At 41.9% G+C, this 279,242-nt stretch overlaps 6 protein-coding genes across 12 annotated transcripts; 2 read left to right on the top strand and 4 right to left on the bottom strand.

Annotated features, from left to right (window-relative positions):
* Window positions 1–2,486: 2,486 nt before the first annotated feature.
* Window positions 2,487–66,384, bottom strand: xpr1a (xenotropic and polytropic retrovirus receptor 1a). The gene is made up of 15 exons (XM_076087927.1): window positions 65,863–66,384; window positions 59,979–60,030; window positions 24,407–24,508; window positions 19,086–19,306; window positions 18,787–18,936; window positions 18,619–18,702; window positions 17,658–17,739; window positions 17,251–17,438; window positions 16,711–16,890; window positions 14,237–14,405; window positions 13,172–13,372; window positions 7,396–7,562; window positions 7,166–7,305; window positions 6,783–7,007; window positions 2,487–6,369 (listed from the first exon to the last, which is right to left on the bottom strand). The coding sequence occupies exons 1-15, from the start codon at window positions 65,929–65,931 to the stop codon at window positions 6,312–6,314; spliced, it is 2,088 nt and encodes a 695-aa protein (XP_075944042.1). The 5' UTR covers window positions 65,932–66,384; the 3' UTR covers window positions 2,487–6,311.
* A 1,385-nt stretch (window positions 66,385–67,769) lies between these two features.
* Window positions 67,770–95,996, top strand: acbd6 (acyl-CoA binding domain containing 6). 5 transcript variants are annotated; one of them, XR_012953084.1, is made up of 9 exons: window positions 67,770–68,259; window positions 68,497–68,561; window positions 68,776–68,872; window positions 71,339–71,412; window positions 75,829–75,934; window positions 79,300–79,389; window positions 91,082–91,288; window positions 92,926–92,956; window positions 95,103–95,210. XR_012953084.1 is itself a non-coding variant. In XM_076087928.1 (8 exons), exons 1-8 carry the CDS (start codon window positions 67,981–67,983, stop codon window positions 95,255–95,257), a joined length of 897 nt encoding a protein of 298 aa, XP_075944043.1. In that variant the 5' UTR covers window positions 67,771–67,980; the 3' UTR covers window positions 95,258–95,996. The 5 variants fall into 5 exon arrangements, 2 of the variants coding, with proteins under 2 accessions (XP_075944044.1, XP_075944043.1); XR_012953085.1 differs by lacking the exon at window positions 91,082–91,288 and adding an exon at window positions 89,669–89,763 and having other exon boundaries at window positions 95,103–95,183; XR_012953086.1 differs by lacking the exons at window positions 92,926–92,956; window positions 95,103–95,210 and adding an exon at window positions 89,669–89,763 and having other exon boundaries at window positions 91,082–91,216.
* An 8,143-nt stretch (window positions 95,997–104,139) lies between these two features.
* Window positions 104,140–113,014, bottom strand: lhx4 (LIM homeobox 4). The gene is made up of 6 exons (XM_076088605.1): window positions 112,638–113,014; window positions 108,838–109,009; window positions 107,232–107,434; window positions 106,474–106,628; window positions 105,549–105,720; window positions 104,140–104,707 (listed from the first exon to the last, which is right to left on the bottom strand). The coding sequence occupies exons 1-6, from the start codon at window positions 112,714–112,716 to the stop codon at window positions 104,319–104,321; spliced, it is 1,170 nt and encodes a 389-aa protein (XP_075944720.1). The 5' UTR covers window positions 112,717–113,014; the 3' UTR covers window positions 104,140–104,318.
* An 8,014-nt stretch (window positions 113,015–121,028) lies between these two features.
* On the bottom strand, window positions 121,029–146,530 carry qsox1 (quiescin Q6 sulfhydryl oxidase 1). Its single transcript, XM_076087926.1, has 13 exons — window positions 146,099–146,530; window positions 144,977–145,077; window positions 143,615–143,663; window positions 143,354–143,456; window positions 142,004–142,094; window positions 141,613–141,758; window positions 138,534–138,668; window positions 138,329–138,458; window positions 131,765–131,881; window positions 129,749–129,887; window positions 128,306–128,482; window positions 123,631–123,792; window positions 121,029–123,032 (listed from the first exon to the last, which is right to left on the bottom strand). Exons 1-13 carry the CDS (start codon window positions 146,388–146,390, stop codon window positions 122,245–122,247), a joined length of 2,430 nt encoding a protein of 809 aa, XP_075944041.1. The 5' UTR covers window positions 146,391–146,530; the 3' UTR covers window positions 121,029–122,244.
* Window positions 146,531–147,508: 978 nt separating this feature from the next.
* cep350 (centrosomal protein 350) lies at window positions 147,509–178,451 on the bottom strand. 3 transcript variants are annotated; one of them, XM_076087923.1, is made up of 38 exons: window positions 178,082–178,451; window positions 175,779–175,867; window positions 175,582–175,625; window positions 175,298–175,406; window positions 175,048–175,213; window positions 173,594–174,255; window positions 173,304–173,417; window positions 172,904–173,032; window positions 171,590–171,709; window positions 169,754–170,481; window positions 169,325–169,443; window positions 167,463–168,475; window positions 167,163–167,304; window positions 166,695–166,864; window positions 166,393–166,579; window positions 164,713–164,903; window positions 164,370–164,533; window positions 163,854–163,964; window positions 163,547–163,687; window positions 163,238–163,371; window positions 163,024–163,131; window positions 162,703–162,920; window positions 162,269–162,483; window positions 161,769–162,047; window positions 161,528–161,677; window positions 161,085–161,245; window positions 159,345–159,467; window positions 157,479–157,723; window positions 157,177–157,376; window positions 156,633–156,783; window positions 155,917–156,077; window positions 155,588–155,721; window positions 155,434–155,489; window positions 153,500–155,337; window positions 152,593–153,075; window positions 151,946–152,089; window positions 151,523–151,645; window positions 147,509–150,884 (listed from the first exon to the last, which is right to left on the bottom strand). In XM_076087923.1, exons 2-38 carry the CDS (start codon window positions 175,861–175,863, stop codon window positions 150,714–150,716), a joined length of 9,489 nt encoding a protein of 3,162 aa, XP_075944038.1. In that variant the 5' UTR covers window positions 175,864–175,867; window positions 178,082–178,451; the 3' UTR covers window positions 147,509–150,713. The 3 variants fall into 3 exon arrangements, with proteins under 3 accessions (XP_075944038.1, XP_075944039.1, XP_075944040.1); XM_076087924.1 differs by having other exon boundaries at window positions 157,488–157,723; XM_076087925.1 differs by lacking the exon at window positions 159,345–159,467.
* Window positions 178,452–187,984: 9,533 nt separating this feature from the next.
* On the top strand, window positions 187,985–260,729 carry cacna1ea (calcium channel, voltage-dependent, R type, alpha 1E subunit a). The gene is made up of 48 exons (XM_076087921.1): window positions 187,985–188,514; window positions 206,110–206,376; window positions 214,185–214,290; window positions 214,500–214,639; window positions 227,137–227,240; window positions 227,655–227,813; window positions 229,449–229,639; window positions 232,103–232,206; window positions 233,179–233,294; window positions 233,555–233,608; window positions 234,738–234,779; window positions 236,038–236,133; window positions 236,345–236,554; window positions 236,709–236,821; window positions 237,013–237,125; window positions 237,338–237,469; window positions 238,247–238,316; window positions 238,511–238,628; window positions 238,857–238,924; window positions 239,145–239,236; window positions 242,025–242,942; window positions 243,152–243,402; window positions 244,477–244,582; window positions 245,106–245,235; window positions 245,676–245,735; window positions 246,401–246,507; window positions 246,723–246,734; window positions 246,935–247,031; window positions 247,236–247,396; window positions 247,572–247,709; window positions 248,323–248,524; window positions 248,840–249,004; window positions 249,748–249,858; window positions 249,951–250,031; window positions 250,220–250,405; window positions 250,622–250,713; window positions 251,559–251,724; window positions 251,922–252,049; window positions 253,657–253,753; window positions 255,029–255,134; window positions 255,231–255,338; window positions 255,471–255,571; window positions 255,869–255,975; window positions 256,146–256,314; window positions 256,619–256,747; window positions 256,964–257,111; window positions 257,635–257,816; window positions 258,002–260,729. The coding sequence occupies exons 1-48, from the start codon at window positions 187,985–187,987 to the stop codon at window positions 258,554–258,556; spliced, it is 7,638 nt and encodes a 2,545-aa protein (XP_075944036.1). The 3' UTR covers window positions 258,557–260,729.
* Window positions 260,730–279,242: the final 18,513 nt, after the last annotated feature.

The raw sequence follows: 279,242 nt of genomic DNA, 5'->3' as shown, positions 1-279,242 counted from the left end.
CCACAGACAAGAAGGCAATCTGAATCTGCAATGGTCCCAGCCATCCTCTCAACCCAGCATTTCAGTTGCTGCCACCGAGCCTCAGCTAGGATGGCCCGGAAGAACAACTCCAAGAAATCCTTCATTTCATCAGCCGTGAACATTCTCACCAAGAGCCTGTTCAAATGGGTCCCCTTGGAATTCATTCACTCCTACACTCACTCTCTCTCTCTCTCACACACACACCCCTTACGTTAACCCTTCCCCTAAGCCCCCTCCCAAGCATCAAGGCTGCTTCTTAGAACATTCTGTTACCAACACTGTCACTTGTTTTAGTGTATATTTATTGTAATACTGCAGAGTATCATCTTGTTGTTCTGTTTTAATGCACTACATACTAGTGGGAGAACAATCCTTTTATAATAATTTCCACTTAGTCAATTGAAGACTTTATGAATAATTGTTGTGCACTGTTGTGTGTGTATGTTGTGTATGGTGTGTGTCGTCTTATGTGCCAGTGCCAAAGACAAATTTAATTTTATGTAAATATAATGGACAATAAAGTCATCTGAACCTGAATAACAATTTATGACAAACTATACTTTGACTTTTTTAATGACGTTTTGTTGACCTTTAATGGCAGACTATACAATGACTATTTTCATGTAAAAATAAACTATTACTTAAAAAACAACACTACACTGACTTTTTAAACATACTAAAATATAACTTTTAATTACTTTTTTCAACATAAGTTGTGCTACCCATGTCAGACGCACCTGGGGTACATCCCAAGTCTCTTAGTTGCATCCCCGTTTCCCTCACTTGCATCTTCTATTCCTTGCGTCTTAGTCCCCCCACCAGGGATGCATGGAGAGACGCAAGGAAACCATGTGAGAGAGGAATCGAGGAAATATGTTTTAAGAGACATGAGACGTCCTTTCCTCTGAAGCGTCAAGTGAAGCCACGTCTGTTTCTGATGAGGCGGCTGCTGATCACAGCTGGATCAGCTGTCATTCGGCTTTAACAGCTGGAGAGACTTATGACAGGGTTGTGTCTGTAATACATGATCACTGTACTCAATAATAGTAACTAATAATACTAATAACTAATAAAGACACAGTCATCACTGTAGAGATGTGTTCTCTCTGTAGCCTGTCACCTCAAACTGTGTCCCGTTTATAAGCGCCGGATCGATTTCTACCGGCGGAATGCGTTTGTCATTTATTCATTATTTGTATGTTTGTAAATTCTGATTGTGACGTCATTATTAATTAACCCAGAATATGATTAAGGCAGCTCATAAATACTGGAATTCATTTATTAGACTCCATGTTTCAGGTTAAACTTATATGATAAAACTCATCAAACCCGACACTCAGGAACGATCAGCCTCACGTGACTGAATGAAATGATAATGTAAAAAGTGTTTCGTCTCTCCAGTTCCCTCTGACTTTAATTGTATCCATAATACAAGTTATTGAGGGAAATATCAGATCATGAAAAGACAAATCTTTCTAATAAATGAAGAAAGTTGTTGGTGTGAACAACAAAAGGACCACAAACAATGAACATCTATTTAAACCAGACGGTGAATCAGAAAATTAATCAAATGTAAAACTTGAGTTTAATCTCTGATCTGTCTTCACTCTGGTATGAAACTCCAGTGATATTTAGAAAAATCTGATCAGTCCGATCAGCTGCAGCGTCCAATCACATAACTGATGAACAAAGAGGGGGCGTGTCGGCCGTTAAAACACTTCCTGGAAGGCTGTTCTCGTGCGTCCTCGCTCATGGCTCCTCAGAGATCCCTCCTCGATCCTCGCTCCTCAGATCAGAAATAAGAGCTTTGGGACGGCCGTCAATATGGCGGAGCAAGGCAAGGCAAGACAAGTTTATTTGTATAGCACATTTCAACAACAAGGTAATTCAAAGTGCTTCACATAAAACCATAATAAGTCATTAAAAAGTCATAGGGTACCATAAAAAAGTAATTAAAAGTCGTAATATAATATTATTAAAGTCATAGTATAGTATATCATCAGAATATGTCTTTAAAATTCAATATCTTACATTTAATACACTTGGCGAAAAAACAGCATAAAACTGCAGACCCTAAGTGTCCGTCAGGTTAGGAATGACAACTTGTAGAAAGGTACTTTAAGCGGCTGAATGAGTAAATCATCTACACTGAAGAATTCTGACAGACATTAAGAACAACAATAAAGCAATTGGAAGAGGAAACAGCAACACCCCAACCGCCACAGCAAACAATTGTGAGCTAAAGGAATAAGCTGTACAAATACGTGTTAATGTACATGTATTTACAAAACTACATTAAAGGCGGAGAAACTCACTCAGCAAAGCTTCTTGTCCACCAAGGAGGCCAGAGACATCCGCGCGACCCAAAACTAGAATCTGTGAGAAACTCCACGATTAGCAGAGACTGGAGCAGCAGAAACTTAGTGGAATAGTAAAAGAGAAAAGAAAGAGTCGAGAGGCAGAGCGAGTTTTAAAAATAATCGTGGTTTATAAAACCCAGATATGACAGGATCACCAAAGTGTATACAGAAATACAAACACCATCAGGAAAACCATCATAGAACGGTGTTATACAATCGACATGTACAAACTACTCTGTAAAAGGGATTCAGGGGTGGATGGGTCAGACATTTTGCTTTCTTTATGTCTCTTAAAATCACATTTAGCCACAATGTATTTATTCTATTCTATTTTTTTTTTTTGTATCTCATCAAACATCCATCTACCAAACTACAGGTACTATCACGTTCAGCTAGATTAGAGAAAGGGTACGAACAACATCAAGAGACGGAGAGGGTGTGGTCGACACATATCAAGCACTTGAACATCATGGGGGTGTCAGCAAGCAGTGGAAACAAAATCACCCATGAGAAGAATTGGATGGAAGGGCTGAGGATCATCTCATCAAACACAAACTGTACAAAATAACCCTGTTTTTGTTTCTGTCTCTGGGTTACACACACTGAACATCTGTGAACGGACACCAGCCACTAAAACATTTATTTTTCTCAAAGAGAAGCATCTTAAAAAAATGCTTAAAATGAAGATCCAGCATCTGTTTGTGAGCTAATTCAAGAGGAACTCATGCGGATCTGGGATCAGTTTAACAGTATCTTGTCATGGTGTGGGTCTGTTCCTCTGCCCTATATTATGTCAAAGTGCTTCCGTCAGCAGGGCAGTTCACAACAACAGATGGAACGTCCACAATATCTTCATGCACATTCACAAATGTACAAACAGTTTTACAGTTTCAGGACACAGTAATCTGCCCCTCACACCTCCCCCTTAAGCATTGAAAGAAGAGGGAATCACCTACAAGATACAACCAATCACATTCTCCAGTTCTATGGATTTTTTTATACAAACACATTGTCAACAGATTTACACATAAAAAGGAGTACAGGATCGTGATCAATCAAAAACAACAGCTCCTAATCACCTAAAAATACTGCTTGTCTTGGAGCAATAATGGCAACGTATGAACTCAATCATTGTCACAGTGGCAACAGTGATTGCAAATATACACATCATGTCAAATAAATTAAGACCTATGTACAATGTAAAACTAAAGCAGCATGCAGGCAAGACAACAGAGCCTTTTTACAAAACTGTCTGCTGTAGAGTTGTGCTCTCCGACACAAGAGAGAGGTGCAATGTGGGCTGTGTGTACGTGTGCGTGTGTGTGTGCGTCATGTTTCATGCCTCTAGACAGTTATGGCATGTATCCAGTGTATTTAAATGGACCGGGAAGCTCCCCATCTTCTACATATTTAACATATTTAAAAAAAAAACTTTCTAACTTTCTAGTTCACATTAAGCTCATTACACATACAGTATAAGCTTTTCGGTCTTTTAGCCGCTACAGGAAAAAACAAACGGGAAGAAACAGGACTTTCTGTAACACATGTGTCTTGTGGCTCTCTGGGCTTCGTCTCATGACTGGCTGGCGGTGAGGCAATGTAGCCCGAGGGAGGAACAGCAGAGCAGAGTGAGGGGGTCAAACAGGAAGAGAAAGTGAAAGACACAAACCAGCATTAACATTAGCATCCTTTCTCTGAAAACCAGGGCGCCTTTACCAGCAGCAGCACCACACTTTACAATGATAACCAACAGTTAGTGTGAGCTGCTGGCTTGAAAATAAGCCGAGGGAGTAAATAGTAGACGTCAGATGTACAGCACATTCTTCCTGGTTATTAATAACTTTCCGTACCTGTGATCAGAAGTTTACATTTGATCTAACAAATCACAACACTTGAAATCATTTTTTAAAAGTGCTAAAATGGCACATAAAACCGTAGAGACAAACAAACAAACAACATGTCGCTGAATGTGGTGAAACCTGACTGATTCAGAGCTGGACAGGAGGTGTGAAACATGCCACAACCTATAGATATCTACTGTTTAAAAGCACTGAAAGAGCTTTTAAACAGTGGTGCCAGATTTGACTGCCACAAAGTAACTCAATGAGATCATCAAGGTGCCCACTTTTTTTGTTTAAAGGTTTTTAGAGGTTTAAACGTCCATGTGCATTATGTTTTATGATAATTGTGTGAAACCAAATCAAAAGAGGCCGAATCATTTGGTTGTAGTCTAAGTTTTTGCTGGTGAAAACCACCCATATGGTACAAAAGGAACCCAAATTATTTAGAGCCACCCACAAACATATTTATACGCATAATTAAATATATAAGTTGCTCAATTGGGTACAAAACCGACCAATACTGAGCTTTCGTCAGAGAGCTCAGGATTTCCGGTGACCATATAAAGAGTGTTGCGATACACCAGTGCTTCTCAAACTGTTTCTGTCATGCGCCATTTTGAAAGGTGTGTCCTGATTTTCTAGACTTGTTGGCATCAGAGCGCTTTTGTTTGGTTATTATTGTAACCTCGTTAGTTAGATTCATTTTAAAAAGCGCTCCTCATTTCCCCCCCCCCCCCTGGTCCCCCTCCCAGTTTGAGAGCCGCTGGCATATACACTTTGACTCACTAACTATTTAACTGAATATTTGAAAGGGTACGTCACATCACTTTTGACACACTACTCATATTACTGGGATTTTTAGGTTGAATGGACACATTCACAAAATAAAGCTTTGGTAGTTAATGCAAAGAATAGCAGTGCACGCACATATATTGTATCTAATAGGGCACTTTAAGATGACATGACACGATGATTCACAAGTCGGTGTAGCATTAATTTTAGGTCTGGGGTAAATTGAGGTCTAAATATGAGCTTATTAAAAACATGGCACAAGTCTAACTAAGAAAAACATTCCAAACCTTATAAAATACATAAACAATCATCAGCTGGATGCTCAACTAGTCGCAATAGTATAAACAACAAGTACTACAACAGAGTAATAATACACATCAAAATATATTAAATATATTACAAAGCAACTTCACAAACTAGAAATGTTTGAATCAAAACATCTCTTTTGGTGTAAAAGTTTTTTTTTTCTTTCATTGTTTTGTGTATTAAATGCACTTTTCCTGCAAATGCCTCGAGGTTGGGATTTGACACTGAAGTTATTACAACTCAACCAAAAATAAAGTCGGAGTATAAAAAGAACTAGAAAATGCATTTCCTGCAGAAAACGCATTGGAAACAAGTTTGAGACCAGTTGAATTGTTTTGATATGCTGTGATGTCTTTTGATTGGCTTGTCTTCTCCCTGTTGATCCTATTGCAGTTAAAAAGGATTGTAAACAGTCATTGATGCAGCTTCTCTGAAATAAATCCAGGAAAAGTAAAGAAAAAAAATCTAAAGAAACACAAATATCTCAAAGTAAAAGTCTTTTTAAAGAAGAGGAGGATAATCCCAGGGCAGTGTGGTCTTTCTACTTATGTGCAGAAGATTTCCCTGGAAGCCTGTCTATCCGTCTGTCTGTCTGCCTGTCTGTCTGCCTGTCTGCCTGTCTGTCTGTCTGCCTGTCTGCCTGTCTGTCTGTCTGCCTGCCTGTCTGTCTGTCACAAGCTCTCTCCTCAACTGTAGCTATTAAACTATGTTTGTGCTTCATCAGCAGGTTTATCTTTATGTGTGTTTCTGCATTAAAGTGTGTATTGATTGTGTTTGTCTATACTTATAAAGACCAAATATACTCACAGGGATGTAAAGATGAGGTCTATTGTCCAAAGTGAGGACCATGTGAGGTCCTCACTGCTTTAAAGGTTTAGACTGAGGGTCACTACTCTTATTGTTATAAGGGAGAAGGGTTGGGGTTGGGTGTTAGTGAGTGAGGTCCTTATAAGTATAGTATGTGTGTGTTTGTGTGTGTGACGTTGTGAACTCAGCTGAAGGCCTCATCATCCGTGTCTTCAATTAGCACCTTGGTGTCCTTTTTTGATCTAGGAGAGGATTGAAAATATGATCTTATTATTATGTTTAATTTCATACTATCATTTCAACAGATATGTTAATGTTGTTTTATGTTTTACACAACTTGGACAACAATGGCAACTGCATCATTTAATCTCAGACAAAGTCTGATGTATTGTATTTTATAAAGTAAATAGTAAATAGTTTAATGTTGTCAGAAAACTAAACCGGTTCAAAACCTTTTTTTAGCGTCTCGTATCTAGTTATTGTAGTGTGACACGGCGACAGCAAAGATGAGAAATGTAAAAATCTCTTCCAGCTATTTTTTGTCGAGAGTAATTTGTACATTTTTACCTCGTCTGTGTTTATAAATCAAACTTAAAATAAATATGTATGAGTGTACTGTATGAGCCTGATATCAAGCGTTCATGTTGTTTCTTACTGTGAGGAGGACAGCAGGGGGCGTCGGAGAGACAGGCTGTAGGACCTCTTACAGGTCTTCTTGCCTGAACGGTTCCGGACGCCTTCGTCCTGGTCCATCATCTGCTCGAGCAGCGTCTGGTCATCAGCGTTGAGTGGCGCCACGGAGATATCCCTCACAGCACGAAACTCACCACAGTTATTCAGGTGCTCGTTCTCCAGACGGAAGAAGTTCCACACAAAACGCCTGCAGAGAGAGTAAGAGGGTGAGTAGGACGAACCTGACGCTAAGGGTGAAACTGTTTTAGAAATCAGTGTGGGGCCTGATTGGGATGAGTGGTTTGAAAGAGACATGTGACATGTGACACCATGTGAAAAAAAAGTTGTCATGTAATTGAGACCCACCTGAAGACCTCGAGGGGAGCCAGCACGGTGGCAACAATGTCGCCCACAGAGTGGATCTTGGTCGTTGTGGTCAGAGAGATCTGGATCGTCCAGGCAAAACGCAGGATCACATCTTCTATGATGGCACAGTAGTAGTAGGCCTGGACGCAGGTGAGACAGGATTAGGGTAACTGTGTGTGTGTGTGTGTGTGTGTGTGTGTGTGTGTGTCATTTACACTATCAGACTCTACCTTGTGTGGGTAAACTATTTCTTCTCTGAGGAAGGTGTTTTCTCCGGCTCCGCGGTCAAAGAGTCCCCAGTCCATGTGCAGATCCCAGATCAGTGTGTACAGGGAGCTGATAGTGGAGAATACGATCAGCAGGTAGAAGAACATGTCGGCGTCCGTGTGTCCTTGCTCTGGAATAAACACACAAACACAAGTGATTGCAGATAACATCATTTAAAGATCTGGTACAAAAGGAACTGTATTTATTTTCTTGAATGAAGGTTTACGACCACCTCACTGAAGCGAGTCAACTTTACAACAATACTTTGACCACTAGAGGGAGCCCTCCTGTCACGAATACGCTAGCAAGTAATGAATAGCCTGAGGACTATTAAGTTCAGTTTCATTTTCACTCATACATCCGAACATCTTTCTCCAAATGGAAGATGACCAAACATCAAATGACACACTGTTAGCTTGCTTATCCCAATACAGTTCGTGTCCTAACTTTAATATGCAGAGATATTTACATCAATCTACAGTTTAATTCAATATCTATTTAATTTATTTACTCTGTGTAAAATGTACTGTATAGTGCACTAGAGGTATGTTTTTCTCTTAGTGTCCCAGTGCTGTAAAAGAGAAGAATAAATGTCAGTTACATCTTTCTGTCCCACACAGCGTGTCCTACTGCTAATATCCAAACCAAGACTCGGCACTTTATTGGCTGAGAAAATGTCTGTACTTCTCAAAAGGGTAAGAACTGAGATCAACTTTCACTGCAGTAACAGTAACTGTTAAGTTATTGATTAATAACTATTGTTGAAGAAAATCATCATATAACTTAAGATTGAACTGAACACATTTGGGTTCACAAGTAAACAGTTTATGTAACTTGTTATGTTGAACACATTCGGTTTCACAAAAGCATTCTCAGGAAGTGATTAGGGCGCGCTAGACAAATTGTAATCTATCGCTCCAATTTGTATCAAATCATTTCCCGTACGCAAATCGTGTGTTCTGCCAAAAGGTTATCTTGACCCAAACAAAGTCATGAGAGCATGACATAATGGAGAGACCAGATGTGTTTTGTTTGTGGTTCAAGCGGCTGGTTTGATTGGTGGAGAGTGACTAAGGGGGGGGGGGGGGGGGGATTTGGACTATAAAGGTAATCTGTGAAAAGTAATACATTGGATTTGTTTGGATTTTGCAGAACTTGTTGTATGTTGGCTTGTTCTTATTAAAACACTTCCCGCTGGGTCGCAACTTCAGTTCGCCGTCTCTTCTCGTCATTTTGCCACAACGCTATATGATAAATTACAAGTCTGCTGGTTCCAAGATAGAGTCATTTCATTTCTGTTCAATCTAGCACCATGTTTGCTACGCTTCATCATAAACAGGTTTAATAATTTGTTGACAAAATACTACAGTGGTAGACTGAACATGTTGACTGTAATGATAATTATTATCACTATTTGTTGACCTGCCCACAGCTGATGAGTATTTAACGAGCTCTAAGCCAGTTTACAGTTGTTCGATGTACTGTATAATGTCAGGGTGGGATTAGCCGAGCTCAGCAGTCTGCGTGTGTTTGCAGGATGTGATTTGCTTGTTCCTCAGTGGGCGTCGATACATAAATCAGCACCCAGTGGCCTAACACAGTGACTCACACAGACAGAGACAGCAGCCACCAGACAGAGACCGGGCTCGTTCCCATTTGTCAAAGTCACCGCTCCTTCCTGCTATCAGCCAAAGAGACGCCAGGGAGCAGAGCGGGGACATTTCTAACGGAGAGTTACTGCTGTGCTGCTCTGTTAACTGCTGCTCCCATTGTGCTGTTTGCTTCTTCAGCTGAGCGATGGGATGGAAGTAGTCCCTACGGCCACACTGAGATTTCCCAGCCGTAGATTATACTTAGTCCAGGACAATAGACTCTTTTCACTGGAGAATATCCACTGATGTGAGTTTCTCAGCTTGTAAAGTGTGCAAGTATTTAACCCTTCAGTTTCTGTTAAGGCTGATGTGGTTTCACCAGGCTGGTGAGCCAGTGGACCATTAAAAGGTCAACCATCGTGAGATGGACATTGATTAGATGCTCAGTAAGGGCTAACTGTGGTCACTAGCTCCTGTCACACATACTCAATTGCAAGTACTCTGTCTCACACACACACACACACACACACACACACACACACACACACACACACACACACACACACACACACACACACACACACACACACACACACACACTTGTTGTCCACAGGCCCTCATGAGGTTAAACGCCATTAAAGGCAGAGCACCTCGGCAGGCTCATTTTATGCAACAGGCTCAGTTCCCACTGGTGCAAAAAAGTTCACAACAGAAACAATCAGTCCCTGCATCAAAGAGTAATTGATCATCTGTTGCCATGGCCACCAGATCCATCAACAAGGTAATTAAGAATCCTGCAACTGGACACCACTCAACAACAGACCTCATCTAACCAAGTATATGAAATTCATACACAGTCTGATTCTGTCCACGGGGTGAAAAACACTTGACTTTAGAACCATAACGCCTTAATCTGAATGAATTTGGAGTTCAAATACGGTACAGACACTAAAATAATTTTGGTGACATTTTTAAAAATAAAACTGACCCACAGAATGAGCAGAACAGGTAGCCTTATATTGTAACTGAAGGGACGTAGATTATGCTAATTGTGAAATCTCATAAACACACACCTCCTCATGAACAGGTGGCATTCACCAGGCTGAGACACGGTATGCACGACAAGTTGGTGCAGTTAAGAGATTCAACTCGTATGAACAAACCTCACAGAGAAAAGAGTTTGAGGACAAGAATATAATGTGCTTGCATACGGCTATTTGGCTTTAGCAGGGGTGAATTAGAGTTCAAGCAGGCAGAGAGAGAAATTTTACTCAGAGCTGTGTCATTTATCTCCATTGGTTAACGTGTGTGTTTGACTGAGGTGTGTGTGTGTGTGTGTGTGTGTGTGTGTGTGTGTGTGTGTGTGTGCTGCAATTCCTCTTCAGATAATGAATGAGGGGTCAGAACATGAAATGAAGTTAGAAAAGCTGTCGGCTCTGGGCTCATCTCTATTCCAGCAGAGTCCAGCAGACATGTGTTCAGCCCTGGGCTGGTAATTACACTCTCCCCTCGCCTCCCCTCCTCTCCTCTCCTCTCCTCTCCTCCATCCATTTCCTATCATTATTCATGTTTTGATATCTATAAATCTGTGAATCATCATCCCTTTCATGTCGATATTTAGCACCTACCTGTTATTCTCTTGTTTTTTTCTGTTACTTCTTTCCTCTCTCCATCTAACCTTTCATTTGTACCTCCCCCTCTACGCTCTATCAGCTCTAAATTGTCTGATCCTTCACCGCAGCTTGACTCAATCTATTTTCCCCCTCACCCTCATGGTCAGACTCTCACAGAGACCAGCAGGACTAATGTTCCTCTCTGCTCCTGGTTATTTTAGCTGGGTTAGGGAGTTTTTGATGTTGATGCCACAGACAGAGGGATGTCTTTAAAACGTGTGTACATTGACAGGACAACCACCTTCACATTTCTTCTCATTGAGGATCTGTGCATACCTTGTCTATCTCTGTCTATCAGAGGCTGTTTGCTATTTTTGCCCACCATGCAGCATCCTGTTCTCCTCCCTTTGCTTGTCCATGAGATAAATCCCACAGGTTTAAATTAGCATTAGGCCTGTAACTCCCCTGCATCTAAAACAGCAATAAGCCTCAAGCCAATGTACATAATGCCGAGTCTGTATTGATCCAAGTTAAGTATCTGCTTTATTATCAGGCCTCACACGGTTTCTTTTAGAGTTTGGAAATTCTGACTTAACCAGGGAATCCTCCATCATCTCTGAGCATCAGCTGAGATGACAGTTTCATGACAGAGTCCAACCACATCTTCACAACACTGAACCGAACGTTTCTCTGAGGGGAGAAATCTGCAACACATAAAAAATGATTTAACGCCTGAACGTTTCTTTCTAAAAACTGAATCACAGTTTGCCACATATACAGGTGAGACTGTACCTTGTAAATGGAAGAACTCGACCCTGAACACCACTCAGTCCTCTGTAGAGTCCAAAGAGAAGCCAATGATTCATATATTGCATTTAAGGTTAAATTATTTCTCCTTCCCGGAGCTGAATGTGTGAAGTTCCAGTAAGGCGTGAGGTGGTGAGGTCATCCGAGCTGTGATCAGGTTAGCAATGAAGGTGACACATCCACAGACAGACAGTGGGAACTCTGCCAGATACTCCAGCCACCTTTTACAGCTGGACCCAGCGGTGTGAACACGACGCCACCCTGATGTCTGTTCTGGCAGATGATGGGCATCATCTGTCCTGCCTACACTAAGGCTACAGTAGAGGGTTTTGTCGTACCTGTACTTTGCACTTTTAATGCTTCAGAGGCTGTTTATTCATCATTTCTATATTTGGATGCAGGATATTCTGACATTGGTGCCTATATTTGTTCATCAAGGGCTTTAAAATTGACCAGAACAATAATTTCTGCAGCGGATACATCAAATATCTCCACAACCGGCAATTTCCTCAACCATCCATTCACTATCCATGAGTATCTGTGTTCCCACCCTGCTCCTTTGCTTAACCAGCGATTGGTCTCAGCCTCCATTATCGTGCTGAATGAAAGACGGCTTCATAGAGAATAACACATGAAGAGAGCCCATTAGTCTACAGGCTTCAGACCAGAGGAGGAAGGAGGATATGGTTTAATGGACAGCTCTCCTACTGAGCAGTATAAAAAAAAAAAAAATAAAATAAAAAGGGTTTGTCCATCTGTATGTCTGTCTGTCTGTGTCTCTTCCTGGTTCATTCAATATCAGATCACTGGCGGTCAGCTTAGGAAGCAAGCGTATTGATTTGAATTCATATCGTAAAAGAATAAAGTCAAGCTGGGAAATAACATTTAGCGGTTTGAAAGGTTGAAGATGAAGTTTCATAGCTGGCATTTTGCTGGCAAATAAATATATAAACTGGCATCTGAGACGAGTTTAAAATATACGACTGGCAAAGAAAAGTGCTTTCAAACGAGCTGTGTGGATAAATATCTGTGATGGAAAACTGAAATACAAAGGGTGCATACTGAAGGGACGCTTTTATTGCCTGGGTGCTGTATCTTTGAACATGAACTCCTTTGTGATACGGCTTCTGAATCTGAATAATTGCAGGCTAATTGTGAAGCTGTCGGAGGGAGAGAGTGATTTGACTTTTAATGTAACCCCTCTCTTTTTGCCTTTCAATCTTGTTTCTGGTAGATATCAAATGGAGTATTTTTCTTTCTTCTTCTCTATTTTTTTTCTTTTGCTATTTCTCCTTTCCTCTGGTCTGTCTCCTCTTTCTCTCTGGTCTCATGCCCACATATTGAATGCCATATTATGAGAGCAGAACCTTGTTTATCCGTGGCTGTGTCGGACAAACCTTTCCCATTTCCATTATAAAGCTCGAGGCACCGACAAGGAACCAAGGCCAACTTCTAGCATTTGCACTCAAGGTCACCCTCTGCTTTCTCAGTGCACACAACTCAATTCAAAACCTCAAAAAGCCTGTGTGTTGCTGACATGCTTCTCTTACAGCAATACACAAATACTCTTGCTCTTCTGAGCTGAAATTTACTGCATTGTAATTGACCGAAGATGCATATTTACATCACCATGTTTACTCAGCTCAGATCAAACCTCCTACCTGGGGTACATGACACAACAACATAGACATTTGAGTGTAGATATGATTGCGCGTCCCGTGTCCTACCTCTATGTGTGGCATAGAGCGCGGCAAAGGTGACGACAAAGAAGGTGGTAGAATATTTCCCAGCATTCACCAGGTGAGGGAAGGCCCTCTTGGTGTCACGGTAACGCCTCAGGCATTGAATGAAGCGGAACCAGGCGGGCAGACACTGGATGATGGCGCGCAGACCGTAGGAGTAGCTGTGGCATATGTGGTCATCAGGGTCTATAATAGAATAAAACAGTGCATGATTTTGTTAAAAACCTCTTTTTCTCTGCCTTTTCTCTAACATAATGTCCCCTCCTCACATTCTTCTTCTCGCAGCGAGGCTCATTATTATGAGAGTCACATGGCGACCTCGGAGAGGCCAAACATTTCCGATCCATTAGCTCCGTGTTAATTGGCTGCGTGGAGGCCGAAGTGTCACCGTTGGTGGAGTGGACGGACAGCAATTAAAACCTTATTCACATCGTATTTCCTGACAGGCCAGATCGGCTGTCTGGCACGCTGTCAACTTAGTCCGAAACATTTAGAACCAAATGGTTTGGGTCTTTATAATGACACGATATAGCAGGTGAGGAATAAACACTTATTGAAAATAAAGTAGTGCATGTATTCAAATATCTATAGCATCAATCTATTGTTTAGTGCATTCAAGGATTTTCTTTGTGTATAAGTTTTGCAGTTGACTTTATACAAGTGTTCCAATTATTCAGAGGCCTAATCTATGTATATCTGCTTCAGTTAGAATATTTTCCTTATAATTTCCCAGAGAGCAACAAACTCCTGAGAACCGGAATGAACTCTACTCCAGTAAATAAGAAACACTTACTCAGGATTATAAATATTGTGTGGTTGAACTATACGTATGGCGACCTATATCTATATAGAAATGAGAAAATTCATACCCAAAAAACTAAGTGTACCCAGCTCTTTCACACCAATGTTGTATTTTTGTGTGTTTTTTCTATAGCTGGGTATAAACCTTCCCCTCCCTGGCTCCTGCTATGTTCCATCTGCTCACAGACAGAGGCACAGAGAACATGCATTTTAAAATGTGGCCATTTTGAACACAGATTCATGTCTCACCTTTAATCTTGGGCAGCAGGCCCTTGCTGTTGCTCCACTGCAGCTCGAAGATGTAGTAGCAGATGAGATACTCCAGGTCCATCAGAACAACCACCAGAGAGTTGAGCTGATCAGCCAGCCAGAAGTCTGCGAACTCCACCCGATGAAACGGTGCTGTGAGCACGCGGAACTGGAAACAGACCACAGAGAAAAGATGGCAGGTGATAAAGTTAAGCTGCTATTTTATAACAATATTCATTCTTGTCTCAATGAGCTCAAAGTGCACTGACACATTCATTATTATAAACCGGAAGAATGTATAAAAGCATCTAAGAAAAACATGCATTTCTCATTTTGTGTATGTGCTTTCAACACTGGGACGGAATTAGTCAATAATTAGTTGGTGTGAAATTGTCGCAGTTCATCAGTAGAGAAGTGCAAAGCAGGGCAAACCTCTATTAATGATCTGCATCACATGAAGGGATCATAACTTATCAGCACACCTAATGAGTCTGTGTGCATGTCTCTGTTTATTTGTGTGTCACTACTAACTAGTACACAAAACAAACGCATGATGTGGCTGGCAGGGATTTGTGGCATGCTTCGGCTTCTATGGGCATGTTATTTGGGATATGTTCTTTTGGCAGGAGCTCGTTTATTGACCGCGCTTTGTAAAATGATCCAATGCTGCTCGACTCTTTCCATTTACCCCCCCCAGGCCACTTCTGACATTCAGGAGTGACTGTATGCCTCTCACTATGTACACTTTCAAACCCCCACAAACACTCTCCCTCCACTGGAAATGTCAAAGAATATTGATCTTTTTTTTTTTTTTTTTTTTACACTTATCAGCTCATTAGATATTTTTCTTAACCTGTCAATCAAAGTCTGTATTGATCGAGTGGCCATCTCACCCATATCCGCTCTGTCTGTGTGGATGTCTCAAGGCTGAGCCCTATGCAGTGATGTGGTTAGGTTTTCATTTCTTGAGCAAACACTAGTAATCCAGGTGCTAGATCTGCAGTTTGACCTTTAATTACATCTTTGTCCTCTGGTGTTTATTGTCAGAGGAAATTAGCACATCTGGCATGGACACATTTTTATAGCACTGCTAGAAAAAACAACAACAGATTGTTTGTTCCAAGAAAACTACAATTTCTCCTGAAACATCCTTAATCACTTATTGTGTATTCTAGGAGGCAACATGTCTGACAACCATGAAAAACAGCTCATATCAGCTCTAATACTGCGTAGGTTGTTGTGATTACTGAGGACCAATCAAGACTGAGGCTGATTATGGAGCCAGTCAGTGGAGGAGGGCTGAGGGAGTGCTGCTGAGGACTGTGGGGAGCTGTGAAAGAAAGGAGACGAATATGAGGAGGGGGTATGCTGCTGCTGGGGAGAAGTAGGGAGGGAGGAGGAGGGACAGAGGAGTTCAGGGCATCAGCATACTGATAGATCTATGCCTGTAATGATTGCACAGTCACAACCCTCCACCTCCCCTGGGACGAGGCTGCATTCTATTATCCCTCAAACCCTCTGCCCTCTGTTTCGCTACATCCCCCTCTAGACACACACACACACACACACACACACACACACACACACACACACACACACACACACACACACACACACACACACACACACACACACACACACACACACACACACACACACACACACACACACACACACACACTCCTGTAGCGTAGCTTAGACAAAGAACAGTGTCACATAGGGTTTGTAAACATGAGGCTTGAGATAGATATCTACATGCATTCATTGTGTGGAATAGAGATACACACACACACACAATGGATAACACAGTCAAAAAAAATGACTCTTCACTTGTACGACAGTATGTAGGAGATTTCGCAAAAATCACAAATACATTTTTTTATTATATGCTGCAAAAATTCATGGCGATATTTTTTGTAACACTATGGGTTGTGTGTAATTATAGAGGTTTTGTTTAAATAACATTTGGTGAAGTTTTCTGTCAATATTTTGGGGGTTTTATAGTTTTTAAATATGATTTTGGTTAATTAAGGTAAGAGTAGAATAGCTGGTTAAGGTAACTTTTGGTGTTGTTGGTTTGTCTAAATGTATACATTTTTTGCAATTTTGTGTACATGCATACAAATAACAACCATTCTCTTTAATACAAATAACTACACATTTCTCATTAAACCTGGCTCCTGCACTCTGTGCTGCAATTCAAGTTTATTCTGTGTCAATACCATATTCAATCCTCAGCCCATATGAGCCGGTGTCTCACATTGTCTCAGCTTGTTGGCTCACAATTGTCAACATTAGTCTTTGTGTATCCATGAACCTTGACCGTTTGGCTCATTCATCCAGCTCAGATTTTCAGACACTCCGAGTGAGTATTATTGGTGGCACCGAAGTTCAACGTCATCATTGTAATTCTTTCAAACTAAAATAGCAGAGGAGTAAAAGAGAAGCTCCGATAAATAAATGTATAGACTGACCAGCAGCTTGAGAAGCCAGAATCGCGATTTGTAGTAGCAGGTCTTGAAGGGGTTGAAGAGGAAGAGCACCATGAAGCCATAGAGGATAAGCGGATTGATCTGCATGGGGATGTAGGTGTACTCCGAGTAGAGACAGGAGAGGATGCTGAGACACCACAACACACCCAGGAAACCAGCAATCTGCAGCACACAGGGGAGAAACAGAAGCAACTGGCATTAAAAGAAAGCACTTTTGACACATAATCTCATTTAACAAAGCAATCTGAATAATTCTGTGCCACTGATGTTGTGTTTTGTTACTCCATTGTATAAATCAAACCCTGTGGAAATTAGATATGTACTGTTTCTGCTGAATGAAAAAAAAAAATGTATTCCTTGAATTTGGATTACCCTGATGACTCAACAGCCCCATTCATTCCTATTGCATGTTGTAGAAATGCATGGTCACTAATTCAATCTGAAAACAAAGTTGTTTCTTCATCACACAGAAAAAGTTTATTTTCTCTAATTCAGTAACATAAATAATTGTTTCCATTTGACCTCAAACAGGTGTTGGTGTGAGAGGTTGTTTCGGGGGTTGATCTCGAAGATGAGGACGTGGTTGACTCCGGCCTGCCTCCATCCGTAAGTGTTGATGCCCAACAGGAAGAGGAACTGGATCAACAGGAAACCGCCCCGATAGATCCGCACCAGTGGCCACACGTTCTCCAAGCGGATAAAAACAGCACCTGATGAAAACACAGTGGATTTTTTGCTTTTTAAAAGATAAAATATAAAACCCTTTACCGTCTGTTTGATAACGCATCTGAGGGAAAACAACAATAAAAATCTGCCGAACATGCTCCTTATTTATCTCAAGCCATCTGCCAAAACTGCCAGTTATCTTACAGTGACACATTGTTGCAGGAAATTAAAAATGTATGAATCTGGATGTTAATATGACTTACCGGTGAGAACGAAGGAGATGGCGAGAATGATAAAGAAGCCGCAGTAGAGTCCCACACGAAAGGTTGTCCAAGCCAAAGCAGGCTGAATCAGGCAGACGGGAATATAGAAAAAAAATGTAATAAATAATGTTAATAGTACTAATATGAGACACCTAACTACCGTGTTATACATATTAACGAGCTCACAGATGCTAAATAGTGATATTTTGTATGTAAATACAACTTTTGAAATGAATGTCTCTCCATAAAAAACTCTGACTACTTTAAATGTGCTTTAATATATTTATTATACACATGCCTGCAGGGGAAATGTAGTGATCAATAGTCATATAGCACAATTCAAGTCAGACATGACAGTAATTAATGCATTAATAACAGTTGATATAACATAGGGGGGTAAAGTGCCACTAGCCTCGATTATTTCTGAAAGATATCCTGTTCAACAATGGAAAGGCACTTATAAAATCAATACTAAAGGCTCTCATGGTTTCTCTCTCTTTGTAACTTCCCAGCTTCCTTCCTCTCAATTTCTTCCATAACAAACCGCTCACCTTTTGTTTTTAACCTTTAGTCACCACCAGCAAAAGATCTTACAGTAAGATGAATGCAAAGATTATTCTCGCTGAGATATTCTCAGGCGCGGACACCACATTTGTATTCAGGTAATTTAATACTAGAGTAAGGGAAGGGGGGGGGGGGGGGGGAGGGACTGAAAATATGACAGACATTTATTTTGTCTTTATGTGCTAGTAATTCCATTTTAGTTTGCAGAATCCCTGCCTTGATAATATATCAAATGACAAAAAAACTGAAGAGAAGAAATGGTTGATATTATTGAACTCTTCTGCATTTGTAGGAGAATATTAATTTGCTTGAGAAGTTATGCGTCCAAACGTTTGTGAGGCACAAATGAGGCTCATATGACTCAGTTATGTCCAGTGTAATCAGCTGCACTTCTAACCTGCGCTGCCCCCAGTGGAGGAACTCTCAACCTCTTCATGGCCTTCTGACGATCTCCTCCCTCCAGCTCAGTGGTGACGATGGTCTATACACAAACAACAAACAATCATTTTATTTTTGTATTATAGCGTGTATGTGTGTGTTTGTCTGTCTGTATGCGAGCAGGCACCTCTGTCTCGGAGATAAGCTGTGTGATCTTCTTGCAGGTGTAGAAAGGTGCCACCTCCACGTGAGCCACACGCCAGTCGGCCCCGCGAGGAGTGTCCAGGACCTTGTCATGTTTCTTCAGGATCTTACGGAAACCAGTGAAGTTCAGGTTCTGTGGACGGCAAGCAGGAAACAATTGTTACATACCAGACCAACAGATTAGAAGGTTTATTTATTACATCCTGCCTTATTTACACTATAGAACCTCTCCGCCTTGACTCAACCTTGAATGCAGGTGTGTTTGAGAGTTTGTAATGATACCTGGTAGTTCTGGAGCAGGATGAGGCTGAGGTAGAACTCGCTGAAGGCTAGCTTCAGGTCCTTGATGTTGTGGTGTTTGCAGCGTTCCTCCTGCGACAGGTGGAACATTGTCTTGCGTCTCCGCAGGCCGGGCGGGGCGTGGCTCTCGCGCTGAGCGTCCAGTGAAGACTGCAGCTCATTCTGCAGAGTGGCAGAGCGTCTCTGTGCTTCAGCAAGCTTTTCTACAGGTTGGAAGACAAGACAATTATGAAAAGAAGAGGTTTATGTTTTTCTTATGGATTATTATTGCACCACATTTATGCATTTTTATAATGCATATATCCACTTTTGAAAGTTGTGCAGAACTACTGAAGCCACTATTTTTACTCGGTAGTTATATTCTATGTAGTCTAACCCAATAACTTTATGTCAAGTCTTCCACTATGTATTGTTGTTTTGGTGAATTAAAGTCAATTTGATTCAATATTACTTCCTAGGGAGGGAATTTTTAAGTACAAAGGACATAACAAAAATGAGTGTTATGAATTAAAAGCAAACAAACAGCATTCATAGGTAGATTTAATTATGTAAGGCAAACTGTTCTTCACTCTGTTAGACATGTTTTGGTGATCTAACCATTATGCCTGAAGGAGAGAAGAAAGAAAACTCTTCAGTTTGGCTTTTGCCTGATAAACTACTGGGAAGAAAAGTCAACCAGCTGCTTCAGCAGTGATCTTGGTAGAGGACAGGTCTCAGTATCAAGAAATGACAGAGAACGAGAAGGTGAAAACTCAAAAACACTTTTACACACCCTGTCTCCTCTGCTCTCCTGCCATCTGTTCCAGGAAGCAGAAGCATGGAGACTATTAGGCTGAGCTGACATGTAAATGCTGCAGAGGGAGGAACCATTATCTGGGTCAGAGATAGGTTAATATACCCAGAAAGAGAGAGATGGGCGGGGGAGTGGGGGCAGTAACCTGCATTTCATTAACTTCTCTTGCATTTATACCTACTTTTCCAACAAAGATTGGTCCTCATTCTACACTGCTTCTTTTTTTTTTTTTAACCAATCAAAAGTCATATCAGGCTCAGCTACTGAACAATGGAGGCCATATCTTTTATTGCCCCTTTGACCATTCTCCTCTTCCTTCTATCCTCACTATTCTTCTAAAAGCAGAAATACAGACTTTTTGGTCCGATGAACTACTGAACTATTGAGTTGCTAATTCCTCAGTTTATGAACTCAGCACCAAAAAGAGAATACAGTCACACAGACTAAGACAAGTAGTTTCTTTCTAATGGCCAGTTTGTGAGCAAAAAGAGTAAAGCTGAGTGCGTTTAGTTGGTGGGCAGGCTGGCAAGACAATTTTATGCACATACTCCTTGATGTATTTTTAGGTTTGTACTAGTTAAGTATCTTAAGTATGAAGCTAGTGTGCTTACTTCTCGTTTTGAGAACTTGCAAGTCATGTTTATTCCTGCTGTGACTTCTGCAACTTCATCCAGCTGGTGCGGAAACCATAAAATAAACAGACCTGGAGTTAACAATAAGAGCACTGATACCTCCTTGCAGTGCTGTTTGTGACAGCAGTCTGATAACACACAAAATCTGATTTGGTTTGAAGCATACTGCCAGCCTGAGGAGCCGAGGCTCTAATAGCTGCTCCTCTGTCCAAACTCTGAAGCCTGCATCTGGAGTTTTTGCCCTAGACGATAGTGATAACTGTCCATTGCCTGCGTCAGAGACACTTAATCCCAATCACAAATGATCACCACAAGAAATTCTAATTATTTTAACCTTCAAGATTTTTTTAATGATTTGCCAATCTCTGAAATTTATCCAATTTTCCCTATTACTGATCTTGCAGTAGCACTGGAAAACTTCACAAAATCTTTTAATGACAGACATACATGCCCATTATAAAAAAAACACATTGAATTAAGAGCTCATACAGTCCTTAGGTTCTCCCCACAAATCTCCAATGTCATCCACAACCGAGACAAAGGCTGGTCCAAGGCTAGATCCAGTGGAACCCCTGTTAACCTTTAGGCAACAAAGCATCATCTGCACCAGCATGATTAGGAAGACTAAATCAATACATTTATAAGACAGTATAGCATCTCTTTAGGAACTCCTCACGGTTTTGATTTGACCATTTCCTCTCCTCTGGTCTCCATTGTCTCCTACCTGGATAAAAATATATATATATATTTTGCTGTCCTCTTCATTGACCTCTCAAAAGCATTTGATAACGTTGATCATAAAATCCTACTCCACAAACTTTATAGGACACAGTCTACAGGTCTGGCTGAGGCCACACTTAATTGGTTCCACTCTTACCTGACAGAGAGAACTCAGACTGCTGTTATCGTTGGTACTCAATCAAGCCAGCTTACCATCAGAGATGGGTTGCCACAGCGGTCTATCATTGGTCCATTGCGGTTTACATTAAACATATATGACATAATTCTTCCTAATACTCCAATGTCCTCTTTTTTGCGGATGATATTGTATATGCCCCAGGCTTCACTCCAGCCCTGTCACGTCTTCAGTCTGCCATTCATGCTTTCCAATTAAACTCCTTAAACACACGTTTAAATGCATAAAAAACTAAGTACATAGTATTTTCCACCTCCACCAGTGACTCTGACTTTCCTGCCATGAACTTTCAAATTTCGGACTGATCCTTATTCTCTGTATCATCGGGTTGGATGGACCTCCTTACAGTTAAGAAGAAATAGCAATCTCATGTTGTTATAAAGCTCAACCACTGACGTTTCCAAACTACCTCTCATTAAAATCCAGTAAATACAGTCTGCGATTCAGAAGCTACTTAACCTTAGATATCCCTCATGTACGCACTAATGTTGGCAGAACTGGTTTCAGGTACTATGCACCTTTTAAATGGAATGAACTGCAAACTGCCCTCAAACTACAGTCTTGCGTTCCCTTTGGTAATTTTGAAGCTTTATTGTCTGATGTTTTTTATGATTCTTGTAACTGTTTTTAAATCCTGTCTTTTGCGTAGTTGTGTCGTTTCTGTTTTGCCGATTGTGTTATTGTGAATGTTTCCTGTTCCCAGGTCTGTCTTGGAAAACAGATCTTAATCTCAAGGAGACTACCTGATTAAATAAAAATAAAATAATAATGATAAAAAAAGGGAAAAACAACAGTGATGGTGTGGAGGGCTCACTGGTGACTTTCAGGCTTTGTTGCTTCAACACACCCACCCACACATTCTCCAGATATCACACTTACAGAAATGCTTCTTCGACATCTGAATTCACAGTAATCCTTCTACTCGACTCGTACAGTCTGTCACAGCAATGCTTGGATGAACACATGACAACAGCAGGAGGCGTGAGAAAGTCAAGACCCTGACTGCCTGGGACAAGTAGCTTTAGATTAAATCTGAGGATTGCAGTGGCCCTTCACAACAGAGGACATGGCTGGACAGTTCAATTGTGTGCTGCTAATGGACCTTAAACAGACAGGTGTTGGTGGTTTAGATTTCAACTGGTATGGCTTTATTGGAGAAGTTTAAAGAGCCTGTTGCTCTTCCTAAGCTTTCAAGATGAAAGGATATTCTATTAAAACAGCAGTCTGCCAAAATCTCTTTTTGGTTTGTGTTTAACCCATCAAGATGAAAGTGTTGTCCAACAGGATGAATTTCAGCGCAATGCAGCAGAATGGCTTTGAGAGGTCAAGGACCCCTTTCAGAGGGTTATTCAGAGGGAAAGAGCTATGTGGAGGCAAGTGTCTTATGTAAAGTCAGCACACGATTTATCTCCATCCATCCGCCGGCTCTCTTTCTCACAACCTATCCAGCCTTTTCAAAACACCACACACTATACACACACTTACACACACAGTAACTGGCATCAGATAAAGCTGTGTGTGGAGGATAAAGAAGACGCCTGAGAGCAGGAAGGAGACGCTGATGTTTTCATATACAACATTTAACCAACCTCACTGCTCAGGTCTGCTGAAGAGAGACGGTGACTCACTGGCTGTAATACTGATGTGTTGGGATTCTGCTGTCAACAGACATACGCATGTCACATGTAGCACTGAGAACATCAGAAATTAATATTGTTTGTTTGGTTCTATTCCTTATTCTGTTTTTATTCATATAGACAGACATTAACATAAACAAATCAGAACCCTCTGAGCACTTTTGCTGCTGTATGAACAGATAATGAATGACAATATAGTAAAACTGCTGAAAAATTCAGTACATTAATAAACCATTAAAAAAATGTCCTTATATACATTTACAACTACATTATAGTGTGTTTTAAGCCCTTCAATGTTTATATACTGCTAAATAGTGTTAAATAGTTACCCACATGATGTTCTGTCACAAGCAAAGGAACTATGTTGTGATTATGAGCAGCAGATAATGAATCAGGATAATAAAAGACAGGTTAACGAGACATGGCCTCTACAGCAGCCAATAATAAGCCTCTGGCATATACAGTATGGCAGTAATGAAGACATGCACTGTTGAGGATCAATGTTTTTTTCATTCAATCAACCTCCTGCTAACAATATCTGTAATGATTTACAGTATATCATATATATTTGATCCTATAGCCATCCATCTGCCAGTTATGTCCCATCATTATGAGCTGGAACAATCTTGCCTGTCAACCTTGGCCATCACCTGACCTGTAGTTTCACAAACAGCCTCTAGAGGAAGCACTCGCTGTCTTCAGACACCTCCCACTTCCCCCTGAACTGAAGTTTGAGACCAGAAGGCAACCTGCTGGTACCAGAATACCAGATAATATTATGGCTTCCATCTCATGTTACACGGTGCACACATACTCCCCTGCTCCCTGAAATACACACAAGCAGGCCTGCTCGCTTGAACACGACAACCACTGGCTACTTCAATCAAATGCCCAGGATTAGACACAATGTCGTATGGCACAGAAACTGGAAGCTTAGCACGGAGTAAAATGTGCACAGCAATTATGAAAAAACTCTAATATATAAGATAATGATAAGTGATGGCAGCTGAAACCTATAACAGTATTTATATCATGGGTTATACAATATATTACACCACAGTTAATTCAAGATGAAATGTATTGAGAATGTATTTGCCGATGGAGCATTATTGCAGAGCAGAATCAATCATAGAATATAAAAAAATAATTGCTTCATATTGGTATGGATTCATTAAGTCAAAGCCAATGAAGTAGTTTCTCTGAATACCAGCCCACTTATCACACTTTAACGGTTTCAGTTATTTGATCTGAAACTGCTTTCCTAAATTGTCTTTGATTTCACAAACTCAGCATCAACCATTCATGTAACTGAAGTAAATAAATACCTGAATAGAATGTGTTGATTTTCAGGAGCTCCTTCTCGCAGTTCTGGAAAAACCTCTCCTCAAACTTGGCGTAGTATCTCTTCACCGTGTCTTCATCCGTGACTGAAAGAACAACAGAAAAATGGTGATAAGTATGTTAATGCACTGTTGCACTTTTATAATCTTGACCCACGGACGGGATTTTGATGACAGTGCTCTTTTTTTTGTGATTCCCATTTATGCTCACGCCTCATAGCTAATAAGCAATGACAAAGCACCGTTTATATTGTGATGGGTAGACGTGAAAAATTAAGCCACAACAAAACTGTCTGTGACTGAGGGGAACAAAATAGAGAAGAACACATACTGGAGTACTAAAGCAAAAGTAATGAGGCTGTAGGAAAGTGCCTGCATGTACCCGATAGATCTCTCCTTGCTTACATTATTAATATAATTATACATCATGTGAAGTGACAATAAGTGAGACAGCATCTCAATGTGGGTAAGGTGGGAAGCAAATATCTATATGAAATACTTTTAACTACAATGCTATGGCTTTTCTTTTCTTTTGTAACAGACCGTGATAAGTGAGAGTTGTCCCGTGTCTGATCTCCTGAGAACAAAAGAAAAATGCATCCGAGTATTTACTGTAGTTTAGTGCAGAATTAAGTCGAATTTTCAATAGTGAGTGAAAGCCTTCGTCTTACTGTTTAATACCTGAAATACCTATGTCCTGTGTCTGAATAAATTAGTAGCTTGTAAGAGTATTACAGCATATAAATCCAAACTCCTGTGTGTAACTCAGTCAATCATCCAAAAACATATCCCTGTAGGTTTGTCTGAGCAGAGCAATCTAGCTGTTCAAATTTGATGAACAACTTCCTTCCGTCTCACTTCAGTCTGACAAAACCCTGCATGTCTTTTTCAGGACCGGCCAATTCAATCAGCATTGATGCTCCGTCTCAAATAATCCTCCCCTCATTCACAGCAGACTACCCGACACCTGACGGAGTTTAAAATGTGGCCTCTGGCCAGTTACCTGCCAAGCCCAGATAGTGTCCGTACGCATGCGCATACACACACACACATATGCACGATGAATCTCTGTGTCACGTTCACACCGATAGTTTCACATCACTTTTATTCATTAAATATCAAACAATAACGAATCTACAGCACCGTGTGTCTCACATACTATTATTAACAGTTGACCTTCTTATCGCTCAGACCTTGTTGTGTCATTGATATCTAAATGTCAAACAAAGACATTCATTTCCAAGCAGAATAAAGAGAGATGTGGGTTTGACATATAGAGTCAGATCCAATAGTGATACCGCATTGAATACATTTGCTAGTATATAAAGCGAGGCTTGGCTGCCACTGGTAGATGTAGAGGCTTTCTATTCAACACAGTAATAAAAAAGAGACGCCCCAGGCAGCAGCCTGTCAATATGCTCTATTCACACACAAGCCTGTGATGAAAAGGTAAAAACATTTTTTCAACAGCTTTACAAGGAAAATAAATGAGAAACTGCCTCCACACCCATTAAGATAATCAATTATAAGTTAATTAAACCGCATTCTGCAGGTGAAAACACTCTCGACAGCCTAAAGTAGAAGGACAAATCCTAAGGAGCATAAGGAAAAGTTCCTACAGCAGATGCATTGAGACCTGATGCATAATACCCTTTACTCATAGTAGGAGTTCATCAAAGTAGTGCTCGTTAAACATCCAAAACAAGATCATTACAGTAATGACAACTGAAAGAAATGGGGCTGCATTATTGTAGTAGTTTGTGAACGAGAACAAACGTCCACTTAGGATCAACAGTGACCTTTTCATAGAGAGATAATAAGGGACAGAGCTCTTGTAGTACACTGATAATGGTACATATTCAGTGAAGAGTAAGAGTTAGTAAAGAAAGAAAGATTTAAATAATACCTCGCTCAATAAAGAGGGCAAAAAAAAGAGGATAAGAATGCAGGATGGAGACAAAAGGAGGGGGGAAAGATGAAGCTTCCACGAGAGGAGGTGAAAGAAATGTAGACCGACAATAAACAGAGAGAGACAGAAAAGGAAGCAGATGGTCTCCAATCTGCCTCGCACCTCTACACAATTGCACAGATCAGCTGCAGTCACAACTCCTCCGGCCCTACAACGATGAAGAGCTCAGCCACCTCAGCAGCTGCCAGACGAGTGGATGGATGACTGTTTGGATAGAGGGATGCATGCTTGAATTGCTGACCGATCGGCTGGCGAGCAGGTTAGCAGGATGACTGAGAGCCTGGCCAGTCAGTGTGCCGTGACAGAATGACTAATGGGCCAACATGCTCCTTTAGTTAGACCTGCAGGCAAGCAGCACACTGGGCTGAACTGTAATTCAAAGTAAAAGGTTACACAGCTAATGAACACTTCGTATGAAAGAGCACTGACGGATGGAGACGCAGAGTAACAAGAGGGGGAAAAAAGATGAGGAGCAGTGAACTGTGGATCATTTAACATCTAGGGTATGTTACCCATACATCAAACATTAGGTTTAAAATACATCTAATATATCCTAAAATTATTGTCAATTATGCAACACAATTAAAAACCTTTATCTTAATAAGAAACAGCTTGTCATCTTGGACTGAGGACTTTTGTAATTCTGACGGGCAGCATCTTAAACTGTGGTGCACCATTTAATCTGATGAAACTATGTGAACCACCTGATTTCACTGAATCAGGGAAAAACACATTTTAACATTTCTTTTTAGAACTGCCCTCCATGTGGAGCTCAGGAAATAACATGAAAATGTCATTACATGTAATTTTATGACAGTAAATGATGTTCTTTCAGGTGATTTTTAAAACGATTTAGTACATTTACAGAGATGTTTCGGTATATATTTTGTGAGTTTACCTTCTTTCTCTCTTAGATGCTGACTAACAGAGTTGGTGGATGAAAGTGTAGATGTAAAGGCACTTTGCAGGTGGAGAAGGGGTTATGAAATGGCCATGCACGCCCGTCTCTTTGTTTCCTGCCGACCTCGTGCACTACTGAACACATCAGTGGAGGTGTGTATGTGCATTTCCACATATCAGTACATGCACACATCTCTTTTTGTTCCTGCAGTTATGTGTGTGAGGCGTGCAAAGTGTGTGAAGTGTAACAACAAAGGCCACAGTCAGTTCATCTTCACAGCTGTGTTTTACTGAGGCTTCACCAACAGACTCTCTCTGCTGAAACGACTGTGTTATTTCAGCCATCTCCTGTCACTTTACATTCAACCAGCATTAGCACAAATGAGCGTCATCAACATCTCATAATTACGTTGTCTCAACTCTTTACCTGCCTCCTAAGATCTAAATGCAATGAAACCCAATTACAAAAACATTCTGAATTCATGCAGCTACTATCGCATTTACTGTTTCTTTAATTTGATCTATGTTGTCAGTGTTCATGTACATCTGACAGCTTCTCTTTCAGCTACACAGTATGTGTTCTCATTATCACAAGTCTGGGTGGACGATAATATAGGTGGCTTTCTAGAGTCCAACAGCGCTCACAAGAGGGATTTGAAGATATATAAAAGTTTGGACTTCATGGGAAATGAGAGCGACAGAATAGAAAATACTCCCTTCATCAGCAAGTCAACTCTGGATCTTAAACAGAGTTGTGTGTGTGTGCGTGTGCGTGTGCGTGTGTGTGTGTGAGGCCACGCCAAAGGGATGATGATGGAGCACCTTGGTAAGGAATAATGGTTCTGTCCCTGTGGGGCTGTGCGGTGATATATGTCTCTGCTTTGTGTGTATGTGTGTGTGTGTGTGTGTGTGTGTGTGTCTTTAAACTGTGTGTTTTGGTCAGTACTTCAGCACTGACACTTAAAGTGTCAACAACAGACACTATTCCCCTTTGTCTTCAGAGAACTAAATAGACCTGTGCTAAATAACGGATCAACCAGCTACAGGGCTGAGAAATACCAGCAGCTGAGAGAGCTGCATTTTGGTCAAGACGACCAAAATATGTGGAAGATGTAATATATCTTAAACTACAGAAAAATCAATGTGTGGTTTGATTAGATTTAGGACTTTTAAACCCTTTAAATCAAAACCATGTACTAAGTAAGAGCCAGCAGTGGTGAGGCTTGTATTTTGTTTTCTCGCACCTAAACTTGTTGATGAATCAATTATTTGAAAGGCCAAACATGAGCTGGGTACAGCTTTAAAAATGAGAATTTACAGATTTTGTCCACTTTGTATCATTATGAATTATCTACTTCAGGTTTATGGACACATAAAACATCATGACACAAACATGAGCTCATTAAATGTGATTTGTCTTTTATAGACTAAATTATACATTAACTAGTAACTGTAGATGAACTAACAATGTAAATCATGTGTCCAATACAAGCTTCCAGAGCCCAAAGTAACATCTTGATATTGCATATTGACAATTCTTTTAAATGATTCATTTTGCGTCAACATATCGATTACGCAGCTCAGACATAAAACCCAATCATTTATTTTCTGTTTCAGAATCATCAGCACAACAACTAAACTGCTGGACTGTCTGAACAAGCAGGAGATGCAGGGGCCTCAACAGCAGTGTATCAAGGGTACCAAGGGGTTTTGTACTCGAGATAATGAGCCAAACTTGAGTACAGCATGCGATGAGGAGAGTAAATCCAGTGCAGTATAGTGCGCTCATTCATTGGCTTCCCCTTTTTTCAGACAAAGAATTGTGCTGGTGGCTAGAAAAACAACTCTTGACCTACAGTATTCCCAGGGCGGCTTGTAGAAGGCAGCCCCCCCCCTCTCTGCTAACCCCTTCTTCTGTAGATTGTATAAATAAATGATGAGACAGCTTCCCCGGAACCCTACTACTCTAACCCCCGAAACCCTTCACACACACAAACACACACCCAACCCCCAACTTCTTATATTCACATACAGGCATTCTGTGACGCGACCCCATAAGACCAGCACATAAATCCTTTAAGGAGACCCTCCAATTTGCTGACAGGGAGAGCGGCAAATCGACACAAACATATACATGTCACCCTGTATCGCATCCTTCACAACTCAGAACTGCCTTTATTTTCTTGGGGGGATGTTTGTTGTTGTAATGCTTTTATTCTATCATTCTTCTGCTCTATCACCTGTTTCATGCTGAAGATCTGTTGGCGGTAAGTCAGGCGGGACAAGATAATTGAAAAGGCACAGAGAAGCAGAGCAATGGTTTCCGCTGTGTTAGGAGCTCAGATATGATCTGTCACTGGAGTCTGAAGAGAAGATAGAGGACACAGCATTGCTGTCTTCACAGTCCTCTAACACAAACAGGCTCACACTCCCGAGACATACTCAAATTATACGTCCCTATTTCCAAGCTCGATTTATCTCATTTAATGACACCTCACTGCGGGATTTAAACTATGTCGGGGGAGCTGAAGAGACCATTACATTATGATTGTTGCTGTGTTGGGCTTTCTTATCTCTTCCCTCCAAGCACACAGGTGTAAATTAGAAATGAACGGAAAGACAAACTGAGCTATAAAAGAGAATAGGATTGGGCTAATATTAATCTAGAGGTACGAACATGTGTGACTGCATGCATAAAATCAACTTCTACATCCTCCAGTGCCAAGCTTCAAGGAAGGAAACACTACAGTAAAACCAGCCAGATACCCCCCCTCCATTCCTCCATCTCGCCTTTTTTTCCCCTCCACTTATTCCCATTCGACCCTCCAGCCACAATTAATTCTACCAATCATCTCTCTCATCGAGGCCAAGGGAGCATTAAGAATGCACACTCACTGGGCTTGACTGCCAGCCAGGGACAACCGGAGGCAGGATGAGGAACTACTGTAGCTCCCAATCCATTGTGTACTATTTATACTGCCAGACTGCAAGCTAAGCAGCTCCAGAAAATATACAACGCCGGCGTTGAGTATATAAAATGATATGATGGAGAGAATCACATATTCAACACATTCTGAGAGGTGTTAAAATATGTGTATATGTATGTGTGTGTGTGTGTGTGTGTGTGTGTGTGTGTGTGTGTGTGAAGGGGGGAGAGAGGGAGAGAGACAGAGAGCGTGAGGCACATGTGATGGTGTGGTGGTGGTTTTTTACGAGCAGCCAAGTCAATACATCATGAGAGGCAGAGAGTAAAAGAAAGAGGCCAGATGAGGTGTGAGATGATCATCCCACAGCACTGGAGAATGGTTATGGGAGATTCATACTGAGTAAGAAAGAGGAAAAAGAGAGGCAGAAAGTGGGAGAAACGGGAGAGAAGAAGACAGAAAAAAGAAAACGTATTCTCTATGTGTCGGTATAAGAGTTAAACATCTTTAAAAAGCTTATAACGGAGAGGAGAATAGAGTTGAAATGTTACTTTGTTAGACTGAACTACTGAAATTTGTACTTTATATTATGTCTGGATGACTGCAATGTACTGTACAACAATTTATGAATGGAAAGAAATGTGCATTAATGGCCAGAGAACAAGACATTCAACTTCCTGGGGAGAAGATGCATAAGATGAATGCTTTTAAGTCACCACTAATTCACAATAAATAGAGAGCAAACACTATACAGCACTGGCTTGGTAAATTGATTGCATGCTATGTAGAAAGTAAGTGAGAATTTGAAATGCTGTGAAGAACAAGTATATTACTGAAACAACTCATTGTTGTTGTGTCCTATTTTGTCATAGTTGTACTAGTTATGTGATTGAAAGAATCCAATGATTCCCAGTAAATGGTAAAACATTCCGGGTTACTTTGAAAATGCAGATATGTAAAGTACTGGTGTGGTGCTTTAAATTCTGGGATGGAGTTCAGTCCAAGGTACTGAAATCAAACACGAACGGGTTGGAATAGGCAATTTTCCAAAGAATTGTGTGGTAACCATAATATGAACTGTAATCCATCACCTCTAATCGAACAGTCAGCATGAGTGTCCTGATACGGGGAATTGTCTTTGATGGTATTCCTGAAAACAACCTTCCAAGCTAGAGCGTCTGATCACTGAAGGTTGAGGTGTTAATTCCAAGAACATGTGGTCATCAGGACCAAAGGATCATGACTTCAGACAGAACGTTTCTACTGCAGTAATAATCTTAGTTTCTAATACAAGTAATGCTTGTGCTTATACTGGTGTATTTAACATAGAGTCAGTACGTCAGTAAACATGGACATTTCCGTGTGTGTCTGAGTAAATGTCTCACAAAATGACGTATAACAATAAATTGGTTTCAGCTCTTTTGTCCAGAAACAGATAATCATTTTTGCCAAAATGAAAGTAACTTTATGACGAAGTAGGTATAAAAGAGAGAAACTTTTCAGTATAGCAATTACTTAAGTGAGTTCTTAAACCAGACATAGAGGTTGATGCAGCGCAATGAAAGAAGACCACTAATAGGCAAAGTTGAGAACCATGAAGTGGGTCATGTTTGTTGTTACATAGGCTTACTGTTGTGTCCTTTGTATTTCCTGTAACAATGTTTGTGCTAAACTGCTTATGAATGTATGAGAGGACTTTCTATTTGTAAAATCTGCCCAGTCAGTTACCCTTGCCTTTTCTCAGCATGTCTGTATTAAAGCCCTGATAGTTCCCGTATCCCTCATAAGCCCACATGTGCTCGCGCCTGTTGACTGCAGAACAGAGACACACACATTTGAGGCCACACACACCACAGGAACAAGAAGCATTGTGGTGACTCCATTTAGAGTTCAGTGGAGGGCTAAATGGTTGAAAGCACAGAGGAGGTTAAATGGGAATAAGGGAGATGAGGGAAGAAGTTAGATGAGGTGAAATTGGACAGAGAGGAGAAGTAGGGCACAGATTCTTCCAATGGGACAAACAGGAAGTATAAAGCAGTAATATTGTTGACCAAGAGGCTGATGGGAAAGTTAATTAATCCTGCTCTTTATTCCTCAGAGGGCAGTTTTTCTCTCTCCCCTCTTCTTATATTTTACTAAGATGATGCTGTGAAATGTTATCTCTGACAGTCAGAGTGAGGAAGTGTTCGGCCCAGACCTCGCTCTCTCTCTCTCTCTCTCTCTTCTCACAGCACCACACAGAGCCTTGAAGAGGATAGTCTCTCTACAGGTAGATAGAGCCCGACGGAAAAGGCCAACTGATAACGGCGTGAATTAAAAGCTGTCCGATTCATCTCATTGGGGGAAATGTTCGCCTGAAATTTTCAGCTTCAGTCACGTCTCCCAAACTTTGTCAGATATCTAAAGCCCTTTGAGATCCAGAATATTCTGAGTCCGTCAGTGGCGTCCGCTATAGTGATCTTATAACCTAAAATTAAGCGTACCATATATACGCTGTGGTCTGAACTGCACTGTCTAGTCTGAACAAAATTTGTTTTGATTAGCATGTGTTATAGATCTCATTTAAAGCCATTTTAATGCTAGCTTTTCAACGTGATATTCATTGCCAATATAGCTGGAGAAATCCAGACTTTATTCCTGTGGCAGCAGCCTAATAGAGGATGTCGACGAGTATCAATGTCTCAGTATGCAAACTCACGCACTGCACTGATCCCGTATTAAACATTAAATGATGCAAATATAATACCGAGTGATCAGGTCTGATTTCATGGAGCCAATGTGGAGCCTGTAAGGTGAGTGTCAGATGACTCCACTGAGAGTCTCCAGTATTGAGTTATACATTTAACTAAAAATGGAAGCTAATTTGTGTATCCTTTAATTCAAAATGCAGTTTAGTGTGTACTATTATTGCCTGTTTTCTTTTTTTTTTTAAAGCCCACATTAAACTCAACAGCAGCCAATTATTTCTGAAGTATAACTTTTTTTCTCTGCCGCCATGTACCAAATATAAAAGGTATAATACAACAAATGATCTGAATGATTTGATACCTTATACAGGACATTCAGTCACAGCAGAATTAATACTGACGCTTTGGTTCCCTGAAGCCTCAGATGCACTACAGATAATTGCATCGATGTGTCTTTGGATTGGAGGATGTCATCACTTTGATAGTCATCTCCTCTGAAACATCTCCTGCCTGCTCTTTAGGATGACTGTCAATAAGGTTCCGAAAAATGACTGAATGGCGAGCAAAGCCGTTATGTAAGCACACATCTGCCCAGCCTGCTGAGGTCAGCGCATTGTAGGTTCTTGGCATAATATTAGAGATCGATATATTCCTAGACACTAGGATGGCACCGCAAGAACTTTATAGTGCACACACGCTTGCATATGTGTGAACTCGACAATATGGCAGCACAGAGCTCGGGGAGGCAACATAGGCTGCTCCTGAAAGATTATTCATTGAGCTGGAAAAAAACAAAAGGTTAAATGAAGCTTGCTGGGGTGGCTGCAAATCTCTCCATACGTAGAAGAATCAATTCTTTAATTCTGTCTTGCTCCACAGCTTTTTCTCTCCACAGCATCTCCTATGGAGAGTGAACCCTAATGTGAACCCTGTGAATAGATTCAGTACAGTCTCCAATCTCTTCTCAAGATCGTGAACTAACCGCTTAACCCCATTAGTCAGGGCTGGTCTTTGGTCACGGCTCATTAAGATAACAACAAGGTTTATGTTCTGCTCTCAGGTTTATGTAAACATAATTGATATTAATCATAATCTACATGTAGTCTGTTGAGAAAAGACAGCATTCAGATATGCTCTACTGTGCTGCTGATGTCTCTTTTTAACCGCACTGCGGGAGAGGAAGGGAGGACTGGACCCTCTAATCTCTTGCGTTAGTGATTCTTTTCTTTTTTGCCACATTTATTGTCATCACTTCATCCTCAACTCCTTTTCCAGGAAGAAGCATGTCTATTTCCTCTCTCACCTTACTCCCTCCGCATCTTTCCTCTTCACTGAGCTTGTTCAGTTGATCCGTATGCAACCAAGTGTAAGGAATAAGGGCGGCATCCTAGACTCACTGCATTCATACGGAAAATGTCAGGGCCACGTCTGTACTTGAAGGCCACAGAGGAAACCAGCAGAGTCCTGTTTGCAGCTGCAATGCACGACATGTAGCAGTAAAGTACTGTACTTCCAATTTCAAAAGGAACAAATCATACTCTGGGTTATGTTTCTTTTTCTTTTCCATTACAATGTTCTGCTGATGACGATGGAGCAATGCTACAGTCATTCTACATGTCAACATTTATTATAATTTGACAATAAATATGGTCTGTCTCACTTCATTCCTCTATTGCTGCACAGTTCCCTTGGTGACAACTGGTATTCAATATTAAAGCCTGTAGGTTTTGCGTGATCTTACATCATCTAGATCAGCTCCATTGTAATCTTGCCTGCTCCATTGGCCTGCTGTTACATGGGAAACACACAGCATGCTGCAAGACAGAGGAGTTCTCTGGTCAATCTGGATGATAAAAAGTTATAATATAAGATAAAAAAATAATATGTGAAGAATTGTACAACAGATTCAATCACTTGCATTCAAAATTGTTGAAAGAACAAAGGAACCGATGTGGAAAACGAACTGATGCTGACACCTGATTTCTTGTGCATCTTGGAAAGCTGATGGATGGAAGAAGGAAATTAACTGTCTCACCACTAAAGCACCCATAATACACGGACCAGGGCACACTTAATAAAAAGGGCAGACTCTCACTAATACGACCAATAAAATATGGTGTCAATATGAATAAAAGCTAAAGACAAAAAGCAGCGATTGGCAAAAAAGATTTGGTCATTTAACAGAAAAAAAGAAATGCAACTGCTGATTGACCTTGAAATTTTAAATGAATATTTAAGGAAATCATATGCTGATTATGGTACCTGCAGTGTGAAATAGGAAAGAACATCCTTTATTCAAACATTCGACCTGGAGCCAAAATGGCCCTCTGGAGCATTTCACCTGCTATAATAACACAGCCACTTGGTTGGAACAAAATTGCTCTTCCATTTCAGCGTCTAGGTGTGTGTGTGTGTGTGTGTGTGTGTGTGTGTGTGTGTGTGTGTGTGTGTGTGTGTGTGTGTATGTGTGTGTTCACTATAAATGCACCTACTTGCATGTGTTTGAGTCAGTGTGTGCGTGTGTGTGTCCTGTCCCATTTTTGAGAGCTGGTTGGCTGGGAGTGACATTGTCATTATCGACATCTTTCTCCGCTCCCCTGGATCCTGTAGCCATTAGCAACCAACTCCGGGAGACAGCCTCTCCTCTGCTGCAGCCAATTGCTTTCACATCGCTGTGTGACTGTGTGCATGCATGCGAATGAGCAGGTGTTTCTCTTGCGTTTGTGCGTGTATGCATTCATGTCTGGATTTGTCTCTATGATAGCGCGATGATTGAACGTGTCTGTGTTGATTATTTGATCAAATGCAGCCTCACTGTTACTTATTTATTCCCAATTTATTTCTGTGTTAAGGCAAATGTTCCATGGCAGTGGGGAACACAGGGGGGGAAACACTCACACACATTTCATGCCAGGCATGCCGAACAGAAAACTGCACAGCAGAAAGAAGCGGTCAGCGGAAAATAATCAATAGGTGCTGATTAGGCCTACTCAGTACCTTTGTATTGCATGGAAAGCAACAGCCATTTTTTTCTGTGTGCTTAGAAATCAATACTCTGATTTCCGATTAGGCTGCACTGCATATCTCACTGAGCAGAGGAAGACTGAGACTGAAAAAATCACCAGTCCATGATCGATGTTCAAATAAAACAACATTGCAGGCCTAGTTTACCAGAACACAAATTAAGCTGATTGCATGTACCTAAAAGGCCGAGGATGAGAGCGTTTTAGTTGCAGATAAGTCTAGAATCCCACTGACACAAAACAGATTTGGCGATATTCTAACCTTCAGGCTGACACTGATCCTTTACATAGCAGAGTCAACACTCCAGGCACTCATTGGCACGGTAACGCCTGATCCCTTTTATATTGAAGGCCCCGCTGGGAGTGTGTGTGTATTAAAAAAAATCCTCTACTTCCCCGTCGGCCTGAATCTCTAGCTGTGTTTGAGGAAATATCACAGATGTGGGAGAAAGAAAAAAAATTTGATTGAATAAGTTTGCATCAGCTGTCTAACATTTCCATAGCTTTATAGAACTACTGTACAATAAACCTAATTAAGATGTTAAAAGGTGGAACAAACTCTTTAACCTTTAAGAAAGCGCCACTGTCTTCTGAAGACACATCACACTATTTGGGTGAGTATGGGTAACTCTATAATAATAAACCAATATAAAGAACATTATTTTCAGTGTAGATATGTATATAGAGACAAATATACAGTACTTATCAAGTATGCTAATAACTCTTTGTCTCTGTTACCATGGGAGCTGGTCATGTGACAAACCACAGGGGTGTGTCAATATGGATCCAAGAATACCTTCGAGAAGCTTGTGTGTACGTGTGTACGTTTGCGTGCTTGGGGAGTAAGAGAGAGAGAGAGAGAGCGAGATCATATATAATAGTTACATTACTGGCTGGCGGGTGAGTTTAATCAGGCCAGTAATAAAAACAGGGTGGGCTGATGGAGGAGTCCTCTGGGAGTCACAGCTCTTTGTGTCTCTCAAAGCCCTCTGGACCCGGACAACCTCTCCCCCACACCTTGATCTCCCCACCCCCTTCTGACATTCCTATTCCCGTATTCCTCTCATCTCTCCTCCCTTCTTTCTGCCTCAGTTGTTGTTCCTAAATTTAGATTTAAGAAGCAGCAAAAAAGGGGTCAAACCTTGTTCCAATCACCGCGGCTCATTAATGCCACTGACCCTGATGGCAGGACCAAAGACCTTTAAACAAACCATCCCCCCCATTGTGGACATGTCATTTGGCTACACGGCCCTCCTTCTGTGCCGAGCGGTCCCCCAGCAGATGATGGATGTGACAGGGAAGGCCCTTGTGGCAGCTGGGAGCACCAGCCTAGCTGATGGCTTATTCATTACAGCAGGCCTCAACTGTCCTTTATGGACCCTAAAATGCCACCGAGCAGAGCTGTGCTCAACACAAACACCTTTATTTTGATGGATGTGGCAGGAGCGGCCCTGCTGGATCCTCAGGTAACCCTGCTGCTGGCTGTGTAGCAGGTTTACAGAATCTGACCTGTCATTGTCATTGTAAATTTAGCCTTCAACTGGTGATCTTACACAAGAGTGGATGCAATTAATTGCACTTAGTTAATTAATTACACAGTTTGAGCACAGCTTGTTAGTGTACTTGTAGTCAGTATTTGCGCCATCGCTCTACCCACCATACTGTAGTTATGGCAGTTTTATGTTACTAGTGACTTTTTACTAAATCACGCAAGAAATAAAAGAAATACACTGAAGTAAACACTGAATACACAAAATATTGTCTGTTTTATTTCATGTTTTAGATTTGATGAGAAAGTGTTTTGAATATTGATGAATCAGGTTCACACATTTGCATTTATAGATTTAACCTTTCTGCTGCTGAATTCTGCTGAGTTCAGACTGACTGGTTCACTGGAGCAGACAGCATGCTCTTGTTTCTCTTGTACACCAATAGGAAGGTTTCATTGTTAGTTTCCTTAAGGGCAAATGTCTGTAAAACGTTTACAGGTCCAGTGGTCACTGCTGGGGCTCTTATTTGTATTTAGCCACTCATCAGGTGTGTGTAGTTGTGCAACATGTGCATATCTGAGCCTCTCTGAAGCATTAAGTGTGTGTGTGTGTGTGTGTGTGTGTGTGTGTGTGTGTGTGTGTGTGTGTGTCTATCAAAATGACACAGAGCCATCACATTTTCATAGACCATCGTTATTCTAAAACTGACAAATGTTCACACACCCAGCTCATGTATCACAGCCAGGAAACTTTAATCCAATTCAACATCTTTGCCTTCAGGTAAACACAGACTTCAGACAGTGAGCACTTGTAACTTTATCTGAGGGCAAGTTCAGTCTGAATTATGTTAGTCTCCCTTCCAGACATTTCCTACATAACACTTCCCCCCCGCTGTCTGTCTAGTCCAAAGGAGCCCTAGCTGTATCAACAGTAGTGACAGTGCAAAGGTCCTCCTGTGTGGGTTGGCAGGCTAAAGAGGAGTGATTACAGCTGAGGGGACTTTGGCCTCGGGGCCAGCAGGAGATAAATAGAGGCCAGCAAACGGAGCGAGTGACAAACAAGGCGTCTGCTGAGGGAGGGACGATACAACTCTGAGAAAGAGAAAACACAGCTGGAGATTCAAGTCGATTTGTCAATCAACTAAAATGGTACATGAAGGAAATTTCTTCCTTAAACGACCTCTGACATTCTTTGATCAAAGAATGAATTATTAGCTATGAAACTAAGCATCTACACAAACTCCTTTCACATGTGTTTACCACCAAAAGCATCTCTCTCTCATGTGCAATCACAACAAAGTGCCACTGCACTTTGTTTTTGAAGTGACATGCTCTTCCTCGTTTCTCTTATCTGATTTTTCCTCTGTTCAGCTCATGAAGGAGGAGGGTTCGGCCCCTCCTTTGCAATTCCAAATGAGGCTCCGTGTGTGTTGCGTGTGTGCTTTTGTGTGTGGCATGTATGTGTGTGTACATTACTAAATGCACTGGCCCTGTAATGGGTGCCTCATTGTATTACCATGGATACAGCTGGATGTCAATGTAGTGAATCCTATTATGTCCTATTTGTCCCTCTGGACAATCCTTAACAAGGAAAACATTGGGCCAATTTCATGTCTAATTACGCACATGCCCTGAAGATAAAAAAAAGAGCGCAATCCTGTCATTTTAGTAATTTATGAATATTCAGTCTTGGACCTGGCTGGTAAGCAAACATTTTAGCACTATTATTATTTCTGCTGATTTTTATTAATAGATTAGTTTATAAACCCCATAGCCCAAGCCAATGTGTCCAACTAACTGTTAAAAAAAACCCTGTAGATATTCAATTTACAATAATATCAATAAGATAAAAGCAATGAATCTTCACCTATAAGAACCTAGTACCAGCCATTGTTTGGCATTTTGTGACTGTTAAATTACTTAAATGATTAATTGATTGTCAAAAGAGTTTCCAATAATTTATCTGTTGCTCAACTAAAACAAAATTCTCAACACAAAAACTGCTTTCTTCACGTTGCAGGAAGCCATGGGATGTGTTTTGTGAGATGCTGCTCCTGCAGTGTGCTGTCTACGGTGACCTTTATCAACTGGGACCTCTGCGGCTGATTTTATGGTTATTAGTATTCTAATGTCATTCTGATGCCAGTTAGAAGGACACCAGGGGCAAAATTGATCTTACTCTGCTACAGAGTATTTCACTATGTGTGTGTGTGTGCACCACCCATTTACAAGCAGCAACAACAGCAGCAGTCATCTCCAGTGTTCAGACTGCTAATGTGAACGTGATGGGCCAGTCCCACAATTAATGGCAAAAACACACAAGGTGAAAGGTCAAATTGGTACTGATGAAATGTTCGGATTTGTGCCGTTGTACACCTGCTGTGGCACACACACACACACACACACACACACACACACACACACACACACACACACACACACACACACACACACACACACACACACACACACACACACACACACACACACACACACACACACACACACACACACACACACACACACACACACACACACACACACCTCATCTGACAGAGGGGAGAATAAAGAGCCTGTAGCTGTGGTTGGAGGATGAGAGATGAGTGGATGCTGGGTGAGTTAGAGTGGGTGCGTGTGGGCGCTAACAGACAGACAACAAAAGACCAGTGCTGTCACAAAGTTCAAAAAAGCGCTTTCAACCCAGCACCTACCAATGTGCATACAAACACAGATGCATGTGGAAACAAACATGGTTCCACTGAAGCTCAAGACTCGCTTTAAAAAAATACAACTGCTGCTGAAGAAGCAGCGCTCCGCAGGTGGCATCAGCTTTGTGGTCTTAGCTGGAGGATCGCTTCCTGTGGAGAACAATCAACTCTCCACTCCATTTCATCTACACAAGCAACATCTGTACACACACACACACACACACACACACACACACCCTCACACACACTCACAGACAGAAACTCTTCCTCTCTCAACTACGTCATAATTGACTGTATAAATGCAATTCTAATATATTCTCTTTCCTATCTTCAACAATAACGCCATATATTTTTAATCCAAGAAAATGTAGTACGGTTTACATTACATACTGTACAGTTAAACTTGGTTTTGATTCAGAAGGTGGTGAAGCTACAGATGCAACAGGGAGAAGAATGACAACACACTAACAGGCCAGGATCCAAGCCTCAGCTCTCCAGGGAGAGACTTTAAGCCTCGCAACAGCAGTGGAGCTCGTGCCAAAGACAAACTCTGCTGCAACAGGGCTGGCATAACTGTGGCAGCCCCCTTAGAGTCTGTCTCTGAGGGACAGGGTTGTTATTGAAAGCTCGAACAAGAGAGTTCTCTCAAAATGCACACATGAACAGACAGCCATAACTAAAGCACCGCTAACAGGATTTTGTAAACCGCACAGTTCGGTTGTAAACAGATAATATGAGAGAGCAGCGGGTGACATGGTGAATAAAGAAACATGCATCAATAAGTTCAAGAAATGTGTTGCTGGAAGAAGGCTGAGGCAATTCGCTGCAACTACACCTGAAGTTTCGTGTGACTTATGACAGTCGACAGAAGAAATGTACATATCCCTTAAAAAGACATATATAAATTGCTTATAGCGTACAGAAGTAGTCCGATTACTTTTACGGGTCTTTGGACAAAGAAAATGAAATTGAACCTTCAACTCATTGTGTTGTCTTTTAACGGTCAAATAGTTTTGCAGTCTTTCTTTTGTGAGCTAAAAGTTTGATGCAAATAGTTAGAAACATAACATAATTAATATCATGAAGTAGCATCTTTAAATCATGACTGTTCTCTTCACAATAGCAACTGTAGGCTAACATAACGGTAATACTGGCTGCTGCCAAAATTACTCTCTATCTGCCATTTTATCAGAGGGCGCCAGTGTGAAGCACACTGTCCTCAAAAGTCCACACAATGGAACAGAAAAAGCAATGTCCATGGCCTTTGATAGATATAAAAATTAAATGCAAGTTTACACCTGTCAGTAATTAAAATGTCTGAATCATAAATTCTTAATTCAATTCTCACTATTATTAACTATTTAGTATCGGGTTAATGAACAAGGTAATGATTTTAGACACGGCTATGGTCTCCTCTTTCTTTCTTAAGCATATTAAAGAGCTGATCTATATCTAATACTGTACATTCATCTATGTGTATACTTCGATTGATAGTTTCCATCTATCTCGCTCTCCAAAAAATGTTGTGTGAACGAGAGAAGGGATAGAATCAGAGGTGTGCAGTGATGCAACAATGCAGGATGGCTTGTTAACTTTAGAGCTGAACGCTTTTCAGATAGCTATGTTTAATCTGCATAAACACTTTGGTTGGACAGGATTTACATAATTGTTGCACTTATCGTTCCATCACTGAGAAAGTGAGAGGTACCCAATGCGAGAACAGTTGTCAAGGCAACTGAGGCAAGGGTTCAACGGGAGCATGTCACTGGCCTTGAGAGATAAATCAGGGAGGGAGGGGCTGAGGTGGCTGAAGTGATGTAAACACTGGGAGCTGACTGGAAGTAATTTAGTCAACGTCTGTAAAGAGTACATCGCGGTGCAGGTGTAGGCGAGGTCAGCTCAAATAATCTCACAGATAAAATAAAGACACAGATCCTGGATGCTTCTTGTCCGATTCACAGGAGGTGATAAAGTAGGTTAGGGGGGGGGGACATCGTAATGGTCCTATTTAACTACAGTCCAGTTGTGGAGGAGGTCCATCTGTAGGTCTGTTTATGCTCCGCTGGCCACTCAACTGACCAATGAGCACATTAAGTTTAATGAGGTAATCTACTTTGTGCGTCCACAGATAAATGTCTGCAGAGCTCTGACATAAATCTCTCACTTTCTGTTTACTGCTGATATTCTCAAAGGTCTACCTCTCTGTATTCTCTCCTTTTATGTCTTCATCTCCCTCTCACAATCTCCTTCCGCCTATGCACTTTTCTCCTAGTAATAGACATGGCTGCAAAGGTTGGAAGGCTATCCTGTGTTTATGAAAGTAACTACAGAGTGTATTTTTGTGCGTGTGTATACGATTAACACCGTGCCTGAAATATGAATCAGCAGCAGAAGACGCTCACGGGATGGTAGCAATCTGTGGTCAAGCACCCAGAGGGACGAAAACCAGCCACCTCATGCTTCTATGCACACACACACACACACACACACACACACACACACACACACACACACACACACACACACACACACACACACACACACACACACACACACACACACACACACACACACACACACACACACACACACACACACACACACACACAGTCCTGGAGTCCTCTGTCTGTCCAACCTGAGAAACAAATTAGCAGGCGGTCTGCTGGGCTCAGTGTCTGGAGTGTGGCCAGAGCATAAAGCACTGAAAAAGGAACAACATAATGCCCAACAAGATACTCTTTCAACCTTACTACTTTTGGTGTTAATGAATAGAAGCGACAAACAAAAGAAAATATATATATATATATATATAAAGAAATGTATTTCACATGAGATAATACAGTTGGTCATTGCTGCAAACCTTGGGGTCATCCTCTGAGAACCATGAATTTTCATGGCACATTTAATGGAAATTCGGGCAGATGTCAAAAACATTATAATCTTTCTCTGAGGACCATGAATATCCGCACCAAAGTGCTGGCGATTTGAAGTTATCTTGCTCTGGATTAAAGAGTCAGACACACACACCATTATCTTAGTTTATAAAAACTAACAGACTCAATAGATATTATAGGAAACTGGTGCTTTAATTACTATCATAAGAAGCCTTTTTTTTGTCCACACTTACTTGTGCATTTGCCAATATTGTCCTGTAAATGTTAGACTTATGTGTCAATACAATGACACATGCATATAGGGATGAAGAGAAAAAAGAATGAGAACAAAAGATAAAGATATACAGTCACAGATTCATCACAAAGACAGATAAAGAGATCCTCAGCAGAATCAACAGATTGACAAATTCCTCTGCAGAGCACTTATACTGCCCGTCACTTTGCCAAGGCCACTAACACAGTGAGGGATGGCTGTATCCAGGCAACCGTGTGGCTAGCATCAGCAGCCTGTATCTAACCAGCATCAACCAATCACAACCATCAACTCCCACCTGAGCCAATCATGACTGATGTCAAGCAGCTGCTGTTCAGCAGGGAGCTTTAATCACAAGCAACCGGCTAAGTGAATGTCCAATTGTCTGGGTACCATCTGTGGATCGAAGAGGTTAACACCCACCCAATAGCCTACAGCACATTAGATCTACTTGAGCTGAATACTGCTGTTATTAATACCAGCTCTGGGCTCATTTCAACAACTAAACTACATGTCACAGAAATTCAATTAGTGAACTATTTTTTCCGTTTTGTTTATTTGGATCTCCATTAATTCCTCTGTAAAGCAGTCACTGTTTCTCCTAAATCCAATCATTTATATGTAGAGAGGTTATTATTGAACTCTCAAACTTTATTTTCTTAGTGTTGCAGTATCCAGCGTACTCCTTGTGCTCTTCTATCTGCCTCAATCTATCCTGCTGCTCTGTGGAAAATATCATTTAAACGAACCCTTCCCTGCGGAAAAACATGGTTCCTAAGCTGTGAAGTGTGAAAGAGCATGACATTGAACATATTCAATTGTTTAAAACGTAACAAGATATTGGAATATTTCCAATTTGGTCTGGTGGGAATCAAAGGCATCGTAAGCTTTCTAGATCTGACAGATGAAAACACAGTTCTGTTAGAGCATATTATTGCAAATTATATTTGCTTGTTGGAGCCAGTGTGTGTGTGTGTGTGTCAGAGATTTGCATGAGGATGCATGTGGTCTAGGTGTAATAATTTGTATCGCACCAATTTCTCTCCTCTCTTCTCTCGCTGTCTCTCTCTCTCAAACACACACACACACACACACACACAAACACACACACACACACACACACTGCACTTTGACAGACATAAGTTTAGGCAAGGCAATCTGTTAGCCTAACTGTGGCTGACGGCTCCTGTGATGTTTGGTTCACTCTTTGTGTTTGATCCTCCAGGTACAGAGGAAGCAACGCCTACAGGGACATCTAATCTGCTCATTCTCATTCTCATTCCCTCTGATCTGCTGCAAAGCCGCATAACTAACTAATACACAGAGCTTTGCATACCCTCTCTGTGAATAAGCTAGTGTCTCTCTCTGCATTAGTTTCTTTCTGGCGTTTGAACCAGGCTTTCAACTCTGAACAAAGTCTCTAGCCGTGGCAGCTCTGTGAGACTGTACATAGGACAGTGTTTTGAGCTAAATGCTAATATCTGTGTGCTAACACTCTCACGATTACAATGCTAAAATGCCAATGGCTACCATGTTTACCATCTTACTTTAGCGTGTTAGCATGCTTACATTTTCTTATTAGCACTGAACACAAATACAGCTGAGACTTAAGGGAATGTCTTTATTTTGTAGGTATTTGGTCATAAACCAAAGTACTGGACAAATTAAATGTTGACTTCATGATGGTGCCAGATGTAATTCTTCCAAAGGGGAACATGACAATCCATCCAAAAGTTATTGAGACTTTTCCCTTAAAATCTCAAATATGAAACTTGTGGTGGTGCTGGAGGACATGTCAGGAGCAGTCATGAGGATTCATCAATTAAAAAACATGAGCAAATTGATATTAACTTCACCGTAACTGTAATAAAAGTACATTTTCTTACATGGACCTATTTGTGTGTGGATCTACTGTATCTCCCAGTTCAGAGATTGTGGTCCAGAATGTGTCGAGCGCAACTCAAATGCTTCAACCAGAGGAAAATAGCTAGTGCAACTCTACTAACTACTAATATGTGAAGTGGAATTAAATGTAATCTAAGCAAAAACAAAAAGGATAATTTTATGTAAACCTTCCAACAGATAGTATGGCTGGTGAACTGTGTAAAAGGCAAACTCAGCCCTTCACATTATCTTAAGCTCAGAGCTATTAGGACTGACCTGGAAACAGTAATTGTGTTACAAAGAGTAAACGCATTTAAAACTGAACTGTACATGTCGGAGCCGCAGCTAGATGAGTGTCTTCTTTGTGCGCTCCCATGTGTGTGGCTGTGCACACGTGAGCCTCCAAGGTTTATAGATAGAAGCCGCTGGACTCATAAAAACAAGATAAGTGTTGTGTCAATAGTCCAAGCTGGGGCCATTAATCTAAGCAGAATAAGAGCCCAGGCTCAACTACTGTAACCACGGCAGACGCAGCGAGGCTGCTCTGTAGAGGTGGAGGAAATTCCGCATCCATTAACCCACAGGATGGCCACGCCATTAACAGCGGGGGTCAGAGAGGTAACGTTACAGCCAGCACTTCGACAGCATGGAGTTTGCCATAACTTGAAATAAATCATCCCCCATGAGACTGAGTATGTCACCTGAGATACATCATCATATATCATTGAAAGACTTGTGTAATAGTGCTATTTTGCATGGCATTTATATGCAGCCCAGTACAGCAAGAACCATTGCTATTACTATTGATTTCATGATTGGTGGTCATTAGATACTAAAATAAAAATGGTACATGCTCACAAAACATGCTTTTAGCGGCGTGCCACCTAATTTGCGTGCAATTAATGAGATGCTCTTTCATTCTCAAGAGAATCCTGCATATCCTTTTGCAGGTAAATATAACAACATGCTTGTATTCATGCTCGTTTAGGAGCGGGTGCCTTAGTCAGCTTGGTGTGAGTAAACCAAGGTGTGCATGCGTGTATGTGCACTTGTGTGAAGGTGTCCTTCCAGGCTGCCGTGGTGTTCTCACAACAGCAGCTGCAGCCTCTCGATAAGAGTCACAAACAGCTTCACTTTGAGGACAAAATGAACTGAAATGTTAGGAGAAAAACACACAAAACCATGCACACACATTTCTGTAACATGGCAGATATTTAGAAGCTAGCAGATTAGCAGACATGAAACAAGGCATTTTCCTCAGAGAGGGAGAAATTAATTCTGCACAGTGTCTGGAAACTCTGCAGTCAGGCAGAGCTGACATTACCAGGAACGTCTTGAATGCATCCCATAAACTGCACAGACCAATATTATGTCAGACGTGATCTCCCTGATCCACTCAGTATCTCTCTCTGTGTGTAATGACTTTCTATAACTTATTTTACAGTACGCGAGTGGATGCAAATGAGGGAGTAGAGATTGGATGAAAAGGAGAGAAGGACAAATGAAGGAGAAGTGAGAGGAATAGAAACAGAGGTTAAAGTTGGTCGCAGAGGGAATAAAAAGATGAGAAGGTAGCACGAGATGGAAAAAGAAAGTGAATGAAAGAGCAAGGAAGCAAAGCCAGTCAGGGTTTCAAAGAGCGTAAAAAGTAGATATCAGAGGTGGAATCAAAGAGAGAGGATGAAACATGGGGTTAAAAAAAACACTGTACAGAAACAAAGTGAGGATTAAAAGACAGATTGCAGATTAACTAAAACGTATTCTTGGAAATGTGTCTTGTCAAAGCAATGCAAACACAGACTCCATATACATTCCTATGAATCAACACATTAGAGCCACACGTGTACTTGATGTGTTAGCTGTTCACTAATGCAAACACTGTCATGGCACAATTGTATTTGGATAGCGCAACATTTTAACACCAAGCTAAGCCTAAGATTTATCCCAACCGTGACCGGTTCGTTTTTCACTATTGGGATGATTATCTGAAAGTAAGCAGACTGGATATTGTTGTAGGTAAGGTTAAATCAGGTGAAAGTTGAAAGCTATTTTGCAGCTCAACTTTCCCATCGGTACTTCCGTTTCCATTCACTCATTTTAATGCTGTAACTCTAACTTATGAATGAGCCATCACACTGCCTATTCTACCTTTGCCATCCAGGCAGAGAGGAAGGAATCCAACACTTGATATTATTAGATTAGGAGCAATTTCCTGACTCAATGAGATTAAGAGCATGCTGACCTTGGAGCTTGAGAGTCATATCATTAAAATGATGTACATGAGCAGGAAGTACCCGTTTTGTTTTGTTCTTTTACAAAGCATTCATAAGCAAATTAGTAAGTACAGTAATACCAATTATTACTCTTAATATTTTTATTCCAGCCTGCTTTCAAAACAGATTTAGATTTATTGTCCCAAAGGGATATTTGTTTCCACACCAGTACATCCGTTGTGAGTGGCATTTGTGTAGTGTGTGTCTGTGTGAGAGTCTGTGTGTCTGTGTGAGAGTCTGTGTGTGTGTCACTCAGCAGCATGGGGTAGATACTAGCTGAGTTTAAAGAGCAGCATGTAGAGGAGAAGCAGCCACTGTCTGTCAACCACCAGCCAGCACTGGAGCTCTGAATTCCCATCCATCCCCTTCATCTGGCCTCAGTACAAATAGACCACCAAATCAGAGTCGGAGATTGTGTGTGTGTACGTGTGTGTGTGTGCGTGCCAGCGAATGAACCATACTGACTGAGCCTCCTTAAGCCCTGCAGCAAACAGTATCTTCCTGGTATTTTTTCAGGCAGAGGAAAAAAGCATGACAACTCAACTGACATTTTAAAGTCTTTACATCTATTCCCAGAGAATGTATTGTAGCATTTTCAGTATTGTCAGTGTACAGCCTTGTTTTTGTCCTGGAGAAAATTTACAGCAGGACAACGTTGCTTTGAAACATGTCAAACACAGAAGTCTGATTTTCTTTTCTTCAATTTAGTTTATTTAACGCAACAAGTGCTGAATGGAATCATGCACAGAGGATGTTGTTTGAGGTAAAAATGTTACGACAACACAGGTGATTCTGCTATATGTGACACTGAATATTGTTTGACAAACATAAGAACATGCGAGTACATGAAGAGGAAAAAACACCCATGAAATGACAGACAAGCAAGAATAATTATTTTTAAATATTGAGATTAAAAAGTTTTAAATAAACTGAAAGATTTCACCCAATTATTGCTGGTGTATTGATGACATGTAGAGAAAATATGTTGTTATTTAGAACAGCAACCACACAACATCACTACTATCAGAAATGTGACTTATCTGCTAGTCAGACATTATAGCAACATGCACTATAAAAGGTATAATAAATAAAAAATGTTGTTCCTTTTCCCTGTTTGTGTTCTCAAGAGGTATCAGCGTGCTTTCACAAGACTGTATTGAAATTCAACCTAGCACCCCAGCCCTTCGTTCTACATGTTCTACAGTTATTGTGTTTGGGACCTGAAAGTCACAGGAACAAAACAAGGCTCAAGTGATTCGGGTCTCTTTCGTCAGTGCCATGGTAACTGTGATGGAGAAAGTTCAGCTCAGCTTTTTGTGTCCACAGAAAAGGTACAGAAAATAAGGTTGCAATCCTACAGTGAAACCAACTTTGAAACACGGTGATACTACCAGATTCCAGTGATTTTAACTAATATAAAGCATCTTGATAAAGGGTTTATCATAACTCTATAGTTATGATAAACTCTATGGCTACGTTAAAAATAAATGCTTCTAAGATTAACAACACTGCAATTTAAGTCATTACAAATACGATTCATTCTCATAAAAACCCTGACAACAAATGTACAATAATCCTCTTACAAATGGCTGCTGCTCCTGCCAGGGGAACAATAAGCTGTTCTCTGCTCAATTGAGCTGCATACTAATAGGGTGATTATGAGGCCTAATTATCAGATGGCACTTGTCAAGAAGAAGCCGTGCAGTTTGCCCTGAGGACAAAATGCAAAACTGAGACAAAATGTTGTTTCTACTGAAAAGCCGCTAAGGGGTGTCTCTCTTTAATAATATAGCTGGTTGGAAGTCAAGAGGACACTTTAGATGGCAAGAGGAGGAGTCAGAGAAGATACCATCATGCACAAACATGCAGTAAAAATGTAGTGTACACACAAGACTCAACCCTAACAGCGAGTCAACTCTGCAAGCACTGAATTGGTTTTTAATCATTAACATACATCACGAATACATTAGTCGCATGTTTAGGAGAACATAAAAGATGCATATTCCCTGAGGCCAGCATATGGCATATGGTGACTTTAACTTTGACTACACTAGAGAGACATTGATAGAGACATTGAATGAAAAGAAGTGGCTGTTGGCATGTGTGAAGTAACACACAGTGGAGTTTTCTTTCGGTGTCTAATCTCGTCACTTGTTTTTAATGTACCATACAACCAGAAAATGCACTTATTCCACTTTAAATTGTGTCATGTGTTTTGTGTGACTTGTTTCCGGAAGATGAAGGGTGGAAGTGCGAGTGAGAGTTGAAGAGAGGAGTGTCGCTGTTATCAGAGATTGTTGTGTTGTGTGTACAGAAAGGGTAGCTTAGTGTTAAAGAGTTTCAATGTCGGGGCTGAATATTTAGCTGATTTCGTCAATATGGAGGCGACGCAAAATTTCAGAAAGACTTATAAATAAACAGACCAGATCAAGTGAATGATAAAGAAAAACATTAAATTTTTCTGTAGGGTGTTTTCCATAATGTCTTCAGACACTTAAGAACAATCTGAGCCTGTCAGAGGCAAAATCGAGCACTTTGAGTGGATGTTAATCGACGGTGCGGAATTGCACGATATGATTACGTTGCAGTCCGTTTAGCGGCTGCCGGCTACAGCGTTCTCGCTCAGTACTGGACCAATTTTAATCATTGTTGTCCCCATTAGTCAGACAAAAACATAGGAAAATATGATCCAGGTAAAAATGCTGAAGTTACCCTCTAATGTACCTTCCACTTAACCAACTCCCTGTTTTTGGCACTCTTGTGGCTGCCACCAAGTGGCAGGACAGTTTTTGAACACTCTTGAGCATCAGGAGGTAGATTCACCATATTTCCAATCTCACACGCTGTTAATAATTCAACATTCAATATAAAGACAGACAGGCTGTCCGGGAGGGAACAATAGATGTGAATTATTGATATATCTCTCTCTCTCTCTCTCCTCCTGTCTCGGGATTAGAAGAAGTTGATATAGTGTAAATAAGAGGAGAAATTATATTTGGACCAATATTTTTCTGACCCCTAAGGAACAACCCCCCGACCGCAAATGTATTAAACTGAAATTACGACGAGTTATTGCTGCCATCTTTGGAAAGCACTTAAAATGATGTGCTTTGAATCCAAATGTATTGAAATGAAAGAGCTTTAGCCAGGCTCTCATGTCTTTCTGCCCCCAGTTAGTTTTCTTTCCACACATCTTTCATGTGTAATAGTAACGTTTGGGGAAGGAGGCTCCCCAAGGCTTTAGCTTCCTTTACTCCAATTACCACCAATGTCACCTCTCCATTTTCTCTCATGCTTCCTCTCTCATTGTATCCGTCATTCTCAGCCCTCAATTCCCTTCTTGTCTGCCTGTCCACTTCTTTGTCTTTCTCCGAGTGTGTCTCTCAGATTTTGACCGTGGGCAAAACAGCAGAGGATGAAATATAGTGAGACCACAGCAAACACAAATACAGTACAAAGGCCAATTCTGTAACCCACCATCCACATCATGCACACTGCAGCCGACCCCCCCAAGGGGACAAGACGAAATTCAAAAAGTATTTGCCGCCCGAGACATTTTTCCATCAAATATCAGCTCTGAAATAGATCCCTTTGCTGCCAGGTGTAGTGCTGAAGCTTGTGATTGTGTTGACATTGAGCTGAGAGTCAATACGGCAATATAGAGATGAGGAGACGGTCTCACATGCGATTGGTACATTTCCACCAGGTTTTCGTGCCTCCGAGCCAATCTGAGCCATGGTTCTGGCCGTTTCTCCAGAGAGGCGATGCAGCACGCTGGCGCAGTGAAGGACACCGTGTCTTCTGCAATGCCCTACCCACGAACACATACAGTACAAACCCACCCACATACAACCACCATGTATCACCAATACATGCAAATATCCATTAATAAATGCTCTCACATCCTTAATAAATATGTAATTTGACTTATATAAATAACACAAAAAACACCTTCGTCCTAGTGCAGAGAATTAATTTAGACATGAGAATTAAAAATCTCACATCAGAAAGTGACACACTGAAAGCTTTTGTAAAGCAATGAAGGGTTTTTATCATTTCCTCGTACCATTTATACAAAAATGAAGGATTGCAGCAATGCGGGCAATGTGTACTGATTTCATTGGTTACACTCTAATTGCAGTGCCAAAAAAAAACCTCAGAAATAAATCAGCATATGGCCTCGCTGTCATCACCTATAGCTCACAATCACACCCACACCCCCTGTAGCACACAGCTCCTTATGTGCCTGCGTGTGTGCCTAGTTTGTGAGCATCTCTCTACATGCATGCATACGTGTGGGTGTCTCCACTACTACTGTCAGTTGTAGTGCAGCAGAGAGCGGCAGTGTGAGAAGACAAAAGCATCTAAACAGACACAGCAGAGACAAGGTCACATGGCTGTATTCTTCGCTCTATCCTTTCATCATCACCTCCCGGCTCTGTATTGTTACTCACACTGCTTCAGTCTTTGACTACAGGACAGATAAGAGCGCACGTGACATCCAAAGCTGCACATTTCAATTTACTGCTCAGGTTACTGATTTTCTTCAATTTCAGCCAAACAACGCAGTCGATACAGAAGACTATTAAAATTGAACCATCAAAGCAGCCTTGTGTGAATCCCTGCTAGATAAACGCCATGCGGTCAGCTATGACTGACTGGTTACACTCGGCTGAGTCTGGCTGATCTGCTGGCAAACAGCAGAAGCTGTTGATTAGGGCTCTCATGGACGATTAAAAACAATAACTTGCCTCATTACAGAGGTTAGATTTAGGTTTGGAAGCCCTGATAAAGCTAAACAAATACGCCAAACCCTTGAGACCTATAGACAGCTGATTTCTAATCAACATGAGCCAGATCGTATTACATCCACATGCCTCACATGCTTGAAATCTCTGCTGGTGCTCTATGTATGTGATCTCCCACTTGTGCACCTGGCAAACAGCCAGCGCATATGATTTATGTTTGTTTAATCTTTACCCGATTGCATTCTCATTGAACTAAAGGTGTGGCGTCTGAGAAGAACTATATAATGTGCATCTTAAGCAGAAGTGCAAAGCTTCTGTCCATCTTTGAAGATGTAGAGATCACAGCCAGTTATGTTAATCCTCATTCAAGTGGCAGCATGTTCAGGCCTGGGGATCAGGAGATCATTGCCATGACCAGAACAGATGTGCACACTCCCGTAAATAGTCACACATGCAGGCACAGAGACGGAGGCACAGTAATGACAAGTTATTGACTAGAGGATCCATAACCCTGAAAAGGCCCTCATCACTAAATTAGAGAGCTGAGGGGGCTCCATGATTACCTCGACTCCTCTGAGCACCTTTTACCTCTCCCTGAACCATCCCCTCCCAAAAACACATCATCGTTTTTCATATATTTGCACCACCGCCCCTACTTCCTCTGCCCTCTTTTCTCTACACCTCGAACCCCTTCACCCCATTTTGCCAACACCCATTTGCACCAGTGGAAATCTGATCCTCCCACACTCAAGACTGTAAAATGCCCCAAATCTAAAAATACCGTCCGTGCTGGAGCCACATCCTCATCTGAACTCCTCACCCTTTTTTACACCACAACAGTTGCAATCCAGACCCATCGTCCTCTAAACCAACCCATACGTTTCCCTCTCTCCCCCTCTCCTCTGCCTCTTTCCTCTCCTTCATTCAGGCGAGATCTAATTCACCGATGAATAATGGATGGATGAACGGATGGATAGACTTTCATCTATCAAGGTTCTCTTTCTCTGTCTGTCTTTCTCTTGCGGGATGGCTGTAGTGCTAATGCAGGGCAACATGCATTGGAGATGAGCCCAGGGACCTCCCACTCAGTCTGTCTGTCTGTCTGCTGCCTGAAGGATCTCTAGCTCTCCGTTTCTATCCGTTTCTGATCCACACTGGTCATCGGCAATCCCATTCAATCTATTTAACATTGTTTTCAAACCTTTTTCTTTTACTTTTTTTCCCACAATCATCATGTCAAACATAAAAGCCAAGAATGCTGGCCATCTTTATTCATCGCCGTCTTCATCCAATTAACTGTCACCTTTTCAATCGTTCATTACTTCAGTTCGATTAGACCCTGACCTTGGGATAGCGATCCCAGGTTTGTATTGACCCTGACCCCCCTGCTTCCCTCCCCTCTAATACCCTTAGAAGCCTCATCAAAGGACCGATCTCACAATCCACCTCCCCTCCTTTACTGCTCTGTAGGATCGAGGCTGCTTAAATCACTCTGGAAGCTAAACCTGCTAAACCCCATTCTGTACGTTTGATTACGGATGTAGGCCTAACTGCTCAAGAAATGTCCTGTTTGAATGGCAATTAGGTGTATAATTTAGAAAAGATCTTGCCATGGCAGTCTATTGTGGACTCATAATCTCCACTGGATGAAGAGTCTCAGACGTCTTCACCTCTCCTGGAAATATTGAAGTAATGGAGCAGAGAAACAGGCTCTAAAAAAACACCCTCATATACTTTTTATAGACAATAGATAAGGTTTTGTCCTCTAACAGATCTCACTCATTTTGGGTCATTAGGTCCTTCCTACTCCTATAGCTGTCGTGTTTCAGTGTTGCTCCACTTTATTTAGTTTGGCTTTGATTTTCTCTGTGTCTACCTTCTAGGTGGATCCACGATTTAGGACCAAAAAAATAAACCAACCCCCACCAAAAACCCACAATTAGCGCTTGGAAGCAAGCAAAAGCAGCAGCTTGTCAAAGAGCCGATCAATAATGCAGGCTGGTGGGAGACCCTGGCTGCCACACTGCTGTCCTGCTGAACCCTCCTGCATGTCTACCTGTCTGTCTGCCTTTCAATCCGTCTCACTTCCGTCCATTGCTTCTCTCACCTTCTGAGTGCCTGCCTGACCTCCTGCCATGCTGCCAGCATCTGCCTGTCTTTTTTTTAACCACACACGCAGAGTTGTATGTGTTTCTCAGCCGGGCTGCCTGTTATGCATGTGTCCCTTAGCTGCTCTGGCTGGGGGGGGGGGGGGGGACTCTACGCATGTATTCATTTTCATTTATCCCTCTACTATATAGATGCATCCAGGGTTTTCCATAATTGATACAGCATTCTAGTATTTATCATTGTTTATCACTTGTATACTTGATGAGCAATAACAAAGAAATCACAAAGGCAATAAACTGATCCAGTGGTTTAGACCAAGGCAAGGTAAACAGCATTGTTTAGAAAATAAAAAAGGGAAATAAACTGATATTTTTCCAAGAATGCTTGAATAAAAAAAAAAGAATTTTAAACATGCCAAATCGAGAAAATGACAGAAATCAGAATGCCAGTCCACACAGGACAAACTGGATCAACCACAGTAATAACAACAGCTGCTGTTCCATCAAATACACCAGCAGAATAATAATCAGCACTGTATTACACAGGCTAGCAGGCTTCAACTAACCTCTTACTACGTCCGTCAACAGCAGACAAAATAGCGGACGAGCAAGCGGCATGGGACAACAATTGAAAATAGCAGAATAAGTGCTGGTTGAAAGGTGTAGTTGAGGTGATTGGTAGCTGTGATTCATGTTGCTGCTTTCATTAAGCAGATTAGGTACGATGGCTCACAAACAGACACAAAAATATTCATTTGGAAGTGGTAAGAGGGGTATTTGCAGAGCTAAAAAAAAAAAAAGGTGCAACAGCGAGCAGGTTTACTGTTCTGGTTATTATCCAGTAATCAAAGCCACGAAGAGCCAAACGAGAGGGAGACGATGTTGTCCAAAAGGAAGCGTGGGAGCAAAAGCCTCGGAAGCTGCGTAGCAGAGACCAGGCAGTGATGGTGCAGGTGTCTGGGATGGACAAAATAACATCTGTCTGTGTAGGTGTCTTGTCTGACTCAATGGGAAACATTAATTTCATCCAACCATACATCCATCTAGCTTTATGGAGAGGTACGATTTATATTCAGTTTTATTTTATTCCACTTTTATCTCATCACATAACTGCAAAGTTGAAGTGGTGGTTTCATGATGCTCTTTGAAGAAATGACTGGCTCGGTTCCCTCTCCCCACTCCCAGCTACCCTGGACCACTTAAACACAAACACGGTCTGGCAAGGCCCCAAGCCAGACACACCACTGTGTGTTTAAGCACACCGACTATCTGTACCAATGTGACGTCTGCATGCCCAATAGCCCCATAGCACAGAAACAAACCTGCACACATGCACATGCATACAGACATGCAAACGTATGCGCACTGATTCCAAAACATCACTATCAGCAGTTTCATGTGCAGCAAAATACAGGCACCATATATGCATTTATGTATTTTCATTTCAGTGTGCAGTATAATGGGATTGTCAGTCTCTGAGCTGAATGTGACATGGCTGGGATAATGGCTAGTGACAGAACACATTCTGAGATCAAGGACGCTGCATCAACTTAAACATGTTTAAACATCATACAAGGTTAAAGGTTTGAGTGTTCGTTAACATTCTTATCTTGTTCTTTAAAAGGGTTAGGTTAGGACTCCTTAAATAAAAGTGGACGTCTTATTTCAACACAATAACTGATAAGGTTAAGAAAAAAAATATTGGAGGCTACGTAAACTTCTTGGTGAATCACATTTCTATCACTACTATCCTACTATCACATTTATTTTTGATGGAAATTGTACAGCAATTCATCGCCACACAAAGCACACGTCCTATTTACAGCTCACTGCTTTTACGCTGTTATTGATTTGACTGCATGAAACATGAAAAGCCTTAAAGGGGAAAGGCAACTGACAGCAAAGCCACAAGTCAGTAGGGACAATAAGGTGGACATTTCCTTAAGGACCTTTACCGTGCAAGATAGAAAAGGAAATTATATGAGATGGATAAGAAATATCCATTCATTATATGTTGTTGTTTTTTTGTCCGATTCATTCATCCCTGACATCTAAGCCTTGTGATTCAGAGAAAAAAATCTATTCTCTGTCCCCTGAGCTGTAAGCCAATAACGTAGCACCCCATTCTCCTCCTCGGACACAGTGTCTGTGTGTGTGTGTGTGTGTGTTTATGGTACTACACAGGAGCCCCACCCTTACTCCCAGTGCCATCACTGCCACCTCCCCACAGCTCCCCCTTACTCCCACCCAGTACAGATACCATCACAGTAGAAGACCGGCCATTTACAGAGTAGCAGAATGAAGGACACAATGAATGAATGACTGAGACCAGCACTGAATGACTTGCAGTGTGAAACCACCTCCCCCTCCCAGCGGGATTAGAAAAATGCTTCAATACAAATATAAGCACGTATGGCATGTGGCGCATGCAAACATCGCTGGAAAGAATGACACAAACACACCGATATTACCGTTAAAGCTGTGTGTGTATTATCTGGGGCCATTGTTCTCAGATTGCTGTAATAATCAGAAGACTAATTGAATTAAATTGTGGCAGAACTCATTCTAATGGTTGGGACACGGGGAACCAGAGATCCAACCAGCTGTTCTCTCTGTTGTCTTCCTGCGGCTCTCCACAATACAGGGACAGGAGTGTTTTAATTCACAATTACATAAGGACCAATGGAGTGGAGGGAATAAGAACAAAGGATCTTAACGAGGGGTGAAGGGTCATATGCAGCAGCAGAGGCACCATAATGTGCATGGGTTTTTGTGTCGGTTTGCAACAAGCTCTCTTAATTACTGTACATTCATCGTGTTGAAGCTGAATGATTCATTAGACTAAAAATGGTGCTGAAAGAAGTGCACTTCATGTGGTATGTTCCCACAGAGGCTCTGTGTGGTGGGTGGTGCTAATGTATGTAATGTCTGTTTAAACAAAAGCCCAGCTAGCACTGCAACACATAACACCACATGAGAGACAATATGCTTTCATAGAAAGATCAAACCATGAACATTGCACATATTTATTAATGTTGTTGGCCATGTGTGGTGACAGTCTCACAATCTGACAACAACACGAATGCAGAGGCCTTGACAGAGGCTTTGAAGTGCTGCCTGTTCAGTGTTGTGTCTATCTACTACACAGCTCTATCGGTTACTGCAGGGTGTTCAGCAAGAGAGCCGAGTGGGTGAGCAAGCAGTTATAACCCAGTAAACGGTCTCCCTGAGGCAAGGGAAACACCTTCTGAATAACAAAAATCCTTCTTTTTGTAATGACTGAGGAAGGAGGGAGAGAGGGAGAGAGGGAGAATCAAACCTGCATATTTAGTCTTCCACTCAGGAAGCAGATTTAATAAAATAATCAAGGTTGAAAATTAGGATTAAGATGTACACAATGGATATCACTATGTGCATTGGTGACATAAAACTTAAAGATTATTTCATTTGATAAAAAAACACAATTTAGGAGAATTTATTAATGACTGTTTTGGTTTCTTGAGCTGCAAAACAATCCGGAGCTGAATTGTGAGGATTTGCTGCTTTCTAGCCATCTTATGTGATGGTAAAATTAATATATTTATGTTTTGGACTGTTAGTTGGACAAAAATGCAACACAAAGCCATCACCTTGGATTTGAGGATATGTGTTTCAAATGAATGAATTGAGAAAATAATTGGCAGATGAAATGAAAAATGACAATAATTGTTAGTTGCTCTACTGGTTTCTAATCTGCATGACAAACAACACAGAAAAGACAAATAAATATTTTATATAATATAAGTAGCTCAGGATATGTGTCCATATGATATATGGTGACATGTCCTTGAGCAATACCATAAACACAAATGTGCTCCTGATGCTCCAGTGTTTAACAGCTGCCATCAATGTACAAGTGTTTGTGTGAATAATAGGCAAACTGTTATGCGCTTTGTCCACTAAAGTCAAGAAAGAAACCGCAATATAAGTGCAATTTCGTTCTGCCCCAGTTTAAATTCAATCAGATTTGACAGATTGGGTCTAGTGGAGTGTGGAAAGAAAGTGCTGCAGTAAGCTTGAAATTTATAACACCTGCTAATCTTATTTCTCTTATGAAAAGTCAACAAAATATCAGCGACAGGAGAGAGTAGACAGGGCTCAATAACACTGTTTGTCTGCTTCGACCGCTGTTTTCATTACAGCCTCTCGCTGTCCCATAAATACACGAAAAGGGAGAGACAACTGTCTGAAACATTCAAAGAAGTCTTCTCTCCTATAAAACATATGACATTGCTGATACACCTTCTTCTGCACTTGCCTGCTTCAGTGTTTTGATTTGTGAAAGAAATACAGAAAAGAACACAAATCAAAATCATTTAGTGGGGACTGTTGAAACCTCACAACGACACCAGATGAATGACACGGAAGGATTTTCTATACTGATTGATTGATCCCGTCACCATTCATAGGAAGACCATATCTATCTTGTGACAAAGCAGAGCAGAGCAGTGACCCATGGGTACAACTCAGACCTGAGACAGGAAACGATTTATCATCCACGCCATCTCTTCTAGCATGGCTAACAGCCTCTGGAGACGGCTCTCAAAGGAGAGACACCCAACAACACATGTTCAACAGTAGTGTTAAATGTTAGGAGCAAGCAATACCTATAGAAACAGTATAATATACGCACAAAGCCAAAGAGTTTAATACCCTTAAAACACATTTCATAGAATTTTTTTCTTCTTTCACACCTACTACTGTTAAAAATAAAGTCGACAAATGTCTGTCTTTCTGCCTAAAGCTGACTCACACACACGCACACACACAGCGCTGTCATCCACACCCTGTGACTGTGTGTTACATTGCTTGTTGATCATGGATGGAGTCATATCATAGTCCCATCCATACCGAGACCGTTCATCTGGAACTGAGCTCTGTGAGTCGCAGGTCTGTGACACCGAACAATCTATCACTACACAGACAAACGCACAAGTTTAGCGCACAATTGCTTATGCCATCACAGTACAGACACGCAAGCACGGTAGAGGTCAGTTTTGTGCAGCCAGATTTCAGAACAAGCCCATTTTTTTTCCCCAGACACACGTGTAAAGTAGGCCGTGTCTTGAGCCTGCAACTAAAGACAGTTGTTTACCTCCACAAACTGGTATCTAAAATAGTTTACATTCTTTCCCTCCACACACATCATGTGCAGTCTAAAGCCAGAGATTAATTATAGCCAATGGCCTTTCTTATCTTTGCTGTGTTGAGTAGCAACACTCAGCACTGCCGGCCATTGAACTCCAACTCTGGTCTGCCACGTTGACTACAGGTACACTGTTGTTTTAACCCACTGAGAGTTACTGAAGACTATTTAAGAAAACAAAACTTTTAACTTTGATTTACGGCATGTTTTTTTTCTTATGCAAGTTCAAAAGCTAAGATAGTAAGCTGGAAGGCAATGATTTGGTAATTGCCGTTGGTCTGGTTGAGTCGTTGCCTACGGAGTGAGTGGCAGCATGTTAGCGATGATTTCCACCTATTTTTAGCAGACGGAGGGCTGTTATTCTGGGGATGCCCAAACAGGCCCCAGGCAGAGTACAGTGCTTACAGAAGTGTGTGACTGTGTGTGTGTGTGTGTGTGTGTGTGTGTGTGTGTGTGTGTGTGTGTGTGTCTGTCTGTGTTTGTTTGTTTATGCAAACAGGGGGTCTCCTTACCTTCTATGGACGGGGCTTGGTCCTGGGCAGCATACAGCATGTCCTTGAAAGCCTGATGAGGAAAGCAGGAAAAAAAATGACGACACAAAAAACAGGTTGTACACATATGTACTTTTGCCAGGATGTTTAAGTATATGACAAGTCATTAGAGTCCATATAATCCATAGATACAGAGGATGTATCTATGGATTCTGTAATCTTGATGTATGGAGTAACTGTGGGGTCATTTAAAAGATTAGAGTCTGTTCCAGATCAAATAAAATGTATTCACAGTACACCAGTACAAGTAAGAAAGGATTACAGTAGACCATGCATTACACAATTATTAGCACCATCTGCTTTTAGAGTAGCATTTAAACCATCTAAAGCCATTTTAGAGCCATTAACTAAACTCTTGTTCTCCATATGGGGAGATTACTGCAACTGCCACACAGCTGTTAACATAACGAACAAGGGACAAACTCTGGAATTTTAATGAACTCATTTAATGCAAGTTACACTAGGTACACATTTATTTCTACACTTGCATTAGCTCAAAGAACTGGGAACGTTTAGGCCCAACTGTACCATATTTTGATTGCTGTAAATAAATAATGATCCACATGCAGTAGAGTATATTAACTAGCTTGGGATGAGTTTAGAATGAGAGTGCTGCTGTGTTATTGCTGTGATTTAGTTGATCTAAAACAGTGAAACGGGAAGGGAGACGGCCTGACTCCACAAGACTTTACAAAATTAACAATGATAACGTAAATTACAGATGAAATAAAATAGTTCTTTGACACGTTCAGAGATCGACACTTTCTAATTAAAAGTGCAGATTGGGAACATAGAGAGAGACAGGCAGACAGACCGACTGACAGAAACAAGGGAGAGAGACAGACATCATATGAGGTTGTTTCTCTGAACTAAGATTGATCGCAAAGATAATGAAAACTGACAGATAATTACACGCTGGCTCATCTGAACATATCAGTGAAGACTCAAACTGAATCGTGCTTCCTGACTAAACTGCCGCTGCCGAAATAGAAAAACAATCCCATTAAACTTTATAAATTACATTTTTACTAAGAACTAGTAGTGTTAAGCATACTGTAAGTAAATAAAATGTGCAAATATGACGAGCAGTTGAAGGAGAAAAATGTTCCTGACAGATTGTATGTTTGATCCACTTATCATATCTAACCACTCTCTGTGTCCAGGTTTCTATACAGCCGTCTGCTTTTGTACCATGCCAGTGAGAGAGCGGTGTGAATAATCCTGTGTGTGGGTGGGAGCCACTTAGAAACTGCTGTGCATTAGACAGCAACCTGGATTGTTGAAACTCAAATTCCTCTGTGAATTACCTGCACAATGAGACCGACACTGGAGTCTAATCCAAGAGGTACACGTGTCATTTGTCCCTAGCATGTTGTCTCTACCTTGTCGGATAAAGATCACAGAAGACCCACACACACACACACACACACACACACACACACACACACACACACACACACACACACACACACACACACACACACACACACACACACACACACACACACACACACACACACACACACACACACACACACACACACACACACACACACACACAATTGGAGCAGGGCCCGGGCCTGGCTAATCTCTGGTGAGCAAAAAAGGCCCTCCTGACTAATAGGTGGGAAATAAGACATTCAGATCCAGACAGGGAGGCATTGCCATGGTGATGGCAGTGATGAGAAAGGAGGGTGGGTGGGGGCTCTTTGGGGAACTGGGATAAACCTGTGGGCTTGGCAGTAATCAGTGGGGAAACCTGTAGACAATAACTAAGTCAAGCCTAATGGGGCCATCCGTTCGAATGGCCATGCATTAACGTGATGATGATCCATAATTACTAAACCAAACACGCGTGTAACACAAGTAGCACACTTATATGTCGGACTGAGGCTGCTGTCCATGGAGTTCAATCCATTCATAGCATTGACAAGTTGAGTGGACACTAAAGCTAAATATTTTGAGATGATCATGTGCTTCTCCAAGGTGCTTGAGATTGGTATCCCTGTGCTTGAGATGGACACACAGCACGCGTCATTAGTTTGAAGAGATCTCTGGCTCAATTAATGTCAATCGTGGATCAATTGAATCCCGGGCTCTGTCTCTGAGTGGATCCCTGCATGGAGAAACAGGAGCAGAGAGGGTAGGAGGAGTGGAGGGAGGGAGGGCAGCAGAGGGGCAGGTCTGGTCGGGGACCAGATGTCCTCCCAGTGGGGGAGGAACGACGAGGTGAGGATGGGAGGAAGGAGTGAGGTATAGAAAGGGGGGGTTCTCAGCAGTTGCCCCGCCATGCCTGTTGTACACATAATGTTGTTAAACATGCTGATAAATCACACAAAATACAGATGAGGAGAGGAATGCTCTATATTTTATGTACTATTTCCATTATTTCTGTCACAAATCAAAGCTTGCTGTGTACGTGCTGGTTAAGACATCTAAACTAAATCACTCCGATGAATTAGGGAAAGACGACGCTTAACCTTTGAACGAACAGCAATCACTCACTGAAATCGTGCAAGCACCTGCTTTTCGTCAACATAATGTCACTATACTGGTTTGAATTGTAAATGTGAGTGTCTGCATGCACCCTCCTCCTCTTCCACAAGTGATTAGACTGCAGAGGTAAATGCATAAGTGGCCTTGTTCTCTCGCCCACACACACACACACACACACACACCTGCATCTCTAATTCTCACTCTTTTTGTATGCCTCTAATGTTCAATACACATTAGTTTCATAATATAAATCTGAATACAGTTGCCACACCTAATTATTGTCTGCACACATCTTACGTCTTGCGTGAAAAAGCCTTGAGCATGTAGAGAAAATGACTGAAAAAGCAGACAGTAAACTCAGCTCATAAAAACTACTTCTTTTTTTTAATGTTTGCACTTAATAACTATTACGTTTAGAGGCAAACCCTCACATATCAACCTACATCCCCTGCCCTTTGTCAGAAGCACGACATGCACTCCTCCATACCAAACAGCTGTTTAGCATATAGGTTTATAACTACAATCCCACAGGATAAAGCGAGACACCTAATTACTCGATCACTCAATCGCCTTGTCAATGCCTCCATGTTGAAATGAAGTGCCTTACTAAACGAAGACTGTTATTGCTGGAACGGCCACTTTGCCGCATCCTTCTCATCTGCATAGAAACTGGCTGACCAATCTAAATAGACAGCGCACAGCTTTCCACACAATAGTGTGCTCTAAAAAAAAAGGAGGCGAGCGAAAACTGGGCAGCAGGTTAATTAACCCAACTAGCACACAAAGGAAAGAATGTCACTTCAAACCAGTCAATTTAGATGTGGGCGCGCCACAGATACAGCCAGCGTGGAAGGGTCTTATTTTACTGCATGGACGACGGGTAAAAGTCACCTGTGTTGCTTGAATAATGTGTCCGTTAGTAGTTTAATGGACAGACAACTGTATTACACTACAGCTGATGTGATGGCTGCAGTGGCCACTGCAACACAGAATGGAGAATAAATATAGGAGGGACGGTTGGCTACCACTGTGTGTAATGACTGGATGTTTTTTATGCATTTCTCCAGCTTTCTGTCATGTCCCCTTCATTGAATTGAGTCCATGGGTTGACGCTGCTTCTGTTGCACCACAGCAGGATATCCAGGCTTTGCATTTTTAGGCTTGACATTACATTTCCCTTTAAGGTCGGTTTTATCTCAGTGACCCACTTCACTAAAGTAAACTGAAGTTTATGTTTGTCCTTCATCTGCAGGTGAAAGCTCTCTCCCCATCCCTCCCACAGCTAGTGTGCTGGGGTTTACAGAGGTCAGACATCCTTCATGCAAACCCTATATGCATAATTCAGATTTGAGGAAGAATACAAATTGTATGGATAGGGGACCAGCCCTGTTGTTATACATAATTCACTACCAATGTGAGAACAATGTTTGTAAGGACTGGGTTTTTGGGATGGTTAAAAAAAGGAAACAAAAACAAAGGCCTCTGCTCCATGAGAGTCTCATAATGGTGGATTACAGATGTCTTCACGCCAGATTTATTGTTTTGCTGTAAATTTAAATCTTACAGAAGTAAGAAGTACTAAATATAGACTGATAAAATCAATTAATCTTTCATGCTTATAAAAAAAAATCAGTTATTCCTGTAATAAAGTGATGAAAATATCCTTTGATATGCATGATTCCAGTTAAAAAACATGCAATCATCTGCAATAAAATTTCAGAATCAAATTGCCTCTGTTGATAGACACTGGCGAAAATGTATGGCTAAAATAGTATAACATTAAAACTTTGTCATTCAAATAATTATATCCGATATATCTGAATACCAACACAAAACGTGGATGACAGAGAAAATCTATCATCATCCATCTCAGGTCAGTGAGTGCCGAGCCGAAGACTGGAGGTGTAAAATGGCTGGTATGGCCATGCATCTGTCCCTGGGCTCACTGTGCGTCTGTCTGTACACACAGCGACTGCACACAGGGTGTGAATGTATGTTTATAATCAATTCAAATTGCATTCCACTGTAGAGTTGCCCCCTCATCAGTTTGTCCACTATCCGACACCCCTTTTTTTCCAACTTTAATTATGATGTCCAAAGATGTTTTTATCACACGATGATGACAGCATATCATTCATGCCTCCAAATGTCTGCTGTAGCAATAATCCAACTTAATAATACTGTTCAGGGCATGTTTCCAAAATAAAACCAGCGCAGTGAGCCTCTGTTGAGCCTGGGATGTAGGCTGCTGAGGTTGATGAGAACAGGGTCTTTGTCTATAATTCATAGAGCTAAATGGAACAGAGCAGCCTGCCCTGTCACTGCATGTCTGCACTAAAGCTCTTAATGTTGAGCCAGCGAGAAGTGGGGTGTGAATATGAAATACTGCTCAAGTACTGTACACCACCCAACAAAGAGCATGTGTGCACACAAAGGTCTCCATAACTCCGCAGACATCAGAGAGAATATCCTGTTGGATGAAGTCTTGCAGGTTGATTCATAGAGACAACCATGCCTGTTTAATTGTGCAAAATATTAATAACAACTACACTGAGATAAACTAAAAATACTATATAACTCTGGTCAAAAACAAGGAATAATTACAGAAGAATATTTGCAATTTTACAGCAATGCATAATTAATGTCTGGGAAATGTCTCTGTTGTTCAGTTAGATGTGCAAATAATTTGGACGAAAATCCAAAGAAAATGTGAATTTATTGAACGGAATTATCAAAGTAATTGACAATGAACACCATTTTCCCTTTTTTAAATATAAACATAGCCCTCAGTTATATGATGGACAGACTAAAATAAAAATAAATCAAGGTTTGGAACAAAATAATATGCAGGCTAAATGAAATCAATGGTATCATTTTTCGTTTTGCAAAGAAAACTAAACCTACAAAAAAATAAATTAATTAAAATGTCTATAATATTGTGAAATATCTATACTCTGTGTATTCTAAAAAATAAATAACATAATTGTTTTGTTAATCGTTTCAAGAAAGGCATTCAATTGTTCACATTGTTCATTTTTAAGTGTCAAAACTGAGCAAAGAGCCATAATAAGCAATGAATGCTGCCTCTGGCTTAACACCCGCAGTCAATTTTCCGTCCATAAACAATAGGACATCCCTTATTTTGGTGTGATTTATTGCTCTCAGAAGCAGGCGAAACTGAAACTGAAATAAAGGTTTAAAAATCTTTCACATGGTGTCTTAGTTAAAAGCCCTATTGGCTCTTTTCTTCCACTTCCTTCTCAAAAAATGATGTATTTTGGGGGAGTTTCGGCCATGGCCATATTTACAAAGAGTTTATTTCTAATACAAGATAACATTTTCACTTTACCTCATACTGAAGATACTGTTTCCTCCACTCTGGAGTGATGTGGGACGAAAGATGCTCCGCGAATTTCATTTTGCCGGAACAACTGTCCTCTCAAACCCTCCGTTAAATCCAAGAGCGGCTGTCCCCTTCCTTCCCCGTCGACGACGCGACTTTTGCTGTTTCAGTCAACTTGCTGGCTCAACATGCGGTGCGTCAGCCCCGGCGCACTCAGCTCCTCCTCACTCCACTTCTGTCTCGTCCCGGTCAGTGCACTCCGAGCAGATCCCGTCCCGCATACTACTTCGCGGGAGGGACGGCAATGGCAGCGGCCTCTCTCCTTTAACAGGTGGTCAGCTTTGAACGAAGCCGGTGAAGAGTGGCTCAGTGACTTTGCTCCGTGCCTCCCTGGTCAGATCTGGGCACGTTGCGGTCCGCCATCGCTTTGAGCCACAGCGACGTGGTTGCGTCAGCAGAGCGCGCACTGGCACCGGGCGTTGTTGGGACCTCCAGTGAAAACTAGTTGGCGGTGCGGCCAGGGAACCCCTCACCTTCTATCTACACGCAGATAAATCAGGCACCGTCCGAGGAGCTTGCTTTTGCTATTGATGTGTCTGCAATGAAAGAGGGGATACAGTTAAACTCCATAATAGAAATACATGATCTGATATTATTTTAAGTTTACATTCAGTCGTTTGTATCCAACAAACCTGTGCAAACTCCATTTAAAGATCACGTGCATCACTTATGCATGGGAACACATCACGTTGTCCCTCTTCTGCTCGCATTTGTGATTAACAATCCTATTCGAGTTACGGTTAAGCAGAGTAGCCTGCTTATTTCTACAATTCATCCTGAAATGGGACAGCGAATTACAGATAGGCTATTTGGATGCTCAGTTTAATAGGCCTACAGAAGATTTTTTTGGAAAAGCAGAGTTTTAAGAGAACAGGATAATAGGCTATTAGGCTACTAATAGGATATGTCAAAAGGATCTCATTATGTTGTCCAAACTCCAAAGCTCCCCACATACAAGGCAAATGCAATGAAAGGTAATGACAGTAAGACTATAAACATCCTAAAAAAAAAGTTAAATAGGCTATTCCGTGTGCTTTTGTTATGCAAATATCCACTGGTTTTGAGTTGATCTCATGAGCGTTTGGGACAACTGCTCAGTGTCTGTGTCAGGTGACAATTCATCATCATGCCAATAGCAGCACCTGCTGGACAAACTGCGCTAATGCATTTTTTGCCACCAATGCGTATACATAGCTATATTTGCCTTTATAAAAAGGTGTCAACGAAACTCAAATTCGCTGCAGTAGAGGACAGAAAATCGACCTGAATATTTAAACTGAAATTGGACAAATTGGACTCGACAGTAATTCAACGAGCTGTAAAGCCCATATTAACTTCTGCATTACTAGGCTGTAGTTCAAGGCTATCATCAAGCAGCCATGTAGCTGACTAGTAACTTTAAACTAACACAGACAGAACTGCCGCACACTGAACATACTGAAAAATGACCACGTTGACAACTGTATAAAATACAATACAAGTAGTTTATATTTGAAGATACTTAAATAACCCAATTTTGACCCGTCCAAAGAACCAATTATCATACTGCAAGCTACTTAAGTTATTAAATAACGTTAGCTTTTGACGCTGACAACAATTAGCGTTAATTGACGTTTACAAGTTAGCTGTTTTTACGTCAACCGAATGGTTAGCATACACACAATAAACAACAAACACGCCAAAAGCTTTTCTTTTCGTGTAGGTTTTGCTATATACTTTTAAAACATAAGCATACTAAATTAAACAGAGAGTGTTACACTTTTTTTCTTAGTTTGTTTCGTTGTTTTTCTTTTTCTTACCAAAGTAGCAGGGCGGAACCTTTCTCGCTAGCAGTTTCTGTGGCCGGTGCTTTTAGTTTACAGTACCAGAGACGGACCAACGATAGAAACAAATCCGGCTGTCACGGATTCTTAACGATAACGGATTAAAAGACGAAATCGGCGCTGAAATACTTAACAACGATATTTAGGAGAGCTACTCTCCGTTCGTCTTTAACGCTTTTCCTTCGGATCTACGTCGCACGTCGTCTCTGACGTTACGCTAACGTTACAAACAATAATAACAATGGCTTCTGGGTCGCCGTCGTCCTCTCCGGACACTGCGACGGGCTCAGGTACAGATCCAGCCCGGCCCGACACAGGGGAGCCTCTCGGTGGCGCAGGCTCGGACTCTGACTCGGACCTGGGTTTGGGTAAATTTGACTGCAGCGCCATGGAAATGGGGGACCGATTGGAGGGAGAAGAGCTGGAGCGGGAGTTTCAGTCTGCCGCCGACCGGGTACGAGATCTGGTTCAGACGGCCAGCAGGGACCAGCTGCTGTACCTGTATGCACGATACAAACAGGTGAGTGTCGGATACATGTTACTGTTGTCGTGTAGGCTAAATGTAACTCCTCTAATACTGGCACCATGTGACTTTAGATAATAACCACATACATTGAATCCCCAACATCCTTGCGTCATCACTCATTTGTAACAGTTGAGATGAGATATGCATAGATACCTCTACGTTATCATCTGATGTAATTAGTTCTGGATAATACTAGACCAAAGGAATAATCCAGACTGGTTTTATTTTCAGGCCAAGGTTGGAAAGTGCAACACACCAAAGCCTGGCTTCTTTGACTTTGAAGGACAGAGAAAATGGTATGTAGCCTAAAATTGGAAGCCAGTGTTCAATAAACAAGTTCTTAAATGTCTTCTTTCCTAAATATGTTTTCACAATGAAAGTTCATGTTAAAGTTTATTCTCCGTTAAAGTCTGTTATTTTGATGTTTTCTCCACAATGAAAAACTTTATTATTAATAATAATAATAATAAAACATTATTCTGATTATGATGTATTATGATCTCATTACAGGCAAGCTTGGAAGCAGCTTGGAGACATGGAAGCAGATCAGGCAATGCAGGAGTACATTTCCTGTGTCAATGTGTTAGACCCTGAAGGCTGCACAAAGGTAATGAGGACTAAATCTCTGAGAAGTCAAAGCTGATTGCCAACACCAATCTTGACTATAAACTACAATGTATGGTTACTGCTGTGTATATTTCAGAGTACCACCATAGTGGATTCAGTAAGGTAGGAACAGCGAGGTTTACTAAAACCTTCTTAAGGAACGATATAAACATCACAGAGGGTAAACTAGAGGCAAACTTGGTGAAATGAAGACATATCTTGTTTGCAGCACTCATTTTGTTCATCCAATCATGAAAAAGCTCCGACTCCTGTCCAGTAAATTATACATTGCCTACCGGATTATAACATTCTGCAAAATAGCAAATTCCAACCACCTTTATGCTCATTAAAACAAGCCTTTAGAGGTGTTTCAAATTGGCATTAGTGTTCGACTAAGCTCTGCTCCAGGTAATCAAAAAAAAAAAAGGATGACAAATATAGAAACATCCAATTTCATTGCTGCCTTTTTCTGATGCAGTGCATATTTGTTGCCAGCAGAGGTCAGAGTCACAATGTGATTTTGTCCCAGGCCTCTCAGTGGCTCTTTATTCTGTTCACAGAGCATGAAAAATACATGAGAAGGTTATGTTGTCTTCTGCAATAGCTGCATTTTGGGATATGAATAATGCAAAGAACTGTCATAGTTAGATGTGCCCGTGTGTATCGTGACATGAGAGAGACTGTTTACATCCCTACAAGACCTTTGTCATATCCCTATTGTCATATCATTCAACTGTGTCAGGAGAGTTATGTTGCCTTGGACAGGCTGTCCTTTGGGGCAGCAGCATTCACTTACAACAACAAGTTTGTACTGTCTGCTTTGTTGGGAAGAGTATTATTATTATTGGGACACTAAGAACAAACGTGTCAGGTGTGATCTTCTCATCAAAATGTGTGCTGACTGCTGATTAAATATGAATTTAAATATGAAACAAAGCACACCGAGTTAGTTTAGCTTTGTCTACACATTGAGGGTTTCACATAAAAAATAATGTTCTAAAATTGAGAGGATTGCTATTAGGCCAACAAAAAGGACATTGTTTTGGCATTGTTTTGGAGAGGGCTAGACCATTCTGCAAATTTGTGGGAATTTTAGGCTACAAGTTACCGTCGCTTGTAATTCACACCTGAGCGTGGCTGCCATGTCCACATGAGGCAAATATCTGGACAAGAGTGTGGATTCCTTCTACAAGTGTAGCATACTCTCGAAACAGGGGGATGTATTCACAGTCACCGAATCCTCTACAAGCACTGACCAGAGAGATGGAAGTAGGTTGTTTTCTCTGGAATTGAAAAGCCAAAGAATACATTTAAGAGACCTGTCACAAGTCCTGTGTGACCTCTTCCTTGCTGCACTTTTTCCTCTTCGTTCTCCACTGCTATGCTGCCTGCTTTTCCTCTATTAATCTTTCCCCCAACCTCATGCATTCTGTAACCCCTTCACGCTTTTGTTAACCCAACCCCTGTTTCAATCCTTTCCTTCCATATTTATGTCTATTTAATAGCGTCGCTGCCAACCACATGTCAAATTCTGACACATTCTTTTCTCTTCGGCGGGGCAATACGCACCGAGTCTGCCCCATAGTTGCACAATGCCAAGAGAGAGAGAGCCCCGGCAGACAGGCCAGCAAACGCACAACCGTCCCCCTGAAAAGAAGCTGATTGTATTAGTGTTAACAAAGCACCATAGCTTGGCAGTTGCTATTCTTTGGGAACCACAGTCAAATGGTGTAAGTAGGAGTGCATAGACAGAGAAGCAGGGCAGAGAATAATAGCAAGAATTTGACCTCTGTTCCTGCCTCAATTGTTGAGCAGACACTGGCTTTATATTACATTATACTGCAGGGCCAGTGCATCAGCGAATATTCGGAGTTTCTGAAGTGAATTAGGTTGTCCCAGAAGTTCACGCACCGTTGTTTTGCTTTCGCTTGTCATGTTCTCCCCACTCCCTCTATTTTCTGAAATCAGATTTGTGTGGGTTTTTTTTGGTTGGTCCGTGAAGAATAGGCCGGCTAATAAAGTCCTGGCTGCACTGAATGTGGAACACAGAAGATTAACAAGAGTCACAATTAAGTTGCTGTACATTTTATATTGGTCTTGTGCATTTTGTTGGACTTTTACTACCTATGAGGTCACGTCTAAAGCCCCAGAGGCTTGTTTCAAAATGCACATTTTGAACTTCAACTGTGTCATGCAGTAGCTTTGCAGAGGTTAAAATCCATAGGTGCATTGAATAGACGGACCAACCCTTTTGTCTAGCATTGAGCACACTAAACAATAAGGTCAGTGCCTCTCTCCATATAGATTAACAACACAAGCTGCAGAACTAAGCCAAACTAGACTTGGTTGGTGTTTCACACCAGCTATCATTGAACAAGAAGTAGGTTTGTTAACAATGACATTTTAGTATTTACTCTGTATAAGGTGGATATTGTTCGTTAATGTGTGCCTGTCTTTTATTTGACAGGAAAGACGAGGAGCAGAAAGACGAACGGGCTTCGGAGCAGCAGTCAGCTCTCTATACCAGGAGGAGATGATCAGGTATTTACATCACACACACACACACACACACACACACACACACACACACAGAAACGGACAACCATACATCAGAAACTGCCTATTACATTGATTACGAGGGACAAATATCTCATAGACACACGTTGTGCATTGTTGTCTCTTTATTCAACTCTGTGTTCTGAGATTGTGTTTTCAGAGACCAAAGCATTCAAATACAATTTCCCTGTTTTTGATTGTGCTGGAACAGACTCAGCGTTTTGCTTCAGTTGTGAATCATTTCTTATTTAAAGCTTAGGTCAACTGGATCTTCGTCTGGCTTTGTTAACCACTGGTCTTGATGCTGTATTTGATTCTATTCAACAGACCGTAACTGCAGTCAGGGCCCGGAGACGTCATACAGTTCTGATTTATGTTAATGTGATATATTCTCCATTTACTTCTGCCTGGCAGACTTACTCAAGCTTAAAAACCTCATCTTCATTTCAATGAAACAGAGCTCTTTTTAGGAGAGGAAAATTACATGTGTGAATCCTGCAGGTTTTCCCCCTAAATGGCTGTATGCGATTAGTATGCACGGTCTTGGAAAGAGGCGGCCAGAGTCTCCCCTTTTTAATTACGTTACGATTCGGGAGTTACTTTGGGGGAGGGTGGTGATGAAGACCTGCCGGATAGAGCAGAGGGAGGCAGGTACAGCAGGTTTCCCAGAACGATGCTCCCCATCGGTGATATCCAGTAGCAACTGTGCCCCGGGGGGGAAACCAGCAAGGAGGAAGTCATTAACATGGCACATACACACACCTATGCACTCGTGTGCACACATAAATATACACTTGCCGCTATACGTCGACGCGATTGCATCCGAACCCATGCATAACCTGCCGGAACTGTCACACTCACTGCTCTGCTGCATTTCAATTTCCTCTCTCTCACACACACACACACACACACACAGACCCACTCCATATTAAACAGCTAAGCACCTGTTAACCAGACAGAGTTAATTGCATTGCTCATCTCGATATCTGTGCGTGTGTGTCCGTGCGTGTGTGTGTTTTTATCGACAAAAGCAGGATTGATTAGCAATATCCCTAGGCTGATCAGTGTGTGATTGAAGAGGCTTTGAATGCTACATTTGTAATCCTCTCACCCACCTTGAAACAGGACTCTGATAAACACTGGAGGCTTTGATGTCTGGACACTGTGCTGGAAGCCACTGCTGAGTTATTTGAGTTCTCATTGTTTCTTGGACTTCTGTGGAGCTCAGCCATGTTGAGTGTCCACCGGGGTCCTATAGGGGAAGTGATGACCGTGTGTGTGTGTGATGGATGGATGGCGTAGTGTTGATCAGTGAAGCTCAGGCCAGGTAGATGAGTGTTCTCCACCACCGTGGCCAGTTTATCCTGATGGATGAAGGACATATCTGCCAGTACACTGGACTGGACCCACACACACACACACACATGAGCATGCAACACGCTCACACACACACATACAGAAACCCACACAAAACCCTTGGTACCCCAGCTGCTGTGATGACAGAGTAGCCTGTGACCTTCCCAGCATGCATTGCAGTGCTGCTGACGTCGTTTAAAGGATCCACATTAATCATTTGTTTGTTTATAGCGTGTGTGTGTGTGTGTGTGCGTGTGTGTGTGTGTGTGTGCGTGTGTGTGTCATTATGTTACTGTCACTGCGCTCTGGACTAAATGCCCATGTTGGTTGTGTGTGATTGTACAGTCACATGTGAGCTTATTTTAGAAATTGTGTATATTATATGACCTCGCGCTACATTAGACGTGTGCTCCTGCTTTATATATATGTGAGGATGTGTCATGCGCCCGTCAGGCCAGCCCTGTCCGACCATCGACGAAAGACTGATGAGCTGGCCTATTGATTACTTGCCGGAGAGACGGATGGCGGCCACACATCAGGGACACTTGGGGTCACCATGGCCATCAGACAAGGAAGTGGGTGTGGCCCAGCGCGGAGGCTCATGAATAAACATAGTGCTGGTAATCAGGAGTATGTAAATTAATGTGCTCATACATAACCCAGCAGTGATAAAAGTGTAATGAGTTATTCATAATTCATCACGGGCTGATGAGGAGATGGCGGGAAGAGGGAGGGGAGGAACGAGAGAGCCGGGGGAGATAAAGCGTGTAGATGAAAAGCTGAAGAAAGGGAAGTACAGGGGTTCATTAAAGAACAAACAGCAGACAAAACTTTGTTTGTGTAACCTCACAGTGAACAATATAATGTGCTTATCATGAGTCAGAATGTTTTATCTTCACTATGGGTAGTTGTAGGTTGTAGTTGATCCAGCAGTGTATGTAGAGAGGGGCGGATGTTGGAGGGCAGTGAGTATCAGTGGGGCCGAGGAGCTGCGATAGGATTCTTAGATTCAGTTGTTGCTCTTTGCATCAAACAAACCGATACACAGCCTATCGAGCACTTACACATGTCAGATGTCTTGCGGGAGACTGCCAGCCGTGTTTATGTTGTGTCGTGTGTGTGTTTGACCTGCAAGTAGGATAGATAAACACATTTATCATATATAATTTATCTCTTCAAGCTGGAAGACGTCAGGAAAAAGACTATTTTACTGGTTTTTGGTTTGAAAACCACCAGAGTCCAACGGTGCCTCTGGTTGGTTTTTGGATGGGTGCAAACAAGGATTTCCCCCCCCCAAAAATTGTTTAGGAGAAGTGGTAAGGAGTTTTTTTATTGATGAATTGAAAAGGGTAAAAAATTCCCATCATCATTTCCCAAAACCCAAGGTGATGTCTTCAGATGTTTTGTTTTGGCTGACCAAAGATATTCCTTTCACAATCGTAGAAGACAAAGGAAACCTTTCGCATGTAAATCTTTTAGTTAAAGAATGACGATCAATCGATTATCTAAATTGCTGCACATTTAATTATATCCTGACACATCTTTATTTGTGATTAATTGAGTTAGGAAGTGACTATCTAAACAAGAACTCCAATCATTGATTAAATGCCAACACAATGTTGTGTGAAATGGCCCCTCTGCTCTTTTTACCTCTTTTATTTTTCATATGATTGTAATGACTTTTATGATGTTAGTGAGCAGAGGTGGTCTTTGTTTCAGGCAAAACATTGTGGTTAGTTTGTCACCTTTTTCAATATGACTTTTCTGCATGAATTTTCATAGCCAGAGCTTCTGTATCTTCATCAGCAGAGCAGTTTAAGGTAACTGAACTATGATAGTGTTATGGCCGCCCACTCAGCATAAAGCGAAACAACATCCCCAGTCTGACTGGGACAACAGCCCACGGAGTCTCCTGTGTGTCTAGCGCCAGGTGTGTGCTGTGGGATCTGTAAAGCCCAGTGCAGCAGAGCGAGCAGACATCAGAGACAGGAACTGGAGGATTTGGCCTTGGGGATGACTGACTTACTGCGTGGGAGTGGTAAAGCGGCTGGTATGCGGGGTTTCTGTCAGACAATAGAGCATTAAATTCAATTAATCTGAATGGCCGGCATTGGGTAAGAGGGGAGGGGAAGGCGTAAAGCTCTAAATGAGATTTCGCCCCTTCGCCCAACAGCCCACCCCCACCAGCAGCAGCACCACTGCACCCTGTCTCCCCCCAGCACTCACTCCTGTCCCCAATGCCAGGAGGTGATTAGAGACACGGAGATATAATCAGAGGTAGGATAAGATGTGTGTGTGGTTGGGTGTGTGTCGTGTGCCAGTGTTCCCGAGGGATGTGGTGTGTGTGTGTGTGTGTGTGTGTGTGTGTGTGTGTGTGTGTGTGTGTGTGTGTGTGTGTGTGTGTGTGTGTGTGTGTGTGTGTGTGTGTGTGTGTGTGTGTGTGTGTGTGTGTGTGTGTGTGTGTGTGTGTGTGTGTGTGTGTGTGTGTGTGTGTGTGTGTGTGTGTGTGTGTGTGTGTGTGAGAGACACACAGAGAGACTAGTTAGGTGTTTGCGTTATCTTTTACATCTGTGTGGTTGACTACATGATATAGTAGCATGCTGTTTGCTTTCCTGAGTGCACACACTTCATATATAAATCACTCAATTGACACACAAGGCAGTTGATGGGTCGCTTCACCCAAATTACAGAAAACTTATTTTCTCAGTTTCCCTGTTACTCTGGATCATAGACTACATACTGTCACCATTTGTCTTGGGACTATTTCTTCGGTAGGAAGTAGTTCCGATGAGAACTGCTCACAGTGAGGTTTGTGGATGATTCAGAGCCAACAGGACTGAATGTGTAAAGAAATCGAATCCGTTCACCTCCATTGTGTTGGTGTCGATAGAAGCTCCTGAAATCTCACACATATATCCCAAAATGTGTCTTCGTAAAATCAAAGAAATCAAAACAAAGTCATCTGATTCTTTATCCACAAATGAAAAGAAAAGAATACAATTGACTGAATGTTCTTCTTTATCTCTGTTTCTGTGTCACTCTCAGGGAAGAGGATAAGAACATCTTTGACTACTGCCGAGAAAATAACATCGACCACATCAGCAAGGCCATCATCTCCCAGAAAGCGGATGTCAATACTAAAGACGAAGAGGTAACTACAGAGCGCAGCGCCTAGAAATAAGTCAAGTGAAACTGTACTGATGCCATGTGAGAGTTGCTATTTAAAAGTCCAACTTGCATGAATGTATTATTACTTGGGGGCAGAGAGAAAGAGGAATTTATGTATCCAGAGGATCCATGCTCAACCTCCACGTCAGGAGGGATTCACTTTGTTATGTGCTCTGACCCCTCGTGCAGGAGGGCAGGTGAAAATGATCAGTGGAGTATCATGAAAAAATACAGGTCACCGGGGGACGGTTCATGCAGCTCTTTTTGCAATCGTTACATAACGGTCTCAACGATCTGAACCACACACATGGGAACCCCTCCTCAGGCAGAGATGAGTAAATTGTGTGAACGGCTATTACCATGGCGAGGTGTTTTCTGGATTGACCCTGATATCCATTCATCTGTCCCCGATTCACCGTCGGCCAGGCCAAATGGCTCGCTCCCTGCCTCCCTTTCATCGCCGCCGCTCTTCAGATGAGCAGGCGGTCGGCTCGTGAGTTCCCAGTCAGAGGCCAGATGGTCGAGGGACCTCGGCAGAGAAAGCTTTGTCTGTCCGCTGCCGTTGTTGTCGTTTGTGCTCCTGCAGCGCAGCTTGCTCAACAGCAGAGGGCAATGGTGAAGTAAGTTTCCCGTCAGCAAGAAGCCAGATCTGCTCCTGCAGCTCAGTGAGAGAGCGCGAACTCTTTAGGTGTGTGGCCAAATATCCACCTGTGTTGTGTATTTCTTTTTTTAGTAGTTGCCAACAAAACCAAATACCAGTTTCGACTGGCGGTGTGTGGAGGATTTCCAGAATACATTAGGACACGCATGGTTGGTGAACTCATCCCATCATACTTGTATGTTCAACATTGCTCTTTATTGCTCAGCCACAGCAGCAGATGTTAACTTATTTTTTCAGATAGATAACAAGCAACAGCCATCTAACATCGCAATTATATTCAAGTAACAGTAAAAACAAAAACTGAGAAATCAGGGAACCAAAAGGAGTTATTTATTGATCAGAAACACGATCATAACAGTATGTGTCCTGTATGATAAAACATTTTGGAAAGGTATGTACTTCTCAAAACTATTATCGGGGGAAAACGGAAGAAAGGACGGACAATATCAGATTATTTTGTATGTAAATAGTCAAAGGATACTCGAGTCATGATCACCTCTCTGCCGACAAGCTGGATTGTTTGGATATGAATGAAATAGTTCAATTGTTTATTGTTCCAAAAAGAGAGAACACAGATGTTGACCCCAATTAAAACCTTTTTAATTAACAATTCTGAAGCAAAATAAATGTCATTTATAGTTTTGTGTTGCATTCCTTCAGCGTGGGACATGCGAGCCAGTTTATATATTTACCCCTATTTGTCAATAAAATGTTCTCTTTTGCTCTTCCAAAATCATCCAAATGCTTGTATTTTATAGCCATTCCAATCGAATTATGATTGCACTTTTTTTGTGAACGTGGTTCATTTATAAATCATGAACAATTAACTCCAACACAAGAGTATTTCACTCTAAAACGTCTAACTTTGTATCGGTTTATTGTTGACACAAACCAACTAGAAGATTCTGAATTGTCTGAATACCATAAAGCGTGATTAGGAATAATCAGTACCATGTGTTGGTTAAGCATACCTGCAGTCACCACAAGACGTCTAGAGAGGTTTATTATAGACCAGAGTTGTGGAATAGTCTTCCATAAATATCCAACAGACAACATCTGTACACATAAAACTGCTCAAGATTCACTGTAATCTTGACTTTAAGTGATCTGTTTGATTGGGATACATTTGCATAAACGTATGTTTCCAATGTGATTTCTGCATTATATCACTGCATGTTAGCATCTTTCAAATGTGCAACGCCCTTTTGCATACTTGCCTACACTACACTAATTGTTTCCTACTAACTCAAACATGCCAAACCACAAGTGTGCGTTAAGGGCAGAGTCGAGGTGAGAGGATAGGGAGAACAAGAATGTTCATACGTTGTGGATAATGTGTCCGTTTTGTGTGTCTGGTTAGAGATGTTCCTTCCTTTACCGCAGTAACTGCTAATCTTTCCAAACAGCGATGCTTCTTTCCTCCTTTTCAAATGAGGATAAAGGAGGCTTTTACTTATCTACCCACTTGAGTGGAGAGTGCTTAACATTTATCACCAGTGGTTTACCTTCCTGGATAGGACTATTTCAGCTCTAATCAGTACAGACCCTTCTTAATGCCCAAACTGGCTCGCCCCAAACTCTGAATGTTTCTGTTAATGGTGTTTTCTCAGCTTTGAATGCTGCACTTATTCTATTTGACACATTCAATGTTTTATTAATCACTGCAACTCCCCAAAAAGCCCACTTAATTTGTTTGTGTGTGTGTGTGTGTGTGTGTGTGTGTGCAGTCTCCCGAAGTAGTAAACTCTGGTCTTCAGTGAGAATGTTGCCAGCAGTCAGCAGCAGAAACACCTGGAAGAGAGGAGGGAGACAAAGAGAGAGAGAGAGAGAGAGAGGGGAAGGGAGGGAGGGAGGGAGAAAGAGCAACTTATTGGTATTCTGGCCCAGCTCATAAGTATCCATTTTAACATGCAGCCATGGTGATCAATATGATTTAAGCAACAGAGTTGAACTTGGAGAGTTTGCTTTACCTAATTGGCCTCACTGAAAAATGAGCTTGCGTGGTTTTTATTAGAACAAGGATCTTGGACCTAAGGAGTAGTGTGTGTGTGTGTGTGTGTGTGTGTGTGTGTGTGTGTGTGTGTGTGTGTGTGTGTGTGTGTGTGTGTGTGTGTGTGTGTGTGTGTGTGTGTGTGTGTGTGTGTGTGTGTGTGTGTGTGTGTGTGTGTGTGTGTGTGTGTGTGTGTGTGTGTGTGTGCGCTAGAGTACGGGGTTGAGCTGATCAGGGGGCTGCTCTTGCTTTGCGCATCAATGAAGCTTTACAGATGTGTGCAGGTTACTGTGATTTGTCCGGGAGCCCTCGTCGGTCAACGCTTGAAACACCTCACTGCTCTTCTTTTCACACACATTCACATCAAGCACACAAACACACATCTCGTCACTCATTATAGAACTGAGGCCCAGAGGCTCCTGAGTTCTGAATGGTCGTGCATCATTTATTTTGTCTGAAAGCAAAGAAACAGATTGAAGTAGAAGTTAACTTTGAGGAGCATGAGGTAGAGGAGGAGTATGCACTGTGTGTTTTTGGTGTAATTCATAACTGTCTGAAATTACAAACATGACACTGCATGCAATAAAGCTAATTTAAACATAGCAGTGGTGTTAAATGTTTAGTTGTACTTTCAACCTTTTCCACATGCCATTTAAATAATCCTTACACTTATCCTCTGATGTGCACTTGTTCTCAGGGCCGAGCTCTGCTGCACTGGGCCTGTGACAGAGGACACAAGGAGCTGGTTTCTGTGTTATTGCAGCACAAAGCAGACATCAACAGTCAGGTGAGCTGCATTTTCCTCTTTCTGTGATAATGAATCGGTAAATGAATGAGTGGAAGCCAAACGAGCCCCTTTTTGTTAGAAATTGACGACTTCTTCTATAATATTTACCCAGAATGTCTCATTTGAAGTTATTAAAGAACAAAAGTTCCGCCTCCAACTTCAGACTGTTGTGCATTCTAGATTCTATTTCATTGTTTTAGTTTCCATTTCTCATTTTTAACAACGGCCTAACCACATTTGTTTTGTTAGCTTTCAACAGCTACAGCTCCATCGAGTTTTGTGTTATATTGACTGAAAACACCAGTATTGAGTTTCAGCTTCTCAAAAAGTTCACCGAAAGAAACCTTCTATAGGAAAATACATTGTGGAACAGCTACTTACACAGAACTAGGGCAGGACTTCAGATCTCTTTTACGTTTTTTAGATTACACCTCTAGAATTGCATGAATTACTGAACCTGAGAGCTGGAGTCAGTTCATTTTAGGTGGTGGCAGAACATCAACATTCACGCAGTGCAAAGTTTCACTCACGACAACTCCCTTGCTCGGAGGGCCGATCTCTTGAAGTTAAAGAAGATGTGTTGCGACATTTTCCTACACCCGGACACAAGTGTAGTGGCTGTGTGTAGTTCTAGAAGTCAGTAGAGAAAACAGAGACGTGTGTTTTAGTGTATAACAGGTGGATTTAGGGCGGAAGGAAAGTCACAGGAGCCGCCTCATTTCTTGTAACACTGTCATGCACATGTGTACATGCAAGCTCAAGGCAAACACCGACATCTCCAGCCTTCCAACTGCTCTTCTCTCTCCATCCCTCCCAGTCCCTCCCAGAAGGTCACCTTTAATTCACTTTGTGCCACAGACAAATCCCCCAGGGCTTTAGCAGACAGAGTTAGCTGGTAGCTAGCGTGGTGTTTTGCCTCCCCGAGGTTTAGCAGCATCCAGGAGGCTTTAGCTTTGGCGGTAAGCTGGCTCAGCCGCACATCGGAGAAATTACTCCTCTTCCCTGCCCAGCGCCACGACGACACAATGCAGTTCACCGGGCCGCACCACTGAGGCTTTAAGTGTAAGGCCGAATCAATTGGAAGTAATCAGGCAAATTGTTTTATGTTGCACAACCCACATAATCAGGACATTTCACAAATGACTTTCTCTTTTGTGGTCATGCATGGCCCCTTTTGTTTTGAATGCTCGCAGGGAGGGGGGGGGGGGGGGGGGGGGATTTGTGGCGAATGGTTCATAAAAGACTTAACAGTGGGATAACTACGAAAACACTTCGCTAATGATTTCGAGCCATATCAAGATAATGACAGCAGAGGACGATTGATGTATAGATGGAAGCTTTTGTCCATTTGTAAGATGCAGCGTCTTTACAGTCGTGTGTCTATCGGTGAAATATAAATTGATATCCCAATGTGCCAAGACTTTTCAGCAATCAAAGAAGGAAACGTAAATCTTTGGCCAGGTAGTGATAATGGGTGGATACATATGAGTAGACTTTTAATTTATGTCCCTCTCACTTTTTTTTTTTTTTGTATCAAAACACACGGATGGAAATAATCCAATGCTTCTTCCATTATCTTAAATCATCTGTAGTGGAGCAAACAGAGAGAGGATGGTGTAATCTAGAGATCATTTTGTGTGTGTTTCAATTATTTAAAGCCCTGTTCTGCTTTATAAATGTGCCTTTTTGAGCAACTATGTGTACTCGAAGGAAGGAAAACCTAAAAACATGATGTTTCAGAGGGAGCATTCTTTAGCCAACCAGAGTGCAAACATGTCCTGAATTCATGCATTCAGGCCATCAGGACCTCTTCGCCTGCCTTTCTCTCAGGTGTGAGAGGAAGCCGGCTGTGTAGAAGCCTGAGTATTAAAGACACTTGGACCTCTGCAGCAGAGTTACTGGGAGCAGATTTATGAGGTGGCAAAGAGGTGGCTGAGAGAAAAATATAGGCAGCTAAATCATACCCCTCTGTCGAAATGCCAAATTACCTCACTACGTAAAGCTTACAGAGCGATATGCTTCTCATTAGAACCTGCTCGGACATCCTTTGTTTAGTTTTTTTGACTTGGGATTAAATCGCCAAGGAAGAGAAGACATATTATGTTAGAGAAAGACAAAAACTTGATGGAGCAGCTTTGTGCTTTTGTCCTCTTTGCCCGAAGCCGCTGCCACATGACGCAAAGAGTATGGGAGGTTGTGTGTGTTCACGAGAGGAATCGAGGAATGTTTGGGTTGTTTGCAGGCTATTAGAGCGACCAGTAATCTCTCTTGACCTCTACCAACTGCCGAGCAACCAGTAAATAAAGATCAAACATGATTTATGCTTAATTTGTTGATTAAAAAGGGGAGGGGGACTTTGAGAGTTAAAACAAAAAGTATTATTATTTGCTTGGCAGAGGAGGAAAATCGTTTGAAATTAATCAACTGATTGTTTAAGTGAATTGTTCCCAAACCCTGGTAACCTGCATTAAAGGCTCGTTTGATAGTTAATCCTGGATCAAGGCGGGGGGGAAACTACAATAGGTGTGTGTGTGTGTGTGTGTGTGTGTGTGTGTGTGTGTGTGTGTGTGTGTGTGTGTGTGTGTGTGTGTGTGTGTGTGTGTGTGTGTGTGTGTGTGTGTGTGTGTGTGTGTGTGTGTGTGTGTGTGTGTGTGTGTGTGTGTGTGTGTGTGTGTGTGTGTGTGTGAGAATACACAGATCACAGCTCTGCCACCTGCCAATTGTAGATCAGGCCCTGGTACTGCACATTAAGCCCCCATCCTCACCGTATCACCGCTCCCTCAGCTAATACACCCAGAGAAAGTGGGGCACAAACTGTGGGAAAGATGACAGTAAAACCTCACTTAATGTAATAATGGAAATTAAGGCTTAGACACTGGACTCCTATTCTGCGTGCTAGAATGTATTTAAGAGCATTAATGAGGCATCAGCTTAAGTTTACATTCCATCATATCACGACAGCAGTGAAAACAGTGCCACAGCACAGTTTGTTCAGCTATAAGAAGTATCATTGTTGTAGAGACATATACCAGAGAGGCAGGGTATCCGATGTTAATATTTTATGGGTAATGACCAAAATATGTCTATGTATGTATTTTCAAGTCTTCCCACTAAGCCAGGCTATCCGTCCGCTGGCTATTTACAGATGTGGGAGTGGAAACGATCTTCTCATCTAATTGTCTTCAACACAGCATATTCCCCAAAATGTTGAGCTTTTCCTTTTGAGAAGAGTTTAATCAGTGAAAATGAAGATTCATTCGATGATCGGGCCATCTCAAATATTTGGTTTGGTTTCCTTTTGTGTGACTAAGAGTTAAGAGTCTACTAGATGTGTGTTTGTGTGTGTCCGCTCCTCCTGTGGTCGTCCAGACGGTGTAATCCCATACCCACACAGGTGGAAATCCCCCCCCCCCTCCTCCTCTAACCCTCCCAACATGCTGTAAGGTTGCCATGGAAATATGCATTTGTAGAAAGGACATGCCCATTCATGGGAACCGGAGTCGAAAAGGCAGGGCTTTGGTTTCGGAGATGCTGCAGACCTACAACAAAGGTCAGGAATGGTCCAGAGTAGATTAAGACAATGTCTGACTTACTGAGAGGGTAAGTGACGGAGCCAGGATTAGGCTAACAAAGAGGAAGGACAGGTGAGATGCAGGTTAACACAAAACAAACACAATGCCCGGAAGGAAACAGTGTTGAGGTTTAAAGGAGTTTATTTGGAGGAAAAGGCGGCGCACATGGTCGTGTCTCTCATCCTTTTACTCGACTCATGCCTTCTTTTTTTGCCTCTCAGTGTGTCTCCATCTTTCCCCTCTCCTCATCGCTCTCCCCCCACCTCCCCCCAAAGCTCCCATCCCCTTCACTCCATCCCTCCCACGCCTCCTCCGCCTCTACTTTGTATTAAAACAACATGATCCATGAGGCGGGGAGGGCAACTCGCAGCACCGCTAATTCTAATTAATCCAGCGTGGTAGCACGGCCACGGCAGGCCCCAAGCGCTCCCAGTCTATCAGATAGAAATTCATAACTTAATTGAGGTCAGAGCCTCGAGCCGGCAGAACAAAAGTCTCCAGCCAGGACCAGCTAGATCAATAGTAATAAATATCTGACTGGGCGGCCCTACAATTGGTGGCTAGAGAGCACACAACAAGTCTCACACACGCAGTCTGCATGTAGAAGCTGCAGGCGGATCTGTGTGTGTCTGATTGTGTGCGAGGAGTCGAGCCTTTAAGACTGGCAGACTGGCACATATGTTATTGATTTTACATGTTCTTACATTTCTTGAATGTGCAGTTTTATTATTTTAGTCAGATTGTAGAAAAGTATTCTTTACCGGTATCAACAGTTTGTTTGTCTGCTTGTGTGTAAAATAGTGCGAGGGAGCTCTGTACATGCGTATGTGTGGCCGATTTGTAATGGCGGAGTCTCTCTCAAGGATATGGATCCATTGATTTGATATCGATACGAGTGGTACGGACTGACTCGGGCTGTTGATTTATTTATATAATAGAGTGAAACAGTGAATTCGTGACTGTGTGAGATCTCAACCTAACTGATAAATGTGCACAGATGTCAGTGAAGAACTTGGTGAATCTTTATGATATGAAGGGATGTTTCCTCTGATTGCATGCAAGTTAACTGTCACGTTTTTACATTCGCTGCTCCAGTGTCCCTTCTAGAACTTCTAGAGATGCGCTGATTAATTGACCGGACTGATGTATCTTCTGATATTAGGTCATTGCTGACGTCAGTGTTGGCGGAAACTTCGGCTGATAAGTCATAAGACCAAAAGGCCAAATATACAGCACGTTAAAGATAATTCAGGAACAGCGTCTTCAATACATAGTTTGTTCACCAGAGAGCTCTGACATGTTGATTTTTAACAAACGGCACAAATCTTTGTCACTATTCTTTAATAGTCTTTAATTATAAGATGCTAATTAACTGTTATGTTAACTTATTAACTGTTTGTTTATGTTATGTATTCAGTAAATGATAAAATATTAAAACCCAAATACTGACATGTACATAGATACAGACCGTTACCAGTTAGTTACCACTGCATTACCTGTTGGTTAGTTATCTTGCAGTTAGTTACAATTATCATACCAGTTAGTTATTAATTAGTTACCAGTTAGGCCTACAACCAATAATCTTTTTCAATATCGATCAATCGTTAATTCCCAAGTTCAAGATTCAAGATTGAAATGTCGTAAAAAGAGGAAAGCTGCTAATCCTTACATTTGAGCAGCTGGAACCAGAGAATTATTAATAACTCAAACGATGAATCTACTGTCAAAATGTTTGCATATTTTTTCCTATTACTCATCATAAATCACTGGCAGTTTGTTCAAATGTAAACACGTTAGTACAGCTCTTGAAGAAAACTGTTGTCTCGCTAATTAGTTGAATAAATTGGTGTTGCGATGAAAAAGTCCAGCTGTACTGCGTGTAAAATGAATGGAAAAAATACAAAACGTCAGACTTTCTTATAAATATGGACTACTGCAATTTCCAAATAGCACAAGACTGCTCTTTCTCAAAGGAAAACGTGTTTCCTAAATAAGGTTTGTGCCAAATCCCCGGCTCACAAATCAAGAAGCGTGTCAGAGGAAATATTCCATTTTAATCAAACTGAACAAATCATAAGCATCTGTTCGTGCTCATTTTTCATGAAAAAGCATAGTAAACCTGTATCAATATTTATGACATTTCATATTGAAGTCAGCAAAAAAATAAATACTCTACTCTGAGCATTTTAGAGCTTTTTGAATTCATGCTTAGCCGGCTGTTGTAGCAAACAAAGAACACTGAACCATCTCATATGTGTCCTCTACTGTGGTGTCAACTACTTGTGTGATCAAAACACACACACACACCATGGTGGCTGATTGAAATTCTATGGTGGAGGCATTATTACACGTTTGTATCCCTCCCCTTTCCCAGCACTGCCTCCTATAACTAATGGCTCAGTCAGGCCAGTCATAACAAATATCCAGCAAGATTCGTCATAATTGTGCACGTGTGTGTGTGTGTGCGCGCGTGTGTGTGTAAGTGTGTTTGTAATTGTGCGACCTATCCCCCTGAATATATAGTGTCTTTAAGAAAGGGAAGGCAGCAAGGTGGGAAAGTAAGAACACAGAATAAATCGAGGATTCAAAGAATAAAAATGGAGAATGAAATAAGACGAAGGCAGAAATAGAGCAGATAAACAAATATATGAGTCGGTCACATACTGTTTATTCCTTTTCACCTCTCTGGCTGTATTAGGACATTATTGACCATCTTACAGATCAATCATCATGATGGCTTTATGACAGTATTCTATTATATTTGCATGAGCGTCTTCTTTTGTGAGGTATTCACTGAATAAGCCAAAAGTAGACATTCATGTCTGGTTATTAAATCCACAGTTTCTCAACAGATTCGCCAGACGCGTTTCAACTTCGGACATTATATCACGTTATATATTGATAACGCAATATCAAATTACACATACTGTGATAGAGATTTCCATCCATATTGCACAACCCTAGAGGAGAAGCGGGACAATACATCTAAGGCAGGATGAATGTGTACGTGCATGTTCCTCTGCGTGTGTCCACAGCTTGCAGCATTTAATTGGTGCACATTTAACTGGGCATGGAAGCAGGCAGGGTGTCAGAGCTACAGTGAGCCCCTTCACACACTCACGTCTCTGCAACAGATTAATAGTGGACTCTGAGACACTCCCACCGCTTAGTGCACACATTAATGAAGATATTCAAGAAAGCCATTCCTTGCTTCCTCTTTATAATAGGCCGAAGTGTAATTTATTGTTCCTGCATTTTCGTGTGTGTGTGTGTGTGTGTGTGTGTGTGTGTGTGTGTGTGTGTGTGTGTGTGTGTGTGTGTGTGTGTGTGTGTGTGTGTGTGTGTGTGTGTGTGTGTGTGTGTGTGTGTGTGTGTGTGTGTGTGTGTGTGTGTGTGTGTGGGTGGGTGCGCCTGTGCCTGTGTGTGCCTGCCTACAGTATGTACACTTCTGTTAAAGTAGAGGGATCTGAACACACCTTGGTAACGTATAACACACACACGTAAAAGCCAACAAAGCCACTTTACATTTTATTTGCCACACTGTAAGCCTCTCTTCTGGCGTTCATATTTAGTACTTGCTGCACATTAGCTCAACTCGATGAAATGAAGGCTGTTGCCGCGCTGTGTTAAAAGGGCCTATCGGACATAGATACAGTTATGAATCTATAATATGAGCACTCAGAAAAGAGCCAGCGACTTGACAGTAATAGTGCGGCCCAAAGAGCCATTCCAGCAGGTAACAGTCCTCTTTGCCATCATCAGCTGTTGTTTCTTTCTTATTGGCCATTCACTGGGCCTTGCCTACACTCAACTATTTGATTTCCATCGTTCTTAACCGTCCACATAAATTGTCAGGAGCATTAAAGCTGTCCTCGACCGTTTCAGACAGAGCGGGGTGGAGGGGGGGGAGAAGAGAGTGAGAGAGTGAGAGCTGGATACGGACAGCGAGGGGAGGGGACGGGGGTGAGGAGAGAGAATAAACAAAGTAAGTGTTTTGCCTTCCATCAGTCTCCCGCAGTACTCAGCTTTATGAGTCCCTCACTCCAAATGCCTTAGCCACAGCCCCCTCTGCCTGGCCATTGATTTTCATATTACACTCTTTTATGTATTTATTTATTTCATATATTTCTTTTTAAACATCATCGATGAGCCGCAGGAGGACAGACGGGGCCTCTGGCGATGTTAATTCTCAGTCTCAACCTCATCCTCCTCTCTGATGGCTTTAATGGAGGCTAAGGTGTCCCACGGGAACAGGCAACCTCTGCGACGTGGGGAGGGGAGGTGAGTGTGGAAGGGGGGGAAGTAAAAGAACAGGCTTGGAGAGAACGGAGATTTAGTGAAAAAGAGAGGCTTCTTTTGTCTGGAGTGGCAGAGAAAGGCAGGAAAATCAGGCTATTGTGGGTAAAGGAATGTCCAGCCGTTTAAAGGAGCTTTTACGCTCCGATCGAGCTTCAGATGCTCGTGTTATCCTTTGCTCCAGACCTACAGGAGATGTTTTGGGATGGACGACATTTCCTGGAGTAAGGTGTGTCACACTTCTAGGCCTCTTGACAATTCTGACACAATGAATATCTATAATCCCTGGCATCCTCCGGGACCCCCCAGTCAGCCCTTGACCTATGAATCATTCAGGATTTCCCCCCAAGCAGTGATGTTACTGATGGCAGCTATGGGAGTGAGGGGGGGAGGGGGGCAGGATCACCCGGGCACCTGAAGGACACTCCCAGGAGGTGTGAAGGACGGGGAGTTTTGGCGTCAGGCTAATTTGACCGTGGGTGGCAGTGCTCACACGCTGAGTGGCAAGGTTACCTCTCCCAGCTCAGAGAGGAGACCCAGATTGAATTAGGGCTGGCCCCGATCTGCAGATCCTTTTAACACGGGGGGGGGGGGGGGGGGGGCGACGGCTTCCCAACACACACAGCAAACATCGGTTACACTCATGTGCATGCAACAATGCATGCCTTTACATACAACAATATATACTTATGTTTGTATGAACATTTATTGCTTCATCTATGGATTTCAATGACAGTTCTACATCTACATTGATTACAAATCACATCGTGCGTTATATACATTATGTCATCATAATACAGGTGACAATGGACTTTTGGGAACTCTTCCTCGTTGTTGCATATGAAGAGATTTGAGAGTTAGGTGCTGTGTGATAGGAAATATAAGATTTACAATAGCATTATGGGGCGAATTTGGTGAATGTTCTACATGTTGCTTCTGTTCTACAGCTGACTTTAATATCTCAGATGTTTAGTTTCCTTAAATGCACTAAGGGAGCATTTTCAAACTGCACATCTACGTGACAATAATATAACTTCTATATTTACATATAGCATACTAAATGTTCTTTGTTATAGATTACGCTAAGCAGAAAAGTCTGCAGCATTAGTAATTCATTTAGTAAAAAGTGCCGTAAGTTGGTTCTGTCTGGTCCGTGAGGTCGTTGCCACAGTAGCTGATCTGGTTACAGATGGGACCCGGTGAAGGAGGGTCTTCTTCTCCTCCATCTCTCTCAGCTCTGTGTTCTGCTTTCTGATTAATGGCACCTGCTCATCATAATGCTATCTGCCGGAATCTGCATACCAATGATCCCAGACGCCTATCGATTCACCCCTCATCTTCCCCGCACACACCCTGGAGACTGATTCACACACACACACACACACACTGATACCCTCTCACTCCCCCTCTCCCTCCCCCCGACCACTGTCATTATAAAAGTCAGCAGCTGCTGCATGCATTGATCATAAATCATAATTGCTTGTCCATTTTTACCCACTTGTTTAATGTTGCTGTCAGGGACAGTAGGGGGGGAGAAAGGGGGGAGGCGGGGAAAGGAAGAGTGGAAAAAAAAAAAAAAAAGCCCTGAGAAAGTTTACCGAGACACAAAGATGAGACGAAGAAAAAAAGAGCTGAAGCGGAAATAGAAAGGAAGAGTTGGAGAGAGAGGATATGATGGTGAGAATGAATGGATCTGGTAGAGTTTAATACAGCTGGTGGTCATTAGAGGAACTGCAGCTCAGGACGTCTGCATTAGCTTTTGTATATTGGTTTCACATCTTATTAAGTATGCTTTTGCAGATAACCCACTTCCTTTGATGGTGTTGTAGCCCACTGGAGAATAAACCCCTCCTCTTGTTTAGTGACGTAGCCAAGATGTCTGCCAGTAATCTTGGCTACGGTGTTGTTTGTTAGCTGTAATTACACTAATGTCTTTAAATGACTGTAGCGATGATTTATGGATGTTGAATTGTAGCACCTTTTAAGTAGCATTTTTTTTTTAAACAAAAACAACAACGCTTTTAAAGTCCATGGGGTCACCAAACGCATTCACACACTGTGCTTTCTTCAGTCTCGGACCTGACAGACCTTTACCTTTAGTCCACAATCTCTCCTCTGGCTCGGACTCAGACAAACAGAATGAAAGAGAGATTGAAACCTAGTTTCAAGAGGAGATAGACTCAAGGGAACTCTGTGTCCTATTTGTATCCCTGACTGAGTTACGTGTCCGCCTCCGATGTGCCCTTGATCCCTTCACATAATGCTGGTGTAAACAGCTTGTGTGACTGTTTGCAGTATTCTTGCCCTGTAGTCCAAGGTCCGTGAAGGCAGACAGACGGAGAAAACAAGTTGAACCACTTTCCAGAAATGAACACAACATCTGTGACAGTCCCTTTGTGTGTCTCCTGCAGATAACCGGAGTTACAGACGACGCTTTATTCGATCCTTGTTGACCTCAGTCTGACTCCTGCGCTCCGTTAGGACAATCTGACAAAAAGACACAAATGTAAACACACACGATCATCTTTCATTGGACCAATTTTGAAGTAGTTACAGTATTACTTTGGATCTGTAAAGAAATAAGACTGCGCTCGTAAGCTTCCTACATCCTTGCTTTGCTGTCTTTCTCTTTCATCCATCTCGCTTCACTTTGTGTGTGTGTGTGTGGTAAAAATGATAGATTGGTGTGACTTAAATTCAGCAAAACTGCAATTGTACTAATAGATCAATCCCCATCCATGCTGCTCCTAAGCATATTGCTCCACCCCATTAGGGTGATACACTACACAGTGCTGGATCTCTGCTGCTGCTGGTATTGTGCAAGCAGCGGCTTTATTGAGCACTCTGCTGACATCCAGCCCAGCGTTTCTGCACCGCAAGGGGAAACTTTGGATGACATGTAAAAGCAGGGGTTTGGTGCGACACGTCTCCGTAATGGGATGGGAACAGGGGTGCACCAGAGAGAGGAGAGGGGGGGGGGGGGGGGTAGCTAACTGCAGGTATTGGGGGAGAGCGGTGGGCTGAGGAGGGGAGGGAGTGTCTCTACCAGGCTGCTTCCACAGCAAATGGAAGACAATCCAATTTCCTGTGATTCCATCAAGCCTCCATCCTGGATGAAGGGGCATTAGGGAACGCTGAGAGGACAGGCCGCTGACCCCTCACATGAACATGCAAGAAGCATGTACGCCGCGCACACACACACACACACACCGGCAAAATGTTTCCTAACAAACATGCGTGGTTACAGGCAGCATACGATATAACAGTATTTTCTTTTTGCCTCCAGTGTCGCTGCGCTTTAAGGCGTGTGGTGTTTGCTTGTGAATTATTAACCACTCATTCATACTTTTCTGTGTGTGCTTGCTGAACAACTGACTGCAGATTAGCGCTCGCAGAAGATTAGGGTTTAAACCCCTTACACTTTAATTATAACTGTATGTATTTGTGTGCATCAAGGTCTTATACTTTGCCCCGGCTTTAAACATCTGTCACTGCCCCATTGTGAGAGTGTGTGTGTGTGTGAGTGTGAGTGTGAAAGTAAGTTAAGTATGTATTTTCCTCTTTATGGCAGAGGTTGCTCCAGGCAATTTTTATTTATTTTTTTACAGAAAATGCCTGGACAGTAAAATCTCTCTCCGTCTCTCTGAATCATTGTGAGAGACAGACACAATGTCCTCGATACATCACAGGTTGCTACTTAACTCGCAGACAGACAGCATTGTTGTCTTGGGTTAACTACGGCGCGCTTTCCACGCTCGTGGCGATTTGCATCTGTGCTCTGTGATCCACCCAGAGGGAATAGAAAGCTCTAATCCAATCAGCAGGTCCCCGAAGTGCTGCTCCTGAGTGAGAGAGAGACACACAACAATAGGATCACTCTGCACCGGGCCCAGCTAGAGAGGGGAGACAGGAAGAGGACGAAGAAGAAGGAAAGGAAAAGGCTCAAGACGTTGATGTGGTAATGAAAAGGAGAGAGAAAGAAGAGGAAAGAAAGGAGGGACTGGAAAAAGAGCGAGGTGACGGTGGGAGAGGTAATGAAAGAAAAGAGATGAGGGAGGTGTGGTTTGGAGAAAGGGAGGTCAGGAGAAGAAGAAGAGGAGGAAGAATTTGATGAGAGTAGAGGAAGGACATGAAAGTAACCAAAAACAGGAAGGTGCATGTGAGGATCTGCTGTTGGAAGGGCAAAGGTGGAAAGACTAATGAATGATTTCGCCATAACAGTTTCAGTAATTTGGAAGAAATGTCAGTACGCCTGCTTGCTTTTAATCCGTCTCTGAGAATTTGAGAGCATTGTGCATTGCTCAACGACTGCTCTTGTTCTGTGACTGAAGGCAACAGTTCGACCATTTATCATCATTATGAGGTGCAAAGGCAGGCAGGAACAGTGATTAAGAACTGAAGCTCCTGTTGGTGATGCCTGTCATATATTGTCTTATCATACCTACACACACACACACACACGCACACACACACACACACACACACATATAATTCCTCATTCCTGCGTCCAATCCACAGTTCTAACAATAATTATATCTCTATCATTGACGCCTTGACCCCAGATATTATTTTTATCGTACACCCACACATCGGCCTGCACGCACACACACTCACTCACTCACACACTCACACACTTGCACGAGACCACCACTGAACTTCGGGTCACCCTCTGACACTCTTCTCTCCATTGTCCCTGAGTTGTTGTGTGTCAGGGTCACATAGCCTCCATGGTTGATTCATTTAAAAAGATAAGGCTGTAAATATAAAATGTTTTTTACAGGACAATACCAAAACCAACAATGTTTTGCTCTGCTAACAAGTATTTACACTCAGATTGTCCCTAACAAATGTAAAATCCTGTTTCAGTAACGTGTGCTAAAAACTGTGCCCAGCTTGAAAATAGAATAGAGTAAAGGGACATGTCAAAGTTAAAGAGGACTAATGCTGCATTCATGTCATATTGTTCAGACCATCATTACGAAAAAACTGATCACTTCAGCCTTCGAGTTGTAATTCTGAGTCGGAGATATCAGGGACTTCTAACAACCATAATGTCTCCCACTGGATGTCTAAGGTCCAATGTTAACACTCATAGAATATATTCAGTTAATTGAAATGAAGCTACAGACTGTGAACCCTGGTTTAAATAAAGCATGAACACTACCTAAGCAACAGGATAATGGGAGTTTTTCCTGTTCCTCCCATCACACCCAAACTACTTAGCTACAGCATAATGCATTGTTGTTTGTTGACAATAAGAACAATTATGGACTCGAGTCTCTAAGACCTTATATCTAGTTTCCACTGTGACCACGCCATGTGTCGGGGAGCAGCAGACATGAGGTTGAGATGTAGAGTTGGGGCTAACACTGGTTGTGATATTAATGCTGGAGGCACCTCTACTGTTATATGGTCGCCTGCAAGTTGAAAGATTTCATTTGCTGGTCACATGTTCCTCAAATCAATATCTCATCATCTCATAATTTGCATTTGGTACAATGAAAACGGGGCACCTTTTGTCCACAGCCGACAAGTAGGAGGAGATTGGTATTCTAGAAGCTGAACGTTTCCCTGTTGACTCTTGGGAAGTTTGAGCAAAGTAACTTCTCTCATACCAAAATATTTTGTTATTTCTGATATTATTATTAAGACTTGTTTTGTCTTACAGGATAATGAAGGACAGACAGCACTACATTATGGTAAGAAGGACCTTCTTATTCATCTCTATAGTCCAAAATGTTGTATACTCACTGTATGTTTATTTTATTTTCATGCAATAAAGCTTTTTTATAAGTGTATGTATGTTTATTTTTGCATATGGTGAACATCACATTTTGTAAAGAAACTCTTAACATCGATTGTGCACTGACATCATTGTGTTGTCTGTGTGCGAACTCTCTTTATATGCAGCAGCTTGTTTTTGATTCTTTGCCCACATTTGTCTCAAATTTGTCATCTTTCCCTCCGCTTCCTCCCACACTCTCTCCTCCATACCTCGGCTTTATTTTCTACAGTTGTTTTTCACCCAGTTTCTGTTATTCCTCTCTGTTGTATTCTGCGTGTACATGCGTGTTTGTGTGTGTCCTTTGGTATGCATGTGTGGATTCCTGTCTGGTTTTGTTCTGTGCGTGTGCGTGCGTGTGTGTGCGTGTGTGCGCGCGCGTGTGTGTGTGTGTGTGTGTGTGTGTATCTCATAATCGGCAGACCTCCCAGAGGAAATCAGCACTGGTCCTTAGACTCCCCTGACCCTCTCATGCCCCAACACAAAAGTCCCGGAGGGGCGTTTCCCCTGTCCTCTGAGTGTGTGTGTGTGTGTGTGGCTGCACCATCTGTCCCCCAGCTTGGTGGCATTGGTGTGTGCATGTTGCATCACCTGCTGGAGATCTGCACACACAAACACACTCGGCAAAGGAAGCCCCGAGGATGGGGCATAAAAAGATGACTAATAAACATAAGCGATGAACTCCAAGAGACAAATAGCAGAGAATGAAAATTCATTCCCACCTCTCTTTGCACAGGGCCACAGTGGCTGGCAAGTGATTAATTGAGGGTTTACTGCTCACCATAAATTGTTCTCCTCCTCTACGGCTCCCCCGAGGGCCAGCCACTTTTTACAGCTCAAGGCCCAGGCGAGACACCCGCCACGTGCACACACACACGCACACACCACTAGCTAAATAAAATGCTGTTTAGAGCAACAAGAGGAGGACTGCAAGTGTGGCTGGAAAAATAAGCCAAGCTTTGTTAGTCTGATTCGGCTGAAAGATAAGTGGCTCTGATAGCGTTTGATGCTCACACGCCTCGTGCTATTCATAGACACAAGTTGAGCATTGCACACACACTTGCTTACACACTTGGATGCATTCCGACGTATCATCATATCTCATGCACACAGCCAGCCAGCCACCCTGGGCTCGAGGTTAAAAGGCCTGGCTGTCAATCACAGTGGCTGCTGACATCAGCGATCATGGCGCGGCACAGAGTCCGCTCTTTAAGAGGAGCGCGCGATTGACACCGACGGAGGAGAGCACTCAGAACAACAGAGGAAGAGGGAGAGGAGAGAGGGGAGAGGGGGAGAGGGGGAGAGGGGGGGGGGGATGAGGGGCGAGAGGTGCATTGGGAAAGCAGAGACATGCTAACTGGGTTAAGAAAGAGCATGCCTCCCCCACTTCCTCCCCCTCATACATAGAGAGAGAGAGAAGACCCTTTTAGTGGGGCACAAATTGCCAATGGGGCAGAAATGAAGTGTTTGAGAGAACCACAGGTCCAGGCCGGTGTCAGTCCTGGGCCTGCAGATTGGCTTTTCATTAACTGCAGCACTGTGCGTACTGTACTTGACTACAGTATGCAGAAGAAAGTGATGAGGCACATTTACTCAAAACTGCTTCACACCATCATAACAGTCTGTAATGAGCTGCAGTGATCCATCAAATTCCCAATTCTGACATTAATCTAGGTAAGAGTAAATGATAGGCAGCACAACAACGCTCCTCTGCTCTGATTACAGGTCCATTGTTTAAACAAGACGAAGACTTTGAGCTAAATGTTAACATCAGCATGTTAACATGCTCACAATGACGATGTTGACACGTCGGATGTTTAGCAGGATTAACATTTACCATGTTCGGCATTTTAGCTTAGCGTGTTAGCCAACATTTGCTAATCAGCACTTAATATAAATTGAGCTGAGGTTGATGGGAATGTCATTCGTTTTGTACACATTGACACCCAAACAGCCGTACACCAGCTAGCATGGCTAAAAAAACAAAATGCCTTGCATAAATGTTTGCTTTTTGTCCTTTTTAACTATAACTCCTCCATCATTTTTCTCTCTTCTTTTCATAGCATCGGCGTGTGAGTTTGCCGACATCGTGGAGCTCCTGCTGAACGCTGGAGCCGACCCGTCCATCAAAGACACGGAGGGCTCTCTCCCCGAGGAGGTCACTGAATCCAGTGCCATCTCCTCTCTCCTGCGTCAGCACACGGCTCCGAAAGGCTAGATGGGGCATCTTCCAGCACGTTTCATCCCTGCTCCGCTCATTTGCTCTTCATCATCCCTGCTTAATCCCTGAAGAGACTCTGTTCATCCCCAGCAGTTAGTAAACCAGGATTGCCGATAGAGTTTTATTTTATTTAATTTTTCAAATACTTGAGGTGAGTTTGATTTCATTGGCTTAGCTCTTTGGAGGGTGTACACATTAGCCCTTCTGTTTGATAAGACATATGAAAGCAAGAACACCATATGTCGTTTCATCTAAATATTGTATATTAACATTATGTGCCCGGTAGGGTTGAGTGATATGTCGGTTACTGCGAGCACTGGTGCAGATTTTGCTATACTGAGGTAGTTATACCTTAAATATCTCTTACTGTATTCGACCAATGCAGGCAATGTTGCAAATCATGAGTAGGACTGCTTATTGGCAATATCGGAATGACAGGATTTGTGCATCAATGTGATGAAATATCTGGATTTACCAGGTATTTAAGTCACTGGACAAACCAAAAACAGACATTCCCATTCACTTAATTTATCTGTAAACGATATGAAATTCCCAATAATTCATAGTCAAATCAAATATTTTTTACATATCGCCCACTCCTACTGCCCAGGTCTGCCGATCAGCCAGGCCTTTCAGTCAGGGTCAACCCTCTCTGACCATTTGTTCATGATTCAGTCGTTACGTTCAAGGAATGCTTTAATTATTTGTCACATTAAAGTCTTCAACAAATACTTTCCCTCCGAGTTGTTTTCTGCTCATTAGATAACTTACAGTCAACATCGGATGGTAGTGTGGCACGCTATATGGTACTCTTATTATTTATAGTTCAAACACACACACACGAGTATACAGTGTATACTACCGCAGCCCTTGTTCAAGTAAAACCTGAACTGACATCGCACCACAATGACTCTTAAGGCATACATTATCCATACAGATTAAACTAACTGAGCTTTTCATTGATACAGTTTGGAAACATAGATCCTTTATGATAAGCTTCATTGGAATAAACTAACATTTGTGTTTTGAGTTTAAATGATTTACAAAATGGGTAAGTTACACAAAACATCCTCCACAAAGCAAACACAGAACATTTTAAAAACGGTAGAAAACTTTGGGGGTATCACACAGAAAACACCCCCTACCAGGACCTGGACCTGCAAATGTAGGTAGCAATATTAAAAGTCCAGAGAGAGAAAATAAAAATGAATAGACTATAATCACATCACCAACAACTTGACCGTGCTTTAAGTCTAACCATGTTGGTATGCCATAACACAAATGAGCACTAATACAAGTTCAATGAAACCTCATTTATTTGTCTGTAATATAATGCTGTCAAAACCAATGATAACACACGGCTGGAATCATCAACTAACTAAAATGGCCCATCTTCATCAACCTCACAGTATACGCACAACACACTGTTCATACAGCGCTGGACTCTACAACCTGCCTCTGTGGTATTATGTCATATAGGAGAGAGCTGGATGTTCTCCAAAAATAACCAACACATGGTCTGAGTCCAAATCTGCTTTACTCGTCCTCAAGCCCCTCTGATCAGCACATTCTCTCTGCCTCAGCTCACACACACACACACACACACACACTCACACTCAGACACACTCCACCAGATGAGAATACACTAAATCTGGATCCTGCATCTTAACTACAGCTTCACAAAGATGCAAATGCACATTTTGTACACAACAGCAGGGACAAAGCTTAATCCTTTACTCTCTAACACACTCCCTGGCTCCACGCTTGCCCTCATCCCCCAGTGTTTGACTTAACTGGAAATCTGCCTCAACACAAGGCGTTAGATAACCGCCTCAACATGTCTGGTTGCAGCCTGCCCGTTACTCACAGATCTATGACAGCAGTAGATGGTCTACTCGGCATTGGTAGTCATCGCCAGGGGCGGCACTTCAAATTCAATTTTTGCCTTGACAGCTGTTGTACAGTGCTTGCAGTGAATTGAGATGCAAGTGCGCTGTGCCATACATGAGGTGAATTAAAATGTCTCCACATGATGTCTGCATCCATGTCCTGTCCTCCTGTCCATGGGCTCCTTTACAAATCACACAGAAGAAGTATACTTTTCAAAAGTATCATCATTCACTTTTACAAACTCCAGCCATACAGCCTTCCTCAATGAAATGTTCTGCCTCTCCCGTCATGAATTTTGAGGAGGAACCCTCCATGAGTTGAGAGGAAAGCGTTTGAGTATTCAGCCTGAGTCTGAGACATGGTGCGCAACAATCCCACAAAGACATGACCAGTGACCATCTTGCTGTTATGAATTCCATCCACATCCAGCCATTAGGCTGTTGGTGTATCTCTAAAGCCTGTTTGGGGCCAGTTGTTGTCTCCGCATTGCTTCCTAAACCCCGTTACACTGGCTAGAGGTAAGAGAGGTTGACGGCAGTTGTGCTTCCCCCCCGGCTCGTCTGCAAGACTCTGACACTAAGCCCATTATGCTTCCATTATGGGGCTTCAATTTTCCTCTGAGCTCTTCACTTTTGACACTGCAGCTCCCTCCCTCTCCAAACCGCAGACTCCTCCCCCCCCCCCCCCCCCCCCCCCCCCCCAGGGTCCAATATTGTTCAGCCGTTCTGAATATTTATGCATTTTTCAGAGGTGAAAAGTAATAAGCCTCAATTTCTCAAGCAGTAAACTTAGGTACAGTTTTGAGGTACCAGTACTTTGCTTGAGTGCTTTCATACTTTTACTGCACTATATTTTGGAATGAAATTCAGAGTTGCTTTTTATCCCTCAACAATTCTTCACGGTGTCCTGAAGATGCATCTCCATGTTGAATAGGCATACTGTTCTTGTATATATTCAATTAATTATCGAGGAGATGATGACTCTACATGTTTCGTCACTGACTATAAATGAGGCCACTTTCCCCTGACAATGGCCTCCTATGGCCAACACTTGGCATCAAGTTACATCCACATTGAACTAAAGAAGAGCAGGGAATGAGCGTGTTTACACGTGCGTGAGGGTCCTGGTTATGATCAGGTTTTTGGAGTAAACCTTTTATATTTTACGCATGCCAAAACCATTCCCTGTTTTCAGAAACCTCGCTAAACCCTTATCCCGGTTTTGACAAACCTGGATATGCCGGGTGGAGTACCCCAGTAGTATACAATGGCATGAGTACACAGGTTTCTGATCATTCTCCTTCATGTATGCAGGTACTTCTTTAACTCAAGTTACGTAGTAGTTAGTCAGTAAAAGAGGAAATATGGTGGTAAATGATGTAATGTAATGATGATCAACTAGCTGAAGTAAAGGGAAAGTCTGACCTCCGTAATGCAGTGCAGATCATAAATTGTATCGTCACTCTTGTTAACAATTAGTGATCAGATGGAGACTCTAAATCTAAACGATTTCAAAATGTGTTCATTCTCAATTGTTGAATTAACTTAAGAAATGAGTGGCTGAGATGCACATGCAGGCAGACCAACAGAAACCTGGTTACCATCAGAATAATGTGTTCAGGGATATTAATAACCAGGTTTCATGTAAACAGCAGATCCCCCAATATAATAAAAACCAGAACGAGACTCATAACTAAGATATTAAGTAATGTAAACGCATTAATTCAGACAGCAAAGGAGAGTAATTTGTTTTTGTTGTCGGGAACCTGTGATGTATTTGTGGATGTGTGTGCGCCTCTTTAACAATTCCTCCTGAGGGAGTCCTCCATCTCTTCTCCTTACCACTCTCATCACTCCCCTTTTCATCTTTCTCTCACCCTCATCCTGCACGCTCTCTTTTTTTTTTTTTTTTTACCTCTCCACTTCTTTCTCTCTCCTGTAAAAGCAATACCATGTCATTGCTTTGGCCAGCTCTTAATGCAACCTTTTACCCCCCCCACACACCTCCACCCACACACACACACACACACACACACACACACACACACACACACACACACACACACACACGCCCTGAGCAGCTTGGCTGGGAAACCAACAGTAAGCAGAAATACCTCTGCTACTCAAACACTTATATCAGAGGCTCATTCACTGTGTGTGTGTGTGCGTGTGCCCGTGCGTGCGTGCGTGTGTGTGTGTCCAAGGCTCAGCTCTAAAGCTTTATGTGTAGTTTATGGTGATGAACAAGCGTTTCTGCCATCCACCAACAAGGACCTTAGCTTTCAGACTTCAGATAAGCCAACAGTCATTTTACGCTCTCTCACAGCATCTGTGTCACAAACAATAAACATAAACCACAAGAGAACTACAGCTGGAGACCGCAGCCTTCAATACAACAAATATATTATCGTCACTACAGTATTTATCATAGTTTCCTCGGGGATATGAACCCTCCTCCTTTGGTTACCTCTCATATAGTCGATATGTGCAGCAGGATCATTATTGAGTGGAAAAACAGCATCGAGCTCACAACCTTGAGGGTGTCATTGAGAGGCCTCTGTTTGACTCCAGTCCCTCTTTAAGACTCGCTCCGTCATCCTGCGGACCATTGTTCACTGCAGGCCCGATGGAGTCGTTTGGGGAGAAAAATGCCCTGTCTTGATGCTGCGGGATTGGCTTTCGGGCGAAAACAAATCCTCTCTATTTTGCATGTTAATTTATTCCCTTTTGCCTCAGTCGGAAAAAAACAAAAAACAGTTTCCTTCAGGAAGTTTGTAATAAAAGCCTTGCGATCGATGATAATGGCATTTGTGCTTGTGTTTGTCATCTTCGCAAAAGCAACAGTGGTGGAGTTCCCACAGATTTATTTGTATACTAGTGCTGTAAGTGGCGTGTAAATTATCCGAACTGTCTGTGTGGCTTTTTATCTTTGTAAGGCTTGTACTATTAGAGCGTATCCATTAATGCCCATAGCCCAGCCAATCAATGCTTAAATAAAAATCAGCTCAATTTGTGGCGTTTTATGCAAACTCCAACCAACTGACTGTTTGCTTTTTGTTTTTATAATGTAACAGGAATAGCTAAAACACAAAGGAATCGATAACACTTAAGTTTGGGTTAGGTTGGCCAGCTCTCAGACAAGTGCTGCACATTGCTGCATACAAATGAGCTTCATACAGATGTACACCGGTGTAATTTCATTATAATTCTATACATAGTTAGCCAACACCATAGTTATAGGGAATAAATCCACTGTAACCTAAAAGCTAATAAGAACCATTAGCAAAGGCCGAGCAGCCACACACACACACACACACATGGTCAGGGCCATAGCTACAAATGAGGACACAGAGGTCACGTCCACTGTATTGTTTCTGGAATTTTTTTTCATGGTTGTTTTGTTATTATTATTTGGGTATTTTATGCCTTTAACAGAGAGGCAGCAGTAGAAAGATTGCAGGATGTAAGGCGAGAGAGACGAGGAATAATATACAACAAAGGCTGCCGACTGGACTCGTAGAGTAACATTGTGGTTCATGGTCAATTTTACTAACTTTGGTGATCCCTCAACTTTTCACGTAGCGCCATCATCAGATCAAAATTTGTCCAATACTTTTGTTTGAAAACCTGCAAAACTCTTCCCATTCCTATTAACCCCATCTGTACTTTGTGTTGAGTGCTAAGTAGCAACGGTTAGCTTGCTAACATGCTAAAATGAGATGGTGAGTACGATAAGCTATGCCTGCTAACATCTGCATGCTAGCATTGTCATTGTTAGCATGCTAATGTTTGCGTTTAACTCAAAGCACTGCTGTGCCTAAGTAAAGCCTCACAGAGCCGCTAGCATGGCTCTAGATGTTATGTAAATTTGACTTTATTTTTTTTGAACAAAAAATAAGATTTAATGTATTTAGTATTCGTCCACCAGAATTACAAAACAAATAGCAACAGTGGGGGGCTTTGAAGCAGCCTTTAGACCATGTATAATGGGGCTAGAATTAGCTGGAAATAGAGGACATCCATAGCAACAATGGTTGCTAGTAAAAAAAGTGTTGTATTGTTGGGTAAGGAAAATGTGACTCATGATCTCAATGGTTGGAAAATCTTGGCTACAGCCCTGCATTATAGCCTTTTTAGCAGCTTGACATATTGACATACAAGCTAACTGCCGGCATATGGGCCATATTCCCTCTTTGCCTGACCACAAAGCATATTTTCCAATATTTCACAAAGCACTCTACAATTAGTTAACAGCACAGGGATTAAGGATAGATTTGGCAGTGCAGCGCTGCAATCTGCTGCTGTCTCTCTTTAGTACTGAGAGGATCAGTGAAGCCAGCGAGGCATCTGTTTCTCCACTTGTTTTATTTTTTCTCTCTTTCTTCTCTCGCTTCATGTATCTTTCTTGTCACCCCCACCCAGGGAGCGAGAGAGGAAAGCAGCATCAATCACTGTTAACTGACTGACCACTGTCTGTTGGTGGTACTAAATGGATCTCCACAATTGAATAGAGGCCTAAGTGTGTGGTAAATGCTCTCAATGGGTAAATGAATTTGCGGGTTAACTCGCTCTAAGAGCGTTTAGATAAGGCAAAAATAATAAAAACACCTACAGCAGATATTTTTCTTTTGATATATCGAAAACAAAGTTCAGCTGAAAATCTTAACTCCCACATTCATCACTGCAGGCCCAGTCTATTAAAGAGAAATGCACTCGAGGGTAACCCAAAGACAATTCAGCTTTATTTTCCTCATATAGATTTGACTGTACACGGTTCATACCATTACACAGAAGGCATAAATGAATAAATTCAGTGCTCTCTTTTACATCTTTTTCAAAGACACATGGCAATAATAAATAGCGCTCATGAAACAAGACGATCAACACGGTTTCAAACTGTACAAAATTTACAACAATTAAGATGCAAACTTCTGAGGCAACACAGACTTAACAAAACTGTAGTGGTAATGTGTTTGTGTACGATTTTCACTTAACACTTTATACTGTAGCCCGCAAATTACACTGAAAATTGTTTGTCCACATGAAGTACCAATAGAATACTTACTGGTTATCTACTGGTATGATCAAGGCGAGAATACTGGGAATAATGGGTTACAAATTATCTTTAGGGTGGTGGCATAGATATGTATTATACTGTAACTAATGTTTTGTGTCCAAACAACAATAATGTACACTACAACTCATATTTAAACCCCTTTAACATTATTATTTATTTCAGTATATCATACTTTTAAAATAGATTATACTAATGTCAATGAAATATCAACAACCCCATTTTCTCAACCCCCCCCCCCCTTGTTCACTACTTTATTGTAATCTTCCCCTTCGCTTATATTTCAATCCCAGCACAGCCATACAGTAAGTATTTTATTGATACCATGTATTTACTAGATAATTATGCTGCAACTTGCGGGCTGTAATCCAAAGTGTTACCCGATATTCCTAGTGGTGTCACTTTCTGTTTGTTGAGTTGCTTTCTGGCTCTTAAATAGGATGCTCTGGTAAAAAAAAAAGAACTTGGCAATTTCTCTCGAAAAGGTGACCACACGTATGAGATTCGATTTCTTTTCTTCAATTGACGAAACAGAAATAGGAGTAAGGATGTGTTTTTAAGCAATCCTTGAGATCTAAATAGCTACTGGTTCTGACATGCTCAACAGGTCAAATCAAACTGGTAGAAGAGAGTTCCAGTGAATCACTCCTCTGTCTCGGTTGTCGTGGGAGGCTTTAAGATGTGGCTGATGTGGCCAGAACTGACAGAAACATATCAGTCCAGCGCTGAAGCGACAGTAGGGTATCAGCCCTGATAGTGGGGGGCTCTGTGGTAATCCCTGTGACATGGGGGCCAGGCAGAGGGAGAACAGATTGACAACACATCTGGGGTCAGTAAGTAGGTTGATAGCAGGCAAAGCTAGAGCTCTGCTGGACTGAGTAGATTACCAAGAGAAGCCCGGATCAGACTGAGGAAACAGAAGAGCCAACACAAAGGGACTTTTTATCCGTCTTCCTGCTAATACTTGTTGGTGTTTTTAATGTCAATTCAAGGTATTTAAATTGATAATAATATCTGCAAAGGAATCTGCAAATCTGTCTTATAAATGGACATCTGCTTGTCTTACATCTGTGCATTTAAAAGAAAATAAATTAATAATTTAGATGTGTGATATATTACTAAAGTGGTTAGAGTTGAATTTCTCCAAACCCTAAACTTCTTGACTGTCCTCCAACACGTGAGCTTTGATGCCTGGTGAGTCTGGAAACAGATCATTTAATACTGACAGACTTCCCCTCTCGGGCAGCTTTTACACAGACAAGAACAAGTCAAGCAACTATAAATATAGAAGAGAGACCTGCTGTGTAGCAAACAGTGTTCGCCCTCATTCAAACAGAGGACACATCAGTTTCTACGGACAGACGGACGAACGGACAGACAGACCAACGGCCATCTACTTTGCTAATAACTTGAAAGCTTCAGCAACACATTAAAAAACATCAGCATGGTTCAAAATTCACACTTGTGCCACTGTTCTTGTAAATTTCTCTCCCAATGAAACACTGTGTTTTTTGCCTTGTGCATATGTCTCTCCTCTTTTTCTCTCTTCCTCTCTCTGCATTCCTGTCCATATGTGTAGAAAAAGAAGAGGAGAGTAAAGTGCATTGCCAATGTAAAAGGCTTTGATATGGCCAGACAGCAGTCCTACTTATTATGGATCAGAAGCATGCAGGTGCCTCTTGGGTCTCATAGGGACTTTGATCTAGATTGAAGCCCTATTGTTGTAGCTGATAGACAGGGATAATTTCCGGGGACAGTATTAGCTCCTCTGTGAGCATTAATCCAACGAAATCCAGTCTCATTCTCAGAGTGAAAGAACAAAATAAAGTCAGGTGATACCAAACGTTCTATGATACAGTGTTGAGATTGAACATTCAAGCGGTTTGGAGGTGTTCTTCACTGCGTCTTGTCGGGCTTCACCGTTGCCTCACCGTCACAACTGCTGAGGGACTGAAAGTCACACTTCTTCTCTTTCTCCTCCTCTTCACCCAAAATCACAAAACATACCAGTCTTGGAGGGTGATAGAAAGAAATGTAAAGCCTCATAAGTCTGTTTTGCCGTATCCCCACAGAGATCTTCTGCCGCGTTCGAGACTCAAAACTGGGAATGGTCCATCTCGTCCAGCCATGAGGCGGGGCTGGTGGGGAAGTCGGGGTATCCTGTACTGCTTCCCGTGGACAGGTCTGAGGTCGGGCCCCCTGCCATGGCCCTCAGAGCCTGTCCCACGCCACCCGGCCCGCCCTGCACCACCAGACTGTCCATGCTGAAGCCCAGGTTGTTGAGGAGAGGGGTGTGGCCGGGCAGAGACGTGATGGAGGAGGGCGACTGAGGGAGACCATAGGGGCTTCCTGCCCGGATGTCGTGGTAGGGTTGCCCCGCTGCGTCGACAGAGAAGCCGCCGTTCAGCACCCCGCTGTTGGTCATGTCCCCGACGCTCCCGTAAAGCCCGTTGGTGTGGCTGAGATCCGACAGGACCTGGTCGTCTGTGAAGGAGACACCAGCACTTAGCATGAGGGGTGTAAAAACTTTTGACACACATCAACAGTCCTGTCAACTGCGAGAGCATTATATAGTTGTTATATTTCAATACCGTTAAGTGCTTTTATGAGTAAGATTTATGTGGATTTCACAGGTACAGTGAGTGGACGGGTAAGTATCAGATAAGCATTTGAGTTTTGTTGGTGAGAAAGTATGTGCTTTACTTTCTTCTCTCACAACGGAGGTCTGTATGCGTGCACAGAATATTTGTTTCCATCTCAATCCCTCCACTGAGTGGCTTCCATAACAACAATGCCCCAGAGCGCTTTCTCTCTAATTGACTAAAAGCCTCATATGCTTTATAGAGTTTCTGTCACCATGTTTTCATTTCTCATAAAAATGACCTTCTTTTAAAAAGCGGCTTGAAGAGTTTTATGGCTACCCAAAACGGGTTTTGTGAACATTAAATAACACAGAGATGTCTAAAATATCGTTTGCATCCCAATAAGGACCGTCTCCCTTTTCCAATAAGCTCCATCTTGGCGACAAACGGAGGCAGGAGAATACGTCAGCGGCCAACGGGAGGTGTGAGGGGAATGTGAAATGAGATTTCTGTTGTGGATTTTCCTGACACCGTGCATTGAACAATGCAAGGAAACAAATAAACTGCCACAAAGACACATTCAATTGCTGCTGCACCATATAATTTAGCAGCTTTTAGGCTCCCTTAATCCCATTAGCACGCCAGCATGACTGACAATTTCCTTTCAGGAATCTCTCTCCGAAGCAATAATAGATATGGACTCGGTTCGTTGACTCGGTTGAAGTTCCCCACACATTAAATACCTCTGAAGCTCAGTTCGCTGTCACTGAGTCCTGCGTCGTCGGCCGAGCTTTCCTTCTCCACTTTAGTTCCTCCTCGGCTACGTTTGACACTTTTATAAAACTGGGTCCAGCGATGTCGACCTGCATCTTTCTTCAGCCGCTTTTCCTTTGCTCGCCGGTTCTGGAACCACACCTGATGGAAATAATAATAATTATCATTAAGTCAAAATAACACCTAATATTGTTATTCATCAATTCAATCATCGTACATAATATTTTTTTCAGTTTAATCAGACATACTCGATGTTTTCATGATGTTTCAGATGTTAAATTCTTAAAAATCCATTCTGATTGACACACAATAGTTGTGAACACATTGGAATGCATAACCAACTTACGCTTAACTAACTAAGATGCACATTATAAACTAAAAAACACAATTTAATATTAAATCAGCAGGAAAAAGTAAGAACATCATGAAGAGTAATGTTAATGCCGGGCATAAAGTCATAACAAGAGGCTCAAAATAATTAAAGTCCTTACATTAACGTGAATGAATAAATATGTCAAGTTTTATATATATATATATCCTTCAGAGATCGTGTGTTTGAATTACGTCTTTGTAACATCGTTAAAAAAATGCAATCTTTTTAGCAGCAAAGACAGATAATAAAGGCCTGTGTGCTTGTTTTACATAATCTATATTTTAAACAAGCGTTGGGTAACTGGGGACCTCAGCTTGTGAGCAGGTCATATGGGGCTAAAACATTTGTGACAAAGCTTCTTATTTAAAAAAAAAAAAAAGAATCGCAGCTAAGTTTATGATACCCAGAAATGATGTTGTCTTTTTGCTACTGCATGTTGTACAGGGTTGGAGATAACAGAGTATTTTGCAGGAACATGGAGACCTGCAGTAGTCTGAATGAGAAAGAATTAAACCCTCTACCTGCACTACTCTCATGTCCAGCCCCGTCTCCGAGGACAGCTGCTCTCTGACGTGGCGTGCTGGCTTCGGCGAGTTTTTGTAGGCACTTTTGAGGGTCTCTAGCTGCTTGGCCGTGATGGTGGTCCTCGGTCGCTTGGTCCCCGCCTCTGAATCATCTGAAAACATCATTACAAGTCTGAGTGACTTTGTCTTACATTTGTCACGTCGCCTTAACAGTCAGTGCCCCTCGGCCTTTGCGTGGAATGTATGCGTGTTAAATAAAGCGAATGGTCATGTATGGAAGTGCATTATTGTCCTTGTGCATCTGTCCCACTCCCACAGCACAGGACATAAATCTACACAGCCGGAGTGCCAGAGGAATGGAGTTATTGGAGTCGCACCATTTAAGAGCATTGCTTCACTTTAGATAATCAATCAGAGATGCATGAAAATCTCAGAAGAGAGGAAGGGGGGGGGGGGGGGAGACAGCACACACACCCAGACGACAAACAACATAGATCCACAGCCAGTAGTCATTTCACTGCATTACACAGTGCACAGCTTGATCTGTCACATCCTCTACTGTGTTTCTGATGTGGTGAAGTCAAGCCAGACTGAATCACATAAGCTGTGTCTGATTGTATGGATATAAATGACATCATTTTTGAAAGAAAAAGTATTTTTAAGTAAAGTTTCAACCTGTATTTTTCTTTTAAATAGAATTTTTTTGTGTATCAGCTTGTGCTGTTGTTTAATATTTTGGATGCACGCAGACCTACCGTTTTGTTTCGCCGTCTCATAGTCCACCTTGCACACCAGCCTCCCATCCTCCATGAGGTAAAACTCGTCCCCGGTGGCCAGCTGCCGGCTGCACATGATGCAGGCGAAGCAGTGCAGGTGATACACAAAGTCCTGCGCCTTTCGCACAACCTGCGTCGGAGGGATCCCCTGTTGGCATGATGCACATTTTGTTCCAAAACGCCTGCAGGAAAACATGAATAAAAGCGCTGCCATTAGAACATTTCATGCAAAACCTTAGACTGACATCCTTCTCCTATTTATGCCCATTTTACAGGCTGGTGGAGATAGCGAGACCAACTAGAGATTAAAATTTCACATGCCAGACAGATATTTCTTCAACTGCAGCGAAGAATGATGGCACCATGTCTGTGTTTTCAGAAGCTCCAGTTGTTGTAAAGGGGGAAAGAAATCAGCACTGGAATGCATTTCTGTTAACGATAGACCTGTCTGCAGGTTGATGGATGGAGAGGATCAATGCACTGTGTGGTGTGTGTGTGTGTGTGTGTATGCGTGTGCATGTTTGCATGTTTATGTGTTTGCAGATGAAGTACAGAGAGCTAAGGAGGAGGAGGAGGAAGAGGGGGGCTGCTCACAGTAAACACACCCTGAGGAGAACCAATAAAACACTGACTCAGGAGAGGCTTTATATCACACAACCAACCCCCAGGAATAAAAAGAGCAAGGTGAAGCATCCAAATCACTACTGGGAACCATACACCACTGAATCTGTGTGTCTACACGTGTGTGTGTGTGCGTGTTCTGCAGGCACACACGTGTCCCTCACAGTACAGAACATACTAACGTCCCCCTGCTGTCCCCCGGGTCGGCTAACACCGTTAGCGCTCAGTGAAGACTCCAGAGCTCTTTAGGTCTCATTCAAGCTTTGAGCATTAAAACCTTTCAAACATGATTTAGTAAAAAGCCCCGATCTGCTGATCCTGTTTTGGATAAAAGTCAAACTCAATTTTCTTCTGTAATGCCTCAGAAATCAAATCGTTTGAAAGACAGAAAGGGAAAGGAAAAGGGATAATGGCAAAAAAATATATAGAAACAGAAAAGGAGTTTTTGAGCTCTTGTTTTGAAATGTTGCTTCCTCTCATCATGTCAGCGAGACAAAACAGCAAATTATGAAGGCTAACTATGAATATTATAAATACCATCAGCACATATTTGAATTCTGAAATAAATCAACAAATATTGTCCAGCACCTAAAATATTATAAACTAGCTCTCCCTTAGAATGTTTTGGTTCATAAATAATAAAAGGTAAAAATACAAGATATAAAAAACACTGGATTTATGCTAATGTGCTAATAGCAACTTTGAAACAAGTAAGAAAACGTTAACGTTAGGCTCACAATTTAAGCTAATGTTGCTAATATTAAGCTAATATAAACCAGTAGGTTATTAAATATAGACGAACTCTTCAAAGATTAATTTCCGCCAGTCACTTTTCATCCCAATTAGTGGTGAAAAGTGACCAAAATTGTACTTTCTTGGGTAAAATACTAAGCTATAGCATCTATATATATATATATATATATATATAACTTCATCAATGAGGCAAAATAAATAAGAAACTGACTTGAAGAAATCCTCCTTGCAGTAGACGCTCCCTGCTCGGGAGAAACATTTGTCCGCCAGCGGAGTCTGACAGTCGGCGCACTTGAGGCACTTGGAGTGCCAGTGTCGGTCCAGCACCTTCAGGATGAACTTGTCCAGGATGTGTTGACTACAGCCGGCACACTGAGGGATCTCTGCGGGGGAAACAGGAGGTCACATTCACAGTGAGCAAAGAGGTGATGTGAGCAATCCCTGATATCCATAGAAATAAACGTTTTCAGGTAAGCGTTGTTAAAACGATAACAATTGCATACATGCTGACATGAATTTAAATATGAACTTTGCGCTAAAAACAGGTGGCCTTTCACCTTCATCATGTCCCAGCCTGCAGTTCAGTCTTCAAACGAACAATATATATTTTACCGATCATGTGACATTTGAATTATATGTATTATTACAATACATTATTATTATTATATTATATATGCATTATGATATTCAAAGATTAAATATGTATATTCAAAAGCGTCTGTAAGTCAAGAATTGTAATTGTCTGACCAATATATATTATTTTAGTCCTATTATTTATTTACTTTTTCATTTTTTCATTTTGGACCCAGTTTTGTTTCTTATTTTTAATCATTTTGAATTACGTTTTGAATTTAATTTTTATCATTTTTTAAGGCAAACAAATTGAAGCGGTTTGTGAAATGTTCCCGTCACTGTCCAAGGTGCTGAACTCCGAGCAGAGACAGACGTATACTTTTTGACGATCATATTGATTTGTATTATTGTTGTTCCTCTGAAGCCTGATCGTGTCTCTGGGTGGTTTTCTATGATCTATGGTGGCAAATCAGGCTCCACACGAGGTTCACTATCATTTTGGTGGTTGTAAAAAACACAAGCAGCAGCAGAATACATGTGCACACACACAAACGGGATCATATCGTATTTGACCCTCCAATTCCTTAATATCACCTAATTCTGCAGCGATATCGATGATCTACTACAGTAAACTGCACATTTCTAAAAGTGAATTGCTTTCATAAATAAATGAGAGTCAAATATTTATTCGATAACAAAAAGCACATTTCCTCCCAAAGCTGTACCTTTTTTTATAAACAGCTAAATGCCATGATATAGATACATTTGCACAGAAACTGGTTTATTTTGTGACGTGAATTTGTGTATTTAATCATAATTAAACGTATCCTTCTCATTCTATTTTACAGCGAGATTTAAATTGTGAAAAGGGCCTCGTCCTATCATCTAAACAATAACCGTTAAACTTCTTAATAAATCATTCTGTAAATAAATAGTGTAATTCTTTACTGTTTTTTTTTTTTCATTCGCAGCTTCACTTAGTCAAACATCCACATGATATCCGATAATGAAAAATCAATATCGAGGAGAAATGGACCGTCTAAAAAAAAAAAAAACAGGATAAACACACACGAGCTGCAGCAGCGAGGCTGTTCACTCTCGAGACAAAACATCCTCAACAATAACCGTCTGGAGCGAAGATGCCGCGTGCACAGTCTGCAAAAAACAAGACCAAGCTATCGGGTTGTGCAACATGGAGGGAACAAAATAAACCAATCAATTCTGCTATTTTTTGCAGCTTTAATTTGAGACATTTGTGACTAAAATGGAATACGTTTAAATAACAGATTAATAGTTTTGATATGCTCACTTGTTTATGAAGAAGAAGATATATAACTTTTCGGTGAAAACCACAAAATAAAAGCGATGTAGGGCCTACTCAATAAATAATAGAGCAACATGCCTGCGCACTCACAGGCAGCATTACAGGCTGACTGGCTATGTTTTTAACTCGATAGTGAATTCGTATACAGGGATGACAGAAGAAATGATTTAAGAAGAATTACACCTGAATGTGTCTGTTGCCTTTTTTTTTTTTTTTAATGAGGAGAAATTAGAGGCATTTTAAATATCTAGAGATAGGTGGTGAATGGATGAAGCTGAGCGGGACCGAGAGAAGTGGTGCTGAAAGGAAAGCAGCACGATCTTGGCAACGGCAGAAGGTCCACCTTCCAGCTTCAGTGTGTGCGTGTGTGTGTACGTGTGTGTATGTGTATGTGTGCGTGGGTGTGTGTGTGTGAGAGAGAGAGATAGAGAGAGAGAGAGTACACCTCGTGTATTCAAGAGGTCTTCCTATCTGTTGCTACCACTCTTCACTCTTTCAATTCATGCTGCAATTCAGTCTCATCACCTCTTCAGAGATGTCCAATCGCCAAACTACTTTAACAGGTTTTTTTTCTATATAAGTGCAGTCTGGCAGCTTCTCGTACTTTCAATTGTCAGATGATTTGTGGTAATTAAACGTGAAATAAACACTTTATATCCCAGACTAATAGCCTGCAGGTTACGGTTTTGGGTGTAATTGCCCTGAGTCAGCAGAGCATTCTGTCCACGATATGAAATAAATGTTTGGATAAATTCGCTGTTGCTTTTATTCCTGGAATAATCCAGGTTTAAATCCAGAATGCATGCTGGTATACTGCAGGGGGCTGAGTAGCAGGATCTTTATCCAATCTTTTAATCTGCCTCGATTTATAAAATTAAAGAGCATAAGCCGACCACATATATCTCTTTTTTACTGTGGTCAGGTTTAAATACTTTGCTGAACAGACTGGGTCTCTAAAATGACACCATAGTCCATTTCATCTGCATCTTTGCATTTGTGTTTTTTTTTACACTAAAGATGATACAAAGAAAATAATGTTATTTTGTATTTTTGGTTATTTGGAAGCCAAGTGTGTGTTAGAATGTACCCTAAATATTTACAGCTTCATACGTTTTTGACCAAACGTTTTATCATCAGTGTTTTGAAACCAAGGAGCAGTCCAGTAATTATCACACCGTATTATCCCATTTTGGTTTTTGGTTTAAGGAGGTAGCCTATTAGAGCATAAGTCCATCTGTACATTTGACTAACTCGCCTATAAATAATTAGGTCAGAGCAGAGATGTATCCCGTTGCATTTCTATCTTGATTGCACGATCAGATTATAAAGGGCCTGAGACAGATTAACACGCCGGGACGAACAGATGTAAAGTAATTCTCGCCTTTGATGCTGGAAGGTTGAAAGCGCAATAAAATGCTGAAAAATAACTGTAATAAACATTTGGTCCCATCCCGAATAAATAATGACTCAAACGAACTATAATACTATTTAAATCATCCTTAATTGTCAAAGACTAAAGAAAGCGTACCCTGCGTTTTATTTGACATAGTAATGAGTGTCAATCAAAGTCAGTGTGTATTCGTCTGATGGGTGATGACAACTGTGTCTGATCTCTTGACCATGCAGTCTCGTTTACAAATTAACAGCTGCCTGGGAGGGCTCAGTGTGAGCCCAACAACCTGACGGGGGAGAGGCAAAGCTTGAGGCCAAGCTGGGAAACGAAATACTGTTGCTTTAAATAACAGAAATTATCTTTTTTTTTTTTTTTCCTAAGGATGGGATGATAAAAACACCAAAGTGACAAAGTGTTGCATCCTATTGCAGACTACAGTCTAGGCCGTAGAGTTTCATTGGACATGCGGGATGGCGGTTGCTTGGCATTGAGGCCAAATACGCTGTATTATTTAAGACTCATATGCTCGTTGAAATATAAGCAGCATGACACATCATTGGCCTGTACGTGACAATCTAAGACAGAGAGGTTCAGCCTGCTCTCCTCATCATCTGCCGAGTTACTGTTCCTGAACCCCTCTCTCCCTACAGCAAAAGGTTGCACTCACCAACCGGTTTCCATGATTGATAATCGAGGAGGGTATTAAAAAAAAATGTCTTACGTTGCAGTGGCACTCCGAGAATCTCCGGTAAACTCTTCACGGGACTCTCTGTCGGTAGGACCGCCGCACTTTGCATCATCGTGATCCAAACCGGGAGGCAAACGCATGCACATACACCCGCAACACGGTGGGCACACTCCCCCGTCCTGTCTTCTGGAGAAAAAAAAAAAAAGTATGATGGTGCTGATGTCGAGGCCTCTCTCCTCTCCGAAGGGTGAGCTCTCCTCGCTGTCCCGACAAGCCTCTATCCCTAATTCCCGGGATGATGTCCGTGCCGTGCCGTGCCGAGCTGTTTTTGGAGTGAATCAGACAGGCTGCTCGGTCCGTTCAGCGCTGCAGGGGCGGCGGGCTCTGACGTCACCGCGGCAGAGGCTCAACCGGGGGCCAATGGGAGCGCAGGAAGAGGAGGCCCCCACGGCGGAAAGCATCCTCCATAGGTGTACAAGCGAGGAGGAGAAAGGAGAGGAGAGGCGTCTAACATGGTATATATGAAAATGTCTCAAGAGAGGCGGGACCTTGTTCCTTGTGGAGACCATAAATAGCTCACTGCAGTGGCTCCTGGAGGGGCCCCGGGCCAGCTAGCCTCCTTCTGGGAAGGAGGAGGAAGTCATAATGCAGCTAGGAATGTGAGGAATAGTTCACTTTTAGTTCAGGAACTAACAATAAGACACTTTATAAAGAAAAGGGCAAAGTTGTCATTGCAGATTCCTCTGCTGCTCATCCAGAGAGAGTCTGCAGGCTTAAACAAAATATGCGATGGTGATGAAGACAATTGAATTATTATTTTCTTCTTTCATTGAGCTTGAATACGTATTTAGGTTTAGATGGGCATATTCATATAAAACCTGCATGCAGGTAAGCTGTCAACATTAAATCAAATTATTAATATTTCCGCGAAAAGATTCATTCGTTTTCCCTTAAAAAACAGCTCTTATACCAGTTTAAATATCCTTTCAGGGTGAAAAGATGGCACACCGGGTTGTCACTATGAGAGCAAAAGTGAAACCACACCACAGAAGGGACGTTGTCACACGTCTGAGTCCAATTCACAGCACCTTCACCCGCACGAGCTGCACTCTTCCCCGGCAGTGTGCCCGTGCAGCTGGATCCCTCTCAGTGACAGGTGGGATTAGGAGTCTGGGCGCAGTCCTCCTGACACTGTTCATTTCAAACCCCATCGTCTGAGACTGCTCTCCGGGATAAGATATTCCCCCCGGAGGCCCGCTAGTTCAAGCTAGATGAACTCAATCTTCGCTTCCAATTTACTTCAAGCGTGGAAAGAAAAGCACAGTGGCGCTTTCCCGCCGGTCCGCCTCCAAACCAACGCAGGTTGTTTCCATCAACAGAGAGTTGACCGTCTGCAGGTCCCCGGTGAATGTGTGCAGCTCACACCACATCTGCACAGACACATCTGGATACAGGCTTTACTACAACAACACCGCTGAGTTAATTTTGAACAAGAAATTATAGGTTTTATGTTATTTGATTGTATTCAGTTTAATCTTAATGTGATTTAATATCAGTGGTTTACCATCGCTTTAAATGTTGTAATTATCATTATAGTTATATTATCATTGTATAAATGCAACACAATTATATGTATTGATAAACAGAGGCTCTAGAATAAGTCAACCTCAAAAAAAATATTTAGAAAATGTTTTTTGTCGTGGAAAAAAATATTTCCACCAAATGATAGGCATATTGAAATGTATATATATATATATATATATATATATATATATATATATATATATATATGTCTATGCATTTTTTTTTTTCAAAAGTGAGTGTCGTGTTGGAAACTCCGATTTCTGCATTTTGAAAATAAATTAGATTTGGCGTGTGTCTAATTCAAACAAGTAACATCTTCTCTGCTACATTACGCTGATTTATCCTCCCATGTTTTCTCGTATATTTCCAATACGGACTGTTTATTCTATTGTCGCACGTCATTTATATACTGGAGGGAGCCACAATCCCATAAGCCGTTTGCTTGTGTGGTTAATGTTCTAAATGTAATTTAATAAAATGAAAATGCACATCAACCTGATTAAAAAAAGAGGCTGGGATATTACAGGACTTTTATCCAACCTATTCAAAGCTACAGCCTCCATACCAGGTGTCCCCTCCTTCCTTCCTTCCATCCATCCATCCATCCATCCATCCATCCATCCATCCATCCATCCATCAGTGCATGTGTGGCAAAGGAATCATCTGGTCTTACTTTATTTTCATTATACACTTTTCCCCTCAAGATCATTCAATTTATTCAACTATTCAATTACTCTGATTGTTGGTATCGAGACCCCTTTAGCTGCCCTGGAAAACAATGCAGATAAAAATGCTCTTAACCTGTCAGCAAAGGGCAACACAATTAGAATAATTGACGGATGCAAAATGCAGAAAGAGAAAAGATGTGAGCGCGCACATCTGGTTTAGTGGGACACTAAATGGCGTTTTTTCATCGTTAAATGAGATGGCAAAAAAACACACACGTGGGAATGACAAAATGAATTGCAAAACAATGCACATCTGAAAGTGGTCTCAGGGAATATTTTTACTGCACAAGATGACAGCAGATATTTAAAAGGTGAGTTATATATTAAGAATTAGACTGCACAATATATATTTATAATATTAAAATAATTACGTCCAATTGTTTCCTGCTAGGCTCTCACGCATACATTACATTCAGCTTAATACCAATGCATTTCTATTCTTAAACAATGCACTCAAACACAAGAAAGGAAAGCAAGAATAATCATCAGATCATTCAAATGATGCACTTCCTGAGATATGTGAAATGACTGATCTTCGTCCATATGTAGGTGTTACTGTAAGAGGGATAAAAAGCGGCAGAGGAAGCAGCTCTCGGGCAATAATTCACGCAGAGGGCGACTCCTTTGCTACCGCCGTTGACCCCGCCACCTCTAATTAGATCTAATATTTCAGTGGACGAGTTCATTGACATCTGAGACTCACAGATCCATCTTACTGAGCAGGGAGTCAGAAATACAGAAGCACGTCCATCTGTGCAGGAAGAGCAGGCATCTATAACGCAGGTGTGTGTGTCACCCTGTACGGTCACATATACTGTAACTCTGCAGCAGGCAGGCCTGGTTTATCACGAGCCAAAACATCACTTAATGGATTTCATTTATTATGTTGTTTATGTGTGCAAATACAGGATTCGTGCATTAATCTGGTAACGTCATTTACAATTTTACAATCACACCCACACAAACAAAATCAAATATCAAATGAGCACACGAGCAAATGGAGACAACACTACGTCGCAGCAGCACTTCCCTGTAACGATGGTGATCAATAAAAACATTGTATCTTCAGAGTAGATGCCTATTTTTAGAGAACCTTAACTTCCCTCTGTGCTGATGAGTAAATAACACCACCGTGCAGACCTACCTAATCACCGCAGCTCGCCGGTGATATTGGGGCAGACTGTCTCCTCCTCCTCTCCTCCTCCTCCTCCTCCTCCTCCTCTTCTTCTCCTCCATGCTCCCGGATTGTCGTTCTCAGCAGGATGAGCCGAAGCTCGCAGCGAAACAGCAGAGCAGTCAGTCAGCAATCTCTCCGGCATCCACTGACAAAACGACATTAGGTAGCGATGGCACCGTGTCGCTCACCATTTGGTCCGAAAGCAGGAGAGGAACAGAGAGAGAGAGGCAGAAAGCGAGGGGGAAACCTTAGGAGGGAGCACGGAGGAGAAAATTAAATTGCACTTGGGGGGCAAATTCTATTAGGGAATAGTTATTGTCTCCTGACAGCTCCTGTCCATTTGGGTAATTAGTAGAAGAGATTGGTTGAACAAACGAAATCTATTCCCTTCAGAAATGATATTTTCCAATTCCCTGATTGAACCTGACCCTGTCATGCTAAGGCGAGGCGGTAATGGGCTCATTTGACTCAAACAACTTGTACAAAGGTCCAGCCAAGCATGCCTGATGAAGAGCTTGATTGAGTTTTTTTAAAAGTGACCTGAGAGAGGTGTTTTATCACTTTTCTGACACAACGGTGAGGCTTGTAAAGGTTGCATTAATTTGCCAATTGTATCATTATTATTATTAGGCTATTAGTAGTAGTAGTAGTAGTTGTTGCAGTAATAGTAGTAGTAAATCAAACCGTGCACTGACTAACTCTGGAATCTCTCTGGACAGCGAAGGTATAATTCAGATATATCATCCCGTTTCATCCAGTGTCCTGTGATTCACTGGCACCTGCCCAAAGTGTTACCCTGTCCGCATGCCACCAACAGATAAGTCTGGAAAGCAAATGAATGGATCACAATTACAAAAACCTTGCATGGAATGTATTGACAATGACTTGTTCCTTTGTGAGAGAGAAATGTCATGGTGCCCATTGACCTGAAACCCTTTGAGCAATCATGGGATTGATGAATGTGCAACATGAAGTACAACACAAAAAGATGTCTCTCAAAAAACAGGAAATTGAATCAGTCTTTAAATAAGCAAACATGCACAAGTACGTTTTTGTCAGCAGCTCTTCCTTCAGGGCCTTGTTGAGTTGAAGGTCTGACAGTCTCCCAGAGGAAACCTTAATTTAAAGAGCATATCTAATTCATTTTGCATTACAATTCTCTGAGGACTGACCATGACACAACATACATCTCAATTAAAATGGGCGTGCCAAGTAATCTTTGTCACCGTTATTTAAACGAAACGAAATTCATTCATACAACTTAACTGTTGTTAAATAATTACACGCTACGCTGCCATATGACCCGAAGAAGCCCCTGTTGTTACTAACAAATAGCATTTAAACAAAAACGTATACAGCCCTTTACAACTCAAGATTTCTTGTGGAAAGCGAACAGTGGATCTTCCCACCTCCATGACAGCTGAGGGAATTAAAACCATGTGACTGACAAGTGCTGGATCTCCTCCAACTTCATCCCCTGCACTTCCTGTAAGCTACATGCTAACTCTGGAGGATGAAGGGTGAGACTAGAACACAAAAGACAAGAAACGGAAGAGATGACGTAAAGGTCAGATTTGTGTCAAATTAAAATAGTGCAGTTAGGCGTATTATCAAGGCCTAAATGCAGTTGATAGTAGGTTATTGATCTTCTCTCCTGTCCACACTTCTGCAATCTCTGCTGTGCACAGATGGACTTCCCATTTGCTAAAATCAAAGATCCTTCAGTCATTAAAAACAACAACACTACACATGTACAAACCAACATCATATATTGATTGGATCAGACACACTTTTTTGGTTTCTTTTGGTTGAACACAGGCCGACTGGCAGCGTCGTAAAATGTCAGTCTCCTTAGTACAAACAGCATCCCGACACACCGACGGTGAGATGGGATGTTTGGGGGATCAGCAGATGAGCGTCCACATGGAAGGGGGGAGGGAACGCAGCAGTGAAATGAGATGGATATGACCCTACTTGACTCCTGCCTTTAAAAGGCTGAATGTTTAAAACTGAAAGGGGATCTGGCTTAGTTTGGATGTGATATATACCAATACCATATATTAACCTCTTTTTCATAATTTATTCAGCTCCCCCTCGCTCTCTCTCTCTCTCTCTCTCTCTCTCTCTCTCTCTCTCTCTCTCTCTCTCTCTCTCTCTCTCTCTCTCTCTCTCTCTCTCTCTCTCTCTCTCTCTCTCTCTCTCTCTCTCTCTCTCTCTCTCTCTCTCTCTCTCTCTCTCTCTCTCTCTCTCTCTCTCTCTTAGGAAGCTTTATGGTATTATTAAAGTCAGAAAGAGAGATGACAGAAAAATGCATCAGGCCCCTCCTGCATTTTAATATCAATACCAGAGGGGTAATAAACATCGAGGCAGAGAGCTACAGGAGAGGAGCGACTATAAAACCCTACATTGTCTAATTTATGGAAGACAACAACAGGGCAGCAAGGTGAGCTTTTTACCCTTCAGTCTGTGCTTTCATAACACAACAATGTGTCAGCACACATTTAGTTACGGTGAATAAACAAAAAAGTTTTGACCAAAGTAAGATGGTCCATCTTGTGAATCTGAGACGGAGTTTGTCCAGTGGTCATGGAACTGTGGATGTTCATATTGCCTTCTTCTTTAGGAAAAAAGCACTTTAAGGACTTCCTGTCTGATTTGGCTTAAAAGTTGAGCTTCAAAGTTTGTTCTTGGCCTTGGAAACTAAGTCGTTTTTATTAGAACTGTTTTGGAATTGTTGATTTGTGATTTTGACTTTCTACAATCAGTTTACTGCAAATCAAGCTAGCCATTATGCTAGCTGTCTAAGCCAAATGTGTTGCTAAAACATTATTATAAATAACCTTTAAGTTGCTGTTGGTCTAACTGTTCTTATCTTTTTTACTCCTTTTAGTTTTGAGGACGATATTTTTACGAGATGAATTACTGGGATGCTTCATATACTTCATTCTGCTCCGTCTCTATGTTTCTTCCTGGCATGAATAACTAATATGTACTACGTTTTACCTCATTAATACCTTTGGCCTCAGGTATTAATGAGTATCTTATCTTTTTGATTTGTAATCCCTATAAATGAAGAGGATAGATATAACATATCTATCCAACTTCACATTTTCACAGTTACCTCGATAAAAAAAGTCAACTTCTGAACTACTTTTCTGTTGTTCTAGGTCTCATTTGATGTCTGACCCTCACATTGAATTCCTGCATATAAACTTGATAAAACGGAAGTCGGACAGATAATGAGCACAAACAGCTCTGAACGTGTCTTGATTTAAATTTGAAGCGTCTGTCCTCAGTGTGAACCGCTCACCTCAGCCTTGGCAAAGCTGCAGACAGATATTACAATGCTGCCAACTTCCTCATTAACCATCATTAGTCTGAACCAGTAGAACACTTGCAGCTCACTGAGGCTCAAGGCACCCGATAAAGGGCTTCTGTGGAGTAAGCGGCACCAGGCATCGCTGACTCCAATCCTATAACAAACGCAGGTAAACATTTAAACAGATTAACAGATCAGATGTGATGGAGAAAGGTGCTTAAACCAAAAGACAAGTCATGAATGTGTTTTGCATTATGTTCAAGATCCCCGTCTTTGATTCAAACTCAACGCAAAGACAAACAGAAAAGCAGGCGAATCAGATTTTACAACACAAATACTTACTAAACACAGAAGAAGTTTGAGAAGGACACATACTTCCTCCTTTTAGTTTGACGGTTTCCCCAAGTAGTCCACAGTCCACCTTAATGTTAAACTTGTTTGGTGATATATTGGAAAATGTTTGAAAAAGGAATAAACAACATGCAGAAGCTTCTTTATGACAAATTGTGCTTTTCTCAATCCATTCTGGAGAACCATAATGTGTCATTGAGGGTCTATTTCAAAGTATCTGAGAGTTTGATTAAGTCACAGAACCACAGCTGCTCAGCCTTGATGCTCCTCTGCTTTAATGTAGGGCTATTAATCAGCCTATTGTGTGTGTGTGTGTGTGTGTGTGTGTGTGTTAGAGGAATCGACTGACTTAACTCAACTAATTCAATTTACCATCCAAACCTGTCGTGCTGCTGTTGCTGAAAACGTGGTTTGGATGAAGAGATAGAGCCGCCTTTCGGATAAGATCAGAGGGTGTATATGTGTGTGTGTGTGTGAGAGAGACAGGTTAGGGGTGAAGGTAGGGGGCAAGAGTCAAGGGAATTCAAGCCAATGTTCTAGGAAACACAAAGCTCAAGATCAAGCATCGCTTGTCCTTCAGATGGGCTTGTTGTAATCCGGACGACATCAAAACCTTGCCTTTCGTCCATTTATCCACACACACACACACACACACACACACACTGCTCCCTCTTTCATCCACCCACCTCACCCGACCATCTCACCCATGTCACCCTGCCTGAGAGTCTGCTGCTGCTGCCCGCCCCCCCACGGAGCTCACCTCCAAGTGTGTGAGGGAAGAAGCCCCATGAAAAGCCGATTGCGTTTTAATAAAGTTTATTATCTGCAGGGAGCTAATCCTCAAGGGTAATCTCCCCCCTCTAGTCCTAAAGGAAAGCTGGATTACTCACTTGCTATAATCCCAATGAAATTGTTAGGATTTAGCTTGCGCTGCACAGCAGATGGCAACAGGCTTTTTCCTTCAACCTTGGGTGCTTTAACCCCCCATTTCTACATGAGACACCCCGGTCCTCCTTGTCTCATGTCCTGGTCGTCTTGGTCAAAACAAAAAACAAAAAGAAAGTTGTTTTCGCCAAACCCGCAATGAATAACATCTGGGAGGTTCTCGAAACATGTTTTGACATCCGAGTCAATACAGACAGGAACGAGGCTTCCCCCTCCTCTGTACATTCATGTTATTTGGTGAAAAGAAAGTGATATAATAAGTAATAACTTCAACTGCCTTAACAAATGACTGGTTTCAGTGGCAGATCAAAAGCAATGAGTCCTTATCAAAAATAATTTTATTGATTCAGACAGAGGCAAAGAAGCAAACAGAACAACACAGTGTTTTTGAGACGACCATGCCAAGGCTTTACATCATGGACAAAAGCCAAAAACAAATCCTGCTTATTCTAAAACCTCGTCCAGTGTGAACATATGCGACGCTCGCTCCACAACACTTCATAAACAACCAGAGTAGTTGTTGTGTGGACTCAGCAGTGTGATGTAATATTCAAGGATGTGTCATAACGCTCAGTGTCATGGACGGTAAACCACCTCAAAAGGAGCTGAACAACAAAAGGCTGATCTGCTCTCCTCTGGGGAAAGTTAGTGTGGACCTGCTGGTCCAGTCACAGTATTCAACAATATGATCCAACTGTCAGGCCTACAACAAACCCACAACCCATTTATGTCCAAGTATTAAAAGAAATGCAGAAACATTTAATGTAATACTTGATAAATTGACTCAAACAGAAAGATCTCAATGATTGATTTGAGGGAAAACAGTTAGTCTGTAATTTAAGATACAACTGATTTGTTTTTAATCAAAGAATAACCTATTTGAGTATTTAATTCAAATGATTCAAATATTTTTTACATGTAAAATATAAAAATTGTGACTGAAAAAAACCCAACATTTAGTCATAGTACACAGAAGTAGTTTAGGAGGTCTTGGCCCTATTCAGAGATAGAAAAAACGAATGAACAAATATCCCACTTTTACAAATGACCAAAACTTAAGTAAAGCAACAAAAATCCCTTCGTACAAAAAATGCATTAGTTGCATTTACTTCATACAAATTCTAATCAGTCCCATATTAGGTTTAATTGTATCCTCCATAAGCGGTCAAACAAAAATCAAAAATGATTATCCTCAACTTCAAACAGAAACCCACTTATAGAAATACACATCTATATTCACAGACTTTCCATAGTTAAGGTTCTGCCTGAAAAGGTCAGATTAGGTGTAACATTAAATAACTGATGTTCAAAGATTTGGAAGGTAATCTGCAAACTTTCCCTTTCCCCTTCACTCCATTTAGACATAACACATCCACGACATTCAGGGTAAAGCACGCTGTTGCCTACTTTGGCTGTAGGTAACAGTTAAGTGGACCGCCTAAGATCGCCCTAATCTTGACACATCTCCTTACAGTAACCCGAACCTTAGCCTACATGAACCTAACGAACGTTAATCATTGCCGACTACACTTTGGTCTAGGGTAGGGATAGCTTACCCCGCCGTAGCCTGAGGCGTTTTTTGAAGAAAAGACACATGACCAGAAGACTCATGGAGGAAAGGAAATAAAGGATGACACACAGGCTGATGTCCACTTTGGAAAATCCAATGCTCAGTACAGAGATCAAACGTCCCCTGTGGCTCAACTCTGTCTCCTCAACAAAGCGCTGGCCTGCCAGCTCTCGCTTCTTTCTCTGCTGCCCCACGTCCAGCTCAAAGTCTGCTTCCATAGGCTGCAGGCCCACCATCCCGAGCCCGGCGTCCAGCTGCGTGCCGAGCCCAAACACGGGCCTTGGATCCTGCTCCTCCTTCCTCTGCAGGGTGCGTTGTTTGACCCGGCTGGAGGCAGCCACCTGCAGCGCCTTGGCCTTGTAGTGCTGGTTGACAAATGAGTCGAGATCCACGATGTCCTCCTGCAGCTCTCGCATCCTCAAGCCCACAATGCTCGGCTTCCTGTGGGCCTGCCGCCGGCCTTGACCCATTTCCATTTCAGGTTTGGCCCAGGGGGTCGTCTCCGATGTCTTATCCTCCATCTCATCTGCTGCAGCTCCTTCCCCACCTTCTTCTTCATCTTCATCTTCCTCCTCCTCCTCCTCCTCCTCCTCCTCGTCCTGCACAGTGGATTGTGATGGCAGAGGGTGCGTCATGGAGTCCAAGGCCTCCCTGGCTTTCCTCTCTACACGTTCCTGAGCTTCTAAAGCTTGCTGCTGACTCGCATGTTTTTCCTTCTGTTTTGCCAGGATCTGGCTTTCATCTTCGAGGTAGTCTGACAGGACGACGAAAAGAAAGACACAGGGACATCATTTCTAAAGTCATCACCTCTAATCTAGAATCGGATGCTTTACTCATCATCCTCAATTAATCTGAATCAACGGTGAACCTTACTCAGACTCAGAAACTCTCTTTGCTATTCACCCCTTACAGCAGAAAAAAAGTAATATTATATAGTAGTATTAAAAAAAACTACTGTCCATAAATTAGAGAAGACGTGATATGATTCAGAGAATAAACTCAATTCAATAGAATTGGGCACACCCAAATTAAGTATGTTGCAGGGTGAAGTAAAACAAACTAAAACTACATTAAACCCACTAAAAATGAGCAAAATATACCGTACAAGGAATCTGGGTGGTTATGGGTGACAGTGGGATTATCTAGGCCCTTTTTATTTGTTTCACCTGCTGAGAACGGGAGCCTTTTACAACACATCCTTTAGCATTATGTTATACAGAGCAACAACTGAACCATTGACCATATTTGTATTGACTGTTAACACAGGCAGGTTAACAGAAGAAATACACTTCTGTAGTTTGGTAAAACACTTGAATTCATGAGATACGACCTCTTTCGAAAATAAACTATACCTGTGAGGATAGTGCTGGATGAGAAGTAGGACATGAGGAAGGGAAAAACCTGCTCCTGGCTCCACCTGTGCTCCCCGTTTTCCTTCACCGAATGGCAGGCTGGACACATTTCTGGTGAAGGCCACTGGATCTTTCGGAAGTTGGGGTCTTCACTCAAAGCACCTGCAGAGATAAACACAGAAGTAGGGTTAATGTTTCCCACCACAGATAATATGACGCATTGCTTCACATACCTGTGATACTTAAGAACATTGGCTGCCCATACTCTAAAGTACATTTATGAGTGCAGGAGGTCAACTAAAGAGGCCTATTTTCTTCCACTACTACAGCTTTCTCACATTAACACACTAATAAGTACCTCACTATCTTATAGAAGATAGAAAAAATGTTCCATGGATCCAGATTCATTGTCACATCCAGGAATCACACAACATAAAGCATCCAGTCAGCTGCCTTCACCCATTGTTGTTGTTTCTTTTATTCTCCTTGTTGGTGCATTGACTTGAGGATGTAAGTGCTTTGAGGACTGGACGCAATCTGTGTTGAACCCATTTGATCTTGTCACAGTGCTCGTAAAAACTAAGTGCCTATATGCATATGTGTATGTATGTGCTTAAGTGTGTATATGTAAATCATCTCTGTGTTTTTGTGTGCACGTAATCTAGGGATTGATATTTGTGTGTGTGTGTGTGTTTGTGAGAGTGTATGACAGGGTCTAACAAATGATCAATGGGCTTCTGGGATGTCCCAGTGGGAGGGGTGGTGAGATAATAGATGTGGCCAAAGTGGACAGCTTCCCCACACACATACACAACCCTCGTTTTCAGGCAGCAGACCTCGGTGCTCTGGACCACCTGTCTTGTCCCTTCAAACCCCTTTGAAAGCAAAGTCCAATCTCCAAATTGAACACGAGAGCAACAGAAACCTCAGAGGGGAGCTGCCCTTTTAATGAATTAGAAACTTTCTCCTTAACATGTTTTCTTTCATGTAGCCGCTGTCCACTCAGGCCCCTCGTCACTCACACACAACATGGCATCCATGCAAAGAGACTGGCAGAGGAAGAGGGGTCCACACACAAAATACTCATACACAACAGACACTCTGCACAAATGCCCACAAGGACACACACACACACACACACACACACACACACAGGGCAGCATCTAGTAATAAATTGCTTGTTGTCACCAACAGGCCATTTTGTGTGTGTGTGTGTGTGTGTGTGAAGAAGGGAAAAAAGGGGAGCAGCAGCAGGTCTGTCACTTTACAGCACTGTCAATTTACATCCTCCACCACCTCTGTCCCTGCTCCCTCCTCCGTCTCTCTGCCGCTCAAGATTAATCTCAGTCATATGCATGTGTGTACGTACTCTGCATACAGTACTTTACATAAAGGATACATCAATTTTACTGTGTCCTGGATGGGCTGAAGCCCGTGGGTGCATGTGGGGGCTTTTACACATTTCAGCAGGTGAGAGCAGACGTGCGCGCACACACACACACACACACACACACGCCACAGATGCCTCAGATCTCTTTCCTTATTCTAATCAGCTTGCCACGTTTGCGGCCAGGGTGACTTTAGCCATACCAGCCATATTGAGATTGCCACAATGGCCTGTCACGGAGATGTCATCACCGCCGCGCATACATATTCATCAGGTATAAATATGTATTGTTCAGCACGTCAAACTAGCTTCCTCAGCACTAATTCTGTAAGTGAGGATCACCTACACCGCACACCGAGGCATCAAGGCTGCAGGGGAGTGTGCATGATGTCAGGGTTTTTATGCTCATTTAAATAATCAAAAAAAAAAAAATCTAAACCAGTAAATCTGTTTATTGTATGACAGATATAACACTTCTACATTTCCAGTTAATCTAAAACCATCAAAAACTGAAAGCTGGCATTGAATGTGTAGTTTAGTTTATTTGACATTATGAGCAAAAGGAGAGTAAATCAGACACGATTAAAAGGATTTCAGGGATCTACACACTGAAATTTGCAAGCTTACAGAAATATATATAATGATGCAACATTTCATCCTAAAGGTAGCTGAAGTCCCAGCAGAACAGAACTTAAAAAAGGCAGAGATTGCCATTTTGGCTTTGAATATGACATTGAGATCATTGAGGCTCTGCTGATATAAATAAATAATATGTACCACACTGAGATGAGGTGCTCTATTGTTCAAGGGTAACCTTCTGAGCTGTTCGGCATGGCATGGCTGACAGCAGAGGTAATAATGCTGCTGGTTAGTTCCAAAAATGGGACTGACTTTGGTATGGTGGCGGTGCGGTTATAAAAAGGTCAGATCTGGTATTCAAGCAGTGCAACAACACGGTAACAGCAAAACAACACAAACCTATATTTCCATCTCAAGCAGATGTAACCGGTCCAGTACGATGAGAGTCAGGATTCGCAATAACTGATGCGAGTCCTTAACAACTAAATAAGACTAACTTTGATAAAAACAACTGGACAAATAGTAATTAATAAAGTTACACGATTTTTAAAGAGTGATATGGTATTTCTTATTTATCTCTATATTGTTTTACCTTCAAGAATATCATAATCACATTTTAAGGAAATGGAAACTCATGTACCGTTTTGGCACTAGGAGGGAAACATTTCAAAAGGACCCCCAGTCTAATAAATACTGGTATGGTATTACTATTCTGCATGAAGAAATGCACAAACCCTGTGCTGCATGTGAACACACAGTCATAAAGGCAGCCGGGCCTGCTGCTGTTTTGTCTGTAGAAATGTGAATCAGTCTCAGCCTGTTGACAAGCAGCAACAGGACTGAGCTGCCACTGGTCTTAATTCTGCTGCTGCGTAGGAGACCGAGGGCCCTGGGGCCTCTTTGTTGCCAGCTAAATTAATTGTTCGGACGCTTTACAAATAGCTGCTCTTTCATGCATGGCTGCTCCTGAAAGGAGGGGCGGGGAGGCCTGCTAAAGAGCTCCACTTTAGGCAAAGGGGAGAGGAGGGGTTGAGTGGATGGAGGAGTGTGCTCTCCTCGGGGAGACGCCGCCGCTTATTGCTACAAACACAGCCAAACCCCCGTCTCCTCCCTCTCTCTCCTTCCGATTCACCCGACTTATCCCCTGTGGACCCCCGACTCACCCTCCACCATGACGAACGCCCGCTGCCACACGCCACAACTTGACCCATGCTTGGAAAGGCTGTGTGCGTGTGTTTGGGAGGGGGAGGGAAGGAGGAGGAGCGTGCATGGCTTGTGTCATGGTGTTTGCCACCTGCTGTCATACAATACCTTGGGAATTGTGTGTGCGCTTGTGTGTGTGTGTGGGTATAAAGAGGGCTGGTTCCTGGGGGACCCATCCAGCGAGGATGCTGTGCCATTACTTGTCAAGCGGAGGATATGAGTCCCAGGGGATGATGAGTGGAAAGAGAGAAAAACTGCAACAGAGGTAGAGGAAGCGAGGGAAGACGGATGGGTGAAGGTGGCGGGTTGAGCAGTGTTTAAGTGTCTGGGGAGCAGACACTCGCAGGGACGGGTGTCCTTCTGGCCCCTGCTGTTCAGGGCACAAGCTGTGCCTGAGATAGAAGAGGGGGCAGTCAACACAAACAAAAGATAGTGATTTAACAAAGTGGGCTGTTAATGACAGCCCTGTGCCTAATAAAATCATATGAACACGGACAAGGGAGGAGGGATGCTGAGGAGCTGTTTAACACTTACGAGACTCATGTGCATAAGTGTAATATGCCGAAACAGCACGGACAAGAATTAGAGAAAACTTTGTACATTCATATGCAGAGCAAAAAAAAAAAGAAGATAAGTCTGTACTGACGAGAATCTAAAAAGGGGCATTCTGATGCAAAAAAGGAAAGATGAGAAGATTCTCATTTCTGTGTAACGCTAAACTAAACGTTAACAAGTGGGTATCATGCTGCGTTTAAATAGATGACCTGGATGGAAATTCCTACTCATAGATTCCAGGTGACAGTGGGAGGAGAGTGGGGTGTGGGAGAGAATCAAAGTAAGGGTGTGAGACGGATGAAACAAGGCAGAGGGGGGGGGGGGGGTCAGGAGAAAATGGGTGAAGCAGACAATACTTGGAGGTCTAAGACGGGGTGACAGCTGGTGTCTGATCTGAGGATCCATCCTTCCTCCTCCCCTCACCCCTCTTAGTCGCATTACAAAAGACCGACTGACCATTAGAGGACACTGGAACTGAAAATCTTCCCCCCAAAATTGAGTAAGGTAATGCTTAAGATCCCACAGTGTGAACAGGCACAGAAAAGAGGGGAGTGGAAAAGACGTGAGGGACAGGGATGGCTTAGCAAACTAATGCGGCATTCCACTACATGGTACAGCACAGCTCGACTTGCTTGAAATTGTTCTTTTCTTGGTTTTCCATTTACAAAATTTGAGGATAGTACCTGGTACTATGTTTGGTATCACCTCATTCAGGGTCCAAGCAAGCAAAGCGATACAACAAAGGTGGAGTTAAAACACTTCAGACCGTTGATTGGTCAGAGAGATTTGCTTGACATTCTTAAATAGCCATGAGAGCAGTGGTCTTCACTTTAAAGACAAATTGAAATTAAAAATCAAACACACATTCTCTCTCTTCCTGTGTTGGTTGTTTCGTTATCTTTAGGTATATGCCAAGACCTCCATTCGACAGATGATGGTGCCGACTCTCACCTGCCAGTCTGTTGTTGACGCGATTGTGTCTCGACCAAAGCCACAGCACCGCTGACGACAACGTGTTCACCTCCACCAAGCTCTCGCTCGCCATGATCTCAAAGTGCTCGGCACACGCCCTGCAGCCAAAGAAGCTGTGGACATAGCTTCTCATCGCACTCAGCACCTCCCGGGGATCTGGAAGGGAAATGCCATCTTATGTTGATCACCAGTAATCTGATCGAAATGAGAAATGTGATGCATTATGTAACAACAAAAACAATATCACAGACTCCTTCCTAACACCAACATTGTTCCATGTCCTGATTAAGTTACTTTATATGTTTTTGTGGCAACATCTTAAGTAATATGGAACTAAAAACTGTGGTTAAAGCTGTAATGAAAAACAGCATGTTTAGAAGAGTACGTCAAAATTCTAAATCTCATGGATTACCTCCTCAACAAGCACAATCACCTGCTCTTGTAAAGCTGGTTGTCTCTATACATTAAAATGTAGTGTTAACTTGCTAATGGCAGTGTGGGTCCACAGCTTCCTGGATTCCCACGGTTATGTGGGCCAGGAGTCACAGAGAGCTGGGTTAACCCCATATTGAGATGAATTATCTGTGCGAATGGGATAACCCAATCTGGAGATTAACTACAGTTAACACTGTGTGTGAATGGTGGCCATGCTGTTGTCTCAGGACTTCAACAGTCCACGACCATATTTTCCTGGAGCAGTTTGCTTTTGTTCTCGGCTTAGCAGGACCTTCAGATGCAGCGTACTGACAGTGAGAGTGTGTGTGTGTGTGAGTGTGCTTGTCATTAAAATAAGGACGGGATTGTGTTCAGACCTTTACCAATGTGTTCACACCTTTAATCTATGCAGCCTGTGTATATGAATGAATGGAGCTTCATGTTATGATCAATACTGTACACTATGTGTGTCTATGCGTCCATTAAGCTGGTGGTCTGTGGGGGGCCAGATGGACGCCCTTTTGGGCCAGTCCATCTGCAGGTCACATGATGGTCCGTAAACCTCGGGATTAACCTCTGTGTGTGTGTGTGTGTGTGTGTGTGTGTGTGTGTGTTGAGGGGAGATTATTGTTCCTGCCAGGAGTGGAGCCTCCGGTCATCTGCCTGTTTTATTAACCACTCACATTCCACTAATCTAACATAATCCCTTTTCACACAATTAGGCTCAATTTTAGCTGTGACAAAATGACAAAACATAAGAAAAAACTCAAAACTCAAAACACTGTTTGTGTTTCTGTGTGTGATGTTAAAATCAGGTCAGTGCAAAAAAAAAGAAAAAAAAAAAAAGCTTTCCACCAAACATTACTGGGCTAATTTGTTTACAAAGCCCTCATCCTCAATCTTCTTGAACTTTCAATGGGCTTTTTCCATTCACAGAAATACAACCTCAGTGTGTGTGTGTGTGTGTGTGTGTGTGTGTGTGTACACCTGTGCCTCTTGCATTCTTGGCCTGGACAGTGAGAACATGGAAGAGAGTCCACATCCCGCAAGGGTAACGTCTAAAGTGGGGTTGTGAACCCTGACAGCCCACCCACCTCACTCCTTCAGGCAAGGCAGTGTCTGGAGACTAAGAGAGAAAGAGAAAAACAAACAGACAAACACAAATTACTGACAACTGGGGAGCAGGAAACCAGGAGAAAAAGCTTCAAGGATCAATCTGGTGACATTCTATATGTTTCCCATGAAAAGACCAAAAACAACAATGAATTAATCCGACTAACAAGTACTATCTGTGTTACTAAAGCCTCAGATTACTTAGTCATCTGTATTATATAGAGCTGCAACTAATGATTATTTTACGGTCAATAAATCTGTTGATTTGTCTCTTGATTAATCAATTAGTTGTTTGCAACTCCAAGATATTCAGTTAATTGTCATAGAGGAGTAAAGAAACCAGAAAATATTCACATCTAAAAGCTGGAATCAGACTCAAAACGATTAATCGATTATCAAAATCATCATTCATTTAATAGAGGACGGCTGATCGATTAATCGTTGCAGTGTTCATTTGAGTCCATTGCTGACCAAAAACCATTAACGCCACACCGTTTCACTGACGTCTTCTTCTATTATGACAAACATGACGACACGTACAAGTAGTCCTGGTTGGGAATCTTTAGAACAAATGCATGATTTAATCCCGTTTTAGTAATATTATCTGAAAAACTGTGATTCCCAGTTGTTTCAGGAAATTTTGGCTTTTAAAAAACAATTTGAAGTCTATGTACAGGACCCATTTTTATTAAATCCTCAGTGGGAGTGAATGTCTAAGTGCCATATTGAGTAGGGAAGTTGGAAAGTACTGAGAGGAATTCTCATTTTGATGGTTTTGGACCTTTCATGGGATTTGTTGCCAATAAGAAAAATGTAGAATAAACCAGCCTTATCCTTTAAATGAAACTACAAAGTCTCCAGCATCTCCCAACCGGTTCAACTTAATGAAAGCTCTTCCACGTAGTTTTCTTGATCAATAAGAAGTCAATCTCAGGTTAATGGCTCAGCCCTCCACTAATGAACAGAAGCTATCCAGATCTCTAACCACGAGCCACAGTTGAATCCAATAACATATTTTCTCTGACATAAAGTCGTTTCTCTCGATGCAATGCATTTCCAGCGCTGGTGTGATTGACAGGGTTACTCACATGTCAATAGTAAAGATTTGGTGTGTGTGTGTGTGTGTGTATACAGAGTCCATTTCCTCTCAGTCTATTCATACCTTTCCATCGATTCATTGATCAATTGATTTGCCTGCTAAAAGCTAATGATGTAAGTAAGTGACTCTTTCAATTTGCGAGGGGCGGTACTGGAGGCATGCAGGCTTCATTCCAAAGACAACAGCACATAGATCCTCAGCTGTATGTGCTGGCACGGAGACAAGGACAAAGTACATATTGAGGAATCTGGATATTTTTAAAACACATTTTTTTAATCTACTCACACTGTGGATTTTTATAGAAATTCCCAAGATCACATTTGAACACGTTTTGACTGGATAGGCATCACTTTGGTGCCTTTGAGGTGGTTTTGAACCGATTATGTGCCCAGACTGACAGGTGACCTTGATATCTTGGTGGAACTAAGAGGCTCCTCCGAGACGGACGTCCTCAAATCAGTCTGGGTGCATTTCGTGATGCCCTGCCCTCTGTTCTCCCTGCAGCTGCTCACCTGTCGGGTCCTTTCTTGTCTCCCTTCCTCTCCCTTTAAGATGCCTGTTCAGGCTCAGAAAAGTATGCTCTTTTTCTCAATTTGCATTAATGTTCTTCCTCGATGCAGCATGTAATGGACAAATCTCTGAATCCAATGAATACCAAAGATTGAAGATGGACAAAAAAAGTTAGCCAAGAACAATTTGGATGGATAATAAAGAGGCCCAAGTTCATTGCAATATTGACGCATAAGGTGAAAACTTATTGGATATTTATCTCTAGGTCTGTCTTGACTCACCTGAGCTGTGTTATCCAGTATCTCTCTGAGTGCCTCATAGGAAATCTCATCGCCAGTCTGTAGCCGAGAGTTTAAAGACTCCAAAAGGTTCATCACCACTGGACGGCCTGGAAAGTACTGCAGACATAAAACAACAGAACACACTGGTGTTAAGGGTGTGCACTTTAAGACAGAGACAAAACTGTTGATGTTTGAGCAAACGGCATGCAAGAAAGAATGAAATTAACCATTATATTCTTCATAATATCGAAGAGATAATCAAAACAAATAATGTTTTGATTATCTCTTAGATATTAAGTCTATAAAATGTCGGGGAAATTATGAGAAATGCAAATTACATTTTCCAAAAACCCCAACATATTCAATTCACCATCATAGAAGACCCAGCATACATTCATATTAAAGAAGATTTCTGTCAATTAATCAACCAACTGTTTTAGCTCTAAGTGCAGGTTTAGTTTATTGAGAAGAAACAACTCCTGCACACAGTCAGTTACTTATATACACTAATGAATCTTCACTGATAAAGTAGTAGCTCAGAAAATGGAGCAGAAAGTCTGTCTTACAGCAGATGGGAATCTAAATGCTAAACAGTTTCCAGCTCATGAAATATAGACTGTGCTAATGTTTGTATCTTTTATTTATAAAAGTGTTGTTTCTCATCTGCTAACACTGACGCTCATACTTAACATTCAGACTCTTTTTACTAAAATGAACTGTTCAAATCAACATCTTCACCTTCGATTAACATAGTTTTTGTCCTTCTAATACACAATGTACCGAGCAGGAATCAGGAATCCTCAACCATGTTTATAAGCTGCACAGAAGTTGTGGTTGCGTGTTTTCCCTGAAAAAGAAACTCACTAAATGTGACAGCAGCCGAACTTAAGCCTCTTCCTTCATTAAGATCCATTTCCTAAGCCACTAACAACCACTTAACCACCGTCTCTACTCAGCGCTTCCTCCTGATGTGCATTTACATCCTTTCAAACTAGCACCACCATGGTAACAAGCACAACTGGGAGGAAACATGACACTGTAACTAGCAGAGGTAGGCACATGAAGAGAAAGAGGAAATCCAGCTGATGGGTGTCTGATACCAGTGATGACAGAGTAAAGACAGACACAGACAAACGTGTCTTCACACACACGCTACCGACAATAGAAACAGCTGATGTCTTCAGGGAAGAGCGCTTTAATACATTTCAGCTAAATGTGCTTCCTATTCTTGCTGTAAGCCTCTCATTGGAAACGTTTATGATAATGGTCCCGTTTCTCAGAAATAGACACAGCATAGGGATCAAGCTTTTTTCCAAGACTTTAACAGGCAAATAGACAACTTCCATGGGAACTTTCATTTAGCTCTGCAACTACAGTATTTTTATTAGCTATTGCTGTTGTTTTGTAATAGTTGATCGATCATTTTATCTATAAAGTCATTAAATAGGTCAAATTCTCGTTATAATATCCCAAAGCTCAAGGTGATGTCTTTCCCTGCCAGACAACAGTCCAAAGCAAAGATTTTTAGTTCACCATCAAATATGACGGAAAAAAGCATCAAATCTTCACATCTGATTCAAGCAAAGGTTTGCTTAAAAAAAAAAAAATGAGTTGGATTGGATTATCAAATACATTTTCTGTCAACCGACTAAGATTCACTGACTATTTGTTGCAGTTCTTTGTTTTGAAAGACTGAACAAGATAGAATCATCGCTCAACAATTTCTGTATTCATAGTTCTTGTCAAAGTGCACGCGGACTATAGATTACTACAAAGTTGCGGTGAATCTGAGGAAAAAAAACAAACAAGAAAAACAGAACGCAGATGACAGAGCCAGCTCACGTCACCCAACATGTGGACCTTTTTTGATTTGCATCACTGAGTCGTTTTTAAATTGGACACCATTTGTTCAACTAAATACGCTTACATACACCGACAATCTTACAAACACACGCACGGACGCACACGCACGCCTTTCAGTCAATGGCTCAGCCGTCTATTCATCGCCCTCTAACAGGATCTTTGTGTTACACCCTGACCACTTAACCAGACCCCCAGTGATTTGCTTAAACCTCCTTGTCCAAAGCTAACAGAGTCCTGCGTCCTTCCCTCTGCACCATGAGCACTCTTGACTCCATGCAGCGCCTTTCACCTTTCGTCAACTTGGCCGACAGAAAACTGTGTTGCTGTGCGTAAACAGCTGACATTTAACATACTGGTTAATAATGGGACATTAACGTTTAAACTATACATTAGCAGCTGCGTTACATGACTTAGTAACACAGTCAATCGCAAGGATACTGGTCATTAGAAATAAATAAGACAAAAATATATGTATATTTAATAAATACCTACTGAACATTCATCATCTACTATAATTGCTTTCAATATCGTTTCAACAGCAAACATTATTTATTTTAGCAGCAGATATCCGTCTCCACACACGCACACACACACACACACACACACACACACACACTCTCTCTCTCTAAAGGTGGGCTGTAAAGAGTAGACAAAGGCCTCTGATGTGTGCTCACTGCTGGGAGAGTGATATAACAGGTTTAAGTTTGGAGCTGGGGTCTGGATGCCACCCGGTCAGAAAAGCTCATTAAACAGCCATATGAATTTAACCAGAGAAAACGCAGGTGTTTCCCACTAATGGGTTTAAGTTAGCATCACCAAAGCGACACTATTCATGAGCTATTTGGGTCTGCTGATGGCCTAAAAGCTCAAATAATAGTTATGTAATCAGACACTGGTCAGTATCATCTTGCTATGTTTTATCCTTGTACGCCTCATTTGACATCGTTTTCTCCTTTTCTTAACCTCCCTCTTGGGCTCCTTGGCCCTGATCATTGATGGTGCACAATGTCAGTCAATATGCCAATATACAGTATACTGTATTTCACCGACATGTTGATGAATTATGCGCCAAAAACAGTGACAGGCATTGAAGGAAGACGGGTTAAGTGACAGCATTCACTTTCAAGCGACGGTGGTAATTTAACAGACTTGCACTAAAAAAAATGAAATGATAAAATATGTTATACCAAAAATAATGTCTGTTTTTCACATATAAGATGTATTTAAAGAACACTTTTCTCCTTCATGAATACTCACTCTTAGAAACAGTGCAAGTGTTTAGTAATTAATTATGAGAGGCAATATGTTATTTTTAGAGAATGCATCAACAAGCATCACAGTTACACAAGAACAACAAATGAAACCCTGCTGGAAACGAGACACTCATCCAATAACATTTAATCAATTAAAAGATCAAATTCATTATTGGGAATACCGAGTGATCAAACTGTAAACCCTCTACATTTTATCATCTCTACTAAATATCTCCCTCTACATTTGTTCTCTCCATCTTGAAAACACACACACACACACACACACACACACCATGCCCTCCTCTAACCCTGCATCCCTCCTGCCCCCATACCAGTTGGACCATGACAATCCCCTTCACCCCGGCAATATGTCATCCTGATCCGATTAGTATCAGCAGCACTTGAGAAACCGCAAGCTCCTTGTGGTGAGGGTCCCAAGAGGGAGGCATCTGTTGGCTGCAACAGGGCAGACCAAGCCAGGCGCGGGGCAAAAGACAGGGGTGAAGCTCCTTGATAATAATCTCACTTCAATTCACCCGGGGGAGCTGCAGACACGTGCCACAGCCATGCTAACAGCAGCCTCATCTCTAGACACATGGACTTGTTTTGTACTGTTACTATGGGGAAAGTACAAAAGAAAACAGTTAAATGAATCCACTTCTTTGAGAATTGCTTATTAAAACAGTAATAGGATCCATAATAACATGGACAAATGGCTTTAAGAAAAGCACAGAGCATCTTTAGTGATATAGGTACAGTATATTTGAACATTATGTCCCGAGCTTATGCGTGCAAAGAACGAAGCCTGTGTCCCTTTAGTCCAAAGCCCCCCTCTTAATTCTTTGTTTTATTCCCCTGCCCCTCTGTCCCCTCTGGGCTGAAGGGCTTCTTTCAAGAAAAGCAGGATAGAGGTGTAATCCTTAAAAACCTCGCTGTAATGCTCTCATGCTTCCCAAGATCCACTTTTTTAATCCTAATATACATGTAGAGGCTTCATAAATCCGGCTTCGGCCTGACAAGACAGTAAATCTAGTAATATTATGACCGGGTAAAAAAAACAACCAAAATAAAAAAAAAAAAAAACATGTTTACATGTTTGGGTGGAGACGCAACGATGGGATGATTGTGGATTGCAAAGAAACAAACAATTCGAGGAATTACAATTCTTGGACAGAACAGAGTCAAATATTTTTTTAGGTCAAGTAAAACCAATGAAGGAGATTAATACATTTATATTTACACACAGACTTTGCGTGTCCTCACGATGTACATAAAGATTCGGCGTTTGACTGAATATTTATGTGCAACTATTTACATATTTCAGTAATTTAAGCAAAAATGCTTAAAATTAGATGGTTCCAGCTTCTCAACTATTTGCGTTTAGTCAGCCAAAAAAGCAATCTGAAGATGTTCAATTGCCATTTTCCATAATTTTCTGATTTTTTAGAGAGAATTATTGATCAATTAATCAAATAACTGTCTGTTTAACAATGAAAATATGAATTAGTTGCGGCCCCTACACCTGCATAACGGCAAGACCACACAATATCACCCATGCCAATACACCCCCTGATGTGCGCAAATACTCTCTCCAGCGATTATCTGGTAAAAATTAAAAAGTGCGTCATGATTGAGGAAATGTGTCACCAGCATGAAGTGACGACACTCACACTGGTCGGGACATTGCGAGTCACTTTAACTCTAATCTAATCACGCAGAGTTCAGGTGTCAGGGTCTTTACATTTTGCATCAGTAATCGAGAAGAGAGATCATTTCTCTATGAATCAACAGTTATTTGAAGATATAACTAAATAGAGAAAAAGACATTCAGGATTCTTTTAAGGTGAAAATACTTTTAATTTTCTCATATTCTGCATACGAACTGCATCATATGAAACATAATATAGAAATTAACTCATTAAATATGCGTTTGCTTTTCAAAATAAACGAAATCCCCTTCAATTCCGGTTTCACATCTACAGTACGTGCTCGTCTTACATGAACTGTTCCTAACACGCTGACTGACTGAAAGGATTTGGCCTGTTTGAAGCGAGATCACTCAGTCAAACGACAATACGGACTGTCACAAGTCGCGGTCAGCTGCAACAATGACGGCCTCCTCAGCAACACAAAGCCCTGCTGAGCGGCTGGTCCATCATGGTAGGGGGACAGGGTAAAAATACCACTGGGACCTGCCGCTATTGACTAAACAAACTGGAGCTAATGCTCTAACCCCCCCCCCACACACACACACGCACTGATACACATACGCTGCTATAACGCCTCCCTAGAGAGGGAGATATAATCACAGAGATTGGTGGCAGACTCGGGCTGTGAGACAGCCTGGTGCGTAGCCAAAAGGGACAGGGCTAGCAGGTCAGGCCTCATCATCACAACATGTTTGCCTGGCTGGCACACTTCAGCGAGGAAAAGCGGGAACGAGGCAGAAGGGGATCGCTAACGGGAAAAGATGGATTGAACATGGTTGTTTTGGTGAACCTCAGAGGACTGGCACGTTCACAATTATCTAAAGAGATGCCTGTGTGAAACCACACAGGAAAACTGCATGAGGAGGAAGAGGAAGAGTGGTGGCTGTGTTTGTGTAAAGCCTCTGGGCAGCGAGTGGGTGCCAGCCACGCTTCAATCCCCCTGGGAGCAAACATGAAGAGGGTCAACAATACCCGAGAGAGCGTTTGTGCTCTCGTCAATGGCATCCACTTCTGCTGCCAATAATGTGTGTAAGTGTGTGTGTTGTGTGTGGTGAAAAGCAGTACATCAAACAAAACAATTAATTGGGTAAATTAGCTAAATGATCGAATGGAATAAAAAAAAAAAAAAACATGTTCTTAAAAGGGGGACTTGAGCTAAATGCTGCAAAACAACAGCTCAACTCTACAATGTGATCAAACATTCTCCTGTCTCACTCTCCATCTGGTGGTGACCTGCTGTAACTACACATTTGTAAAACGGGCTCGTCTTTTTTGTTTTCTGAATAATTTCCAGACAATTCCCTGATTTGTTTTAATAGAAACCAATCAGTTTAAAACTGATGTCATGTCCCTATGAATACAAAAGGTGTTGTCATAGTTTACAGTGAACAATACTCTGTCCCCTGGTGACGAGGACCGCTAAGAAAATGTACGAGCAGCTTATTATGCAACAGAGTTTTTCTCAAAGAAAAAACAATGAAATAATCAAATACAGCATGTTTGTACGGCAAGTTTTATTTATTCTAATCAGATATTTTACCTGAATTTTGTGTTAATGATGTGGTTAACCAATTTTCACCAGTTTTCCATCTTTCTAATATTTAAAACAAACACTGAAAATCTAAATATTATAGAATAATGAGCTGTATATCATTTGGTTTTCACATTTCGTGTGTCTTGTGTGTGTGTGTGTGTGTGTGCTATACGTGTGTACGCAGCGGTCTCTCTATTAAGTTTACCTTTGCCAGGACAGAGATGTACTTCTTGAGAGAAGTCAGGGCCTCTCCTTTGATGACAGTATGAGCAGCCAGCTCCACACGCAGGGAGTAGTGCAGCGTGGACTCCAGGTCGGCCATGTACACCCTGGACCTGGACACACAATCACACACCTCATGTCAACAAGTCATAAGTTTGAGCAGACAGAGCAGCATGTATCGTTCATACCTGTTGAAGGGTTTCCAGGGCTCTTGTGTGTTCTTGGTGAGGACGTCTACGGTGACCGGTTGAGGCTTCCCCGACCGCACCACTCCCGGCAGCCTCTGGAGGGCGTAAGAGTAGAAAGTACGAGCCTCAATGTTGCTGAGGGAGAGAAGGACAGGTGAGACGGACCCTTAGGTCACTCAACATAAACTTCATGCACAAAAGTATGCGGACACACCCCTCTCTTGCTTTCAACATGATGATCATCCCATGCACAAAGAGAGCTCCATCAAGACATGTTCCTCCGGTTTGCTGTGAAAGAATTTAAACCATCGAACACCTTTGAAGCGCGAACTAAAACGCCGACTGCAAGTCAGACCGTATCACCCAAAATCAGTAGTCGAGCACACTAATGCTCTTATGGCTGAATGGGAGCAAATCTCTGCAGCCAGGCTTCAAAATATTGTATAAAAGCTTTCATGGAGAAGTGGCAGCTGTTACAGCAGATTCTTAATGCCCATCATTTTGGAATGAAATATTAGACAATCACATATAGGTGTACGGTTTGGCTGTTCACACACTTCTGGCCATATAGTTTACATGTACCCCAGTTTGTACAGCCATGTAAAAACGCAGTTTTTTTATTTATTTATTTTTTCTCTTGACCTTTTGTTTCAGCAGTCCACTGCTGTAAAAAGTTTTATTACCTGTATTTATTTTTGCGGCCATATATTTTACACACTTACGGGAACGCATTTAAATACTGAACAGATGGTGCCAGAGTAGCGTGGAGCTGAGAGAGAGATCGCTGATCATTTAGCCATGAGATAACCCTGCAACTGGAACCGCAGCCATTAATATGCTCCCTCTCCCTCACATCCTCCTCTCATTTGCTTTCTCCCCTTGTCAGGGTCAGAGAGAGAGAGAGAGAGAGAGAGGGAGAGAGAGCATCGTAAAAACTGGAACAGGATGGTAATAAGGAGGATGGATACTCTGTGCCCACGCTCACTCACACCAGCCAGGGACTCAATTACACCTGCGTGTCTGGTGGGAGTGTACAGATGTGGAGGGAGAGCCATTCATCCAGCGATCCCCAGGGCCGGCGGGCAGGAAGGCATCAGGGTGGGCTGGGAGGGAATGCATTCACCTGGGACCAGCACACATTACATGCATGACGGATGTGAGACGCCCCTGCACACACACACACACACACACGCAGACACACACACACACACACACGCAGACAGGCACACTCCGCTCTCCCAGGATCAATCAGACATTCAGTGATGATGGGAGGCCATCTGTCGTCGGGTGCGGCTGGGGCTTGTTTGGCAGGTGAAGCCAGAAAAGCAATGCCATTGTTTTCATGCAAGAAATTAAAAAACCTCCCCTCTGTACAGTGATGGAGATGAGGGGGGCTGGAAGGGGAGAGATGAGAGGGGGGGTGAATAAATAAATCAGCAATAAATCATTTCCTTTTTGCATTTGTCAACTAAAAAGAGTCCTCTTTGCATGCCAAGTTATTGAAACAGCCAAACAAAGAGGGAGAAACAGCAGATGAATTTGCAGGGTGAGGAATGATCAGCGCTGCTTTATGATGGTGAATAATGGGAACGATTTTGATGCTCTGATCCCATTAAGAGGCCAGATGTTTAAAAGTATTCTCATGAATAGGGTTCAGATAATGAGCACACGATGAAGGTTTACGGCAGAAAGCAAAGTCGTGGCGTGAGGAACAATAGGAACCAAAGGGAAATAAACACGGTGTTGGTGTATTTCAGATCAAGCCAAATGGAAATTACTGTAAAAAGTTTGAGATGCTATCAAGATATGTATAAAATGATCAATACGTACAGAACATACAAGATGTATATAAAAACAGCTCATGCTCGACACCTTTCCCACATCACATCCACCCAAATGAAAAGTGTTCCAGCATCTCTTTGGCTCACTGGTGTATCTATTTTGAATTCTTCTAATGAGGATGGGGAAATATTATTTTTTGAACCTACATCAAGTGATGACCTTTCTTCAGGTTAAAGTTACTGTTGAAAATCTAGTAGTTAAAGCTCTGGGTTTCATTTATAAATGCAGCCTTTTGCACTGACAAATCATGTGGATAGAAAACACATTCAGAATGGTAACAAGGTTTTTTACAATTTGAACAAAGTACTGTCTTGCACTGTCCTGCTGAGTGCATCGTTACATCCTGTAGGAGGTGGCGCTTGTTGTTGTTGTTGAGCCTATTACAGTTTGACACAACCACAATCTGGCCTCCTCTATTTGCATGTTTACATAGAGGGTTTGTCTGCTTTAGGGCTGTCACAAGACAGTTCTTGTGGAAAGGAACAATAAAACCGTTAGACTGCGAGTCGGCCCCGGCACCGACTTCTCCTGTAACCCTTATTGGGAAACACTGTATAAACTCAAGTCCTGTCCTGCACAACCACACAGGTGGCTAGTTAGACCTTCTGCTCAGGTGGAAGTTTGACAGAGCTATGCTTAAAACTACGAGGTCGCCAGATCTCATGAACCAAAGCTACCGATAAGTGCGTAACCTCTCCCACCATCATGGCGCACTCAGACCAAAATCCGGCTGGCAAAACGTATATGTGTGGGTTGGACAAAAGTAGGAGGGGACAATAAATAGGGTTGGTTTTAATTTAGAAGAACCAACCATCTGTTTTAAAGTATCTAATGTAAATAAAAAGTTGAACAAGTAAGGCATATCCATGGTTACAGATGTTTAGGTTATGTGTCCTAAAGTTTACTGGTTTATTATAATACGCTTTACACTGAAGGGCTGGAAACAATCTTAATTATCCCGTCTTTGTAATTTGTCTATGAGAGACCTACCAGACACTGGGTGTGTTTGTAAAAGCCTTCATGAACTGGTGTAAAAAAAAAAATCTTATTATCATTAGGGATACAATATACATATATAACGAAATGCAGAAAACAAAATATTATTATCATCATCTACACAATGCATTATATATATTTGTGCATGCTGACAAACAATTGTCAGGAAGATAATACTCTAATTATAAATTGCACAGCACTCTGTAGTGCAGTGGGAGTTAAAGACTGCACAGATACTCACACTTTGAGTCTGGTGAAGTTGCCTTCAGGAGAGTAAAGGTAGCAGGAGGGAAACTCAGTCACTCCCAGTTTGGTTACCAGACCTTCCTCAGTGCTCAGGACTCTCCGCACCGTGACATTCTCAAACTGCAACAGGTCCAGGGTTACCTGAAGAACAGAGAACACACAGAGAGTTTAAAAAAAAGATTTGAATCATGTTAAATTTCAACATGACACCCATGTGATGTCCAATCATTTCAACAGCTTATTTTAACCACAAATTGTGTCTTATTGGCTGAAGTTAGACATACATAGTTGGAGAGAAACTTTATGCACGTCTCTTCTGCTGCCCGGAAAAAAAATAATATTCTAGAGGAGAAAGAAACACACAGCTCAGGTTGATGAGCAGTTACCTCTCGGCCGATGTAGGATTTAGTGTTCTCAAAGATCAGGGCCAGGTGTTGAACGTTGTTGGTCTCAAAGAAGCTGTCGATCTCCGCTTGGCTGGTGAGAGAGAGAGATGAGCAGACAAAACGTAAGATTGGAATCCCAGGTACGAGTTATGCTAAGCCGGGAAGAAACGGCGAACATCACCGATAAATCTTCGGGATCAGCTACTGATCAAAAAGAAGGATTAAGTAAGTCCAGGATTTTATAGACATATTTCATCTTGAAAGGAAAAAGGGAAAATTCTGACATTAAATTGAGAAGACTTTATTTAATTTGTGTCGGACTTTTACAAATGTTTGAGTAGCCTTTGATGTCCTTCATCCCCGCACAAGACAATTTATTTCTGAACGGCATCCACGCCTACAATCATAAACATTAAAACTACATTTATATCTGGTTTCAGTTATGTTATTACCACAACATAATTACGTACTTCATACGTAAACATTTTTGGTTGAGAAAGGCTGTGAAGCAGTAAAGCACAAGGGTTCAAATCCACTTATTTTCTTTGTAAAAGAAGAAAAAGGGGGAAGAAGAAAACCTCATGACTCTGTGACGAGCTACGCTACTTTCCCTTTAAACCTAAAAAGAGAAATGAACTTGACTTCCTGCTTCCTTTTCCTGCACTACCATGGTAATAAACTGTGTAATGCCTGTGTGTGAATACATACATACATACATACATACATACATACATACATACATACATACATACATACATACAACACAAGGCAGTATGTGGGCAGAGCAGGGAGGCCAAGTAGAGAAGATCTAAAGAAGACCTTTCTTCTTAGTGGAAACATTTGATCCCTCATTCTGCCACTAATAAAAAACAGTGCAGCAGCCAATGATGACATAGAATAAAATGATGCAACATGATGAAGATATGATCCTACAGCAAAGACAGCAATCACAAGACTGCAACAAAGGATAGAAGAAATAATGTACGTAGGTAAACATGGAAATATAATTCACAAAACTGTGGGAAAACAGCAGTTCAGCACATGTTCAGTAGAAGTGTGAGATAGGAGGGTGTTGGATAGAATATGGGACTCGTTTGCATTAAATCCTTCCTCACAACGCATGGAACTAGGTTTTTAAAAAATATTATCATTTGCAGCTTTCTTATAGACTACACATTTGCAAAAACATTACTAACATATTGTAAAATATAGTTACACACATAGTTTCTTCATCAAAATAAACCAGAAGTGCATTTCATCAGTAGCGAGGACAGATTAATAAGTGAGTGATTGACAGATGGATTAACATTTGAAAATTGGGTATGCGAGTGTGTGCACGTGTGTGTTTACCTTGTGGGCTCCAGTGGGGGGCAGGCGGGGGGCCACGGCTCCTCATGGTTTTCCAGTTTGTCTATGATCTTGTGACGGAGGACCCGGACATCATGAGTAGAAGCTGGAGGTCAAAGGGCATCAAGAGAACATTATACTCGGTTGTTGATTATCATTCACTCATGACGACCTGAGCATGTAAAACTACTGCGAACGGCAGCATCTCTATGAAACAATTGTGTTTTTCACTGGCTCGAGTTGCTTGTGTGTGCGTAGCAGTACCTCTAAAAGCCTGTCCTTTAGAATCAGCCTTGGAATAAGCATGGAAGAACTGCAAAGTGAAAGAGACAGAAGGGTTCAGGTTACGGAGGAAGTCGGTGAAGAGAAAGAGAAGTGAGATCAGATGAGACGGCCCTCACACGGCCATGAGAGAAGCAAAGCGATGTTGTGTAATGTTCGGTGGGGGGTGGGCGAGGGTGGGGGCTGCTTTTCCCTCTGCCCGCCTTGACCCCTAAATCCTTCCTGGTTAAAATGAGTCGCAGATGTTTAAGCTCCATTGTGTGTTCGAACAGAGGGAGCTCTTCATTGGCTCTTGCTGGATGACAGATAGGAGAGATTCTGAAACACACACGCTACTGCTGACTAATCCGGTACACTACGAATACTAATGCAGATGTTTGAAGTTTCTGCAGTGTTCATGCATAAGTTCTCTCCACTGGGGCTAGACTGCTGCATCTATAGTATCCAAGTATCGAAGTAATAAAAACACACTAATGCATAGAGCATGGTTACTTAAGAATGAAAAGTAAAACTCTTGAATTGACTCCGGTTTATCAAATACCTTTGTAAAGTTCCTGTGAATACATCTTTTGTTTCCACACATGCGTATGCACATTATGCTCTACATGCTAATCAAAATCAAACATAGCATGCGAGGGTCGAATAAAGGCAGCTGCCAGGCATGTTCGAGGAAAACTGTGAACATTCCTGATTTCATGGTCACTTTCAGAACATGTACTGGAGTTGAATGGAAGTGAAGGGACTAGAAATAGTTTTTGTATGACGTCTGGTGTGCTACTGCAAAATAGAGACCAGCGGAAAAATAGGTGGAGTTGTTTCTGATGTATTACTTTATTCAAGTCATGCAGTAAAGGAAAAAAAAATGCATGTAGAATAAGGTCTGTTAAAAGTTTTCCTTCAAGCGCACCTGCTTCTCTCTCTTTTTTTAATTAAGGAAAAACAAACAGTCCCTCATCAAATTAGGGCTACAACTTGTTTTTTTTAAAATTTATCTTATCAATTAGTTTGCCAGTTATTCAAGTTGATAAGAATACAAATGCACCACGTATTTAGTTTAGTATCACGGAAATATGTAAACTAGCAAACATTTGAGAAGCTGAAAACTGTCTGAAAACTGAACAAATTATTTAAACAATGAATTGATTATTCAATTTGTTGGCAATTAATTGTGTTAATATGAAGAAAAAAAAACTATACGATGGACTATAATTGTTAAATAAATGGAATTTCTTGCAGCAGTCGTCATGACAGAAAAGAGACCCCAGAATGTGGGCCTGTGTAAACAGTTTACATTCCGTATAATACCGTATAATGTAATATATTAGTTTATATTCTGTAGAATACCTTGATAGTGGGATACGCTCTGATGCCGTAGGCAGTGCAGACCTTCCTGTTCTCTTCTGCAGCACAGTCCACAGCTGCCAGGTCCACAGCTGGCTTCCACTCTGAAGAACAGACATGAAATAGAGCCACAGTAAATATTTAGTTTACCGTCTATTGCACCCCTACGGTCTGCTGACACTGGATGGGGTCCTGTGTTGTCCTCCTGCCAATGTGTATTTCAGTATATAAATACCTAAAATGTCCATACGGTCAAGAAAAAAACCTATATAGAGTATTCACATGACTATGTATTTGTGAAAGAGGGCAACGCAAACTCATTACACAAAGAGACACTGGTGGGCCCCACGCAGACAGTTTATATCTCGTTATCAACATGTACTGTGTATAATGTAGCTGACAGACATCCACAGATTGAGGGTTGATGGTGCCAGTGACATCATCTGCATGTAAGCCTAATTTCTCCTGCATTCTCCTCAAATATCAGATGGATGACCCCACTAATTCAAAAGCAAAAGCATTTGACAGCATGCCAAGACACCAGTTGCCATTGTTGACTGAGAGAGAGAGAGAGAGAGAGAGAGAGAGAGAGAGAGAGAGAGAGAGAGAGAGAGAGAGAGAGAGAGAGAGAGAGAGAGAGAGAGAGAGAGAGAGAGAGAGAGAGAGAGAGAGAGAGAGAGAGAGTGTGACACAGGACGGAAACACACCATGACATGACGTGTCGGGCCTCCTGCCACCATTAAAAAAATGATATCATCCCAATTATATTTCTTATCATGGCTCTGTGATATTTGTTCGGCTCATGAGCTACAATGACAAACTCAGTTGGGAGGATGTAATGCACAGCCAGTGTAAAAAAAGAAGACATTCATTAGATCACATGCTCTAATTAACAGATATAAGCAACAGCTTGGTGCACATGCACATGATAAACAATACAGGGAGATGTAACCAAGCTGTGAGACGTTTTGCTGGTTTGTCATGTGGATAAAACGAGTTCTGGAAGTGTTTACAAAAACAATGAAGAGTGAAATAGGATCAGAACGATTCTACTGGACGAATACTAATCAAATCTCATTGCAAACATCTGCAGCTACGTGACTTGCAGCAGATCCGCATACCAACCTTTAATGTCTCTCGCCAGACTTGTGTAAACCGGAGAAAAGGCAATGCAGTGTCCGCACCACGAAGCGTAAAACTCCGCAAATACAGCTGCTGTGGAGTTGATCAAAACCGACTCCACGTTCTCCGGACTCAACAAGACGACTTGATCAGAAGCGGTGTACAGTCCAGCCTCCGCGGCGGAAGGCAAAAGCAGACAGAAACATAACCAAACTGCGGATGTTGTAATCTTTCTGCCATATGTGCGTATTTCTCCGGTAAACCGAGACGTGGCACAGCCGACGCGCCGCGCCATATTCCCCCGTCCGAGCTGCAAACGCACCAAGTTTCCAACCTCCGTGTCTCAAAACTTGACACAACTTTTCTCCCTCACTTTCCGTGTTGGTCAGCGGGCTTCATGGTTCCGCCCCCTGAACTCCGAGTCCTTTTAAAAACACACGTCAAGTAACTAACACACCCGCTCCACAGTCACTCGTGTCGCTATTTGACGTCTGACGTGAAGATGAAACCTTGATACCAGGAAATTCATACAGGAAATAACCTTTAATGACTATTAATAGTAATTAGACTTACATTGTTTTGCATTTCGCACACATGGCCAATAAAGCTGATTCTGATTCTGATTAAATGTTTATTATTGACATTCACAATCAGTTAAATAAACAAATCACTTAATTCAAGGACAACGTTTTGTTTGGGGTTTCTAAAAGGTATCGCACGACCTTCCTCAGTGGATGGAGTTATCTTCTTGACAACAGATGAGGAATGCAGTGAGATGAGGTTGGAATCTTATGAAAAGGGTGTGTGTGTGTGTGTGTGTCAAAATAAAAGCTTTTAGTTAAATAAAATAACAATTGTTGGCCTTATAAATTACTTGCAGATGAAAAAGAATTAATCGTGTCTCTTAATTTTTGGCAAAATGTAAGGCTGTCTAACAAACTTTGTGTCTTTATCTTTGTATCAAAACACCTGTCAATCAGACATCTATTATAATAGAATAAATATTTTCTCAGCAACCATGTTATAGTAGTTTTTTGTAACATGTGTAATTGGGATGTCACATTATCAAAGTTTTGCAAAACCACAACCGTGACCAAAATAATTCATCTTTAACTTTGTTAATTGTGTGTTTTGTCTCATTTCGACAAAAGATTTACACTCAAAATACAAGTGTAGTGCAGTGGAGAGAGTCTAACCATAGCCCTATATACAGTATATGACAATATTATCGTGTGAATTATTAACATGATAAATATATAATTTTTATATATCCCAGTTATCAGTACATCGCCACACTTAGCGTTTAATCATAGGATGTAAACTCCTTTTGATGTCGTGTAACTCCCACATTCCCATAAATGACACAGTGGACATGACACTAACCAAAACCACCACATTTCAGGTCACAATTCCTTTAGAAACAATGGAAGCTTTATTTACAATTTCAAAGGTCATTTAGTTAACAAATATATATTTTGCACATATCTGCAAAGTATACAGTGTTTATCTTACAACAATCGTTACAGGTTACAGTAACAGTGGGTCAGATAGGACAGACAGAATATTTACACCCATAAAAGAATTGTACAAGTCTTCAAGTGCACATTGGCGCACACTCGCAGCACATTATAAATATTCATCAACATTTTAAAAGGGGAAGTGAGAAATCTAGTCTAACTAGGATATTTTGATAATCAGATCTTTTGTGCCTAGTTTTTTTTTATATTCAGTCATTCATATCGATCTCCATTAAAAGGAGAAGTTGCTCCACCTCCCTGTGAAGAAGACGGACCCCCGACGAGCAGATAGAAGCAACTCCATCCCACACCGAAGAGCTGCAGGCTTCTCGAACGTTTCATTCATCGACAGACTCGGCAGAAGTCTAAGCCGTTCGGTCCATACGTATATGAAGCGATGTTTAAGACCAAGCACTGCATAGTTACAGAGGGGATCTTAACTGCCTCCCACATACAATCACTTCAAGAGGACAATCCTAGAGGGGTTTGCACTAAAGGCTTGCTGAGAGTGCTTCTGAAGTACTAATTATGTCACCATCACAGTTACATATGCCTGAAGCCCAGACATACAATTCATACAGCATGGATAAATTGGTGTCAATGTTTTGGTCTTTTTCTACATTATAGAATTTACAGTTTGAGCATACATCGCAGCAACTCTTTAACCACGAAAGAAAGACTCAGTTTAAGGTCACTTTAGCTTCAAACAGTCGGTGAAGACTAAACGCTCCGTCACAATGTGTTTGTACACAGTTTGTTGGATTAAAGCAGCGCTGACAGTGAGGACTACAATAAGTCCTACGTGCTCACTCTCACCAGCTCGATGACTCACATATTGTAGGTAGGTGTGTGGAGTGTCAATAATCTAGTTCCCGATACACTTTATCAATAACATGACTCAACTGTGTATATATGCACAGATGCCGGGGGCGACACAGACAGATAACATTTGGAGTGAGTCAGCGATTCTGTTAGCACAAACATTTCCTCAGGCTGAGCACAGACAGACTGAGAAGGTTTGAACAACTTTCTCAACTACGCTTCAATACAGAAAGATTGATCAGGCAGAAACTGAAGTATTGGCAAACCGGTTAGAAGGGAAGAGCGGCCACTTAAGGATCATTTACAAAAATGTAGTATTACAGCAGTCGAAAGAGACATTCAAAGAAAATAGGTCCAAAGGGTGTTGAGACATCAACAGAGTTTGTTATCAATCTACAACTCAAGAGGCACTTAAACCGGATGTTGAGAAAGACTACCTCTTGTTGTCTGACGACATCGCCGGGCTACATTCTGAAGGCTTGAACTCGCCGACGGCTGTAAAGCCAAATCTGTCACAGCAGATTAAAACCATGCTTCTACACAACCCTATGTGTTTTTGGGGCAAATGTTCAGCTGGCAACCTTTACACGGGCAACTGATAAAGAAACAGGACAACCGCATGCGTTATCTCAGGTCATAGAAAGAAAATCGACTGTAGGAAAAGTAAGGCTTAAATCCAGCATTTCAGGTCTGTCCTGCGATTCTTCTTTTGTGTCCCACATGCATACTATATACTCATTGTGTGTTTTGTGTACGTAGCGTGCTTGCACGAACACAAACAAAACAAACAAAATCTATAAAATACCAGCTTTGATGCTTACTCAAAAACAATGTTGAATGGGGCGCAAAAGCTTCAGTTAGAGGACAGAAAAATAGGAATAAACCGCAAATCACGGGACAAGCACGTTCCTGCTGGTTGTATGAGATGTTTTCAAACTGTTAACACGCGTCCACGGTGTATATGTAGTACAAAAGGGGGACAACTGGACAGTGGTGGCCACAATAGAAGTCATACAGGACACTTCCAATGAGTCCTTAACACTACAACGTTGCAACACTAAAACAGTTTTCTCCCCATGTTCTTTTTCTCGTTTCAATTGCATTCTTCAAACCTCCTACGTAATATATTGCTGTGTTCGCATTTCTTTTTGTGCTTTTTACAATTTCATTAAATGTTAAAATCTGTTCTCTATATGTCGACTAGATCATTTACAGTTCAAAATGTTCCTTACTCCTCTAATCAAACATTTTCACGCAATAAATAATATAATTATGGAGGCAAAATGTTTCATACAATATCTGATCTCAGTGACACTCCAATACAGCGCAGTCTGACTATACTTGATCTGCGACACTCTCCTCCAGCACAGTAGAATTAAAATCCAACAATGATTATGAAGTTAAAGTGCTGACTCTCAGCTTGTAATCTATACATAGCACCACAATGTAAAGCGAATGCAGCAGCACAATGATGCAAAACATACAGCCAAAGCAACCAAAGGGGTTTCAGGGCCAAACGGTGACTGGCTGAGTCAGTCACATCCGATGACCAGATGAGTGAATGGATGTCTGTGGGTCAACACTTCAGACAGTTTCTTTTCTTTAATTTAAGGCAAGCTTACAAACTCCTTATATGGAGGTCTGATTGTTAAATTTCATTGTTGGATTTCAATGAACTGGATTACAAAGCCAACCCGATAATGTGTCACTGTCACTTATGGACTACGCTGTATATTCTTTATCTGCTACTCTATTACAATGTTTGAATCCATACATATATTTACTTTAAGATTCAATACAACATAGGACAACTTACTCGTGTTCCCGGTGGATTTTAAAATTACAACCCCCTGTGGAACGATCAATTTAGCAGCATTCATGGACTTTAAGTGCGAGCAAACTTGCGCAGTCTATCCCATCGGAAAAAAAACACCTACTCATTCTCCAACTGGCGTTTACAAAAGGACCAGTCCAGGAGGTGAGAAGTGAGACTAGGTGGCGTTAAGGTTAAGAAGGCTGGATTGCTCAAGAGGCGTTTTGTGTGTAGAACAAATCATACAACCGCGACGGGTAGCTGAAGCAAAACTCAGCAAGTTAATGTCACAGAAATAAGTCGGAGTAGTTTAGCTGAGAGGTAATGCTGGGACTGAAGGCATCTGAGGGTTGCTGTTGGCACATCAGCTGGTGGAAGACTGAGCGGCGGGACGTTGGCTGGAGGTCATTGGGGGGGGGGGGGGCAACTGGGAAGGTTGTAGTTTAAGATCTAAACAGGAAAGCCGTCAGGAGAGGGCGTCTTCTCTTTTGGCCCTCTTGTCGTAGATCAGCGTCAGCACGTTTGCAGTGTCCTTCAGCAAAGCGTCAAAGATGCTGTCTGCCAGCTGCATCTTGACAAACAGCTCGTCCTCGTCGTAGTTGACCCACTGGGCTTCCTCCTCATGTAGTTCCTGAACCTGAGAGACAAACACAGTGACTAGTATCAGTGGGTTGTATTGTAATGAGTCATGTGAAAACATTTCTTGGTTTCAAGTTTTAATTTAATCTGTTAAAAAAAAATGACTCTTTCACAATTTCAGGGCTGGGTGACTGTAATCTATAACCAACTCATGTAACATCCTGTTATTCTGAAATAAAGTCAAATTGTTTAAATAATAAGATCTGCTCAACACACTGTTGTACTTGTGTGTGGAACTCTATGGGGGCAAGTCGAGGGGAACTATCCTGCTAACAATTGTTTTAGCCAGATAAAGTTATACTTCCAGTAAACATAAGTAAAGGCTGTAGTTCAAATTCTAATGTGTCAACCTTAAAACTTCAAAATATGAACCTTTCATAAAGCTGCTGTTGCCATCGAGCAAATAAACTAATTAATTCTAATATTATCCAAAAGAAGAAGAAAAAAAAAAACAGAACATGTCACACAGGACAAACAAGAAGGACAATTGCTGTTTGTTTGTATTTAACTTCTAAAAATGATACAATCAAATCAACTTCCTACTATATATATTAGGTGTTCAGACAGAATAATGTAATCCCTGATATGAAACTACTGCCATTTAAAAACCTCCCAAACATCTACTTTGAGACCTACCAGAATATGATCGACTCTGTCTCGCTTCTTTTTGCCAAATTTGAGCATCTTCTGCCAGTCGGTCTTCTGGCTGTGATCCTTCGTCAGACCATACAGTTTCAGCACTTCTGCTGAGATGAATTCCTGGGACACAATGTAAAAACACGACGCCATCAGGTGCGTAAAAGGCAATAAACTGCATTTGAATTTGTAAAGGTGAGGACTTTATTTTTTTACTGCACTCCATAAAACTTGCAGATAGCCTCTGAATTAACAAAGCCAAATTGTGAAGTTCGTTTACACTTCCAGTCACATTGGAAGATTAAAAAACAACAATACTCTCACTTACCTAGCTGTCTTTACAGTACGGCAAAAAGAATGTTAAAATATAGTAGGACTGAGTAAGGAGCCAGTGTGTTTGTCTGAGCCGGGTTCTTTCTGTACCTGGATTTTGGTGAGGTCTCCTGGTGTCTTCACTCTGTGGAAGGAGGACTTAACTCTGCGTGGTTTGACCCACTGAGGCTGATCGGCGTTGGGGTCGTCAGTATAGATCTCCTGAAGCATCTCCCACGTCAGGTCATACACAGCCTGGGGAGAGACAGAAAGTAATGAGCTAGCGTGTCAATATGTCAGAAAATAGTTACTGCTCAACAGCTCTTTGCTTTTAAAGAAAAGTGTTGAACCAAGTGAGACAATATCTGAAGCAAGAGTCCGACGTTTGTCAGTAGCAGAGGGATCTCTAGTAAGACAAAGGCAAGTGAAATAGCTGTGTAGTCCTGAAAACATCACGCTAATAAGAGAGGAATCTGCTGAATAATGGAAAATCGTCTGGCATTTAACCTGAGTGAACTCACTCAGAGTAATAAGTGCTGTTGGCTTAGTGCTACGGAAGCAGTAGGACAGTTGTGTGCTGATTTTCTCCAGCATTATTGGTCGGGGAGTGAAAAGGAAGTCAAGGATGCTCGTCTTACTTCTCTTCTAGCTTACAGATTGTTGTGCGATACACTTGCATTCATTTTTTTCAGTGGGCTAATCTATATGGTTTTTGTTATACTTTTTTTTTTTTTATGTTTTGCAAGTCTCCTTTTCACCTTTCTGTAGCTGTGGATGCAGAGGTCCTCCGGGTCCTGGCTGCTGGCCTCTTTACCCAGATACTCTTGTGAAGGTTTGGGGATTGGCAGCTGTGACACGGTCAGAGCTCCCTCCTTCCCCAGGCCACAGCTCTCCCAGATCTCCTGAGTGGCAGCGTGGACCATCTTCTCCACCTCTGTGGCAGAGTGGGGCACAACCATGGCAGGCTGCTCGGGTAGTTTAGGGGGCAGGGGGAGAGGTAGCTCAGGTCTAGGTGGAGTCTTAGCCTGCTGTTCCCCGCCTGAGGATGAGACCAGCCCCCCCAGCCTCCCTTCCTCCCTCTGTTGGAGTCTCTGCTGTTCTCTACGAGAGCTGAGGCCAAAGTCCTCATCAAACCAGTCCTGATCGTCACCCAGCTCCTCCAGCAGTTCACGGCTCAGTTCCAGCTCTGCTAGTCGCTTGGCGAGCTCCTCCTGACCACTGGCCCCCAACACTGGACTCTCCTGTTGGGAAAGAAATACAGGAAAAAGTGAATTTCATGCTCATTTCCTATTTCAGGTAATAACCTTCCATACATGTGAACATCTAACCGCACCATAACAGAACAAGTCCCATAATAAATGATTATTTTACACGTTTGTTTTAGTCTTTAACAATATTCTTTCTTACTGATGTCTTAAACACAAAAGGTTTTCCGCAAAGCGCACCAAATTCAATAAAGTCAGTCAACATAAAGTTGGACTTTGGCTGAGCGCAAACAGAAAACAAGGACTCTGCAGGTCGAATCAATAAGTACCGTTTGTCAGCATCATGATCATGTCAATGCTGGTGTTTCCACAGTCCAATCGTGAACAGCACAATCATATTTTGAGGGTTTTTTGGAAGATTTAGTAACAGGTCAGTAAAGAATCAGAAACGTAGACTCACCAGTCGGTTACACAGCTCTGGAGAAGACAGCTCTTCTTTTTCTGTAGGTAGGAAGAAGGGAAGGTCGTCTTTTTGTTGCACTGAAGGGAACCATTCTTCTTGTTCAATATTTTCACCAAACAGGTCTCCATTCATCTGGTTGGCAGCTTCTATCTTCTGCTCTTTGGCCTTTTTAATCTCAGTAAACTGCGCCAAAGTGTCTTTCACAACGTTGTTGAGGAGCTTGTCTGCGAATGTGTCCAGCACGTCCTTCTGTTCTCTCTTGACGTCCCTGATATCTGGAGAAAGATCTGCAGGACCCAGCTGGTGATTTGAGTCTACCTCTTCTCTCTCAACAAGGGAAGTGATGTCCGTCCGAGTCTGCTTCCCCAGGCCAATCGTGTCCAAGTCAGAGATGAGGAGGGTGGTTGGTGCATCTTCAAAATCCAACATTATGTCCTTAGTGTTGCCATTAGAAATGGGAGGCTGGGATTCTTTGTAATGGTGCGAATTGAGGTGGGATCCGGTCTTGTGAACGGACTCGTCTGTTATCTTTTTATCTCCAGACTTATAGACCTTGTTAGATGTTTCTTCATTTTCACTCTTCAGCTGTCCTTGTTTAGGGGATGTGTGCTCATCTGTTGTACGTTTATCCCCACCTTTATCCGACAGACCACCAAGGAACGAGTCCTCATCCTCCGTGGTGTCTGTGTAGATCTCAAACTTGTCTGGCAGGTGTGTAATCTTGTCCGGAGGAGCAAAGATGCCATGGCTCTCATCACATTCAAAGTATATCACCCCATCGTAAGTGCCGTTGTTGCTCCCCTCAGACTTATCCAACTCCACGCCAGCCCAGAAGCCGTTAGCAAAGCTGGTTGGACCTTTGAATCTCAGGGTGCCAGGCTGGACGCCGCCAACAAGAACTCGGTCTGCGATGCTAAAACTTGGCATTTCATCTGCAACGGGCAAAGCGGGTGGCGAGTGGCTGGAATTAACAACATCCTTGCCGTCATGTTTGGAGTCTTCTGTGTGGTTTTGAAGATCCAGCAGTCTCGTAGATTGGTGGCTGGCTCCACTAGTCCCTGAATGGTGACTCAGCTCTTCAGCTATTTCCTCCTCTTCGTCCTCATCATGGCTGTCATACGGTGTGGCTCTGCTACGGGAGACCTTGATCTCTGTAGGGGAAACTGAGATTTGAGAGGCAGGTGTCGGACTATGACGCACCTCTCTGGGTGAAGAATCCACTGAAGACTCAAAGTCATCATGATAACCATCTATGATAGGAGAGGAGCCCTCGACATCCTTTATGGGCGCCTCCTTCTTTGAAGAGAAGGCAACAGAGTTGGGAGAGCAGGACCGGTCACTGGATGCAGCCGAATGCGACTTGTTGGAGGAGATAATATTCGATTTTACAGCTTCTTCAGCTTCAGATGTTTCCCTCGTCTCTATTTTCTTATCCTGTTCTACGCTAACAGATGGAGAATGTCGATGTTCGTCGCTCATGTGAGAGGAAACATGTTTGGATGCAGACAGCTTCTCTTGGGAGTCGAGTCGGTCTTCCTTTTCCAGTTTGAGAAGACATTCAGACTGTTCTGATGTGGAGCTTATTTCCACCTCCAGCTCATCCTGAATCTCCGCTCTTTGATAGGACACAACGTTCTCATCCCCAATCACCTGTGCCTGGGCTTCCTCAGAGGAAGGTCTTAAAAGTTCCTCTGTGGACAGGCGGCTCCTCGGTCTGGAGGGCGGACACTCTGGGCTGCCATATACCGGGGTGGGAGTGACTGTCGGTGGGTCCTCATCAGACATTTCTTCAGGCACTGAGGTGGATCTACTATGATCAACTTGAGGTAGGGCATCTGTAATAATAGGAAAGGGTCACATTATCATTGGAACATCTGTGTAAAAAAACCCATTTAAAATTACATATTCATTATGAAGATTATATCACTCACTGTGATCCAATGAAGCATCACTTTGCGTCCTTTGAGAGATTTTGCTGGTTTCAGACCTGAGAAAGAAGGATTTGCTTTTAATTGAACACCAATCTTTTTCAAACTCATATGCTAGTATAAGATGTGTTGTCATGTTTACAGCTGTTTTTGGTACCTGTGAGCAGGTGGTTTAATGCTGGTCTGCTCTGCGATTGAGGTGGAATCTTTGATCTGGGACTTTGTATCAGGTGTGGAGTCTGGCTCTTTTTTCAGTTCTGCCTTAGTTTTCTCAATGAAGTTATTATAGCTCTGAAAGGAAACCGGGAGAATAAAAGTTAAGATATGAAGGAATCAGCTTACAGTATGTAGATAAAAACACATTCACACACATTAACAATCACATAATCATCCACATTTGTTTGGATGTTCAAACTACATTTGAACATTCACTCAAATAACTATCTCGAAGCCCACACACACACACACACACTCATACACACTTACCTCGAGCTGCTTCAGTAGGCTGGCCTCCTGTGCCTTCAGGCGCTCCTTGTGCCTCTTCTTCTGCTCTTTCTTTAGCTGGTAAGCCATGAACTTTCGTTTTCTGACTTCGTCCTTCAGGGCCTTGATACGGCTCTCTATGTCACTCTGGTCCGAAATGGGCTCTGAAGGGAAATTTGACAGACAAATCACAGTTAGAATGTGAAACCGGTGCCAGACCTCTGATTAGCAGAGGGTAATCCAACTTTGTACCCACTCGGAACACAAACCCAATTCTTTTGAGATTAGTGTACATTTTCTGAACAAAGAATGTGTCATTTAGTGTGCATGTTGCTTTGGCTTGTACACAATGAACCAACAGTGTTACAAAGATTAGTCCAAGGTTTAAACAGTGGCCTGAAAATGAAGAAAACACATTCAGCTACAATGAAGGGCCAGCAGAACCGTCTTTGCTTGTGCAGTAGCTATGTCCAATGCAAAGTGTTCTCTCATGCTATCACACAGCTAAGCAGGTTATGTATCAGGGAAGTGCTTGCATTAAGTATTCCTGGCAGCATCGCATTATGCCCGACTACAGAGCGCCAGCAATACAGCTGCATTATTTCCACTCTCGCTTCTTTACCCCCTTCTATCTTGTTTGAGAACTACCAGGAACTATAATACACCCCCAAAAATATTACACATTCGGTGTATGCGTGTTGAATCATTGGGTAACTCACCAGTCTGCATGGGCATGGGGGATTCAGTTGGCTGAGCGCGGGCCTGGTTGGCGGTCCGGGACGAGGAGCGAAGCTGCATCTTGGTTTTGCTGCTGCCATCGGAAGGAGAGGCAGACGGGCTGTGGCTGCCTTTGAGTGGAGACTGGAGAGACTAAACAGCAGGAGGAGGAGCGGAAGAGAAATGCATATTACTGACAACACAGTCAGATGGACTAATAGGAGCATGCCTGAATTAATATTTTACATGCACAATAAACCAACAAATGTGTAGTTACCCCGTTGCATGTCCCTCACACAACATGAAGCTTTGTGTATTTTCAATACTTTAATGAAAGACTACAAATAACCCCAACAGCATCTACACAAAATTCTTTGGATGAAGTTGAATGAAGCGTGTTCACAATAGCAAAATTCTTTGTGTCAGACACGTGAGATCAGTTTTAGAGTAGCTATATTTACACTAAAAACGTTCCCAGCTACCATCAAACAGATGGGACGAAACACGGAAATACAAAAATGAAAGAAAAATCAGACTTGTGCGTACTTTTCTGCTCGGTGACCGGGAAGCTGAAGTGAAGTCCTGGGTGTAATTTGCATGGCTGCTCGTCACAGAGGCCAAAGGTGTTCCAGGGATCGACACATGTTGTACTGAAGATGGGCTTCCTGGTTGCTGGGACACAAGTCCCTCCGTGTGTATACTGGACTCAGGTGTCGCTGAGGAACAGTCGCCCTCGCTCACAAACTCTGAAAACATGTAAAACAGATAAACATGAGCTTTTCCAGATTAATATTGACCTAATTTTGACTTTAAACCCGGCAAAACCAGCTAGGATCATGTTGCGTCACCTTTCTCACCGTCAGTACTATGCTCTGAGCTGCGATGGTGACTGGAGCTGGGGCTAATGTTGGAGATGTCCTGTTTCTGGCTCTCCGCCATGTCCCGAGGTGTTTGCCTGTCCCATACAGCCAGGGCCTCCTTTTCCATCCTACGGACCTCTGCCTCCTCCTGGTCCAGACGCTGTTTCCACTGCAGCAGCTCCTCAGCATGGTGACGCCTCTGCATTAACTTCTGCTCCCGCTTTGTCAGGAACCTGGAGAGGGTAGGAAGGACGGGGAGATGAGGAAGTAGTGGAGGATAAAGGAGAGAAAATGAGGAAGGAGACAGGAAGAAGTTGGGTGGTGAGGGGAGAAGGTAGTGTAGCAGTAAAGAGGGAGAGAAGAGAAGTTTGACAAAGGCATATTTATCATAAGGAACGAAAACATGACATCGCAGATGCAAGCAGACCCAAATCACCTGGACATCCAGTTATCACCTCAAACCTCTGTCGAACACACACATACACACCCAATACATGCTTTACTTATTTCTTTCCCTGGAATAATCATCCAAATAAGGAAGTGAATCAGCACCAATCAAATAAACAAGCACTAAGTGATGACATGTCACCCAGGAGAAAAGGAGAGCAGGGAAATCAACAGTGAAGATGTCAGATTCATGCATCGGACTGAAACCCAGGGGTTGAACGCTGATTGGGTGCAGACACACACACACACACACCTCAAACATAAACAGCAGTTAAACAAAATAGACAGTTACATCTGTATGAATGTGTCTATTTAGTAGACCAATGAGGATAACAAGACGTAGTTCTTTTGTCTTGCAAAGCGTACATGATCTTTTAAATACACGAAGTCTCTTAAACATAAAGCACATATATCTGCAGATGCCGATCAGAATAAAGTGCAGTCAGGTATAGCTGTTGGGAAATGTGGTCCCCCACAGCTACGGGTGCCATTACAGTGTGGTATTATTTAGCCATGATCTAATTTAAAGGCCTTTCTCTTGACCTAATGTATACTGATGACAGGCCAGATACTGAAGAACCAGACGGGGGGTGGGGGGGGCTTTTAGTGCCTTCCCAAACTCTATTACAGCCAATGGCCATCTGTACTTATTATCCAATCCTATGCAACAGTTACCTAATAAAAGAGGGCTAGTTAAGATTGACTGGGCTCATCAAAGAGATAGACCACTCTATCGCTGGTCTGTTCTCTGCAAACGTCCTGTATTTCTATAGCTATAGAGTCTGGTTTAATCTCAAAACATTTTGTATCAACGACTGGGCTGGAGCCGACCAGCCGGCAGCCGTAAAATGAAGGAGATTAAAGAGAGATGCACCGCAGCATTAACTCCAAGAGGCAAGAAAGGAGGAGGGGAAGAGTCACAAAGTACACAACACAGAAATCAGTGAAATCCCAGAGTTGAGTCTGAGATCCCCATCCAACAAGGAAGGCACCTATTAAAATAAACATAACCTTTAACCAGAATTCATCTCACCTCTGTTATTCTCAATGTTACCACTTTGTGATTTTGTTTAAAACAGAATGCTTTAATGCGCACACTAACATTATTATGACTATAAAAAAAAAAATTGAGTGAACATGTCAAAAGGTTAGCTTTTTTTCAGCGAGGCAGCCTTCCTTGGGCACTTTTCATGCTTTCACTCAAACTCTCCCCCCCACCAATTCCATCCCGGACACAATCAAACACATCCGATCAGTCATCATTCACAGTCCCTCCCCTACAAGTTCCCAGTGCCAGTAGGTGAACACAAGCATGTTCCATGGAGTGGGGGGGGGGGGGGGGGGGGGCAGGGCAGGGCAGGGCTAGGTGGAGGTTCTGGGGAAGAGGTAGAGAGCACTGTACAGTACCTGACCAACTGGTTGTAGATAAAAAGCTGGAATTTAGGGTGGAGGTTGGGAAGACAGACACTGAGGGAGGCCCAGTGGTGGGCCGTGAACACAGAAAGGAAGGAGTGGACGGGAGATCGGTGTCTACAACACACAAGCACGCGACAGACACAGTCAGAAGAGTCACACAAACATGGGAATGGAAAACAAACAACACAAAATGTAGGAGGGGGAAAAACATTAAAAACAGACGCAGAGGGAAAAGACAAGTAGAGAGAAAGGGAGAGAGAGAAGAGTGATATGAGCAAATGTGGTTTTGTTGCACCCGAGGTGTCAGTATTCAGGTTTCTGGAAGAATATGGCTTCTTTTAAATGTTTTGGGAAACCATCAACAAATTAGCAAAAATGTGGGCGTCGAGCATGGGGGTTTGCTGGAGGTGTGCATCGCTGCCAAACCTGCTTATGGAGGGAGTTAAATGATAGTTATCAGTAACCCTGATGACAGTGTGAGGTAACACGTACAACCGTAGATGAAATGTGTTAGTGTGTCACATCAAGATAAATATATAGTGTACATTTGCTTTGCAGGACAGTGGTAATAGAGAATGAGTAAGGGAAGGGAAGAAACAAGTGGTAGTCTGTTAAAATGGCAAACATACAAGCCAGTAAATGCATCGTCAGACACACATATCGGTTTTTGTTAGATCCTTCTTCATCATTTTTTTGCAGTGATCTAAACCTAAATGTGGCGATTTTGAACTTCATTATGCGTCAAAATTATGTTGCTTTTACAAATTTAAACAAATATAGACCAAGAAATGTTGAAAGCTACCATGGAAGGCCTGTGATTAATAGCAGAGTTATAAATCCTAAACCCCAGAACAATTAACCCACTTGTTGGAGCTACGCGGTCATGAGAGGCTCTCCAATCACCTGACCAAAGTTGTTGGCCCAGTCGAAAACCCTGGAGGACGTACAGGAGCGCCAAACACATGCAGTTACTTGTCAACACGACAGGAAGTGGGTGTAATCAAAATGATGGAAATGCACAACCGATGTTTGCCTTTTCTGTAAAATAAGCGTGCTTCTGCTATTGAAAGACGCAGTATTACAGCGTTACAATTATTTAAGACGGTTAAATATTGTCTGATGTTCTTGCTTTAAAACATTTGTTTAAGACGGCAACAGATAACTGGTACGTAGACCCTCCTACAAAGTACTGTTAGGTTGCATGCCTCTGAAGTTAAGGGAGGCATTGTAGCAGAGAGATTCTGGATTCTTGTCTAGTTTAAAGGGAGAACAACATGGAGCATGCTTATCTTCACATTCACACAGCCACAGCATGTTAGACAGCAGAAGAAAGATGGCATGCACTGATTAGTTTCTATTAGTTAAGTAAAGACCCTATGTATAGAATTAGAACATTTCTGACTTATCGTGGTAGAATGATTACGAAATGGCACTTTCGTAAAAAGCACACCATGACTCTTAATGCAAAATCACTCGGCTGTAAAACACATCTAAACTAAGCGTTACCAATTTTAATAAAAGCCCTACTTCTGGCTAAGTGTAAACAGTGTGTTATGCAAGGAAATAGTAACAACAGATCAAAGTCTGTATGAACATATACTCTGTGTTATGTGATCAGGGGCCAGACCAAGGCAGCAGGTGATAAGGGATGATGACTCCTGATAATACACTTTGTCAGATTGTCAGTAAGCAGAGAGAACTCAATTTATATCGGAAAATTAAAGTCTTTACTTGTCATCCATGTGAGAGCGCATCTTCTTGAGCTTCTGCATGATGCTGCTGGTCTCACTTCCAGAGATGGAGAGCGAGGGAGAGGGGCTGCGGGTATCGTCCGGGTGACTCATGTTGGGGGAGGCTGCCTCGGACACGGGGGTTTCTGACACAGGAGTCTCCTGGGGGAGGGATGAATGGACATGCAGACAGGCCAAGTATTAGTGAAGCAAATTACAACAACAATAAAAAATGCTTTAGAGGAACATGGCAGCATGTTCTACAGTTATAAGTATTCTTTATTTCTTGATTCCATCAACAACTACGCATACGCAACCATCCATTCACAGGATGGGTATCGAATGAAGCTCTCTTTTAGTATCGCTATCACTTTAAGGGTACTGGCATTGTAATTCTTCAAACTCTACCCAACCCTGGTGATTAGTGACTGTTGCACTACTCACAGGTGGCTCTTCATCCCCAGCATATTTGAGACGCTCTTTCAGTCGGAGTGTAGAGTTTCTCATCCGCTCAATCTCCTCCTGCTGCTTCAGCAACAGCTGCCTCTCCTTCCTGGCTGCTTTGTTGGCTTCCTGAAGTCGCTTAATCTCAGCCTGGGAACAGCAGTACAGTGGGAGAAAAAGCTGGTTAGTCACTTTAGTTAACTGTCACTTGACGTTCTTATATTTCTGCCCCCCCATGTACCTGTTCCTGCTGTAGTTTCATCAGAAGGCCCCTCTGTTTCTTCCTGATGGGGGGCATTTTGTCATCCTCGCCCTTGTCCCTCAGCCTCTTTTTCTGGTGCTCTAGCCAGGCCAGCTCAGTTCTGGTCTTCTCTTTGACAGCTTTCTGCCGTAGATGCAGCAGAGAGCTCTGGTGCTGCAGTCTTACCTCCTCGTCCTTCATGTACTGACGCACCATGTCCATGGTGAACTGGGAAAAGCTGTCCTGTCCGCCAGAAAAGGCCATGTTTGCATCCTGAGACTGCGGGAGAACAGGGATGAAAAAGATAGGAGGTTAGAATGGATTGACAGAAAAGTTTAAAATGAGATTAAAAGGGGGGCAAAGGAAAACAAGAGAAGTAAAGTGACACAACCCGCATGCTTAACGAGGAACATCCAGGCAAAAACCCACCTTCTATTATCAATCTCTGACTCTTATGGATATATATACTGGCAAATGTTTGTAGACTACACTGCTCTCACCTTTAAGATATTGTGTGCCCCTGAAACCAATGTTGCGTTGTGATTGGCTCCGTCGTCCTCTGATTCCTCATGGTGGCGGGACTTCTTCTCCATAGTTCCACGGCGGTGCGCCTCAGATGGCAGCAGAGAGCGGAAGGAGCGCTCTTCTATCTCATCCTCTGTCATGGACTCATCAAATTTGAGGGAGTTCTCTGTGGCCACTGATGTACTGTCTCCTGGAGGGTCAAAAATAAGATAAGATAACATTTTTAGGTGCCTTGTGTACACACAGTTTTGGCTTCAATACGGATAAAGTAAGGTTTTCACAGTGGAGGTTACATTTATATAACAGCAGCCCCTGACAGTTAAGTGAATACGAGGGAAATACTGGTGTGTGTACACATGAAAAAAGCATGTTAACTTTTAAACGAATAGCCGTGCTTGCCATCCAATACCTTTCTCGTCCACTGCAGAGGGGATGCTGTCGCTGCAGAGGGAGTCATTTGCTGCCGTTAGAACTTCCTCCTCTATGGAGCTGCTGCCCGCTTCCCTCTCTGCCCTCTCGTCAGCTCCTCCCTTCCTCCATTGTCCCTCCACTGCTTCTTTTTTCGTCCGTTCTCTGTGCTCTGGCGAGGCCTGCGACGGGCTATGTTGACTGCTAGAGTCGCCTCCACTGGGAAAGAGGCAAAGGACAGATTTCGCATCATTAGGTTTTTCTTCCCCAAATCTAATGGAAATCAGAGTAACTAGTGCTACGAAAAAGGCCTAAGTTGTACCTGAGGTTTGGTCTTCTGAAGGACAGAGAATCAGAGCGACTGGGGCTGTTCAGCGAAGACAACGGTTCTTCTGGCCTGGTCTTTCTGCTTGACGCCTCACTAGGGAAGCTGGAAGAGAGCACGCAGAAGAGACCCAAACATTTAGAACAGATACTAAATTCAAAATGGAAGGCAGTATGCAATGTATAATTAAAAAAAGGTGTTTTTATGTCACCTGTCCGAGTCATTTTTGTCCTTTCGCTGCTTTGAATAGGAGCTCTGCTGTTCTTCCCGCTCCATGGAGGAATCAGAAACATCAGCGGAGACAACCAAAGCTCTTGTTATCTGCGACTGTGCCAATTCTGTCATCTGACAGACAAGAACACAATGCACAAATCAAATGATTGATTTGATGAGTCTTACGCTGGATATTACCCTTTCGTCCTCTGCATGCATTGTTATCTCTTTACTGAAACTCAACAATCAATCGGCTTTTGTTACAAAATGAAGACACGGGCTGTTTTCCAGGCAGGGGATTGCTAACCTCTTTGATGTGTCGGGCAGTGTCAGCTGTGTACCGCGCTGCCTCAGCCTGTTGAGTCATCAACTTGGTAGTTGCCTCCTGGAGGCCCTCCAAGGTCTCCTTTTGATTTGCCGCCAAGTTTTCCTGCAGTTCAATATGAGCCTGGACAAAAAACAAGCACGGACATCATGCACAGAAAAAAGCACACATACCGTAGAAATCAAAAGGTGAGGAGGCAAACACTAAAGCTATCATTTACAAATGCATACATACTGTTTGTGTGAGTAAACTAACTGATGGACTGTGTGTGTGGTTGTGTGTGTTGTACCCTGGCCACTCTCTGCCTGTTTTCCTCCAGCTGTAGCTGTGTCTCCAGGGCTTCCCTTTCAGCCTTGATCTTCAGCTCATAGAGGTCACGCGCGTGGCACTGCTGCCTGGCCTGCGGGGTCAGAGTTCAGAGAGCAGGTCAATACAGTGCATCAATACAGACATTAGTCAGGTAGTAAGTCACTTAAATGTATGGAGGCCCAAAAAAACAACCCACTTACAGTATTTATCATGTAAATGTGATGCAGCAACAAATAATTTAAGTCCCCGATAAATTAAATTGGGAATTATTTAACGGTGTAATTTCCATTTGTATTATACATGACATTGAGTGCAGATGTTATAACTTACGGCAAAGCTGAGAGTGTGTGCTGTCAATCATCAAAATATTAAGCTTCATAAACATTGTTTAACAATAAACACAACTGTTGATATCTTAACACTTTAAACACTGCTAAATACACGGCGGAGCTTCTTTGAAGACCGTATATCTACAGTTTTGTTGCTCTTGCTTCACCTTAAGCATCTGGGCCAATGACACGCTCTCCTGCTGCGCCACAGACACACCCATCACCCTCTCCACGTCTCCCAGCTGTCGGACCGACTCCTCGATGGACTCCAGGTACTGGAGCTCTGCCGCCATACGCTGCTGCAAGACAGCAGGCGAATACTGTAGTTCGCCTGAGATAAAAAGAAGAACGGAGAGGGTGAGATTAATAAGAGGGTCTGTTGGTGGAGCGGGTCAGACCTTTTCTGTCTTCATCGCTACAGTTGTGACTTCAGCTAAAGGAACATGCAGTCTTGAAGTTCTGCTTCACATAACGTCTGCTGCTCATCATATTAATATGAGTTTTATCTACCTGTGGTCTTGGGCTCGGCTCTACCACTGCGAGCTGTGGCGCCTGTGTTTGGATTATTTGTCCCCAGAGAGGCACTTCTCACAGGCTCACCGGGAGAGGCTGCTTCCGGAGGAGAACCAGGGTATGGAGAGCCAGACGGAGAAGCCTGTTTGGGCCTGGCTGCTGGAGACTTCTTACTGTCAAGACCCAAACTACAAATATAATAAGAAAGAAAAAAAGCGCAGGTAAGGAAGTAGATCAAATACTGAAAACACACAACAAGTCTTCGAAAGTGGATGTTTGTAGACTTAAATATATGACTTTTCAAGATGTTTTAAAACCACAGAGATTCAGAAAAACAATGTTTTTGTTATTATTTTCTAAAACAAACTAATTCCAAAATAGTTTTTTAATTCATATGCAGCAAAAAAAAAAGGATGCTACAGGATTTGCAGAGTGGGTTAACCAAATGATAAAGAAAGAGCCCCTCATGCTGCAAACCCTTGAGCTGACTGAGGCAGCATACCCCTGCTGTGAGAGGCCCAGACTATGAATGGCTATATTGTGCTGCTCAGAGACTATCAGATGCCAAGGATGACTAAAGAGATCAGGATACACTTTACTTCCCCAATAAGGATAGCAGGCTGTGGCACCTTTATTTTTTCAAGGATAACAATCAATTCATATATTATAACAGAAACAGGTATGAATGCAATCTGCCAAAAGCCTACAAAGCTCATTGAGATCTACAGTGATACTTGTGCCGTTACTAAAGAAATGAAAACACACTAAGTCACCACCAAAGTTAACCAACAACCTTCTTTGCAAATGGTGCTATAAGGGGAATCTGCCACCTGGGTTTTAGAATACCATTCGAGAGATCAAATGTCACGACTGCGTGCTGAGATTAAATAAATAAAAAAACCTCTCTCCTTTCCTTTGGCTGCAGGCCCGAGCTGTGGTGAAGCTGGCTGACCCGACCAACCACCCTGCAGGCCCCCTTAAACAAAATAGCCAGTGTTTTCTGTCTTCGGTTGAAATGCAGCCCCCTCTGGTTCCTGGGCACTACATAGCTGCTTAAACCCTCAGGCCTTCAACAGGACAGCAAGCCACAGGACTGTTTAGACTGGCAGCCTCATCTAGGGCTCTCCAAGTGTAGTTAAGTGATTAGTCATGCCCAGATGAATTAGCCTCTGTGTGATACAGTATATATCATGTGGAGGATTCTGAATGGTCGGAACAGCAACAATTGAGATGACCCAGTGTTTAAATTATATTTCAGTTTAGCAGAATTACAGCGCGGCCTCACAGGCTAATTTTAATATTAATTTGTATCCAGTGAAAACAAAAGTTCCAGGAAATAAAGAAATACAATCATCCTGCGACCCTACAAGAAACACCTATAACCTACCATGTACAGGACAGCATAGAAATATCCCAATGTAAGCCAATAGCACCACCGATCGTCCCACAAAGCAGTGTTCCACTGAAGGTTACAGAAAACCAAGAGGGAAGGAACTACCAGAGACAACTGGATGTGTGGGCAATTCAAACACCGATGCATCTTCAAATTACTATCTTAGAGACGCTTTGACTGAAAAACGCTCACATTGAAACCTTGCAGGAGGAAAGTTTTACAGTATTAGACTAAACCTAAAGTAACAAACCTCCCCTTTAATGTAGTCAGACGAAGACTGTTACCTTTGTTGAGAAAGCCCTGAGGTTTCCCCTATAGTGTCATTAGAGGGGACACTCTTGGTCTGGCTGTGGGCGGAGCTTTTGTCTGAGCCCCTCTTCCTGGAGTCAGAGGATAACGCCTCTGAGGGAGGTGAGCAGGAGCTCCTCGGCTCTTCTACCAGAGTGCCATCACTCTGGTCTGATGCTGTGCCTGCAGAGGATTGGAGTAATTATATTGTGCAGCAGACGGATTTGTAGATCTTATTTAATAGAAATAAAAAAAATAGGTGTCGTCCAAGATATTATTTAAAATTGTACATTCTCACCTCTTTTTCTGGTAGAGTGCTTGGAGAAGGGTGAGGAGCCAGATGTTGAACCAGAGGAAGGATGCGGCGAGTGTATAGACGAGTGAAAGGGTGAATGTTGGGAATTGATGCCTCCTGTACTTTTGTCATAAGGAGACCTCCTCATCAGCTCCTCAAAATGGCTGTTCACACTGATAGTGAGGGGAGAAAGAAGTATGACCAATCACTTGTAAATAAAACTCAGGGTCTGTGTCACAAAACAAAAATGATGTCGAGTGAACATGTGATAAACGGCAGAGTTGATCTGTCTGAGAGTGAATGAACCGGTTTCTCCTCATTCTAAGAAACCTGTCAGGAGAAATCTCTGAACTCCAGAATGCAGAGGGGGATTTCTGTCTGAAAGGGCTGCATGAGCTTTCCATTTGTATGACATGAATGCCATCCAGTGGTCACTTAAAAAACCTTTTCTGTTTTTTTATTTTTGCTTACCTGCGAGAATTGGAGCCTCTCTTCAAGTGGCCACTGGCTCCGCTGCTATGTGACGACACAAAATCATCTTCATAGACGGCTGCGTCTACGGGACCATTTGCAGAGCGTAAAGAATGGGCAGAGGGAGAGTTCCTCTCACTCACTACAGGACAAGGTGGAGAACAGACAGAGGAGAAATATTTATGATCTTGACTTTGACTGTCAGTTTGTCAGTTCTGCTATGATAAACATTCTGTGTAGCTCTTATGGTTACATATCTTTAAGACGTTTACCCATAGATACTCAGTAACAACAACTAACCTGGAACATGGCCATGAAGATTCTTAGTGAAAATGTTGATTACACTCAGAGGGCTTCCTTTGTTCAGCTCCTCCCAGGCTGCTTTGCTACCGTCATGCTGTGCAAAGGGTGAGCTGAGGGCCGAGCACTTCGCTGCCTCTCTCTGGAACTCTGACAACCGCTGGTAATCCCTTCTTTGACCCGCGCAGTAGTCCGCTGCCTCTCCCCTCCAACGATTGTTGGAGGGGTGAGGAGGGCTTGCCTCATCCTCAGAAAAACTCCCTTCACTCAGAAGAGGACCCTCGCTGATGGAACCGGCACTTGAGTCGTGGAGATCTGTCCGATTCTTCTCCTTGTCATCCATCAATCCACACCCTGTCCTTTGTTCCACTCTCTCTACCTTGTCCAGCCCGTTGACCAGCCTCCTCCTTTCATGTGTGTAACTGTTGAGAGTTGGCCCTGTCACAGCCGCAGCAGTTATTTGTGGATTCGTCAAATTGGTGTGTGTGCCTTTCTTTTCTTTCTGTCCCCTGAGGGCGTGCAGATTGCCTGTTCCCGGTAGAGCCGTGCCATTGTATGAACTATGACCTGTGCTAGTCAAAATCCTCTGGATCCTCAAGGCTACGTCATCATTTTCTGGGGCAGCCGTTTCTGCCCAGCATCCATCATCAAGGTTAGCTTGAGAGGGTCTCATAGTATCCACGTCCATTGACGTTTCAATACCATAGTTGATGCCCTCCCCAGCAAGCTTCCGTGCCTCACTCTCTATGCGGTTGGAGAGGGATGCGGCTGTGGCCTTCAGGGCCTCGATGCGGGACACCTTGGACCGCGACCTGTTGGGAGGTGTTGTGGCTGGCCGCTGGGTGTGCTGGAGGTCTCTAGCTGCCACCGCGGTCTCCAGCCTGAGAAGGTGAGAGAGGAGATGATCACCAAAAGGGGCTAACCCACTGCTGCTGGGACCAGTCGTAGGTAGACCAGCTGGGCTCAGACGGTCAGGCTGAAGCAGAGAGGCAAATCCAATATCCAGATCAGTCCTGCAATGGGGAGAGCAACAACGGATGGAGAAGTTAAAGGGAGTGAGAAATAGAGACGCAAACGGCTTGCTTTAAAACTGTGTTCAAATTAAACCATTCTGGGTATTTGGGGTATTGTAAAAGCAACTTTTATTTGACATTTGTGTCTGCTCTCCCTCGCAAAAACACATTTATGTACGACAGCAAAAATATTTTTGCAACTTTAGTTTGAACGATGCAAAGAAATGTTTTCACCAGTCTGATATGCAAATGTTAATGGTACGGAGCATAATGAACAGGATGGAGCCAACTGCAACTAGATGAAAACTTTAAATGACAATAACTATAATCACTGAATACACAGAGAAAGATTATTATTTGATCCGTTTCAAAGGTAAAACCATTACCACGCAATCATCTTTATTTCCAGTCAATTATCTGAGAAGTTCTTTTAATGCCTCTGAAATAGGAGCACTGACTGTAAAAGTGCCTGAAAAGCTAACCACCTGGGAACAAACACTTTCTCTGTTTGGTGCAGTCAGATGATTCCCTAGAATTTCTCGCCCACACATTGGGCCTCATGCAACAACCACTTGCATGAGTATAAATCTAAAGTGGCTTTTAAGAGTTTCACCACCGCATTCACTTTCTCCTATTTTGAATTTTGGCTTAGGTACCAAAACTATTTACAAGTGGTTCAGACCCGTCATAAGGATTAAGGACCATTATTTCCAGTTGATACCAGAATGTGTGTGCTGTTGTTGTACTGGTTAGTTTGCCGTTTGTCACGGTCAACAAATTGTAGTGTTTGTTATTTTGGAGAGTGATGGAGTTGAGCAGGCAGATTTGTGTGTGTGTGTGTGTGTGTACCTGGATAATGGAGGAGGTGGCCGGTCATTCAAAGACCTATCGCTGCTCGAGGGACTCTGCGGTGCCTCTAGTCTTTTGTTCTCTTTGTCCGACTCTCCTGAGGGCTGGTACATCGGTCTCTGTGGCAGAACATGTGTGAACACGCATGTCAAAACATCTTTTTTTATCTTACATATTTTCATTAAGAAATATCACTTAGTTACTCATTCTACCCAATACAGCATATATATATATATATATATATATATATATATATATATATATATATATATATATATATATATATATATATATATATATATATATATATATATATATATATATATATATATATATATATATATATATATATATATATATATATATATATATATATATATATATATATATATATATATAGTAACCATGTGTCATGCGTATGTACATTACCATTTGACTAGAAGGAGCAGCAGGTTGCATCTGTGTGGCCTCCTCGTCCAGCTGCGCCTCCTCCAGAAGCAGTTTGGTGTAGGTCTCCTGTAGTCGCTTTTGTACGGGGGCCACAAGCGCCTCGCTAGGAAGGGCCACTGTTTTAGCCGCTTCTCTTTGCTTCCTGTAGAGGTCCTGCAGTCTCTGGTTTCTACTCTCCGCCTCGTCCCTCAGTGCCCTCTTCTCTTCTGCTCGTCGCCTCTTTCTCTCCTCTTGTTGCCTGGAAATGTATTGGCGAACGGTGTCTGCATCATAGTGTCGTTTTTTCTGCCCAGTGTCCGCAGTCTCTGACTGGTGTGCAGTGGGGCTGGCGCTGCGGCAGCCTCTTGGGTAGCTTCCTGTTGCCACCGTATTTCCCCAAACAGAGACTGAAGCCCTTGTTCGTGACCCCGATCCCCCCCTCCCTCTCGTACCGCTGCTCCCTCCCCGGGTCCTTTGCCGGGACCTCTCCTCCCTCTCAGCTGCTTTACACTCCAGCTGGAGGTCATCAAGTATCCCCTGGATGTCTGCTGACAACAGGTCCGTGCTTACACCCACTGGAGCCTTCTGCCGATCTGCAGATGAGGGTGTAGATGTGGTCGTGGAGTGGCTTTTGGATTGAAATCCACGTCGAGGACTTTCTGTGCTGTTCGGGCGAAGCTGTGGGTTTGATTCTGAGCGTGGGCCTGAGCTGGAGCGGTGACGGGAAGCTGGTGGACACAGGGCAAAACATTTACCAACACAAGCACACACTTTCTAAATAGTTCAATGCTATACTAAGCCTTTGAAGTGGAAGCTAGTTTGATGGAACAGGGAACATTTTAAATTTGCTTTTTTTTTTTAAACTAGCCGTAGGCTATACAATCCTTTTAACTGTTTTCCTGTTTATTTATGATTAATATGTTCAATAAACAGGTTTTTGCAGCTTACAATACACTGGATGTTCCAACAAGTGACTGTTAAAAAAGCTAGACACATACTAGATGAGGCTTGTGGGGCAGGCTTGCCGTGGAAACTCTAATCCGGGCCAAATTGAAAAATCCCATCTAGATTCTAAGTATCTAATCCTGACAGTTTTTTTTTTTCAGAACATGGCTGCAGTGAGCCTCTCCCTGCTCTGTAGTCTCTGGAAATCAGGCCATGTCTAATTGTGCGGCCAACCAGAACAGCCAGTCAATCTATATTCCTTCCGGTCAATGGTACCCTGTAGCGTTGGGACTATGAGGGAGTGTCTGAGGCTGTGTGACCAGTAGCAGCCAAAGACTCTTTATTTATTCATATTCTTTGGCAGGTGTTTCAGTCTGTGAGTCCCAGACATGCAAAACCTCTATAAAAGGCTACATATATGCATTTTACAACATCTTCTAAATACATGGTAATAACAACGAGTACAGACGTGTGTGTTTAATTTTAGAGGTGAAAGTTCGATAGCAACATGAGAAAACAGATAAAAGTAAAATGAGGACCCAAGATGTCTGAAAGAAGGAAGAGGGGGAAGGTAGACGAGTAAAAGAGTAACAAGTAATTCACACTTGGTGATCAAATCTTGTCCTACATGCCACTCAACTTAAATAATGCAGAGAAGACATTTTTGATGTCAAGCTGACACATTTTGAGTGGCTCTTTAAAGCCAATCACCTTTTCTATCTATGTTCTTTCTACATCTTGACCCGCTGGTTAGTGACAGTACATCAAGCCGAGCGAGACCCGACTGTGTAAGTAAGCTGGGTTGGCTGCTGGTCTCATGAATTGGCCTAACATAAGATAGGGCTGTAGCGGCACGTATAGAAGGGTAGAGTACAGCTCTCTATGTCCCACCTGTTCTGCTCAGTCTGTCAGCTGGCTGGGATCTGTCCTCCCCCCTGGGCAGCCTGGGAACTGGACCCAGTACCATCTTTACCAGCTTTTGGCCCTCCCGCCACGACGCAGGGCTAATCGCTACAATGACATGCCAGGAGAGAGCATTGTAATTCAATATGGTTCATGTTGACCTCATGGAACATGACTGCATGCGTTTGCACATATGCAGGCATGCCACCACCGGAGCAAGTTGCCAGAAAATAAATATACACAAAGATTAGAGAACAATGAGTGTGTAGGATTGCATTTGTGGTGATCAGGAGTGTTGGAAAATTACATTTTCAAAAGCAGCAATGTCTCTTTACATGGGCTAATCTCTAGAGCTCTTTTCACTGTGACTGTATTCTACCGGAGTGCAGTTCCTGGTAATGAAGTTGTGCATCCACTAACTAAGCAGCTGTTTGTAACTGGGCGGATGAGCAACTGAACCTGGCCACAGATTTCAGAGGGCTATTTATAGTGTTGTTCCAGCACCAACGAGAGAACAGCCAGACTTTAGAGACAGCACAAAAGTTGGAATAAACTCAAGTAGACACCAGGCCCAGAGTGAACGAGTGCTAGAGAATAGGAGAGGTATATTTTACAACCAGCTTCCAGGATATCCAGATTACCTTTTTTGGTACTGTGGTCTACACAGAATCAGAGATAAAGATATCTAGCAATCATGTTTACATGTGTGCCTTTGGAAGCATCTTTGTGAATGGGCTATCCAAGGTCTGCTATGCCCAGTATACAGCAGTATGTGGCTATGATTCCTCTATGTCTGTATGCTACACAAACTGCATTTCACACATACTGAACATTTCTTCAGGGATTAAGAGTCTTAACACTGCTTTAGGAGCCAGCAATCTATCTGCTTCATGTACAAGAACACACACAGGCCGTGTAGAGGGAAAGAAAACACACAATACTGTAGTTTGAACACTGGCTTCTACAGTCTGTCTATTGAATTTACAACATTATCACACCAATTACATTCAAATTAAATAATTAATTATTGTTAATTAGCTTGAATGTAAACAACGTTAGCACTTGATAAGACTGTATCACTCTCATTGTCTCACAGACACTAGAGCAGCACAGCCAGTTGAGGAAAAGCCTTCTAAGCACACCGATAGTTCAACATTTGGAGCTCCTGGTTTTGGTCCATATGTACCGACCCATAATAACATTCAGCCAGATTGTTCCACAAATTTAGCTTTCCTGCTGTCACTAATGGAAAATAACTCAAAGGGTGTGTTGGCCCCCGGACATAAAAGAGGATTATTATACCTGGTTTTGCATTAAGGTCAGAGGAAGGGGCCGATCTGTGGACCTTCCTGACTGGTTTGGGAGGCCTCCTCTCTTTGGACTTGTCTGTTCTTGGTTCCCTCTGCTGCTGATGTCTTGATCTGGTGCTCTCTGTGCACAGAAGACAAATGCAAAGAATGAGCAACACAAACTGACAAGCTAAAAAGCTGTCAGTTGGCTGAAAAACAAGCCCAAAAATCTCTGATGTTATAAACCAAAGACCATGAGCCTAAATCCTCTTTGTTTATGCAACACTCCTTTGTGGAAAACAGCCGATACATTTTTTTTATTTTTGCGCTTCCGAGAGATCAATACATTTTCATGCCATGCATTCATGTGCAATCATTAGCTTGCTAAGAATCTGTGCGTGTCCTATGCTTACCAGCAAACTGTCGTGACAGGTCTCTGTATATTTCTCTGCTGAGGTTATGGAACTCTTCCTCCTTCCAAACTCTCCCATCGGGAGTCCGGATCTTTGTCTCAGTGCTGTTGAAACCTGGGAGTGTAAAGGATTGAAGACGTTAGCTGTAGCATCCTGTTTCTGACTATAAAGCTATAATTTGTATTGCTAAAACATTAAACTATTTACATATCATTATGTCTTTTTTTAGAACAAAAGGTCAAACAAACGAGAGCATTTTAAGTTTGGGAGATATCCTACACTGATGGTACCTTTGTATATCGGTGCAGGCGGTGCAGCTGCTACTTTCCGTATTTTGACTGTGGGCATGTTGCCAGTGCCAGCATTGTTACTCCCCACAGCTTCCATAATGGGCTGTTCCAAATAACCCAGCAGCTTCTCTCTCTCTGCAGACTCCTCCAGATGTTGCCGCTGCCTTCGAATACGCTCTTTGAGCTTCTCCAGCTTATCATCCGGCTGATGTCGCCTTAGGTTCTCCAGCCGCTGGGAAGCTGAGCCTGGGCTGGTGGAGGGAGTGCTCTCCCTTCGGGGTGTGGAGCCAGGGGCTGGAGCTAGACATGGGCTTGACTCTTGGCTATCCATACCAAGTTGTGCTTTTGCAGGGCTTTCCTCCTCAGCCCCCTCCCATGCAGGGACTCGGACACCCGTGAGATGCGACTGGTTTCCAATAGTCCTCAGGGTGTCCAGGGCTGGCTGGTCATTGAGGTAGCGGACATCTGTGCTCTCCAGAGCCGAAGAGTGTGTGCTGTCAAGGTCCCCGTCTGTCTGTTTATCCCTGGTGTCTCTCTGGTAGACCAGCTGGCTGAGCAGAGGATCTGAGGGGGGCGGAGAGGATGGCTGCGAAGACCCTGGCACTGAGTGCAGGCTGTAGGCCTCCAGCTGAGAGGAGGGATGTGGTGGAGGGGTGGCCTCTCTGGACACAAACCAGATTAAATGGGATCAGGAAGGGGATCAAGATTTACTCTTAATTTACCACTCACTGAGTGTACAGAAGAGAACATGTATGGGTGGTCAAAGGGTATCGAAGTTCAATGATGAAAACTATTTAACGTATAAACAGAATGAAAAAAAAAAGTGGAATTTTGAAATTATGAAACACTTCCAGTAGTTTTTGTATTCTACAAACTCTTGAAAAGATATTCTCATTTGAACCCCAGTAATTCTGTGAAAATACCAGAGAGGCTTTATAGTATTACTACAAACAGAAGAGCCCTGAGCTACTGAAGTACCTGTGAGACATTTAGCAACGAGCTATTCAGAGGAGATGTCAACAACATATGGTCTCTGAATGGAAGTCTTGAAGAGCAGAGAGCGTTGGGGGACTGCCTGTTATTTAGGTGAAAGAGCTCTCCTGATGTATTAAGTTGAAACAATGAGCTGATGCAATAACTACAATGAAAACATCACATCCCAGTTGAGGAATAAACACCATCTTATTCGGTTGTCACTCTATAGAGCGCCAACACACTATGTAGTATGAATAGATTAGTATCATCTAAATACCGTGTTTTTGATAAGTGTGTTTTAGAATGAATGTGCAATAAAGGCTTTATGCTTTTAGGTATAGTTTTAAAGTTTGTTTATTGTAAAATGTATTAGATCGGTGCTTGAAAGCATCAACCACAGATATCCAGTCAAGAGTAACTCACCTAGAGAGAAGAGGCTACGGGTGTTTCATACATGCTTTTTGATGCAGTTTTTGTACCTGTAGGAGGCTAGCGGCTCCCTGAACTCCACGCTGTTGTTTCTGCGGACATTGCTGTCCTGGGTGGCGTTTCTCAGCGGGCTGCGTGAGCTGCTCTTTTCTGGACTCTGCTGACTTCGCCCCCTGCACTTTGAGGACCCTCCATGCTCATCAGCTCGTTGACCATCTGTGAAAGAGACAGCGATGTTAAAATAGTTAGAGCTTGAGTGTAGAATTTAACTGGTGATGATGACATTTTGAAATAACTCACCCCTGCAGTGAACCGTCCTGGAGGATTTCTTCTTGGGAGGGTCCATGACAGAGTCCAGGAGAACCCCTGTCCCCGGAGCTGCCTCTAGACGGTTTTCTATATGCCGCAACTACAGAGGGAGAAACATGTCAGACTCCTTGGGTTATGTGATGATGAAAGAGAATCATCTTCATCATCATTATCTGTTGCAGACTGTGTTCCATAACTTTTATGAAATAGAAAATAGTTTTTGAGTAGCTGACAAACAAAGTCATTCAGCAGAAAACTGTTCAAGGTGTACTTACAGCAGCTTTGGACTGGGACAAACTTTTCCATGCAGTTGTCAGCTCTGACGAAGAGGAAGAGAATGAAAATCCATTTTGATCAGTGATAACAGAACCGCTTGCTATGTAAACAACTCATATGACACATCTCAATAATCCATTTCAAATAAAGTGCTTGTGAGAACAAGAATACAACTGAACTTCAATATTTTACACACCTGTGCCATTATGGTGATCTGTAAGATGCTGAGCAGAGCTTTTCAGAGACACATCAGTCCTCCTGCTGCTCCTCATCTCTCTCATTCACCTGGAGCCAATATTAGACGGAGGCCAATCATGAAAACCAATACTGAACAAAGGTAAATGTGACATGAATCAACTCTTTTACTGCATACAATATACACAGTCTGAAAACAAAGCCAGTTACAATTCAGCAATCAGGCAGGTACAACTTTTTTTTTTTTAACTGAAACCAAAAACAAGGAGTAGCATATACAACCAAAATACATCAAGCGCTTTCAAACAAGAAAATGACTGACAGAAACAAACATTGGTGACAACTGTCGAGATGGGGAGCCATGCCAAGCATGTGAACCAAGTCAAATTTGTGGAGCCTAATTAGTTACTAGTGTAACACTATTATGTCAGCTTGTTGACAGCAGACTAATGTCAGCCTGCCATTTAAAACCGGTTCTACAACAGCACATTCCTCTAAAAGGTTTCCATGTTGGAAGGTAGGCGGAACTAAAGTTTGTCACACGTCAGCCATACGATGTTTTCTCAAAGCACCCGTTAAGCTGGAGTACAGGTGTCTGGTCCTATGTAGGTACTACTCTCTTAAAGTCATTGACAAAATTATATTTAATTGTTTTCTCTTCCTGAGTCAACAGTCTACCAATTTGTTGACAACTTTGCCACTTTAATCAGTTAACTGCACCATGGATTACTAAGCCAATCCAGCCTAGATCCTTAGCTCGTGGGTGTTTTTCACACCCTTTGAGTCATAAATAGCTCTTCAGAAGTCATGGCTTTTATTCATAACAACCACGTGACACGGCCCTGAGGCGATCAGGAAGAAAACTTAAACTATGTCAGTGATGACCGTGAGTCAAATGAATGGTGTAATTGTGTATTTTCTGGAATGTGAATTTAGGTGGGACTGAATCTTCAAATTAAGGTTGAATAGACAACAGCAGCTAAAACTGTATACCGTACATCTGTAAACCGTAATAAATTCATACATAGAACTAACATTTTCAGGTTGTCCTCTTGCCTATGGAGCCAAGCTGACGTTAGCTACTTTTGGCAAAAGTTGTCACTGAAAAGTGCATATGCTAGCATTACATAAAACACTTCCCTCAAAGCTCAGTTAACAACTAGTAATTCAAGTTAACGCTTGTGAGAGAAACTTACTACCACTCATTCACTCACGAGCAAAAAGTCTAAAGTCACAAGCTTCAGCACCATATACTGGTCCTGTATTGCTGTCGGAGAGAATCCATCCAATGCAGCCATTTAGAGCGAATAAAGTTTGTTGCTTTGACATTTAAAACTCGTCGGAGGGAAGTTGAACCCATCAGCACAAGAATAAACGATGTCGGGTGAACTTTGGGTGAGACAAAATACAATTCCCCAGCTGGAGTGCATGTGATTTCCACTAAAACGAACGAAACCGTGTGAAATCAAACGGTGGCCATATTTTCTTCTTCGCTTACCGACTGAAGTGTTGCTCCGCACTATCGGCTCAGTGCTGAAACTGTTTAGCAGTACACGAGGAAGAAATTACGTGCCATCTTTGACTTTACATGGTTTGTATCGACTTTAACTTTAATCACAATCACTCCATTGTCGCCAGCTGCGTTAGTATTACTTTGTATTCACATGGCATGGCCTTTTTGAACCAGGTATAAGTCGCTGAGCACGTTACCTTCCATTTAGAGACTTTATATTTTCTACAATAATGTGTAAAATACCCGAGAGCCTGAAATAGGTGGGTTCACACTGATCTAAACTATTCAAACGCTAGCTGTCGCTGGTGTTGACGACAGCAGTGTTATCGTTGCATATTATAATTTATGTCAATACTAAATTAAACCGCAGGTAACGGCCATCTAGCTCCTCACGTAACAGTGTAGAAATGAGTCAACGCTACGAATGAAACACCCTGTCCGGGAATTACTCACTCGTAGACTCAGACAACACAATCCTTCATTAATGTAAATACTTTCGGGGGTGAACTAACAGCCATGGTATTACTGTTTTTTAAATCCAAATAATTATTAAAACAACGTGAACTTCACAAAAATCATTTTTTTTGTTATCTAGCACAATCGTTGACTGTCCAAAAATGATGTCTGCGACTCATTCTACCATCTGACTTCAAGATGACTTATTTCTAAATGTCTTCGGTCCAGGGAATAGTCGGAGCCGCTAACTCGAGAGAGTTGACGTGAATGCGAGCTGACAGGAAAGTCATGAATTAACTTAGCTGACCACCTCTTCGGAGGAACATAAAACACACCTTTAGGGAAACAATCCGACGTGTCTAGATGTCCACATACATGCTGACGTCCCAATGATCAGGAAATCCTTACTTCTCCGGACTTCTTCCTCAGTTTCGTCCAGCTGTCTGTTTGCTAACGTTAGCGCTAGCCAGCTAACGTTAGCAAACCAATGTTAGCTAGTAGTTGTGCCAACTAAGCTAGCAACTTTTTCTAGCGACATGCACCCATCGTTGTTGTCTCAGTGTTTGTCGGGGCAACCAAATATCCAGGTCATCTGTGATATTCAAAGAGATAAATGTCGCTACCCGCCTCTGAGGTTGCCTTTCCCGGGTTACTATGTTGATGTTTCTCAACAGTGAAAACTGGGTATCCAAGACGGGTAGGTGACTGAGACCGAACTAGCGCGAGATTTGGACCGCGTCAAACGCTCGGAAAGCCCCACCTAGTGCGCGCGCGCGCGCACACACACAGTCAGACCGTAAAATCACCATAAATACATGATAATAATACAAAAGCTACACTGTCCATATCTAGCTGTGAATATATAAAAGGGAGTTAATGTAGGCAATTGTTTCCTCAATGCTTTATATCTATATTATACAAAGTAGTTAAATGTTTAATGTCTATAGTTTCTCTGTTCTACTTTGTTGTCTTTAATGTCCTTGTTTCTATATTTTTCTTGTTTATTTGTAAATACCATGAATATACGTTGAGTGCAATGTGTAAACCGGAGTCAAATTCCAATAAAGCTCTGATTGTGATATTTTCAGAAGTGAACTAAAGAAGCCAGGGGATAATAAACGGTGTCAAATGATTAGGCCAAAAAAAAAGAAGAGTATATAATAGATTATTATAATAGAATGGAATTGGCATCGTATTGTCTAAAGTTAGACTTGTTTGCATATTGTAGAGTTTCTTCCTTTTTTTAACCGTGAAACTGAAAAGAATCATTAATTAGTCAGATCCATAGAGTAAAACACTAGTAAGGGCAGAAAAAGCCATGCTGCTACCAATACAATTTATATGCATTTAGTGCCACCGAGCGGCCTGAGTGTGTATCACATGCAGAGGCACACTACTGCATCGAGTCGCCTTGAACGTTACACTCATTCACAAAACTAAAGAATTACCATAGCCCACTAACCCCGAGTCCAGTTCATTTGAGTGATTTTTCATCACAAGATTATTGCTAACCCTAACCCGATAGTTTGCTGATAGGATCGGAGCCCACTGTTTAACAGGCGAGTCGTAAACTGCAGTGCAGCCTGTCATAACCATGAAGCCATAAGATGCAGGTTTCCAGGTTATGGCTGCTTGTTGGAGCACCAGATGTCAACAAGTAGGTTACCTGTAGCCTACTTTGCTGTTTATGAGCACACACCAGGCTAAGTTACATGTGGAACTACATGAAATTTGTCATACAATAGCGGTTTTAATTGTGTTTTTGGGGTCTTTTCCATTAAAGGTGCTGCAACTGACTGCTCCAGATCCCCCGCTTCCCCTTGGCTAATAACTCTCTCTCTCTCTCTCTCTCTCTCTCTCTCTCTCTCTCTCTCTCTCTCTCTCTCTCTCTCTCTCTCTCTCTCTCAGTCCTGGCAGGGGGACAGTACGGCGGACGTTGTCGTTCAGTGTCTGCCGGCACATTTTTATTTTCTGTGGAAAGATGAACGACATGGAAAGGAGTTCTCTCTTTTTAGGTAAGACATTCTCCGTAATTTCTATATCCAAACAGGTGTTAGTTTAAAAAAACCTGTTTTGCGCTTATAGCTAAGCTTATAACAACAACTAAATATTTTTTTTGCAGAGGTTGTGTTCGTGTACCACCCAGAGAATCAGGGTGCAGAAACCCATAAAGAGGAATTCCTTCAGTCTTTATTGATAATACTGATCATTGAAATAGAATGACTGTAAACCTGACTTGAAACACAACAGTCTGCAGTTTTGCCGACATTAAAACAGGTTTTTTCATACAACAAATCAACAGTGATTTTTTTTTGTTCGATGAAATGTTTTTGAGAATCCTGTGTCTAACAAACTGTGGAGTGCAGATATACTTCTTTTCTAAAAACTATTTTTTTCCCCTAAATGTTCAACCCTTAAGCTGCCTTTCAACTCCACTGTATACTTAATAAGCCTACACAACATGACTAAATCAGTAATGTGCAAAGACAGTGACCGAGCACTAATCTCTCTTCACATTTACCAATGAAACAGGCTGAGACAGGAGACTGAGTCATTAAACTCCTGCTAATACAAGAAGATCAAATCTTCATTATCAGTGTGTTGTTCCGAGTGACAGAGCAGGTGTCAGAATAAGGGCCACGTAGAGGCAGACTTGAATTAGGTTCTGCAAATTACTGAGACCGAGACCAGATAATGATAAAAACATTCACGGGCTGGTGAAGAAATCTCTTCCTTGCTCTATCTCAGATGTTGGGGAAGGCAGCAATCGTTACCTCGAGGAGGGAGGAATTAATTAAAGATGAGAAAATCAAGACTACATTTGCTCCAATTAATTAAAAGGAAGCATGTGTCTGACAAGTTGTTGATGAGGTTTAAGATACTAAACTGCCGCTATTTGCTCCTGAAATCCATCTATCATCTCCGCTGTTTGTCTCTGCCCTTGTATTTCTATGACCTGGGACTTTATCAAATGGTATGTATTATTTTATTATCTTCTGGAAAAAAAATGCTCGTAGGGAAATACTTAGATAAACAAATCCATCAGAAGCAGAATAACAGCCTGTTTTCTCAAGTCATGGGAGGTTGACACTAAAGGAAGAGGCAGTTTGAATAATCAATGTTTGGATGACAGGCTGCTGGAGGCTAACACTGTGTTGCCAGTCGACTTCATCACTTCACAATCTTTCTTTTTCCTGAAGTGGAGCCTTACAATTGCAGTCATGCAACCTCCGACAACACCCAGTTATACCGTTCAGTGGTTCAATAGGCAGGTGATCAGCTTTGTTCTAGAATTGATCAAATGATTGAGTGCAAATGGATCAGTCCTGCTTCTCCGGAGTGACTTGTTAATTATTTCATCACATTAACATTTGTCAGCTACCACCCCCAATCCAGTTTGGGTATATTTTCTGCTTATTGTTTTTTGTTAATCTCTTCTTGTCAAGTGCTCAGATTGTCCTGCTTGAATAACACCACTCCTGTCTCTCAAATTGCAAATTGGTTTTCATGGTGTATACATTAGTGCCTCTGTTCAGCAATCAAACAGAACCTGACAGCACCTCTTGAACTGAAACAAGCTGTATGTTTCTTGTGCATATTCACAATGCTGAATAGTTGTGATTCATCATTTACAAAGATGATTAATTGTATCTTTTATCGCCTCAAGATGCACACTAAATTCATGTTTAGTTGCCACATGCAGTCTTTCTGTTAAACTCTTGGTAAATACACAAAGCACTGACAGCACACTGTCCAGAATGCTGTCGATGTAAAACACTAGCCTGACACTAGATCTGAGTAATAAAAGAGATATATGCACATCTATTTTATATGAATTTGGCAACAATTTAAATGTCACTGCCATGTAATCCCTTTGGGAAGCAATGTTAGCAATAATATGTATGTGCAAGACATTATACCTAACATCATGAGCTACATATGGGATGGAATGCTGTAATGTTGTTGTGCAGACATTATGCCTGAAAAGCCTTTTTTATGCTCTGACAACTTCTTTCCACAGAATTGAATCACTTTTGTGGTATAGTATCCCATTAGATTTGAAGTGTTTGATATTTATATCAATATATTATTCAATTTACCTTGCACAGAAGTGAGTCTGTTGAACTGAACAACACAAATACAACAAAACCAATAAAATGTGCAGTTAAGCATGTTTTTTTTATATATATAAATATAACAACTGTCAAGTTGGACACCAAGTTGAAAACCTTTCTCGGCCTCCCTGTTCACCAAACATCTTAGCATCACTGAAACTTTATGACAACATGATATCATAAGACTGAGGAAATGGTCCACCAGTTCCCTCCCCATGAGGCTACTTTACCTTCCAATGATTGGACCATAACAGATAATGTGGTAGTGAGTCTATGTTGTGATACTGTAGCTCCAGAAGTGCTTTAGTGCAGACTAAGCAAAACCTGTTTTCTCAGGTAGGTCAGGTAGGTCCTATTAGTTGATCATTACTCATCTCAGGTGTCAGTGATGTTGTAATGGTCTTTCATGGAAGGTCATCACAGCGGTAGGATCCCTTTGAGAGGCATCTGTCACGGTGTACCGGGCTGCAGTTAAAGACAAAAAGCCTGTGTGCCTTATAAACTATTGAGGAAAATTAGCACAAAGCTTGTCTATGTGTGTGTGTGTGTGTGTGTGTGTGTGTGTGTGTGTGTGTGTGAGACTCTCTCAGTGGCTGACAAACTTATCAAACTCTTATCTATCTAACTCCAAATAACATGAATTCAAAATGATACTTTGTTGTTTTAATGATGTTTCTAAGGGTGTACAATACAAAGCAAAATGTAAGAGACAACACACCGAACACTGATCCAAAAGTTGGGCTACTAATTGCCTACTAAATAGTAGTCTAATCCACCGACTTTGTGCTCCAGCCACATTGTCGGACTCACTGTTAAAACTACATAAATAAAGGATCAAAATTGATGCAGCAGGACCAGAGATATTGTCTTTTTTATTCCACACATTCTTCTTCCTTGCCAAAACCTGAGGCCTCTATACCCACAATGCGACTCGACCACTGACAGTTTGGTCGGAGATTCAGGCTCACTTCCTTCGATCTCCAAATTGTAGTCGTCAGCTCCAGCTAACACTGACTCAAGTGACATCACCTGAGATCATTTATTGGACTCCAGACCCTCCCTCTGGAGCCACAAAAGGCTTTATACAATACTTTTTCACACATTTACTAGTAACCCCCAAGACTTTGATGTGTAAAATTGGTGATGCTCCCCTCTAAAGTTCCCTCCAAGGCAACCCATCAGGTCAAAAACGTATCCAATACTTTGACTTTGACATTAGCATGTTTGCACACTGAAATGCACCACAGTGTAGAATAGAAAGTTGTAAATTGAATGTGTAGATGTTGGCACTGCCTAATGCACTCTGTATAATACAGACCAGTAATCCAAAGTGGCTTTATTATGAGAGAGCCACAAGCTCTAAATGATTCTTCCATTTTGCCTGTATGATGAAAGAAGCACATTTAGGAAATTATATTGGTTACTAGAAGAAGAAAAAAAGCCATCACCAGGAAACATTTGTATAACTCAAATTATCAGATTTCTCAATTCGTCTTTTGGACCATATAAGCTGTCCTCAGGATTTCTTAACATTGCGGTTGAATCTCCTGCACCTCATTAGAAACATGATGGTTATTTTCGTCTGGCTCAAATTTATGCCAGATTCCCTTCAAACGCCCATTAGAGTAGGTCCCTGGTGACATAAACCTCCCTGACACATGTTTGGCCACTCACCAGGTTGACGTCCAGGTTGAGGGGTGGATGTGGTGGAAAAACGATGTGTAATCAGGCGTCTGTGTGTGCCGTTGGGGGCAGCAGGTGTGAGAAGGTTCCTCGCCTGCCAGAGGCTCTCCTTCACTCCTCATTAGTAACCTTGTAGACACCTGGCTGTCAAACAAAGAGCGTTAAAAACAATTCAGCCCCTCTAATGTTGTGGTTCGGTTTTCGTGAATACTCACATTCTTTTTTTCTGCTTGAATCTGGCCTAAGTAACTGGAAAGTCACCACGTGTAGCTGTGAGTAACACATTAGATAGTTTGTGAACAATTTCGGATAATGGCGGCATGAAAGCTCAGTGACTAAGGCTTCTCAACAACTAACCTCTTAAAAGCTAATTTGGATGATTATATCAAACCACAGTCAACTTTCTTGGCAGTTTGGTTTTGATAATTGTGTGGGGCAACCACAGTGGAGTGCAGAGGAAGCAGCTGAGTGTTGATGTTTTAGTCATTGCACTGCAGTGTGGGTGTTTTTTAGAGCACTGTGGAGGTCTGTTTTTGTAACGGGGCTGGTATGTGTCTGGCTGAACTAATGGTTCTGACAATTGTTGCTAAAGGGAGAAGAATAAAACAAATATGTTTTATGAAATTTCAGCCTTTATCTTTGTTTTCTTGTACACATTACTTAGTGTTCTTCTTCCTCCTCATCCCTGGTCACAAAACCTTGTTTGCACTTGTGTCTTTTTTTCAGGTCAATATTAAAGGAATAGTTAGACGATTGGAAAATACTCTTATTGGCTTTCTTGCGGACAGCTAAATGTGAAGACAGAATATAGACGGTGAAGACAAAATGCATCACATAAGGGTTTGTTTTGTATCTCTTTTTTTTTAATCTCACTGGCGATCTCACAAGCAGATGGTATGACCATAAACCAGTCACTTATGTGCGTCAGTATTGATATATACTGTATGGTGTATATATACATAAACACAGTCTAAATGACCTTTACTTAAATGCACCACAGAGGAGCCAATTGCACTCGTTGTTTACTGATAAGATCTGTACTGACTTAAAGAGCAGCCTTGTGGCAATTCACAATTTTATTGTCACAACGTTTATTGTCGTATATACTTTCATGCCAACATCAATGTCTGTGTCCATTTTAGCAGCTTTCATCTTCTAAAAGTGGCCTATTTGTCATTCAACCCTTTACTAACCATATTTGTCTAAAAAAAGGTTTTGATGTTTTTACCAGCCTATTTCATTACGATTGATCATGAGCATTAGCACCTGTCTGAGTCAATTTATTTTCCCTTTGTTGTATTTTCCTGTGACTGGTGCTTTTCTGGGATTGTAAAACCCAGATCCGGTGTTTTGTATTTAAACAACCCTATATGTCAGCTAAATTGTCTTGGCATTCCTGTTCACTGGCAGCTGTTTAAAAACATAATTTGCAAAATGGATTCAGTAAGCCCCGGATCAATTCCTCTGCCATTTCTCACACAGAGCTCCCCCTAACGGGAACCATCTGAATGGGCATATCTATATATAAATGTATATATATTCATATCTATATATTTCCCTGGCCTTCTCTGACTCTGAGTCTTATGGACATCATTTTGCAGCACTAAGTAAAGCTTTGGAGAGAAGAAAGAGGGCTGGACTTTAGAACAAAAAGTGTTTTCTGTCAGCTCATAATCATTAAGCAGATACAATTAAAGCCATTTTACCTATGGTCCCATTTACTCTGTTCTCCAGAGCAGCAGCAGAGCGGGAAATTCAAGGTGTCAGAGGTAATCGTGGAGGTAATGGACAACATGGTCAATCATGAACATCAGATTGTTTTCCTTAAAAAAAGAAAATAAGTAAAAGTGTGCTTTAAGAAATGATTTGTATTTTATAATTAATTGATGGCAGGTTAGGTCACTCAGTAAGGACCCTAATTAGAATTCAGGTGTTTTTCATGTCGAGGATATACGTCAGTTGGACTATTACAATTAATTTGTTTGCCAATTACTCAGTGTAAAAATAATTTATTTTAATAAGAGTTGGGAGAAAGGCAGACAAGTGATTCCACTGGCACTGCAGCTGCATTTCATTGCATTTAGATGTAGAACTGTACTTTTTAATGTAAATGACAAGAAACTTGGACTTGAGCTTGCGGTCCTCCTGCAGCAGTAGTTTTAAAAACAACTCGCTTCATCTAGGCATTGAAACTGTTGCCTGTTGTAGTCCTAACCGCCACTGTCCGACTGTCTCCTTGTTTCTCTCAAATTATTATGCCTATTATAAATGAAATTAGCTCAGAAAATTCTTTCTTTGGCCACTTGGGGGCAGCACAACCAGCTACGTAACATCTACATATTATTGCCTTGTAAAGATGTTGTGCTGAATGTGCGATTGTTAGCTAACAGTTGCTTAGGTACTCGAACAGCAGACAAATTGACAATTGTACTACTTTCAATAGTCACTCTCCTTTTAGCTGTTTTTTTTGTCCCCACTAATGTCTGAGGGGAATATGTGGCTCTTTAGCTGCTAAATGCTCCACTATGTTCACCAGCTAACTGCTAACGCTAACTTTGTGTGCTGTTTGGTGCTGAGCTGCTAGCTTACAGTGGGGTTAACGTTGTGGACTGTAAAACCAAAACAGTGAGTACTGTATGCCAAAGGAGAGACTACATAATGCCAATGTGGGGTTTGGTAAATCACAGCTAAGCTGAACAACATCTATTCCGTAGGCCCATTTGTATTACATTAGTTGATTCAGAGCTGACCTCCCATGCCTCAGGAAAAGATGAATGTTTGATGATTCATTTGCTGATTCTTTGCCACATTTCTCATTTATTTCATTAGTCCCCCCCCCCCACCCCCCCTCTACCATTTATGTCACTTTCTTGCCTCATGAATAATAAATCACATTTTTGCTGGTTCATTAGTGTTCTCATAAACAGTTCAAAGAAATCTCTCATATCGACCTTTGTTCTGCTGCTTGTCATCGTAAAGCTTCTAGTTGTTCCAGACCGTTGTCCTCTTCAGTCACAGATATTAGCAAATCAAGAAGGGTGTTTTTTTCAGTTTGTGCAAAAATGTTGATATGTGGAGGTGTAAGTGGAGACCTCCTGAAATCAAGGAGGTGACGCTTTCTTGCACCATTGAAGCCATCATCAACTCAAGAGGGCCTCTGATCATCAGTGCCCCATTCATAGCATGGTATCCACTTATTGACAGCGTCTATTTAATTGCTCTCAACGTGCTGAAGCAGTCTGATGGATTTTAAGCAGATGCTCATGACAGTTGAATAGCTTTCATCCTTTCATCCTACTTGCTCTTTACAACGTACTCTTTTTAACGGCTTGATATTTTCACTGCACAAGTTATTTAGAACCATTTCTCTCTGAGGGCCCGTAAAAACCAGAAATCCATCATTCGGGTAACTAAATTGGTGAGGGCTCCATAAAGCTAGAGTACGAGCAGCAGCGAAGCAATAAGATGTATTGAATGCGTGTCTTGCTGAGCACGTAGCCAAAACCAGAATAATGGAGGAGATGGGTTGAAAAAAATAACTCTCCCTCTTTTTCTTCACGCCCTGTAATTGCGCTATTAAGCATTGCACCAGAAATATTATATGAGTATTTGTTTTGAGGGTTGCGTTACAGTTATCTAATTAGTTTTTATGCTCAGAGGACTAGTCATTTTTTAAACTGACTGAAGAAAGTGAGAGCTGTTGGGCCATTGGCAAATTGCCTTGCTGAACAAATTCATATTTACCCAGAAGCTGAGTCTCTTTAGGCTTGTGACTGATGTAGCTGTGATCTATCACCCAAAAAGAAAACTGAGTGTCTGCACCTTTAAGTGGGAATGATGTTGTTACATCAAATCTGCTACAAGGGGTGTAATGCAAAGCTACAGTATCTGATCATTTCATAAAGATATCTGTATTTGTCTGTGTGTACTGATTTACAGCATGCTGTGAGTAGGGCTGACCTAGACTTTGTTTGAAATCCCCTACTTGCAATAACTAATTTATATTTGAACTACATTTTCAAAAATGTAGCAGACGTAGCAAATGTAAATAAAAGCAGTGCCTTTTTTGTGTTTCGGATGGACACAGAACAGGAGGTTTTAACAGTAGGAAAACACAAGTCAGAATTGCAATGGGACATTTTGTATGTGGTTGTGCATATAATGCGAAGAGGCCCAGATGAAAGTGAAGTTGGTCAAGAAACTAGAAAGCTGAAAATAACACTTTTGGCCGTTTTGCACTCGCTTTTGAGACGGTCCCTGACTCCAGCTTGTCAGTTTCTTGTCTACTGTCTAATAAAAGATCCAAACAAACTGTTTTGTGAATCTTTGATGTCAATTAAAGTTTGTCTATTAATATATTAATATTCCTGTATTCCATTTCCTCTCTACTCCCTTTCCTCCCTGCAGCACTATGCTAAGATCCCGGGAAGCCTTCCCACCATGCTGGAACTGGGCTCCTGTTCGGTCAGCTCTCAGGCTCTGACAGGGGACCACAATGCTTTGGGGCTACCGAGAGCCCCATCAGGGCCGGAGTGTTCAGGAGGTGGTCCGGGCATGGGGACGATGTGTGGTAGCAGCACCCCGAGGCACCACATCCTTCACTCGTCCCCAACGGACTGTGAGAACTGGCAGAAGCATCGTGCAGGACTGGCCGCGGGGTCGAGCCTGTTGTCTGCATCCCACTCCTTCCTGGAGCCCCAAAGTCTCTCGACCAGCTACGACACCCTCTACCTCCCACAAATGTCTGGCCAGGCTCCCCCTGTAAATCCGAACCGTCTCGGCCTCTCTCTTGATGTGGCCTCGACTTTTGAAGTTGGAGCAGGAATGTTAGGGGTGGATGGAGATTTGGCGGTCAGTCCCAATGTGATGAAGAGACGTCGGGGCGGCCTGATCGAGCAGAAGGACATTGTCAAAGCACACCAGGCTCATAAGATTCACAGCACACCACAGGCACGACGCAAGGAGTGGGAGTGAGTATGATGCTGATTTACATGCAGAACCCTGGCTCTCTCTTTCTCTTTCTCTTACCTGCTAAATTATCCCGAGCTTAATCCTAAATATAGTAATGTAGAAACAAACCACAGCAACAAAGCTGTATACAATAATGTTTTGACCATATGATAACGTCTGCTATAGAGATGCTTTGGAATCTCAAAGTACAATATATTTATATTTAACATCATTGTGACAAAATTCTATTTCCCAGAATGTTGTCAGAATCATAACCTATGGTGGTGCAACTAAAATGGATATATTGGTCAGCTCTGTTGCGGCCACATTTTAGATAACACTTTATTTGTGTCATCAAATGATAGTATTCAGACTGGATGATAAGGACAAAATCGTCGTTTTCACATGTTTTCTCCTCAGTCATGTCAAACACACAAAGAAATGTGTTGTGGTGTTGACAGGAGTTATTACAGTTGTAAAGATGGTAAAAGATATTCAATGCATGGGTTTGTGTATGTTCACAGCACTGTTTAGTGGGTATGAGTGCAGGTCTAAAAGAAGAGTTTGACATTTAGCAGGTGAGAGAGACCGTTCTCATGTTTGCGTACAGTTAGTTAGCCTAGCCTAGCATAAAGACTGGAAACAGCTAGCCTGGCGCCATCAAACCGTAACAAAATCTACCTACCAGCATTTAAACGCTACCAATTAACACATCTAGTTTATTTAATATGTGCAAACAGCGAAGTTTCGTAATACCATACTCTATTGGGGGTCTATTTTTTTCGTCTGCAAGTCATTGCTGCTCCCAGCCAAGCAATAGCGGGGCACATTATTAATGTAATTTTTCGTTTTATGTTTTAATTGGTGAGCTTTAGAGGTGCTAGGTGCATTTCGTCAGCTGTTTCTCCTGCTTCCAATCTTTTTGCCAAGCTAAGCTAACTGGCTGCTGGCTGTGTGTGTATTTACTAGTTTCCTGCCCTGCGGCGCTGTGGATCTTCTAGCTGATTATAGCAGTGACGCCCCCCTCTGTTTCCCTGCTGAAGCTGGGGCTTCACCTCTAGTGGTGTTGGCACCCTCTGTGCCCCCCCGCTCCTGCCCCACCACAGGTACAGGATGCCACATCCCATACTGAGTTATGTCTATGGCCAAAGAGACAGAGGCTTGGGGAGCGTGACGGCGGAGAGAAAGTGGGAGGATAGATGGGAGGTGGAGAAGAGATGGATGATGACATACAATGAATGCAGGGGAAGAGATGAGGAGGTAAGAGAAATAAGAGGCTCTAATTTGCATTTGATATTTAAGCCCATGTGACAGTGGTATTGATGTGGTTGATTACTGGATCACCAGGCCTGTTGAGATGCTCAGTCATGGACCAGATAACTATTCTCTCCCCTGCCTGATATAATTATTACAATACCACATGACAAATCTACACTTCATCCGCGGAGAGGACAATGACCGGAGTGAGTCAGGATATGTAACAACCATGAACATCCACCTCTCAGGGCCACTTAGCAACAAACCCACAGCCACCTGACAGGAGGATGGAAAATGAGATGTTGCACCTGAGCCAAAGTGTGCACCTGCTTTTGTTATTCAAAGGAAATTAAGCTGTTTTCAAACCAAGCTTGAGCATTATGTGATGAAAAAGAAAGCCCATGTGAGTTTTGTTCCTATCAGCAGAGCTCATGGCAATATTATTCAGTTCATAACTCAGTCTGTCCCTTGTTTCACTTTAGCCTTTAGCAAGATATCTACATGGATGGATGTTTGTAGTCCCCAATGAACTACTTCTAAGTCATTGTTACCCCATGACCTGTCATATAGCGCCACCACCGCGTTATAATTTGCTGTGAACATTCATGACTCCCTGAAGATAATTCTTAATGTCTTATTGATTCCCGGACGTTTTCCCAAGTGTCATCATCGGGCCAAATTTCCCAGAATGCAATGAAGAAAACTTCTGGCTACCGTTCCATTAAATTATTAATGTTGCCCAGAGGATGAACTTTTGTGACCCTGTGACATTTCTTCTTGCACCTGTTTCACATTAACATTTCTAAGTAATTTCATACTGCAGACATAGAAATATACTCGGTGTAAACTTTGCAGTGTGTACTCATACTCCCCAGAGGAAGAACCCATTTGAGTCTGGCTTTTCCATGACCTGGTCTGTAGTGTCACTCCGTCAGACTACACATTTTTAGACCTCCTGTTTGGTATAATGAAACAACGAATAACAAAAGATAAGACTAACGAAACCGTCAGTGTGTAGTTTCTTTCTAAACCCTTTGTGCCATGAATGTTAATGAGCAGTACAGCGTCGATGAGCCACCGACTTTGTCTCTAGTCTTGTTTTTTTATGTGCCTCCAATTAGGATATTCTGAAACGTTTGCTTGTCACATAGCTCCGCTTGAAAGACATGTTGAAACAGCAAACACTGCTTTGTAAATGAAGCAATTAAGCCTCACATTCTGCTATCTTGTTCTCCTCTTGGCAGGGGTTGAAAGTGTTTTGTATGTTTGTGTCTGTATTTGGGTGTGTGAGTCTGTGTGTATGTGCATTTGTGGCATTTGACACGTGGCGGTCTGGATAAAAACATCCTTTCGGAAGTACTTGATGTAATAACAGTACTTAGATTTGGCCTAAGTGTGGCCCTAATGACTGTAATCAAACTGAATCAATCTGGCATTTCAATGACATCAGGAGTAGTCGTTGGTCACAAATAGAGGAGGGCACTAAAAATGTTTTGGTCTCTGTCTGACCATGGTGCTGTGTGTGTTTTTGTGTTAGATTTATGTGTGTATTTCTGAGGGAAAAGGTAGAGAGGAAGAGTTAATACTTTGCCAAAACGTTTTGCACACTATTTTATACAAATTTCATAAAAATTCAAACCCAACAGAAAAGCTTCTGAAAGAGCAGCAAGACTACCTGAGCACAAGGCCAGTTTCCTAGTGACAGCACTGTGAATGAGACCGTACCCTAAGATGAATATTTTATGTATTCTAGGAACAACTAGTTGAAGGTTGTGGCATGTAGTGTGTGTGTGTGTGTGTGTGTGTGTGTGTGTGTGTGTGTGTGTGTGTGTGTGTGTGTGTGTGTGTGTGTGTGTGTGTGTGTGTGTGTGTGTGTGTGTGTGTGTGTGTGTGTGTTTGACGTACTGTGGAGTCTTAAATTAGTTTCTTGATTGGCATTGATTTCAATTCTTCTGGGTCCAACGTCACACCTGCATTGTGTGCTCGTCACCTTTCACGCTCCTCTGTCTGAGGGCACTTGCGCTCTCCTCAGCACTGTCGGCACACATTCACAGTAAACAGATGCAGGGTGAATGAGACTGAAGTGGCTGAGTGTAGTGATGATACAATTGCGGCTCTCCGCAGTCTCTGGACAATTCAATTGTACAGAAATTACCGAAGCATCTGAAAAAGGGATTTTAGGAAAGAGTAAATGCCACTTTCTTTTTGTCCTTTTCGCAAACACAAATGTCATCGTGTGTAGAGTAAACACCTGAAATCATCTGTTTAAATTCTTGTTTGACTAAAAGCATTGAGAAAGGCAAGTACATTCAGATTTTATACTCAAATGTTCTTTGACAATGTAAAAAAATTTGATCAAAGGACATTTCTTGTTTCATTAGAAGTTTGTTTAACTTTGTGAGATGGAACCAGCTAGAGGACCAACATCCAAACATATAGACCTTTTCTTAGGACACTACTGTATTATCATTCTATTTGATTGATCCATTGTATCCATTTAAAGCCCCTTGAGGCAAATTTGTGATTTGGGATATTGGGATATATAAATAAAATTGACTTGACTTGCATGTCAAAAGCGAATGATTCCTATCAGTGAAACACTCCTTCATATCTTTGGTCAGATTAGTCTGCTTCACATCAGAGCTGCATTTTGTTTTTTAGAGAAAATATGACACCACAATCACAATTGTCCCCAAATCGATTGCTGTGCGCTGACACAGGAATTTCATTTTACAAAATGTAGCAAAACACTGGCAACGAGGAACATCTTGGGTAGATAATAACAAGAATAAATATGCAATGTGTGTTGTTTTAGTTCCTTGGCTGCCATCATGACCAGCAAAACACACACACACACACACACACACACACACACACATAAAACTCTGCACAGTGAAGACATATTGAGGGATGTCATATCAACAATTCATGTAATACTTCACGGGTGATGTATTCTGCAAATGCTCCCGGCCTCAGTGGTTACAGATGAAAGATGAAGTCATCCACACATCATCGTTGCTGTAGCCACTGTGCGTGTGCTGTTTGTCTGTGCGTTGTGTTATCGGTGGTGATCTCTGCATCCCTCCCGTCCGCGTTGGCTCTATTCTCGGCAGGGGTGTGTTTACAGACTGTGTGTGACCCTCATTTCTACTGATCACAACCTGATTGGAGAACACTGGCTGTGCCTCTGGCCATCCACAAAGCGTCTTCATTCGTCGACTTCATTGCTCACAGCTACAGTTGGAAAATTGCCTGTTTACAGCAGTGTCCGTGTTTTCATGCTTTAGGCACCAAGCACAAGCCTCATTATTTTTTCCACCGGTACAGAGAACATGGTTCGGGGGTTCTTGTTTGAGTTGAAGACTGCATGAGGCATACTGAGTGTAGCAGGGCTGTAACAAATTACTTTGCTTTTTGCGACCGGCATGCCTCCATGAATAGCAAGGTTCGGTGACCAAATACTGACTGAAATACCTAAACTATTGGTTACAGATCGATTGACATGACATTTTATACAGGCGTTCATGGTCCTCACAAGATGAAGCCTGCTGACCTTTGTGATCTCTTGACTGTTGCTTTAGCGCGCCACCATGAGGTTTACATTTGCGGTTTGAGTGAAATTGTTTTGCCAACTATTTCTTGTCCTCCTCAGGATGAAATGCCATCACTTTGGGGATCCCTTCATTTTTCATAGTGGCATCATCAGGTGTTTTAATTTGTCCAATACTTTGGTTTTGACCAAATACTTGCAGAACTGATGACATTTCCAGCAGCCTTAGTTATACTTTGTGTGTAATGCAAATTAGAAGATGTCAGCATGCTAACATGCTAAGCTAAGATTTGTTATTTAGCTCAAAGCACCACTGTTTAAGTACGGCCTCACAGAGCCGCTAGCTGCAGACTCTTGTTAGTCTTGTTAGACAGATTCATCATTTCATAAAACACTGGAGTCAGGGTTATTTTGTTATCAATCTGGGAAGATACTTTCTGATGTTGAGCTTGAAAATTGATTTGGATGCAAGTTTGTAAATGATCAAAGGTGTATTCAAGACTTGTCGATAATCCTCAGAATACACGTTTGTTTTTTTGTCTTGAAGAATCCCTTTTAGCCAATATAGGCTAGTGACACCCACTCTGGTTTGAATCTGCCTGCTTCTCTCAGTGTTTGTCTGGCAACAAAGCATTAACTCTGCTGCCCTCGCACTTTGGTTTCTTGTCAACTTGTTGAGCTGGTTTTCAGACGGATATTCAGGAGAGAAGGATTTACATTAGTTGGTCATATATACAGACGGCAAGTCTGCCATCGCCTCATTCACACATTCTCTCAAAGACTGCGGGAGGGTGTGATTGATGTTTCAAACAGAGGCATGAATGGGCATGTAATCTAAATGTCATGAAAACCTGTTCGCTCATTCATAACAATTTCACAAGATTTGCTGAAGGGGCACGACTGCACTCTTAGCTTCGAGCTACAGTTACTCACTTCAGATCAGTTTGAGGTCAATGGAAGATTTCCAAAAAGGTAATCTTAGGCAGCTTTGCTTTTTCCGTCAATGTTTTACTACTCAGGGTTTGACACTTTATTAGGCCTGCTACCTGACCCTTTCTAATTTCATCTGTCTCTCCTTGTATCTGTCTCCTTCTCCTTCTCCTTCATTATTGTCTCCCTCTCGGTGTCAGACAGACACCCAGCGCAGTGTAAATGTCAGAGCTGTTTGTCATAAGTGAATTATTAATGATGACACGCTGAAAAAGCCATTTTCAGTGCCACAAAACTATGTGTCTGTCAACCAATATGCAGAATGGAGAAGGCAATTGAGGGAGAATGTGTCGGGGGGGGGGGGGGTGGAAATGTTTGTTTACTTGCACACTCTGTAATAATGTTTTTATTTCATTCAAGCTGGCATATGTGTTCTGCGTCAAGGATGTATTGGTTTTGTACTGGGTTTAGGGTGGAGCGCTTCTCATTAAGTGACAAAGTGATCCACTGCTGCTTGCATTCAGTCTCACACTCTCCCTCCACCTGCACTTGTTTCTTCCTTTGCTCTCTCCCTCTGTCCGTCTTTCTGTGTTTGGGTGGCAAACCTGCAAACTGACACTGTTGATGACCATCACAGAGATGCAGAGAGTTCATGAGTTACCGAGCTGTGTGCTATGTCAGCAGATGATGGTGTCTGAGTTCGACGACATTTTGCTCTGGGGTGTAGAATGAAGACATTGGAGGGATGGGATAGAGTTTAGGAGTGCAGCAAAGACAGACCGATACAGAGGGAAATGGTATGAAACTCTTTTTTTTATTTTTGACAGAATTTGTTTTGTGTGTGTGAGTGACTTCATAATGCCTTATCATCGATTAATAGCATTTATTTTCTATTGCTCTAATCATGGCATAGTCATTGTTGTCTTTGATGATTAACTCTTATGCAAAGATTGATTAAATTAGTTAGTGTTTAAAAATAGCTTTTCTTACTTTTCTTACACCCCCCCACATGCCCTATATTTGACTCAACACAGATGATCATCTGCATGCCCCCATTACCTGTTCCCCGTTCTTTCAGTATCACAGCCCTAAATGTTATTACCATGCATCTCCGGGCTCATGCCCTGCTTTATGACATCAGCTACATATCCTGAGGGACTTCTCCATGAAATATGGCCTCAGGTCCTCCCATTTAACACCACAAGCCTGCTCTCTCATTTACTATTACACAATCACATTCAGATGGGCACACACACCAAAAGCAGGAGTCTAAATGCATATGGTTTGCAGGCACTTATTGCATTTATTATCTGTTTAATAATTGATAAGACGATAAATGTGCTTGCTTCGAGCAATATCTTGAAATAATGTTTCAGGCTCTGTGCTGGATGGAGTTGTATGTGTCATTTTACTTTTGTTTCTGTGTAAGTGAGAAAGCTCTCAGAAGTGTAGCGGTCTTAACTGTAATTCTCAAAAATAACACAGAAAGCCGCGTGAGGAACACAAAGCTACGGCCTTGATTAACAATCCATTATTTATTTACTTACTTCTATCAGGCCCTGTCAAAATAAGAAGGAATTCATGTTAGATAATTATTTAACTTACTCACAGAAAGGTTTATACGCTGAAAAGATACTTCTTTTTCTGAGCAGCTGGTTTGCTGCACAGCTTCTGCTGGGAAAAGCAGCACTTTGTGTTGACCTCCCACTCTGCCCTTTGATATTAAACCATTTAGTACAGGAAGCAATGGGACCTGCCAACCTGTGCGCATGCACACAGACAAATAAAACACCCTCATGTAATGATGTTTGGCTACAGAAGTGACACCTTTAACCCCCATTTCAAAATAGGGACTGGCTAATAGCTAACATGAGGAAGGAAGTGATTTCGGTCTTTGATTGTCAGGTAGCAAAATGTCAAGTTGAATCAGAAATACAATCAAATCACATATTCCAGAAAATATTATTTCTCCTGAAAACTCTCCCACAAACAACATGTCATTGCTTCTTTGGAAAAGCTCTTATAATTCATTCTTTTATCAGGATCTTTTGTCAGGATTTAGATGGAAAATGTCCACTGAATGTGATAACAGTCCTCCGCGGTTCTTTTTATCATGCCCTTGAGCTGTATTCAGGCTGATTTCACCATTTAAGAATGAAACTTTAATACTTACTTTACTTCCATTGCTGTGTGTGTGTATGCAAAGACGGCGTGTTTATGTGTGTGTGTGCGTATGCTCAAACTATAGCTAAGCTGTCATGTGCTTCTTTCAACATTAAAGTCCTGACACGCTGAAGAGGATGAATGTGTGCCCCGTCATAGACCTTGAATTCACTCCCATCCGTTTATTCAAAGCTTCAGATTTAAATATCAAAGATGATTGTGCTGTGCTCTGAGAGTTCAATGCTGTTAGCTTATTGGAGCTAAAGCTTTCAAGCCAAATGAGCTTATGAGCGGGGCTTTAGCTATATCGAATAGCCTTTTTTGGCACCTATTTTGAGATTACAATTCAGTAGCGGGTTGGGGAGTATGTGGCCAGCATCAAGATACACACATTATCCGTTGTTGGAGACTTATGCAGGGAAACAAGCCAGAGACACGCCCGAAGTGTGTGTGCAAGATATTCATCACATCCATTCCCCCCCTCCCTCCCCAAAACCAGAGGGAGCCCAAATGTTGCAGCTGTGTGACTTATGTTGCTCCAGGAGGGTAGTAGTTCTGACAAATGGGATGAAGGATGCTGGGTAAGCAAACTGAGTCGTCATCAATATCCAACACAGCAGCGAACTGCGGCTTCAACGTTGTGTCTGTGACCTCTAGTGGAGCTGCTGAGAACTCTCTCGTGCACAGACCGGCTCATTCATGCACTCATAAGACTGTGGATTGTGTCTTCGCCTGTGAAGTAATCATCTGTTCACAATGTTGTTTAAAATAAATGGGTAAACGCGCCATCAAAATCCAACTGGAGGGATCTACAAGAGAAGAGGAACAATTGAAATAGATTTTCTGGAGAATTATTCATGCAGATGCACAATGAGGACAAAAATGACAACTCGCACATGTAAAGCTCTTTTGGGGTTTAATTTGGCACACTTTAACTCCCTCTACATGCTGAAACATTGATAAAGCGACTGAGACTGCAAACTGACAAAGAACTGTTGAATCATTCCTCCATTTCATTCATCTCAAGCCAAAGTTTGATTTGATCCTGTGTGTGTTAGCTGAGTGTTGTTTTGCCCACCAGAGGCCATTCATAATCCACAGTCTTAGTGATTCACTGCAGCTTCAGTCGAGCTTGTCTGCACAGTATGTTTTCCAGATCAGAGCAGCTGCCACTTAAGAAGCCATTAGGTAATGATGTGGGGAAAGTCTGTCCTGTAGAGTGAAAAACCAAGCATGCCCAATCTGCAGCTGCTGAGGCAGTCGTAGTAATCTGAGTAAAGTATCCACCAGCCTTCTGGTTATGACCGGCAGGCCCTTGCACACCTCTGTGATAAATATACAGCCGCCTGTGCCAGTATTGATCCGTCTGGCTGCCAGTTTGATTATTAACACTCACATTTTGAGCCAGATAGATATATGGACCAATGGATGGTTTAATATAAAAATGTAAATAGCTGCAGCACCAATCAGTCACTGACAAATCCTTATTCATGGCTTTTTATTTATTAATCCACCTGCTTCTTTACTGTATATCAGGATTTAATGGAGTTGTTTGTTTGTTTTGCACTGTCTTTCTGAAATGTTGAGAGTAAGAAAGGTCTCCAAACCACTGACCAAATGCTGGGCAGAAACATACCCAAAATCACCTAAATGTGTTATTTTCATTGAACAATAAAACTACATGTTAAGGGGTTTATTCTGCAAACTCATGTTTTCCTCCTCTTTCAGATCTGTTATATGTACAATAAATTGTACCCTCAGAGAAAATGCTTGCGTTGACAAACGTGGCTGAAAAAGGGCGAGTATAAATACTATGGAGGGTAATCAGGATGTTCCTTGCTTCCAGTGGGTGGATGGAGAAATGCAGGTCTGGAAAGTTCCTAAGAAATGCATCATGGGCCGACTGAGCAAAATAATAAAGAACCGAGGCAGCTGTTACATGAACATAAATATCCTCCTATTGTTAATAGTTTGTCGGAAAATATAGAAAGAAGAGTAACAACAAAGTTGTCAGACAATAGAATCAATTGTTAGACACGCCTGGTCCTTTCAATTGGTACTACATGCACATCTTTGAACTCCACATATCCAAATAGAAATGGAGAGTTTTCTGTCCTATTAAATAATGTAGTACCTCTGTTTGTCACTAGATGGAGATAACTGCTCAGCAATCGTAGTTCCCTCCACCCTTGACTTTATTCAAGGAAATATGCAGCATTAGACATCATTTAGGATGCATAATATGACAGTTGGGTTAGCACACATATAAATTAGTGTCATACTAATAAACAAAACCGTCACTGGCCTTCTATTACATATTAAATATGAGCTGAAAATGTCATCCTCCTGGACTATGATGGAGGTAGCTGCTAAACCTGCCATGACATTCCATTTTCTTTGCACAATTGATTCCTTCATGAACTGTTTCATTCTGTCTTTCAAAACTTGATTCTTCATTTAAAGACGTTATGTTTCCCAGAGTGTTCTGTATCACATAGCCTCAAGAAACAGGTACTAAAAGGTACAACCTTAGATCTAAATGTCAACAAAAGTGTTCTCACAATGATATTCAAATTCTGTCCCAAAATCATTACATTACTTTTGTTTTTTTATTTTGTATTAGAAGGACAAACATTAGACAACATTTATCAAAAATGATAGATTGAGTTAGTGCTATTTCAGAGGTATCTCCACCTCACAATTATTATTAGGGCATTCATCTTTACATTAAGTCAACAGTGTGCTGTCAAAGGCTGCACTGCAGTGTTTTCATCTGCTGCTCAGCTTCCCTGGGCCTCAAAGCTGTGTAAAGCCTTTTGTCAGTGTACGAATAGTCCTCTTCTAAGTCAACAAGTTCATCACAGCAGATTCAGTCCACGGGCAGGCCAAAGACCCGGTTGCAAAATCCTTTATCTTTCTAAATGAAGTCACTTAAATTGATGTAGCATCTCAGACAGCCGTATAAATGTCAGCGTTTGTTTTGTTATCTGGTTGATGATCGCAGCACACCATTCACTGCCCAACTGTTGCGTTGACCGCTCTAAACTTAAAATATGGCAGAAACCAGGTTAACAACATGCTTGTACCAGAGTCGTTTGCCTGGAGACAACGATCATAACTCAGCCCTCCTTGGGGAACGATGATTTATATAGCTTATTCCATAAAATCTAGGGTTACGGTGACAAATTCACAGGGCTGAGAATAGGGGGCATGACAGTTCAGTTGCTAGGGAACAAGTAGGAGGAAGACAACAGTCGAAGGCAGAAATCTGGGTTGGGTCGAGAGAGAGAGAGAGAGAGAGAGAAGGGGAGAGAGCGTAAGACAGCTGGCGAGATAGAGGAGGGTGAGAGAGAGAGACAGAAAGAGAGTAAGAGAGACAGGCAGAGAAATCGTGCCACAGGGTAAATATGTTTCATCACATTTCCTTTGGGCGCTGATCAAGGCCAGGAAAGAAAGCAGCGGTGCTGCTATTTCCATGCAATATCAGAGAGATGACTATTGATTCTGCCAAGCCCAATTGTAATTATTCCTGTTTCTATCAAAAACATGTTCCCAATGTAAAGCCCAGAAATGTAAATTGTGGTTCTTGTACAGCTCATCGTTGACACACACCCAGACGCATGCAAAGGGACACATACACTCGCGCACGCATACACAACAGTCTTCTCATGTTCCAACCATTACCATCTCAATGAAGCTAAATATAATCCAATCCCCCAGCCCCTTCATCTCGCCACATCAATAGGTCTGGCTTTGTCGTCTGTCTGTCCTTCTGTTTGCCCGGAGCTTTTCTGTGTCATGTTGCATTCTGGGGTCTGGCCGATGGCACACTGACCCAGCACAGCGGTTATTTTGGGCAACTTAATAGGTTTACTTTTTTTAATGATTTGAGCATCACATGATGTACAAGTTAATCAATAAAAACACAGCACTTGACACATACTGACGCTACAGTTAGGTAGGTGTTGTTGAAGGTGAATTATATCCAAAATAATACTTTTTTCATAGTAAAAGTGAGTTTAAATTAAATTCACCAAATTTCCATTCAATACAGTTGTTTTAGCAGTGGCTCAACATGTGGTCATCCACGTCTCCAACTGTGCTTCAAGCTCATTTCTACTGGAAATATTCAGTGGTTGTGTTTTTACTCATATTTATTCGTTAGTCAGTCATTCAGCAGCAGCAGCAGCATACATCAGCTGTGTGAACAGATTGTTTTTGTGCTGATGCATTTCCGTAAATTGAATCAATTGTGTGACGGCCCGTTGGCCTGGTGCATTTGCTGGCGCTTTCTGGCTCCAGGGCTGCAGAGCTGTTTGAAGTAATCAGTGACAGGCGACACACCTGTGCTGGTGGTGCCGCATGAATCTTGTATCAGGCCTCTGAGTCTGTGGGGAGATCGCTTGTGGCTTTTCAGTTTCCTTTCTCTTGCTTTTTACAGTACAATACCCGAGCAGCGCATTTTCACCCGTCCACTCCCTACACTACTGACTTTACCGATTGCTCCCATTTATTTGTTTGACATGTTTTGATTATTTTGTGGTTCATAAATTACTTTATTTGTTAGTGTGCCGTTTTTGTGCGGGCTGTGTCAATTGGAATAATGCCTTTGCATGTAATAGCAAAACAAACAAACGGCTCAGTATTTGCCAAAATGTGCCATTTATGGTGCATTTCGTAGTCGGGCACAAACACACACATTGCCTTGTAAGTGCACTGTGATCTAAAATTGTACCTGCACATGTAAAGCCCCTCCCATGGTTGTAAACAAGTGCGTTCTCCACAATGATGGAAATGTGTTGACAAGTCTTACTCAGACAGACACACAGATTCCTTATCTGACATCTGTCTGCCTGCCTGTCTCAAAGCACTGTGTAAATAATGTGTCTTCTGCTCTGTGTGTTACTCACTGCACTTGCTGGAAGCACTTACACTCCTCCAATTACACTACTTGTCATTTAATCAATGATTCATCTTTCCTTTTATTTTGCCTTATTACTATTCAACTACCTGACATGGTTTTCAACTAAAGTGCTCCACAAAGCAACAAAAATGAGAAAAACCTGCATAAACGGCCGGAGGTGTGTGTGAATAAAAGTCTATCATTTAGACTTTGTTCCATTCAAAATGCATTTATACGATCCAGACTGTGAGCTTCATTCTGTCACCCAACAAGTAAATAAGAGTGTTTACCTTTTAGTTTTCCTTTATTCTAGACTGGATGTCTCTTTTAGCTCCAAATGTACAGTATTTCCTGCACTACACAGTATATGTGGTGCTGCTGTTCTTTCTGGGTGGCAATCAGGAAACTAAAGTTGTCTAAATGTTTCTGAAGCTGATATCTTTTGCATTACTGAGCTGAACAATACCTCATAGATGTGTCGAATCCATGTTGGACTAGGTTGCAAAAATCCAGACTAATCATACAAACTATAACCTTAAACCAACAGGCTAACTTTGTCAATTAAAGCCTTGTTGAGTACACGTGCACAAACAGTAAATTGGCCATCCCAGTTGTGTCTGTTGTAGTTCTAATCTATTTATGGTTTAGAACTACAGTAAGGACAGTAAACGCTGCACTGTAGCAAAGAGGGATGAGCCACGTGAAAAGGCATGTGAATTCAAAGCGCGGAAGCTCGACGGAAAGATGTTGGCAGCAAATGTTCACATATGACAAACCAAACGTGTGTAAAGTGAATTCTCCAGTGGGCTTTCACGTGGCTGTTCTCTTCCTCAGGGCTAAGAAGCTAATTTAGTTACAGGACTATTAAGCGAAGAGCCTGATAATGACCATGTTTCGGATACGAGCGTGCCAGGTATTTTTGAGTTGAAATCTTTGTTCTCACCTCGGTCCTGTGTCACTGAGTCCCATTAACGAAGCACGGATCGTCAACCTGCTGTCACGACAGCAAGTAACCTTGGTAACCGGCTAGTTTTTTTTTTTTTTTTTGCAAGCTAGACATCTCTAACAGCGAGGAGGAGACTTTCCAACATAATCAACGCATCTGCAATGTCAAAATGTCTCCACCAATATATACCTTCAATAGTATAGATTCTATAAGTATAGAGAGCACAATGCAGCTGAATATATTTTAGGGTTCCTATACATTTTCAAAATTCATGTAAGACTTCCTGTTGCCTCTGTGAGAAAGATGTTCTTTTTCGGCACTTGTAGCTGTCGGAGTCTTCTTTTTTATTTGATAAGAACAACTTTTAGGTTGCCAGGTTGTGAAAAATCTTCCTCCAGTCTGATGCTTGCTTTATCTTTCAGACAACGCATCAGGAAGACGCCTCAATGACCACTTATTGATATGTATAACCGCAGACTGGATGGCGTATTGGAAAGTAAGAAACCCATGATTTTATAAATGGATTATTAACCTTTATTACCAAATAGAAAGGATAAACACCAGACAAAGGGATTTTTCACAACCTTGCAACCCAAATATTATTGCTGTCAATGACTTATAACTGATCTATAAAGCATTAGTTGATTGTTTATTAACCATCAATAAAGCCATTAGTTACAAGCTCTTCATAAAGTGTGCTTTATTAGAAATTTCTACCATCTAGCTTTAGGGCCAGTGATGTCAATTTGAACGTGTGATTAATTGATCTGAGCCTTCCAGCAAAAACATTGAAGTCATATTTCACTTGGGCTCACTAGTCCTTCAAAAAATACCTTTTTTAATTATAGAAACTCAAAGTATCATCTGCAACAAAGAGACTCCACCCACTTGCCTTCTGCCTTTTTCCAGGAAAGAACAATTGTCCTTCCACCCTAATCATCCCTATTGCTAACGTCTAATTACCATAATTCACCCCTCACCTCTCAGCCAAGAGAGCCGTGGCTGCTCCGCTTTCTTCTCCTGGCAGAAAACACGGTGATGGTATCACTGCTGCACAGAGGAAGTGGCAGAAGTCACATTTCCATCACACTTAGCCGAGATTGAAATAACAAAAAGCAAGTGAAACGTGATCTTTCAACAGTTTTTTGCCTCATAACTGGAGGAGACCGTTATAGGACAATTTGTAAGTCTCTTCCCATCGCTTATAATGAGGAGATGTCAGTAATCTGTCTGTTATCTGTTCTATTTTTAAAGCCAATAATGTGTTTGAGCTCTAATGAGTTGGAGGTCACACACCATTGATCACTGCCTTCGTCATACCACTATCACTAAATACCCATCAGTGTCAGCGTCATGGTTAACTCTCTCCTGTGGTTCATCTTCTCTTTGACTTCTGTTTCCATCAACATCAGTTTGCTGGTAAATTGCTATTCACACTAATTCTCTCAGCTTGATGCTGTTTGAGAATAAAGGCTTTCATTCATTTCACTTCATGCTTTACATCTTTTTGGACAGTTTCTCTTTTTCATAATAAGCAGGCTCAGTAGTTTCTTAAAACAGCTGGGCACTGTAGTTTTTAGCAAATGTTATTAAAATAAAGGTAAATAGTGCATTTATTGGCTGTTTTTAGCCGTGGATTAATACACACTTAATATTTACAGCAGCAGGACAGTTGGCAGTATTTGTGATTGACTCAATTATAACAAGTTCCACACAAACACAGTACAGTGCCCATGTTCATAATAATGAAGAAACATCGTATCCACGGCAAAGCTGTTGTTCACTGATGTGTTTTAGCAGATAGCAAAGTCAGTCTGTCAGTCGATCCACCACTTTGGTTCACACTAAAATATCTCTAACTATTTTATAGATGGCAAAATCCCTTGGCTTTTTCTCTCGCGCCACCATGAGGTTCACACTTGTGGTTTTGAGTGAAATCTCTCAACAACAATTGGATAGATTGCCATAACATTTGGTACAGATGTGCCCCATTGTGATGACATTAGGTCAAAATGTGTATTTGTCTGAAGACTTACCTGCAAATACAAATACCTGCAAACTAATGACATTCACGCCCTCAGTTTTATTTTGTGTTTAGTACTTAGAAGTTTGTTTCCCAAATGACTAACTAAAATGTTAGCATTATTATAATGAGATTGTTAGCATGCTGATTTTAGCACAAAGCTCTACTGTGCGCAGAGGAAGGAGCTACTTGAGACGTTGGCTTCACAGATACAATTAAAAAAACTGGAGCATCAATTCATCATCGGTTTTGCTCATTTCAAGGGATTTATTGATGATAAAAGACACATAGAACCTCAACAGATTTATCCTCTTAAAGCCAATTATATTAATGATCGATTGATACATTATCTCAGATCTGACAGATGTAACATTTCAACTCCACCCAACGTGGGTCCCCCCCTCTCTCTCTCTTCATTGTAAAAAGCTTTCATCCTCATGAGAGTAGATGTGATCACTTCCAGCCAGCACACAGCAGCACAACTCCCCCTCACTATCAAGCCTCTCAATAGTAGGTTCTGAACACTGTAATTAGTCAAAGATGCTTGCTGCTGTCCTCCTGAGTGTCTTTTTTTTCTTCACAACAGGTGTTTACTCCTGCACACTCGATGTGTGACCAGCTTCTCAGTTTGCTCTTCCGGACGACCATGTGGGGTGAACACAATCCGAATCAAATATCACAGCATGGCCCCTTTTCAAATGGTAGCCTATACTGACCAGTCACACGAAAAAGCTGAAGTGATCCCAAAGTAAACTTTTAGTATTTTACAAAGAATTGTACCCACATGTTCAGCGAAAGCATAAAGCCAGCGCTGGTCTTGATATCGTGAATAGCCTAACAGGTTTACAAGCTGCCAAATGTTCAATTTAATTGGTTTACATAATCTCAACTCGTCAAGATGGAGGCACCTAATATGTGTCTTCATCACATTGTGACTTTGTTAATTGTTTGTCCTTATTTGTACGTTAACACGTGCTTTGTTAACTCAATCTGCAGCATGTTGAAGTGCATGTGTGGGGCTGAACGGAGGCTATATGAGAAGTGCATGGCGCATGAGGAGACACTGCTGTCTTCTCTCCTTCTGCTCTAACAGTGCGGTGGGGAAGGTACAGACACTTCTTTCACTATCCCAATGCAGAAAAGACGGATAGATGATTTTCTTTTCCTACGCGTGACACGTAGTTGACAGTTTGTTTTGTTCGCGTTGTTTCGGGAAGGGGGGCGAAATGTCGTGGAAAATGCCAAAGTATTTTTTTTTTTTTCGGTCGTCCTACGCACGCAATAGGATAGTGCTCTTGTGGTAGGTGGTCAACAGAGAAGAGGAGACGGGAGACAGGAGTGATGTGCTCTGAATTACTCAGAGGACTGCCGCTAGTTTATTTAAAAACCCCATGGATCAATCTGCTCTCGTGCTTCTCGCTCAGCGGACTGAGGATGGCTGAAGACGTGACCTGTTGCAGCCTACTTTAAGATATTAGTGTTTGGATGTGAATCACACGCTGTGAAATTGGTCCGTTTTTACCGCTTAATTCAAGACGACAGATTGTTAAATAAGGCGGAATTGAATTACTTTTTGGATTTGAGTTCTTTGTTTTACGCAGAGCGCACTTGAAATCGACGAGCGCCTCTAATTGGACCGACTGGAGAATCCGTGATTGTTTTGAACAGATTTTTTGAAGTTGTGGAACACTGAGTTCGGTGTTTTTTTGCGAATAAAACTGACGATGGACTAAAACTGGTCAGGATCTCGCCCTTCCGCCGCTGTCACGCCTAGCGCAGCACCGCACCCTGCTTTCTAGGAGACTATAACCTCCTTTTCCTCTCCCGTCTCCCCTCCAAACAGAATGGCCCGGTTTGGAGACGACGTCCCGGGCTTGTTGAGCTCCGGTGATGGAGGGTCCGAGCGCAACCGGAACCGCGATGGGGCGGCTGTGTCCACAGGTGGCATCTCCCCTGCCTTCAAGCAGACCAAAGCGCAGCGTGCCCGCACCATGGCCTTGTACAACCCCATCCCGGTCAGGGAGAACTGCTTCACCGTCAACAGGTCCCTCTTCATCTTTGGCGAGGACAACGTGGTCAGGAAGTATGCCAAGAAAGTCATTGAGTGGCCATATCCTTTTTCTGCTTCATGGTGTAAATGAAGAGCGTAATGTGTGAAATATACAAACGCATTCATCATCGGAGATATGAAAGGAGTCGTGTAGGAGTGGATTACTAAGGTGGGTAAACTGTTTCCCAGTGTAACAAATAATCAAGAACAATCTATCATATTTCCACAAGTGCACACCATTTCACAGAAAACCAAAGTCCTTAAACAGCCAAATTATCTTTAGTGTCTGGCCCCAATGTCTCTCAGCACCATGGACAGCACACACAGGGCAAGACATGAGAAATTCAACCAACACACACATATTCAGACAGTGTGAGATACTCATCTGAGTTCAGTCTAGGAGTCGCTTGAGTGATAAATTACTTTTTGGGGGGGTTTATTTAATTGATTCATTCATTTGAATTTAATCCAATACTGTGCAACAGGGAATTAGGAATTAAGAACATGAAACTAAGCACTAAATCAGACTTGAGTGTACCAGTGACATTATTTTACCATTTTATAGGTCAATAATCCAAAAGTGTATGGAATTATCTATCAGGTTATAACTCAGGTTATGACAATAGCTATAGCTAGACAAAAGTGCAGAAGGAAGGAACACAAAAGAGTTTTGCGGTTTATGGTTGTAAATCTTTTCTGTAAACAAAAGGCAATGAAGACCTGCTGTTGCCACAACACTCACCGTCCCTCCTGACAAGTTATGTACAGTGAATATATCGAGCTCAACTAGAGCTGCAACGATTGGTCGATTAATCGAGTAGTCGATGGACAGACAATTAATTGACAACTATTATGATAATTCAGCAATTGTTCTGGTCTGTTTTTAAACAAAAATTACAAATATTCACTGGATTCAACTTCTTTTCTGTTTTATATCACATATAAACTGAATATCTTTAAGTTTTGGACTGTTGATCAGACAAAACGACACAGTTGATGATATCTCCTTGGACTTTGAGAAACTCTGATTAGCATTTTTGTAGTAATTAACGCTTTGTTGTGGGGAGTTGCAGCCTTAAACTCAACCACTTATCACAACCTGACCAGCTGCCTGCTTAAAGGTGCTATGTGCAGGATTACTTTAGCAGCAAACAGCTATTTGTTATGTAAAGATATACAGTAGTGGAATAATGTCACTCTCCCTCTTTGTGCGTTGTAATCCGAGCTTCGCCCGTGCTATGTTGACATAGCCGGGCCGGTTGCACTTGTTTTTAGTGCATTCATGCATGTTAGCATGTCCCAATGGCTAGCTCACGGCTGCCGCTCTGCACTGCGCTCATGCTGCTATTAATTCAAGGTGTGGCTTTATCCAAATCTGTATTACATAACACTTTTATTGATTTTCAATAATGATGTTACATTAATGGCTAGTTTCTTAAAATGATTCGCTCTGCCATTATTTACTGAAAAGGGGAGAGACTATATTATTTCTTCTGCCTGTCGTTGAGGAGGACGACAACACATAAATGTCCATCGGTGGCGTGTTGGCGGTGGCGTGCTGCTGCTGTGCAGCTCACCAGGTGTCCGGGCCAGGTGTGGCCTCCTCTCTGCTATTGTTCTGCTCCATTCAACAGCTTCCTGACTGACTGACTGGCCTACTGATTATAAAAACCCAGCAAATAGAATGAGTGGGCCTCCATTGTTGATCACTGTCTATTGTTGTTTTCTCTGGGCTTGCCCATCTATTGAGGTGATTAAAAATAGAGACGGAATGCATTTCAATCAACAGTTGAGGAAAAAAGGGTCGAGGTGTAAGTGTGTGTTTGTGTGTGTGTGTGTGTGTGTGTGTGTGTGAGTTATCATATCATATTTCACCCCCCTAGTGGTTGGGTCATAACCAATAGTGATGGTATAATTGCACAGGCACATCTTCTGTGTCAAGAATACAATTTTAATCCAAATAGTATGTGTGCTGCAGTGACCAGAAGGAAAGCAGCCAGACTAAATAACCTCCAGGTTAATGTGCTGTTGTGGAGGGAGTGTCTCATTACATCCAATGAGCTCTACTGTATCTGATTAACCGACATTAACAGGAATTATATGCAATGACGTCTGATCGCACTGTCATATACTATTATAACAAGTCATTACTCACTATTATAGTCATACTATATCATACTGTTTACCATGGTTTTGAGGGGAGTGATGCTGAGCTGCGTCTTTCTGTGTTCTGGTTGAGATTCACTGTGATGAGTTGCTCTCTTAAATACACGTGAATCATGTCTGGAGTGGTGAGGATTCATTTACTGTAAATACACGAGTAAGCACAAATGAGAACACACATTGTTCATATGAACACATATAAACATGTAAGCAATGATACACACACATTTCTATACTTGTGAGGACCCTCATTGACAGAATGCTTTATTTAGCCCCTTTCCTTACCTTAATGCCCAGTGGTAGAACAAGTATTCAGATCTATTACTAAATTAAAAGTAAAGTACCCTGCATGCAAAATTATACTTGGACCTGCAAAAACTGACCACTTGGGGATAAAAGAAACAAGTTGTGAACGCAACATTGACATATGTTGTACTTTTAAGCTGATATGGCGAACTTGTTATAGCAAACAGTTGCCTATTTACACATCTAGCGGTTATGGAGCAATTTTCGCTGTTCACCTTTTAGTTTTTACCAACTCCTGAGGTAAATCTGTCTCTTAGGCTTCTAAATGCTCCTCTATGTTCACAAGCTAGCAGTTTAACCTAAACCCTTACCTTAAACCTAACAAACGTATTTGTATTTATAACCCTTACCGGCGTACTGTAGCCTTTACAGAAGGGAAACCACCCTAAAACATTTTCACTTCTGCCTTGTTCTCATCGTCTGAAACTCAAATAGGTCCTCACAGAAATAGAAATACAACAGCAGACTCGCACACACTCACTATCCCAGCAGGACATCGCCAAAAGGTCAGCCTTGAGTTGAAAAACAACTTGCCGCTGTGACCTCGCTGTAAGAGGCTCTTTTTTTTTCTCTGAGTGCTCAATTAACAGCAGATCAATTCAGGAATTATACAGAACCAGAGTGCTGTATGTTTTGGAAGAGGTGGTTTAATATGTGTATGCGTATGTTTGACTGTCAGCCCACTGTACCTGCCTGAGGTTGTAGTCGATGGAAGGCTGATCAAGGCCTGGCAGGGAAGAGGAAGGGGTAATTAAGTCCACGGCCTGAGTTTTGTGTGGCAGGCCTGGTGAGGACTGACAGCTGCTCCTCCTGTCTGATCCCCACTGGGATCCCCCGCAGCGGGAAGTTTCCCATTGAGAAGGTACACCTCTAAATAATTGATAGATAGATTGAATAGTTTGTTTCATCATGGCACACAGTAATAACCACATGCTTGCTGGTTGTCAGACTTTGAGTTTTTAAATCTGAATGGGAGACATTTTAAGTATTAAACAGGATGTGTCACTGTTCTTTTTTAGGCCTGTCTGTGTATTTCGAATCCTGGTTTCGAATCCTCACCAGGATTTGAAGTGCACGAATGTTAATTTGATTAAGGGTACATTAAAAGTTGTAAATCTTTTGCAAATGTCTCTAGAGCCATCTTTAACCTGAGAAAGACCATTCATTTCCCTCTAAATTGCATCCTTGCATGCAAAATGGAAATGGAAAATTAGCAAGGAAATGACCCTAGTGTTGATGTGGTCCTACTCTCATTTATCTCCAATTACAAAAACAGTTTTTCCGCTTACTGCTTGCGTTTTTTAACTTATTTAATTAAAGTGTAGCTGAAGAAATGAGAGTAGTAAATGTGGCCTTGGACTCTGCTAAATATGCACTGGTCTGAAATCTGCTGACAGAAATTTAATAAAACCAGTCCACAAAACATCACAGGAGGTATGTTCAACCCTCGCTCTTTGGTATCATGACCGTATATATCCACCTATTTCCTGGCAGAGAGGTGTATATAAGAGCCAGCTGTGGCTCAGAGTTGACACGGTTTAGTCGCAGGGCTGCTGCGTATAAATAGGACTGACTGAACTATGGCCTCATTTATCGTCAGGATTGATCGTCTGGCTCAAGCAGACCACTGAGGTGTGGAGGTGATGTGGAATCCAAGATAGATTGGAGAATGTTTGATTGCCGCAGTCTGTTAAATCCATTCAGTTGACAACATAATTTATCTTATGCATATTTGAATAACAGCACAGCGATAGAAATATCAGCTGTAGTTTATCCGTTTTTTCATTCCTCCGGTGGAAACGGAGTTAATTTTACTCCGAATGGTGATTACACTCTGGGCCTGAGCGTATTCACAGATGCACAGGGCATCACACTCTGTCTCCATGTCTATTTTTCCACGCATGTTTGAGGAGTCGAGGCAGAGTGCCAGCGTCACTGTGACTCACAGGATTGCTCACGAAACGCCTCACTGCTAAAGCTGTTAGACGATCCATGATCAGCGTCACACTCCAGAGCGGCGCAGAGGAAGGGGGGGGGGGGGTTTGGTTTAAGACACTTGTTGAGTGTGTAATTTAGTGACAAAGTCAACACTGAATGTAACCGCATTACATGGGGTTTATTGAAATGTCTGGAGTCGGGGAACATCAGTTACATCAGGATTAACTCATCTGTTGTTTGGAAGCTCCTGGGCAAATAAGTTAAAACACTACTGTGATTGCAGAGCAAATGAGTGCATCACCCAAAAAGGCTTCTGAGGCCAAATCAATAACAACAACGGATACAATCGTTGTTGCTCATTGTGATGAATATCACAAACTCTGCAATTCAGCTCTACGGAGCTCTTTAGCATCTTTCAGTTGATTGATTTGGCTTTCTAGTCCACAACTTTGCTGTTTTGATTCACTTTCAACACTTTCATTGCATCGTTGGCTGTGGCACGAGTGCTGTACAGCAGCTCATTTTAGCACTGACAACCAATGTTAACGTTTGTTGGAATATTAACGTTACAGCCGTAACTTCAATATTGGTTTGGCTATCATGGCCCTATGCCGGCGCTCCAGCGAGGCACAATGTTGTATAATCTTGCTTGTCAACTTGCCGCAAAGTGAAGAAACGTTCAGTTCTTGCCTATGCAGTTCACAGTTCCCTTTCAACGGAGGATTTTTGCTCCCTATGGTCTGTAATCTAACTTTACATGGCTGAATACCCTGTGCAGTCCACTTCACAACCAAACAGCGGGCAGTCAAAGCTAGTAACTGGTGAATGCAGTGGAGCATTTAGCAGCTAAAGATTAAAATCTCCTCTTAACTAAAGAGCTAATTTGGTGGAGGAGTTGGCAGAGACCAAATACAGAGCTTAAATGAGAGTGAATATTTAACTTTAATTTGGGAGGTTGCCAGAAACCCAACTCCAAATGAGTGTTGCTTCTTATCTGCTGGATGTGTAACAGGCGAATGATTCCTGCTACCCCCAAAGTGGTCAAAACATAAATTATTTTAGGTTTCATGTGCTTTTTAGCTCAGGTGCTCATTGGCAGAACGAGGAGAAAAGTGATTCTTTAGTTGTGCATGATAGTTTAAAACATCGACTGATTTTTAAAATCAGATTAATTGAACCTTCTTCTCTATAAAGACACCGTTCAACGTTGTTCCATCACCAAATGAGATTACTCAAAAGTACAAATCATTCAACTATCACAAATCATCAGAAATATTTTTATCTTGAAAATATCTGAAAAATAGAAATATATTTGAATGTATAACTTTAATACTACATAAGAAAGAACCAGACTTTGAAATCTTGTACAGAGTGTGTGTGTGTGTGTGTGTGTGTGTGTGTGTGTGTGTGTGTGTGTGTGTGTGTGTGTGACCGACCGACCGACCGACCGACCGACCGACCGACCACAGAGATAGTTCAGGTGCCCAGTAACGGTCTTGTTGATTTTTGGCTGGAAGAGAACCCTGTTGCCTTGGATACCTCTGTCTTTCTTTCTTCATTTTCTCTCTTTCCTCCCCTTTCTTACTTCTCTCTCTTCTCCGTCTCGCGTCCCCCCTCCTGCTGTTTGTGTTGTATGTGTTTGTGGGGATGCGGGGCGTGGTGACTGGCTGCTGCTGACACGATGCTAGTTATTGTCGGAGGGTGAATCAAAAGAAATATTTTACTTCTTGAAAACAAACCCTCGTCCTAAGACAGTTATCATGCAGTTAAACCACCTTTTTTTTGCCATTTGTTTTCACACATCATGTACTCATTGCTGATGGCTGCTGTGGTTTTGTTTTCCCAAAAAATCTCTCAGCGATAAACTTGCAATCACTGAGTCAAATCGGTGGCTCGGTCTTGGTTTAAGTTAGAATCCCTGCGGGCTGGTGGGAGTAAGATTATATTTGCTTTGTTTATTTAGCTTCTCATAGCTCGCATATCCCTGAGTAACCCTGCTGGCTACAGCTGCCGATGCAGCATCAATATGTCCGGTGTCAGTCTTATTTGGTCCCATTGCCTCCTCCTCACCCACCGGTTTAGCAAGCTTCTGACACTCTAAATAACCATCGTCTTCTCTACTACAGATCTCCCGTCATCCCCCTTATCACTTTGTCCTGTTTCATCCTTCTGTTATCGCTGCCTCCTTCTTACTTCCGCTCTCCCCTCCCTGTCTCCACTTTGCGGATTTAAGCTCCCTTCCTTCCTACCTCTTCTGCACATAGCCAGCAGAATGGGGACTGCCCACGCAGAGCATTAGATTAAGAACACATTGCTGGCTTAGCTCTAACCCCAGAGTGGCTGGTGTTGAACCGACAACCAACACAGGTCCCATAGAGCAGGCAGTGAAGCTCGTAGTAAGTGACCCTGTTTATGGGATCGCGTTTAAGGCCCACCCGATCATCCCTCCTCGATAAGCCCTCTGTTGCCTCGGTGTGTGTGTGTGTGTGTGCGTGTGGATGTCTGTGTGTCGCTGCCTGTTGCAGCTGACCTCACATAATGTTTAGCCTGCGTCTGGTTGTGTCTACGGCCCCGAGGCGCCTGACATGCACGTTAATTCTGTTTCGTTTCATACAGAGGAATCAGTGTTCGCCTCACTATCAATGCTTACATGACATTGTAATTGCAGTGCTGCTAGGTTTGGTTTACTGTGATTCACTAAATTAAATCTGTCCTCTCTATTCTAAGAGCAATTACTCTCCGTGCTGTGTAGAGATATCAAAGAAAGATTTCTCGTGTAATTTATTACACTGTGTACATTTCCTGAACTACTGCTGTGCTCTGGTGAATAGACCTATAAATCTATTACTTAATTAAAGGATGAGGCTGGCAATGTACTATACAGTTCTTAATGTCAACAAATTCTACAAAAAGACCAAAACCAACAATGAACTGTTGTCAAGTGTTGTTTGTGTATCCAATGCCTGATATGGCTTACTCCTCTGTGTTTAAACTTCCATTGTTGCTGAAAACCTATTAAAATAAGCCCCATTGTTGCACTGGGCGGCATGCTCTTTCATTACCAAGAACATGGGCACTGTATTTTATTTTGAGTTGATCCCATCCTGTTGCCAGAAATACTTACTATTGCACCAGATCTGCAGCTTAAAATAGTCCCTAACAAATGCACTATTTGCTCCTTTTGGAGCAATGTTTGCGGTTGTTTTAGGAAATTAACAAACCTTTTAGAAAAGGAAAGTATATATTCATGACCTGTTTCTAAAGATTCACTTGGACTTTATGGTCTGAGACTGAGAGCCACAGTCAGAGTAGGTCATGCTGAGAGACAGAAAGATCAAAACATGTTTGGTTTTGATCTTTAAAAGGGATTTGACACAAACATAGAATATCACCAGCCTTATCCTTTCAAACTAACATACTTTACCAAGTCAGTTAAAAGTTCCTTAACTTCTTCCTTCCACTCCATTTGAGTACATGATCCTAACCACCATCATCGCCAACTGTATCGTCTTGGCTCTGGAGCAGCACCTTCCTGGAGAGGACAAAACCCCCATGTCGAAGAGACTGGTGAGTTATTCACACATGGAAACATCTGCACACACAACCACACGTCACGCTTCTCTGTCAAGTTGCTGAAATCAGATTAGTCCTAAACTGCCTCTGATGGAGCCTGTAGATCCTCAAGAAACCCAAACATGACATTTTCATCCACAGTGCTTCCATTTCAGTTCAGTGTCAGCTAATTATCGCTCCGATCATCTGCTTCGCTCTTACAGGAGAAGACGGAGCCCTACTTCATCGGGATGTTCTGTTTGGAGGCTGGGATCAAGATCATCGCCCTGGGCTTTGTATTTCATAAAGGCTCCTACCTCAGGAATGGATGGAACGTCATGGACTTCATTGTGGTCCTCAGTGGGTGAGTCAAACAGTTTGTTTGTGAGTGTGTGTGTGTGTGTGTGTGTGTGTGTGTGTGTGTAAGCATGTATTTGAATGCAGGTTTGCGAAACAAGATCAGCGTTTTGTATTGAAAGGGCTGGTGATTCTGTGAGATCTACTGTATTCAAAACAACCGGTCTTCTTTAAACCTCAGAAACACATGTATGTCATTTTATAAATCAAAGGTACTTGAAAATGATTTTGGGAAAAGTCCTCTTTAACCACAACCTGTTACTAGCTGATCACGTTGTTGGATTAACAACCAGCTGAAGTCATACTACAAGAAGCTGTGTACTGTGAGGTGGTGAAAACTTGTAAACCTTCACCTCACTCATGTGTTCTTAGAGAACATCAATAACATGGTAGTTTAATGCCCCTAATTGCCCAGGGGGGCTTATGTCTGCATTAGTCTGTTCTCTGGGGGAAAGGTGTTACATTAAAGGGCATTTTACAGCAGTTACCAGAAAGGTGCCTCACCGTCAGAGCAAAGAGAGGACATTTATTTCGATTTCTGCAGATTAACCTCTCTCACACACACACAAATGAAATATTAATCAATTCACAGCGCAGACGTACAATGGCTTGGCAGACAGGGTTCTTAGAGAACTCTACATGATTCTGGGTGTTCAATAATTGATGAGCCGAGCTCTGGCTTCTTAACGATACTCCACCCGCTGTTTGAGAGAGAAAGGGTGCGACGTTGGAGGAGGAAGGAGGAGGAGAGGAGAGCACGAGGGAGGGATGACATAAAGAAGAAGTGTTGTGGAAGACGGTAGGGGAAGATATGGCCAAAGAGCCTCCTGCTTCTCTCGCCTGTTGATCAGTTGTCGTGCATAGCATGTTACTAAACGACCAAAATTAGAAGCTTAATTATAGACACAGTGAGGCAGACACATGCTAATTGATTGTTCTAATCTCACCTGCCTGAATGGGGACAGAGAAGAAGACATCAAGGCTTGTCCAAGGGTGACAGATCCTGCAATCACACTTCACCTTTCCATTAGTGTTGTTAGTGTTGTGTATAGATCAGGAAGTAGGTATTGATGTGTTGGCTTCTCCTGGTACCGAGCTTCGTGTGTGACGAGGCTGAAGTCATTTGAATCGTCCCAAATAATGCAATCTAATGCATCTGAATATTTTTCCAAAACAGTTTTCAAAAGGAAGGTACTCCTTTTTCAAACACGAGCTCAAAACGTTTGCATGGCAGTAAAATGAAGGCTTTTTCTGTGGGTTCAATCTGAGCGGCCGATTGTGACTCAGGGAGGGGTCGTGCTTGATCTGGATGGAATAGCCTTTCAGCTCTCTTTTTATTAATATTCAGCATGATGAAGTGAGCTGCAGATAGATCCCCCTGGAAAGTTATCATTCTGACCACAGCAAAGACAAATTAATGAAAATGTTCTCGCTCTGTCTCTCCCTCCCTCTTTCTCTGTAACACACACACACACACACACGGACACATTCACTCACCTGCAGGCCATCGCTCGCGGTTTGCAATCTTATTAGACAGTTAATGAAGATTATGAGAACTGATGATAATATTTGATGAGTCACAGTGCTGTCTATCAGTTAGTAATTCGGAGGTCTCTGCAGACAGGAGGGGTCACAGACTGTGTTACAAATACAGATACAGACTCCCCAAACTCCTACTCACACATGCAGTATGCATGCAAACATGTAACATCCTAAGCATGATGCACAGTATGAACCAATATATAAAGACAAGTTATTCATTTGACATATTTTTGGGGCATTTTCATGCTTCTCTTATGGATGACAGTAGAGATATGAAATGAGGTGAGTGAGATAGGTCAATTTTATTCATATAATGCAGAATCACAACATTTTCTCAAAGGTATTTACAATCTACACAGCATCACAGCGTCTAGCCTTACACAGTGTCATCCTTGATTCAGAAAACAAAAAGCTCCAAAAATCTTTAATGAGTGAAAAAAAAGAAACCGTAGGAAGAGTAACAGTGGTTTCCCTCTCCCAGAACGGACAGATATTCAATACATATTGTTATAAAGAGCAGACAGAAGGTGAGTTTAAGTGCACAGAAAACCAGGAAAACGTGAAAACGTTCTGGATGTCATTAAAATAATGTTATTTACCTGGTGTGGCCCCAGACACAGAGGGATTCTGGTTACATACACAGGTCTAACTTGTCCCTTCAAGGCTTAGTGTCCAGCAAGTATACTTGACTATAGTCAAAAATGGCTTAGAATTGCCAACTACACTGACTGTTTGCTATTCATACCTTCAGTACTATTTCCCTGCAGTACAACCGATCATCCGTGAAGCATATAATGATCAGTCTTGTTGACATTGTCATAGAGATGTTGATTCAACTCACATGACTGCACTGAGCTGACTTTGATTGAAGGTTTACATGCTTGAGTCCTACAGGCAGAAACTCTAATTTAAGTGTTGTGGGAGGATTGTTTTCCTTTTGGAAAAATAATACACGACTGCAAAGCATGTGAACCTTTCCACAGTGGATACCCCTGACTCACTCAACATTGTGTTTGGACATGTGTAATTATGGAACCATTTGCTAACGTGTCGACGCTTGAGGCCACGATTACCTCAGCAAGCTGCCTCGGTGTTTCAAGATGGCCTGTATCACACACTGAGAGAGTGAGTGGGAGGGACGTATGAAAAACCAGATTGCCCTTGCTGTTTCCTTAAAGGCTGTTATCGTGTAGCTGAGGACTGTTGTGACTGAAATTCAAATAGAGGGGCTGTGGGTTTTCTCAGGAAATCACGCATGCCTCACCAGTCTGTTACTCCTGCTACATGGCAAGTTGTGAAGGGAAGTCAGAGAAAAGAGGAGGTTGGAACCAGTAACACACAACAGGAGAGAAGTAAAGAGGAGAGAAGAGATAGAGCTGGAGAAGATGAGAAGGATGCCTCTATGTGTAATCGTACGTACTAATTGCCACCTTGGCAGTCTCATTCGCTGGCAAGCCCTCCATTAGACTGACAAGAGTTGGCAGGGGGCGACGCCCACCAAGGGATCGTATCACCACTATGTGCCAGACACTTAGAGGGGGATGGGAGAGAGTGGAGGAGAGATTGAGTTTGCTCAGAGGGAGTTGATGAGAGTAAAGATGACGAGATTGGGAAAAAAGAGCATTTCGGAGCATTTTCTTTTTTCCATTTCTGGTATCCACAGGGTCTTTTTAGGATCACTGACATTCCTGCTGAGTCAGGAAGGTTCTTTTTCTTTTTTCCTTTGGAAATTGAAGCTTATTCTGCTGTTCATATCAACTGAATACCCAACAATCCACGATCCAGATCATGAAAGAAAATGAGAAACAAGAAAGGGGAGGAAAAACCGACTCTTTAATAAGGACTCATTCAAAAAAGATTGTAAAATACAGAATGTGTCAGATGACACAATAGATACTTTATTCTCGGACTTTGAGAAATTTGAGCAATTTGTTTGATTTTGCAGGCTGATACTGAGTTTTAACATGTCTCAAAGGTCTCAATAGTTAATCATCTTCTCATTGCCTATTTAGTTGCAAAATAGGCAGAAAATGGAAAGTTAACTCGTTGTTAAACATACCAAACTTGCGAACCACGAGACAATATTTCCATTCCAAAATCCTATTAAAAATGCGTATATTTTAGGTATGTTAATATTTGGTATTTAGTGTAGTGAAGACAGGAAATGAGAGGAGAGAGAGCAAATCAGAAAATCCCTTTACGGAAACTCTGAAAGGATTTTCATTGTCTGTTGCTTTTCTATTGATCACAACAGTATCCTTATGTTACTGCTTTTCAAACAATAATATGTCCTCTTTAATCTGTTGGGATTTTTGAAAGTTTTCTATAGGCAGTTTTGGTCAATACCTCTTCGTGTGGACTGGTGGAGTTGTGTCGGAGCCTTTAAACCTCCAGTGTTAAATAACAGAGAGAAGCAGCGTCCTCTTTGCTGTGAACATATAGACGCTGCAGCCATCAGTCTTTATTCCTCACTGGGTGTCAAGACTGGACTATTTCTACTCTATTACCACTGCTAGCCAGGAGGGAGAGCTAACATGAGAGCCTCACATCGATCACACCACCCTTAATATCCGCCAGCGAGACAAATGCAAGACTATTATGAGTTTAGTAGCATTTAGGTATTTAAATTTTCATTTATGTCTTTACCACACATACAGACACAGAGACAGACATGTCCTCTCCGATGTTATTCCCCATCTGTTGTCTGATCGATTGATGAGTTCAGACACAGCGTGATGTGGATATGTCCCCCTGAGCTGTTACTGTGGTGAGGAAGGACCCCGCCCCAGGTTAGGCTGTCACTGGCTCCAGTCCGGAGGCTTCTCTGGTCAATGTCTCTACAATTAGACCAGACCAGGATAGATTTGTCTTTTCCTATAGTCTGATGATGCTTATTTACCTGTATTTGTGTGTGTGTGTGTGTGTGTGTGTGTGTGTGTGTGTGTGTGTGTGTGTGTGTGTGTGTGTATACGGGAAAATGAACAGGCAGAGCGTTGGCAACACTTTTCTTTCACTTTTCAACAAACCTTTGTTTCTCAAATCAAACAAAACAAAACATGAATGTGTACAGCAAGTGACATTCAAATGACATCCTCTGAGTAGAAATTGGTGTTTTAGCTGTGATCCTGTATTAAGTGAGTGAATAATGATGATGGGAATTGACAGTCTAACAAGCTCCCGCTGTGTCCCTGTATGCCCTCTCTCTCACTCTCTTCATGTTCCTAGCCGTTATAAAGAGGCTGAGTGGGCCGGGAAACAAAGACTATGTCAAGGGCCTTTATGCAGTCTGGTCTGGGATCTGATCAGTAAATGAGCTGCTACACTGAGATGAAAGCGGTCTCGAAGTTAACGGGAATTCTTGTCACATTAGATTTAGTTAAATTACTAGTGAAGGTTTCATAAAGTTACATAAAGGTCCTGGTTAGCAGATTTCTGTTATCTTTGGACAGAGTTGTTCTATCTGTGTCCCCCTGTTTGCTGTTGGCGACTATAATAAAGTAACCCTTTATAACTTACAAGTCAACTGTGGTCTTCCTTATGCCAATCAGGGGCGTAGGTTTGGTTTCAGCATTGGTCATTTTGAGCAGGTGCATATTTCTGGATCAATTTATGGTGGAAAAGCCTTTATTTATGTCACAATCTCTGCCTTCTGTCTTATTGATAGCTGTCAGTTTCAAGCGGAGACGTAAATAACTACCAATGTCCGGACCTCGGTACTACAACCGATGATCTCACCAGAAGCGCATTTCTCCGAGCCGGTCAACAAGCGATTCTGCTGCTCAGTCTCTCTGTGCGGGTGTGATAGAAGATAATGCAAACGTTATGTGAGTAGTATGCTCAAATATTGGTAGGGACGATTCTGTTCTCCCAAAACATTGGTAGGGACAAACCTACGCCCTTGATGCCAGTGAACAAGGTGAAAAAAAGTGCCCATGGTTGAACCTAACTGCTGACTCTGTGATGTATGGGTTGAACCAATTGTTGCTACAATTGTTGCTACAAAGAACCTGTCTTCTTTTTCATTTAAAATAACAACTCGTTTCTTGGGATGAACTTAAAAAAACACTTGGGGATGCAGTATTTATCTGGCAGTCAGTTTTTGTTTTAACCAGAATCAGATGTCTTCTGAGAGGCGTCACAATCAACTATCAGTGTTGTTGGCAGGAGAAAAGCGGGTGCTCTGTTTCTCTGCAAAATGCTTCTTTTTTTTTTTACACAGTCCATATGGGAATCCCAAGCAAAGCTAATTTGGAGAAATTGTTTTTAGACATTTTTATGATACCAGCTAACAGCCGTATCTCCTCTCTTTACTTGGTTACAGGCCATGGATGTATTGAAGCGAGTGCTTCTGACAAGCAGCGAGATTGAATGGATGAGTGTCCAATGAATGAATGAATCAGAGATCATTCAAGAGACTGCAGGTAGTTTGAAACATCTCAAGTGTTCAGCGCACCGTGACCCAGTGTTCTGAATTATCAGTGGCAGAAAATGAAGTAATGTTGAAGACTAAGATCACAATGTAGGGAACTACAAAGACTCTCACTGAGCCTCAGTCTTACGATGTGAGCGTCACGGGACATAGGATGTCGCATGTATACAGATTGTAAAGCCCTCTGAGGCAAATTTGTGGTTTTGGGCTATACAGAATAAATTTAATTTAATTGACTGGGGTGGAAATTACATCACCAAAGGATCTCCACGCCAACAAAATTACATATGCAATCAGTGATCATCCTTCAGCATCCATCATGTACACTTGAAATTTGTATTAAGATAATAATATAGTATGTGAGGAGCATTAAATAAGGCGCAGGCTTTTCTGAGGACACCATGTTTTCTCACTACAGTCAGCGGTGAAGCAGCTTCTTGAGTTCTGTTTTTGTCGTATCATTATCAACAAGCACTGTGTTGCATTTGGCTTTTATTGTCCACAAGAGACAAACCAGACCTCAAGCCAAAATGCAATCACCTTTATTTAAAGAATATGTTGTTCTTGAATGTGATATTGATGTGTATTTTCTCTAGATGTTGTGAGACTAGTATCTCACAAAGAAAATCTGAGGAGCAACTAGAAGTCCTCGACGTTTCAGAGAGAAATGCTGTCTGTAGTTTCTCTCTTTTTAGAGAGACTTTACATACAAAACACAATCATAAACGTTGCTTTACTGGGTATAAGATATGTTACATTGATATGGATTGAACAACTCAACAGTAAGAAAAGAAAAGTAATATAAATTACATTAAATGCTGCTCACGTGTTACAATAATATCAATAGTTAGCAATAATTATTAACAATAAGTTAATAATATAATAAACAATAACATAGCAAGGACTGGAGCGATTCGTCAACAAAATGACAACTTGTACTTTTGATACTTGAATATGTTTTCTTTATAATATGGTACGGAAGAAACATTTTGAATGCAGGACTTTGGCTTCTAATGTGAGGATCAAGAAACTTATTCTTCCACTGCATGCTGAAATTCATATTCCTCCACTCAAAACCATTAAAAGAAATGTGTTTTGTAATGTGTATTTCTAAATATCTCACTTTGTAATTCACCAATGTTCTTGCCCTGCCTGTGATAGGGTTTTATAATAGAAACATACTGTATGTAAGCAGTGTATCTGATATTATGCAATATTTCCAATTTTCTCATTGGTTTTGCTGTATGTGAACTTTTAAGACCTAGAAAGAGTTGGTGTGCCACTGCCAACGACTTATCTCTGCACTGTACTGAATTAAGATTCCTCACTCTCTCTCTCTCTCTCTCTCTCTCTCCTTCTAACAGATGGCTAATAAATAATTTACCCAGATCAACTATTCATTCTGGCCAAAGAGCAAACATTTACCTAACTGACACATAAACCAGTATGCGGGGTGATACTCAGCTGATTCACGTAAAGCTAGGCCAGTATCTCAGGCTGTCGATATAAAGAGCAGTAACAATTGATCTTGCATAACAACTTGAATATCTTGTGTGAATGTAGAAGGGTTCAGTGTGTGTGTGTGTGTGTGTGAGAGTGTGTGTGTGTGTGTGTGTGTGTGTGTGTGTGTGTGTGTGTGTGTGTGTGTGTGTGTGTGTGTTTCAGAGAGAGAGAGAGAGAGAGAGAGAGAGAGAGTAAAAAAGGATGAGGGGGGAGTTAGAAATGAGAGAGCACACTGTGGGAGGCGGAGAGGCTTATATTAACTAAACCAACCAGAGCAGCACTGTAGGAGTTCCTCCACACAATTCCTTATTCTGTCAAGACGATCCGCTGTACACACACCACCCACTGTAGGATCGGCCACCAGAGGAGTTATATGAATTCATGGTCCTGCAGAATCACAGGTCTTCATAACATAGGACTGTATGAGAGTTCAGATTGTAGTGTGTAGTGTGTAATGCTGAAAACTTACATTTTGTTGAATCAACGAGATCATTTTATCTGAAGAAAGAAATCTCCAAATCTAGAGTCCCAGTTTTTAATGTTCACTTGAGCATTAAATTATATTATGGACACATTTGTCAAGTTATCTTGCTGCTACTGATATTATCAGTCAGCTTATTAACAGCTTATTCAGATCTCTTTCACTAAATTGCCACATGTAAATGCAATAACTGATCCATTCTTGGTAGTCAGTGACTAGCAGATTCTCCAGTCCGTTCTGAGTGAGCAAAGGGGAGCGCTTTGTGATCAGAAAATAACTGAATTCATCCTGAAGCATAAGGAGACATCAGCAACACAACCAACAGTAAAGGGATATGCCAACAGATCACTGTGTAGAAAGTTAAATTCAAAACAATATCGTAAAAACTCTCGTGGAAAGTTGGCGACTGAGGACAGAGAAGGGAAACCTGCACCGTCGTATTGCTGTAAAACCCTCATTATGTTACACCAAGATGCCCCTAAAAACAAAACAAGGGGGGCCACAGTGTCCTCTCTATGAAAGTTTACTTTTGTCTCTAGTTAGTGTTCGGGCTACGCATTCACCATGGTTGAGTTGCACAGTGTTACACTGTATTAGTTGATGTTTTTAGCTCAGCTTTACCAACTCATTGTGTGTCTCTCCACAGTGCTTAGTACTCCTACATTCTCTCCTCCAGATGCAATCTACTGCAAGTCATGCTGCTGGATTGTACACATTGGCATTGACACATTAATGACTATATACTGTATGGTACATTGCTTTTTGTTGAATGGAAAACCTCCCAGAAGTCAACCTTCCAAGAACTAAGAACAATATCTTTTATCACCACTATTTGGTATCAAAACATTTTTTCCACCTGACCGTTAGACATAGAGATCACCAGAAAACCTTTTGTTTTTTACAGCAGATATTTTTATAACAGCAATAAAGAACAATGAAAAATGCTTTTGTATTAAACAGCATCTTGTGATGCACCAACATTATCCCGTAACCCCTGAGCTGAGAACCAGTGGTGTTAATAGCACATGTTGTGGAGCTGATATCATAACAATAGTCAGGTGTGCTCATATCATATTCGTTAGCAGCTTGACAGTGACGAGGAGAATAAGTCACAACGTTATCAGCATCACAGCATGACGGTTGTCACAACAGATTTGTCACGCAGCAGCGAGCTGTCACTTCTGCACGGCATGTCATTGTTACTCACTTATCATGGCTGACAACTCTGACCAGGGCATCGGCTCAGTTCACTACACTGTGTATCTCGCATAACGCCTGCAGATATACGTGCATGGTGAGCAAAGATGTTTTTCTGCGCGACATCTCCCGGTGACTAAAAATGACTTGAAGATGCACCAGGCACCTGCCAGATGTGTGTTGTCTCTGGGATCAGTGAAGGTGTTCATGAAGTGACTCCCGGGGTTCAATCCATTTCAAGACGCTCTCATCCCCATCAGGCCCAAACTGTAGCTCAAATTTTAACCATCGAGTTTAGTTGGCAGAGAAAAAAAAGATCGACAAACTTGGAGAGATGTGGGAACTGTAGGGAATTATAAAAGGGTTACTTCTGAAATGTATTTAAATGAACACGCACTTGCAAATTCTTATATTTACGCCTCTGGTGCACCAATAGAAAGCTACAAGTAAAGCATTGTAACCAGACACAGACAGAAGGTCTATATCTTTTATTCAAATTAAATTGAATGTTTTAGTCATCATGACGACTGATATTCTCTATGAATAAGATATAAGTGTTTAATATAAGTAATATGATTTTAAGAAAAAAGTGTTTATCTCCATTTCAATCATAAAATAGATTTAACCCAATACAAACAACGGATGAATTGTTCCGCATTAGGGAGAAGGGAAACTACAGGGAGGAAATAAATCTTTCTTTTGCGCCAAATCAGCCATGTGTTGTGTTTCCGATGTCCAGACGGCAGTATAGTGTGAAGCATAGCTGTCATAATGATGATTGGAAAGCACTGTAGTGGAGGGAAGTGTAAGTTACTGGACATTTTGGCAATATTTTCATATAAATTCATGAAATTATTCTTATTTCTGCCTGGACTGTGTATGTAAAGTAGTTATTATTATTCTTTGATAGATCATTTTCAGTTCCTGCTCAAAGCAGCCTGTAATAGATAAGCGATGGTAAGACTGGCATCAGGCCGGACCAGTTCCACCTGAAAAATGTTGTTTCATTTAAGCTTTTCATTTTATGTACCCTTTGTGTACAATACAAGGTGGCTTACAGACGGTTTCAAATCCAGTTTACTGTAATATGAATTCCTCATCCTCTTCAGCACCATGGACAGCTCTTAGGAGCTGTGTACATGCAGTGTACTGTGTACATAGAGATTGTGCATAATTTACACAATACATATAAACATTTTGTCCAACTGGAACATCATACACAACAGTGTCAGGACACAGATGAAATCATTTTTTCTGTCTGCGCATATTTCAGCATACATCTACACGTACAGAGAGTTTCTTTACATACAGCCAATCAAAACAATTTATACCGTGTGTATTTTTGCAGGCTTACATAGCAGCTGATACCGTTCTATTAGCATGATACTGACTTCCAGACAGCAGCTCAAGACACAGACACAAAAGAGGCAAAGACTGAGAACCAGCAGCAAACATTCTATTTCTAGCTGCCACGTCTCTTTCTTATTTGCGAGCATGAACACACACACACTTCCCTGGCTTGAACAAGCAGAGAATTCAAAGTCTGCTAACATGACTTTTGTCTGAATAAAGGAATGAGTCCAGGTGGACGTTGAGAGCAAAAACACTCGAAACTGCAAACGGTGGTTATTAGAAAACGGGACCCAGGACATCCAACAGCCGACTAAATGAGGTAGCCATTTTTAGACCCTCCATCCCTTCGTCTCCATAACAACTAAAGAGCAGCCAGGACTGACTAATGGTCTGAGGAAAGATTGAAAGATGGAGGAATTGGGGGATGAAATGACAGAGGTGGCAGGAGGCAGCAGAGGAAGCGATTGGGGCAAAAGGAGGGAAGGAGAAAAGGAGAAAAGTACAAAGACATAGCGTGTTGGGGGTGAAAATGGAAAAGGGAGGAAAATCCAATGGGGAATAGTTAGAGGTGTGAAACTCATGAGAATAATTCTATTTCTGTATTTGTGTGGATGATGGTGAGCTATTTTTAATCTTTCTCTCACCTCATTCTCCCTCTTCCTCTCGCTCTCTCTCTACATGTCTTTCTTCTGTTAATTAAATCAGATGACGCTCTGTGTCTCCTAACACTAGACCGAACTAATTTTCACCACTGTGTCACAGGAAAGTAATTGGGTCTGAGTTGCTGTTTTTCTAGCTGTGTGATTGCAAGTATGCCATCATCTTAGAGTAAATGACTGTAAGATGTTGTTTTAACATTTTACTGCACCATATGTTTAAAATGCTGCACTTTTACATAATCCGCCTATCAATGACCTTAGACGTTCTTGTGTTATATGTTGTTGCCTTCATTTTAGTCGTCTTGATTGAAGTGAATTTAATTATGACAATTGTTAAGCCATCATTGTGTTTTTTAACTGGCCAGAAGAGCAATGAGCACTCGTGTACAGTTTAAGTTTAAGTTTTGGAGTTGATACTCTGCTGCTCCATCCTCTCCTTGGCAAAAACCTTTTTATTTTTACTTTTCATCCATCCATCTATTTGTTTTTCTCTCACTAGGTAACCAGGTAAAAAGGGATATAAATGTGTGTCCCGGTCAGTGGAAAATTGATAAACAGAGTCAAAGGTGCCAGTATACTTGGGAAGGAGGTTGTATAAACAGGGGGAGGAAGAGGAAGGTGAGAGGAGTGAGGTTTAGGGATGAAGAGCAGGATATGAGGGTATAGAGAGGAGAGAGAAATGGGAATCAAGAGGGCAGACTAATGAGGAAGCAGGGGTGTGTGTGTGTGGGGCGGGGGGGTCACTGTCTTTGTTTTTCCTCATCAGTCTGAGGGCTGAAGGCCACAGAGGTGTATTTAGAGGGCGGGGGAATAGATGAGAGAAAACAAGACAAGGTAAAAATGGAACTTTCGGAGGACTGGCTTTGTGAAGCAGATAAGAGGTCAGTGTGATTGCGACGTGTCTGTGTGTGTGTGTGTGTGTGTGTGTGTGTGTGTGTGTGTTTGTCCGTGAGCCTCATGTCTCTCCAGCCTGAGGGTGTCTTGCCCTCCCTTGACAGAGCTGCTTTCTTTGTTCTGCTCCTAAATAGCAGTTGTCACAGCCATTGCGTCCTCCCACACACAGTGAAGCAGCCAAAAGCCCCGAAAAACATCCCTGTTTGTTTTCTCTGTTTTCTCTCTGCGTGCTGGAGACCTCACACTCCATATCTAAGCTCTGCAGCCATCCTCCAATACTGTGTGTGATGGCCCTACTGTGTTTTTGTGTGTGTGAGGCCCCTTATTGACACCACTCCGCAACAGATTATAAAGCGTAAAATTGTAGTATTCATGTGCAAGACAGGGACAATTCTGCTCTGTGACACTATGTGTCTGTTGGTGTGGGTTTGTGTTCTCCTGTGCAGGATCCTGGCCGCAGCAGGGGCCCATATGAACATCTCAGTGGACCTGAGGACCCTGAGGGCGGTGCGAGTGCTGCGGCCCCTCAAACTGGTCTCAGGCATCCCGAGTAAGCACCACATTACATCAATATCCTTTTATTGCTTAAGTCAAGAAAATGAAACATATTGTCTCACTGCCCTTGGTGTGTCTAGCCATGAAGCCAGTTTTGGCGGTATTTGGTCAGGTTTTCAAATTTAAACTTCTAAATTAACCATCAACTATTTTGATAATCTATAAATCATTCAAGTAATTCAAGCAAACAATCATTGATTCCAGCTTCTCAAATGAATGTTTGCTTGACTTACTTGAATGATTTATAGATTATCAAAATAGTTGATGGTTAATTTTCTAATTTAGCGCTTCAGCTCTACTTGAAAATATGTATTCTTTCAATCACTGTAAAGTGAAGTCAGTACATTTCATGACTGGCATGTTTCACAAATTTGTTTTCACTTGAACTCACTGTGTGCTCTACTTCTAGGTCTGCAGATAGTCTTGAAGTCTATAATGAAGGCCATGGTTCCTCTGCTGCAGATCGGCATGCTGCTCTTTTTTGCAATCCTCATGTTCGCCATCATCGGCCTGGAGTTTTACAGCGGCAAACTGCACTACACCTGCACGCCGCAGCCTGGAATACTGGGTACAGACACACTCATTGCATATATGTCACTGTAGCACACAGGTACATGCTGCACGATTACATGCAGTATATGCAAAGTGATGCTTTTTATAAGCAGATATCTGTACAGGATGTGCACAATATGTACATTAAAGTGGAAAATAAAAAAGTGCCGTTACTCCCCTTATTCACATGTTGGCGTGTGCATCGACCAGTAATACTGATCATTATTACATTCAGAATTTTACAGTGACTAAAAGATACTGGGAGATATATTGTTCGTTAAATGATTCTTTTATTTATTTACACATATCATAGCCTTTGTCTGAACATTTAATTTGTCTGGCAATGTTTGCTCTGTCAAATCATATTCTATAAATCAAAAGAACAGATTCAGAAAACTTTAAAGAAAAGTTTCATTCGTTATACTTGTTCACAAATAAAAAAAAGTTATGATGGACAGTTCTCTAATTATTTTTTTAAAAGGACGTGAACATTGTATTGATTGATTACAGCACCCTTCTGTCTAGTATTTCACACAGACAGGAAATCAAAGAGATGGAAATATACAAGTGTGTTTTAGGAGTTCAGTCAACATAAGAAACTGGCAAGTTCATTTGTTTAATGTTTTTGTGCTAATTCAGTGTTCCAGTTCAGATACACAAACGTATACACACACACACACACACACACACACACACACACACACATACACATAAACATATGGAATAATTCATTCTACTCTGTGTTGATTACTGTTATTCAGATATTTATTCCTCTTAAACCAAGATCTAATTTAAGTTGCATTGCAAATCAGGAAATTGTCTCAATAACTCTGACACACACTTATGGCATCGATAAAAAAAAAAAGAGCAATTTGTAGAAAGGGCCTGAAATGGTTGGGAATCATAGTAATTGCGAACAGATAAAAGACAAATTTAAGAACTATTATTGTCAACAAACTGCATCAGACAAGGAAAAGCAAAGAGTCGAGACTGAGCTCACGGTGTTGTTATTGAGTGTGTATCTACTGTATGTGTGTGTGTCTACGTGTTGTGTACATAGCTCTTTAGGTAGTAGCGCCATTGTCATAATCACAAATGCACACACACGTACGCACGATGGCACGCCAGGCTGCACCTGCAGGCTTGATCAAACCAAACTGTCAGTGTTGTCTTGTATAATTAAAGAGAATGCGGTGCTCTACAATAGCTCATTGTGCATTCACAGCTGTCATTAACCTCCGTGCTGCTCACGTCACGCTGAAGCTGAATGGACAGTTAGATAACAAGGCGGACTGAAGTGCGTATATTCTGTCACTGAATGGTCACGTTACTGTTCTGACAGGCGCGCTGCTGCTCCACTGCTCCCCTATAGGTTTCCTTTATTCCTTTTGACTCTAATTCATTCTTCCTGCACATTGTGACACGTGGCCAGTAAGATATCATTGCTCACTGGGTACGTGGATGGGTTTAAACTGTGCAGTAAGCGTGAGAACAAAATATTCAAGTTCTCAGATTCAGTGTGAAAATTGTTAAATGCGCGATAGCTTTCAAATTGAATACAGGCATTCATTGAACAGGCAAGGTCTGTTTTCTGTTGTTGGTAACTTTGGTCCCATGTACGACACATTTTTTCTATCTATTCACCTTTCAGAAAACGAGACGGTGGACTCCTCTGAGTACGAGGTCCCGTGTGGCGTGCGTAAGTGTCCGGCCAAATACACCTGCAGCGATACGTGGATCGGCCCGAATGACGGCATCACTCAGTTTGACAACATCCTGTTTGCGGTTCTCACGGTCTTCCAGTGCATCACCATGGAGGGGTGGACCACTGTACTCTACAATGTAAGACAGCTCACACACACATGTACACTCACGTGTGCCGCTCATATTATTTCCCTGGATTGCCGCAAATTCTTGAGGTGCAGCAGTGTGTGCTCTGTTGATTCTTGTTTTGCTCTCAGCTTGCCATTTTTATTCTATTGTAGTATCTTGCATGCGACAGTTCTGTTGAAGTGATGAGGAAGGATGCTCCGTGGACACTGTTCTTGCTGGTATAATAAAGTTTATTACAAACAAGCAACACATGTACTGTGTAAGACCTGAAAATATACCACACTATCTATCCTGTAAAACCTGCTGCAACATGCTGCAAGGGCTGAACAGAGATTAGACTGCCCACCTACTACTTATGAAATATGGCACGCTTCAGAATCTCTTAGAAATGTAATCTAGGATTAATGTCTGTGTAAACATCTGCTATGTTTCGTGTGAATATGAACACGAAGACAGCAGATAGAAAAATTACATTTTGGCCTCTGTTTACCCATATTTAAATAGACAGAACTAATGTGAATCATTTCTTTAAGCAGGACCTTATTGCCAATTTTAGCAGAAAATTGTCTCCCTGAGCCATGTCTCTTAAAGTATTTTTATTACTCCATGGTTACGTGATGTATTGGAGTATTTGTATATATCATGTCGTTTTGTCATCCTGTGTGACGGACATCATCAAGTCCTCCTGGTCCACATCTCAGAGCAGTGATTGACCGTTCACAGATCGATTGAGAATAAGAGAGGGCTGCGTCAGCTCTGCTGTTGCTCTGTAGGAAACTGAACGTTTTTACGCTCAAGGACTCTTCGTCCAGTAGCAAAAGCCTGAGGACATGTTTTGAATCCTCTGACAGTTATACAACAGAAAACAGGAAAATACTGCATCATGTTCATAATGAGGGTAGCAATGTCCCTATCTGATGTAGAGTAACTGTCAGACAAGGATTGAGGTGCTGCAACGTGCTTTATGAGCGTTTATGTCAGAGTTAGAGGAGCAGGAAGACACACAAACACACACACACATACACACACACACACAGACAGTATGTAGAAAGAAAGGCAAGCAGTGGAAGGCGGTGGCACCATTTGCTAATTTGATATGTTTGTTGCCTGCATGACCATCCAACAAATCAAGTCCAATCATGTCCACCTCTGGTTGATTTACAAGATCCTGTGCAGATAGGGGCAGTGTGCAAAATCCTGCCCGTGTCACAAATATACCATCAGAGACGCATTTTGCAAAACAATATTCTTCTCATCGAGGCCTGGACACTTCTGAGATTTGCGAAGTAACAGTATGCATGGATACATTATGCCTAGTGCAGTGTTGCTATCACAACAACTGTTCTGTATTATTTTAAGACTGAACCATTTTATAAACATATGGGCATTTTCACTGTGATTTACTTTTGGCAGAATATCTGGTGTTGCATCAGATTGGAAGGAAATACAATATGTTCAGAAGCTTTTTCGGCCAAACGGAGTGTTTCCGATGCAAGTTTTGATACATTTTCAAACCAGTAAGGAAATACACGACTCAAGATCGAAAATACTCAACAGAAGTTGTGCCGAATTTCAATCAAAAGAAGATTTATTAGCACCAAAAACAACTTAATTTATCAAAAACTCCTTTGTATGAGCATGACATTCTGGCGATACCATATAACGAGAAGTATTTAGGAAGTCAGAGTGGTAGACTTCATGAATTTCACTATAGGCTGCAGTCTAAAGATTTCTATTATTTGAGCCAGTTTTAATCATAAGAAGAAGACAAAAGAAGGATAGACAGCTGTGTACTGTAGGTCATTGTTGTACTGTATGCTTCTTGTAAGTACTTCTTCTAAAGTAATATTTGTACTTTTCATAGCCAAAAATCACAATTGTCAGTCGCCAAAATATGTGGAAACCAAAATAAAAATCACAGAATTAATCAATAACTTAATGTCTCCTTTCTTCCTTTACCAAAGATCTCAGTTAAGCAACACTCATAAGTATACATTCACGAAAGCAAACTGCTGTGCCAGGGTGTAATTTGCAGTCTGCTGCCTGCTCTTTCAGTTTGTATTGAGATGGATGAAGGCAGATGATTTGCCAGGTTGATTGTATTATGTTGTCTGAAGTGATGCGGAATGAGCTTTGCTGATGAACAATGAAGGAGGGAGGAAAGTGGGAGGATGACATGCTGAAAAAGGACTGCTGACCCTACAGGCTCACTGACTGAAGTAGAGATGCTGTACTCTGTTTCTATGTTGGCTTCATACAGTAGCTTCAGTACCTCCACTCTCCTCCAAACTCTTCCTATGAGGCCATTGTAGATCAATACACATGATGTAGCTGTTCGATGACCTGCCTGCACTCAGGAATCTTCAGCAGCCACCCAAACACCTACACGTGTGTATTTCTGCCAATGGCAGCATGAATGTGCTCCAGCCTGATGTGATTTTACTGAATTTAGAATTTATTTTGATGTTTCAGACCGACGATGCCTTGGGCACCAACTGGAACTGGCTCTACTTTGTCCCTCTCATCATCATCGGCTCTTTCTTTGTCCTGAATCTTGTGCTGGGAGTCCTCTCTGGGTAGGTTCACAAGTTCAATCCAGGTTCATTTTAAACTTATCAAGGTTTCCGCTTCGTGTGACAGATTTATGCTTTTTTTTAAGTTACTTAATGGTACCTTTAGGTGGTCCTTTGAAACTTATTGGTGATGCACTTTAACTTTATCACTTGATGAAGATAGCTTGGACATTGTGCCGAGGCTTGAGAGCTATGCTGGTGGGAGTTTAATCTCCCAAACCAGATTTGTCTCAGGTTAGGGGGCTAGCAAAAGACAGCACACCGACACTCCAGGTGAGGGGGGTGGGCGTAGAGCTAGCAACACCATACCAACAGAAATTCTGTTACCGAAATTGCTCAGGGATGTCATTTCGGCCTTATGTCCCACAGAGGACAAAAGGAGTAACTTAACTGACTAAGGGCCGCTCAAATGCACCGTTAGTTTTGGTCTCTGTCAAGATACACTGATTATTTTGAAGACTGGGCGCAAGTTCAGCTACTTTTTTTTTCAGGTCCCTCCAAGGCTACACCACATCCTTCAAAGTAGATGGCCCTTGAAATTGGCTACAGTTACAGTATGCAGTGCAGTCAGCCGGTTGTGTTGTCAGTAGGACCTGGCAGGCTATAGGCTGGTAGCCAGACAACACTCTGTACGCTGCTTTTTAACTGGCTGGATGAGTGGTTGGCAAACTAGCTGCTGTCAAGTCAAATTGTGCTATTTCAGTATGTGGTGTGAAGGTCTATACAAGTTAATTAGTATTACGTAAAGGTTAATGGGGGATCCACATTATCGGGATCTCCACAGTGAGAGACCTCCTTTGCCTTGCTCCCTCTCCTCTGCTCTTGTGGTTGAATGAGCAATGACAAGAGTTCAAAACAACAATAGATTTTCGCCCGGTTATTGTCTCCAAGAGGATTTATTTATCCGTGTGACTATAAATCCCTGTTCCCTTAAAGAGTAAATAAGTTATTTTGTGGTTTGATTTTGTTCTGCAGGGAATTTGCGAAGGAGAGGGAGAGGGTGGAAAACCGCAGAGCCTTCATGAAACTGAGACGCCAACAGCAGATTGAGAGAGAGCTCAACGGCTACCGGGCCTGGATCGACAGAGCAGGTGGCTTTAGTCCCAGTCACGGCTCACCGGGACCAAGGATTTGGCTCTTGATGAGAAAAGCAAAATCGATACTTCACTTTAAGCTTTAAGACTAATCCTATCATTTGGTGAACGTATGACTATCTGATGCAACCTGTTTGTTCCACCACAATTGAGATATAGTTGTAGTCATTGTTAGAAAAGATGTCTGTATACCTCTTTCCATCTGAGCCATCATCGGCTGCTCATTTCTTATCGGGGTCTGACTTTTTGCTTTCCAGAGGAAGTGATGCTTGCAGAGGAGAATAAGAATTCAGGACCTTCTGCCCTCGATGGTAAGTCAGCAACGATCTTTGTTTTTTTCTGGTTTCATTGTGCACATTGCCTTTCTGCTATCCTGCTATGCTTTACATTCTGTCTCTCTTCGACTGAATCAGTTTAATGCTGGCATGTACGCTTGATGAAAATGTGCTTTATGAAGACTATTCAAGCATATGCCATTAGAGTCTGCATTATGTATTTGTCTGTGATTTTAGGTTGACACGCTACTTTTTAGGATATAGTAATAAAAAGTATTTTCAAAGAAGTTGAATTACATTTCAATCTGGTTGATATGTTGTAGCCATGCTAGCAACAACTAATGACAATGTCAGTTAATCAGTCAGTTCACCACTTTGGTCCAGACTAAAATATCTCAACAACTACGGGTTGGATTGACAAGAAATGTTTTTGTTAATATTCCTGGTTCCTAGAGGATGAATCTTACAGACTAAAGTGATCCTCTTACTTTTCACCTAGCGCCATCATCAGGTCAAAATGTCAATTTATCCAATATTTTTGATTTATCACCAAATACCTACAAAACCATCCTTCCCATCAGCCTCAGCTGATACTTACATGTGTTCATTAGCAAATGCTCAGATGCAAAACTAAGATTGTGAACATGATAAACATTATTACTTGTTTAACTTCAGCATGTAGGCAGAGTGAAATGTGCCAAAAGTCAGGTGAGCATCCCTATCAATGTTAACAATGCTGTGACCAATCATTCGGCAGCAGTGGGTTGCAGGCTTTGCTATCATAAATCTTAGCACTCTCATTGTGAACATGTTAGCATGCTGGCTAGCTCAAATCATTGTTGCGCCTCCAGCCTCACAGAGCCACCGGCGTGGCTGATAGTCCCTTAGTATGGTCGAAATCTCACTGAATTGAAGATTGCAACAGAAAAAGTGTCGAGTCAGGACATATTGTATTGACTGTGGTGCACTTGCACAGAACACTTTACACCATTACGTTGCCCAAAACTCTCATTGAGAGATTTAGTACAGATTCTGGTAAACCAGCCACTAAACACAGTGCCCCACAGACAGATACCGTGCCTGCCCTGACCCTCTCAACTCTACTGTGACCTTTCCTCCTCCCTAAACCAGCAGGGCTTTTTATTAAATGTTCATTGATTGGCAGCTCTCAGCAGCCTCCCAGAGTGGAGTACAGGTGGTGTCTATGGTGAGAACCGTCCTCTGTTCTGCTCTCTCCCTCACCAACTTCACCACCTCATTTGCCACACGCACACACACACACACACAAACACACACACAGCCACTCAAAATCACACAAACAAACACGAAAAGAGGGCAAATCCTTACTGAAGTATGTTTCTTGTTCGGTATGTTTCTGTCACTGGAAGAACAAAGACACTCTGAAAAGATAAAAATAAATTGAATGCAAATCTGTAGTAAAAACAGATAGTGGCTCTAGCTGTTGTGATGGAAATACATGCAGAAGCTCTGAGAGCTTTGATTAAAAAGAAAGGTGGCGCACTGCGGTTGCCTAAGCAACCATTGGTTTATGTATGTGTGTGTGTGTGTGTGTGTGTGTGTGTATGCGTGTGCGTGTGTGAGAGAGTGTGTTGACAGGATTCAGTGTTCATGCCAGTGTGTGAAATGGCAGCAATATGTTTGCGTGTTTGATCAACAGCTTATTAAAAAAAAAAGTCCTCACGCAAATATTAACTGCAAGTAGAATCATAAATCACAAGGTAGCAGGAAGGTATGAGTGGAGGTAGGACACACACATTAGTCAGCGAAAAAAAAAAGGTCAAAACATACTCATCACACTCACTTCGGCATGTGTGCACTGCACGGCATGTAACCTGATACTGTATGGCAGAAGCTCAAATAAGAGAAATGCATGGACCGTCAAGCCGCCTCGGAGCATGGGTTGCCATGACGGAGATCATGAAAAAGCACCAGAAGGTTTGCCTTCACTTGTTTGGATCATTACACGAACATTAAATGATCATTTTTATCGAATTCAACTGCAGCATTAATGTGTTTAACATTCCCTCTCAGCTAACTTCACAGACATTAGCTTGTCATGCAGATAATCCTTGTTGTGATTTTCTTCTTACCATTTGCTTCATCATTATCTTTATATTGCATTTTAAGTTTCCACACTTGGATACTGCCTGAGTCGACCTATTAGTGTCTGAAAGATGTAAGGGTGGTCATGCACAAGGCAGTTTTTTTGGGCCACATTAACATACTCCCATTAAAAAGGCAAAAATCTATTCACTGATCAAGCACAATGTGATCGAAGGCAAAAAGTGCAAGAAATACAGAGTTTTGTGCTCATGTTGCCCAAAAGTCGGCTTTGTGTCACTGTCCTCGCGGTATGTTCCCTCTAATTTCACAGAATGTGCCGGTTATACAGTTGAAACATCTCGTTCTGGGACTTTTTTATGTTCAACCTGCTCTGTCCTCAGTGTTGAAGAGAGCCACCACCATCAAGAGGAGAGGGATGGATGTGGGGCATCGAGGGCAACCAGGGGAGGAACAATATGGCGACATCTCTTCTGTGGGTGAGTGGGAGTCTCGACAGGCTGATGAATATGACATAAAGTGTAAGGCATACTCCAGTTGGGCACATTGAGCTCTGCTGCAGCTGTAGAAGTGCATGCTTGACATTGTTGTAAACAGTGTCGGGATCACAGTTCAAGATACGCAACAGGAACATGCTGTTCAAGCACTGTTCGGTACCTTTCCCTCTCTGTCTCCTTCTCATCCCCGCAGGCATCCCCATGGCCAGAGCAAGTATCAGGAGTGCTAAGCGAGGTCCAAGAGCCTTTTTCCGCCGCAAGGAGCGTCTCCTGCGCATCTCCATCCGCCGTGTGGTGAAGACACACACTTTCTACTGGACAGTGCTGGGCATTGTGGCTCTCAACACGCTGTGTGTGGCCATTGTTCACCATAACCAGCCTCTCTGGCTGTCCAACTTCCTCTGTGAGACACACTTCATTTCAGTAACACCTTGAAGCAGTTGATACACCTTTTTGTCACCACTGTAAATCAGTCAAATGGTTCTGAAAGTTGTTGCTTTATCACTGTTTATGCAAGTTTCAAGATTGAAGTGCCTTTGTTTTCCTTGTCGTTCCAGACTATGCAGAGTTCCTGTTCCTCGCTCTGTTTCTGACTGAGATGTTTCTGAAGATGTACAGCTTGGGACCGCGTCTCTACTTCCATTCCTCATTCAACTGCTTTGACTGCAGCGTCAGTACTCAGTCTCCCTTTCTACATATTTGTTTTTCCGAAAATCCTGCTTGTGTCCTTGAATTATGCAGCATCAGCCCTCGCTTCGTCTGTGTCTGTCTCTGTAGTATCTTCTCTGTCTCTCTCTTACTTTTGTCTGTCACTTCAGCTGTCGGTATAGACTCATTATGTGTTTTTATGTTTGTCTGTAGGTGATCGTTGGCAGCATCTTTGAAGTGCTGTGGGGTTTCTTCAGGCCTGGCACTTCCTTTGGCATCAGTGTCCTGCGTGCTCTCCGTCTGCTGAGGATCTTCAAGATCACCAAGTTAGTGCCGCAGCCTTCCTAACTCTTTGCCATCTGTTGAGATGTTACATGTTACATGCAGCACTTGAGGCGATGTATTAGACGTTTTTCACATGTGTAGTAGTACTACTTAAGACCTGTCAACAGAAAATCAGTGGAGTTCCCCTTAAAGTTTTCTTTAAAACATTTTAGAAATTGTTTTTGCACTAATGTGATATTTTGTGACTGTCAAGGTATTGGGCATCGCTGAGAAACTTGGTCGTCTCTCTGATGAACTCTATGAAGTCCATCATCTCCCTCATCTTCCTCCTCTTCCTCTTCATCCTTGTTTTTGCACTCCTTGGCATGCAGCTCTTCGGTGGCAGGTAACACTGAATATTCGCCCAAAGTCGTCTGATTAAAATGCTTACGGTTCTGTGCATCACTCCATATGAGTACATAAAGAAATTGAGTCCAGTGAGGAACCACACAGGCTAAAGACAAATCTAATCCATCTGGCAGACATTATAGACTGTTTTTGTCTCCCACTTGGCTTGTTATTCCTTTCCTGTGGTTCCAGTAAAGACACATTCACAAACATAAGAACAAAGCTAAAGTAACATTCATGGATCGGTAGATTCGTCTTTATTAACTGCACACAGTTTAGGGGAGAATAGATTGTCCTGTTCACGGTTGTTTTCCAACAGACTTTGTGAGCTCGGTCGTGATTTCAGACTTTCTTCGTCACAGCTTTTGTTGCTTGGTTTTCCCCTGATGCTGTTTCTCACAAGCTGTCACTTCAGTAAAGGCTGGCCTTGTGTTTGAACTGGCCTCAAGAATACAGAACACAAGGGGGGAAAAAAACACATCAGCTGGCCAGTCAGAGAGGAGAATTGATTTCTCTCTGACTGAGGAAATAAAACTAGAACCAGTTCTGGATCCCGGCCCGTCTTTAATCAATGATTAGCAGGCTCGGTTTTAAAGCTAGAGAGACGATGTCAGGGTACCAAATGAAAATATAAGACCAAAGGCATCTATTCTTACCAAGCGTGTCATGCTAGCTTGTCGGGAAACACTCCAAAGTTAGACTACATTTTTGCAATGAATCATTGGCCTAAAAAATAGACAAAAACGTACCTTTCATATCTGTGTGTTTCTCACAGGTTCATCTTTGAAGACTACACCCCGACAAACTTTGACACCTTTCCTGCAGCCATCATGACCGTCTTTCAGGTCTGGAAATAAACCTGACGATTTAATGCTCTCGACTTCACACAAGTTTTTAATACAGCCAATGACGACATACAGGAAACGCTATTTTGAGTGTAACAACATTTTAGCAGGTGTGCTGTTTATAGCTAAGCTCAACAGTAATGCTCAGGATAGTTAAGTGTCTAATATTCTGTGTGTGCTGTGTGTGTTCTCAGATCCTGACTGGAGAGGACTGGAACGAGGTGATGTACAACGGTATTCGCTCTCAAGGAGGAGTGAAGTCTGGCATGTGGTCCTCTATCTACTTTATAGTGCTCACACTGTTTGGAAACTGTATCCTTTATTCCTCCTCCTTCAATTAAATATGAAAGGGTTCCTTCCCAAATGTCAAAAACAGCATTTACTGCCTTCCTTTAAGTAGGTAACCTTAACTTTCTACCGTTATTACTAAAGTAAAGGTACCATCATTTGATATTATTTTGAATCAATCATTTTGTCAGTCGGTATTCTTTGCTGTGCCCTGTTGCACTTTGCCCATGTCCTTAACTCGGCTGTACCAAGACACACTGCTGAATGTCTTCTTGGCCATTGCTGTGGATAACCTCGCCAATGCACAAGAACTCACCAAGGTAATAAACAAGTGAAAATGAAAGAACAAACCTGGTCTCATCTGCTTTTATTCTTGTTAGATTCTGTTACTAAACGCTAAAAAGTCTTAATAATCGTTCCACTCCACCATGTCTAATCCTGCTATCATCTCCCCTCATCACTTTGATTCTGTTTAATTATTTAAACTCACAGGCACGACAGTTGTTCAATCGCCTTTTGCTCTTTTCCTCTTTTGATCAGGATGAAGAGGAAGCAGAGGCAGCGTTCAACCAGAAGCACGCTCTCCAGAAGGCGAAGGAGGTCGGACCGTTGTCCTCCTTCATGTCTTCAGAGTAAGTGCTGTATGCAGCTTTTCTCCCTGCTTGACCTCCTCCTCTCTTCCCTCTGTCTCCCTCTTCCGCTCCCTCCCTCCCTCCTTCCTTCCTTCCTCGAGGGATTGTCTATATAGGACTGACCTGCAGGGCCAACACTTAGCACAAGTTGCTGTAGCCTCCAGCAAATGGCGAGTCCCTCTTTAGATTGCAGTAGATTTGGCTTACGAACCACGTCATGCAGTTATAAATGGAGGCTAAGGGTCATCATTACAAAGCTTCAAGTTGTTCACTTAAATGTCACTTAGGACCTGTTGAGAGAATCAGTATTTGATGCTGTCCCACTAGAGACTGATTTAATTGATACGTCTCTACTGAAAAGTCTACTATCTCCCCTCTGCCTGCCCCCAGCACCGTCATTTGCTCCAAATTGAAGTATATGTCTCCATGGTTACTGGTTCTACTCCTGGGTGGGAGGTGCTTATGATGTTGTCATGGAGACAGGGTTACTTAGTGTCCAAATTAACATGGCGTGTCCATCACTTGTAATGTACTTCTGGGTTCAGCAAAGTGAATATTGTTGATATTGTAAAGAAAGTAAAATAAAGTGTGTGCAGGCTTTGATCTGTTGAAGTCTTCTCACTTGTGGACATTTTGATAACGTGACCATGTTTTCTCAATGCTCAGGTTTCCAGCTTGCAGAATAGATTGTCTTTTTTTCTCAGGGATTGATTGCACAGTGCCTCGTCGTAGGTGGTGGAGGTGCATGCGCATGCACAAGAGTGGGGGACCTCTGGCTCTGTATGCACGCTGTGTCTTGAGAAACAAGCAGTTTGTTGCATGGGCATGTGGAAGATTTTACAAGAAAACATTTTATTAACGTTACAATATGTACCGCCTTTCTTTTTTTCTGTCTATTTTCGTTTCTTTCTTTCTGGAGGCCTTGCCATTTTCCTAAAACTTGCCAAACGGAAATGAAATAAGAACAGAGCAGAAAGAAAACAAGAGATGTGCATCAGTTTTGGTTTAGCCAGTTAGGGTCAGAGTCCTGTCAGAGCCCATAGAGAAGACAGCAATACCACGGGGTCGTCTGGGCCGCCATCTGTATTCATAGAGGACACTCTGAACTTTAAGGGGTCTCTGGTCTCATCGGCGATGTCAGCTATGAAACCCCGGCGGTACCTGCCCCCGCTGACCTGGAAGAAACTTGCATGACAGCATTTGCTCCAAAAAAAAGAAAGGGAGGGGGGGGATGCAGCATGTTGAAAGCTGATGATGATTTCACTTTGGGAGCGCATGCATCTGGTCAGCATGATCAAAGGAAGAAAAACTGAAATTACACACACATCCATGCTTTTCACTGACTGGAATATTTGGATAGGTCAGTGTGTGTACAGTTTTTCTTCCATTGTGAAGTCTTTAATCCCTCTCCAAAATGCTCTTGAATATTCTGAATATTCTTATGCTACTATTTTGAAGCTCTGCACATGAATTGCCTCATTTAGCTCTACTAGCATGTCCGAAAAGAATGCTAATGTGTGAGTGCTCTGAGTCGGGGGTGGTGCATCCCAATGTGCTGGTTTTGTTCAAAAGGTATCAAAATATGTACTCTTTTCCTGTGTGTGTTGATGGAGCCCATCTCTGTGTTTTCTACCTGTACCCATACCGTAGCTCAGACTGTCTAACGTCTCAATCTTACTTACGATGTCTTCTTATCAATGTTGCGCTTACTGTTGATGTTTATGAATGTCGTTTGATTGTTTCTAATACTTCTACCATCTTGTTTGTCAATGTGCCGCTTGGCTCCAGCGGAGACGCACAGCGAAGCGTCGACAGTCCAGTCAGTTTCTGACCAAATGTATTCATTGCAAACATTTAAAGAAGGGATGTGCACAGTGGAAATGTTCTGTTGCAGACAGAATACACGATGTTGCAACTGAATATTTACTGAATAATTCATCCGTTTAGTCTTCTAATGGAACAGTTTTACATATGAATAAGAAATTCCGGACAGCTGGTAAATGGCATTAACAGTCTATAAACGGTTGTTTTGATGACATTGTGTTTATCACTGAGAACCGTTCGCTGTGTGTCTCCTGGTCTGTTATGTCTCTGCTCACAAAAGCACTAATGTCTTGTTTTCAACCAATCGCTCATTGATAACACGGACCACACAAGAGTCCACGTTCCAGTAAGTAACACTGTCTGTTCCGCTCTCTCAATCTCTCACTGTCAACGCCTGTCTGATTTTCTTAAATGGGCAAATGTCCCAGACTCATCCTTTGTAGTCTTCTGTTCATGCTCTGTCCTGTACCTCCAAACTCTCCAGCCTCATTTTATTCCACCTTCTTTATATCTATTCCACTGGTTTCATTCTGCATCTTACTCTTTTTGTTATTATAGTCACACAACAATTCCTGGCTTGGTTAATTTATCGCCTAACATCTTCATCAATCCAGTAAATTGCTTCATGTTGATATGATTTAGCTCTTTGTTGTTAATATACCACATGGTTCAAATGTATTGATTGCTAATTTTTTCATAAAATGAAAAGGGTACCTTTACGCAAATTCAGAAACTCTACTTTGAATCAAATTAGACTTTTGGTGAATACATAGCATGCAAAAAATTTTCAGACCTGGATCCATAAATATCAATACTAGCTAAAATACTTAGCCTCAAACCAAATTAACTACATCACTAAGACATTAACCTTAACTTAAACCTTCTGTATGGTAAATGTGGTGCTGCAATTACTACATTGTCTGCTTCTATATGCTGACATTTGGCCTTTTCTTTCTCTTCTTAGTGGAAGCCGGAGGAGGCGGCCCTACCTGTACAGGAAAAGAGCCATCCACCGCAGCCGGCCTACCTACTCCTGCTCCCTGGAGGAGACCCAGGGCAGCATCAGGGAGGGCCGTCCACCCCCACCACTCAACTCCTCTAACTCTTTCATGTCCAGGAGAGAGAGAAGAAAAAGGATGACCATGTCAGTGTGGGAGCAGAGGACCAGCCAGCTGCGGAGACACCGCCAGATGTCCAGCCGAGAGATCCTGTTCAGCGGCCCCAGCGAGGAGAAGGACGGGCCCCCTGTTTCAGCCCAGACCCAACATGAACGTCCCCTGTCACTGCACCGCAAGGCCATGGAGCACACACAGACTGGGAGTTTGAAGCAACTGGCGGACCCCTTAGACTCCCCATCCAAGAACCAGGCTTCAGGCTCCTCCATGTCGGTGGATACGCCTCTGGATGCCCCCCCCTCTGGTGACATATCTGAACCCCCAGTGGTACTGGCAACAGAGTCGTTGAATGCGACGAACGTGCCCCTTGCTGATGTTTGTGTGTCTGTACCAGAGCCTCACGAATCGGACTCCATCCCTGAGAACGGAAAACTGGTTATTCAGCAACACAACACCGACAGCGAGCGCCCGAGGCAGAGATTGAATGGCGAGCGTCAACACAGGCCAGTAAAGAAGTTCAGACCGCCAGATAACCTTGACACACTGACTCCTGAGATGGGCGGTCACGGTAGGATCCGGGGAAGGAGGGCGCTGCATCACTGTGATCATCAGAGCGGGGCCAGAAGTCAGGCGTCATCACCCGGGAATGGAAGCCACTTGGCGAGTCGCTCGGTCAGCAGAGAGAGGAGAAGAAATCCAGGGAAAGTAGAGGAGAAGGAGGCAGAGACTAAAAAGCCGGAAGAACTGTCCAAAGCTGATGAGAGCAGGTGAGACAGACCAACAGCTTTTAGGATTAGGATTTGGTAAACAGGTGAAATCAAAGTCAAGAGAGACAAGAATGATTTGGAGAAGAGAGGGGAATAAGATGCAGCAAAGGTCCCCAGTCAAGAGTCATCCCATTTATATGTTTAATGCCAATGACTTAGAATGACCTGGAGATGTTTTAAAAATAAAGTCTTTGTGTCTGTATTTTCAGACGGAGTGACATGAGTGAGGGAGGAGACACTGAGCCACCAGACAGCCAGAGCCACACTGGGGACCAGTGTCCTCAGAAGCAGGAAGAACATCCTCAGCAATCAGAACCGTCTCCACCTGTCATCAAAGAGAGCAACAAAGAAGAGAATGAGACAGACCAGGACCATGACCATGACAAATCTCAGCTAAGCTCCAGTGTGATCATCGATGTGCCCAACGTTCATTCATCTCTGGAGCTCTCCACGATTACGGGTATTTGAGATAAGAAATAAGTCATGCAGTTGCAGAGTCTTGCTTGATTTCATATGTATTCATCGACTGTATATTAGAAGTGGTCGTAGCCACAGTGACGTCACCCATTGGTTTCTGGACGGCCTTTTTTCTGTCTTTTTTTACAACTAGAAATAACATGAGAGGATGAAGCTGAACTGAAACTGAAGAAACACTGAAAGGGTTACATTTGTAGGACAAAAACACAGACAACTCCCAGACTTGACAACGCTGTGGTAGTGACCTGTCAATCACAAGGTAGCCACGCCCTAAAGCATGCCCTGTTTTATCGTCTCTTTTACTCTAAATGGGACCATAATTTATTAAATTAACATTATGCTGTATTGAAGAAGTTGGATAATCTTCGCATAGACTTCTATACAATCGTCCTAGAGGAGCCCCCTGCTGGCTACTAGAGAGAATGCAAACATGAGGCAATTCCGCATTGCCTTCACTTTTCAATCCCGGAGGTTGCCGCCTGTTTCTATGTACCTAAGCTAAATGGTGGCATCCACAGCATTTTTTAGAAGCGGTGAGTCATGTTATTGTGGTAAGGCAGTGTAGTCCCCATAGCTAGTGATGGCGAGATAAAGCTTCATGAAGCATTTCCAGCAAATAGATTTGCAAAAGGGTTCATTTGTCGAAGCTTCATGTGCACACAAAAACTACTTGTTGGCCAAACAGGCAAATATATTACAGATGATCTCAACCATTTGATCTGTGATATACAGGCCACTGTATTTTGCCCCAGTAGGCTAAATTTCGATACACTTCACAGAAAACTTCCTGCGTTGCTCGACACGAGCTACGAAGCCTCGGCACAGCATGGAACACGTCTACCCATAGCGCACTGATTCAGTTTACCACTGCTGGGCTCGATCTGTTCTCAGTGGGTATTTTACAGATTAAAATCCCATTTAGAACACTAAGATTGCAACTTTAAAGTGCCTCCTTCCTTGTTTGTATCCACACTGTATCATCCTCTCATTCTACACGACTCTTCTCCTCCTCACATCTGTCCTCACCTCATCATCTTCTTCTCCTGACCTTCTCCAGTCATCAGTAAGGACCCTGAAACCTGTAAATCAGAGGAGGCAGATGAGACAAAGCCTGTCAACACTGTGAATCCAGACAGCATGTTCCTCTTCAAACCTGACAACCCGTAAGTTGCTACCACGAGAATCAACTTTATAACACAGGGGAATGGTGATACTCCAAACATCACATGTTCTTAGATGAAATTGCCACCACTGGGACATTTGATCTCTTTAGATTGGATTTCATCCCTGTTGTTTAAACCTGCTGCCATTATATTTCAGTCCATAAGTTTGCATTTCTGCAGACTTTGCTTGAGGGAATTACCCACAATTCATAGCGTTATGACGTTAAACACAGGTATACCAGGGGAAGCTGGAGGCGTAAAAAAAGGTAAACAAAAAAGGACGGCGCATGGGTGTTCAGCCTGGCATATTAACTTTACACAGTGCTTTCCCCTTCATATTTATACTATTTCAAGTCCTTGCAGCCTCTCACACTCAACAATTTGACAGGTGATGTCAGTTAAGTCCCTTAAGGATTCCGGGTTTAAGGCTTTAGTGGGCAAATTGGGATTGGGCCACAGTCTCACTCTTAGTAAATATGGTACTCTGCCTCACATCTCCACTCTGCCATCTGCTCTCCCTCAGGGTGCGTCGAGCGTGTCACTACGTGGTGAACCTCAGGTACTTTGAAATGTCCATCCTGCTGGTCATAGCCGCTAGTAGTATAGCACTGGCTGCTGAGGACCCTGTAGCCACCTCCTCTAACTGGAATAAGGTTTGTGTATTCACATTCATGTATATATCACAGCTGACACAGGGACAGCTGTAACATTAAATGACTTAAGTAGAAGCCAGAATATTTCTGCTGTTTCCCCCATGTCTGAGATACGATCCCAATCATTGTTTATCTGTGCCTTGGGCTTCATCTACACTAAGCAGCAAAAGCACCATAAGAATTAATGTTTCTGAAAAAAAATCTTGAAATTGTTTTGCAAAGAGCAACCTATGTGACTTGATGGGGGGCGGTTAAATTGTCGATGAGTGAGGAAATTGCAGTCTAAGACACATTAAGAGTGGTTGTTTATGGGAGGAATTCGGCTTATTATCTTGTGTTGTTCAATAATTTCTCCTTGTGAAGAACACAAGTTTGTTATCTGTGTTATATTCTAGATGTATCAACTTTTCTGATCTGCCTTTTTGACTGTCCTTCTGCAGGTTCTGCGGTATTTTGATTATGTGTTCACCGGAGTCTTCACATTTGAAATGATTATAAAGGTCGGTTACTGTGTAAAGATGGTATGATAATTATATGTCACTATGTGATGATTGATTGCAAGAAATTGTGTTTTTTCTTTTTTAAAGATTTGTTTTTGGGGCATTTTGGATCTTTATTGTACGGATGAAGAGTGTGGTGGCACACTGGTAATGTGAAGGATGAGGGAGGGGGGTGGGGTGGCATTTTATTTGCAACAAAGGTTGAAACAGTATCAGATTTTCACGGTATGATAACCATCTCAGAAAATATGAATTTTACTGTATTTTATTATTATTATGAACAGAACATGTGATGTCACTGAAGCATGTATGTTTACATGTTTGCAGCACTAGCACATTCAATTAATTACTTGAAAAATTACCAAAAATAATAGAAATAAGCGTGTTGTTGTGCAGCAGAAATAGTTGACAGTTTTCTTTTCGTTCCTGTGCCGTTAATCCCCTTGCCACTGATTGTAGGTGTTCCAGTCCTCAAGTTGGGGACCACTGCACCATGTTACCCTCGGAGAAACAAACAGCCTTGTCAGGCTCAATGTTCATTTGATTCAACTTGTTCAGGAGCTTTACACTGACCTAAAAAGATATGAATTCAAAGTCGGCTCCATCCCTGGAAACTATCCTGGAGACGAAAGATTCTTCATGGCACACTCTTGTCTTGTCCTCAGATGATCGACCAGGGTCTGATCCTCCATGATAGCGCCTACTTCAGAGACCTGTGGAACATCCTCGACTTCATCGTCGTGGTGGGAGCGTTGGTGGCCTTCGCCCTCTCGTCAGTCACTCGATTTATTTTAATTCATGTGTCTAAACACTAATCACATGTCTAAACATCAAAGTGTCTTTAAATCAGCTGTGAATTACCCTTTTCTGCTGTAAATGTTGTCTTCTCCTCCATTTTGTTTCTGACGTTATAACTGTTGATATACGTGTCCCTCTTTCCTGTTTCCCTCCCTCTTTGGGTGATGCCCCTGTGGGATTGACCAGCAGCAATGTGATGGGGTAAAAAACACAAAAAGTCTTCCTCTCTTAGAATGAATACTTTTAATGTGGCAAAGTATAACATAAGTAGAATATGTCAGATTAAACGTAATGTAACGATGCACGAATAAGGTGGGAAAACCAATTAAGGAGTGTCTAAAAATGTGAGGAATACTAAGCTCCAATGGTGTGATGCTGACATTGTCCGTCTTTCTGTACAGAAACAACAAAGGGCGGGACATTAAGACCATCAAATCTCTGAGAGTGCTGCGTGTCCTCAGACCACTGAAGACCATCAAGAGGCTTCCTAAACTCAAGGTCAAAGATGTCTTTGATATCTTGGTTGTGTTTCCATCCTCCTATAATTTGTATCTTTTTTTCGGTATCTGTTATGATGAGCATATTTATGTCACACTTCCTTTACTGCCTGCTTGTTGCTGCAGTATGTGCACATCTGCACGGACCCAATTCCCTGATCTCACCACGTTCTTCCCTTCACTTGTCTCTCTCTCTCTCTTCCAGGCGGTGTTTGACTGTGTGGTGACGTCTCTGAAAAACGTCTTCAACATCCTGATCGTCTATAAGCTTTTTATGTTCATCTTTGCCGTCATTGCTGTGCAGCTCTTCAAGGGGAAATTTTTTTACTGCACCGACAGTTCGAAGGACACCGAGAAGGACTGCCAGTAATGTTCCCTTTTCTGCATTCCAATTTATATTCTTCATTCTTTCTTTCTTAATTATTCTTTTATTTGCGTCAGATGTTATGATCTTTCCACATCCTTTCAAATGATATATGATTCTTAACTTTTTCTTAATGTTTTTTCATTTGGTCTCCTCCTCCTCCTCCTCCTCCTCCAGGGGTTACTACATAGACTATGCGAAGGACAAGAAGGAGGTGAAGAGAAGAGACTGGAAGAGACACGAGTTTCACTACGACAACGTCATCTGGGCTCTACTCACTCTCTTCACCGTTTCCACTGGAGAGGGATGGCCTCAGTGAGTGTCTTGACTGGAATCAGCGGATGAGTGCTAATTCTTATTCTGGTTAAGAAACTTCAGCAGGAGTTTTCCCGCATATCATTTTCCATTCTTAGAGGGCTCATTAGCTTTTATGAGGATTATAACCTTTTAACAACTGGCTTATTCTTTGGTAATGGTCAAATCTGACCTTTGATGAAGGAAATATAACATATGTGATTAACTTATCAAAGACTTTGCCATTTGTTATCTCACAATAAGGTTATACCAATATTTCACTGACAGTGCTTGTGGGTTTGTACTGTTCCAGCCCTCATTAATTGACTGCTGCTGTGGAAATGAATGATATCCTCCTCTAAGTAGCAAATGGGCTTTTGATCCCCGCCCCAGTGAACAAAAGTTTCTTCCTAAACTAATAGCTGCTGTAAGTAGCTGTAAGTATGCAAGAGTCTTGATTTTGTGAATGATTTTAAGGAGTTTGATATATTTTCAGTGGGTGCTACAGGAAAATGATTGCTGTTCTTGTGCTGTGTCTGTCCTGCCAAACAGTGAAGGTTTTTCTTTGTTGTTGCTCGAGCTGTTAATAGCATTAGCGTTAGCATTAGTTAGCATTGTGTCATTGGTCTTCCAGGGTTCTGCAGCACTCGGTGGATGTGACAGAGGAGGACAGAGGTCCGAGCCACGGCAACAGGATGGAGATGTCTATCTTCTACGTCATCTACTTCGTCGTCTTTCCTTTCTTCTTCGTCAACATCTTCGTGGCTCTCATCATCATCACCTTCCAGGAACAGGGTGATAAGATGATGGAGGAGTGCAGCCTGGAAAAAAATGAGGTGAAGGGCGATTGATAAAGGAACAACTAATTAACATTTTCTCTGTCTCTTTTCTTTTTTCTTATGTGTTTAATGACGCTTAATCTAGTCTGTCTAATCAGTTTTTTCTATCTCTCTCCCTTTCTCTGTCTCTTTACTTTATGCAAAGTATATATTTATAGTCTAGTCTATGAAGCCCAAATAGATAAAATGTAGTCTGACTGTCTTTGTTCATCCATAAATATTCCTCTTATTGTGGGAAACATCTATTTTTTTCCCTTTGGAGTTTAAAGCAAACAGAAAAAAAAACCTTTTCCCCTGTTTTCTTTATTTCAGAGGGCGTGTATAGACTTTGCCATCAGCGCCAAGCCCCTGACCCGTTACATGCCCCAGAACCGGCACACGTTCCAGTACCGTCTGTGGCATTTTGTGGTGTCGCCCTCTTTTGAGTACACCGTTCTGGCCATGATCGCTCTCAACACCATTGTACTGATGATGAAGGTGAGGATAATGATGAGAGAAAAATCAAAGACAAAAGCTCCCAGTAGGACCAGAATGAGAGGACAACAACCGGTGTGACAGTTTCTACCATTATCTGCATCTGTCTTCTCACTCCTAAAGATGACGTGCCATTTTCCATATATCCCTGTTTGATAATGGGGGAAAAAAACACACCTTGTGTTGCCTCTCAGCAACATATTCTGTCAGGAACTTGCGACTGTTAACACTTTGGTTTTAAAATAAGCCAAGATGTGTCACTTCTAACGGTGAAATATGGATGTGTAGATACTGGTGTGTTCTTTTTAGGTACCACCTCCACACACTGTGATGTTTTCATTTAGATCTGCTGATGTTTTAATCTTTCCCACCCCTCCCTCGCCACTGTTTATTTTCCGAACTGGCCTTTTCTTCGGCTGTGCTGGTTGTTCAGACAGACAGACAGGCGCAGGGTGACTCAGCCTGTATTAAATATTGATCTATAATGTCCAGGGGCTGCTATTTAGCATGACCTCATTAACTGTGGCTGCCGCCCCTAGAGGAATGACTCCTTTTATAGTGCGACAGATGAAAGGTGCAGAGACTGAGGCACTATTTATGGGTCTGGAGGAATCTTCCATCAACCTGTAGATCAGCAGGGTGCAGGGCTGACGTTCAGTGAACTGGTTAGGGAATATTCCGCTTTTTAATCCTTCTCATAACACAGATTTCACGTAGTTTAACCCCTGCCACCTCTCTATTTCCAGTATTACTCTGCCCCGCCGGCATACGAGGCCGTACTGAAGCACCTGAACACAGCGTTCACTGTTCTCTTCTCCGTTGAGTGCGTCCTCAAGATCATGGCCTTCGGCTTTCTGGTGAGAGAAAAGAGCAACGCACAGCCTGACGGAATGTACATTTTAAGGTCACTCTTTAGAAATGACTCAAAGCATCGTTCCTGTTTCTACAGAACTACTTTCGAGACACTTGGAACATTTTTGACTTCATCACCGTGTTGGGCAGCATCACAGAGATCGTGGTTGACTTGCAGGTAATAAGAAAAACACGAGACTGACACTGACAGAGAGAGTGTTTCTTTTCAACTCTCTTCTTCACAGTTTCCCTCGATTTTAAGTATTTATGTGAACAGTAATACTGTATTCCTGTGTATGACAAGCTGACATCTCTCAGCGCCACTAGTAAACAACAGTTTCCTTCCTCTCCCCTGTGTTCTTTCAGTTTGTTGATACGTTCAACATGAGTTTCTTGAAGCTGTTCAGAGCAGCCCGTCTGATCAAACTGCTCAGACAAGGCTACACCATCCGGATTCTTCTGTGGACCTTCGTCCAGTCCTTCAAGGCTTTGCCCTACGTGTGCCTGCTCATCGCCATGCTCTTCTTCATCTACGCCATCATTGGCATGCAGGTTAGAAAGACACATGGTAGATCGGCCTCTGTATCTCTGTGGAGATGGTGTTTAATGTTCTACATTTACCATTTTTACGCAGCGTCCCTCAGCATCATAAGTATATTTGTTTTATGGTGAAATATAAACGCTCACAAAAAACACATGCATAACGGCTGGGCATGACATCATTTCTGTCATTGCTAAGGATTTTGTGTGTGTATCTGTGTGAATCAGGTGTTTGGCAACATTAAGCTGAACGAGGAGACTCACATTACGCAGCACAACAACTTCAAGACCTTCTCTGGTGCTCTGATGCTGCTGTTCAGGTAGGACACCTTGAGATCTTCAGTCCTGATTTTCAAGCAGCTTTAGACTTTTTGTCGTTTGTTTCAGATCAACATAGACACCATTGTTTCCATGATCCAATCTGAAATTCAACTCTCTGCTAAATCCCGTCGCTTCGCTTCAGTACTCCAGAATAGTTAGTCTCAGTTAAATTGAGATACAGCAGCGATCCAAGCTACACGCATTGCTACAGTTGGTTCACAAAATAACACATTTCCTTAATGTATTGTGAATAACGTTGCTAGGTTATGGTAGTTAAGCTTTGCTTTCTAAGTACCCAAGGGGCTACTCAGTGTCTAAGCGGTGATAGAGGCTGCAGTGTACCACTTACCTGCTTTGCAAATAGCTCTGCAAAGTGGGTCAAATAATGAAATGGCTATCTAGACCATTATTGAGTGTTGTGTTTATGTCTCAATGTTGAGGTTCAAGTTTGTTCTCATAAGCCGTGAAGAAAAACGATAAACGTAAATTTAAACGTGATAAAAATCGATCTCTTTGGCTCTGAAATCTGTAAAATGATACATGGCAGAACAACTTGCAAGATGCATTACACTTGCACTAAAACTAACATTAAAAACTGTATAAAACATTGACATTAACATTTCAGCAATGCATTGAGAATATACTGTAAATGTATGAATAACTACTACACAACAAGGTCTCACATTTGGAGCATCTAAAAGCTGTCTCTCGAGTGGTGCGAGTCTCGATACTTTGACGGCACCTACCAGATGGCAGACGTAACTGTGAATAAGCTGTGAGCTAGACTGCTCGAGTCCTAACCCACCCTCCTCCTCCTGGTGTTGTGTAATATGTGCGTGTCCAGGAGTGCCACAGGGGAGTCATGGCAGGAGATCATGTTGTCTTGTCTGGGGGGACAAAAGTGTGAGACGGACCCCTCGGCAGCACCGACGTCCGGACCGGAGGGGGGCTGTGGCTCCGACTTCGCTTATTTCTACTTTGTCTCGTTCATCTTCTTCAGCTCCTTCCTGGTAAGACGGGGAAACTGGAGAGTAAATGATTCCTCTAAATTGCAGACAATAACAAAAAACTGTTGTTTTTTGATTATTTTCCTCAGGAAGAGCAGCGGCTCTTGTTATTTTGAGCACTATGCTCATAATTCCCCCTTTAAGCACTTTCCATGCTCATGTGAATAAATGTCATGGCTTCTCCTCTTCCTCCTGTCCAGATGCTGAACCTGTTTGTGGCTGTGATCATGGATAACTTTGAGTATCTGACAAGAGACTCGTCCATCTTGGGTCCTCACCACCTGGATGAGTTTGTCCGGATCTGGGGGGAGTATGACCGCGCCGCCTGGTCAGTGTCCCTGTGCTACACTAACATGTCATTAAAAGTAATGCTGTTCACACACTAATCTCTATAAACAGATATCTGCATATGAATGCAGAATCTGTCGGCAAGGGGCCAAGATCGTGAGCGTTCTGGTTTTTGTTTGTAGTCCGTGAAGTATTTACCAATCACGTTTGAGCCGGCTTTGGTTGTATGCAGATAAACAGTCCATGTGGAGAGCAAAAGAGGCGGAAGACATCCGCAGAAATGCAATCTTTGAAACCCATCGGCTATCGTCTAAAAAAATGCATTTTGCATTAATTTTCAGATATCTTTTTATAAAGATAAGCCGTAGACGTCGTCTCTCAACTCAAACTCCGTTTGGGGGTCTCAAGTTGCTAATCAGACTGTAAACAATTGGCCGGTGCACAGAGGAGGAAGTCTTGAAGAGGAAGGGAAACCTTCAAAATATTAGCTGTAGCCCCCCAGAGGCTTATCCATCGGCAGACCAATGGGCGCCGAGATTGTGCACACACTAATGCTACAGATTTCATACAGAATGATGTGTTATACAGTCATGCTGTAAAATATTAACAGACTAAAGCAACTCCATACACTTATACACACATATGAATGGACGTTTTGGGATGTCTGCCCAGCACGTTTGCTCCTGTTTGTGTTTGTTACAGAGTAAAGAAAATGTTTGATTTAATGCTGTGTATATGTCCTAAAATGTTTCATGTAGGCCTTGTTCCCCTTACACTACAAGGCTTCATTGATGCACAACTAAAGACATGTATGTTCTTTCCAGTGGTAGGCTCCACTATAAGGAGATGTACAAAGTTGTACGCAGTATCTCACCTCCCCTGGGCTTTGGAAAGAACTGCCCGCACAGGGTGGCATGCAAGGTTTGGTTCCCCCAACAAACACCACCCCTCTGCCTCTTTCGTGTGGGATCCATCCTAACCTCCTCCTATCCCTCCTTTCCTCCCCTTCACCAGCTATCACCGCCCTGCTTGACCTTTAGGGGTGTGTTACTCAGGTCAAAGAATGACGACACTCGATTTTTAGGGTACTAAGGAACAGGACATCCCTCATTCAGGATTATAATTTTATCAAGGCACTTAAAATTCGTACTTTTGATGCAGTTGTAGAGCATTTTGAGGGAGGCCTGTCTCTTTCTACCTTTTGGATCTGGTTGTAAAGATGTGTTTAGTTCTCTCTCACACACATACAAGGCTACACAGTGTAAGTATTTGATATTTGTACCAGATCCAGTGAGGCTGTCATTCCTTTGCTCATCATGTTTTCTCCTTTTCCCAGATTTCTATGCCCTGATGGCAGCATAGAAAGAATACAACCTGTTTTATTTTCCCCTACTTTACTCCCTACTTCTATGTGATGCCTTGTTGGAATAATCCTTTCTCTTGTATCTCCTCCATTCTTGTTCCTCTCTTTTACCCTCCACCCACTCCTGTGATCTTTTCCTCATCCATCCCTTGGGAACACACACTCCCCAAACTCCTCAATTTCTTCTCCAAAATCATCTCTCTCCCTTCTTTCCTCTTTTTTTCTCCCTCCCTCTTTTCTTTTCTTTCTCATCCCCCATCTTCATGGCTACCTGGCGCCCCCAGTGGTCGTATCCATTACACTGACATGTATGAGATGTTGACCAACATGTCGCCACCTCTAGGCCTGGGCAAGAAATGCCCCTCCAAGGTGGCATATAAGGTAGACTAAACACTAGAGCCTGACAGGCACTGCCTTCATATTTTAATCAACAAGGACAGGCACTGTAAACTCTCATTTTGTGTGTCACACATTGGAAAAAACGAAGCATTATTTTTCTGTTGGCATATGATCCAGTATTGCTTGTTGAAGTTCAAGTGTTCAAGTGTTGCTACAGTGATGATTTGCTTGTTTTGCTTTGCATCTTGGCGGAAGAAAATAAGACATCATTATCTGTTTGCTGTTATCTGATGAAAGAGTCTTGGTGGAGTTTATTTATCAAACCACTTACATTAACACTAATCAGAGTTGTCAATCATCTACATGCTAAATCTTGTCATTTGTAGAAGTCTGCAGTCAACTGTGTTCATGTCTTTCTTACTCCTCTGTTTCTTACATTTACCTGTCTGCATGTGCCTCCTGCAACAGCCTAATGTTACATCTGTGTCTAATGTGAAATGTACTCTGTGTGTGTGTGTGTGTGTGTGTGTGTGTGTGTGTGTGTGTGTGTGTGTGTGTGTGTGTGTGTGTGTGTGTGTGTGTGTGATTTTGTGAGCCTGTCAGCATGCTCCATCGCAGATGAACGCTATACTCGCGTGTGTGTTTAGAACTAAATGTACAGAAGGACAGGAGAGGGCAAGAAAAAACATTTATTTTGAAAAAATGTGTCTGTACTCTTTGTGACCTCAGACTGTTTTGTTCAGATCCCCAAAAAAAGCCTTTTCCGTTACTTCTCGATATTGACATTTAGTGACAAGTTGTCAAAAACAGTTTTCTTGGAAACCTCTCCATCCTTCTGTATCAGCTGTATTTTTGTTATCTTATTTCAAAGTTAACTTTATTTAAAGAAAGCAAACTGTACTGTATGAAATTATGATTTAAGTGGGAACTTTTTCTTGTGTAATGATGCTCAGAAAGGTCACGGTTGCTCATTATTTGTTTAAAGCTAGTTGTCCTGAAATCAGATTTTGATGATCTAATTATCTCTGTGACATATTTATGGAGTAGTAGGCAAACTAGAGGTTTTTCCTTTGAGCTGAAACTTATTCAAATGTTGTTTATTATAGAGTAACACAATGGCATTCCTGCCTGTGTCCGAGATTTAAAAACTGTAAAAACAAAAACTGTAATTTGTTATCTGTAGATAATGACAGTATTTAAGTCAATTATAAAGACATTATGATCCACCACAGCCACTCTGAGCACGTTTTCACTGTGGTATGTTGTATAATGGTGCTGGCTTGTGTCTGACTATGATACTTTCTCCGCTGCCATCAGAGACTAGTCCTGATGAACATGCCCGTGGACGATGATATGTCCGTTCACTTCACCTCCACTCTCATGGCCCTCATCCGCACCGCCCTGGAGATCAAGATAGCCAGAGGTTAGACCAAATGTCAAAACCTTAATGGAACTCATTCGCTGTGGTGTATAACTCATTCAATCACACTTGATATATTTTTTATATATATATCTCCAGGAGGGGAGGATAGAAATCAGATGGACCTGGACCTGCAGAAGGAGATCGGTATCATCTGGCCCCATCTCTCTCAGAAGACGTTAGATGTGCTGGTTCCCATCCACAAAGGTCACATCAGACACTAATTCACACCTCAATGAAAGGAAACACATGTTATCTCTCATAGTAGCTGTCGTAGTAAGTGGTAATTCATTTGATAATGTACTCATAACAGTGGTCTGATGCTTTCTCCTTTTTCAGCCAGTGACATGACCATTGGGAAGATCTATGCCGCCATGATGATCATGGACTATTACAAGCAGAGCAAGGCCAAGAAGCTCCGACAGCAACTGGAAGAGCAGGTGCTTCTCTTTTTTTATGTTTAGGTGTATTATGACAACATTTAAATGTATTCCTAGGAAGCACCCAGGAGTCGCTGATTTGCAGTGATTTTATTGCATAATTCTGTTCTTTTCCTCTTGGCCATCGTTTCAATTTTTTTATTTTGTACGGTTTACCTGTTTGGTTCAAAATTTAACCTGAGAACTGTGTGCACTAAAACCCAGTCAGTTTTAATTTGATCCATGTCCACATGTAATTATAGGAGGGCCTGTTTTAATTTCCCATCCATCCCTGTGTGTGTTTATCTCCCCCCATAGAAACATGCTCCTATGTTCCAGCGTATGGATGCCTCCTCTCTGCCTCAAGAAATCCTATGCAATGCCAAATCCCTTTCATTCCTCAGGCACAGCGCCGGATCTGCTCTGTAAATATAAAAACCCACACTGTTATCTATATTCATTTGTGGTTATTCATGCTGGTAGGATCTGGTCACTGACTGACTTTACAGTTGCCCTCTGTTCCTTGATCATCATCAACAATGATAGACGCATGTATGCGGGTATATGATGCAGTGTCCGTTTGTGCTCCTTTCAGCACCAGAGGAGGTTTCGTGGCACTTAGCCCCATCTCTCCACAAGAGATGTTCCTGCAGCCGCTGTCCCGCTCCAGGGAGGAGAAGGAAGAAGAGGATGACGACAACTATCGTTCACCCTACCACCCATACCACCACCCACATCCCCACCAGCATCACTTACACACACTGGTAACCGTAACATGTAGTATTGAGAAAACTGCATAATGATTTTCATTAACCAATGAATCTGATCGACCAAAGTCCATTAATGGCATAACCACCCTCTTATTATTTGCTAGTTTTACTACTGCAAAAGAAATGTAATGTTGTAATTTAAACGAACATGTGAACTATATGCAACATCTGTACTGGGATGCATTGTTTATTAATTAACTTTCATTGTTGTTAAACCATTATGGAGCATCATTATAGAGACTTGGAAAGAGAAATAAACAAGAAACAACCAGCCCTCATTTCTGTGGTGTTTGTGTAGGTACCAGAAGTTGTGGAGTCTAACCAAGTGATGCAGCAGGCCAGGCAGGACCCAACAGCTATTAAATCACCTCAGCGGACAGGATCTACCAGAGCGTCCTCCATGCCCAGACTGGCTGTTGATCCACCGGTAATAAAGAGTAATTACTTTTATTAAAACACATTTTGTATGAGAAAGTGCTTTAAAATAATTTAACTATTGCAATTAATTCATAAAAGAAAAATGACATTTTCAGTATATATGCCTTCATGTATATGTTTTTTTTTATTATGAGAGTGTGTTTATATTAGGCGTCATTCGCAGTCGCTTATGTGATTCCTTCCTGGTTCTGTGATGTGTGTGTAGCCCGGGATGTCAGCAGACAGTAAGCTGATGAAGCGCTCCTTCTCTACCATCGGAGACCAGTGTGTGAACGGCCTCTGGCAGGAGCAACACTCTCTGGAGAGAGTCAGTCCTGACGGCACATACAGGCCTCGTCAGAGGAGCTACAGAGGTCACTGAACACACGTTGCATTACGTCGCACCTCATACAGCCTGATACATATTCATAGCAACGTTTAGAAGTCATGGAAGTAAAATGGGCAAAAAAAATCCATGTACAGTATCTGCTGCAACCCGTTCAAGTGCTGTGCATGAATTCAGCTGCTTTTGAATCACAGTTGACTTTAATGTCAGAATCAACATATTTTAGCTAAAGTGACAACAAGGATAGTCCTCATTACAAACTGAGTATTTTTATTTTGATTGAATGAACAATCAAAATAAAACAGTATTAATCCTTATTATTTATTTATTTAGATTCCTTATATTTCCTTAAATGACATCATTGTACCTGTAATTTATATATCGTGAAAAGAAATACGGATTTCCCTTTAAACTGGATAAATTGATGTATTAGGATATGTTTAACATTGTGATCTCCACAAGGATGTTTTACATGTTTTGACCTAAAACTGAGGTGTTTTTTTCCCCTTTATTTATTTTTTTTGACTAACTGAAATCTACCCGCCTCTTAGGTCCTCCAATAAACCACAGAGAAACAAGCAGTCATGAGAGAGGGCGATCTAAGGAACGGCGCCACCTGCTATCTCCTGACGTGTCCCGCTGCAACTCTGAGGAGCGCAGCCGCGATCCATCATGTGAAAGGAGACGGTCACGTTCTCCTAGCGAAGGACGCACACACACCTTACAGAGACAGGTAGGAGTGCAACGGGTTAAATTACACACCAAAGCATTCGTTTCAGAATTTGTGACCCAAAGTTGTGCTGGTTTGTATCGCACAATGAAGTGAGGGACTTTTTTGTACCTGTGAATCCAGTGAAAACCAGCAGGACTCCTCTGCAGAAGGACTCCTCTGCATTATTGTGCTTCTGTTGTTTGCAGGTGAACACATCAGGCAGCCCGGCCCATTCAGCCTCAGAGTCTGGTACTCCTCGTAATCGGCGCCAGCTGCCGCAGACGCCGTCTCGCCCGCGACCGTACATCTCTTACTCCCCTCTGGTCTGCCAAGCCAACACCTCTCCCACACCAGCAGCCCCCTCTGAGGACCAGACCCAGCCTCAGGATGGCGCTGGTGGCTCCCCAGGGACCCCGTGGAGGGCTGAGAAGGAGGGCGGCCCCCTAACTGCAGCTCAGGGGTCATCCGGCGGTCAGGTTTCAGGACCAAGCAACCCATCTCCTCATCGCTACATCTCTGAGCCCTACCTACCGATCCACGTGGACGTCAGCGGTGGAGTGGCAGGCGAGGGGCAGGAGACCCTTACTTTTGAGACTGCCGTGGCAACCAGCCTGGGACGGGCCAATGCCATAAGCTCCGCTCCTCAGCTCAGACACTCCTGGCAGGTTCCTAACGGGCATTACCGGAAGAACTTGGGCCAAGCGGGTCCAGCTGGAGCCAGCGAGCTGCTCAGTGACACAGATGAGGACGACCGCTGCTAAAAACCATGAGACAAAGAGGATGCAGGAGAAGCTCCACATGGCACCACAAGGCTCCTCTGTGGCTCTGAGAACTTGTATTCTCAGTACCAGTAGCATAACAGGCAGGACTGAACTCCACTGCTATTAGTCCGGACACTTGGGTGTCTGTCTGCAATGTGTTCTTGTGTTTGATTGTTTGTGTGTTTGTTGTAGCTGGAGGGAGGCTGTGTGTGTGGACACGAGAGTGTGTTTGCGCGTGTGTGCTCTCAATAGAGAAAAGTTGCCAAATCAAGAGAACAGCAGAGAACTGTACTATAAGTCGATCACAGCAGCAAACCCAAGCGTTGCCGAGCCTTCCCTCAACAGTTGGTGTTTTGATTGTTTGTTTTTTTAACAAAATACGGTGAGTCGTCGATCCAAGATGTTCAAACCTCTCTTTGAATCCAAGAAACTGATCTGAGTGCGTGTTGTGTAGATGAACATAGAGGTAGCATGTAAAAAAAAATGTAATACGATGAATGTATTTTAGCTTTTCCTTCTTATGTTCAGGTCATTTGAGAGGGTTGCTGTTTTGATTGTGCCTAGTTGTAAGAGTAGCAATGAAAAAGGGGTTGATTCAGTCGGATTTTGCCAATTTAGACTTCAACATAGTTCCTGTTTACAACAAGAGTATTCACATGGTTCAAGGGCATTATACAGTCACTAATCAATAGATAGCCAATACAAGGAATCATGTTCCAGACCTTAAAGTGAGCAAAACTTCTAGTAAAGGTTATGTTTCTGTCCTTATGTGAAAACAATGATGGTGTACTTTCAACTGGAGCAGCACAGTATAAGTTCATGTCGGCTCTGTGGTGTGAAAATGATTCTGAAGATCTACAGAATAAGAGATGCTTTGTCTCAGGATACTGGACCACTGAATTTGTAATATATCACCTTCTGAAACCTTATGAAAAAATGTTCATCGTTGGACCAAAAGAGAAGACGTGTGAAAATCAGAAGGACTAAAAGTGTCTCTTGCAGGTCAGTCGGCATGATGTCAAGCTGACGAGACCGTCATAAGGACCGGAACCAGTGGGGATTTCACACAGAACCAGTGTTCTGCATCTACTCTATGAACTATAACAACTTTAGCCTGAGGTACAACCATCTGCAGGACAGACAGCCTACGTGAAGGCAAAAAAGGATGTTCACTCTTCACATTTCTGTGCTGGATAACCGCTGTCGATGTCGCGTCAGAGAGGCGACTAAAGCCATTTTCTTCCGGTACATAGAGCCAGGGACGTGTCTTCTTCAGGATGTGTTGTCTTCTTTCATGTGATGACGAAAGGTTAATGTCCTTTTTACATGTGATGCAACATGGATGCTTTTACAAAAGAGGAATCACAGGCACAGTATGGTTTGTCTGCAAGTTAACTGCCACCTTGTTTCCGTCTCACTGGGGCCCATGTATCGATCAGTAGAATCAAGCATTATGGTATTTTCTGTGCTCTAGAGGTATTGTGATTTTCCACATGCATGATCATGGTGACAATGAGAGATGTGGGAGAGAGATGTTGTTTTAGGGCTGCCTGATTGTCCTCATTTTTAATATATCCACGATATTAAATGTGATTTAAAACCACCTCACCAACAGAGTAATGATGAAACAGCAGGCAGAGAAATGTTCATGTTTTTTTTCAGTCCCAGCACTGTCGATATCTTTGAACATTCCAACTTTCAACCATTTGTTGTTCCCCTTAAATAAGATGTATATTTATATCACGTGCTGTTGTGTTAGTGTGATATGTTGAGTTTGACATGTTTCTGGAATGTGAACACAGAACTTATCTGGACTGAGGATCCACAGGCCAGACAAGGTCACACTCATCTGCTGGAGTCCCAATCAGGAAGTCCTGGACTGAAAAATATGTATTTTAGTCGACACCTTTGAAGTGTATTGACTATGAAGCTCGATTCACACAGTATACAGGTTAGGTTAAGGCTTCAGCCTGTAGTTCATAGGACCGCGCTTAACATGTACGATGCAGCCTAGGACTTAACCTTGATGTCCGTCTCTGTACAGAACAACCTAATCTGTGCCTGGGGAAGCTCGCACAAAGAGTTCCCTATCAAGCCCGGATTTCATAGATAAGAGAAGCTTTCTGGTAAATATGTAGTATAAACTGTACAAAATAAATCCATGTTTAATTTATTGCACCGTTTATATTTTATTTGAATCATGACGTCTGTCAACGACTTTAACAAAAGAAGTGTTTACATATCTGTTCAAAGGACCATTAAAACAAAACCCTAAACCCTGTACTGACTGATAGTCCTACCTTTCAATATATTCTCTTCTTTTTTTTCATATATTTTTGGGGAAATTCTTGCCTTTATTGGAGATTTGACAACAAAGATGATACCTATAAATTCCTAGGCCAACAGAATATAACTATTTTATATTTAGCAATAGCGTTTTTTTATCATTAAAGTGAAATTTGTTATCATATACAAAGGCTAAGTGACATCCTTAAGGGTATAATGGGCTTTAGAAATTGGATACCAACAGATTTGTACTGTCTGCAAACATCCCTCCATTAGAACACATAAAAAGAAGACGAGATCAATAATAACAAGGAGATATAACTGCACTTGATGGAATTCATCTGCAACAATTACATCTTGTGCTTGTTCCTTTTGAGATTGAATGCACATACATACAAAAGTATCAAATAAATGTAGAGTAAGAAGTCAGGATGCCATTAGTCAAAGAGTGGATAAATAACACAGGTTGATGCTTTATATGCACAGAATCTTATGAAACTATATTTTATGGTTTTCACTGAACTCCCACTGACTCCTCCGGGAACTTTTTATTTTGTGTGTTTCTGCGTGTGCGCCCACATACTCTCAAAATAACCAGGTGCAAAAGTGTGAGTGTCCTGGAAGCAGAGCAGAGGCGAGGTAGGTGAGATATCTAGTTTGCTGTTGACAGATCGGAACACGAGCCGAGTGACAGAGATGCCAGTTAGGCCCGGCCCTCTGGTCCATGTTTTTCCAGCACCACTTCTTTCTCTGCAGTCTACTGAGGACATGATGCCGGGCTCATCTTTGCTCTCCGTGCTCTGGTTTCAAGCTTATTTGTTTGTAGTGAAACATGCAGATGGTCTGTTTGGGGAAGTCAGCGCACCTCAGCAGTGTTATCTTCATGCCACAGCAAAGGCTCATGGGAGGGACGGAGGAAATGGCACACTTGCAGGTGTGAAAGGTAGGCAAAGTTAGGATGAGGTAAATTTCTGATGGCTGTGTGTGAGGGGGAAAATGTTGATTGTAGATTGTTTTTTGTGTGTGAATTCGATATTTCCACTGGAGTGATACACAGAGGAATATTTTGGGCAACTCTGACAAGAAACTGTACCTCAAAAGACCAAGTTGTTACCTGATATTGAGAGCATTACTGATCCACTTTAGTCAAATACATCAATTTACAGAATTCTTTCAGTGTGAATCTTGTTAGAAATGATGCCAGTTAGTGTCGTTAATAATCTATCTTTGTCTTGTGTTTGCAGAAGTGGATCTGTTACAGCTGTTGGACATGCAGTCAGCCACTCATTACAATGTGTCAACAACGGAAGATGACCGCGGATGTCCAGCATATCAGATCGGACAATATTCCACACTGTCCCTACCGACAGCTACAGTATTCGGCCCTCTGTAAGTATTACTAACTAGGCTCGACACAAGAGCTAATGTAAAAACCTACCGCATTACTTCTCAGGTGACCTTTTGAATGAGTAAATAGGGTTTGGTTTCATTGAGTCAACAGGACAACAGGAAGTAAATGAGAACTCATTCTCAATTGACTTATCTGGTTAAATAAAGGTAAAATACAAATAAAATACAAATCTATGTAATATGTTCAAAATCAAACATTTTAAGAATATTTCCAATTTACACATTTACTCTACTTCGTTGTACAGTTTTGCTTCAAGTGATTTTTAATTTCCACAGAGCTGACAAGGTCTGACAAGGCAGACCTGTTTATCTCGGGATGGTTTTTCTTTCCATGATGTGTAGGTTGAAAGGATTTAGCTGAAGGCTTTGCTGTTAAACTTGACCTTGACTGTTTACACACGCGCTGTGCTAATGCCGCCTGAATCTGTCAACTTTGTGATACAGTTTACATTCACATGTGAAGCGGCTCTCTGTGAGGAACGTCTTTAGTCTCTCTGTGACACCACATCGGTGGATGTAAAATCTACACTGGCCTGTATTCTCATCTCACAACTGTCCATGTCCAGTGAAAGAGCAAGGAAAAATGTGCATGTGAGCGCGTGTGTGGGAGAGTCTTCTGTATGTGTACATTTATTTGTGAATGTGCTAACATTTACATGACAGTTTTCCAGAGGAGCTGAGTGTGCTGATGCGTCTGCGTCTGGGTCAACGTTGGTCAGAGGAGACGCCGCTGTTGGTTATTTTAGGGCAGGAAGGGGAGGAGCTTCTTCAGCTGAAGGTGGGGCCAAGACTCTTCACTGTCGTCAGTGCCTGGGAACAACACTATGAGTGAGAAAACACACGCGCACATAAACACTCACACAACCACAGACGAAGACCTAATGATCCACAAACAAACATCCGCCATTGAATGTGTGAAAAACATTTATGTTTGAATCTATTCAGGGTGACAATTCATAACCTTTGCAGATCACACAAAAGATTAGCGCTAAAACTGGTTTAGTTCCCAATCAAAGTTGAATTTTGTTTGACTTGAGGTTAAAGGCATTTTGCTTTGAGTTATTTATTTTAGAAAATATAAGAAGATATTAGTTTCAATGTTGGACCCTCCACTGAAAACCCAGCAAAGTCTGCATATTTGGATTTTTTAAAAGATGGAATAATGCAATGCATATTGATTTCAACCTACACAACATACTCCAACTCATTCCATGGATCTTCATCTATCTTCAAAGTTACTTTGTGAATGTGATTATCAGCATAAATGATTCTGAAGTTTTAGTTGTTGTTGGGTTTTAATATTCCCATATTTGTGCAGGCTGGGTGTCAGGACAGTAAAACACTGCTTTTTCGCCTGGTGTTACGCTGTAGATACTCTGTTCGGTTTCAGTAGCTGAAACACTAAATCACTGGTCATGTTTGCTGTAAGATTCTCACAGGTCTGTCTCACAGGTTTCCTGCTGCTCCTCTTTGGGATGGACTGTGGCACAGCCTCTCCCTGTCCGTCTCTCTGTCCAGGCTAGAGTTGTATCTGGACTGCTGTCTACAGGAGAGCGTCCCCGGGCACCTTGGCCTGGAACCGCAGGTCGACACTTTAGGCCTGACGCTGCTGGGAGGAGCTTCGCGTCCTCACCACACACCCTTTACCGTAAGACCCGACTTCACCCGACACAGCCGTCCTCACTCTTCTGATCTCAATGTCACATTCCTCACCTGGGCCACAGTCCTCCCCTCCCAACAAAAAGGGGGGAGGGCTCAAAGTGAACTTCAGTGGCAAATTAAGCAAAACACAATCATCAGTTGGTTCATTTGTTTCAAGTTCAGGGCAAGTATGGGTGTATTCAATTAAAATAATTAAAATCTCTATATGAACGATCTATTGATGTTCTCTGTGCATTTATGGAAAAGTGGAAACACAGCAAACCTTTTAGATGGTTCTTGTCTTACAGTAAATACAAATCTATAATGTAGGTCTTACATGCTGAAGTTGGAGTGGGAATAAAACTAGATTGAAAGGAGGCTGATAAGGACAGGAAGCTTGTCCCTCATCCCAAGCCCCAAGCCCACATCAGTGACAGCTGTGTTTTCAACTAAGTCTCACCTTCACCATCGATCTGCCCTGACCACAAAGGACTTACACCTACTGTACAGCAACAGCCCCAGTAGACAACACACCTAAGTGTCTGTTGTTGTTCACACTCTGTTCTAACTTGCTGAGTGTCTGGTGCTGTGTTGCCACAGGAAGCAGGAGAGATAGTATGGGGCTTGGTCTGTTGGGTTCATAATTTCTCTGTGCTGTAAACGTGCGGTCGGCCAGTCCTCCGGGGAGAGTGTGTGTTTTTCAAGCCCCTGAACTTAAGTGTGTAAAGCAGCTGCTGTCAGAGGAGTCCAGAAGTTACCTTAATCAGAAGCCATGCAGAGTGCTGCGGTGGTGCTACTGCTACTGAGCTGCGTAAGTCTGATTGTCTGTATCATTAATCTCTGTCAAAATGTTGGGGTGAACTTTAGAAACCTAAAGATTAACCGTTTGTTTAGATTGTTTAATCTCTTCATGAATTATGAAAGCAAAGGGCTTTGAAAAACTTGCTTCATTTGTAAAAACGTTATTTTTTTCAGATCATTTGATTAGATCAAGATGTATTGGAATTGTTATCTTTTAGTTTTAGTTTTCTCTGCCATTTGATAGGCTTTGAAATCATACTTGACCATCTTATCTTCAACTATCTTTTCTGTTGCATTTAATGAGATTTAAGTGTTTTCCTGTAAATGTTGGCATTGCTATTGACCGCACACCAGTTTCTTGAGTGAGTTACATGGTGTTTCACCATTAGCTCACATATTTCTGAGTTAGGATTGGGGGCTTCTTACGTGTGCATGTGAGAGGATGAAAGGCAGGAGAAGATTTTCACATCAACGAGTAAATCTCGTAAAATGCTGTGCAGAAAATGTCCACGTCTTTGTCACTGTGGGAAATTGTAGAATGATGAATTTAACCTCACAAACTCAAAAGGAGTGACGCATGTAGTTACAAATCTGTATAATCTTACCTATACTCAGTGCTACATGTTGACTGCTGACAGCTTATTGTTATGACTGACTGAATAGTCCACTTAAATTATGCATTTGTACTTATTTCAATTCAAGCCTAAACTAATTTTATATATATTTTCAGAATATAGTTACTAGCTAAATTAATTAATGAAATAGTTAATTAGTCAGTAAATATTCCTCTCATACATCAACAATGAGTCAATTAAAAAAAGGGATTTACAATCAAGCCAGAATTGCCTACATTTCTTCTCTCCATTGCTCATTTTTCTCTCCACTGAATGAAAAGGGCTAAAACAAAATGGCAGTATGTGACCCATAGCACAGTCGGACCATTGGGATTGGAGGCCATGGGAAAATGTATGGAGGATTACAACTGTGATTATATTATTGTTTCTCTCCAAAAAAATCCCTGAGTCATTCTTCAAAGCTCTAATTTAGGGTACTTCAAATCTTAATGTCTACATTTTGTATGTGCTACACTACAGCTGTAGAGTTATAAACGTGCAGTTTAACAGTGTTGAAATGATATGCAACCTTCAAAGCCACACGTGTTTGAATGTTTCTGACCTCTGCGCCTGCTAGTGGTAATATAGAAAAAGACACTGTAGCAGACAGCAATACGTGCTGAGTGCTATAAAATAAAATGTATTTGGTGGTTTTGAATTTTATATTAGATCATTTTTGCTGTGTTAATGTCATATATTTTGGTTGGGTGTGAGTTTTTTTAAATTTTTTGTTCAACATCGGCTCCTAAAATAAATCTATAGTAAATTGTGTAGCCAAAATACAGACACTTCACTGAAACACTTTGGCCATTGCTGCCTAGAATCATACATTCTATAATATCGGGACTGAAATCTGATCCCTGGTATAGAAATTTAAGCTTTTATTATTTTCCACCAGTTTGAGTCATTTTCTCTGATGTTGCTGCTAATGATTTATATATCCCAGACAGTTTTTTTTCTCCTTTCATGGGTTCAAATTCTGAAAATTAATGGATATTTGGTAGTTATGATCAGGACTTATGTTTGTTTAAAAAATCTAACTCAATGAAAATGGAAAATAATAAAAATATGTTGTATTTTTAGAGCAGTTTTAGGACGAGGACATTTTTATCCTCTCAGGTAAAAGTGGGAGTTTTTTTAATAAATTTGACACTACACAAAACAATTAAATTCATCAAAATGAATGTTGTTGCTAATCATTGACATCTCCCTGACTGTGAAAAGAAAACCTAGCATTTAGTATACAGAAAAAAAATCCGTTTTTGTGTGAGTTTCTTTTCATAAAATACAGTGACATTATGTATTAACAGACTGGAGTTTTAAAATTCAGAAAAGGAAAATTAATGAATATTGATGATCAGGATTGAAGTTGGTGATATTCAGTGAAAAAGGAAAATAATACCAATATATAACTTTATGGCAGGCATTGTGAAGTACAGGGGCCAAAATGGTCACCTACTGTCTCCTGTTTGTCTGTGGTGTGTTCAGGGCACCATCCAGCAGATGATCTTTGTCTTAGGAGATCCAACAGCAGCAGGGCAGCACTGTCGAGACCACAGCAGCACCTGCTCAGCTCTGACAGACACACAGGTACAAACAGCACACTACTGTCAGCTACCAAACACTGCAGGACTTTACTCACAAGGTTTACGTCCTGATAACATCTGCTTTGTTGCTCTATTTTCCTGATATTACAAACTTAACAGACAGGCACAGTGCTCCATCAAACAACAAATAAAGACTATCATATTAGAAATAGATTGTTTTTGTTGCTTTTTATGTGCAGTATTTTATCACTAAACCTGACCCCTTATAGATAAAGGCCTGGCACTCCAACACAGGTGATTTCATTTATACTGGCTGATGATCACAGATATATTTTAGAACAATCTTTAGTGTTATAAAGGCTGACTTATTTTAAGCCTTAAATGTTAGAAAGACTAACACGGTTAGCACTGCATTGAGAGTTTATGCTAGCTTTTTGTATTGTTACAGTCTTCGCTGTTAAAACATTTTCTGCCATGTTTTATAGTATGATAGAAATTCTTAATTTATCCAGAATGCAGGGCAAATTAGTCCTCCAAGACCTAGACAGTTTTGTGCAACCAATGAATTTAGATGTCTATCTGAAGTCTGACCTTAAGTTTGATCTAAGCCACAGTCAAAGTCTCTTTGTGAAACGGGCGCCTGAACAGGTTAAAGTTAGATGGAGCTTTGCTGGGAATTATGTGAGCTCGCTAAACTTCAAGCAACAAAACTAATCGGCAGTTCAGGGAAATAACAATGAAGCTTAGTTTGTACACGCCCACACAGTCTCGTTAGAACAGGTCTTATTCGGAAGAATATGTGAAAAAAAAAAGTGCTTTTTATTCATAGATGACATGTTAGTGTGAATGTATAGTCCTTCAAAGTATTCATCCACTAGTCCTGTCTGTCTGTAGAGGCCACTACGGTAGTGTTTGTCTCGGTAGGTTTAACATCATTAAAATGTAATTTGTAATTTGTTATTTCTGAACAGTCGCCAAAGAGAGCAACAATACTGAACTGTAATTTCTGCTTTAAGAAGCATGGTCTTCATCCCTGTGTGTTTGTTTGATTGCATCCCTTAGGGATTAATTATTGTTATTACTTAACTGCTGGTATTTATTAATTTAATAAAGTCCTAGATTGGACAAATCGCTAAATTGCTTGAGAGCTATTTAATGATAGGGCTGGGGATGCCTGAGGAGGCAATTACAAAACAGTCCAGAATTGAAAAAAAATGTCTGCTCTCATATCTCTGTTGTTTTAAAAGGAGCTCAGCACACACAGTGCATGTTGGGTAATATGTTCCCTTATGCAAACTTTTACCCAGGAGGTTGCTGCTCTAGATGAGGTGACCATTCAGCCTGAGATCAGAGTATCACTCATAGCCCCCCAAGACACGACGCTACAGGCCGGTCCCACTGAGGTGACACCAAAACTGGATCCAGTGAGCAGCACTTCCCCTCTGAAGTCACATCCTGGTCCAACGGTTGTGCACACCAAAGCTGTAGTGAAAACCCAGGCTGGCACAGACACTCAGACTGTAAACTCAACCAACAGAGAAAAGGATACACCAAAAGATGTGAGTAAGGAGGTAAATCAAGGTGGAGATACTGAACCGCAGCCTCCCTCTCTGACTGGAAATGAGCAGTTTTCTAATGCTCACCCTGACATATTCGAGACAACGGCGGAACCGTGGAGCACAGAAGGAAGTATCATAACCAGGACTCCTTCAGGCCACACACTTCAAACTGCTCAGTACCCGAGACAAGTTCATCAAGTGATCGTTGAAGCAAAGAAAGATTCCAGAACAAGTAACGAGGAAAGTGCTGAAACAACCATTTCAAGCCTCAACGTTCAACCTGAGAACCCCACAGCAACAAGTGTCTCATCAGAAGATGCAGACACTGCAAGTACAGAGATTGCTTTCTCTAATGGGCCACAGTTTGCTACTAGATCTACTCTTATCTCAGGCCCCATCACAGAATCAGGGTTTGTCACTTCCAGCATGTACCCTTCATCTGAAGGAGGAGTAAGGGAGGGGAGACAGGAGGCATCGCCACTAGTCACCATACCTCCAGTTTCAGAAGATCCACCAGCTAAACTCTTAAGACATACAGAAGAAAATGTAACTGAGTACTTTGCTGCTCCTCAGAAAGATCCAGACTCAAACCTGACTGTTTTAACTTCCCCACTCCAAAGCGGAGAAGCACTAAGCACCAGGAACACGGAGGTTGAGACGGGTAATGTTTCAGCCGGTGAGATGAAAGAAAAAGAGGAAATGGATGTTTCACCTAGAACAGAAACATCACCACAGCAACTTCCAGGTGGAGAGCAGGCGAGCGGGACAGAGACAGACGAAATAGATTTAGAGGAGGAGGAAGTGCAAAGGCATGCAGGGAAGGAAAAAGAAAGTTTTAATAATGGCTCTGCCATTTCTGAGGATTATAATCAGTCCACTCCTGATCGGATCTCCCAGTTCGGTGCTGAAGGCTCCTTCATCAAATCACAGACTGAATCCCCACAGCAGACAGTTAAAGCAGCCAATCAGCCGCCTACAAACACAGTCAGACGCCAGGGGGCAGGATTAAGACCTGGGATCAGAAGTCAAAGGGTAAGAAATTGTTTACATTTAGCAGTGTAAATGTTCATAATCAATAATCAAAGCTGGATTTCACATTTGAAGTTATTTTTGTCGGTATAGGTCTTGGTATACTTTAAACGTCAGATGTATTCACAGTGACACTGAGCACAGAGTGTTAATAAGGTTATAAATGCATAAACAAACCACATAGGACATTTTAATCACATTTGTGTGATATTCTCATCTCATTTTCTGTCATGACCTTGTATGAAATTGAGTTTGCGAGGAGCTGATTCGATGTCTGAGATGGCAACATGTATCTGTGTCAATTCTAGTACCTATAAAGACATGCGAGTGTGTGTGTGTGTGGTAGAGGGGAGGAAACTGTGGTACTGTGACCCTTCTGGAATTTCAGACTGAAGACTGTATACAGTGTTGTTGTACCAGAAGTTCACAAACATTATCAGAAAAAAACATTTGATCAATTCGAATTCCGACATGATAACATGGGATATCTTCTGCTTCTGGTTTAACTCTTCTCTGTCACACAGATAAAGTTTAACTTCGTTTTTTTTATCCGACCCTGCTGTTATCAATGAGTCCTAATATGTCACAGTACATTATTTTTGGTCGAGATGGTTATCCAGATCTAACCGTTCTTCCTCGCTCTTTTATCAGGGGTTGCAGGGTCCACCTGGGCTATCAGGACCACCAGGGCCTAAAGGAGACAAAGTATGATTCAAATTAAACCTTGAATCAAAAAAACTGTAATTTGAGATGAATTGCTCAGAGTGCTAAACAGATGTGTGTCAAACATACTTCAGAACTCTGCTGCCTTGTGTGCAGCTTGAAACTGTAAAGTTATTTGTATTTTTGCAGTCACTTTGGGGTAGTGTTACATGGGGGGGAAATGTGGGGTCAAAGTGTGGGGGGGGTTTAAATATTAAAGATATATCCCTATATCCAAGCTAAATGACACAACATTTGCAGGGCTCAATAGGAAATTAATCTCAGGGCTGTTTTTGTCAGATTTTTGTGGATTTCTTCTGCACCCTAGTGGTCAAAAATGTCAATTGTGAATAAAAAAGCCAGATTTTTATCTCTATCCACGTTGATCGAAATGTAGACGATGTAATCTAGACTCATCATGTGTTTTCCCCATCAAAGAGACATTGTTTTCTGTCCTCTCAGGGTTATCAAGGCGTTATGGGCAGGACCGGGCAGACAGGATATAGAGGCCCCCTCGGTCCTCCTGGGATAGCTGCCATTGTTGTATTTAAAACCTCTGAGGAAGAGTGGGAGGCTTTCAAGGTACACACTTGTTTAAATTTGGATCTGGTGAAATAAGTAGTTTGCCGATTTAGTTCAGATTGTTTTTGCTGATAATGACACTTGTCATTTTTGGGTTATTGTTTTGAAGTTTAGTATATATTCAATGCAAATTGGTTCGAGGATGATTTGTAAGAGAAAGAGGTTTACAAGATAAAAAGAGTCTTGTCTTTGTCATATCATTGCAGAAAAAGAAGATCTATAAAAAGCTGATTTCTTCGTGGCCGGTGGGTGTTTGTTCGAAAAAAAAGAATCTGTATTTTTCCAATACAAGATCTATATACAAGTATAATTTTTGTAAATAAAATCTAATGTAAAAGAAATGCATATGTACTGGTATTCCATGACGATATGTTGTGACTGGGTTTGTTTTTATCTTTAGAAACGTAAGGGGGCTCCGGGGCCTCCTGGACCTCTTGGAGATGACGGACCAATTGTAAGTAGACAAAAGTGTTATTGACTAATTGAAAAGGCAATTAGCATACCATGACAATATTGAACATCGAGAGATTGTTAAAGGACTCCTGTGGCTAATTTTGTTTTCCAGGGGCCACCTGGAATTACCGGGAAACAAGGACGAAAAGGAGTTCAAGGGAAAATCGTGGGTATCTCTACTTTATTTGCATCTTATTAGAGTCTACAACAAGGCTTTGCGCCTCTTATGAATCAATTCATCACCCAATACTTTAATACAGAGTATTATACTTACACCTGTTCAAGTGCCAGACATTTAGAAAGACAATGCTAAGCTTCACACACTGTACATTACTACAGTCTCTGCAGTCCTAGTGACCGAAACTCCACATTGAACTCATAACTACAGGGTATCTTTGATTGATAATGCATTGACTTGACTTTATAAATGTAGAACAACATGGATATCCATTTTCACTACGACGTCCGCTTCAATATCCCAACACACAAACACTACTACTACATAATATGATGTCAACAGCAAGCACACTAACAATATGATTAAAAAAACAGTACGTTATGGTACAATACAATTCAATTAACTACTTCATCACTGATTTGTAATACGAATAAGAAAACATATGATCAGATTATCTGTTTTTCCGCAACAAAAGTTCTCATGAGACCAGGCAAACTGCATTACATGTTGCGTTGTGTACTTCAGGGCAATCGTGGACCACAAGGTATGCCGGGCCCTCAGGGCCAACCTGGGGAAGATGGCACCCCAGTACAGGACGCCAATCCGGGCCCTCCAGGCTTACCTGGAGAACAGGTAAATCTGCTAAGAGACATGTAAAATATGTGTGTATTTTCATGGTTATGTAAGGATATAAATGTTATACGTCATTTCCAGCTTTACATGTCAATTATTTCCTTTTCTCCGTACTTGCCCCTATAGGGTCCCCAAGGCTACAGAGGAGAGAAGGGCAGCAAAGGGGAGCTGGGTGAGTGGGTAAGAGTGGCTTGGACTTCTAATGTTATGGGGACTGAAGTTATGGAGACCCAAATATACATGTGTATCTATCTATCTGTCAAAATGTCTTAGTATTGTTGCATTCAGCCTCAAATTCACTTGTCAAGTTGTAAGCACTGAGTATTACAGAAGTGGCGGGTATTCTTTTGTGAAGTTGTCACTTTAGCTTTAGACTGGAGCATTTTGTTTATGGTTATTTGTCAAACCCCTATTTCTCCGTCTTTAGGGTTATCATGGGGAGGCTGGACCGCAGGGACACAGAGGACAAAAAGGGGACAAGGTTAGATTCCACCACAGAAACACACACACACACACACAGTGCTGGTGTATGTAATTCTGATTTTGCTGTCTGTTGTTACCAGGGAAATAAAGGTGTCAGAGGCATCGCTGGTGTCCCTGGCTACATAGTAAGTACGGATTACTTTACTTTTTAATGACAGCCCCTTTTTTTGCCCCGTCATTATCGTCAATTTAAAAAATACACAAGATTTCTTTGACTGTGCTGAAAACAATTACTTTTTGTTGTGACTTTCTACATTGTGACATTCTAACTGTCCTTTGTTTACAGGGACTGCCTGGAGCTAGGGGTCCTCCTGGTTTTCTGGGATTATCAGGACCTCTGGTCAGTGTCATACAGCTCACTGGGTGACCATTATCTATATCTGTATAAATAACAACAACTATATTGATCATCAGACTCTAAGCCCTGTTTTCTTTAAAATTGTGATACCACTGCTATTCTTGTTTATACACTGAGGATTATTTTCAGGGAGAGATTGGATCTCAAGGCTTTGGTGGACCACCAGGCCCACCTGTAAGTAATATACTACTGCAATGTCTTCATAAAAGTGATAAAATAGTGATGTTGGGTTATATAATGAGATATGAAGTGCATTCATTATCTGTCCTCTGATCAGGGAAAAATGGGCCCCAGAGGAGTTAAAGGTGTCCTCGGAGTTAAAGGACCTCCGGTAAGAAAACAACTAGTTGATCAAGTTATAATCCAAATTAACTCATAAACATTGACATTGACATTGAAACAATACTTAATGCCATCAGGGTCATCAAGGTGAACTGGGTGCCAGAGGAGCAGCTGGACCACAGGTGACACTTACAGATGTACTCTTTCTCACAGAGATGAAATAATTAGAAGCTAATGGCATTTATTTACCTTAAAAATGTCAAACCTGTAAATATATTGTGTGTGTGTGTGTGTTGCTTTAGGGAGAGCGTGGTTCTGATGGAGCAGTTTGGTTTCCCGGTGTCCGTGGCCCCCAGGTACAACAAAACCCTTTGAAGCGTTTCATTCTATCGTAGAATCAGAGTCAGAACCAGAAACAGACAATCAGTGAGTTTATTGTAAGTTGGTTAAAGTTGTAGATGAAAAAAGAAGTTCCTTCTTTACAAAGAGAGGACTATTACTCCAATTTTCCTTTAATTTCACCAATAATGCGCAAGACAAAATATGATGAATAAAGAAAACAACTTGATTTTCTTTTTCTCACAGGGAAAACCAGGACCAGGTGGACCTCCGGGTCCTAAAGGAGACCCTGTGAGTACACAACCAGAAACAATTCAGCAGTAGATTGCCGGCATCATTTTAGGGTCACTCTGTTATCTGCGGTCTGTGTGTGTCACCAGGGTAATCCAGGAGACGAAGGGGATATAGGGGAACCTGGACCATCTGGACTTAATGTGAGATAACAAGCCTAAACCTTCTGCACAAGCCAAATTAATTCCTAGAGAAGATATGAACTCAGATGTGCTGTAGTGATGTCATATTCAAGCTTGAGTATATGTTTTTTCTTTCTAACTTCAGGGAGCCAATGGGAATCCAGGAAAGTCTGGACCCTCAGGTGATCCTGTAAGATTACTTAAAGCAATTTTATCTCAATTATAATGTATGGAAATATTTAATGACCGTAATCATATCAAGTTATACTCCAACAGCCATTTTGGTTCCTAAGCGCTGAGCTAAATGTGCACTTTTCTCTACCAGGGGGCGAAAGCCAAGCGAGGTGATAAGGGTGATCCAGGGTTCAAGGGAGACCTGGTAAGATGGATAGCTCCTGTTGATTGTGGATCATTTTATTGACTGATCAGTAGCTCAGTTCAACGTCTTGTTGTGTTTGTGTACAGGGACCTCCAGGACCTCCAGGTAAAGAAGGATTGAAGGGGCGTCGAGGCCCTTCAGGACTTGAGGGACTTGGAGGACCAACAGGGCCACCAGGACTTCCTGGATCCAGTGTGAGTGAAATAAACGTGATGAGTGAGGACATGCTCACTAACGATGCTATAGTGACGGTAATAATCGAGGGATGTTTTATATACCCGCCTTCATGCTTGTAGGGCTTTGATGGCATCATGGGGGAGCAAGGGAAGCAGGGAAAAGATGGACTGAAGGTGGGTTTTAAGAAAGTAGATAGAAACATTTCAGTTGAAAAATAATTGTGAAATTGTGCATGTGTGTGAATGGATACAAGCATATACTAAAGTATTTATTTTTGTAGGGTGATCGAGGGCCAGATGGCATTCATGGAGTTCCTGGACCTCGAGGCGACAAGGTAGGACAAAGATGCATACTGCACATATTAATTCATGTGGAATAAGTGGAAAAGGGATTAAAGACCACCTTTATTTTAATATTTTTGGATGTACGTAGAGTACACAATACATCCTAATCAATTATGGTCATTTCTCCTGTCAAAGGGTCGAGAAGCTCGAGCAGGATTTTCTGGAATGCCAGGTCCAATTGTGAGTATGAGTGAGTGGAGATGAAGTTTATTCCAGATGTTGGTCATTGTGCTAAATCCGCACTACTGATGTGGTTTCTGCTTCCAGGGAGAGATGGGAAAATCTGGAGAGAGAGGACGTGAAGGAGAACCTGGTATTAAGGTTCCTATGTGGCTACACTTTCTATTCTGTCCTTATGTGACCACAGCGTACAGTCCCAACATATATTCACTTACTATTCACTGTTCATTTTTAATAGTTTTTCATAATACGTGTGATTGGATGGCTTTAATTAACAGTTTTAACATAGTTACATAACATAACATAGTTTTGAAGCTGTTTATTATATCTTCACAATTATATCTGTAGATTGTAGACTAAACAAAATCTTTCATGATCAAATCATTCATGATGCTCTGACAAACAACAGCCATTTCCCATTTAAACGTCTATTTATAAGTCTATCATTTTAGTCTATCCAAAAATAATGTTTATGCAATTTAGGATGGTACCTCTCAAATTGTTGCTGATATAGATGTTAAAGAGGCCATGTGTTTTATATATCTGAACCTTTTGTGTAGGGATTGATTGGAGTCCTTGGAGTTACTGGACCTAAAGGCCTGAAGGTGATCAGAATTATATAAATAATGTCAAATATTGTTGGCTATTAAAATGATGAGTCTGATTTAAAATTGTAATACTTGGTGGATGATATTATTTGAGTAATTTTAAGTATTGGTTAATGAATGTCGTGTAACGTTTCACTCCAGTACGGATAACGGCAATTTTGGAATTGAATTAGTCATATATTTCATCCAAAAAAACTACATAAAGATCTCACATTATCTGTGTCTCATTTTAGGGATTTCCAGGTCATTTAGGTAACAGGGGACAGGATGGACCTCCTGGAGCTCTGGTGAGACCAACCAACAATATGTTTCTTATTTTTGACTTTGTTCAATCACATTTCACCTTCATAAACTCTATCATCATGTAAGTGTAGCATTGGCCTCCAGACGAGAAAGGCCTCTCTAATTAATGTTGTGTAAGCTCGACTGATTTTTCCAAAGCAACAGAGTGATTGGTAGTTATGGAGATATACAGCACAAACTGAAAAAACGCTGTTGATTAGTATACCAAAATTAGGTGCAATATACATCCTATAAATTTAAGTGTGGTGTTCTCTTTTTTTGAATAAAGGACTATATTTCTCAGAAATTACTCATCAGTGGGACAATTCAAGGGATAGTTTGGATGTTTTGAAGTGGGGTTGAATGAGGTTTGCATCCATAGCCATAGATGACGTTTGGCACGCCCCCAGCTTGGAGAAGTAGACAGGAGTTACCACTCCATACGGAGTCAATGCCATGTACTGCTGTGGATGGAGGCAGCGGCAAAAGGTGTTTTAGCCAAGGACCGTGTAAAAAAAATGTATATTGGTTTCAGTGTACGCTATATTTAGAATATTTTCACCACTTTACCTTGCTGTCAGACAGCCCTTTCTTACAGAGAACTGAAGCCTTAGTATCCATATATGCTCTCTTCAAAACTACCAGACTCCATTGAAAAACAACCTCGAACTAACTAATTGATTGAGGCAGCGATAGACTAGCAACTCCCTTGTTCTGTGATGGAATACAAACGGTGCACATATTCTAAACATAGTGCACACTTCGGTGGCTAAAGTACGTTTTGCGGCCGTCCCCGTCTGCAGCAGTACATTGGTTAGCGTCCATGCTGGTACTCCTGTCTACCTTTCCAAGCTGGGAGCATGCCTGCCGTCATTGAATGCAAAGTAATACACTATGGATAAGCATCTCATACAACCCCACTCAATAACATCAGGGGTAACACAGAATAGGTACAGATATGTGATAACCTAATATCATATTTCTGTCAGGGACACATTGGTTCAGAAGGAATGAATGGGGACACTGGACCTACAGGACTAAAAGTGAGTTTACCTCTCTATAATAAACACTGAACAAGTACATTTATTATAAAACAAATGGATAACTGATAGTCCTCTAAAAATGTACACAGGGACTGCCTGGGAAGACAGGAGCTTCTGGCCTCCAAGGACCCGTAGGGAAGAGTGTGAGTTTTAATCACCTTTGTTTCCTGGAGTGAAATGTGATTTCATCTCTTATTTATTGAAACAAAAGAAGATCTCATTTCTGTTGAACGTAAATGGGATGTGTTACAGCATGGCAAGAAGCTAACAGTTATTCATGCATTCACGTGTAGTTACATATCCATACCACATTACTGTATGTTTGTATGTTGTGTACTGTATTATATGAGTATGTGGTGATTCATATTTCTGTACATTTGTGTCAATCAACAGGGAGAAGCTGGCAGCAGAGAGATGAAGGGGACACCAGGAAAGCCAGGAGAGAGAGTGAGTTATAACATCACCATCGGGTTTTTTTTTAGGATGTTACAGTGCAATCTTTTGGAATAACGGGGCTCCGAATGTCTCGAAGTGCCACCATACGATATTTTTGATGCAGCCATGATGATGTTGAGATTAATGGACTGCTGGTTTTCTTTAGGGGGTTAAAGGTAAAGAAGGATATGGAGGGTTTCCAGGAAGTGAAGGCCTAAAGGTATTTGTTAGTTAAAATCTTCATGTTTGTCATGGCCTGCATTTTATTCAAAATACATGTCTGTCAATAATATAAGCTGCATCATTCTGTCACATTGGACAAATGTGTTCACTTGGTAACTCACTCGTGGTATACATTTTGCAATTTAATGTGGCGTTCACCTCGTTCAATTTGTTCTGAAGGGCAAGAGAGGTGAGGAGGGTCCAAATGGGAAACAAGGCCGCAGAGTAAGTGATTTATTTCACTTATTAGTTTCACTGTAGTTTATACACTATAAGTGCTACTGTATCTGATTACACATAAGTGTTTATATCAAAATGTTCTGTGCTCAGGGTGAGATGGCCATGCCTGGACCAAGGGGATACAGAGGATCTCCTGTAAGATGATTTCATTCAATCCAAACACATCCATTCATCCATTCACCCATTCATCCATGCATCCATCCGTCTATCCGTCAATCCATCCATCCATCCATCAATACATTCATCCATCCATCCATCCATCCATCCATCAATCCATTCATCCATTCACCCATTCATCCATCCGTCCATCCATCCATCAATCCATCAATCCATTCATCCGTCCATCCATCCATTCATCCATTCATCCATTCATCCATCCACCCATCCGTCCATCCATCCATAAATCCATCCGTCAGTCCATTCATCCATCCATCCATCAGTCCATCAGTCCATCCGTCCATCCGTCTGTCACTTTTGTTTATTTCAGCGTAGAATGCAAACACATTCAAGAGATATTACATTAGAAAGTGGTTGGTTTAAATCTCCCTTTTAGAGAGAAAGAAGTCGAGCTGCACCAGCAGCCTTTTCAATGTGCACTCTGTCATGGTGCTGCCTTTGTAGGTCAAGTCTAAGTCTTGATCATATGCTTGCACCGTACATACTGTTAGTAGCATTTACTGTATTTTTTAATTGATCATTGATTGACCACGTTGCCCTTCTTCTAATAGCTTTTTTGTAACTACAGCTACACTCCTTTACACTTCTGTGCACATGACACTTGTACCAGTACTTTGAACTCTACAATCAACAAGCTTACCTTACAAGATTATTTTTCCCTCTTTCCTTTCGTGTTTAAGTTTTTGTTACGTTTTTTTCTCCCAGAAAGCTTGTTTTTTGAGCTAATGTGTGTCTGTTAAGCCAATTGAGACATTGTGAATGATATAGCTGATACACCCGAATAAACCTGACTTGACCTAACATTTGTCTAGATACACAGAAGGTTTAGATCATGTTTTCTTTCCTCCAGGGTGTTCAGGGCAACATTGGACCATGGGGTGAGGTTGGGCCCCGTGGCCTTTCAGGAGACCAGGGGCCACTAGGTCCAGTTGGCCTGCTTGGAGTTACAGGTTACCCAGTAAGTTTATTTTTATCCTTTTGTTGTGAAGTATAAACGTCATGTCGTGAATGAGCTTTGAGTTTTAGTTTTCTCTTAAATATATTTTAAGGTACACCAAACTCTAGAACCTACTCTCATCCCCAAGCTGAGCGTAGGTTATAGAGCAGGAATATGAAGTCTTTTTTGTGCAATTGTTGCTTTACTTTCTCTATATTTAGGGTCAAAATGGACCTCAGGGACCAACTGGATCAGCTGGTGTCAAAGGAGACAAGGTAAAGCTTTTATTTTACTGAGCTCTTTGGAACATGCTTCAGAAATGCTGTAAACAAGAGTAGCGTCGTGATGGAGC

This window comes from Anarhichas minor, unplaced genomic scaffold (assembly GCF_050575085.1).
Source record: "Anarhichas minor isolate MPS153535 unplaced genomic scaffold, ASM5057508v1 ptg000010l, whole genome shotgun sequence".
Classification (NCBI taxonomy): domain Eukaryota; kingdom Metazoa; phylum Chordata; class Actinopteri; order Perciformes; family Anarhichadidae; genus Anarhichas; species Anarhichas minor.
The sequence above is the reverse complement of the archived record's forward strand: the minus strand, read 5'-3'. Positions and strand labels throughout refer to the sequence as shown.

What these genes read in the sequence shown, in the direction of transcription:
- qsox1 (XM_076087926.1), bottom strand. Translation starts at nt 146,390, where the DNA reads ATGGCGCGGCGCGTCGGCTGTGCCACGTCTCGGTTTACCGGAGAAATA. An exon ending in AATCCTACATCGGCCGAGAG is followed by an intron (nt 141,759 to 142,003) that starts GTAACTGCTCAT and finishes TCTGTTCTTCAG; the next exon opens with GTAACCCTGGACCTGTTGCA. An exon ending in CCCTGGAAACCCTTCAACAG is followed by an intron (nt 138,459 to 138,533) that starts GTATGAACGATA and finishes TTGTGTGTCCAG; the next exon opens with GTCCAGGGTGTACATGGCCG.
- lhx4 (XM_076088605.1), bottom strand. Translation starts at nt 112,716, where the DNA reads ATGATGCAAAGTGCGGCGGTCCTACCGACAGAGAGTCCCGTGAAGAGT. An exon ending in TCTCGGAGTGCCACTGCAAC is followed by an intron (nt 109,010 to 112,637) that starts GTAAGACATTTT and finishes TTTCCCCCGCAG; the next exon opens with AGATCCCTCAGTGTGCCGGC. An exon ending in TGCAAGGAGGATTTCTTCAA is followed by an intron (nt 107,435 to 108,837) that starts GTCAGTTTCTTA and finishes GTTTTCCTGCAG; the next exon opens with GCGTTTTGGAACAAAATGTG.
- xpr1a (XM_076087927.1), bottom strand. Translation starts at nt 65,931, where the DNA reads ATGAAATTCGCGGAGCATCTTTCGTCCCACATCACTCCAGAGTGGAGG. An exon ending in TCTGGCTTCTCAAGCTGCTG is followed by an intron (nt 14,406 to 16,710) that starts GTCAGTCTATAC and finishes GTCTGTTTCCAG; the next exon opens with TTCCGCGTGCTCACAGCACC. An exon ending in GCTCCCCTCGAGGTCTTCAG is followed by an intron (nt 7,008 to 7,165) that starts GTGGGTCTCAAT and finishes CTCTCTCTGCAG; the next exon opens with GCGTTTTGTGTGGAACTTCT.
- acbd6 (XM_076087928.1), top strand. Translation starts at nt 67,981, where the DNA reads ATGGCTTCTGGGTCGCCGTCGTCCTCTCCGGACACTGCGACGGGCTCA. An exon ending in ACCCTGAAGGCTGCACAAAG is followed by an intron (nt 68,873 to 71,338) that starts GTAATGAGGACT and finishes TTTATTTGACAG; the next exon opens with GAAAGACGAGGAGCAGAAAG. An exon ending in ACAGACAGCACTACATTATG is followed by an intron (nt 92,957 to 95,102) that starts GTAAGAAGGACC and finishes TTCTTTTCATAG; the next exon opens with CATCGGCGTGTGAGTTTGCC.
- cep350 (XM_076087923.1), bottom strand. Translation starts at nt 175,863, where the DNA reads ATGAGAGAGATGAGGAGCAGCAGGAGGACTGATGTGTCTCTGAAAAGC. An exon ending in CCCGGTCACCGAGCAGAAAA is followed by an intron (nt 156,784 to 157,176) that starts GTACGCACAAGT and finishes CCTGCTGTTTAG; the next exon opens with TCTCTCCAGTCTCCACTCAA. An exon ending in TGATGCTTCATTGGATCACA is followed by an intron (nt 155,338 to 155,433) that starts GTGAGTGATATA and finishes CTATTATTACAG; the next exon opens with ATGCCCTACCTCAAGTTGAT.
- cacna1ea (XM_076087921.1), top strand. Translation starts at nt 187,985, where the DNA reads ATGCTGGAACTGGGCTCCTGTTCGGTCAGCTCTCAGGCTCTGACAGGG. An exon ending in GCACGACGCAAGGAGTGGGA is followed by an intron (nt 188,515 to 206,109) that starts GTGAGTATGATG and finishes CCCTCCAAACAG; the next exon opens with AATGGCCCGGTTTGGAGACG. An exon ending in GAGTATGACCGCGCCGCCTG is followed by an intron (nt 252,050 to 253,656) that starts GTCAGTGTCCCT and finishes TGGCGCCCCCAG; the next exon opens with TGGTCGTATCCATTACACTG.